This window comes from Canis lupus, chromosome 4, assembly GCF_011100685.1.
Source record: "Canis lupus familiaris isolate Mischka breed German Shepherd chromosome 4, alternate assembly UU_Cfam_GSD_1.0, whole genome shotgun sequence".
Classification (NCBI taxonomy): domain Eukaryota; kingdom Metazoa; phylum Chordata; class Mammalia; order Carnivora; family Canidae; genus Canis; species Canis lupus.
In genome coordinates this window covers 48,565,456-48,853,813 of record NC_049225.1, presented here as the reverse complement: position 1 = coordinate 48,853,813, position 288,358 = coordinate 48,565,456, and the positions used below count along the sequence as shown (strand labels likewise).

The window sequence follows — 288,358 nt, the reverse complement described above, 5'->3', positions numbered from 1 at the left end:
TGAGTTAAGTGTCTGCCTTCACCTCCAGTCATGATCTCAGGGTGCTGGAATCGAATCCTGAATCAGGCTCCCCACTCAGTGGGGAATCTGCTTCTCCTTCTCCCTCTGCCTCTCCACCCCCTCTCCCCTAAGTAAATAAATATTAGAAAGAAAGAAAGAAAGAAAGAAAGAAAGAAAGAAAGAAAAGAATTCAGTGGTTCAGTGGTTCATCACTTACATACCACACTCATGCTCATCACGAGTGCTGTCTGTAATACTCAACACCCATCTAGCCCTTAAATTATTTTTAAAAATCTCCATCATGCATGTATATATTACTTTGAAACTAAAGTATTTTGAATCATTACCAATATATTTGATATCTATCTTCCTGTTTGGTCCAGATACAGTCCTGGAAGTTGATCTAAGAATTAAGACTTCTTCCATCAATATAAATTAGTCATGTAGAAAAATCACTGCAAACTTTCAAAAATAAAGGAAAGAACAAAAATTTTGTTAGAATAAATATAAAGACCAAGCAGTGAATAGCCTCAATTTTAACTCAACAGACATTCATTTAGTACTAACAATGAGGCAATCACTGTGAATCGCTTGGCATTGAGAGATTCCTAAAACAGATATAACCCCTGGCTTCAAGGGGTTTTCAGTTTAGTAGAAGTACTTGACATATTAATTGCTTCAATATCCTGAGATAAATACAGTAATTAAAACATGAAGACAGTGTAAGAGCAGTGAACAGGAGTTCTAGAAAGGAAATCTGATGATATTTGCTCCTAGACTCCAAGGTACTGATCTCTAGGAACAAAGATTCATCATTTGACTATAAATAAACCCAATTTAAAGAAAAACAAACAAACAAACAAGGCAGCCCAGGTGGCTCAGCGGTTTAGCGCTGCCTTCAGTCCAGGGCCTGATCCTGGAGACAGGATCGAGTCCCATGTTGGACTCCCTGCATAGAGCCTGCTGTATGCCTGTGTTTCTGCCTCTCTCTCTGTGTGTCTCTCATGAATAAATGAATAAATAGATAAAATTAAAAAAGAAACAAAAAAGGCCTTATTTTACTAAGAAGTAGAAAAGTCAATATCTGTGTCAACACCATGTTATATTTTAGCTTACTATGAACAAATTAAAAGATTAAAGGTTACATCATTTATTTATTGTTGAATAGTTCCCATCAATAAAAACCATGGGCAATAATTCAGTCATTTATAGTTTAGAAGCACCTACATGTACATCGTTTTATTTCATCCTTACAATTTTTTTTCTTAGGTGGGAAGAATGTTTCCCATTGCACATATTAGTGGATGGAGGTTTAGAGAGGTTATGATAGATTGTCCCTAGCCAGATGACGTTCTGCAAAATCGGGGCGTTATTCTTCATCTGGAGGAAGATGTTGGATTTGCAATATAAAATCTAACAATTAGAGAAAATATAACAAAGCATTCCTGTTTTCTCCATAATTAACAGCAGGACCTTTTTATACCATGCTGATGTGATTAAAGTAATTATCATGGTAACAAAATAGAATATCCTGTAAGAAAAGGGGGAAACATCAGCCTAAATTTTCCTTAGAACTCCTAGTAACTTAGAACTTTGAGCATTTGAAACGCTCAAAATGGCACCATATTCTTTTCAGATCGAAGTTTCCTCCATGCAAACTGTTCCCTCCATAGAAAGAGCTTTTAGTAATGTAATTTTCCGTTTCCACAACTTAGTTCAGGAAGATACTACATCAACCATGAGACTTTTGGAAAATTCAACACAAAAGAGTTTATTCTAAAAAGGATAAATAAATAAATAAATAAATAAATAAATAAATAAATAAATAAATAAATAGAAAAGCATTTGAATCACATAACATAAATTCCAAGAATACGTGTGTGTCAGGTATGTCTTTTTTTGTCAGGTATGTCTTGATCCAGGGCTCAAATAATGAAAGAAGGACCCAGACCCTTTTCTTCTACTGGTTCTGTTCTCCTCAGTATTGGCTTCAATCTTCAATCTCAGGGAGGAAAATAATTACCAGTAGTTCCAGAGCACAAGCTTCTAAGCTCAAGTACATTAGGTAAAGTGCATATACCTTTTCCTTAGCAGCTCTTATTTGTTTTGTTTTGCCTCATTCGCTCTTATTGAGTGATATACCTATTCCTGAACTTTGGCCAGAGAAAAGTGATACTTAGAGAAAAAGCGAATCATTAGATATAAATCTTAAGTCAATCCCTTAACCTAGACATGAGTCAATGCCATGCAAAACATACAAAATGAAAAGGAAAACAAAGTATATCCCCACAGGAAAACCAAAATACAGTTGCCAGAAGAAAGCTTAATAGAATCTGAATGGCACAAACAATAGTCATTCATGACAGTTCCATATAGACCTTATATTAAACTGTGCACTCAATTATATTCACTGAAGACTGAGAGTTGGTTTTATAGCATATGGGTATCTAAAAACAAAGAAAAAGTGCTATTCAGATCAGATTCTTTGGGAAGCAGATTCTGAAATGAAGATTGCATACATGAAGTCCATAGGATATGTATTCATTAGTGGATAAAGGAAACAGTATTGAATGGGGGAAAAAGTTAAATTTAGCAAAAATTGGTCTCAGCCAATCCCAGAGGGAACTCTGAAGCTAATATGGTCTTCAGAGTTATTCTGAATTAAGACAAGGGAACCAGGACTTTTTTCTCACACATTGTCCAATGATTGGATATAGGTTGCTCCTGAGGACATAATCTTGGGCAAAATGCCCTTCTACTGAAGGCAGTTGCTGGGAAAGTCTCAGCTATATACTCTCCACAGATAACCCTACCAAAAGCTGGGGAATGAGGGCCACAATACTGATGTACATCATCTAAACAGAACACCAGAACATTCATGGGTTTACCCCTTGTACTACAAGATCTATTGGTAGTAAATTAGTTCACTTCATTTGGAAACACTTTCTCCAGGATTCTGGTTGGTCTCTTTTCATGGGTGAACTTGAATGTAGAAAGTTAGAGGGATAAACTACAACCTCTCTACCAATGCAATTGTTCTCAGGGCCTCAAAAGATATTTATCAGCTCCTTCCTCTGCTACCAAATCTAGATTCTTCTCCCCATCAGCTAACACCTCTGCCAGTCTAAGCCCCAAGATTAAAGCCCCTGTTCACCAAACCTTTCTCAGACTAGTTACTGCATTTGCCTGTGGTCAAAATCAGGCATAGGTATACCAAAAGACACCCAGTGGATCATCTGTGTGTGTTCATTGTATAACAGCAATCCTATCTTCTCCTGATGATGATGGTCAATTATCCATGCCAGAATGGTGCCTCCTTTCCCTGCCTTCTAGCTTCTTGGCACCAGATTACCAAAGTAACTGGACATTTAGCCATAGATTAGAATTTTTTTTCTCTTGAAATACAGAATTTTATTTAGAAACTGTTTAAAGTAGAAAAAAAAACTGTCAAAAAAGACCAGGTGGAAAATGGGTTCCCAATAAAATGGAATTTTAGGGCAACCAAAGTCTAAAAGGCCACTAAAGAGAGATAGCCTCTCTGTTATTTGAACAATGGCTAGCTACTTGCATTTTGGGGCATTGTTAATCACTGAATCTGGGTTTTCCTCTGAATTGCACACAGAGCATGCACTACACAACAATTTTATCATAAAATATCTGCTTTCTACACACATTTTAGGAACAAATCAATACAAATACATCAGGGGCTGAACAATCTCAGTAGTGGGTGACACACATTTTGCAGAACTCTGCCAAACAAAGGAACTGAATAGGCTAGGGGCAAAGAAAATGAGGAAAAATTAATGAATGAAATATTTTAAATATTAATAATTAATTCAGACACGGTACTTTATCTTCTGCAAAAGAAAATTAACATTTAGTAACACACTAACGAATTTTATCTCCAAAGAGATTAGTTTACTGGCAAAGTATTCCGATAACAGTGGAGGGCGGTGGACATCAGGTACCAAGAATCCCCAGCCTTGCAGATCCCAAGGTAGCGATGGCTTTCACTGGTCACTCCCTTTGCCAGAGGTCCAGAAAGAACTTGCAGCATGACCACCTGCCTGCTGAATTTACACTCTAAGCAGCAAACTTTAAGGAGACAAAGAGGAGTCCCCAGTGCGCAAGGGGAGCAGAGAAAAGAAGCATGTTCAATGTAAACTTAAAAGACAGTAAAATGGGACATGACCCCATTCAAATCCCAGAGATGTGGGCAAGTCCCCAAAAGTAGTTGTTAGATTTAAAAACTGGACACACCTTATTTCCCAAAAAACACAATACATAGAAATTTCTGGGATAACTGGAAAAATCATCAGAGGAATATTCAATGAAATTCAAGCTCTTCAACTCAAATATCTCAGGGCTGAAACGCGCCTTCTATTCATTCAGGCAACAATGCCTCTTGCTTCTTAGAGCAGGGATACAACTGGTCAAGGGCACCAAATGGCACCAGAGCAACTTTTTAAACTTCCCTTTTGAGCCAAGGTCTAGGTCTTTGAGGATTCAAGCAGCCCTGCAAGGCCTGTGAACAACAGATTCCAAAGGTCCAGAGGTCTGGTCCTTCCTTCCCAGACACCATGTCAAACACATAAAATCTCCTCTCATGCTACATTTTATATTTTGAAATATGGAAGTATATTTTAAATATTGTTAAGGCATTTATTTATTAAAACGTTCTCTGCCAAAATTTCACACTACCTTAAAATTCAAATCAGTCTTTACATTTCTCTACTGAGGACTCTACCTCAGTGTATGACATAAAAGGACCTTTTCCAGCAGTGCATGGTACCAGCATCCATATAGTGAGGCCCACAGTCAGCCTTTCTGTTCCCCAGGTGACCCAACTAGATGTTAATACTAACAGGGTAAAGCTCCTAACTCAAACTCATTGGAAAAGGGGTGAAATTTCTGCAAAGTATACTTTAAGAAGAGGTACTGTTTGCTCATGAAAGGAAACCAGTGAGTCCTCTAAGAATAATAAAAGGGAGGATTTTACAGTTAAGCATATGATTTGGAGCGAAGAATTCAGATGTTGCTCTGCTGGTCAGGCTGTTAATACTCTTCTCATTCCTTCTGTGGGCCCCCTTCATCAGGTATCACAAAGCCTTCATCTGTGGCATAGAGAATGTCTACGATCCTCTGCAATACAGGGTTGTTTTCCCCTTTGTTCTCCTGGCAAATCAATTCAATGTTTCTTAGCTTGCCAAAGTAGAAATCTCTCTCTTTCTCCAAGTCTTTGACAGTAAGTTTCAATACATTAACCTGCTGCATCAATTCAGCTGCTTCATCATCCCCGTTGCCCACATCAGGATTCTTCTGCACCACACCCAGGCCAGCCTTAGGGGTTGTAATAGTTCTGTGTGTTACAATGGGCCTCTGCGAGCAATTTTAGCCACCATCTTTTGTGCTGGAAAGGAGTCCCCCCCATGAGGTCTTTTTTCTGCTAAGGTAAAGAAGACTAACAACTGCACTGCTAGAGCTGGGAGGTTTCTTTAGTTTGTTCAGAGCTGGAGCAACAAGGGAGGGGAGCCACTGCAGTTTCTTGACCTGGCAGCTATAGGGTCTGGCAAATACAGGGTCATAGTCTTTTCCATCATAGTGTGCATCAAAAAACTTCTTGAAGCCACTGAACAAATTCAAAATTGTCCTGAAAGTTTCCTTTTACTAATTTGTCCACAGGAATTATTTTGTCAACACCAGTTCTCTTAAAACCTGCTTGTAGTATTTTGAAATTCTGGATGTATTCATGCTCTAGTTTAGCCTAGAATTTCACTTTCTTCAAGGCAATGGAGCCAGGGAACAGCATGTCCATAAACTGACAATAGGCAGCCCCTGAGCACAACTGTTCGATCTTTGTCAGATTCAGCTGCAGAGACTCATTGATCCAGGCCAGCATGTCATGTTGACTTAGGTTATCACTGGTGACAGACATTGAGTATATGTTCACTGCTATCTTCATCCACTGCCTGTGCCTGGCTTCAGTTCCATCCTCATCTCATTCAAACTGCCTGACCAGCCATAGATTAGAATTTTAATGGGACTCTTGCTGTATCCCCTGATGGAAGGATTCTCTCTCTGAGAACCATAACCTCTAAACCTGCAGAGCCCAGAGTTGTAGGAGTAAGAAAGACAAATTCCACAAGTGGGTCACTGGGAGTGATGAGAAGCAGGTCATTTCCTACAACCATTCCTTGCTTCCTGGACCTATATGGTTCACTTACTGGGGATACAACATCATATAATAATTATGATTAAGAATGAATATGGTGTTCTATGCCCTTAAAAGAGCTGCTCATTCATCACCTCATTATTCTGGCAGGCCACATTTTCTCAGTGGTGTAAGAGAGGATAGAACAATGAGTAACAGGGTCATGTGCTTATGTGCATCTCCTTTGTTACCAAGTAGGCCCCTTGATCTGATACAATGTTATATGAAATCCTATGTCTATGAATCAAACACCTTTGAATAGTAGAGCTAGCTAAAGTCTTATAGGCAGGGAAGTCAATAACATACCCAAAATATGTTCCAGTTCTAGTCAACATTAATCTCTTTTCATTCTCATTGAAGGGGTTCAATATAATCAACTTATGGTAATGATTACCAAATGGCTAATTTGTCTCCTGAAGGAACAGTGCCATATCAAGGCTCAGCATTATTATCTCTGTTGCTGGCAGCTTAAACATAAAGAGCAATAGAGTGAGACTAAGCTAGGTGAGTTAAAGCCCAGGCTGGCGCTTATGATAGCCTTCATCCTTGCTACTATGGCTTCGCCCAGAACTAAAGTAGTAATGACAGAAGCTGGTTGACATCTCCTGGCCAAATCATTGTTGTCTACTTAGTTGTTTAGTGTCCCTTCTGTATGAATGCTCTCTGGTAAATATTAATATATAGTACAAAAGCTTTCAGACAAGATGAAGTTAGAGACTGAATTTATACTCCCACCTGAAGCAATAATTTTAAAAAAGATAAAATACATGAAACCAAAGTTTCAACAAGCTAGACATTAGGCAAAAAATAACAATGTTGCAATAAGTTAAAGAGATCCAGCTGAGAGTCCATATTTAAAGTATGGAAAGAAAGAAACTGTCAACCCAAATTATACATCTAGTGACATTATCTTTTAAAACTGAAGATGAAATAAAGGCTCTTTCAAATATATAACAACTGAGAGAATTCATCAACAGAAGACCTACCCTACAAAAAGTGGTAAAGGAAGCCCTTGAGGCAATAGTTAAAACCATATGGAAACATGGAACTATACAAAGAAATTAAGAACAGAAGAAATGGTAACTACATGGGTAAGTATTTGTGATTTTTTTTCTTATTTAAATATCACTAAAACAAGTGACTGAGCAAAACGAGTATTAATATACTGCAGGATTGTAACATATGTAAAAGTGTGAAACAATAGCCTAAAGTTGGAAGGAGAAAAATGGAAGGTTTTTATTTGATTCACACTATAGATAAGTGGTATACTAATACTTGAATGTAGATTGTGATAAATTAAATGTGTACTTTAAACCCTAAATCAACCACTTAAATAACAAAAAATTATAGCCAATAAGCCAGTAGAAATGATAAAATGGAGCCCAAAAAAGCTACAATTAATCCAAATGAAAGCATAAAAAGAGGAAAAGAAAGCAAATAACAGATGGGCATATAGAAGATGAACATCAAGAGGACAAACTTAAACTTAACCGTATCAATAATCACATTAAATGTAAATGGTCTAAACTTGCTAAAAGACAGAGATTGGAGGGGGGAAGTAAGATCCAACTGCATGCTGCTTATAAGAAATAAACTTTAAATATATAAACACAAATAGATTAAAATTAAATGTATGGAAAAAAGATATACTCTGATAACACTAGTCAAAAGAAAGCTGTATTGAGTATATGAATTTAGGCATCATCTTCAAGCAAATGGACTGTACTAGCTTTTAATAGGATGGAATGGGCCATTTCTGCAGGCCCAGAGGATTCAAGAAAATAAAAAGTTCTAAGTTCCTCAGGTATTTTAACTTAAACATCCCCAGCCCAAGATTCAGTATTCCATTCCCTCCAACCAAGATCTTTACCTTGTATAGCAGAATTGATGGCTATGGGAATTCAAATTCTTTTTTTTAAGATTTTATTTATTTACTTGAGAGATAGAGCATGAGCAGGGGGGAGAGGCAGGGGGAGAAGCAGACTCTTCACTTAGCAAGGATCCCAAAGTGGGGCTCGATCCCAGGATGTTGGGATCTGTTGGGATCATGACCTGAGCTGAAGGCAGACACTTAGCCATCTGACCACCCAGGTGTCCTGAGAATTCAAATTCTCTATAACTCTGCACTGATGGAGCCTGATTCTGATCCTGATACCCAGTGTTCCCATTTCCTGCCTTTGAGAGATAAGAGTTTCTTTATATCTTACTATTGAGGTTCTTTGACTTTCACATTTAAATCAGTGATCAGTCATCCACAGCCTTTCATTATGTTTTGGCAGTGCATCCATGGCACTCAGAGATAACCAGTTTCATAGATTTTATGATTACTACTTCCCCTACACGTTTAAAAATACCTAACCTATTGAATCTTCTAGTGTATTACCTTCTACCAGCATCTGATCTTGGTTCACAACTATTTAGATGTTTGAGTTATTTCACTGACACATGATACCACAAGCTATCTACATTCCACCTACCATCAGGATTGAGGTCCTCATTGCCAGGTGACCAGGAAGTAATCAACTCCAAAATCCCATTATAGAGTCTACTTCTCCTTTAGTCTGCTGGATCTAACTGTCTTAAGTCAGGATGCCCAGGAAACAGACTCTAAGATAGATATTTGTATTCAAGTAGTTGCTTAGAGAATGTATTTAAGGTAAAACTGCTATGCAGTTCCAAAAGAGGCCTCAGCTTATCCCATAGAGAACTCTGAAGTTGTATCTCCCAATCAGAAGCAAAAGATAAGCTCTTATGACCTTTATTGGCCAATCTTTGCATATGAGCTATTCCTGAAGATAGGTCATAATCTTGAGCAAAAAGACCCTCCTTTGCTGAAGGTAAGGTAGGTATTCAGCTGTCAGTAAGGTAGACTGTGACAAATTAAACATGTGTAGTATAAACCTTAACTCAACTTATCAAATAACAGCTGAGTGAATTGGGTGCCTTGATGCTAATGGTAGAAGATGCTGGAGAAAAAGAAGTGGATAGATAGGGAATATAAGTAGCACACTATAGAGCTACCACAAAGAAATATGGAGTAAAGAGAAAAAATAATAATTTTGTTTCTATTCTGAGGGATTCATGAGCTATATAACAAAACAAAACAAAATAAAACAAAAGTACCTCTGCTGCCTCACTTCTTGGGGGGGACAGGAAGCTGATAATGAGCAAATATTTTTGCCATCTTTTTCCAAAAGAATCTGAAGGAATAGATCCCCTATATTCAACAGCTGTCAAATAGTTATGTAGTTATTATAGATGCACAGTTCTTTCACCTCAGGTTGATAGATGGACATTATCAATCCATCAGGGATAAAAGGGAAATAAAGAATCTTGCTAATACTCATTTTCAAATTAAACAAAACTATTTCCCAAGTGCTAATTTCTTATAGTTGTCAATATGAGCTCAATGCTTCTACTTCATTCTGAAAGGACTCATATGGGAGGATTGGTCTACTCAATACAATAATAATTCTGTTTAAATCATTTTTTTAACATGTAGACAAAAATCTGTCTGTTGGAATTTTTTTAAAAATAATCATCATGTTAAATAAGTATTCCTGGATCACAACTTCTTTCTGCTTCCATTTAACTCTAGTCCTTTCATACGGAAGCTCTTCTCTTTTAGAGTTAATATGAAACACACCTAACCAAAAGTAAAGAACTACTCAAAAACCAAATGTATCAGTTTCATTTTCCTAACTAAAAGCAATTTTATTCTAAATTCTATTTCAAATACAACTCACCAAGAGCTCAGCCCCTATCTAACAAAAGTCACAAGAAACCATCATATATTCCAACTACCCCTCCAAAGTAAACTTTCACAAAGTACATGCCATGAAACTCATATCATAGGACTACCAAATTTTCAAAGAGCTTCAGAAATGAAATGACACCTGCTTTTATATTCCAAAAAAATCACCACAGAACCCTGATACTTCAGTTACTATAACCAGGGTAAATAACTGCATAAGTCTGCTCAAGATGCCATAACAAAATACCATGGACTGAGTGGCTTTAACAACAAAACTTTATCACTCACAGTTCTGGAGGCTGAGAAGTCTAAGATCAAGGCTGCCAGGCAATTCAATTCCTAGTGAGGACCTTCTTCCTGGTTTGCAGATAACTACCTTCTTGCTGTGTCCTCACATGGCATAGAGAGCTTTGGTCTCTCTTCCTCTTTTTTATATGGACACCAATTCCACAATGGGGGCCCTACCTTCATGACCTCATCTACACCTAATTACTTCACAAAAGCCCCACCTCCAAATATCAACACATGGGGGCTTAGAACTTCAACATATAAATTTGGGGGGAACATAATCAGTCTATAGCACTAACACACTGAGAGATTCAAAATTCAATATTTCAAGGCTGTCTTCAGTACATTAAAGAAATGTCTGCCTATACTGGTTGCCTTATTATACAAGAACTAAAATTGGTCACAAAAGTATATTTTAACAATTATTTTTAAACATAATTTTAATGATTAACTGGTTAGATAAACACTTATTGTGCTGTGGTCTTAAATTTCATTTTGTACTTTAGCTATTTTATCAGCTAATCTAAACATTTCACATTATACAGAAAGTTCAAACATTGAGAAACTGGTTAATTTAATTGCCTGGTTATCTAAATATTAAGGCAAGAGATCCTTTAATTCAATAAGTTCTAAATATATATACACACTATATCTACCTATAACTATATAGTTAAATAAAAATATATGTTAATCTGTCTTGATGCCTCAGCATCTTACAAGGCTTTAAGAAGACTTTAATCAGAAACAGTAATATTATACTATAGGGACACCTGGGTGGCACAGTCGGTGAAGTATATGACTCTTGGTTTTGGCTCAGGTCATGATCTCAGGGTCATGAGATTGAGCCCCATGTTGGGCTATGTGCTTAGCACAGAATCTGCTTACGATTCTCTCTCCTTCTCCCTCTATGCCTCCTTTCCTGCACGTTCTCTCTGTCTCACTCTCAAACAAATAAATAAATCTTTAAAAAAAAGAAATAGGATATATATATATAGGATATATATATAGGATATATTATATATATATAGGATATATATATATATAAATAGGATAATATATAGGATATATATTATCCTATAAATGCAGATGGTCAACATTAGTCTGTCCTGTGCATATTGGAGTAGATTTATGTATTTTTCATCTTTATATTATCCTATAAATGCAGATGGTCAACATTAGTCTGTCCTGTGCATATCAGAGTAGATTTGTGTATTTTTCATCTTCTAAAAAGGAGATGGGAAATAATTTAGAGTCCTCCATTAAATGGATATAATACATATCAATAAAGAACATGTATAAGTCCAACCAATCAAGTGTTTCATCGAAACATGAATGGATAAAGAGGATGTGGTCTATGTATACAATGGAATATTACTCAGCCATTAGAAACAACAAATACCCACCATTTGCTTCCACATGGGTGGAACTGGAGGGTATTATGCTAAGTGAAGTAAGTCAATTGGAGAAGGACAAACATTATATGGTCTCATTCATTTAGGGAATATAAAAAATAGTGAAAGGGAATAAAGGGGAAAGGAGAAAAAAATGAGTGGGAAATATCAGAGATGGAGACAGAACATGAGAGACTCCTATCTCTGGGAAACGAGTAAGGGGAGGTAGAAAGGGAGGTGGGCAGGGGGTGGGGGTGACTGGGTGACGGGCACTGAGGGGGGCACTTGATGGGATGAGCATTGGGTAATATGCTATATGTTGGCAAATTGAACACCAATAAAAAATAAATTAAAAAAATAAAAAAATAAAAATTAAAAAAAATTAGATGGGCAGATGAAGGTTATACCTTTACTATATCCCCAAAGTATCTCCTCTCCAAAAAACATTGGTTAAGAGTTATGTTTGGTCAATATTTTTATTAGTTTGGTTTAACTTAAAATCTTCAAAATAAAGAATATTTTTGCCCAAAGCAACGAAAGTAAAATAGGCAATTAAAGCATGGTCATGGCTTAAGATGTGTTCGACTTCAAATTCTTTACACTTTTTGTAAATTTGCTAGGCTGAGACCTTTTCTTTTTCCCGTTCAACATTCAGGACAAAGCATGTACATGTCTACAGACCTATTTGTCAAGAAATAAGAGGAATGAACGCGAGTCACATTTGAATAACCAGAGTGGACTAGACATGAGAGAATAGATCAGGCATAGACAGTTTCAATTCTCCATTTTAAAATGACTTACTATTGTTGGGAATATTAGAACATCAAAAGGATAAATTCAAAACTCAAATTAGTTCCTGTCCTCCCAGGAGAGACAGCCCGCATGATTCTGATCTGTCTTTCATGTGTCGTTCTCACTCAAACTTACAATTTCAAGGGCTAGAGTGTTATTCTAATATGCAAAGGAGTGTTGGCATTAATGAGAGTTATATTTAGAAATCCTTCTATTGGGAAATAGAATATAATATTAAACTTGTGAATTTCAAGGTCATAACAAGGACATATTGACAAGCTAAAGTTTCAAACTATGTAAATTAGCTACTTAGATAATCACAGACTCTACAAATCAGCTCAAATTAAAAGAGACAAGTTTGTTCCTTCTTTTCACAATTAAGGATTTGTCAGAATAGGGCTATGTTATATTCTGCTAGCAAACTATCCCAAATCACTGATTTATAAAAACAAAGTATATTTCTTCCTCATACTACATAGCTGTCCTTTCAGATCTTTTCATTCCTGGTGCCAAGTGATAGAGCAGCAACCATCTCAAAGGTTGCTGGTCACTTTGACAACAGGAAAAAAAAAAAAAAAAGTTGAGACTGTGTTGCACCAGTGATTAACCATTTCTGCTTAGAAGTGTCTCTCACATGTCTTACAACTTATTGGCTGAAACAAATCATATGACTGCACCCAACCATAATGGGGAAGGGAAGTAAAATTTTTAACAACAACAAAAGTCCCTGTCCTTAGAAACTTAGACTAGTGAAGGGAGCCACACAGATACAAAATACATAAATAAATAGAGATGATAACTTCCCATTGTAGTAAGTTATATGGAGGAGATAACCAAAGATGTAGTAGACATGATGAGATACCACTTCACACCTGTCAGAATAGCTAAAATGAACACATGAAACAACAGATGTTGGCAAAGATGTATAGAAAGGGGAACCATTTCACACTGTTGGTGGGAATGGAAACTGGTGCGGCCACTCTGGAAAAAAGTGTGGAGGTTTTTTTTAAAGTTAAAAATAGAACTACTCTATGATCCAGCAATTGCACTACTAGGTTATTTACCCAAAGGCAAAAATACAGATTCAAAGGATACATGCACCCTAGTGTTTATAACAGCATTGTCAACAATAGCCAAACTATGGAAAGAGCCCAAGTATCCATCAACTGATGAATGGATAAAGAAAAAGTGATATATATTACTCAGTCACCAAAGAGAATGAAATCTTGCCATTTGCAACAATGTGGGTGGTGCTAAAGTATATTATGCTAAGTAAAATAAGTCAGAAAAGGAAATACCATATGATTTCACTCATATGTGGAAGAGGTGTAAGAGACTCCCAACAATGGAGAACAAACTGAGGGTTGATGGAGGAAGGTGGATTGGACATGGGCTAAAATGGGTGATGGGTATTAAGGGGAACACTTGTTATGATAAGCACTAGGTGAAATATGTAAGTGATGAATCACTCACTTCTACTCCTTAAGCCAGTATTACATTCTATGTTAACTCACTAGAATTTAAATTAAAAATTTGGAAAAAAAATAAAGAGAAATACAGAGGAAAGAGTCATCAACCCCCCCCCCCCCGCGCACACACACACACACACACACACACACACAGATGTGGTAGAGGGGGAGGGGAGAGAGATGAATAAGAAGGTCCATTTTCTTTTTTCCCATTTTTTTAAGATTATCTTATTTATTTTAGAAAGAGAGAAAATATAAGCAGGGAGAGGAACAAAAAGTGGGGGAGAGAATCCTCAAGCAAACTGCCTATTGAGCACAGAGCCCAACATGATCATGTTGGGCTCATGATCATCATGACCTGAGCTTAAATCAAGAGTCAGCCACTCAACTGACTAAGCTACCCATGTGCCCCAAGAAGGTCCATTTTAGACAATGTGGTTAATTATAAGATAAGTAACAGTAAGTACATCTGATATCTTCCCTTTGCTCTTCCAGGTCCACTCTTCCTTTTCCACTCTGCTCTGTGCTTTGAGAGGTTGACATGCAAAAAATAGCAAAGTATGCCACATTGGTATATTAGTTTGAGCTGCAGTCACTTGAAAAATAGCAAATTGAGGGACATTCTCTGACCTCCCCTTATCTGTCTAAAGACAGATCCTTCAAAAAGAACTCCATTGTCATAAATCTCCTCTTCAGGAGTTTTATCAAGCAGGAAAGATTGACCTCTTTTTTGGTGTTGAAATAACAATTTTGGGAAGGAGGACCTGAGACAAGTCCATTGCTGTGGGGACACAGAGAGAGCTGTGATCTGAATAGAAAAGTGTTGGGATAAAAGTGTCTTTGTGATAAGATAAGGAAAGCCAAACTTTAAATACAAATGTTTAGGATGAGCATATAATTGAGTTATCAGATCCTTGGTAGAGAATTGGTCCCTAATTCAAGGCACACAGGATCAGAAGATAGGGATCAAGAAGTGATAGATCAGGGGCTGTAAGCGGGAAGGAAAGAGAGATGTGAGTCTGGATAAGTGAGAATAGAAGGATGCAAAGAAGGGCTGCTCCTTAAGGGTTAGCTACTCAGCAAATCTGTGCTAGGATAAGGCATAAATTACAGATAATTTACCCTCATAAATTACAGAGTGGTAACCGTAGGTAAACACCCTGCTAGTTTCAGTTCCCTAGAGAAGAAACAGATTCTCAGACAGGAAACCTCATATGACTAGCCTTAGGCAGATAGTAGACTGGGAAGGTGGTTAATTTTATGTGTCAAACTAACTGGGCCACAGAGCTTAGACATTTGGTCAAATACTATTCTGGGTATGTCTGTGACAGTGTTTCTGAATAAGATTAGAATCTGATGGAGTAAAGGCGGTCTAAGTGGGTCCCATCCAATCAGGTGAAGGCCTAAATAAAAAAAAAAAAGGCTGCCCATTTTACAAATAAGAGGGAACTGCTCCTACCGGACTACTTTGAGCTAGGACATAGTTCTTGCCGGCCTTCAAATTCAAAATGAGAGAAGACTGACTTTTTAACACAGGAGGGGAAACTAGAACAACTTTGTCATAAACTATCATACCTCCTCTCTCTAAGGGCCCATTCATCTTTCCTAAAAATCACTGACTCACCCCTAAGAGGCCCACATCCCCAACCTCCCCTTTGCCAATGAAGATAGTATGTAAGTCTGAATCCTAAGCCACCTCAGGGAGTTACTCATTTCCCCTTGGGTATTTCCTGTGTATAAATGAGATATATGTGTTAATAAACTTGTTTGTTTTCCTCCTATTAATCTGTCTTTCATTACAGAAATGTCAGCTAAGAACCCAAAAAAGTTGAGAAAAAAAATATTTTTCTTCCCCTATACATATACAGACTCCATCAATGGGCTTCCTTTCAGTCTGGCCTACAGTTAGTTTCCACTGCTGAGAAGCATAAGGGTGAAATCAGGGAAAAGAAGAATGAAGTCTTCACTCCTTTTGGGTGGGGATGCTGCTGGCTGGGTGCCATCCCCAGCTATGGTTATGACTCCTGTCATGTGTGTTTTCTCTCTGCCTAAAGTAGTGGCCAAACTGTCCCCAGTTCCTCAAACCTGAAAATGGTAACTCCCTGAAGTTTCCAGTCCCAGGGTACTGTGCTACCCAGTGCTTCCCTAACTGCTATGGACTGAATTGTGTTCACCCAAATTGATATGTCAGGACCCAGTGAGAAGGCAGCCCTGCACAAGTCAGGAAGAGAGCCCTTACCACAACTCACCCATGCTGGCAATCCAACTTAAGACTTCCAGCCACCAACACTGTAAGAAAATAAATTTCCGTTGTCTAAACCACCCAATCTATGGTACTTTGTTATGGCAGCCTGGGCCATACACACTAGGCTATACACTTATAAGAGTCCCTTTATTTTTTTTTAAAGATTTTATTTATTTTTTCATGAGGCGGGGGGCGGGGGGGCAGAGGGAGAAGCAGGCTCGATGCAGGGAGCCTGACGTGGGACTCGATCCTGGGTCTCCAGGACCAGGCCCTGGGCTGAAGGCGGCGCTAAACCACTGAGCTACCTGGGCTGCCCTAAGAACCCCTTTATTAAACACTTCTCAAATTACCTACTATGAGTTGCCATCTCTGTCCTGCTGAGATCCTCACTAATGCAAAATATGTATCTTTAATTCTCATTTGTTTGTACCTATAATTTCTCATGAACTTGTAATTCATGACAAATTATGGCTTAGAAAACTAAAATTATTGTTAAAAGAAGAACTATTCAAGTCAATATACCATTTATATTTTATTTAAGGCACAATGTGGCATAATTATTCAGAGAAAGGGACTGGAGGGTTAGGTAGCTCTGAGGTTTAATCCCAGTCTCTGCATATAGTGGTAGAGTTGCTTGCCAAGTTCCTCACCTGTCAAAGAAGCATCTCCATTTGCTTTATAACTAATGCAGTTATTACAGAGTTGCAGTAACCCCCCAAAGTGAAGCAGAGTAAACTTTACATGAATTATTATTATTGTTATTCTCTTACCAGAAATCCTTTTGTGATATTGCTACTTTTGGAAGCTTCTTCAATCCTAAACATATCCATGGGTGCTAGTCCTCACAACTATCATAGCCTAAGGGATTTTTATATTAAGAATGGATTAATAAAAAAGAATGGATTAAAACCTACTAATAGGCTCTAAAAACAACATGAACTAAGGCCAGGAAACATCCTGCATTTTGTCTATAGAACATTCTCTTTAGAGGGAAAGCTAATCAAAGAATAACTACCTTTAATGAAGTTCTCATATTACATGCAGGATACTTGATATAACTTACTTAATTAATTACTTTTTTATGCTTAGAGGAAGTTGTTTGACAAATTATCTGTCCTGTGCATACATTCTCTCTTCATCCCTTCTCTTGCCAGCTGCCAGAAAATAGATACGACCTATACAGAGAGTTAAAAACTACTAACGATTATTAGCCTCTACCTCAGCAACTAACATGAGACTTAATCACATAAGACCTCATTTAATTTGTCTTTAATAACACAGAATTTTCTATGTTCAGTCAATAGGCATCTTACAGGGCAGTCAAGCCAAGCTGCAAAATCTGCACATATTATGAACCTTTGCAATAGGAAAAATGATTTCTCAGCAGGCAGATTAAATCATGAAAAGTCTGAAAATCAACAATTTATGCAACAAGGTTATGCAACAAGAAATTTATAGCTTTTTAAATCCAATGTCCAAAAATAATTTCTAATAAATTGCTACTTATGCATGACCTTGAGAGATACCTAATCAACCCAAGATAAGAGTTTTAAATAAATGAGGTATATGACCTTGATCAAGTTCCTTAACCTATCTAGCTTTTTGGTACCTCATTAAAATGGGGGGAAATAATAGTCAATGGGGCAGGGCTACTGAGAGAATGAAATTAAATTAAAAAGGCAAAATCATTCCTGATGCACGGGAAAGTACTCAATCTTGTTAGCTATTTTATTATTATAATATCTGATACCCATTCTAGCTCTAGAATATTATAATCTATTACCATTTTAAAAATTTGATTCATCCTACAATAGAAAGGGGTTCTTCCTACTATAATATAACCATTCTTTTAGTTTAAGACTTTGATGTAAATACCTGTATCCCAAAAAGAATGACAGTTTTCAGTTTTTAAGGTTATCCATGTTAGTTATCAATGAAGATCACTGGCTTATTTAAAAAATTCCATACAGGGGCGGCCCTGGTGGCTCAGCAGTTTAGCACCTGCCTTTGGCCCAGAGTGTTATCCTGGAAAGCAGGGACTGAGTCCCACATCGGGCTCCCTGCATGGAGCCTGCTTCTCCCTCTGCCTGTGTCTCTGCCTCTCCCTCTCTCTCTCTCTCTCTCTCTCTTCTCCTCTCTTTCTCTGTCTCTCATGAATAAATGAAATCTTTTAAAAAAAATTCCATACTAATAAGCAAAAAAGCTTTTCCTGATTTCTTGCTCTTCATAGCCTAGAATAAAACTAGGGTAAATTTTACATTAAGTAGCTTAAAGAGACTGGGAAGTAGGTTATAAATATCCAATCTTAAATATATATTAATTTGCTTCAAGGATTCATTTTAACTACAGAGTTTATTTTGTTAAAAAAAAAAAGTAAAAAATAAACAAATTGAGAAGTTCTTATTCATGTTCATGGTTTCTGAGTTTTCTGATAGGTGTTTCTTTTATAATTCCAAAGTACATTTGTAAAATGGAGAGAATATAATCCCAAATAGTTTACAACATGAGACAATATTTGTAAAGTGCACTCATGCCAGACAGTTGGTTGTCCTTGGTGGATGAACTAGTCAAAAGGAAGGCATGAAATCAAACATTTCACAGTCCACTTTCTCCTCCTAGTCAGGACCCAAAATGTAAGGAATTAAGCAAATAAAATTCAAGTCCTTTTAAATATCTTTCTGTTTTGTTAATTTTCTTTGGAAAGAAAAGAAAAGTCTTAAGACAAAAATAACTATCTCTGCTTCATCAATTAATTGCCAGTATATTAGCTTAAGGGTTATCATATAAAAATACAGTTCAAGCAAAGTTGGCATGATGGTCAAGAGATTCTCCTTCTATATTAAAGTCCAAAGCTGGACAAAGTTTGAACTTTCCTATAGGATCAGAACAAAAGAGGATTCAATACTGATTTTTCCCAAAATAAATATTCTGGAAACAAATCCCCAATACCATGCCATGGGCAAATGCCTCATGCCTTACATTCACTCTCACCTGGAGTTAATTACCACAGATTAACAAGTGATTGCTCACTAAAGGCTGGGAAATAAAAGGGCCCAATGTAGTGTCCTTAAAAATGCTTTCAAAACTCCTGAACACAGATTGTTAAAATAACTTTCTTGGACCCTTCAAAAGGCAATGTCATAAAAACAAAAATATGTATGTCAAAAAAAATTATAAATAGATAAATAAAATAGGGACACACCTATTAAAATGGTTTGCCCACACCTGCCAGTTTGCAATCTATGACAAAACATTAAAGCCCCTTGGCACTGGTGCATTGAGAAATACATTAAGAATTTCCAAGAAACTCTCTTTTGGGGATCTATGATCCAAGTTGTTGGTTCACAAACTGGTCCCTGTACATTAAGGGCAAGGAGAAACCAGAGAAAGAAGCAAAGCCCTCCAGATTAGAGAGTGGCTTTTGAATAAGCAAGGGAATTTACATACGAGGCTCATCTTGGGTGCTGCCAGAAGAGTAGAGCTGGGCACTCGCCTACCAGAATCTTAAAAGTTTATATAGAGGTCTTCACTAGGTTCAGTCACATACACCACTGATGGCATCAACAACACGTTGCTCTCTCAAGGTCAGGTCCTCAAAAAACAGCTCCAGTGTAGGAAACAGTGTGAGCAGGATGTACATTCCAAAGACGGGAGGGGTTGAGGATGCTCTGATTGCCCAGATGTAGCTTTCAGGTCAACTAGAGGTTACCGCCTCTTAATGATCTCCTACAACACGAGCAAAGAGTTAAAACATCTACTCCTATCCATGGATTCTTGTCCAGTGATAACTGTGAAACTAGAAAGCCCTATCATGCCAAAACAAGAGATGGGTAACAGGTTTTGTGGAATGCACAGCAGGACACACAGAAATTAAAGCATGCCCTCACTCCAACATTCCATCAAGTCTCTGTGCCTATAGTATACAAAGGGGACACAGCAAGGACAATGCTAATAAAAAAAATCCTTTTCTTTCTTCTTTTTTTAAGAGTTTATTTAGTTATGACAGACACACAGAGAGAGGCAGAGACATAGGCAGAGGGAGAAGCAGGTTCCCTATGAAAAGCCTGAGGTGGGATTCAATCCCAGGATCCCAGGATCATACCCTGAGCCAAAGGCAGACACTCAACCACTGAACCACCCAGGCATCCCAAGAAAATCCTTTTCTAACCTCTGTCCTCACCCAACCCCACCTTGTCACCTTTCAAGAAGGAAAGGTAGTGATAAAACAGATAACTGGGTCTACTTTCTTTGCTCAATGCCTCCAACAGACAATACAAATGTAGACAGACACCATACCTTTATCCTGCCTTATGCTTTTCCTATTTAGCGCCCTGCATAAGGTGAGAGTTTCTAAGAATCTCACTGTGTGCATGGTGCTTTGCTCAGCTGTCTGTCTAGTAGCACTGCTGTTTCCTCACCCATGTCTGGGCTCAGCAACTCACTGGTGGGCCTTAATTCAGAGCCAAAAGGAAAGGGGTAGTAAAAGAACAGGAAAAACTGTCCTAGTGTGTGCACAATCCCATATGATCCTCCATAAGCTAACATAAGTGGGCAACCCTGCAGGCAGATACGATAAGTTAGTGCAAAGTAGAAATCAAGGTCATAATAACAGTAATGTGTAAGCACTTCTTAGGTACTACATAGTAAATAAGGCACACTCTGAACATCATCTCTAGAATCCTGAAAAAAAAAAAATCTCACAGATCAAAAAAATGAGACAGAATGAATTTACCTGCTTCTGTCAAGAGTTCACCTTTAGTAAATACCACAACCAGGATTCAAATTCAGATCTTATTCCAGTGCCTGAGTGTTTCTCATAACACTGTATCTCAAAAGCAAAAGGTTTGCAGTAAAGAGGAAAGTAATGATGGTTAGAAGAAAGAATTGAAACAAATCTCAGAGAAGAGACGCACACCTCCCTATCCTTGAGCTCCAGCCCCCAACCCATCAAGAAGACTTGAGCTGTTCTCACAGCCTGACCTAGTACCCCTGCATCAGAATCACCTGGGGAGATCATTTAAAATGCAGATTCCTGGGTCCTACTCCAGCTCTAAGGAACCCACATCTCTCAGGTAGGGACTGACAATGTGCAATTTTACTTGTACTCTCACAGTGACTTTTGACAGTTCTCCAGATGTACTATTGGAGTTGATGTTTCAGAAAGGGAGAAAGGCAGAGTCTAACAATCTCTACCAGAAACTCATTGATGAAAAAAAGCATTCTAAAATAACAACCCAGGAAGGAGCTTCTGCTTATCAGCCTCACGCAATTCTTAATTTTCTTTAGGGGAACAGTTATTATCAACAAACATCTGAAGGAAATCTAGTCCATTTATTTTACTTGTTTTGACATCTGCAGATAATGACAAGCTACAGGGAAAAACAGGTTTAAGGATGGTAGCAATTAGTTAATTTGTCACTGATTATTAAAAAATAACATATGCAGCTCTGTGGTTCTCCGGAGGGGAGAGTTACAAATTACTATGGTTGTTGTCGCCACTGCCACGGCTGGTGTTATTGTTTTTAAAGAATTGTAGCCTCCATGTGTTTGTGAAGAGTAATATGGTTTGAGGTCTGTCAAGTTGCCATAGTCACCTTAGTGCCCTTCCACCAGCAAGATGTGATGTGCCGGGAGCGAGAATTATGAAAGAGCCCACATATGTAACTACAACCTGGAAGCAGTTCAGTTGAAACAGACTCTTCCCTTCCCACAATTCCCTGCCTTGCTCGTTTTTGATACATTGAACAAAATGCACCTGCTTCCAGCCCACTAGCCCTCTCCTACTTGTGTTCTCTCCAGCACAATCATCTTCCCCAGCTCCCCGGACTCCCTTAGTTCCCCTTCACCGGGCTCTTTTGAACCCTTGGAAACACATTCTCATTCAACCCTTCTGGCAACACTTCCTCTATGTTCTCTTCTAAACCGAAACCTAGATTTTCCCTAATAATGATGATACTGAACTCAAGTGTGCAGAGATCCTGGTGACATCAGCTTTTTTCTTTCCCTTATCGCACCCCTACTCCCATCATCCCAATATGTTAGAACTAGACGTAGGTGACTATCAGTCTCAATATTTCTGCTTCCTCTACTGTTTCACTATTTTCTCTCAAGGTCTCCTCCCTCCTTTTAACTTCCCCTGTCTAGTTATGCCATCTCGTTCTGATCTCACTGTCTTCTAACCTCTGGAGAAGGTTAGAAACCCTTCACCTTGCCTGTTGGTCCTGTCCTCTCTCATCCCCCTGAGAGATTAAACATGAACTAGACCCCTCACCCCCAGGCACCCTGAAGTTACTTAATCTACTGCATTCCAAAACTCTTGCTTCACTTCCATCTTTTGTTGATTTTAGCTCCACTTCCAGGCCCAGATCCAATGTTTCCAGCATTGTGATAACTTTCCTACAACTTGACTGCCATTCTCTCTGCATCCCCAAAGCATGGGGGCAGCAGGATGTAGTGCTTGGTGATGTGGTCTCTGGATTAAACTACACAGGGAAGGTCCTGGCTTTACCATGTACTGCTTCTGTGATTCAGAGCAAGATATTTAACCATTCCAGACCTTAGTTTCCCCATCCACAAAATGATGAAAAATATCACTTATTTCAGAGGGTTGTTATGAAGATGGAAAAAGATAACTCCTGGGTATAATTTAGACCAGTTCAAGTAAGAGAAAAGCCAACTCAGACTGGCATAAAAAACAAAAGTGTTTTATTGGCTCACTTATCTCAAGTCCAGAAGAAAGGTAGGCTTCAAGCTCGGTTTGACTTAGTGCTTCAATCATAGGATCAAGGATCTAATTTCTTTATCTCTCCCTCTCCTCTTCATTCTAAAGTGTCAGATTTGGCCTAAGCTTTATTTGCCCTTATAGTTATGAGAGGCAATCATTAGATCACAGGCTTCATCATCCAAAACAAAGGAGTGAACAAAATGATGACATCAAAAAGCTCTTCCAGAATAGTGAAGGAGAACTTTTTCAGACATGCTCAAAAAGCCCCTCATGGCCCATTGTCCAGAAATGACTAACAAGCCCATCCTTAATACTAGCAGAGGATTTCCTGAATTGGTTCATGTGAACCAATCTGTTCAAACAGACCAAACACTGTACCATAGGAGAGGGGAATTACAAACCCCAGAAAATATCTTTCTACTCACAAATTACACAGTAAGTACGACCTGGGGGAGAAGAGGAGAATGGATGCTGGAGAGATAATCTAACACCCACGAGGGGGAGTCAAGTCCTTAGCTAACAATAGGCAATTAGTAACATTATATTAATATTAGCATTATTATGCCATTTTTACCTTTAGATCATTACTTCTCATTCTTTTTGTATTGTCATTTATTGTTTACATGATTGCTTCTTTATGCTGTCCTGTCCTTGAGCTTGTAAAATCCTTAAGGCAGTGTGCTTTATTGATTTGTTTGCCACTAGCATGGCCCACCCCAAATTCTGTACCTGGTAGGGTACATAAAAATATAGCTTCAATAGATGCTGGTTGAATACATGAATAGACTATAAAAATGGTTCTACCCGGTGACAAAGTCTCTCTCTCTGGCAGAAATTAGAGATTACACAATGCTCTTATGCCCTTCAGTACAGAACAACTTAATACACTTTAATAATGTTCTTTCTTATACAAAATAATATTACCAACCCACCATTGATTACACAGGCACAGAGAGTGTCTTTGGTATTTTCTAACTGATCAGTAAAAGTTCATTCTTTACCACAATTACATGCAATTTATCCTTTTTCAAATTTTCCTTCACGATAACTTTTGAAATAAATGATCCCATTTGACCAGACTAGATGCACTGCAAAACATACAAGGAGACACATGATGTTTTTGGTCTGTGTACCCTTACAATGAAAGCTTAAAAATCTTCAAATCAGTATATTTTTTACTAAGACCTATAGTTCTCAAAACCATAAATTATCAGGAAAAACTCCAAAATTACAGTGTGAAGTTATAATATATTTATATAGGAAAAGACTTCCCTGGTAAGATTAACCTTTAAAATGTCCCATTTTCCATAAAATACACTTGAATTTTAAACCAACATAAAGAGAAATAATACCTTACACTGCCTTATTTTTTTTTTTTTTAGTAAATAACACCATTTCCAAACAAGTTTATTTTAATGCTTCTGAAAAGCAGGTAATATTAGCAATTCCATAATAATACAACTAGCAAATGTGTAACTGTAATTTTTAGATAGCTATGGTAAATGACTTTGTATGTGAGACTTTTTTTGATTCTTTGCATTTATTTTAAAGTCTATAGGATTTCAAAATTGAATTACCTGAAAATTATCTTTTTAAAAATATATTATTAAACTTGAAAATGTCTTTGAGAGAAGAAAAGCATGTGAGAGACTATAAAACATACTGGCTGTCTAAAAGTAAAATGAAGGAAAATATGGATTCCTTGTCTTTTAACTGAAAGGCTGTAGCCGTGCAGAACCTTTGCTTCTTGTCTGTAGAGACCATGCAGTGAATTTTAAGAGTGGAATCTGATGAAAGAGTAAAACAAGAAATGTTTAGAGAATATAAATTAGTCAGACCATCTGAACTTCATGAAAAGACAGTAATAAATTTTAAAATCATAATTATAGCACATGAGCACAATCCAGTTAACACTACATATATAAAGCTATATCATACATTTTATATCTAATAATCCACATGCATGACCAGTCACATTTTTATTTCACATGCGTCTTAAAACTGCCACTTTGGTTTATCTCTAGCCACAAGCTTTTCACCACACAAAACAGAGTAAAGCCTCTGAAAATAATGAAACAACATGAAGGATAGATAGTTAACGCAGTGGACAGTAGTATATCCCCATAGAATTTGATGCCTGATCCAACTCCATGAAGTAGATATTGTTACCTGAGGCCAAGATGTTAAATAATTTTTCTCTATGCTTCTGAGTATTGGCAATGAGTCCCAAAGTCCCTGACTGCATTGTAATGTGAGGTTTAACCAATAAATCTCTTTCCCAAAGCAAAATCCAGCAGAGAATGTAGGCACCATTGATCTCACACAGCGGACTAAATAGCCAAAAGGCTGTGCACTGTAAGTTATTCTATTACCTCTGTTGGATCTGGGTGATGAGTCACTCGGGTGAAGCTTTTGATGTTTCCTCAGTAATCAGCCTGCTTGATGGAGCAGCCAAAGTTCATTCAAACCCACCCTTCCGACAGCCTCCACTGTAGCTTCCTTGGCGACCCTAAGTATAGAAACATTTTAGGATGAAACCAAGACAATATAAAGAGCCCTAACCTCAGTAATTGTTTATAAAACGACCTCTTGGAGATGCTCAATATCACAATGAAGAGAAAAATTAAATGCCTTTTTGTCCATAAAATTTAAACAATGTGAATTTTTTAAAAAAAAGGAAAATTTCTCACTTGTGGGAGGATAAATTGATGCACTCTTGTTGGATCTAAATTTTAAACATGCATACATTTTGAACCAGTAATTCCATTTCTATAAATATATCTCTAGAAAAGTGTTCAAAGATACATACAGAAGATATTACAGTGTTGAATAAGGAAGTATCTAAATTTATTACAGTAAATCCAGGCAATAGAATCTCTGATGACTATAGAAAGAATTGGGTAAATCTATATACATGAGTATAGAAAATATCCTAATTATATTGTGAAGTGAGGAAAAGCATTTTGGATAATAATATCCATAGTATGATTCCTATTTTGCACATTATGACTCCAGTTTGTGAAAAGAATATATATATATGGGGAGGGGGAAGGATCAAAGGACCTTAACTTTCCCCTTTATCTTCTTATTAAAATTTTTGTACCATGAGAGGAGCAAGAAATTCTCTTCTCCCTTATCTTGCTTGTATGAAAGTAAAAATAGATGATATAAATATCCACTGTAAAGATCGTGTCAGGCACCAGGAACCCATGAAAATTGGTTCTCCTATTCAAACATAAGCATGTATATGTGCATGAGCACACACACACACACACACACACACATACACATACACACACACACACACACTACCACTACCACTACCACCACTACCATCACCACTTCCGTCTAATGCCTTCTAAATACTAATACCATTTTACATGCCACCAACTTTCCAGGACATCTCCATTATCTCCTAGACATCCTTATTTTAAGGAAGGATTAAAGGAAGGGACAGAGAGAAGAGTTCATTTGGACATTGCTGTTCCCAGATATTTAGCTTAAATTTTTCAAAAGAGAAAGTCAGAATCTTGTATTTTATTTTTCCGTTTCCAAAACAGTGAATAAAAAAATCTTCCCAGGTACTATCAGTGACATACAGAAATGCTCCATCTTGCAACCTATTTCAATCAATCTTGAAAAAAAGATCGGGATGGGAACACTCAAATATACCAATACTACTATTGAAAATCACAAGAATGATGAAACTTTGTGTAAAATAATGTTGAAATAACATTCAGGGAATTGTGGGTTCTGACAAGCAGTGAGATTTATGACTCCTTTCCTCCATCCCAAATCAGAGAAACAGTAAAAATACTACCTTCCAAGTGAATGGCCTCTAAAAGAAATGATCTCATATCCTAGCAGTAAAGAAATTTCAAGCAAGCATCCTCCATAGATTTTTATCTATTTATAAATTATATATATATATTTCATAACACTGTATTAATATTATTAGTATATGTAATGTTAATATTTAATTAGCAAATATAAAAATTGAAATTAAAATGAAGGAAATTTTAAATATATAGAAAATCAAGTTTCTAGGATCTTTTTTCCACACTCACCCAATGAGATATTGTTCCAAAATATTAAATAGTAACTATGACAGTGTCTCATACACAATTATAAAATCTACATCCCTAAAATATTACAACTTAAGTTATTTTGCCAATGAAAGGTTTCAGGACAACCCTTGCTGCTGAAATGCCTCCTTTGATGGCTGAGGATATAGAATTAAATTGAGAAGATAGATTATTCTTCTTTCAGTTGGTAGGCGAGGGGAAAGATAGATAATATTTACTGAGTGCCTTCTAGGTATCAAGCACTGCTAACAGTCCTGAAACATAATGTTCCCAAAACTCTGTGTGGTAGATGATCTTACTCGTCCCATTTTACACATCAGAAACTAAAGATTAAAGGCCCTAGATCAGCCAGCTAGAAATTGATAAGATACATTATCAGAATCTAGTTTGGCTCATTCCAAAATCTAAACCTTTAATTAGTCCTATTTACTGCTTAGAAAAGGAAAATATTAGAAGTCAAAAATGTATAACTGTAGTTATAGAATGTGAAATCATAAAACATTACATAGTCAAAAAGATGAGAAGCAATCTGAGAGTTAGGTCTTTCCTTCCTATTGTCTCTGAGCTTCTCACTCTACTGCTACACAGAAAGATTTTCCTGTACCTGGAGATGAAACTGGACCCCACTGTATTTATCACCAGGCACGTTAAACTCTAAGAACTTCAGTAAGAAAGGTTTATGAGAAAATTTTCCCACACATTTTCGAGTTGTCTCCTTATAGCCTCATGTTACTTCTTTCAAATTAAAAGCAAAACACCACATATTTTTTTAAGAACTTTAAATAATGCATACAGAATATGTGACAAATTCTTCTTCAAAGAAAGGTGGTCTGTGGCAGTAGTCTCAAAGGGAGAGAAATTTGGCTCTCAGCAAACATTTGGCAATGTCTGGAGACAGTTTTAGTTACACAAATGAGAGTGGGCATACTATGGGCATCTAGTGGGTAAGGGCCAGGATTCTGTTAAACAACGTAGGGACGCCTGGGTGGCTCAGCGGTTGAGCATCTGCCTTTGGCTCAGGGTGTGATCCCGGAGACCCGGGATCGAGTCCCACATTGGGCTCCCTGCCTGACGCCTGCTTCTTCCTCTGCCTGTGTCTCTGCCTCTCTCTCTCTGTGTGTCTCTCATAAATAAGTAAAATCTTAAAAAATATATATATATATAAGCAACCAGGACAACCTGGACTACATGTGGGAGGAGGAGGACGAGGAGGAAGATTTGGACTACTACTTGGGGGACATGGAGGAGGACCTGAGAGGGGAGGATGAGGAGGACGAGGAAGAGGAGCTACCACTGCCCCCGCCTCCAGCCCCTCGGAGGTGCTTCACCTGCCCCCAGGGCCGAAAGAGCCCTCCCAGGAGGAGCTTCCGCGCCAACCTGCAGCTGGCCAACATGGTCCGGGGGCATTTGTCCAAAACACCAGGCAGCCCTGAAGCTCTTCTGCAAGGCGGATGAAGAGGCCATCTGTGTGGCGCGCTGAGAGTCCAGGAGCCACGAACAGCACGGCGCGGTGCCCGCGGAGGAGGTGGCGCAGGGGTCCAGGGCCAGACTGCAGGGGCATGTGGAACCACTGAGGCAGCACCGAGAGGCCGTGCAGAGGACGAAGGCCGAGGAGGAGAGGCGGCTGATGGAGCTGAAGAGCCAGATGCAGTCAGAGCTGGCCGCGGTGGCCCGGGACTTCCACGGCTGACACGGTTTCTGGCTCAAGAGCGGGCAGGGCCGGAGCGGCGCCTCCAGGAGACGCGGGAAGCCGGGCTAGGGCGTGCAGGAGCAGCTGGGCCGCCCTGGCGAGGCCCAGGAGCGGAGCCGGCAGGGGGTGGGTCTGGGGCTGCTCCGGCACATCCAGGAGACTTTCAAGAGGTGTGAAGAGGCACGGCTGCAGCCTCCAGAGGTCTGGCCCGCTGACCCGTGTCAACCCCATAGCCATGACTTCTTGACAGATGCCATCGTGAGGAAAATGAGCCTTGTGTTGTGTCAGGCTGCCCAAGGGGACCTGACGCCGGGCCCTGGCACGCCTCGCTCGGCCCTGATGCTGTCCGCGCCCGCCGGGGCTCGTCTGGCCGAGCGGGGCAGGAGGTTGCTGCCATTCCAAGCGCTTCTCGGCCGCCTGCTGCGTCCTGGGGGCCCACGGCTTCCGCTCCGGCTGCACTGCCGGGAGGTAGAGGGTTGGGCGGTGGGCGCTGCCCGTGAACCGACCCATCAGAAGGAGCAGGTGGGCTCTGGGGGGTCCTCTGCGGGCAGTGGGGACGCCGGCTCCTCGCGCGTCACCATCGCCGCCGCCGCCTCCCCTACCCCAAGAGCCCCTGCTCCAGAGGCGAGTGTGATGTGTGGGCACCAACGGCAAACGCTGCGAGGCACAGAGCTCGACGGAGCAGGCATTGCTGAGCCCCAGTGAGAAACCGCGGCGCTCGGGCGTGTACCTGGACCCTGAGGCTGGGCGCCTGGGCTTCTACAATGCCGAGACTTTAGCCCGTGTGCGTACTTCTCAGCTGCTTTCCTGGGCAAGCCTGTCTTCCCTTTCTTTCGGGTGCTCTCCAAGGGCACCCCCATCAAGCTCTGCCTTGATTAGCCTGCCACCGGCAGGGGCCCCTCTGATTAGCAATTGGGGGGTAGGTGGTGGTGGAGGGTGGCCCGTAAGTTTGGGGGCTCAAAGGCTCCTTCCAATTTTTGTTGCTTCCTGCTCCTTTGACCCAGGCCCGCTTCTCCCTCTAGGAGCCTAAAGAACCCTCCTAGCCTGCAGCTTGGCCTTCTCTCACCTGCAAAGTCTGTCCAACAGGTCTGTATGGGTCCCTGATGAGAACAGCTGCTTGGTTTCCCTTCCCTCTGTCCACCCAGGGGTCTGAATTTTGAGTAGGGGATGAAGGGAGATTTAACTCCATTACTTAACTTCCCTTTCCCTGCTCTTCAACCTTAGTTCCCAGGCTGGGGTACTTGGGCATGATTCAGGTCTGCCCCATTCCAATTCCGTTTTCTGATGCAAATTTTAGCTAAGGGATTTGGAAGCTTTTTTGGGGTAGGCAGGTTGGGCAAAAGGGTAGAGCTGGGTAATAAATGTCTACTCTAGGGGAAGTAGGAGGGATTCAAAACTCCTTCCATCCCCAATTTCTACCTCCATAGACTGGCCAGATTTTAGCTTGAGATCTAAATTGGCTGACATGATTGAAACTAGATACCATTGTACCACCCAATAAATTATTCCCCCCCCCTTCCTTTTTTCCAGCACTCAAACTAGGAATAAAGCTCACCCCACCCAACTCTTTTAGGTCTTTTTCACTGCCAGGCTCCTTTCCCCTTTGTTCAGTGGAGTTTCTTGTGTCAATTTTCAGCCTCATGTCTTTAGTTCTCTCCATTTGGTGAGCCTTGACCAGGAGCCTGGGCACAGGGGTTTGGATCCTCAGAAGAGCCTTGGGTATAATATATTTTTCTAGTAACCCCTTGCCTTCTGTCACTTGTCAGCTTTTGTCCTCTGCTTTGATGGCAGAGGTCAATTTATGTTCCTGGAGAAAAGGGAAGAGGGGTTGTGTTGTGGAAATAAAAGCTTATTTGCTTAAAACAAAAACAAAAACAAACAAAAAAAAAAAACCTAAAGTCCACAAGACAGTCCCCTATAACAAAAATAATTATCTTTCCCAAAACGTCTGTAGTGCCAAGTTTGAAGAACTTTGCTCTGGGGAATAATCATTGATATGTCAAAGATGACTATCTAGAGTGTTCATCTCTGCACTGTCCGCTTGTGACTGTGTAATAATATGAAACTCATAACTCATTCATGGGAACAATGTAACCATTAAAAATGATGTTGGAGAAGAATATTTAAAACCATAAATAAATATTCATGATATTTATATGTCCTATGATAATATGTTTAATAATAATATGTTTTACAGCATTGTAAAAATATACATATAACTGTATGTAGGCATGGAAAATATTTTGAAACAGTATCAACCAAAATAATAGAATTCTGCCACTCTTTAGAAATAAAAAGTATACTTCATAACCAATGTCATTAAAATATCTAAACCATTACCTCTCACCATCCTGAGGAAGAACACAGTTAAAATAAATCATCATCTCAAAATTTATATAAGTTCCCTAAGTACATAAGATTTTGTACCCTTTCTTTTCAGAATGTGTCACTGAAAGAGTTTTATTTCCTGACATCAAGTTCTTTAATGATAGAAAAGAGAAGCAGCAGGTGCTTCTCACCAGGTGACTTTATGATGGCAGCAGACAGAGTTCACTGTATATTTTTGTTAAGAACCAAAATAGCACTTACTATTCTCATTCCTTCTCTTTAAAAGCCTTCATTGTTATACTAGGATTCAAAAGTAGAATTACTCTCTTCCACCCACACCAAAAACAGTATGATCACGACACTCTGAAAACTCAATAAATGTTTGAAACATCATGAACACTGAATATCACCATTTCAGAATGTTTTATGAGTAAGAGGCATTATAATATTGTCCACTATGCATCCTCATAACGTTCATATTGGAATTTAGAAGTATTGATGTCCCTCCAGAGACACATCCATTATTTTAGCAACTAGTAGCCTTACATGAAGAAACAACATGGCACAAGTTCTCAGGAATACCACGTTTATATCAGCTGACAAAACTGATTAAAGAAAGTTTGCTCACCAGTGTAACTGAACCTCTAATCCGTATTGGGAGAGAAAGAGAAAAAAAGAAGTGGAGACCATTTGGCCACATTACTTGATAACAATATAATATAATTAGAAATTAAAATTTTTTAGAGTAAAGAAAAAAATTGCCCACAAGAGACTGATCTCCCCTACAGAATTCTGAATAATCTTTATAGATACTGCCCCTCCTGGAGGTGGATCTTAACTCTCCACCCCTGAGTGTGAGCTGTGCTTAGTGGTGACTTGCTTCCAAAAACTAGGAATATGAAAAGAGGAAAAAGTAACTTTACACTAGAGAACTTACACTGGTAAGTGCTGCCTCGGCCAGAAAACCAAGGTTAACATCATCAGTCAAAAATTATGTTGATAGTATATTCTCTTGGTGTGATATAATGAGAATGGCATTTCACCTCTGTGATTTTCCTTCCACAACTGTATGTTAATCACGAGAAAAAACTTCAAACAAATCCAAACTGAGAGGCATCTTATTAAAAACAAAACAAAAACGAAAAACCTTGATCTCAAAATTGTTAAAGTCACACACACAAAAAAAGTCTAAGAAAATGTCATAGACCAGAGGAAGCTAAGAAGACATGTAATGTGGTATCCTGACTGGGATCTTGGAATAGAAAAAGAATAGTATAAAAAAACTACTAAAATTTGAATAAAGTATGGAGATTAGTTAGCAGTAATGTACTGATGTTGGTTCCTTAGTGGTGACAAAAGTACCATAGCAATGTAAGATAAATAACAGGAAAAACTGAGTGAGAGGTATAGAAAGTCTGTAATAGCTTTGTAACTTTCCTGTAAATCTAAAACTACTCTAAAAGTTTATTTAAACAAAAAAAAAAATTAAAAACACAGCAAAAATATGTCCTGCTAGAATGTTTTTAATACTGGATAAAAATTAACATTAAAACCCAATTTAAAGGGCACCTGGCTGGCTGAGTCAGTAAACTATATGACTTTTGATCTCAGGGTCATGTGTTCAAGCTCCATGTTGGATATAGAGCTTAATTTTTAAAAACCTGAAATTAAAAAGATAATAAAAGAACAATATAAGCAATATTCAATTATTTGATAGGACTATTCGTATTTTCTTTTTCATCATGCCTATGAATAGTCCTATTAAATAATTGAATTCATTATTAAACATCATCCCAAACTATAGGTCCAGATAGTTTCACTGATACAGTCTGTCACACATTTAAGGAAAAAGTAACATAAATCTCAAACTAACTCTGCCATAAAATTAAAAAGAGGAAAGCACTTCTCAAGTTATTGAATGAAGCCAACATAATATCCATAGCAAAACTTGATAAAGATATGACAAAAAAGAAAAGCATCCCCTAAAAACACATATACAAATATAACTTTAAAAACATGTCAAACTGCTTCCAGCAATACATAAAAATAATACATCATTAGTAAGCAGGGTTATCAGGGTGTGCAAGGTTGATTTAACATTTGAAAACTTAAATACATAATTTACCATGTTTAGACTAAAAATCAAAATTCACATGTAATCTCAAGAGATGTAGAATAAGCATTTGAAGCAACATTACACTCAATCATAACTAAAACTTTCAGTCAGCTAGGACAGGAAAGAACTTCCTTCATCTAATATAGGGAGCCTATGAAAAACCAATAACTGACATCATTCTTAATTGGAAAATACTGAGCACTTTCTCATTAAATAAATAAAGAATAAGACCAAGATGTCAATTCTCACTACTTCTATCCAAGTGGTGATCCTAACTATTAAAATAAGGTAAGTAAAAGAAAAAAAAAAGCATACTGATCAGAAAGGAAGAAGTAAAACTGTGCTTGCAGATAAAATAATTGTTTATATAGAAAATTTCTAAGGAATCTAAAAAATAGCTTCTAAACTAAAAATTAAATTTGGAAAATCTGCAGGGTTCAAGGGTAATATACAAAACTAATTTTCATTTGTATATACTTGGCACTCAGTGATTTAAGAAATTGTTTTTTAAATTCTATTTATAATAGCATTAGAAATAAATTAAGAATTAGAAATTAGAAAATAATTTTTTTAAAGTTAATTTATTTTTTATTGGTGTTCAATTTACTAACATACAGAATAACCCCCAGTGCCCATCACCCATTCACTCCCACCCCCCGCCCTCCTCCCCTTCTACCACCCCTAGTTCGTTTCCCAGAGTTAGCAGTCTTTACGTTCTGTCTCCCTTTCTGATATTTCCCACACATTTCTTCCCCCTTCCCTTATATTCCCTTTCACTATTATTTATATTCCCCAAATGAATGAGAACATATAATGTTTGTCCTTCTCCGACTGGCTTACTTCACTCAGCATAATACCCTCCAGAGAAATTAGAAAATAGTTATGAATACTTTTAGCAAAAGAACATCAAAATCTGCAGGCTAAAACTTGCAAAGCATTGCTAAGGGAATTTTTTTAACACAAAAAAATAGATATATATTTTATTAATTGGAAGATTCAATATGGTTAAGATGTCACATTGCTATAGGTATAAAGCAAGTTCTGTTAAAATTTCGGTGTTTTGTAATTGATAAGCCAATACAATTTATATAGAAATGCAATTACTAGCAATTTTAAAATAAAGAAAACAAAGTTAGAGGACTTTGACTACTTTCAAAATTTACTACAAAGCTAAGTAATCAAGTTGGATGGTACTGGCATAACTTACATGGCTGATATTTAACAAAAGCACCAAAGTAATCTAATGGAGAATTGAAAATCCTTTCAACAAATAGTGGTGAACAACTGACTAGCTATCTGGGAAAAAATAAACTATGATCCCTACCTAGCACCATTCGAAAATTAATTTAAGATGGATTATAGATAGACCTACAGTTAAAAGCTAAAACCATGAAGGGGAAACATAGGAGAATATCTTCATGACTTTGGATAGGGAAATGTTTCTTGGACAAGTCACAAAAAATAATAAGCATTACAATTTGATAAATTTCATCAAAATTTTAAACTTTTGTTCATCCAAAGATACTACTTAGAAAATGAGTAGAAAAGGCAGAATTTCGCAAAATACATCTGACAAAAGTGTTATCCAGATGATATAAAGAATACTTCCAACACAATAATAAAAAGACAAATAACCCAATTAGAAACTGGGCAAAAGTTTTGAGCAGAAACTTCACAAGGAAGATATATAAATGGCCAATTAACACATGAGAAGATAATAGTACAAACTGGAAATAGCCCAGGTTCCCTCAATAGGAGACCAGATAAACAAATTGCAGCATAGTCATACAATAGAATAATATTCAACAATAAAAATGAATAAATTACCAAAACATGAAAAAACATGGCTGAAGGTCAGAAACATTATGCTGTGTGGGAAAAAAAAATCTTACACATAGGAACACCTATTTCATTTGATTTATATGAAATTCCAGAAAATGCAGAACAGAGGAAAAAAACAGAAGTTGCCTCTGGAATTGTGGGGCAGAGATGAAGTGGAACAGGACATAAAGGAATTTTCTAAGCTCATGGTAATGATCTGTATCTTGATAGTGGTTCGAATTACACAGGGATATGCATTTGTGAAAATTCTGCCAGTATGCACTTAAGATCTATGCATTTCATTGTATGCAATTTTTAAAGCCAACATAATAAGCTGTAAATGAAAACTGAACTCTAGTTAAAGATATGCATGATGACACATGTAGGGGGAAATATGCAGAAATCTGCAATTTACTCTGAAATGTAACCACAAATATACAGTGGCTTAATGCATAGACAGAGCAATAGGTAGATGAATAAGTATATGGCAAGCAGCAGAATAAAAGGGTGATCATAGAATCTAGGTAGTAGGTATATAGATCTTCACTCTACAATTATTTCAAAATTGCTGAATGTTCATAGTAAAATATTAGAAAAAAATTAGGGAAAATTTATTAAATTATGCTATTAAAAACTATAGGAAAAGTTACATTTATAGTAATAATAGTTTCCAGCAATTATGTAGTCAGATGACTGCTATACTGGAAAAAGTACTGGAGAACAGCTGTACTGGTGGAAGTAGACTGAGACAGCAGATTATGTTCAAGGTCATACATTTGTTGACATTTGAGGTTACAGATGAGGTGCCACTTTTTAAATGGTTCTAGGTGCGTTCATGAAACTGAAAAGCTGGTGAAGTAAAGGGAAAGATCATAAATAATAATTTCAAAGAATGAAGAAGCTAGATATTGACAGATGACAACTGGATTTGCCAAGAATGATAAGAGTCATTGATTTCTCAAGAACAACGTGATTTGGTAAAGGATTATGAAGCAAGGGTTTTTCCAAAAAGGAAAGAGTCTTGGTCTAGAAGAAGCAAGACAGCAAGGAGGATACTGACTCTAGCACCTGCTCTTGAGGTGCAAGGAGCATGAGGGAAGAAAACAGTACAGCTTTTCAAGAGAGGTAAATCCAAAGAAGACACCAATGTTTCAGTAACAGAACAGAACATGATTCAAAGAGAGGAGGACAGGATGGTTTACAGATCAATAATTCAAGTCCCATAGGACACAGCAGAGACTCTGGAGTCCAAGAATAAGGGGTTGGCAATATATAGGGCAGTATATAAATGACAAAATGGGGATGACGAATGTGCAGAAAGACTTTATCTTCTAGAGGTGACTGAGGTAAACAAGAATGTTTGGCATAATGAGACTAATCCTATCTTAGGGAAAAGAGAGTGATGAGATCTAGTGCTATGGACTGAAGTGCCTCAGGAAAAAAATTCAAACCTCACTCCTCTCTCAGGCAGCATCTTATAGTATGGCTAGGATAAAACTGAAGGAAGGATAGGATAGCTTTAATTAGAAAAAAATCTGAAATTATTTGAAAATAAAACAAATTTCAAAGATGTTGACATAAAACAAAAAAACACATTCTTGGAAAGACTAATTTAAAATAGACAAAGTTTTAGAAAGTTTTATCAAAAAAAATAAAGAAAAAAATTCAAATAACCAGTATTAGTCATGAAACAGGGAACATAACTAGAATACAAAGATATTTTTAATTTTTATTTTGGAAAATTTCAAATATGTACAAAAGTAGAAAAATAGAATAATGAATCTGAATGTACCCATCAACCAGCTTCAGTAATTACTAACTCATGGCTAATTTTGTTACATCTCTATCCTCCATCCACTCCCCCCAGCCTAGATAATTTTGAAGCAAATCTCAGACATCAAATTATTTCATCTGTAAATATTCAGTATGTATCACTAAAAGGGAGCATCTATTTTTAAAGACAGCCACTATATCATCATCATACTCTCAGTATTCATATTTCAGTTTTCATATTTCCCAGTCATCATATAATTTTTTTAGTTGGTTTATTTGAATCCAAATGAGATCCATACATTGCTATTGATTGAAATGTCTGTTTCTTTTAATAGTTTCCCTTCTCTCTTTATCTCTCCCTTTTCCCTTCCTCCCTATAATTCTTTGTTGAAATGGTATATTTTGTCCTGTGGTTTGCCCACACTCTAGATCTTGTTGATTATATCCTGCAGCATCATTTAATATGTTCCTCCATAGTCTTCAATGGCTGAAAATTAGCAGTCAGATCCACAGCTTTGTAAGATTCAGGTTCCATTATTTGATAAGACAACTTAGTTCATAGGTGGCATCATGTACTTCCACCAAGATCTGATTCTCTGTTTTTGTGACATAACAGCTATTGATAATCATTGCCTGAATTAATTAACTCATTAAGGATGAAAAATGGTGATATTCTAGCAACAAAAAAAATTTGTCAGAAAATATTCTGAGCACCCTCATGACAAATCAACAACTCTCAACAAAATAGACTGTATTCCTGGAACACATTATGGAACTTGTGTCTTGAGTCAGTAAGAAACTTTAATAGACTAATTAGAATACCAGAAATTGAAAAGGCAATTAATGAAATACCCATGTTTTTGGGACACGTTTTCCCAAACCTTCAAGGAACAGATAATTCCCTTATTATAAACAGTTTCAGGGCACAGAAAAAAATTTAAAACTTCACATTTTATGAAGCAATGATCATTTTGATATAAAACCCAATAAGAGAGTAATAAAAAGAAAATTATAAACCAGTTTCACTGGGAGGATAAAAAATCATTAGCAAAATTAATCCAGCAATATATTAAAATAACTTAAAATAATAACCAATTGGGATGGAGCCAGAAATGCAGAGGTGGGTGGACATCAGAAAAGTTTTTATATTAAAAGAAAAAGACAGATGGATGTTCATTCTCACTTCAATTATTTAACATTGTTCTGGGTATTTTAGTACAAATAAAATGTGAGGCTATTTAATATTTGGAGATGATATGGTATAATTGTGTATCAGAAAAAAAAAAAAAACTAGATTTCAACTGAAGAACTGCTACCCAATAAAAAATACAAATAAGTAGGCTAGAATAAACTTAATATACAAAAAATCGATGCCTTTCACATTTGCAAATAATAACTATGTATAATAATGGGATACATACTATAAAATCAATAGCAATAAAAATATAAAATAAGAATAAACATCATAAGAAAGTCACAAGATATAAATAAAGAAGTTCTAAATGCTCTTGAGGGACCTAAAAAGATGAATAAAAGCATATCATGTTCTGAGATAGGAAGATTAAAGATCATAGAAATGTCATTTCTCCTTACATTAATCTATAAATGTAGGGCAATCTTAACTCCAGAATTTATAGGGAACAACAGAAAAACAAGAATAGCCAAGAAAAAAAATCAGAGTATTAAAAGGGACTGGCCCAAAGAGGCATTAATAGAAAGCCACAATTACTAGCGTGGTAGCAGCACATGAAGAGGTAATCAATGCATTAGAAGAAAAAGTATCAAAATGGACCCAAAAGCATACAAAAATTCAGTATATGTTAAGAAGAACTCAAATCAGTATGGGAAGATGGCTTCTGCAATGACAACCACAGAGCGATTTGGAACACTGGATCCATCTTATCCCTAAACAAATTCCAAAAAAGATGAAAGATTTTATGAAACATCAAAGTGTTAGAAGAAACCATCTGCAAATCCTTTCAGGACCTCAAATCGGGGAAGATATGGCAAACAGTGACCTATCTAAAAGAAAAGCTTGATAGAAGACAAACTAAGCAAAAATACTTAAGCATTAATATTATAAGTAATGTTTCAAATATGTGAAATAGAGGGAAAGTCCAGCCATAATACGAGAGTTCCTCCTCTTTAACACCTTCGTCAAAACAATGTGCTAATTATCTTTGCCACATTAATAGATGAAAAATAATATTTCCACATAATGCATTTTTAATTTAAACTCTATATTCACTTCAAGAAAGAAAAAAAAAGACTATTTTCCATTTCACTTGGATATAAAGCTTTGATTACATTGGCAGTGTTCCCCCCCCACACACACCCCAAACTTGGAGTCAAACTGAGCTAGGATCAGGGACACCTGGGTGGCTCAGCAGTTTAGCTCCTGCCTTGGGCTCAGGGCGTGATCTGGGAGTTCCAGGATTGTGTCCCACATCGGGCTCCCTGCATAGACCCTGCTTCTCCCTCTGCCTGTGTCTCTGCCTCTCTCTCTCTCTGTGTCTCTCATGAAAAAAATAAATAAAATCTTAAAAAAAAAAATTAAAACAAACTGAGCTGGGTCCAAAATGCTGCTCTGCTACTTCTGCAATGTAGGTCTCCTTATAATTTACTTCATGTTATCAACCATTAGCATCTCCATCTGTGAACAAGTGCTAGTATACCTACTTCACGGGGGTTTTGTTAGAAAGAAAATGAGAAAACATTGTGAAGTTCTGAGAACGCAGTAGGGATTTGACAGGTGGTACCTTTTTTAACTCCCTCCTTTCCTTGCCCTCACACATGGGGCAACTACCTTTCTTCAAAGGGCAAACTGATCTCGTTGGGAAGCATTTTAAAAACAGCTTAGCCTCCTACAATGTTCTAAGGGGAAAAGAGTAGAGAAAATAGCTAAGAGAGCCCATTCATTTTACAAATGGTAAAACGGAGGCCCTTAGGGATGTTTCCAGAGGAATCCCACAAAGATGTAGGTGAGCGATGACAGTTTCCTCCTATTCTCCAGAAATTGTCAAAACCACAGTCACTGCAAAAACCTCAAACTCCGAATTTCAATAAGGCTGTTGGCTGGTTTTTCCATGTCCCACAAAATCCCAGCAATCCAGTCTCCTCCACAAACTATCCAAGCTAGGAGTCCAGGACCTAAAAAAAAAAAAAAAACCAAAAAACAAAAAAAAAAACATACGCTTCTTCTTTCTTCTTCTTCTTTTTTTTTTTTTTTTTTTCTAGACTGTGTCCTTTCTAGAACTGCCTAAATAAATTTGAAAGAGCTAACACTGAGAATGCCTCTTGGACACAGCACAAGGGCTCCACCTTCAGCTCTCAGACTGAGGAGGACTTTTTCAAAAATGCTTCCGAGTCCTCAGAAAGCACATCTGAAATCTAATCTCTTCTCACAAAATTTAAACCACACAACCTTTCACTTTTAAATATTTCAGTCCAGAATACTTACCACTGTACATAGGCAAAATAAAAGGTAAGAGTCTCAAGGTGAGTTATACTGATATTAAACAGACAAGATAAAAAAATGTATTACATTTTCTTTACATTCTTCCGGATGCATGTCTTAATGTCATATTCTTTATAGTTACAGCAGAGTCTGATAAGCTCGTCCATTCTAATTCTCCTATGGTTTCACTCCATTAGGTTTATAGTCTTATTAATAAAGGAAAAGTTTAATTCTTGCCCAGCAGGACTATTCTTAAATTACCAGAATTTTTTTTAATATCCCACTAAATACAATACAGTTTTTTGGAGGGAAATTCATCTGGACAAGGGAAGTAAAATTCAACTCTATGAAGGGGCACTGGTTGGGCCTTCAAGACTGAGGTTGACCAATGGGCAGTGGTAATATTTGTTTATAAAAGCAAAAATAAAAAGCAAACGACCAAAAGATAATTTTCCACAGGATGAAACTCCCAAATCTAAGTTGAGTTCAAAAGCAGTTTACATAATTATATACAGAGTGGACTAAACTTTTTTCTATCACATATTTTGTGGTGATCTATTAAAGAAAAGTAACAAAATATCCAATTCTTTGCAAATTGTGGCAGATAGGAGGGAATTAGTCATGTTTCTGCATTAAAAAATATCAGTAGATGACAATGATAAGCAAATACATACACAGACACTGAATCTTTCAAAATCTGATTATAAGAGTACATTTGTTGCTGATTTTCTCCCTGTTGTTTTCTTCTTAGATCAACCAAATTGTCAGATTTCTGAGTCTCAGCGACAGGAAGTCATAGACATTTGGAGTTACTGAATGGAGTCTAGGTAAGGAAAACCAGGAAATTAAATTTGTTATACCCTAGAAATTTTCTACTACCTGCCTTCTAATGACGCCTGGAATTCATATATTTTTGCCTTTAGACTGTTTATAAGCCTAGAAGCAGAAGTTGCTACGAGGAAATGTGAGTATTGTATGTCCCCCAAACTCTGAAATGTGATTATCCCACCACCACCCACCAGAGCAAGGACTGAAACCAAGTCCAAACTTGTGGTTTTTTTCAAAATCCAAAGTGTCCAAGTCCTTGCCCAACTAAAATTTCTTTTGTAATAATCAATAGTTGAAATCTCCAGAGCAATTGCTGTATGCTTACCTTCCTGATAAATATTCTTAAAATGTTTCTAATCATTGCAATGATCCAAAGAATCTGTTTTCTTATCATCCTCTCTTTTATCATTGAGAAAACCAAGTCTTAAAGTAATTAAATGATCACCCAGAGTGATACAGATGGATCAGAATCCCAAACTCTTAATCCCTCTACCGTATACACATATTACCCCCAACAATCCTCAAAATAATCTTGTATGTAGATGAGTATCCAATTCAACAAATACTTGTTGAGCAATTTCTATTCGATAAACATTATGCCTGATGGAAATGAAGCACAGAAATGATAAAGGACTTGCCTCAGCTCCCAGAGCCACTTCACAAGTGCTGAAAATAGAACTCATGCACTGAAACTAGAGCTCGTGTTCTGGAATCAGACATGTGCACATTCAAATCCTGACATGACTGCATACTAGCTGTGTAACCTAGCTCAAATTATCCATCATTTCTATCCCTCATTTTTCTCTATCAATGAATCGGGAATAATAATAACTTACCAAACTGTTATGATTACTAGAACTACTATATAAAAAGAATCTAGTACAATGTATACATACAAGTAGTATTAGTTTTCATTCTAGGGAAACTAGGATCTCTTAGGCTTTTTTTTCCCACAGTAAAAAGTTGTCCCAGATGATCTCGACATTTAGCAACTTTGGTTTCTCCCCTTGCCTCAAACATGAGAAATTTACCATTCGAGAAGAATAAGCCTGGAGCATGGTTTTTCCCAAGTATTTAATGGAAACATTGTTGTGGGTAGAAAGACAACAATAAATCCCTTGCTTTAGCCACTCTCCTCCCCATCCTTCTCCTCCTGTTTTCTCTGTCTCCCTCTCTCAGTCACACACATATACACACACATATAGAGTGTTCCAACTGCAAATAGAACCATTAATAAGATTAAAGTGTTTCACTCAATGAAAATAAAACAGTAAATACAAACTCTATAGAGAGATGCTTAAAGTGTTTCTATATTTCTGATGATAGAATCATATCTCACAATGACAATTATCCTTCAGTTAATTATTTCAATTGAAAAAAATGAAAGTTATAATGCGTTTTTAATTTTTTTTAGATTTTTATTTCTTTATTTGAGAGTGCACGTACATGCAAGAGAGAAAAAGAGAGAAAGAGAGAGAACTAGCAGCAGGGAGGGCAGAGGAAGAGGGAGAAGCAGACTCTCCGCTGAGCAGGAAGCCCCTCAATCCCAGGACCCTGGAGTCATGATCTGAGTCAAAGGCAGATGCTTAACTGATCGAGCTACCCAGGTGCCCTATAATGCCTTTTTTTAAGTCCTTTCATTTCTGGCTTTATGTCAGGTTTGGAAGACAGCCATATTTACATAGGCCTTTTTATAAAATAAGAAAAAAGTCCATAAGTTATCAGTAAGATTGTCATTACTGAGACAATATTAAAGGCTATTCACTTCCTGAAATCCCTAACCAAGACCATTCTTTAGCAGAAAAGTTCTGGATTACATTAAAAATGCAATGGCTCATCCATCTTTAGAGCCATAGAGACTGTCTAGCTACCATAGAACCTAGACACTACAGAACCTGCCCAGCTTTTGTTCCCTTTTCTCTGAGAATTAACTCCCACCAAACACTGGAGTGGATATTTCAGCCATGTTTGTATTTAATGACTCTTCTCTAATAAAGTATGTATTCCTGAACCAAAGTGGGAAGTCAGACTGGACTCAGGCCTCAAACATGCTAATTAGCCTCTGGTGTTAAAACTGGAAGCTGGAGAATCCATCTTTGGTCATGTGTATACCAACAAAGAAAAAGTAGTCTATGGTACTGGAGAAAAAGAAAATAGAAAATTTAAGAAGAGAACACATGTAGAATGAAAGAAGGATGAGAAAAGAGGGGGAAAAATACCTTCTTCAGATCCTATTTTCTGGTTCCAGGTTATTAGAAATTCATGAAACCATTAATTCCACATTCCGCCCTTAGTTTCCAGGCCTCCTCATGATTCTTTCTGATCATTTCTTTCACCTTTAAGTTACAGTTTGTTTCTAGCAACGAATAATGCTTCACTAAAATATTATATCCATGCTCTCTTCCAATGCCATTCTACAGAACAGAGAGGGACCAAAAAGGCAAAGTTCCAGGCTTTACAGAACAGAGAGGGACCAAAAAGGCAAAGTTCCAGGCAAAGTCACATGCATAATTAGCAGAACTAAATTCAGGTCTTTTATTTGTAAATCTTTCTAAAACACTAATTTCTGTTAATCTCTAATATACTAGTATGGAAGTATGAGAAACCTAAATACCATATTTCACAAAATCTAAGATCCATCATTTGTATGACATATCAAACATTACAAATTAACTGTAACACATTGCTAAGATGCCAATGATAGTGAGAGACATTCATATTTCAGATATATTAAAATACAAAATAAAATCCTCACTTGAGAAACAATGGAAAATAGTAATATAAGGGATGGACTGAATTTGTAACAGAGTAAGTTGAAATATATTAATTTTGATCCCTGTATGAGAAGAACTGGCTGTAAGGTTTCAAGTAGGAAGACGAATATCATGATATTCCTGTTTTAAAACCCACTATAGACCTGTTGCTAACAGTAAAGAATCTTGGCCAAGCCCAGATGTTTAAAGGTGGCTGGAAAGAGCACCTTTAAATACTCTCTTGATTTTCACATCCTCCATGTGATTGATGTCAAAGAGTCAGCACTGTGCTAAGAACTGATATAGAGGAAAGTGAGGTGAGAAGAAAGAGAAAAAGTAGAATCCTCATGTCTCATCTTCATGCATTATTCTTTAATCAATAATATTTAGTAAGTCCCCACCCTGGGTCAGGCACCATTTCAATACTAGGTCTATAGCACAGAACAAGAGAAACAAAGGCTGTCATACAGCAAATATTGTAAAGGAAGATACAGATGATAAACAGCAATATAAAATTAAAGGGTCATAGAAAAATATCAAGTTGTAGAAGTACTCAAGAAAAATAAAGCAGAGTAAGAAGTCACTCTTAAAAAAATATACAGTTTAGATATGAGTCTCACATGCATGAAATAATTTTGCAAATCCTTTAAGATAGTAGGTGACAAAGTGCCAATGTGAGTTTGAATACTTCGTATACTAGAATTCAGAGATACTCTACGCTCCCTTTAGCTTTGAACTTTGATCTATGAACCCCATCATTTCGTGACTCTGCAGAAGTCTTGATTCAAGGAAGTGGTACTTGATAAGAAACAGCTACATATCAACCCAGCAAGTGGGAATCAATTGCACACAAACCTTGCTCCTAATTTCCATAGGGTAGCCAGGACCAGTCACCCTAGACTTTCTTGCTCTGTAACTGAATCTTCAAATATGCCATAAGGCAAGCTTTTGCGTATGAATCTACATGTTCACTGTCTCCGAGTCAGTGTCCCTCTAATCTCCCTCATATCACATGGTGTTTTCCTTACTGAGAAATGCTATCTCTTTCTAACCGGTTGTCCAGAGGTATTCTTCATGATTGCTCAGAGCAGCACTATGTAATTCCCAGGACAGCAACCTGAAGCTAAGTTATATCCATGACATCATACTATGTGCCTAGGGTTACCAAATTATTTAATTCTCAGTTGTGGACAAAACAAAAATCTAAACTTTTCAAAAGGCCTGAAATCCCTTTTCAGGAATACTTATAATTTTTTTTATTTTAAAAAGATTATACTAATATTTTTTAATTACCAAAAACCTAAGCAGTAGAGACAATGAATAGCATACTTGTTCCTCTACTAGCCCAATCTCCAGAGAAAATTACTCTTACAAGTTTCAATGTGTATTATTATATAGTGATTTTGTTTTTTGTTTCTTAAAACATATATAAACATAAATTGAATTTTCCATATGTGTAATCTTTTGCAATCCACTGTTCACTCAAACATTAAGTATAGATATATTTTTCTATAAATAAATATAAATCTCATGTTCTTTTTAGGAGCTACATAGGAATTTCCTGTATAGAGGTACTATAATATATCAATCTCCATATTGATAAGAGTTTAAGTTATTTACAGTCTTGAGTTATACACTGATGCCACAAAGAATATACATGTACTTGCCTGATGTATTTGTGTGCTTCCACAGAATAAACTCCTAAAATTTGAACTTCTAGGTCAAAGGAAATGTACATTTTACATTTATCAAGACAGTCATGTTGACTAGGAAAAAGAACATATTAATGTGCACACTACTGTTATATTAGGAGACTGCCTAATGTCCCATACCTGCACCCAAACTGGTTATTATCATTTTCACATTTAATTATTTGATCATTGAAAAACAATTATATTATTACAACATCTACCAAACACTCAAAGTGTTTTCCACAATAATTATTCCTTTAATTTTTTTAAGATAACATATTCGAATATATTTTGAAAATTGCAAATAGTATATATTTTGGTAGAAGACTTAAAAATAAATAAACAAGGGAAAATAAAATATCAGGAAACTTCTGGTGCCAGCTAACGTGGAGAAGCAAATATAGGTTCTGTAACCCAGTGATTACAACTAAAAATTTTAAAAAGAATGCAAAATGCATGACTTGAAGAATCTGAAAAGTAAAAAATAAAAAACATATTTTTAAAAACTATATCTGTATCTATGTATCTATAGATAGATACAGATATAGACAGAGACATAGACAGCAGGTGGATTGAGGACTAAAATCAGGATTTAAATAATGGCCTACAAAGTGGGAAGCTCCAGTCATGAAAAACTTCATAACAGCGAGAAAGCTAAAAGTCTGAGGGGAAATAAATCTTTGTGACCAGAGGTACTGGGAAAAAAAAACTCCAGGGAGTCAGAGAATATGGGGAAAAAAATCCCAGAGAGGAAAAAGCTGGAGAAGGAGATTCCTCCAATTCTGTGTATGGAGTGGTAAGTCCTGAGCCTGCCTCCCTCCAAGTTTTGCATACACAGAAGAGACCCAAAGAAAATAATAAAGCCTTCAAGAAATGAACTACCATATAAATCACAGCCCAGGTTCAATATGAACCCCCAAGAGGCACATGTGCCAGACTGAACCAAAAAGCATAGAAAAGTTTTGAAAACTGAACTGACACTGCAAAACACCTCCCTTAGAGAATCAGAACTTATGGTCTAATCATAACAAGATTGATTGCCTGCTTAAACAGACAAACAAAAAATAACATTCTGCAGAGGATTTGATAGGACCCAGAGTCTAACAACATGATATTCAAAACATCTAGGATACAATCCAAAATTATTCAACATACAAAGAACCAAAATTATCCAACCAACACCCAAGAGAATAAACATCAGATAATAAGCCTGAGATATCCAGATGTTGGAATTATCAAAGACTTTAAAGTAGCTATTATAACAATCCTTCATAAGGTAAAGGTGAACATTATTGAAATTAATGGAAAAATAAAAATTCTCAGAAGCAAAATTAAAACTAAAAAAAGAACTCAATGGAAATTTTAGAACTGAGAAATACAATAACTTAAATTAGAAAAAGTCACTGGGGGGCGCCTGAGTAGATCAGCTGGTTAAGTGTCCAACTCCTGATTATAGCTCAGGGCATGACCTCAGGGTCTTGAGATTGAGCCATGAGTCAGGGTCCATGTTTAGTGTGGAGTCAGCTTGGGATTCTGCCCCTCTCTCTCTGTCCCTCCCTCTGCTCACACTCCGTACTCTCTCTCTAAAATAAATTTTAAAATAAATTTTAAAACATTTTTTAAAAAAGTAATTGGATGAGCTCAATAACAGAATGGAGATGAGAGAGGAAAGAGCCAGAGAAATTAAAGATAGAGCAATAAAAAGTATGCAACCTACACAGAAAGAAAAAAGATTAAAAAAAAATAAATAGAGCCTCCAACCTGTAGGACAATATCAAAAGATCCAACATGTTATTAGAGTCCCAGAAAGACAGGAAAAAGAAATTGGTGCAGAAAAATATCACCAAGAATCCTGTTATCCAGAGATAATCAATTTTAATATTTGATGCAGACTCTTCTAGGCTTTTTTCCATACATATAAGTACACACACACGTACACATACACACAAATATACACACAAGGGGTACTAGAGTACTTGGTGCTAGTCAACTGTTTTTTCCTTAAATAATGGTTTATGAATGTTTGTATATTTCAATAAATGCACATCTGCATAATAACTTTAATGGCTTATTAATAGTTAATTGAGTAATGTAGCCACAATTTTGTTATTCAGTAATCTACCACTTCTTAGTTTTCTTCCCTCTTTTTTTTTTTAATTTTTATTTATTTATGATAGTCACACACACAGAGAGAGAGAGAGAGAGAGGCAGAGACATAGGCAGAGGGAGAAGCAGGCTCCATGCACCGGGAGCCCGACATGGGATTTGATCCCGGGTCTCCAGGATCGCGCCCTGGGCCAAAGGCAGGCGCCAAACCACTGCGCCACCCAGGGATCCCTCTTCCCTCTTTTTTTTAACTATTATAAGGATTCTCTACTTATGTTTATTGCCAAATTATTGTCAGATCATTGTTATTTTCTTCACTTATATTCCTAAAAATAAAATTGCTATGGAAGGGGCTATTCATTCAAGCAATAACCAGTCAACAAATATTTATTAAGCATTTAATATAAACTAGGTACTAACAATATGTGGAGGTACTTTCTCTGAGACTTTGCCAATTCTAATATAATCAACAGTAGTAAGTCAATCTGGAATGACAAAGTTTGAAAATATACATAGTTTGGCTTCTATGGAACAAGAAAAGTTGCTCTCAAGGGGGCAGTAATGAATGGTGCAATGTAAAGTCTCCAAAAAATTCTTTAAGACTCAAGAGTCAAATAATAAAATATCAAGAATGCAGAAAACATGTTGATTCCCTTTCTTGCACATTATTTTTCTTAAATAATATGAAACATCTTTTAGCAGCTTCAAGACTGGTTTGTGTCAGAGCTACCCATTTTGTCTCAATGGCAATCCATACACATTAAGCAGCCTCAGTGTTGGATCAGTGCTATAATTATCTCATTGGCCATAATTACTTAGTCATTTAAGCCAACCAAATAAATTTTATAAATTTTAAGATTGTTCTATAAAAGATCATTGAAAATAGATTGTTACTGTTATTATTACCTAAAAGTTTATTCTCAATAAGTTAATCCATTCTCCTATTCTTTTTTTAATTAAAGATGTTTATTTATTTATTAATGAGAGACACAGAGAGAGAGGCAGAGACATAGGCAGAGGGAGAAGCAGGGTCCCTGCAAGGAGCCCGATGCAGGACTCCATCCCAGAACCCCGGGATCACGCCCTGCACCAAGGGCAGATGCCCAACTACCTCGAGCCACCCAGCATCCCCCTCCTATACTCTTTTAAGAACTAATCTTTGGGAAGATAAACTAGTGGTGGGATAATAAAAAACTACCATTAATATGAGATGTTCTTATTCCTTAGCTGGGGCAGTAATACTCAACTGTTTTGGTCACTCCTTTCTTTGTTACCTCACTTTATCTTAAATATACTACCAGCATAGCACATAAACAATTATAGTATTATATTCTTTGAAATTTGTCTCTTGTAGTATATACTGAACCTTTTAAGGGCAGGAGATGAATATAATTTATTTTTATATTCCCAACCATTTAACCCAAAAGATGCTAGGTACAGGTATGCTGGTTTTTTCTTAACATATTTTGGTCTCCTTCCTCGCTGTGAAAGCAGAAGATATTCCACTTAAAAATAAAGTGAATTAAAACAATGTATGGTTGCCAGGTAAAATACAGAACACCCAGCTAAATTTGAATTTCAGAAAAAAACATTTCTTAGGAATAAGTTTGTCCCAAATACTGCATGTTTATCTAAAATTCAAATTCAATTGAACATCTCCTCCTTTTATTTGCTAAATCTGGCAATCCCAAAATGAATGCAATTGAAATAACTCAAGATTTCCTAGAATATCACTCAAACCAGAGCAAGTTTCTCTCTGGTCAAGGAAGTAAGAGTCTCCAAAATCTCCACAGATGAAATGTGGAACATCTCAGCTAAGAGCTCACTAGAGAAGTTTAAACTGAGGCTAGATAAGACACCCTATCAAGAATGGAATAGAACAGATTCCTTGATTGCTTAACATATTGGACAAGGTCACTTCTAAATCTTCACCTTTTTGCACATCATAGCTGTGTCCCTGTGCTTTGATTTCTGGAGTCCTATAATTCCTACTGGAATTATACAATCTTGAAGTTAAGTATTTTACTGATTCGGCTTTGAATCATACATCTGTCTCTCCATGGGCAGTTTCCCCACCGTTCTGGAATGCCACCCTAGTGTGTCCTCCCAGGAGGTCCTTTGGGAGAAAGGCCCATGTAGAGATCACAGCAGCTGCATCATTGCACAGCCAGATTCCATTTCAGAAGCTATTTTATAAGCACAGATTTATTCCCCCTCAAATAATTCTTGCTCAGTTACCTTCCCCAAATCCCCAACTGCTGCCAAGGTTAATGCAAGCCCTGACTCTGCCTGTTGATTCTTATTAATTAAGCCAATCAATGATCTTGTATCATACAGTGTCTGTTTTTAATATAACCTATTTGACAAGGCTGTATTAATTTAGGAGAAATATGCACTGGCATTCTGGCACATACTTTTCATAATTATTTTACAACCCTCGTTCAGCAGTGAAATTAGTCTGTGGTTATCACAGTTAATGGAAGCCCATAGCTCTTAGCTAAGTGATCTCCACCAGTCACCTGATCTTTTCTTGCTCTCAGCTGCATAAACATGATTGCACTATCTATGCAGTCCCCAGTGAATGCATAATTTGAGTGTGGGTGTGAATGTTTTAGCAAAGTCTCCTGCTTCTGTATGTTTCTTTAAGTGGATGGATAAAAAGATTGGGAAGACAAGGCTGTGAAGGGGAAAGCTACACTAATAACAGGAACTAGGTAAGAAGATGCAGCTTCTGAGGATACAGAGGAAACTTAAAACTGACCTTTGCAATTATGTGTTAAAGTTCAGAAGATGGAGTCTCCATAAAAAGCAGATAGGGATGTAAAAATTCTCCATGTCTTTGCTTATGATGCTCTTGAGCCCTGCAGTGTCTCTCCTACATTTTTCATCTTTCTCTTAAAATCTTGGTGGAGGGGTTGCCTGGGTGGCTCAGTGGTTGAGTGTCTGCCTTTGGCTCAGGTCATGATCCTGGGGTCCTAGGATCAAGTCCTGCATCGGGGTCCCTGCAGGGAGCCTGCTTCTCCCTCTGCCTATGTCTCTGCCTCTCTCTGTGTGTCTCTCATGAACAAATAAATAAAATCTCAAAAAAAAAAAAAAACCTTTGTGGAGTTCCTAACCAAAACTATTAATCTCTCCTCTATATTCCCATTCACTATATTCATTCAATAAGTGCCTACTAGACACCAGACACTATGAAAGGCACTGGGGATAAACCTCAGCAAAACAGAAATAGTCCCTTACTTCATGAAACTTCAAACTAGTTAATGAGACAGTAAATTAAACACATTAATTAAAATCAATAACCAGGGATCCCTGGGTGGCTCGGCAGTTTAGCACCTGCCTTCGGCCCAGGGTGTGATACTGGAGTCCCGAGATCAAGTCCCACATCGGGCTCCCTGCATGCAGCCTGCTTCTCTCTCTGCCTGTGTCTCTGCCTCTCTCTCTCTGTCTGTCTGTCATGAATGAATAAATAAAATCTTTAAAAAATAAAATAAAATAAAATAAAATAAAATAAATAACCATAATTGTTAAAATACTAGGAATGAGGAGAAAGCAGGGTGCTGTCATAGAAAATGACTAAGAGGAATCAACTTTTTAAAAGATTTTCAGGAAAGACCTCTCTGTGGAGGCAACATGAGCTGAGATCTGAATGACCAGAAGGAATCAGCCCTTTTAAGAACTAAGAATGATCCAGCAAAAGAATGCTGTTCCTGGGGCAGGAATAAGCTTGGTATATTCCAAAAACCAAAAGTAGGCTAGATTATCTGGAAATGAGGAGAGAGATTGAGAATATAACCCTCTATTAAGTCCTCTGCCATTGGAATCTAGGTTATAAATTGTTGAATGTGTGTCTCCTTCTTCTTTGCTCAGTGGATAATAAACAACTTACAGGCAGAGATGCTATAGTATTCGTTTTTCATTACTCACAGTGTCAAGTATGATGCTTTGTGTAAAGTAGGTGGCCAAAAAATGTTAATTGAATTTACTTGTATTTATCTATACGTACTATGAATTCCAATTGTATCTATGAAAAGAGAAAACAGCGTGGTCTCTGGAAAACTAGCTAATTATAATAGTTAATATTTATTGAACTATTATTTATCAGGCACTGTTCTAAGCTGCTTATACATATTCATTTATTTAAGGCTTACAAAAACCCTGTAGGTAGATATTATGTTTATTTCCATTTTAAAGTTAAGAAACAGTGGAACAAGTCAATAAACTAGAATTGAGAGCATAATAAGTGTCCAAGTCAGGATATGAATCTAGGCAGAAAGACTTCCACATACATGTCCTTAATCATGATGTTAATGATCCTAGCAGTCTAAATATGTCTTGGGAAAATAATTAAGCCATTGAGATACATTAGTGCTTAATATTCTACAATTTAAGTTGGATGTATAATGTGACACGAAAGGAATATACTTACCCTGAATATGTATTATTCAGAGTATATGAAATATACCTTTAATAAATTTTCATCTCTGCTTCCTTGGCTATAAGAAAGGATTATCTAGTCATCCTTCAATTGGTTTGAGTGTTGCCATAGAAACTGCTTTTCCTTAAGTTTGTGAAGTGGCTCTCCCAGCTTATAAAATACTCAGCTATAGAAATAGTAGAATACGGATCCCTGGGTGGCTTAGAGGTTTAGCACCTGCCTTCGGCCCAGGGCGTGATCCTGGAGTTCCGGGATCAAGTCCCACATCGAGGGTCCCTGCATGGAGCCTGCTTCTCCCTCTGCCTGTGTCTCTGCCCCTCTCTCTCTCTCTCTCTCATAAAGAAGTACAATCTTAAAAAAAAAAAAAAAAAGAATGAAAGAAATAGTAGAATACCATGGTCCTAACAACAATGCCAACACCAAGGAGTGGGGAGTGGCCTGGAGGTATCTTCAGTTTTTCCCAGTATTCTCTATCTTCTCTCTCTTCCCCCAAACCAGTTCAAGTACAGAATTTATGTAAAATTAGTATGCTGGCCAGGCAAATCTAGTTTCAGGACACATCCTTAACTCCACCCTCTCCTGCAACCTGCTTGCTTTCTCGAAGATGCTTTTAAATAAAGCTCTGGTACATTCACTGCCTAGCAATGATATGAAAGAGCTATTTCTTAGAAAACTCCTGTTCCTTGGCTATTGCCTTCTCTTAGGACTTTTTCCTAGGGCATAGGCTAAAGCTAATATGAAATACATTAATGATGTTCAGAAAGGCAGGAATGTAAAATTTTCTGTAAAGAAATAAAAAGAAAGTGCTAAAGTTTTGGTAAAGCAATTTATTTGTCCTAGAAATCCATATCTTACTCATCCTTTTATTCATGCCATCTATTATAGCTCTTGGTACCCATTAAGTGCTCAATAAACATTTAATAAACATATGGTATTTCTGGTCCTCTGGGATATAAATGCATGAAAGAAAGATGACAGGAAAAATATGGAAAAGTTGTAAGTCTTCCCTAATTACTTCAGCCACTGCAATCCCTAACTCCTTTTGCATATATTACCAGACCAACCAATCAACATCCAAGATGGTCTTTTACAATTGCTTTAAAATTGTTTTATTTTCTGCAGGAGCATGTTAACCATCCATTATGTATTCATTTACTTTTATTTACAGATATACTGTCTCTCCAAGTAAAGGTTAAGACCCTTGTGGAGCTGCTTCCCTTCTCATTACTCTTTTAACATATTCTTCTTGCTAACACAGTTCTGGGAATATTACAGAGGCTCAATAATATTTGTTTAGTAGCTGATGAATGCACAGAGGTGGAGAGCTTCTTCAATGGTCTTGTTATCAAAGTAAATACCATTTTGTCACTCAAGCTGTCACTCTCACTCAAGAAAACTAGGGAGGGAGGGAGGAGTGAGACAAGGTAGGAGGGAAGGAGGAGAAGGATTTTTTTACAAGGTAACCAAAAAATAGTGTGAGAGCTTAGATCATATTCCTTGTCTCTGAATTATTAGTCTTCTGTATGTTTTGCTACATTACATGGCCAATTTTTCAGAGCCAATCTCTGTGAAGGTATAAATTTATCTTGGGAGCTTCCTGCATATTCATTAAGTTAAAGACTGGAACTTTACTTTTTATGCAAATAAAAATTAAATATAAAATTTAGGGATGATAATCTTTGACAAACTAAGGCTGCCTTTGGTTAAAAGTACAAAATGAGTAATAATGATGATAATGATAATGAAGATCATGACAATATTAAGGTCATAATGCCTAACTATAAGCATCCTCTACAGAGAAAAAAGCTGTTGAAGAAGAGCTGACCTGAAAGATTCACACAGACCTTCCAAACTATTTCTCAAATTTATGAAAAAATAATATTCTGATTTTTTTCATCCCCCTCAGAAGTGCTGGGTGGCGCAACAGTTTAGCGCCTGCCTTTGGCCCAGGGCGCAATCCTGAAGATTCGGGATCGAATCCCACGTCGGGCTCCCGGTGCATGGAGCCTGCTTCTCCCTCTGCCTGTGTCTCTGCCTCTCTCTCTCACTGTGTGCCTATCATAAGTAAATAAAAATTTAAAAAAAAAAAAAGGAAGTGCTGATGGTCTATAGGAAATTAAAACATTGTTTAATTTCCATTTTTAATTGAAAAAAAATTTAACCAAGACATAAAACTGTCCTTGAACAGAAAGAACATTGCAAACACAAAATTTTCTAAATTGTTTTATGATTCCTAATTTGGTATGGTGTTTGTTGTAATTGCTGTTTTGTCTTACTTTGTGGTTGTTTCTCACTATAAAGCATCATCCTCAAGTCTCTGCCTTGGGAGCAAATAAAATAAGACTCCATTTTAGACTATCAGTTTGACATCTCAGAAAAAAAGAAGTATAACTAGTGATTTAGGCAGTCTTCACCACACCCAGATCAGTGTGAGCCTTGGGAACAGGGTAGGAAAGCCTTCGAAAGCCAGCAGCAATGTTCTGAATACTTCATGGCAGAAAACAAACCTAAAGGCTATACCCCAAGAGCAAATAGGCCTATGAGAAAAAAACAAACAAGTCAGATAGCAATGATTTTTATTTTCAGATAAATGTATATCTCATTGGAAAGTTATTTTTAAAAACACATAAAACTACAGAAAAGTATATTGAAATAAATCAAACTTATGTATCTGGAAGAACTCCATCATGATCAATTTAACATCTGGGAAGCCTAGGTGGCTCAGTTGGTTAAGAGTCCAACTCTTGGTTTTGGCTCAGGTCCTAATCTTATGGGTCATGGGATCAAGTCCCATGTCAGGCTTTGTGCTCAGTGGGTAATCTGCTTGAAGATTCTCCCTTTGCCTCTCCCCCAACTCCTATTCACTCTCTAAATAAATAAATAAATAAATAAATAAATAAATAAATAAATAAATATTTTTTTAAAAAGATAACTAGGGGTGCCTGGATGGCTCAGTCAGGTAAGCATCTGCCTTTGGCTCAGGTAGTGATCCCAGGACTGGGCCTGAGTTGGGCTCTCTGCTTATCAGGGTACCTGCTTCTCCCTCTCCCATCCTTCTTGCTTGTAAGTTCATTCTCTCTCTCTCAAATAAATAAAATCTTTAAAAAAAGGTAACATCTAATGTAAAAAATAATGTATATGTACATAATATGTATTTATATTTAATATATAAATTGTTTATATAATATAAATTTATACAATAAAATTGTTTATTTAATAATATATAACTTATAATATAATATATGTAATATACATGAATTGTTTTTATATAAGATGTTGGCCTGTTATGTGTGTGTGTGTGTGTGTGTATGTAAGTATTCTAAGAAGATCTTCTGTAAAATAAAAGTGAGATTAAGTACAGTACTCATGTTAAAACAATGTGAGACATTTAAAACTGGGCTTGCCATTTCTCTGGCAGGAAAAGAAATTTAGCCAATTTAAGATTGAAAAGAAAAATGGGCACTACACAAATATATCAAATGGAAAGTAAAAAATAAAGTAACTGAGTCCAGGAATTCCAAAAGCAGCTCAGTGAAAAAAGAGAGACATGAGAGGCCAGATGAAAAACAGATCCTAGCTTTCCTCAGAGGTTAGGTCTCTGAGTTGGGCAAGAGGAGAGTGGTTTGCAGGGCACAATATATGTCAGACAGTCCTGAGGTACACATTCGTTTTTTTTAAGATTTTATTTTTTTGAGAGAGAGAGAGAGCGCACGAGCACACAAATAGGGGGAAGGGGCAAAGGGAAAGGAATAAGCAAACTCCAGCTGAGCAGGGAGCCCGACACACAGGGATTGATCCCAGGACCCTGAAATCATGACCTGAGCCAAAGGCAGATAGATGCTTAACCAACTGAGCCAACCAGGCTCCTCTTGAGGCCCACATTCTATGGATGACTCTGCTTTGGGCCCCTTGACTAGATCATGACCCAGAGATTCCCATACCTTCTGGATCTCTTTGAACAGAACTTCTATTCAGATCTTTAATCCATTGGTTCTCATTCACCCCATCCTACACTCCCCATTTCATGTCTGTAGATTTGGAACAAAATATGTTTCTGTTTGCCTCTGCAGACTTTTCCCGTCTTTGGACATTATCCTTAGTTATTCAGTCACTGTGCCAGCCTGATCTCCCCAGCTAGAAGTTATCTCTCTACAACTCACTTCCAGTCTCCCTGGCTCACAATACCTATTGATGAAATGTGACATGATACAGTGAAAGGAAGTTATAGAGTCACACAGATCTGGGTCCACTTCTACTTCTTTCATCCTTGTAAACTCACTGTCTAGATTTACAATAATTTTTAAAACCTGACTTACTGTCACATCACACTTGCTCAAAGTTGTAGTTATTATTATTATCTGAATCACATCCAGGCTTGACATTTCATTCCAAACTATTATTTTGTCATTTTTGATCTTCTGTGAAACTAAGTTAAAAAATCTGTCTTATTTTTTATTAATTGATTCAAAAAGTATTTTACTGTATGACTACTAGGATGTCAGCCTCTGTGAGAGGCACTGGAGATGCAGCAAGGAGCAACACAAATATTCAGACATGGGTGCCTACCCTCATCAAATCATAGCTGTTAATGCTATGGTAGTTAGCACATGAAGTAAGGGGGCCTAACTTATTCTAGGCGAGGAGTAGGTCAGAGAAAATTCTAAGAAAAGTTTCTTCAAGCTGAGACCTAAAGTAGGAGTAGAATGAGTTATTCAAGCGTAAGAGAGCAGAAAGCAACTCAAGAGGAAAGAACTATGTGTGAGAAGGCCAGAGAGAGAAAGATTTGGCACATCTGAGGAGCAGAAGACAGTGTGGCAGGCCAAAGTATGATATTCATAGGGGAAAACAGTCACTGTTAAACAGATAAAGGGCAAAGCAGTCAAATTTGAACCATAGAAGGAGTGTAACAAGAAACCATTCCCAAGTGTCTGGATTTCTCAATGAGCCAATGAAAAAGGTAGCATAATATCTTCAAGACAGAGTAAGAATAACAGGTTTCTTGCACAAAATTGAGCTGTACATGGTGAATGTCACAGCAATATTGGGAAAACAATTATGTTCTAGAGAGTTCCTATTTTGTAAATATATCTCAACCCATTTTAGGGACACTCTAAGGCAGCACCGGGCAACCAAGTAATTCTCAGCCACCATGTGTCAGTCGACCTCATAATTTTCTAGCCACAAAATCCTTCCCTCTCTTGTGCTCCCATAAAAACACGCTCCTAAACCTCTTTTAACTTTTTACAAGCTTGACTGTAAATACCCACTTATTTGTGCATGTTCTGAAGTAAACTGGGACTGTGTTATTTTCAGTGTCTAGAACAGTGGGACACAAATTAAACATTCAGTAAAAAACTATATTCATAAATTTTCTCCCATGCCTGCGATTTCATTCACCTCCTACTTCCTTTTCTGTGAATAACTTACCTCTCAGATAAATAGATGGCCTTTCTGTGTATTTCCTCAAAACCTTACTCATCACCATCTCTTTTTTTTTTCTCATCACCATCTCTATCCACCTATATCGTAGTTGTCTCTTTTCTTCTCTCTACCCATCAGATAGACACAAAGAATCACATCTATTGTATTTACTCTGCCCCTAGGACCAATAGAGGATGCTTAATAAATATGGGTTAATTAACCAATGTGTAGAATTTATTTTTTTATTTTTTTAAAGATTTTATTTATTTATTCATAGAGACACAGAGAGAGAGAGAGAGAGAGAGGCAGAGGCGCAGAGGGAGAAGCGGGCTCCATGCAGGGAGCCCGACATGGGACTTGATCCTGGGTCTCCAGGATCCCTCCCTGGGCTGACGGCAGTGCTAAACCGCTGCGCCACTGGAGCTGCCCCAATGTGTAGAATTTATGAAAAATGAATTTGCTCATAGGCCTATTAGCCTCATGATCATTTTATAGACAATGAGATCTGTCCAGTCAGCAAATTCAGACCAGTACTACATTTAGAACTCACAAAGCCTGAGTTATAACTATGGAACTTATCCCAAATTTGTCCTATTCTCTATGGCAGACATTAAGGAAAGACTATTGGCATTTAGATTTTTGTTTCTTTGTTTTATTTTGGTTGATTCTGTAATGGAAAATGCTTTGGCATTAGTATCAGCCATTAAAAAAAAAAAAAGAAGAAGACACAAAGGTAGAGTAAGTACCTAGAAAAGGTAATAAAGCAAGAAGCTGAACAAAACCTCTTCATCACAAAAGAGCAGGAAACAGCAAATTAATCCTAAGGCTCTCTGGGGGATGAAAACAAGTGAATAAATGCTAACAATGCTACAAAATATTCAACAACCATGAGCCTGAATTTGTTCTTTTAACAGAAAGAATCAGTCCATTGTATCCTAGCAGGGTTTGCCTGTATGTACAACATGGAACATTCTCTGGGAGGATCACATGATCACATAGATTTGGTCTGAATGCTTCATCTTCTGCTGTTAACATGTGTGGTAATGAAGACGCTGATTCCACCTCCTTAATCCCATACTTTTCAAATTTGTTCAGCCTCAGAAACTTTTTTTTCTCTTCCCCTTAATACCAGTTAATACTTAGAGAAAGTAATATTCCTCCAAACGCCCTTTGGAAAACACTCATGTATGCAGTGGGAGACAGGGAGTGGATAAAAGAGAAAATTTATCCCAAAAGGATATGTACCAGTAGGTCTCTAACCACATGCAAATGTAAAGCCTGTCTGATAGAGCACTCTACTGTCTTCAATTCTGCTATTTGAGATATTTCTGTGTCTCCTAAAATCAAGACAAGTTAGTCATAAGGAGGACTGTATGGGCTACCATCCTCCCTAAAAATGAAATGAAGCTAGTTTGATATGAAGTTAGAAATTCCAACAGCTTTAATAATACAGTTTCCATTGTCAATCACATCTTTAATAGATGCTTAGCCCCCAGCAACCTCCTAGTCCGTTTTTTGGATGCTTTGTACAAAATGTGCTGAGAATTTCTTCTTCTCCCTTGCTGCTTTAACTTGGTGTGACATTGTCTATTTCAAACATGTGACTAATGACATTTCTGGCAGGAGATACAGAAAGGCCTATAGAAAAAAATGACAGTAATCAGGTCCTCTAGATAGGAGCTGTGCAGGTTGCAGACATGGTTTTCCATGACTGAGCTGCAACTTTTAAATCTTAGTGTGGCAGACTGACTGTTAGCAAACCTTCAAAACTCCCATGTTGAATCCTTACTATGATATTAGAAAGTAGGACCTTTGTAAGGTGATTAGGATCAGATGAGATCATGAAAGCAGTCCCAATAAATGGCAGTAGTGTCCTTATTAAGATTCACAAAAGACCCGGCCTCCTCTCTCTGCTCTCTGTTATGTGAGGATACAATGGGAAGATAACAGTCTTCCATAAGTGGGTCCTCACCACAATTCAACATGCCAGTACCCTCTTCTTGGACTTCCAGCCTCCAGAACTGGGAGGGATAAGTTTCTGTTGTTTACAAGCCATCTAGTCTATGGTATTTCTGTTATAGCATCCCAAAGAGACTAAGACTTTTAGTAACATAATCCAAAAATGTATTAGTAATGAAGAAAAAATATTTATAAGACGTACCATTTGTAGGTTGATTTTAGCATTTTCCAAGAAGTTTCAGGATGTACAGAGCATCAGTAGCAGAGTTTCTTTAAGTGACAAATTGGGAAATTTTCCAAGGTATGCTCAATATTTAAGCATTTTCAATGTCACAAAGGATAACTGATACGCCAAAATACAAGGGGTTGCCCTATGGAAGGTCACAGACAACGATGGACACACATATGTAGCCAAATAGTGTTTAATACATGTTCTAATAAGATAAGATCTCATAGATTAGCATCACAAGACAAAGTAATTAACCAAGCTTGGAAAGTCAGAGAAGGCTGTATCGCAGAAAAGACACTAGAGTCAGGTCTTAGAGAATCAATAGATGTTTGTTGGGTGGGTGTATTTGAGAAGAGAATCTCAAGCAAGGGAAATCCCATGGGACACTTGAAACAGTCTGGTTAGTACAAGAAACTGTGAGACAATGAGTAGTGTTGGTTGTTAAGAGGCAAGCAAGGGAGAGAAGGGAGGAAGGGGGTGATACAAGCTTACCTGCTCAATAACATAATAATTTTTACCATTTTAAAACTAAGTCATGTCTATTTTGTCATCATTTAAAATATAAACTAAATGTGCTAAGAATTTAATATAACAGAGGGTTTTTTTAAGTGTGAGTCAATACCAGAACTAAATTGTCTTTTGCCTAAAATCCTTTCTACTAGACAAGAACTTCTGAGTGAAACTAGAATTCATTTCTACCAAAAATTTATTTCTACCAAAACAATTTTAATTTCTTTGACACAAAATGGCAAGTGTTGGGCAGCCTGGGTAGCTCAGTGGTTTAGCACCACCTTCAGCCCAGGGCCTGATCCTGGAGACCCAGGATCAAGTCCCACATCAGGCTCCCTGCATGAAGCCTGCTTCTCCCTCTGTCTGTGTCTCTGTGTCTCTGTCTCTCTCTGTGTCTCTCTCTCTGTGTCTCTGTCTCTCTGTCTCTCTCTCTCTCTCTCTGTGTCTCTCTCATGAAAAAATAAATAAAAATCTAAAAAAAAAAAAATGGCAAGTGGCCATTTGCAAGGAAGAACAAAGTTCCCATTCATTCAGGCAGAAAGAAAGCAAAAAATCTAAAGCTCCCTTATATCTTATCTTTAAGCCACACACCCTAGTCATGGTGTTCCAATGTGAACTGATGGGGGCTCCCAAAAGGCCACTATGTCAGCGTGATGAGAAAGGAATAGTTGTCAGTGAATCCATCAGGGTTCTTTCATTGCAAATAAAATAAATAGAATCTGGTTGTCTTTAAGGCAGGAAGAAATGTATGGGAAAGAGATGGGAAAGCTCAAAGAATTGAAGGAAAAACTAATGCTCCAGATTTCTGAGAACAGCTTCAGGAATCATGATTCTCTGCAAGAACTCAGATCAGTCTCCTCCCGAAGCCCTCATAGGGAAGGAAGAACTGTAACTATTTTAGGCCTTTCTCTTTCCTTTTAAGATTCAAAATCCAGAGCCAGAAGATCTGATCCAGCCAGCTTTTACTCCTTATCTGCCCCTTAGTCAATGGAAGGCAGGGCACCAAAACAAATATGAGGGAAAAATAGTTTCTGTAAGCAAAATAAGGACGCTGATGCCTACACGAGGGAGAGGAGACACTAAGCAGAAAAAAATCAATAAAAGCCACCCCCTACCCACAGTCCATTACTATTTGTCAGCAAATGGTATCACACACCTAGAAGTTTATAAATAATCGTTCCACTTATTCACTGAAATTCACATCCTGTACACATCTAAATGGGTTGAGATGGAGGAGGTATTTATTACAAGGTAGGGAGGCAGGAGAGTAGAAAAGTTAGGAGCAGAATCTAGGGAGGCAAACTGCAGGACCAAACTTGCTAGGGGAGAGAATTCAGCCAAGTTTCTTAATTCTCTGTACCTCAGTTTTCATATGTAAAATTAGGATGATGATATTACATGAGGGTCATACTAGGATGGCAATATTAGAGCAGTCAGGAGGAAATAGGAGCCTGAAGCATGTGATGCATTTAGGGCTGTGCTGGCATGCTGTAAGCCTCAATAAACAGGAGTTAGTGTCATCTAGTTGTCTGGCCCTGTGACTCTTACATATAATGCTCTCCCCCTTTAAAAATTTCCTATTCTGATTATTTTCTCTAGATCCTCTTATATGCCATCACAATATCATAACAGAAATTCAGAGTGAGAAGCGTCTTTGTTCTTCTTCACTGTCTTGTTTCTCTCCTACCTAAAAACATAGCCCAGACTCCACTTAGATTTCAAACTAATGTTCTGTAACAATTGTTCAGCATGGGTAGCATTCAAAATACAGCTCCGGTGATTTTTTTTTTTTTTTCTGAGAGGTATACAGCTAAGGCTAATAGAGGTGCCATTTTCAAAATACATCTGCCCTGGGCAACATAAAAGAATTATTTAAGAGGACACAGGGGATAGGACACACCCTAATATTAAAAGGCCTAGCAACTAAAATTAATTTTTTTAATTAATTATTATTTATTTTTTATTTATCTGTGATAGTCACACAGAGAGAAAGAGAGAGGCAGAGACACAGGCAGAGGGAGAAGCAGGCTCCATGCACCGGGAGCCCGATGTGGGATTCGATCCCAGGTCCCCAGGATCGTGCCCTGGGCCAAAGGCAGGCGCCAAACTGCTGCGCCACCCAGGGATCCCAACTAAAATTAATTTTACAAGCTCCCACACACACCTATTTTCACTGACTCTGAATTTTCTATCCAAATTACTTTTTTCCCCTTGTACAGGAAGGTCTTAAAAAAATGAGTAGGAATAAGAAAAATCCTTTCATTTGCAAACCAGTGCACAGATGCCACCTGTACCTTTTAAGCATTTAAAGTTACATGACTTTGTCCTTTTGCTGTTTCTTTCTTCTCTGTTTTCTCTGCAGAGCTGGTTGACAATAGTTACGGTGTAAAAATAAAATACCTATTTCCCTTCATCAAATCTCACTGCCTTTTAAATTGTCTTGGATAGTATTCATTTGTAAATGCCATATCTATGAGAACAGATGCCTTGAAATTTGCTAAAGATAACATAGGCTTTCTCTCTTTTTAATAAAAAAAAAACATATCTTCAACATAAGTAAAATAGAGAATGATTTCTAATCTTTGAAAATTTTGTTTAAGTCTCTAAAACACTTATTTTTGTTAACTTATTCAAAGCTTAAAATAGAGGATAAAGTTCTACATTAGACTATACAGTTTTTCTTCAATTACATTCTTGGAATAGACATTTAAAATAAACTTCAAGCTAAAAAATTGTTGGTCAAAATGCTCTAAAAAGTCCAAAATAGTCCATGATTATGTCTTTATTCTCTTACACTTGGTTTAAGAGTTAATCTCCATGAAATCCTCTGAATTATTATAAAAGCAACTGCACTCTTGGCTCATAACTGGTTCTGTTGGCTTATTATTTTAATGCATAATTTTAATTTTAAAGTTCTTTAAATTAGCTTAGCATTATTTACATATTGCATAATTCAAAGACTAAGAAACCAAGATATTCTAGAAGGGGAAATTTTCAGTTCTGTAATTTGTTAATTAGGACCACAGTATCCATATAAGATATCTCTAGGTAATCCAGAAGTCTCTAGAAATAGGCAAATTGTCCCATGTTATCAGAGAAAAAAAAGCTGACAAAATTTTAGATATAACATGACATGATGTCTTGCTTCATACCAGTTTTGCCCTATTCCCTAAATTTTTTGACTTAAGCTTATAATTTAAAAGATTTTTAAAAAGTAATAAAAGGATTTTAAAAGGTGTCTTATCGCAGATCCTTCTCGCTTGTCACAAAAAAAAAATATTCTCATGTATAGTCACACATAATCACAACACAAAAGGAACTTAGAATAAAGATGAATAGATCCATTATTGCCAAAATCTAGGAGGAACTTCTCATAAAGCTATGGCTTATAAAACTGGATAAAGAAAAAAAATCCTTTACCCAGGCTTTGGTTCATCAGACAGAGCAACCCAGAGGGAATGTAGGAAGATATTTCATTTCTCTTCCACTCTAGTGGAATCTGTCCCAGGATCTGTCCCAATAAGAAAACTGGGTGGGCATTCATCTACTAAGAGAATGCTTCTTGGAAATGAACAGAATACTGTTTCCTCACACACTCTCCTTACTGAATTTGGATTTCTATAGGTGTCCAGCACCCCTTTTATAATTTCAGAATTCCCCTATTGTGTGTTATATTAGTTTCCTAGGACTGCAATAGCAAATTAAAACAAACCAAATGGATTAGAACGACAGAAATTTATTCTCTCATGGTGCTGGAATCTAGAAGTCTGAAATCAAAGTGTTGGCAAATCCTTGTTCTCTCTGAAGGCTCCAGGAGAGGATCCTTCTTTACCTCCTCCTAACTTCTGGTGGTCTCCAGCGATTCTTTTTTTTTTAAGATTTTATTTATTTATTCATGATAGACATAAAGAGAGAGGCAGAGACACAGGCAGAAGAAGAAGTAGGCTCCACACCAGGAGCCCAACACAGGACTCGATCCCAGGACTCCAGGATCACGCCCTGGGCCAAAGGCAGGTGCTGAACCGCTGAGCCCCAGGGATCCCCTCCAGCAATTATTTTTATACTTGACTTGCTGCTACATCACTCCAGTCTCTGCATCCATCATCACATGGCATTTCCCTGTGTATCTGTGTCCAAATTTCCCTCTTATAAAGATACTAGTCATTGGAATATAATCCACCCTAATCCAGTATGACCTCTTTTTAACTAGATTACATCAGACTCTATTTCCAAATAAGGTTACCTTCATACATACTAGGGGTTTGGACTTTAACATAGCTTTTAAGGGGACAAAGTTCAACCCACACCATATATGTTCTGGTAAGATACAATGTCTTATCACCCCGAACTGCAGAGGAAGGAGTCGAATTGTCCCCCCACTCCCCATGCATATGATCTGATCACAGCCAAATGGATACTCGCATTCTATAAAGTCTGATCGGGTGACACAAAGGTGAAAGACATTTAAATTTCATTCCCAAATACAGCAGTCTTGCTCTTCTAGCATCCCAATACTTGCACAATTTTTTCAAAATATTAAATCTCTTTTGGCTTAAAATAGTCAGAATCATGTTTATTATTTGGGAAGGACAACTCTCAAAAATACAAATAAGAGAAAAAATAAGGAAGGATGGCAGAGATAAATAACTCCCCTAGAAGGTTAGTCTCTGCAAGAAAAGAATGTGTGGTCTCAGAAAAGCTAAGAAAGCAATAGTCTGAAAGTACGTACTGATGTATATGGAATCAGTTCAAAATGTTAAGGTTCCAGGCAATATGGTTTAAGAATCCTTGTATTTAAATCTGCAAAGCCCTGGGGAATGAGCTACTTTCTTACAGTTGATTTGATACAAGAATAACAAGTAGAGAAGAACCATATGAAATGCATACAACCCTCTCTACTGGTAAACACTGAATCTGGATAAATCTCTCCTACTTTGGGGAAGAATGGATAAATAGATAAGATGCCCTCAAAGAATTAGTGACAAATGCAGAACATTAAAAAGGGACTATCACACTTAAGAATCAGAATATCCTAACTCTGGAGGTGATTTAAACAGTAAAGACAAAAGAAAGAACAAATTTTATAGCACTCCTCAAGAGGATGCCAGGATACCTAACCTTTATGAAAGAAGAGTAGAAAATCAAATGGGAAATAGACTGAGAAGGAAAAAAAGAGCATAATGATGTGAAAATATAACTGATGTAAACAAATCAATGAAATTAAAATTAGATTTAAAATTAAAGATTGGGGACGCCTGGGTGGCTCAGCAGTTGCGCGTCTGCCTTTGACACCAGGCGTGATCCCAGGTCCGGGATCAAGTCCCACATCCGGCTCCTACGGAAAGCCTACTTTTCTGCCTCTTTCTCTCTGTCTCTCATGAATAAATAAATAAAATCTTGTAAAAAAATTAAAGATTGTATTATAGAATTGACAATGTTATGAAAAAAAAATGTTTAGTTTTTTTGTTTATTTATTAGAGAGAAAAAAAGAGATTAAGTACAAGTGGGGAGGGGAAGGGCAGAGAGAGATGGAGAAACAGACTCACCACTGAGCAGGAAGCCTGATTCCAATTTTAAGCTCAATGTGGGGCTCAATCCCAGGACTCTGGGATCATGACCTGCTGAAGGCAGACACTTAACTGACTGAGCCACCCAGGCACCCCAATAGTATTGTGAAAAATCTGACATGAAGCTATGTTAGGTTTAGTTTGGCTTGGTTTAGTTTGGTTTGGTTGTCCAACAAAGCAAAGGTAAATACCTACACCAAGCTAAAATACAAATCAAGCTAAATAAGGATGAAATACTGAGTAGAGCTGGTTACTACTCCTAAATTTCACATTTACCATACACTTCTTAATAGATAGAGGTGCCTTCTATAATTAAAATAAGAATTAAGTGAGAAAAAAATTTGTTTCCTCAAACACTACAAATTGTCATATAAACTGACAGTTTGCTATATTTATCTAATACTTTAAATGAATAGCATACAGTTTTATATCTAAATCTTTAGCAAGTCAGTTTGGAAAGATGAGCCTAACTGAACATATATTTGGATGGAAATGAATGAACTAGGGGCACCTGGGTAGCCAGTGGTTGAGTGTCTGCCTTTGGCTCAGGCTGTGATCCTGGGGTCCTGGGATTGAGTCCTACATCTGGTTCCCTGCAGGGAGCCTGCTTCTCCCTCTGCCTGTGTCTCTGCCTCTCTCTGTGTGTCTCTCATGAATGAATAAATAAAATCCTTTAAAAAAATTACCAGCTCAAAATGTCAATGGTGCCAGGATTGCTACACAGGATGAAGACCTCTGCTTTTTCATGGTTCTGTCTCATGTTCTTCCTTCCTCTTGCCTGTTCTACTCCCTATTTCAATGAAATAAGAAAATCAAGCAGAATCTCCTTAAATTTTCCACCTTCACTTGAGACAGTAAGTTTTATTCTCCTGAGATCCAGGAGGCCCTGTTTGTACATGTGTTACCAAAATGGCCTTGTAAGGAATAGTTTGAGTGTCACAGAGGCGCAGGCAGATTGGCCACTATATTTACTGTGATAGGATCACTCTAACAGACTATTTGATCTGTCAGAACCTTTTCCTCTAACCATCAGAAAGACTCAGGGAGAAACAGGCTTAGTGGGTAGGATCAGGATTTCTTTTAAGAATAAAATACTTGTTAGATATCTAAGTGGAAATGTCAAGAAGCCTGTTGGACATGAGTCTGGGACTCCAGGAGAGATAAAGTTGGAGCTGTAAATTTTGAAATTATCAGTGAATTATCATTTGAAACCATGTGACTGCACAAATTTTCTTCAGGAAATAAGGATAGTTTAAAAACAGGAGGGCTGAGAACTGAGCATTTGAGTATCTCAATATTTAGAGGTCAGGAAAAGGCAGAGGAATCAGCAAGCATTGAGAACCAGAGGCTGCACTGTCTTCCAAGAGAAGAATGAAATAGACATTCAGAGAAAGGTAAAAATTGAAGGAACCCTTGAGAGAGAAAGAAAAGGATCTCAGTTCTTGTCTAGAATGGACATTAATTATTTCGCTTGTCTAGCATCCACTCCTAATGTCTTAGTTTAGATACCTTAGAAGCAGAGCTTCAGAAGGAGTTATTTATTATGCTAATTACTCTCAGAAAAAAGAGTGAGAAAAAAAAAAAGAAAAGTAAAAAGAGTGAGAGATGCAGGGTGGAACAGGAGGGAAAGAAAATCAAGGTTATGCTCTCTTCTGGAGCTTTGGAGCATTATGTGCATTACTAACTCATTTCCTCCTGAAGAAAAGGGACAGCTCTTTGTCCTCTTGAATCAAATAGCCACTAGATGCATGTTGCTGGAGGAGGGGGTGGTTTACTTCCTGGTTGAGCTGATTCCTTTGGTGGAAAGTATATCTGGAGAAGAGGGAAGCTCTAAGCTGTTAGCCTCCAACTCTCACAGCAGCTCAGGGATGGATGCCCTGGCTTGGTAGAGGGATCCAGAAGGGTCACCAACAGCATCCACTGCACCTTCTTCTGCTGTTAATAGACCTCAGTGTTCCTTCAGGGAACCACTCAACTCCTATTCCAACTTGTTCTGGTGGGGTCACCTCTACTCTTCTACCCTTACTCCAGTGTTCAATCCACATGAAACAAACTTCCTCAAATAGGGTTGTAATTACAGGCTTAGGCATAAGTTCACGACCCAATTTGGAAGAGTGAACACCAGACCCAGAATATTTGCAATTATTCCTATTAGGAATAGGAAGGGTTGCTAAGATCTGAGGATCTACAATGAAGTTGCAACTTTTCCACCAGGAGGAAAAAGCCTACCCAAGAATAAGGCCAACACAGGAGAAAACTCAGCTTAAGGACAAACTCCTGACATTGACTATGCACCTGGATATAAGCATACTGATTCACACAAGGTTTTTAAGTGTGTTACTATAATCCCTCCAGCTTTAACCAGCCTGAATTGAGTTTCTGCTTCTTCTGCTCCCCTTAAAGTCTAGATGTCTGCCTAAAACTGACTTCTCAAAAAAAAAAAAAAATAAAAAAAATAAAAAAAAAAAAATAAAACTGACTTCTCTGTAATTTGCAGAATTCTCTAAAACAAATTTTAATAGCTCTTTTTTTCCTTGCACCAAAAATGCTCTGAGACATATATAATACATACAGATTAACAATCCAAAAATTATAATTATATGAACAACCTCAAAATATCACCAAACATATTTTGGTCTTTCCTGGATGAGCAGGAGGCCCTTCAGATAATCCAATGCCTTTGGGTTATGTTTTCTAACACCAAATATCATTGTAAGATATTTTTCCATTTGGAATAAATATTAAAGAGAGAAAAACAGATTTTTTTACTGGTATTTTTCAAAAAACAAAACAAAACAAGAAAACTATCCCTTAATTCCTTGCTGCATGAGAAGCCAATTATTAGGACTATAGATTGTGTTCCACTTTGATTATCTAGCCTTTTGTCTGATTTAACGTCTATAAAATGCTATAGGAAATCACTATTTCTAATGTAACTATTATAAAATGCTACTTAGAAATCACTTATTTTGTCTACTTAACCTCTTGTTCACAAAACACATCAGAATTATGCTAACATACACTGATCCAGCACAAATCTAGGGAGTAAATACATCACAACTGATTTTGTTGAAAATCTGACAGTTTCATTTAAACCCTTATTCATATCTGAGTCTTCCTGTATTACAGTTCCACATAGTGCAGTTGTTCTTTGACCCCTAATAGGTCAGATTCATTCACCGTGATTTCAACCCAGTTCAGTTATAGGAGAGACTGAATACCCAGTCCTATGCTCAAGCCTCCTCCCTCAAACACACTCATAGGTGTATAGGGCATTAAACTATTGCTAGAACTACAAAAGTTTAACTATTTGAAGAGAGATCAATCAGAGCAAACAGATGATAAAGAGTCTTAACAGATATTTAGTGAAAACAAGTAATAATATCGGGCACCCAGACAAATGCTGATGCATGTCAACTAGAAAGATAATGTATGATGAAATAAAAAGGCTACTGGAAAAACTGTGATGATGGATAGATTTTTGTACCTGTTTTTTTTTTTTTTTATGAATATGACATCACCTAATAACAAGAGTCCTTTCCTTTCTACATTTTGTTGCCAGAGGAGAGCCTTCAGAGTGGATGAATTTTCTTTGATTCCACCTCCCCACAATCCTCTGAGCTCCTCGGGGAGCAATGTCACTTATACCATCGTCAATGCAAATGGCATTTTAAAGAGTTAGTACAGCAGACAGAGAATGTTAATGCTGCTCACAAGTGCCAATGTGCACTGCAGACTTTCCCCTAAAGTCTGCAGCCCATCACATGTCTTTATTCATTTAGATCTAATCCTATCAACCGAGAGGACAAGGGCACTGGCTTGCTCTCTGCCTTTGTCACTCAAACTTACCTATTAAAAACAATCCATTTTCTAAAGTCGGACAGTGTGGAATTCAGGTTTGGCAGCCAAAAGATAAACTCCTATATACAGAGCATGATAATGAGGAGCCTGCCGGCTTTCTTGCTTGATGGGTTATTCTTATTAAGATAAAATATGTTCCAAAAGCAACTCAGGAATATAGAAAGAAATCAGCTAGTTCATAAAAAGTTACAGGAGCTTAGTCTTTCAAATTAAGGAAATAAATTCAATGAACATGAACTCAAACTCAGTAGAAAAGCATCACCACTAGAAAGTCCTCCTTCTGTTGCATTTTTTCCTGTTGTATTTTTTAATGTTGCAGTATTATACAGAATAATCTCATAATTGTGTTATGATGAGAATTTAGATGGCTTGATAATTGAATCATCTCTATTAAGCTTTTATGTAATGAATGCTTAATTTGTTGTAACAAAGTCTCTAAGTCAATAATTACCTTAAATCAGTGGAGCACCTACCATGTATAGGCACTATACTAGGTATGGTAGAGGGCATAGGAAAACATAAAATGAAAGACACAGGTCTTGCTGTAAAGAAGTAATGATATATTAGAGAAGACACAAAAACCAGAATGCAAGCATAGCTGGAGTGTCACAACAAAGCAAATGTGTAGATAGTAATCCTAAAGACACTCAAGGTAATAAAAACATGGGAACAGCCCAGATTGAGGCTGGTTGACATGAGGTGATGGGCCTTAAGTTTCAGGATATTTACTTTATTCTCTAGGCAATAAAGATTTAAATATTTGAGCAGAGCAGTGACATAGCGAAGCACTGAAGGAAGGTAATACTGTGAGTGGTATACCTATTGGACTAGAAAGAAAGATTATCCACTGATGGTGTATGAAATTATTTTAGGTGATGCATGAATATGGAATTAAATAATATTGAATTACACAGTGAAAATATGTTCCATTTTAATTTTTTAGAAGATATGAGAGAGAAAGTTTTGGGTTTGGTGTGAATATGACTTCAATACTCACTAACACTTTGTTAATTCCCTTTTAACAAAAGCAATCACATTCACTTAAATCCAATAAAACTATTTTTGGTAAATTTGCATTTATTTTTCTGTTACCATTTATTTATGGCAAGTGACATTCATTTCCTATTTATGTAAATAAGTAGAATTAAATAATAAAAAGCTTCTATTTAAAATAAAAATAAAAATGATTTAAAGGGGAAATATAAGTATATAATGGTACATGTGTTATATGCATATACGGCAAAATTTAAGAAATGGAATGCAGTTAAGTTTGGAAAACAGAGACCGAGGCTCTAGGAGCCACTAAATGTTCTTTTAAAGAAATACATGTACATGTGCAAAAAAAGTTTGATCAAACATGTTCACACAGCATTATTATAATACAGAAAAACTGACAAAAATTAAATGTTCCTAAAAAGAGAAGAAGTTAAATAAACTATGGCATACCATTCTGGAATACTATGCAGCTGCTCAAAGAATGGGAAAGAAGTGCATATACTTATATGGAAAGATCACAAGTGAAAAAAAAAGCAAACAAAACAACTATAAAACTACATATTTGATATGATCCAAATTCTTTTCTCAACTGTATACATGTATAAGTAAGTGTATATAAATGCACAGAAAGATTGGAAAAATCATCATCATAGTTAATATGATTCATCTTGGAAGATGTGAATATGGAATCCAAGGGAGTAGAGGAGAGAGTCACATTTTCTTTGACATAGTGATGGATTGTTTAAATCTTAAATTCATGTGTTTTTTAATTGTTGTCATAATTCTCTTAAATACTTAAGAGAATAAAAGAGAAATTCAGGTAAATTTCCATCTCTTTTACTCCCTCCCAAAACTATATTAAGACATCAGAAAATAATTTTCAAAGGGAACAAAACCACAAGGACAAAAAGAAGAGACAACTGCAACACAATTTTGAAAGCTAGGTGAGTGGTTCAGAGTCTAAAGAAAAAGAATCTCAAAGGAAAGCTCAGTCCTAAACCAGTAGTGGAAGAAGCAAAGAAGAAACCCAGTATGTTTTGCAGAATCTTCTAATTGGCAACACTGGGTCCTCTGGGAATGGATATAGAAGTGAAATTTAAAACAAGAGGATTAAATGAAAGACTATTCAAAAAGTAGAGAGTTTTGAGAATTACATCCTTATCCCTTCCCTATTCCATACAGACAATCTGTACATCATCTCTGCCCCAACACTATAAAGGGGAAATTTCCCCTTATTCTCTAGAGAAAGTAAGAGAGCTTTACTGTCTAGATAGCAGAGAAAAAGTTATGGCTAAGAGTGGAGATAATATATGGAAAGAAAAGAATTCTCTATCAGGAATTCCTTAGATGCAGGGGCCCACTAAGATTGAGCTATAATATGGAGCTCATAGTCTAGAAGCCCCAACTATGTTCCCAGAAGCTTCCTGTCAGCTGTTTATTGCTCCACTCTTAAAGGATCAGCAACATAAGGAAAAAGTTGAAAGAAAGAAAGATAGATAAATGGATGAAAGGTGGGGTTTGAAAGAAATAAAAGCAACTTGAGGAAAAAAGTATTTTCAAGGAGAATAAAACTTCAAATAAACTGGGGCACCTGGGTGGCTCAGTCAGTTAAGCATCCAATTCTTGATTTTACTCATGCCATGATCTCAGGGTCCTAGGATCCAGCATCACCTAGAGCTCCCCGCTCAGTGGGGAATCTGCTTGTCTGCCTCTCCCTCTGCCCCTCCCTCTGTTCACTCTCTCTCTCTCTCAAATAAATAAATCTTTTTAAAAAAATCTCAAATAAGCCATCCCTGCTTTGCTCAAAAGCATAAACAAGCTATAATATATGTGAAATAAGAACAGGGTATTATTAAAAGAAAGAAGAAGAAAAGAAGGGAAAAGAGAGAGGGAGAAATAAAAGAAAGAATTGGGGGAAAAAGGCCTTTGGGAAAATAAATACATAAACAGACATTCAGATGTGTATAGATATATATGTGTGTATAGGGGATGTGTATATGTGTGTGCGTGTGTGTGTGTGTAACTCAATGAAATAGATAAAGAATGAAGATAAGGAAATCTTCCAGAAACTGAACAAAAAGACTTTGGAGATGAGTTGTGCCCCTATTTATTATAGTTATGTGCTTTTTTCCAGAATGGTTCATTCATGGCTTAGCACAGTATTCCACATTGGCCCGTTTGCTTACCTTGATCTTCTAGTTTCCCAGTTTCCTGTGATACTTAACTTACCACTATCACTAATTCTTCTGTAGAAAAGTTCCAGTTCCTATTTCCCAATTTGGTTTTCAGTGCAATTTCTCAATCTAAAAAATGTTAAAATGTAAATCTCTCACTTCTATGCTTTGGGCCCTGGAAGAAGGGGGTGGTGGGGAATGTCAACTTTTAACAGAAGAAAAGGAAGAAAGAGTCTAGCATTTTCTTGTTTATATCAATCTCTCCCTACTGAATATAATATAAGCTACATGTGATGAGGGACTTTGCTTTATGTTCTATTTAGAATAGTACCCAATGCAATATAAGAGCACAGAAAATGCTTCTTGAATCAATAAATGAGTGAATGAATGAATGAATGAACAAATAAATGCATGCCAGGCATATATGGCTTTTAGAAGTGCCATTGCACCTTGGGGAAATAATGAACAAAGTAACAAAGAACCAATGAGAAAGATTTTAACAAGCCCAGATTTTATCTCTTACAACACTTGTTTGGAAAAAATCTCAAGTTAAGATATCTCTGCGGTTAACTCCATTTCCCTCCGTCTAACTTGCATCAGACCACACCCAGAGGAACCACAGTCAATCTCTGTAATGGCTTTCCTTACATGCGTATTTGTGACCCAAGGATTACCATCTGTTATGGAATACTCTTAGGGGAATTCCCTATATGGGTCTTGAGCCCTTAACCCTGTCTCATGACAAGCAATACTTTTTTCTTCTTGTGAGAGGCAGATGGTTTAACAGGCTGTGAGTTATTCTTTTCTACTTAATGTTTTCTTAATTTTAGCAAAGTAATACAGTTGGCTTCATAGTCATAATCAGATGGTGGGGTAAGGACTGAGCCATTTGGTTGGGGAGCACCCAACTTTCAACATTTGTGTGCCCCTTCTGTCTGAGGGTATATGCCTGGCTCTCAGTATTCTGAAAGCATGAAATGCTAAGGAGACTAAGGAGACTAATGACAGGGCATCTCACCATTCAAGCTGCACAGTCAACAACATCTCACTGTAATCCCCAGCTGTGCAAACCTCTCGATTGTGAATCTATTTTCTACAAGACTGGACAAGGGCTAGCAAGGGTAAGAGAGGTGATTTCGAGGTCTTAAGCGTTCAGTGCCCAAAAGTTTAACAAATCTCCATTTGTAAGTCTTTGCCATTCTCCCTTTTTTTTTAAGATTTTTTTTTAAGATTTTATTTATCTACTCATGAGACACAGAGAGAGAGAGAGGCACAGACACAGGCAGAGCGAGAAGAAGACTCCATGCAAGGAGCCTAATACAGGACTCGATCCCAGAACCCCAGAATCACACCCTGGGCCGAAGGCAGGCGCTAAACCGCTGAGCCACCCAGGTGCCCCCATTCTCCCTTTCAAAGCTGCCTGGTATCTCCAATTCTTCAGCCTTTCTAGATTTTTTTTAAAGATTTATTTACTTATTTATGATAGAGAAAGAGAGAGAGAGAGAGAGAGAGAAAGAGAGAAAAAGGCAGAGACACACACAGGAGGAGGGAGAAGCAGGCTCCATGCCGGGAGCCCGACGCGGGACTCGATCCCGAGACTCCAGGATCACGCCCTAGGCCAAAGGCAGGCACCAAACCGCTGAGCCACCCAAGGATCCCCCCCTTTCTAGATTTTAAGACATAATTTTCCCTTTCTCTCACTGGCTTCATCACTTCAGGCTTTCATACTGCAGGTTAGCTAGTTCAGTTTCTACTATTCCATTCTCATTCAATTTCCAAAATGTTGTTGACTTCTTTCCTGTGTTGCCACCTTCTCTTCTGTTTCATTTTTTTTATTCTTATTTTTTTAAGATTTTTTATGTATTTATTCAGGAGAGACACAGAGAAAAAGGCAGAGACATAGGCAGAGGGAGAAGCAGACTCCCTGCGGGGAGCCTGATGCAGGACTCAATCCCAGGACCCCAGGATCACGACCTGAGCCAAAGGCAGATGCTCAACCACTAAGCCACCCAGGTGCCCCTGTTTCATTTTTTAAATAAGTATATACATATATTTTTTAATTCATTTTGGGGGTTTAGGAGAGTGCAAAAATAAATGCAAATGTTTGATCCTTCATGCTTAACTGGAGGTCCTTATTCAATGTCCTTAAGCCAATGCCTCTGTACCTTCTAAAAGGTATATCTGCATTGAAAAAAGAGAACTTATAATGTCCTTCGATCTATTAAAAAAATCTTTCTTTAGAAATCATATATCTTTGATTTTCAGGATTTTGTGAAACAACAGTGATCAAATAAGGAAAAGAATATTTTAAGTGGTTATCACCAAAAGTCCATAACCATAAGGGAAATAATAAAAGAATTCTCCCACTTCTCTCTCTCTCTCTCTCTCTCTCTTTCCTTCCCTCCCTCCCTCTCTCTGAGATGGTGCCTTTGCCAAGATTGCAGAACATTGGTAGCATTGCTAGAAATGCATTTCCATGTACTTGTCCATGTCTATTCTCTTCAAATTGTGTCACTTCGGGGCAAAGACTTTTCAGAAAGTTGAAGAATCCCATGTTCAGACAGGAAGTAAATGGAAAACAAAACCCCCTGACAGGTCTCTGTCTCTTCATGTCCTATCATTTGTATTTCACTTGGGATCAAAAGTCATCCAAGTAAGACTTCCTCCATGAGGCCGCAGCCTTGGCCCAAACTAAGGGACAGATCAGAAAGTGTTCTTAAAGATTAGTTCTGGTACATTGATCTTGATCCTACCAGATGCCTTCGAGTCAGCCCATTAATATTGTATACTACTGATGAGGTGTACTATTGATAACACAGACCATCCAGTTTGCGTCCTTTCTTTCAACTTAGTCTAGCATTTGGATTTCTGGGACTTAATCATGATCACTAATATTCCAGGGTTCCCCATTTCTCTCTCAATTTCCTGATTCACAGCCCTCAGGCTGCCTCTGAACACCAGTAAATCTGAGGGCTCATGCTGCTGCTACTACCAATACCATTAGGTCTATGGTACTGGTCTTATTCCCTCTCTCCTTTTTCAGATTCACAGTTAAGAAGTGTTAACCTGTTGCCAGCCATTTCTGTAACACCATCATCCCTAATCAAAAAATCCTTGAAGTCTCCTTAGCAGTCAAAAATAAAACCCACTTAGACTCAGCCTACAAAACAGTGCCATGCACAAAATATCTACCTAAAAATTATCCAAACGGGTGATACCACTTCTTAGCCAGATACCACTTCTTAGCCTTTTCTCTGTCAGATATTTGCCTAAATATCACTCTGAGCCTCTTCAAGTCTGCTCAATCCTACATGTTCTTAAAGGGCTAGATCATGTTATCCTTTCTAACCTAATGTTTTGAGTTTACTTTCACCCCTCCTTTTCTGTTCTTCTCAGTTTTACACTTATAAGCTATGCAGAGTAGCTTAATCCTGAATTTCTTTTACCCTTTTTACAACATCTCCACTATTCACCCACACATAGTCTTCTTGCCCCTAAAGACCTAGATTTCCTTCTAGCATTAAAGTTACACCATTTGGGTGTTCTGAAACAAATGATCTACCATAGATTCCAAAATTAAGATTAAAACACACTTAGGTATTATTTGCCATGTATGTCAAAAAAAATAACTGAAAAGTATGGACCAAAAAATACAGCCTCCTCCTCTCTATTTGAGAAAGTTGTTTCTGTAATCCATATACATTTTAAAAGTACTCTTTTTAAGCATCTCATTGTCTCATGAGATGGATAATAAAATTTCTTTGGGTCGCTGAGAACAAGTTTACAATATTTTTTAGATAAACTCAGTAACTGTAAAAGACCACAGGGAAAGATTTCTGATGTTAAAACACTGATAGTTAAAGACAGAATCAAAGAAAATTTTCCTTTGTTGAAAAGAAAACTTAGGCCTGAGAATGCAGTATGAACATATCCACCATGTTCCAGGAGGAATGAATAGTGACAGACGCAGATCCAAGCACACCAGGACAAATATTTTGGTTTACAGTGATAAAGAAAACATCCAAAAAGCTTTCAGGCAAGAGGAAAAAAACATTACCTACAATGAGCAAAAACTAGGATGCCTTAAGATTTAACACTAAATCGTATTTTGAAGGAAAAAGTTACTCAGTTATTTTGGTATCCAGATCACTGGTCTTATTTTTATTTTAAGATTTTATTTTTTAAGTAATCTCTCCATCCAACATGGGGGTCTCACAACCCCAAGAGTTGTATGCCCTACTGATTGAGCCAGTGCCCCTCAGATCACTTGTCTTAAATGTATAAAGATGTGGTCAGGTGCACAAAATCTCCAAAAACAAAAAGTCCTCCTTGAGGATACAATTAAACCAACTAAAAGATAAATCAAAATTAGGAACTAAATTGAGAAATATATTAAATAAATAGTCCCACTACATAATTTGCACCAAACATTGGGAATCTGGTTGATCACTGAAAGACGAAACTTGACTCTATAGTGCCTTGCTCATATGTTTCTCTTCTGTATATCTCCCTTTTTTCATTCTAGAAAATATATTTCTTTAGCCCTCTGAGAAGTACACCAAAAAAGGCTAAAGATTATGAATCATCTTTCCCCAAATTTTATAGCAGTTAATGGCAATCCACAGCAAAGAGAACATTAAGCACTTAAATAATTTTGCCCAACCTATTGAACTTGTTATTCTCCAAAGGGAAACAGAAACCACAATTCTAGTACCCAGGCTTCTTTTAATATAAATAATAGGAAAGTTAGAAATATAATAGAAAATCACTGATCATTGTCCAAAGCAGAAATTATAGGGTCTAGGAGAAAATGTGTAATTTCTATCCTCCAAAACCACTAATATGATGTTTACATACCCATTTAAGCAGGGAAAAGATTTATTACCAAAATTATTGAACTTCAGCTTCTGGCCCCAACACTCAATTTGGGAGCCTCTGTTGTTATTGAACATGAAGCTACTCAACATAATTGGGAAAAGCACTGTAGTATACGAAATACTTCTCATTGTGGGGGAGAGGGGAAGTGAATTTACTTGCAGTAGCATTATTCCTTTCATGAATTTAAGAAATAAAAAAGTGCCACTTGGATTCTCTAGACAGATGTGTTCATATCATTTCCCAAGCGATTTATCAAAGTTTCATAGCAGGGGGAAAAAGGGGTATTTAAAAAGCAAACTATATGTATATGGATGTTTGGTTTGGTTCTTTCTGCAGATGCCACAGGCACATATATGACTACCCATAGTGTTCCCTTGAACTAAGAAAGGTGCTGAATGTCCAGTGGTGCTCATGACAAGAAGGGCAAGGTATGGACAGGAGATGGAACGTCACTTGAAACCTTTGAATAGAAGAATATAAGAACCTTCTTCCACTGCTCATAGGGACCCAGAATTACATCAGAAAGGCTACCAAGGAGACCTAGAACTGTTCCTAGGAATGGCCTTTTTTAGTAAATGAACAGTGCCTCACAAAGAAAATGTATTCAGTTCACATGACTGAAAACCCTAAACAAATTCTCATTAGAAACTTAACGGAGGGGCGCCAGGGGTATTTAGTCGGTTGAGTGCCCAATTCTTTATTGACTCAAGTCATGATCTCAGGGTCATGAGACTGAGCACCACATTGGGCTCTGTGCTTAGCACTCAATCTGCTTGGGATTCTCTCCCTCTCCCTGTTCTTCTGCCTCTCCCTTATCCTGCTCACATGTGTGCACGCTCTATTAAAAAAAAAGAAAAAAAAGAAAGAAAGAAGAAAGAAAGAAGAAAGAAAGAAAGAAAGAAAGAAAGAAGGAAGAAAGAAAGAAAGAAAGAAAGAAAGAAAGAAAGAAAGAAAGAAAGAAAGAAAGAGAAAGAAAGAAAAGAAGAAAGAAAGAAAGAAAGAAAGAAAGAAAGAAGAAAGAAAGAAAGAAAGAAAGAAAGAAAAAGAAAGAAAGAAAGAAAAAGAAAGAAAGAAAGAAAGAAACTTAATGGAAATATCACATAACACAGCAAAAAGAGTTTAAATTCTAGAATCAGAATGACCTGAATTTAAATCCTAATTTAAATCTTATCCATCCCAGCACATAATTCGGATATAATTCTGTATGTTCATTAGCAAAATGAGGATAATAATACCTGCCTCATAGAGTGCTTTCTGAAGTTCTGACCCAATATATGTAAACCATATAGTTACCCTATGAATATTATTAATGATGCCCCCAGATCAACTTGAAGAAAAGAAATTCAAAGGATTACTATCTGAAATAAATAATAAGATCAATGGGTAAAAATTTATTATAAACTTACTATGTGTCCTTCAAAGTTTTGGGTGCTATGGAATATTAAAATTAATGTTTTACCATATAAATCAAATAATAAGCTCCTAAGGGTTGTGGACTAAACTATGAGTACTAAAAAAAAGCAGAAATCTTTGTAAAAAGAGCGGCCAGAATAAGGAGATGGCAGCTGAGCCCTAATGAATGAGCAAATGAGGGTGTCTGGGTGGCTCAGTTGGTTAAGCGTCTGCCTTTGCCTCAGCTCATGATCACAGGGTTCTGGGATTGAGCCCCTGTCCGACTCACTGCTCAGCAGGGAGTCTGCTTCTCCCTCTCCCTCTGTTGCTCCCCCCCCCCACTCATTCTCTCACTCTCTCTCTCTTTATCTCTCTCTCAAATAAATAAAACAAAATAAAAATATTAAAAAAAAAGAATGAGCAAATGAGAGACAGAGAAAGCAAGGGAGGATAGGAAAGGAAATTAGGGGTGGGTGTGGGTGGGTGTGAAAGAGAGAGCGCACACCATATAATGAATACCCAAATGAGTGTCATTATTGCATTAATTGCCTCACATAGTAAACACATATAATCATCAGATAAAGTCTGAAAGATATCTCCATTTTACAGATAAGGAAATTGAGGTTCACAGAGGTTCACAGAGATAAGAGTCACAGAGCTATCACTAGCAGAGTCAGAATATAAACTCAGTTCTGTCCAATCCAATACTTAGGCTTTTCCCAACATAATGACTGTCAAAAGAGTGATAAACCTGATCAGACTGGAGTGTGCAGTTCCTGTTGAAGAAAATGTCCTTCCATGTTCAGAGGCCTCTGGATGTCCATTTTGTAACAATATCCTAAATTTTCTTGAATTCCAAGATTGAGGTAAATGTCCCATTAGATACTCTCTTTAAAATGTAGGAAACTGGTTCTTTTCCCCATGGGCAAAATTTGCTCAGCAGATCCAAAAACCCCTGAAAACACTTCATATTCCCTTTTCACCTACCTCCTAAGCCCAATAAATTCTGTTTCTAACTGAGAGAGGAATTGATTTTCATTGGTATTCACTTGAAGTAGGGAAGGTCATGGCTAGAACATTGGAAATGTATTGTCTAAAGAGCACAGTTTGTATCTTGTTTCCGAGAGAAGATCTTTAAAGATGCCTTGGCTTAGCTGACTTTTTTTCCCCTCCTGCATCCAAGAAACATCCTCAAGGGAGAAAGTCAATTTCAAATCTTCACACTGCAGAGGCTCTGGAGCAGTCAGTTGCAGAATGCAGATCAGCCTGTTTCTTCTTTTCTGAGATAAACGAAATCTGGGAAGAGTTTTGAAAGAAAAGTTTTTGAGCAATCCTTGGGGCCTGGACTATGCTCTGATCAGACAAAGAAACATGGTTCCAATCTAAAAGCCAGCATGTGCCAATCTGAAAGCCAACTTGATTCTAGCCTTGATCCCCACTAAGAGGATTTTTTTTTTTATTTCCAGGATCCTTCTCAAGCTTTACATTTGATATGTAAACATTCTTAATTAGTCTAGTCATTAAGTAGTTCTTCTTTGCAAAAGCTTGTCCATGACAGGTTTGTTCTTAAAATGGTGTATATAAGAAATGAATGATTCTGCAATTTCCTGACAAAGAATTCTTCAGAATCTGGAAGCACTGAGGTATTCATAATCACTCAGACGCAGAATTATCAAAGCACACAGTGGCTTAGTATATCCCTTCCTAGCATCTCAAATCAACTTTAATTTCCTTTTTTATAAAGTAGATGTTTAACATAAAATCATCTGGAGGAAAAAAAAAACTATATAGAGCAAATGTTAGGCCAGCCTCTCTGCTGTGACTGGTACTGGCGAGGGTCTTGAATATTCATGCAGAATACTTTGTAAAAATCATACGGAGTGAATATCACTTCTTTTTACTTTCCTCAACATTTTTCCACTCTGACTAGAATAATCCAAAACTTTGGGCTGGGCACCAACCAGATTACATAATTTGTAAATTTTGATTGCAATGACTGGCCGAATTTAAAGCTTACAGGAAATCTTTCTTGAATGAAGATACTCGGGAAGAAGGAAGCTCTCCTGACCTGCAGCTCCACTCAGGTAATAAGCAAACAAAGATGATTCAAGAGGTCAACTGCCAAGAGTCCTATGCCACAGACTCTAAGAGATGACTAAGCCTTTAGTCTTGAGATAAATAATACTGTGTATTAGCACAAGCGTAGATATTCTGCATGCTTTCATTTAATCCTTATCATGTACTTTTCATGAATGAGGAGACGGAGGCATAGAGTGATCACACAATAAGTAAGTAGTGGAGCCATGGTTCCAGGCAGTCTGATCCCAGAGACTGCAATGTTTAGCCACTATGAAAGATCATCTCTTTCAATTACTTTCTAGATTGTGAATCCCATAAAGTCAAGGACTTGGTCCATCTTGTTTGTTTGCGTACATCCAAAATCCTAGAACAGTGTCTGGCACATAGTACATACCTAATGAATGTTTAATTATTCAATTATATAATTAAATGATGAAAACATAAATAAATGAAATTCCCAATCTAGCTTCTTCCTTTGGTCTTCAAATTTATTGGTGACAGAAAACAGGACATTGCCAGGTGCATGAAAGATATCACCAAGGTATTTCTCTGATGTGGAGCCAGCTAATGGACAGCTAGGATGGCAATCCCTCCCCTTCTCCCCATCTTTGTGAATATTTTCTTCTTCTTTTTCTGTAATCCTGATTAGCCTTTAATGTGCAAAACCCTAACACCGTTCTTTTCCAACATTTAACTACGTGGGATGTGAAGGCAACAGAAAGGAAACAATTTTCCTCTCCACACTTACCCACAGTCTCTCAACATGAGGTCCAAAGCCCTGATGTTGGGCTTCAGCATTTCAGAAAATCCATCTCTTAGAATAGGCTCTTTGCTGCCATGCCAAGTTTATTTGCTCTTACCCAAAGTCTCCAGTTTCCACCCTGCTGCCTTCCACTTGTTTTCTGTCCAGATCCCCTAGGTAAATCCTCTGGCTGAACTGTGTGCCTGACTTGCCTTCCTGCCTGGACACTTCCTTTATTATCTTTCTTGGTTTGTCTGAGTCAGTCCTTGAGCAGTACTGTCCCATCCAGACTCAGCTCAAGCTGCTAGAACTCCAGACCCATCCAACTCCTGGCCCCCCCTTATGAGGGCAAGAATATGGACATCTGTAAACTGGTCCACATCACCTGCCTTCCTCTTCTCCCCAACATTGCTATTCAGAGAAAGTATAGCATTAGGCTTAAGAAATCAGATTCTGGAGCCAGACCAAATCCACATCTCAGCTTAGCCACTTACTTGCTGTGACCTTGGGCAAGTAATTTTTCTTCTCTGTCCTGAGTTTCTCCTTTCATAATAGTAGTAGTTCTAGCATGGTTGTAAGGATTAAACAAATATGTGTAAAGCACTGGAACAGTGCCTGACCAACATTAGGTTGTTCTGAAGTGTGAGTTATTGCTGCTATTGCTATTGTTCAGGTGAAATAAGGTATCAAGAGCATCTAAGAAGAGCCTCTGGGTCAGAAAAAGGTGTCATGAATATGAACACTAGGGGCAACTCAGTTAAAAGGAGTTCTAGCTCTCCTATTTTGCTGGGTGTGCTATGTATATAAGGACATAAGAGCCTCCCTTTCTCCCTGTGATGTCAGCAGTACATTCATTCTCCTCTTCAACTCCTTAAATACTAAGGCCACTTGTTTAGATTTTTTTTTCAGTCTTTTTGTGACTCTCCCCTCGGAGTAAGAAAAAAATATTCAGGGTCCTAGGGAACTAGGCTATTAATTTTCCAAGTCATCAGTTTACCATGAAATGAGAGAGTTGAGTTTAAATTACTCAGCTCTACTGTCCTATAATGGGCTGGACTCCCTGACTTCAGCTAACTTCAGCTGAGCCACAGAAAGTTAAGCTGTCTAATCTTCACTGTTCTCACTGCCCTAAGAGCAAGGTGTGGCCCTTAATTTTTAATTGCACCGAGAACATGTTGAGGAGGCTGTGGGTGGGAAAAGACAGGAAGTTAGGACATAGAGACTGAAATGAAAAATAGGTAGAAAAAAAATAGGTAGAGAGAGAAAATCAAAATGTACCTAAAACATTGATTCCAAGACACTTCAATTTAAAATATGTGCTAGAGGGACCTCTGGGTGGCACAGTTGGTTAAGCGACTGACTCGGTTTTGGCTCAGGTCGTGATCTCAGGGTTGTGAGATTGAGCCCCACGTTGGGGTCTGTACTCAGTACTGAGTCTGCTTGAGTTTCTGTCTACCTGTGCCCCTTCCCACCATGCACTCTCTCAAATAAATAAATTTTTAAAGTAAACAAATAAAATAAATAAAAATTTTTAAATGTGGAGATTTGGCATTTACAAAATAGATCCTATTACAGCAAAAGATTGAAAACAACTTACATGTGCATCCACCAAAGTAGGTTAAACAAATTATAGTAGTATTGCAAAATGAAATGCTATGTAGTCTTTAAAAATAATTAGGTAAGCTCTATGCTTAATAAGTCTTCTTAAGGAAAGATGTCCAAGGCATATTGTTATGTGAAAAAAGCAAGATCAGACCACAAATATGATTCTCTCTGTCTTATACACACACATACACACATACTCATACATGCATAAAATATTTATGAACAAATACATGAGAACCAGCTACAGTGGCTGCCTCCTAAGAGAAAATAAGACAGAAAGAAAAGAAGACTTACTTTTTATGATATCCTTCCAAGTATTTTGCATTTTGAACCATGTTACTATCTGTTAAAGTAAATAAGCCAACCCAATACTGTACATCAATTTTTCCTCAATAAAAAAATTAAGTAAATAAATATGAAAGAAAAATTTGAATGTATCATAATTCCCACAGTGGAGACAATGGAAAATTATAATATTTGAGAACACAAAGCATATTATATAGTATATGCATTTAACTTATATAGAATAAGCAAATGCTATTCCGCTGATTTAAATTAAAGCAAAAAAGCTCCATTACTATAATACCTGGGAAATTCTTCAAAATGATACAGGTGGAGGGGAAATAAATGAATGAGCAATTGTTGAAGCTGACGGCAGGTACACAAGGTCCCTTATACTTTCACAGAGTACTCAGGGCTTCTGTCTCCTCCCTTAAGTGACTGAAATTTTCCATAATAAAAAGCATTTTTAAATTACTTCATTAAGACTCTATAAATAAGTAGGCAGGCTTTTTATAGGACCCTCAGGTAGACCAAATTGATTTCAGGATGTGAAGTCTGTAAGCACAGACCTCGTAAAGGGGGAAGAAAGCATTTCGTCAGTATTTAGTGCAAGGAACACTGGCTTGGGGGGCAGCATGAGGCTCAAATCAGGCTGAGAGGAAAGGCCTTGCTGAGGCAGAAGCTGAAGGCATGTGTTACCCCAGAAATAATGTGTACATTGACATTTATTTTATTAAGACCTTATTTTTTAGAGCAGCTCTAGAATAACAGCAAAATTGAGAGGAAGGTACAGACTTTTCCCACATGCCCCCTGCCCCTATAGATGCACAGCCTCCTTCATTATCAACATCCCCCAACCAGAGTGGTACATGCATTATAATCAATGAATCTACATTCACACGTCATAATCTCCTTCAGTCCATAGTTCACATTAGTAAGGTTCATTCCTGGTATCACATATTCTATGGGTTTGGACAAATGCATAATGACATATATCCATCATTGCAGTATCACATAGAGTAATTTCACTGCCCTAAAAATCCTCTGTGCTCTGCTTCTTCATCTCCCCTCCAACCCCTAGGAACCACTGATCTCTTTGCTGTCTCCGTAACTTTGCCTTTTCCAGAATGTCATACAGTTGGAACTATATGGTATGTAACTGACATCATTTTAAGTGTGGCATAAGTGACTTCTTTTCGATCTTTCTAAACCAGGATCACCATTCCGGTAAGGTTTTCAGGTCAAAAATATCAAATAATCCTTCCTTTTAATAGGTTACTTCTCAGAGTATCCATGTTTATATCTGTAGTCTGCCTGCATTCAAGAATAAGCTAAAATAGTAGAATGATTTTGAGGCACCTGTATAGCTCAGTCAATGAAGCATTCAACTTCTAATTTTGGCTCAAGTCATGATCTCAGGGTTGTAAGATGAAGCCCCTCATCAGGCTCCAGGCTGGGTGTGAAGCCTGCTTAAGATTCTCTCTCTCTCCTTTTCCCTCTTCCCCACCTCCCTAAAAAAAATAAAAAATTAATTTTTTAAAGATTTTTATTTATCCATTCATGACAGACACACAGAGAGGCAGAGACGCACACAGAGGAAGAAGCAGGCTTCCTGTGGGGAGCCCGACGTGGGACTCGATCTGGGGAATCTGGGATCATGCCTTGAGCCAAAGGCAGACACTCAACTGCTGAGCTACTCGGGCATCCCAAGAAAATTTTTTTTAAAAAATTCAAAACAGTAGAATGACTTTCTATTTATCTCAATATTTTTATACTTCAAATAAATTCAAATATTCTAATTTTAAAGGAATTTGACAATTCAAGGACTATGACATAAAACTGCTCTTCCTCTTTTAAACTCAAGTTGCTCAAGACTTCCACAGATGCATTTCTCACATCAACCTCCCTCAATTTCTCATTATGTTGCTAAGGAATTCCTGAGAGACCAAGATGTACCACGTGAGCCCCTAGAGGGTTTATGCGCCACTAGATATTTCCAGGAGCCAGCACCCCTTGTCAGCAAATTTGAAGCAGCAAAGGTGAGTGTCTCAGAGGCTGCTGTTAAGCTTTTAAAATTCTCCTCCGTTTATTGCTATCTAAATGGTGGTTCTTTGAATTTTCCTTTAGAAAAGCACCATTTTTGAGAAAGAACCTAAGGACTGTTTTCCTCAGGGAAAAACTAGGTGTGCTACACCATTCCATTCACTTAAAAAAGTCAGAATTGGGCACAGGTCCAAGTAGAATGAAGAAGTTTGTTAAAATGTGTTTGAGATGCTTTGTTCCCAGGATGCTTCCTTCTTTCCCTGAAATTGCCTCCCCTTTTATATGTGTTTCAAGAAAGGGCTTCTGTTACTACATACTTAATTACTTTGAAACTTTGAGTAACTGAATATCAATCACTTCATCAATAAAAATGTGGATAAAAGACCTACCTCACTGACTTAATGTAAGTCTTGAAAATGAAATTGAAAAATCTTATGCAATTATCATGTTACATGCTGATACAAGCTGGTTTCATGCTGCTTAGACGAGAGGCTGTCTTTGCCTTTCCCACCTCCCAAACAGCCCAGCCCAGACTGGTTTCCAGCTCCACCATTCTTCTGAAACGAGTCAGGCCAAGATCGCTAATGACCTTCCTGCTACAAAGATCTATTGGACATTTTCAGTCCTCTTCTCTTTAGATACCTGGAAATTGAAGCAATAATTGATTGCTTTCTTGAAACACTCTTTCCTAAACATAGGCTTTGCTCTTCCACTCTCTTAGTATGTTACAACTTTCTGGTAACTCCTCAGCCTTCTTTGTAATTCCTCAGCCTTCTTCGTTAGCTCATTCTTTTTTCTTTAAGATTTTAAGATTTTATTTATTTATTTATTCATGAGAGACACAGAGAAAGAGGCAGAGACATAGGCAGAGACTCAATCCCAGGACCCCAGGATCACGACCTGAGCCACAGGCATTTGCTCAGCCATTGAGACACCCAGGTGCCCCTCATTCTGTCTGTTAATTTAAATGTTTTCTAAATTTCTCAAAGGTTTTAGTTAAGTAAGAAATTAGCAGAGATATAGGGTTCATTTTTGTTGTTATTATTACCTCATACATGTAGAGGAAGAACACACTCCCCTCTACCTTCATAGAGAAAATTCAGAAGTATTTACACTTGTTGAAAAACAAAGATATCAATTTAAATATTATTTCCAGGGCAATGCATTATTTTTTAAAAAACAATGAGATATACAGACATTTTAGAGGTTAAAGGTTATCTTCACAGAATCTGTCAATATATGATGTCCCAGTGCCTTATAGATGCCATTGTTAAAAATATTCACTGCAAAGACAATTTTATGATGCAAAGCAGAACCTGCTTTTCTGCCAGCTACAAAAGAAGGTAGAATTTTTTTTTTCCTTGTGGCCTAAGATTTCTTGCACCAGCAATTAGAGGAGGCTACAGTTTGAAGGCTAATACTAGAATTCGACTAGTTAACTCAGTAAAAGAACCCACGACTGAAGGTTCTTAGGCTGGGTAGGACGGGGTATAATAGGATTTTAACAAGTGTGAACACATAATGTTTTGCATTTCTAAATATTTAAGGGCCTCTGTATTCATTTCTAGGCCCCTACTACTGTTCTTTTTCTCTATATGCCTTACTGCATGATTATATCTATTCATGTGGCCTTAATTAACTTCTCTTTGCAAGGGACCCCCAGAATATATCTCTCACTTGGCTACTCTTCTGAGCTCCTGAGAGGTATTTTATGATCACTTGCTTGGAATCTCCAATTAGAAGTTTCACAAGCACCTCAAAATGAATATATCCAAAACAGAACTCTTGATTTTTGGTCCCTATAGACTTTCTGTCCCTCTAGTCATTGACATCTAACTAAATGGCACCATCCTACAACTACCAGTTTTCCAAACCAGAAATCTAAGAATCATTCTTGATTCTCCTCTTTTCTTCACACTTCACATTTATCCACTCATCATCAAGTTCTATCCTATATCTAACCTGTGTCTTGGTTCCACCAGCTTTTCTACAGCTCCATGGCCATCACCAAGTCCAGGTCATGATGGTCTCCTGCCTGTGCCACTGTAACCGATCTCATACTTTCATTCTTGCCTCAAGCCAATCCATTCTCCCTACAACCATCAGCATGATCCTTTTAAAACCATAAATAAGAGCATTTAAGCCCCTTGCTGAAATATTTTTATGGTTTTCCCTTCCATTTGCAAAATCATCTAACCTCTTTAATGTGTCCCCAAGAACCTACATGCTCTGGTGGCTGCCTCTTTATTCTTTCTAACCTCATTCCATCCTTTTCTCCTTCTCACTGACAACACTATAATCACACTAGCTTTCTTCAATTCCTCTAACACACCAAGTTCTTTCCCACATCAGAACCTGTAAACACACTAGCCCCTGGAGCATCCTTCTTCTCACCTTTAAACAACTGCCACCATTTCAACCCTCCGCTTGACTATCATCTCTTCAGAGAGGCTTCCTGAAGCATCACCTTTAAGAAGAATCTCCCTGTTAACCTCCCTTCATGTCTCTCTGTTGTCTTTCCTCGTGACATTTATCTTAAATTTTGCTATGCATTTCCTTATTTACTTATTTGTCATTGTCTGACTTATCCATAAGACTTAACTGTGTGATCATAACTAGTTCATTCTTCATAACACATCAGCCAAAAACCCCAGTACTAGGCCTAGATTCCATAATGTGGTCATAAAAATCCTGTTCACAAATGAATTTACAAATTTTAGGATTGTGCAAAACAGAAAATACTTGTAAATATTTTCTCTAGTTCCTCAATGGTAAAAAGAGAAAAATCTTCAACTATTTTTGTGATCATAGTAATTCTTTGATATGATGGGAAAAGCGAAGAGTGAGGGCTGTCCTGTGCATTGTAGCCTGTTAAGCATTATTTCTGACAGTAGCATTGCCCTCCCTCGCCTCCAACATCCAAAAATGTCTCCAGATATTGCCAAATGTTCACTAGAGGGCAAAGTCATACCTGAATGCAAAATTGCTGACCTACATAATAAATACTTAATATACCAATTTATCCGCCCTTCCAAAAAAAATAAATTAGGAAGTTAATTCACCAAGAGCATTATTTTAAGGTTCGAAGTGGCATATAATTAGGAGTAGAAAGGAGAGCAAATATAGCAAACAGACCTCCAATTAATACTAAAGTAGACTTTTGGGTTGTAAACACCTTGTTGATCTGCTTTCCTGGGTATGAATATATTCACTTTAAAAGATAACAGTAATTATATTCCCATCAAAGCTAACATTAATTAATGTCAATAAACTGGAAAGGACAGTTACACTAAGTTTACAAAAATTCTTTGAGGCATGGAATTATTTTTCCCAGTTTTCAGAAAGCTTTATATAAAATGCTTGGTTTCTAACTATATTGGTATATCAGTAAGGCTTTTAGACAAATTAATTTTAAGTAATGGATTTATATGTCATAGTTAGCTCTTCCAGTAAAATTTCAGAATTACATAAACATTCTAGATTTTAGTTGGTCTTTAATAATTCATACAATGTGCATCCCTCTCTGACTGCAATGGGTGTTTCATTCTGAATATGAATAATTTTCTCATATTTCATGCATCAGCTTGTCTTATTTCTTAATCAAATTCATTTGTCTTCTGGACCAGGTGTAGCTTTGGGCTGTCCTAGAGGTAAACCCAAAGTTATGTTTAGAAAATACCAAAGCATTATCATTAAACTCACATAAGCAGAAGATGGAAAACCTACCCAAGACAAAATAATACCTATCTATTATAAATTAGTCTTTGCTATGAGGCTGGTTCTGTACTAAATCCTTCAAAGACTTACATCACTTATGTTTTATAACAGTCCTTTGCGATGCAGGGGACTATTACATCCATACCACTACAATGGAGTAAACAAATAAAGTAACTCACCTAAGCCATTATATAAAGTCAAGAGTGGAAACCTAGATTTTGCTGACTCCAAAAACCAAATTATTAACAACCACATTATATCTACTGCTTGGTGGGGCTGAGATCAAGCCATATTACACATCTCCGATGGCCATTCCAGTCATGATACCTGGTCACTGATTTTTCTTAAAAAACATGTGAGATTTAAGAGAAGCCTCATCTTTCATACTAGAGGAGCCATAAACTAGAGGTGATCTGAGTCATGTATATTGGGTTCCATATCTGTCCATATATCTTGGACTGAGTAAGACAAGACATCTAGGAAGTTGAGAAAGAATGCCATCAACTCTTACTGGTCCTCCCAGAATTCAACCTTTAGTTTTTAGCCATGTGGGCTAGGGTAATCACTCATCTTGACATGCCCAGGACCATCTTCTTTTAGCAGTGAAAGTCCTGTATCTGGGAAATGCTATCTATGGATGTGTTCCTTCTCTCTACCTTCTACCAAATCTCTCTGATGCCAGCTGCCCTTCTGCATCTCCAGATGTGGCTTTTTGTTCATTTATTTTTAAGATTTTATTTATTTATTTGACAGAGAGAGAGTGATAGAGCCCAGCAGGTGGAGAGAGAGAAGCAGACTCCCCACTGAGCAGGGAGCTCAATGCAGGGCTTGATCCCAGGACCCTGGGATCATGGCCTGAGCTGAAGACATTTAACCCACTGAGCCACCCAGGTGCCCCTTTTTGTTCATTTGTTGAGGAAACATTCTGACTTTACTATGTGACCAGCATTATACTAGCTGCAAAGGATAGCAAGGCAAAAAAAAAAAAAAAAAAAAAAATCAAATATCCCTACAGGCATCATCTCTCTGCTGTATTATCCTTTCAAACTGATATCCACCATTTTAAACACAAGACAGGACTAAGACCCACCACCTGCCATCATACTCTATAAATACTAGGTCCCATCTGCCCACCTCTTCTTCCTCAGCTAGTTGCTCTAGCAACTGCCTTGTGTCCGACTGCCATGTATACAAAGGCTACTCTATTCACCCACTGATTAAACTCCTCATCCCATACTGACAAAGGTTTCAGTACTCTCTTCTGGATATAAATCTATCACTTCTTACTTCTTGTGACACGTTTCAGAGGACTTTAGGGAACATGATCATTTTCTTTACAGTGTTGATGATCTTCAACCTTCAATTATTCTGAGAAAAACTGGATTAAGTTATTTATCAAAAACTGGTATAGACATTTCTTATGAAAGAAAGCAGGAATGATTGAAAAGAAAAAACAAAAGGAAATAGATTACAAAAAGAAGACTACCTTGCTAAGAAGGGAGCAAGAAGTGACTAAAAGCAAATGAAATGCCTCAGGAGAACTGATGAGTTAATGGTGTGTTTTCTCAAAATCTAGACCATAGATCCTCAAGTGAAACACCAGGAGAAAAAAAATGGGTATCAGAGGATCTCCCTTTTAAAAGATAATTGCAATTTCTAGAAATCACAATACTGGTACCCAAAAGCAGAGCCAGCAACATTCACATTATTCTGCTTATAAGCAAAATAAAAAGCAGGAAGTTTAAGGATGTCAAATGACAGCATCTTCTTGTGTTAATGCAATTAGTGGTGGTGGTGATAGTATCTTCAAAACAGACATTTAAATCCAAGCAGGAAGAATTCTAGTAAGAAAAAAATCACAGCCCCAAAATAAGCCACCCAAAGAGAAGAGTAAGTCCATCACATTCCATGGTACATTATAAAATCATGCTCCTTCAATCTTTCCTTCTCTTTTAGAATAAAGAAAAAGTTGAGGAGAGTATGGGTTTGGTTACACATTTATCTGTACTGCTGAATTATTACTGCCCTGTCTCTAGACAGCATTTAGAGCTGGCCTTTATTTATGCATAACTTTCATGCGGATTCATCTCTTCCAATTCAAAGAGGAGAGTAAGGGTTTAGTATGAGCAATTAGACCCATCTTGTCTCTCAGCCTCTGGAAATGATCATATCTACAGAACTCTATATTAATGTATAAAGTCTCCTATTATTCCCATAACAAAGTACTATGAATTGAATAGCCTAAAATAACACAAATTTATCTCTTAAAATTTGAAGATCAGAAGTCAAAATGAGTTTTGAGGGATGAACATTAAGGTGTTGGAAAGGCTAGTTCCTCCCTAGAGTTTTCAGGGGAGAATGTGTTCTCAGCCTCTTCAGATTCTAGAGGCTGCAACATTCTTGGCTCCTGTCAGCATTACTCCAGTACCTGCTCCATCATCACACAGCCTTTCTCCACCTTTGACCTTGCCGCCCTCTTCCAAGGATGATTGTGATTACCTTTAGTGTCCACAGGGTAATATAGGGTAATCTTACCACCTCAAGACCCTTAACTCAATCACACCTCCAAAGTTTCCTGGCAACATTTTAATCTTCATGTGCTCTAGGGACGAGAATGTAGACATCTTTGAAAGATCCCAATTCAGCCTACCACAATAAGGAAAATGGAATTCCCACTGGACACTTAGAAAGAGGAGCAAAATTTTAAATAAGAATTTAAGAATAATCATATGAACAGTTACAGAACCCTAGATAGCTTTCCAGATGGAGTGGAGCATGTATGGATGAAAAACAGACATGCACTGTCATTTGTAGGAAGGCTAATTTACAACATGGTACAATTAGGCCAGATCCAGGAAAACTGGACCTGGAATTTAAAAAAATAAGGTGTAGCCCTAGTTTCACCACTTGCCAGCTCTGTGAGACCTCATATTAATTACTCCACATCTCTAAACCTGCTATATTCTCTGTACAGCAAGGACACTTAGCCTCTTCATAGTGCTATTGTAAGTATAAAATATAATCCATGCAAAACATAAGCTCAATACATGGAATTTAGTAAGTAATCTATAAATTTTAACTATTCATATGATATTAATGATAGTAATAATTTCAATCATTAAACTTGTGAAATAATTGACTATATTAGTCAGGAAGATTTGGGATTTCCTGGGGTTGTTCTGTTTTTTTTTAAGTCAGACTAGAAAATTGTTTTTCTCAGAGACTGCCATAATTTTTAGAATCAGAAGGGTTCATTTTTGCCTGAGGCCTACCTCTAGCAAACAAGAAGAAATTATTGATCTCCAACTGGTTATGCAACCCTATACCCTTCATAGCAGAGATTAAAAAGACTAAGATGTCTTCTCTGTCCACAAGAGCCTTACACTATAGTTAATGTTGACAAGACTAACTTATTTAAAACACAGCAAAATAAGAGACAATATCAAGTTGAGTCTAAATTATACAGAATGAATTATAAATACAACAGTCCAGGAGAAAAACAGATTAGTATGGAATATAGTAGTTATGCCAGACAACAGGCATAAACTAGAACTTGAAGGATAAGTAATATTTGGATAGCGATGAAGAGGGCATTGTGAGACATGGAAAATTGAATGAGCAGAGAGGCAAAGGCCAGAGGTCAAAGAGAGAGCAATCACTGTGGCCTGCTGCCAAACCTATGAAGGTTAAAGACTAATGTAAGGAAGCAGGTTCTGGAAGAAAAAAAATGTGGCAGGGGTTAAGAGTAGGGAGTTAGGAGTCACAAAGTTTGAGTTTGGATGAGGTCTTCATGCTAGCTTTGTGACATTAGACAAGTCCTTTGATTTCTTTGATCCTCAGTTTTCTTGCCTATAAAATATGGTTGATAATATCTATTTCATTGTACTGCCGCAAGATTAGAGAAGACAATAAATGTAAAACATTTAGCACAATGCCTGGTATATATTGATAATATAACAAATGCCATTTCTAGTAATAGTTGTACCAGTAATAATAGTAGTAGACTAATCATGCTTAATTGGAGAATCACAGACACTCAAACAGAATAGGCTGTAGAGATTATTTTTATCCAGGCCCCTCATTTAACAGGGAAGATAACTCAAGTCTGGAGACATAAAAGGATTTGCTTAATCTTCCATTGGATGACTCAGAATCCACTGTTCTGTCCACTTCACTTGTCAGATTCATAATTTCTACTTCCAAAATAACTAGTTGTTGGTGCTCTTAAATATGCTATATTACTGCTACCTTGATATGATATGAGAAAGCCAAATTCTACAAATAGAAGTTTTCAACCCTACAATAACCACTCCACCAAGACTAGAAGCTGAACAAGGCCACTATGGACTCAAACTCATTGGCCTGGTCTTCCTCCAGGTCAGCCTCTTACCCATCTTTCAGCTAGAAAAATTCTACTTTGGTCTCTTGAAGTTTAAACTAAATCCATTAAAAATCTCTTGTACATATTTGAGGGTTTTTTTAATGCTCTGGAATTTCTCATCCCTGGAAATAAATGTAAAAATAATTTCACAAAACACTTGGTGTGATTCCTAATAAAAACATTCTGAAACACAAATTCTTTAAGGAGTTGGTGCAGTAAAGGATCAACAAATCATGTTCTTATACTGTCCCCTTCTGGTAGATGGCTGGAAGAGACAGCCTTGCATGGTTTAAGAAACTAGTTCAATTTCATTTCAAATAAAATCTCTCTTTTGTAGTCTCCTTGCCCCAGCCCTGTTAACAGGCAGCTGTAGGTAATTTCCTTGCTAGAAATAGTTATCCTGGATGAGTAACTCATTAATGTTGAAATGAAGACAGATTTGGTGCAGTAAGTAGGAAAAAAATTTACTCAGCTGTCTGCATCAGGCAGGAGCACTAATGCTGGGAAGAAACAGAACCTGTTTCTTGATTTCTGAGAATGGATGGTGGGAAATTTCCTCAGATGCTGAGGTTAGCTAAATCATAGAAGGATTCCATTAAACATAAGGTAAGCAGCAGGAATAGGGACTTTGTCTATCCAGTTCCCTGCCATATCCCCATTACCTAGCCCAACATCTAGTACACAGTGCTTGAGGAGTAGTTGTTGAATAAATGAAAGAATGAATAGATGAATAAATGAAGTAAACTAAATACTTCTGGATACCATGCACTCTGACTTCTCTTTCTCCCTCTCTATACTTTAGGTGCAAACTACCTAGCAAAGGCCCATTTTAACATTGGGGTATTACCTTGGTTCCCTAGGTTTCTGCCATGGTACCATGACCATGTAATTGCACAATCTCTTTTAAAAATCTTATTGGTGAGCCCTTGACAAACTGAGGGTGTGAGTCAACAAGGGTGGGAAGTAAATATTCTTAGCAACCAGGCTTTGTAATGCTTGGATTAGTAACAAGGTAATGGATAAAGGATACAGCCCACTGGAATCCTTAGAGGTAAGCTGTGTGAGGAACCACTTAACAAGTTGCCAACACAAAGCAAGAAAAGTCAAAAAGGCAATGCAAGACACAATGAGTGTCTTTTTCACAGTGAAAAAGCGAAAAGGAAACATATTCTGGATAGGAGGAAAAGATAACAAAATGGCACCTGAAGATGTGATTACTCATCAAAACAAAACACATCCATGAGTCTTATCAATAGAGTGGAACTCTGGGAGATACTTTTCCCTTCTCTCTTCTCTTTTTTTTTCTGTATCTCACCATCTTTTACCTACCAAACACTGCCTGAACTTATATTGTAACCAACTATCTTGAATCCGCTTCCCTAAAGATCTTTTCATTTCTGTTTTTTTTAAGCAAAGGCCCTTTTAACCTTTCTACATTGGTGGATACCAAGCTGGTATCCATGGCTCTATATATTCCTAAACGAAGACAAGCAATTCTCCGTGTATTTGTTTTTTGATTATGATTTTGCACGTAAGACAATAGAGGGAGCATATGTGGAATCGCAAAAGGTGCTGGGACATAAAAATATCTGAACCAGAAGTTTGCAGTTTAATAAGAATTGTACCAAGAGGTACTGAGTATGTGGTTTTAGAAAAGGAGCAATTCTATGGATCATAGCCTCATTCTTAGTACTTAGAGATTGAGGACTGGCTTACAATTTATTCTGAAACACAGAGCTATTAGCCCCAATTCCTCCCTCCTTCCTAGCCCCAATATACCTGATCATGCATCTCCAAGAGAAAGTGACATTCCCCACCCCCACCCCCACCCCACGGTTAGAGGGAGAACTGCACTGTCATTGGGGCTTATATTTGCCTGACCTTTTGCATACTCACATTAGGCAATGATGACTATTTCTGGACTGCAAAATACTAACTGAAGAACAGATAGATTATATAGTGTGCCTTCTAAGTGGCATGTTGCTATGGTTTCTCACTGAAAAACAGAATTCTCACCATTAGGTCATCCAAAATCTGCAGGATTGAACCAAAATGTTTCTGCAAAGTAATGGACTGTCCTTTGAACACAATTCCATCTATACGATCAAATCCAGTCTCAAATTATCAGGAAACATGGTATGTTTGTGAAAGAACATATTTATTGAATGCAGTAAGATTTGCAGGACATTTAGACTAACACTAAGGCACTGACCTCTGTTAATAAGGGACCTTTCCAGTATTTATTATCTATGTCCTTTATGCCAAAAAGTTTTTGAAGCTGAACCACCTGGGCATGCCAATGGTAGCACAGCACTCCTGTGCTTATAACCTTCCAAAAGCTTCCCACTGCTCTTAAGATCAAATCCAAATCCTTTCTCATGGCCTGCTATTCCCTGTATGGTCAAACCCCCTCACCTCACTTCACCCCACCCTTCCCCCCCAATTCACAATCTGCTACATGACCTTCTTTTACTTCATTCAAAGCTTCCTGTAAAACATCAGTTTTTCCTTGCAGTAGGGTCTTTGTACATACTATTTTTTTTTTTTTTTTGCTTTGAATGCCCTTCAATTCCTGATCTACCTGAACTCTTACAAATCTTCCAGGTCTCATATTAAATACCACATTCTGGGGCACCTGGATGGCTCAGTCAGTTAAGCATCCAACCCTTGATTTCAGCTCAGATCATGATCTTAGGGTCATGAGATAAAGGCCCATGCTTAAGATTCTCTCTTTTGCCCCCTCCCACCTCAAAAAAACAAATAAACAAACAAACTATATTCTGGGATACCTATCACCCCAATCTACATTAAGTTGTCATTTATACCCTCATCTGACAGAACTCTGAACTTTCATTTCAGAGCGTGCATCAATATCTGAAATTAGCTGTATATTCCTGATATATATATATATATATATATATATATATATATATATATCCTCTATTAAAATAAAGCCTTGAAGTCATGGGTAATGACTTTTGGTCTGCTATATTCCCAGAACCTACTATAAAACTTAGTAGTAGGTATTCAATTGTGAATGAATGAATCAGCCCACTGACTTCAATCCCATTACTTAGTAACTAAGAGGGACTGGATATCTATTTACCCACTTATCCACTGAGCAAGTATTAAAACTGAGGAAAATTCAATTAGATCTTGTCCTCAGCTACCTTATAAATATAATATGGGGAAATATGCCAGTAAAAACAAAGAGCTGTGTACAAATGAAACAGTAACTTGCATGGAAAATTTTTTTCTTATCTCTGGGAACCTACCTATGATCATGGGTAATTAACGCCTACACATTGCAGAGTTGTGCTAGACACATCTCTGAAGAGCTTGCTAAAAGGTAACCAGTCTACTAGTAACTCTTATCATCACAAAATTCCAACTAGTATAAAAGAAACACAGAGATTCAGTAAGGAAGAGAGAGTACATGTGGGGTATTTGTGTGACTAGAGTGCTATGACATTTATCCCCTCTTTTTTCAAACCACATGAAGGGTCAGCAAGAGAATCCTTTAGGGAAATTGGAGAACACACATCCAGGTTTGTGGGAGGGGAGGCAAGAGCTTACACAGAAAGATAGCTGAGCCAGAAACATCCCAAAATGACTCCTGCCTCAAGACAAAGAGAACATCAGGAATGCATTGCCAATGGGCAGGAGCTAAGGGGATATCAACAGCCTAAGAGGGCTGCTCTTGTTCTTCACAGAGTATCAGAAAGGCCCTTATCTGTGCCCCACAATAGGAAGAGCCAGAAGGTTACCCTTGTCGTGAAAGAAAGCACCAGTAATTAAATTGACCAGCATCAGGGATGCCTGGGCAGCTCAGAGATTGAGCATCTGCCTTCAGCTCAGGGCGTAATCCTGGAGTTCTGGGATCAAGTCTTGCATCGGGCTCCCTGCAGGGAGCCTGCTTCTCCGTCTATGTCTCTGTCTTCTGTCTGTGTCTCTCATGAATAAATAAATAAAATCTTTTAAAAAATTGACCAGCATCAGACAAGTAATATTTTGCCCTTTCTCTGTAAATTTGGTGTGCATGTGCATACACACACACACTCTATGCTCAACCCTGGAAGAGCCAGAAAGAAGCAGCAGAGTGAATGGAAGGATCAGATGGAGAAGCAGAAGCAAACAATGAACCACATTGCCTTTCCCACTGGCAGACTGGGGAATCAAGGGTCGGGCCTGGCAGAGAGGAGGACGGATAGAGAGAAACCTTGAATTGGATGAGAGATTAAAGTTCTGATTTAGGTTGTACTAAAATTCACAATTCCTGATCATGAGACTGTTCAAATACCTAAAAGTATGTGACATCTGCTGAAGATATCTTCTGAGTTGGAGAAGGCGATCCAGAGTCTAGCTGAAGGCAGTGTTTGGAAAATAATAATGCTGATTGCTGATTCTACCTTCTCAAGTCCAATTAACCAACCATATAAAACAGAAAATTATAAGTTCAATTTGAAGAGTAAAAATAAAGTACAATAGGCTATCTAAGTTGATGTAATCAACTAAAACCCTTCTCTGCTTAGGAAATTACTTAACCTAACAACCAATGTTGTAGAAATATTAGAAATAATAGTATCATACTTGTACCTATTACATATGTAAAATGTATTCATATTTTTCTCTTCCTTTGGCAGAAATTATTCACGAAAAAGATAAATTTCTCATCAAGTCCCAGGAAAATTGTGCATCCTGCAATTGTGAATAATTCAATAATTTTTGTGAATGTAAAATGACAGTATATTACATCTGAATATGTTGTCCTATGCAAAGAACTTCAATGACAAATGTCTCAACTCAATCATAACCACCCTAGATAATTGGTAGAGAAAATGTTACAGGCCTCCTGTTTTACAAGCAAGGAATGTGAGACCAAAACAGGGGTCTGCAATTTATGATTCACTACCTATTTTTGTATGGTCCATGAACTAAAAATGGTTTTCACATTTTTAATTTATTGAAAAAAATCCAAAGACAAATAATATCTCATGACACATGAAAATTATATGTAATTCAAACTTCATGATTTACAAAGTTTTATTGAAACGTAACCTATGTTGTTCATTTACATATTGTTTATAGCTGCTTCCATACTGCAATAACAGAAATGAGTAATAGTGACAAAGATTATAGCTGGCAAAGCCTAAAATATTTACTATTTTTCCATTAGGAAAATATTTCCTGGGGCACCTGGGAGGCTCAGTAGTTGGGTGCCTGCCTTTGGCTCAGGTCACAATCCCGGGATCTGGGATCAAGTCCCACTCACATTTGGCTTTCTGCAAGAAGCCTGCTTTTGCTTCTCCCTCAGCCTATGTCTCTATTTACCTCTGTGGCTCTCTCAGTCTGTGTCTCTCATGAATAAATAAATAAATCTAAAAAAAAAAAAAAAAAGAAAAGAATATTTCCTGATCCCTGCTCTAAAAGGTCAAATGATAGCTAATTTTACATGCTTAGTTAGCTGCAAAATCATCATAAAACCACTGACTCAGGACATAAATCATTTCACCAAATTTCCTATCTATATATATTGGTAGTATTTATGTGTTTTTATTTCCCCCTTCTACTGGGCCACCAAATTTTCTTCTGGAAAACAAAAGTTCATAAAACTCAAAAAACCTTTGTTTAGAATGCCCTTCCCCCCATATTTGGCCTGATTTACCTCTTACAAATCCTCTAGGTCTCAAATTAAGTACCACATCCTGAGATACTGATCACCTTAATCCAAAGGGAGTTTCCTTTTATACCCTCTGACAGGACTTCGCCCTTTCTCTTCATCGTATTAATCAAGAGTGCTATGAACTGGGCAGAACTTTAACAATCATACAATCCAGAAGTCAGCAAACTTTCTGCAAAGGGCCAAATATTAAATACTTTAGGCTTTTCAAGGCCATACAATCTCTGCAGCAACTATTCAAGACTGCCACTGTAGCACAAAAGTAGCTATAGACAATGCCTAAGTGAAGGAGCATTACTGTGCTCCAATAAAACTTTATTAACAACAGGCAGCTAGCTAGATTGCAGGTGAGTCGCAGTTTGCCAACCCCTGATATAGCTCTTACCTTCATCTAGTTTCACTGGGTTCTCCATGCCCTGGAATTTATTGCAGAACCTGATTATTGCACTTGATAAATTTTTGAGGAATAAATGAACAAAGCAAGAAAGAAAGAAGAAAGAGAAGAATATGGGGACAAGGAATACAATACAAGGAAATGTACTCAATCATTTTTTGGAAATTGTTCAAAATACACTTAGGGAAACAAGCTACACACAAGTGAAAATATCTCATGGTACAAAGCCATGTACCCAGAATGGCCCAGATACTGTGGGCTTCTGAACTCATTAGGAGACATCATAGGTAAGATAGGATTTGACTGAATATTGAAATTTATTGCTTGTTTGGGTTTTTTTTGGGGGGGAGGGGCATTAATTACATTTGTACAAAGAGGATCACATATGCATAAAAACTCACTGTTTTTATTTAATTCCAGTTTAACATACAGTGTTCTTCTATTAGATTCAGGTGTACAATATAGTGATTCAACAATTCAAAAATTACTCAGTGCTTATCATGATTAAGTATAGTCTTTAATCCCCTTCACCTATTTCACCCATCTATCACCCACCTCCTTGTAACCCTCAGTTTGTTTCTATAGTTAAAAGAGTCTATTTTTTGGTTTGCCTCTTTTTTTCTTTGTTCAAAAACTATTTTTAAAATACAACATAAATCTTCTTGTAGAATAAGAAACCCTTGAGAGGCACCTAGGGTAGCTCAGTCAGTTAAGTATCCAATTCCTGATTTTGACTCAGGTCATGATCTCAGGGTTGTGAGATAGAGCCTGGTATGGGCTCCACACTCAGTGGGACATCTACTTGAGATTCTCTCTCTCCCTCTCCTTCAGCTCCTTCCCCCTGTGCTCACTCTCACTCTAAGATAAATTAATTAAGAAAGAAAGAAAAGAAAGAAAAAAAGAAAGAAAGAAAGAAAGAAAGAGAAAGAAAGAGAAAGAAGAAAGAAAGAAAGAAAGAAAGAAAGAAAGAAAGAAAGAAAGAAAGAAAGAAAAGAAAGAAAGAAAGAAAGAAAGAAAGAAAGAAAGAAAGAAAGAAAGAAAGAAAGAAAGAAAGAAAGAAAGAAAGAAAGAAACTCTTGCGTGGTTCATATCATCATTTTTATTCTAGGATTTGGGTATATTCGCTTTCTTAATACATGGCATATTTTTTGTTTGAAGCAATAGCATCCCAAACAAAGGATTTCCTTAGGCCAGTGGTTTTCAAAATTTAGGATGCTCAAGAATCACCTAGAGAGATTTTAAGCTTGCAGATTCCTGGGTTCCATCCTGGACCTTCTGAACCAGAATCTCTAGGCCAAACTAGGGAATATGCATCTTAAAAATTTCTCCCTCATGGAATTCTTCTACAGTCTGTGGAGAAACTGCATTAGGCTTTTGTTGTCATGGAAATTGAACTTTTATATTAATGGTAAAGATGTTATGACTTCATGGGAAAAACACTTTTTAGAAGAAAGTAAATGTCAGTCTGTCAAAGTCCATTGTTTTCTTGTTAATTTTTTCTGAGTGTGTATTTTTTCCAGTATCTTCCAGATACTGAAAACCTTCCAAGATTTCAAATTTTCTGTCTCCAATTGACAATACATTAATTTAAAGGAGAACTATGTGTTACTTAGCATCTTTGCCTTCCTTTTTAGATTTATCAATGCATTAACTACACCTCTAAAAATTAGAAAGCTTATACATTCGCCAGCTATCCTATGAAGTTATAGAAATATTGTGTGTTGTTTTATTTTGAAGCCATTTTTATAATCTTGAAAAATAAAGCTGTTCTTTAAATAGGTACAGTGTCTTGAATTCAGAGTATTTTTATTAATATTTGGCACCCCAAATTGGTGACAGGGTCCACTGATCATTACTGATGAATGTATGCCAGACATTAATGAAGTGCAATATTTAAGAACTTCAATTTTTCATTCTCCCTACTGTCAAGCAAAATATTTCCTACAGAAAGACATTTTCAACCATCAGGCTGGCAAGGCTTGGTCACTGAACTATATTATTAGCATGTACGAAGTCAAAATATGCTTGTGGAGATGCTCATGAACAAAATACTACCTCCTTTGATCAGCCCTCCTATAAAGAATCAATTCTTCATGCTTTAATGTGAAAAGATCTGGAACTATAAGGAGAAAAGCTAATTAACTGAGCACTTACTATGTACCAGACACTTTAAATATCAGTATCAATTTGTCATCATGACAGCCTATGATGAAGGTTCCATTATCATCCTCATTTTACAAATGAGAAAACTGGAGATTAACTGCCCAAGGCCACATAGCTATTAAATAACAGAGATGAGATTTGGACTTATGATCATCTGACTCCACACTGTGTATGACATTATTTCCCAAAAAACTATGAGGTCCTGGTGAAGTGGAATAAGCATCAGGCTATGATCCAAGAGATAAACGTTCTTGTCTCAGCTGTGACACTAACTGGCTAGTTTTGACCACGATATTTCCCCTCTTTGGGTTTCCATTTCCTCTTTTACAAAACATGGTGATTGGACTACTAGATGAATAATAAAATTGCTTCCAACACTAATATACCATGATTTAAGAGCAGCCACTTTGCACAAAAAAAGGAGGACTAGAAAGACAATGGGAGCCATCTGGCTGTGAAAATGATGAATGGCAAAAGCTGTTGGAGGAGATAGTCTCAAATTAGCATTCAGTACCACGAGGTCCACACACCACATTGCCAGTCTCCTGCAAATTGCCTGCAGCTGCACTGATCCAGAGGCCATTTAGAGTGCAGGACCCTTCACAAATTGTTCAAGGTAGTTGGTCTTGGGCTTCCCAGGAACCCATCTAGCCCCATAAAATTATATATCTTGTGATTTTGCCAACTTTGCTGTTAGAGGTGGAACAAAGTTTGTTTTGAACTGAATCACCACCTCATTTTAGATAGAAAGCATGCCTTTGCAGATACTTTCTTGAGTAGCAGATTGGGAAGGATTTTCACATCAGACAAAAAACGAAAACCACCTAAAGAAACAATGATGAGAGAAAAGCCACATTATTCTCATAATCCATAGATCTACCTCCACTTTTATAGGGGCATGCTTCCAGCACTCATGTCCCCAATCCATAATGCTTTCCTCAAGAGTTTTACAGGTATTTAGGACTTATTCTCATTATTACTATTCATTCATAGATGGAGATCCTACAGAAATCTCATTCTCATTCATTCTAATCTCCTAATGGTTCCTTTTCTCTCAGTCCTATGTTAACTTTAAGTTTCCCAACATATGATTCTTGCAAAGCAGTGTTGGAGATGACAAAGGAGAATTCCATCATGGCATACAGAGCAGAGCAAACAGTTCTAAATCTAATATGACACATTACCATACTTAAAACTTTCAAAGCCATCTTCACTACTGGGAATTTTTTAATCACTATATTTTGTCTCAAGATCCTAGCCTCAATTATCATGTTGTTTGATCCTTCCCCCAAGTCCCTGGCTCCTGAAATCCTTGAGATACTCTCAAAAATCAAATGCCTTTCATATTTTGTTAAGATTTTATTTATTTGAAAGAGAGGAAGAGTGGGAGCAGGGGAGGGGCAGGGGCAGAGGGAGAGGGAGAAACAGACTGCCCACTAAGCAGGGGACCCCCCAACTCCAGGCTCAATCCCAGGATACCAGGATCATGACCTGAGCCAATGGCAGATGATTAACTGACTAAGCCACACAGGTACCCCTGCCTATCATACTCTTATGCAGAAAAATTGGCTATTTATATTGCCCTCTCCTTCCAAACCATGTCCATAGCCCATTTCTTCATACTCCCAAAGAACTCTGACACTGACATGCTAATTTATAGGAAACCACCTGGGACATCATTTCCTATTAACCAATCTTAAATATATTATATTAACAAATATATTACTCGAACATAAATGAGGCTCCATATAGTCCAATCTTACACAGTGTATTACTCAAAGAAAAAAATAGTAATTCTTATTCTCACTCTTTAAGTATTCAAAAAGAAAGATTCCTTAAAAAAATCACCACATCATATCTTAAAATTCTTGTCCCAGTTCTCTGCAACCCAAATTTTATGTTAACTGCCCAAAATTGTTCTCCCAAACTGAGATTACCAGAGGGTTGGTCAGTGGGGAAGATCAGTGAAATGGGTGATGGGGATTAAGGAGTGCACTTGTCATAATGAGTACCAGGCAATGTATGGAATTGCTAAATCACTATATAGTACACCTGAAACTAATATAACACTGTATGTTAACTATACTGGAATTAAAATAAAACAAATAACAAAAAAATTGTTCTCCCCATTTATTCACTCTTCATTTTCTGAAAGAATTTTCTTTAATTACCTAATATTCCCATCTTCACAGACACTCCTATTTTCTCATTCCCCTCCCAGACCCCCTTTTGAACCAGCATTTTTTCTTTACATATTTTGATTTTACTGTACCTCTCATCTTTTTAAAACAATTCCCTCCCCACTCCTGTTTCATTGATTGATCTAATCCCCAGAACAGGTAAAAGGAGAACAGGTGGGGATCCCTGGGTGGCGCAGCAGGTTTGGCGCCTGCCTTTGGCCCAGGGAGCAATCCTGGAGACCCGGGATCGAATCCCACGTCGGGCTCCCGGTGCTTGGAGCCTGCTTCTCCCTCTGCCTGTGTCTCTGCCTCTCTCTCTCTCTCTGTGTGACTATCATAAATAAATAAAAATTTAAAAATATATATTCATTTAAAAAAAAAGGGAGAACAGGTAGTGTGGGCAGGAGCAAAATTATCAGGTTCAGGTACTGGGAAAGAAAACAAAATGATACTCATACATCATGAATTTTTGCCCATTACAAATAAGTTAAAATTTTTGAATGAATGGAAACAAGACAACAAATGATTTGCAGCTAAATCTTGCAGTGATAGCTATCATACCTGAATTCTTAAGACTTAAAAAAGACAACATGTCAAAAACAAATTAAAGTTCTTTTTGACATAGTAAAAGACATGACTGAAAAGAGGTTTCACTTGAGAATGGTACCTGAAAAATGACAGCTGTGAATTGATTTGATGGAACAACAAACTATTAAAGGAAATTGAAAACTACTATTCGCTACATATGCAAAAGAATGGTATGAACAGTGTATTTATAGCTCTAGGCAATATTCAGGCAACAGAAGAAAACAGACCCTGTATTTAAAAATCCAGTCCATCTGAGTGTTGACAGCAAAATGCAAATGTACCAGAGCTCTTAAATCATTTAAGGTTCATTGACCATAAACAATAGAAAGGTCTCAGACTAACTTAATCAAAATAGGATATTACAGTAGCACCCCTTATCTTCAGGGGCTACATTCAAAGACCATCAGTGGGGGCTCTTATGTGGCCCAGTCAGTTAAACATCCAGCTCTTGGTTTCAGGTCAGGTCCTGATGTCAGGATTGTGATCTCTGGGTCCTGAGCTCAAGCCCCATGTGGAGCCCTGCATTGAGACTGCCTGGGGCTCCACGCTCAGTGTAGAGTCTACTTAAGTCTCTCACTCTCTTTCTGCCCCCCACCCCCACGTGCTCTCTTGCTCTCTAAGATAAATAAATAAATCTTTAAAAAAAAAAAGACCCCTGTGGTTGCCTAAAACTACAGATAGTACTAAACCCTACATATACTCTGTTTTTCCCTATACACACAATCTGTGATAAAGTTTAATTTATGAATTAGGTACAGTAACAGATTAACAATAATTAACAGTAAAATAAAGCAATTATAACAATATAATGTAATAAAAGTTATGTGAATGTTGTCTCCCCCTACATCAAAATGTCTTATTGTGCCACACTCACACTTTTCCTTCTTGTGATGATATCAGATAAGAAAATGCCTACGTGAAGAGATGAGAGGAGGTGAGTGACAGCAGCATTGTGACATAGCATTAGGCTACCGCTCACCTCCCAACAATACATCACAAGGAGGAACATCTGGCTCTGGGCCACAGTTCACCATGGGTAACTGAAACTGCAGAAGGTGAAACTGAATATGGGGGGAGGGAGGACTACTATATTATAAAAATATGAAGGAATGCACAGAATAGAGAAGCAAGCTTAAATCTGGCCATCTATCCCCTCTATTGGAAATGCTTAAATTTCTTTTAAGTATAATTAAGATCAAGACCAAATCATTAATATTACCTATACACTGTGTATGGCCTGGCCCCTTCCTGACTCTCTAGCAGTTTATTTCATCTCTCTCTCCCTTCATCTCTAGGTTCCAGTCAGGCCTCTTGGTTTTCTTCTACCATTGTCCTCCAGCCACAGGGACTTTGCACATATTCTTCCTGCTTTCTAGATTCTTTCCCACACACACTCCTCCTTCTACTAGTTCTCATCTATTCATCCTGCAGACAAAAGCTCAAGCTACACTTCTCAATTAAGTGAGCTTTGTGTTGGACATACACATAAAAATTTATATATATATTTTTTAACTCCCTCGGGAAATAAAAATTTTTGTGAAAAGAAAAAATAAGTATTGTATACCAGATGACTGAGGCATGAACATATTCACAGACAGCAGTCCCATTGCTGAACAGTGAGTTAATATTTGGCACAAATTATGACAGAACTCTAATGAATGACTGAAGGGTCATGAGAATAATTATATATGTGAAGAGGAAGTTGTGAAAGAGAGTCAAATCTTTATCTTCCGTAGCAGAAAGGTTACCAAAAAGTGCCTACAAGTGAAAAATCAAGACATAACACTAAAAGCCTGTTATTTAGAACTTTGAAGATAAATACCAAAAGAAACAGCTGGAAAGGTTCAAAGAATTTGCTTCGGGAGGACTGAGAACAAGGGAAGCAGGAAATAGGGTTAGGAAGTGACTACTGACTGAAAAATAAATCTTGAGAAATTACTTGACTCTTAAAGCCAGGAACACATATAACTTTAATTTTTAAATTACAATATTTTTTAAAGCAGTAAATGTGCAAAAGGGAAACTAAAATATGAAAAATACAGTAAGAGTGAAGCTAATGCATGTTGTCAGAATTTGTGCATCTCCTAGAGCTGGGCCAACAATTTGGTCTTCTCTAGTAATGCAATTTTTGAAAGGACTTTTAGCTGAAAATCTTGTTCTCAGAAAAATAGAAATCTGAATGATTGCAATTAGCACCTTATGTCTAAAAAGGCATCCACATGTAAATCTGTTCATTGGAAAGCTACCAGTAGAGTTTCCAGAAGTGTTAGGTCTCCGGGAAAGACCTGTCAATGAATTCCTTCTCCAAAATGCATCAGTGACTTTTTTTTTTTAATGAAAAAAATGATGTTTGATTGCCCACGTATAAGGCAATTATTTCTGATATGGAAAATAAAAAGAAGGTTACATTCTGTACAGAAAATGCATAAGCTTGAGAATTAGGAGAAATGAGTTTTGGACCTGTCCTGTCTAATACAGTAGTCATTGGCTACATGTGGTACTTAGTACTGGCAATGTTGCTATGCAAATTGAGATGTTCTATAAATGTAAATATGTAAGTGGCTACTGAAACATTTAAAACCACGTGTAATTTGCATATTTCTGTTGGACAATTCTGCTGTAATCTCAGCTCTTTAGTGGTTGCATGTGGCAATATTATTGCAAGTCACTTACCTTCACTGGGCTTCAATTTCAAGTGTGAAATGGGAGTTAGAGAGATGTCTTCTAAAGTCCCTTCTAATTCTAAAGTGTCATAGAGACTAAGGCATTCTAGGCTTGAAAAGCCAGTGGATGGTTCTTTCAGATGGCTCCCCACCACTATACTAAGCTTCCCTCCCTGCCACCATCAACCCCATCCAGACATCTTTACCAAATGATGCCTTCACTAGTCACTGATATACATTCTGTGTGAAAAGCTTTACAATTATTTTTATCACAATCTAATCCCTGCATGAGGAAATCAGTGTTATTAGCCTGTTTGTCAGATGAGGAAATAGGCTTCAAAAGGTTCGTGACTTGGGAAGACCTCAGAGCCCGCAATGTCGAGGATTCATGATCCACATTCCTCTGAATCCAACCAACTCTACTTCCATGTGCTCTGTTTCCCTTTATAGAAAGCAAACTGGTCTTCCTTTACACCTAAAGAATAGCCTCAACTCTGAGTCAGTATACTTCTCCCATGTTATTTTCTATCCCTACATCCTCAGCTCCTGAAAAGGATGATTAATGAACAGTATGCACCATGATATTCTGAAGTTCTGTGTCACTTGGTTTAAAATGAATATTATACTTTAAGGCATACCTATAAAATGATGTGAAGTGGTTGAGTTCTTAAGAATAAACATCTCAAAAGACATACACATGACTATTGTCCACTTCAGATGAATAATTTGAATAGTTATTCCAATATTGTTCTTAATTTAAAAAAAGAAATTTAGCCTCTTTATAAATTGTCTTGGGAGCCTACAATATATTTATTTGAATGTCTGTGGCACAAATTTTCTCATTTTCTTTATGCATTATTTTTCTCATACAGAGAAAAGACTCAAGAGTCAAGCTGAAGAAATTCCTAATGGCCTAAGAAGGGACAATTTCAACATGAAATAATAATACAAATAATAATAATATATGACTCAAATATACAAAGTATTTGAAAAACCATACTGAAAAAAACTCATTTATCATCACTGGAATTTGCTATGTCACCAACTCATACTCAAAAAATTGACAAATTAAAGGAATAAATCAAGCATTTAGCCCAACTTTCCTGCATGAACTATATTTCAAAAAAACTAACAGCTGCTAAAGAAAAAGTATTTTACAGAACATTTCTAGCTAATAAATGCAAAAAGAATTATAAGATTAGAAAAATCATTCTTCCTCTGCCTGTGTCTCTTGCTTCTCTCTCTGTGTGTCTCTCATGAATAAATAAAATCTTTTTAAAAACTCAGCATTTTGCAACCTCTAATAAAATAATGGATCATGTTAGGGCAATTATCAGCACAGATGCTAATATCATTAGGTGAAACTTGGTGAAAAACTTTATAAGGAAGATATGAGGCTGATACCATCTGAAACCAGAACATTCAGAAATATATATATCTTCATGTGATAGAATAAAGAGTACAAAGCATTTACTTAAAAAAAAAAAAAGGAAGAACCTAAATCCTTTTTTTTTTTTTTTCATTTAAATTCAATTTTCCAACTATATAGTATAAGCTCCAGTGCTCAGGATGCCTGGGTGGCTCAGCGGTTGAGCATCTGCCTTTGGCTCAGGGCATGATCCCGGGTCCAGGGATCAGTTCCCACATCAGGTTCCCTGCAAGGAGTCTGCTTCTTCCTCTGCCTGTGTCTCTGCCTCTTTCTGTGTGTGTCTCTCATGAGTAAATAAAGTCTTAAAAAAAAAAAAAAGACCCAGTGCTCACCCCATCAAGGGCCCTCCTCAGTGCCCGTCACCCAGTCACCCTATTTCCCTGCCCACCTCTCCTTCCACAACCCCTTGTTTCCCAGAGTTAGGAGCCTCTCATGGTTTGTCTTCCTTTATAATTTTTCCCACTCAGTTCTTCGCCTTTCCCTTATAATCCCTTTCACTATTTCTTATATTCCACATACGAGTGAAATCATATCATGTTTGTCCTTCTCTGATTGACTTACTTCACTCAGCATAATACCCTCCAGTTCCATCCACACCAAAGCAAATGGTGGGTATTCGTCCTTTCTGATGGCTGAGTGATATTCCATTGTACATATACCGCATCTTCTTTATCCATTCGTCTGTCAAAGGATATTGTGGCTCCTTCCATAGTTTGGCTACTGTGGACATTGCTGCTATGAACATTGGGGTGCAGGTGTCCTGGCATTTCACTACATCTGTATCTTTGGGGTAAATACCCAGTAGTGCAATTTCTGGGTGTAGGGTAGCTCTATTTTTAACTTCTTGAGGAACATCCACACTGTTTTCCAGAGTGGCTGCACCAGTTCACATTCCCACCAACAGAGCAAGAGGGTTCCCCTTTCTCCACATCTCCTCCAACATTTGCTGTTTCCTGTCTTGTTAATTTTTGCCATTCTCACTGGTGTGAGGAGGTATTTTATTGTGGTTTTGATTTGTATTTCCCTAATGGCAAGTGATGCAGAACATTTTTTCATGTGCTTGTTGACCATGTGTAAGCCTTCTTTGGAGAAATGTCTGTTCATGTCTTCTACCCATTTCATCACTGGATTGTTTGTTTCTTGGGTGTTGAGTTTGATAAAAGAAGAAACTAAATCTAATCAAGCATCAGTTCTAACTTCCTATTTTTTTAAATATTTATTCATTTGAGAGAGAGAAAGAGAGAAACAGGAGCAGGAGGGGGGAGGGATGGGAGAGGGGCAAAGGGAGAGGGAAAGGGAGAAGCAGACTCTTTGCTGAACAGAGAGCCTGACATGGGACTCAATCCTAGGATCCAGAGATCACAACCTGAGCCAAAGTCAGACACCCAACTGACTGAGCCAGCCAGGCACCCCCTAACTTCCTATTCACAGGAAATATGGTGGCTAGAGAAAAAGTTGAACAGCAGAAAAAAACAATTAGCCACATCCAGAATCCAGCACATTCTGCAGGACAATTAACTTCAGTTACTCAATAAATAGACAGTACTCTTTAACAAAGGGGGGGAAAAGAGAGAGACCATTGTAAATTAAAAGGGTTAAGAAATAAAAAAGGGTGTTAAGAATATAAAACCAAATACAGGGCTGCCTGGGTAGCTCAGTCAGATAAGCCTCTGATTCTTGATTTTGGCTCGAGTGATTTCAGGGTCATAGGATAGAACCCCACATTGGGCTCCACACTCAGCATGGATTCTGCTTGAGATTCTCTCCATTGCTCTCTGCCCTTCCCTCCACTTGTACATGTACACACACACTCTCTCTCTCCCTAAAATAAATAAATAACAAACCTTTTTAAAAACAATATAAAAAACAAATATAGTGTGCACACCTTTGCTTGGACACTGATTAAAACTAACTCAAAAAAAAAAAAAAACTTTTGAAATAACCAAGGAAACTTGCATATGGACTGGATATTAGATATGTTAAGAAATTGTTAATATTGTTAGGTATGATAATGGCATTGTGATTGTGTTAAGAAAATATGCCCTTATATTTCAAGGATGCATAATAAACTAGTAACTCAAGTTAGAGGACATGATATTTAGGATTTGCTTTAAAGGTTGAAATGTACCTGCAAAAACAATTCCACTGCCACAAACAGTAGTAGCAGTAGTAATAGAGATGAGAAATAAAATATGACTAACAAAATGTTGTAATATGGAAACTGGATAATAGGTACATTAGGGTTCATTATGTTTTTCTTTCTCTATATGTTTGAAATTTTCCATAATAATAATAATTTAAGTCCCAAATAATTTGGAAACAAGTCTTATGAGTGAGGTGCTGATTAAAATGTATTATTCCATTTTGGTTGAAAATTATGTTTCTAACATAATGAGTGGTTTTCTTGTGCATTTCTGAAGACAATTTCAAAACAGGAGAACCGGGTTTTGATTACCATTCTGGGTAACCTTGGGCAACCAGGCCTCCACATATTTTGCTTTCCTTAACAGTCAAAAATGTTGACTGAACTACCAAGGTCTTTTCCAATGCCATTCTAGAGTTGTTTTGCTTGATAATAAAATAATTGGATAAGGGATGGCTTTTTAATGCAATAATAGTAACTTTATAATTCAAATATTCTTTTTTTAAATAATTTTTAAAAGTTTCATTACCTATAATGACTATATTTAATATTTGACCACAGTCAAATAGTACACAAGGTCAGAAATGTTTAAAGGCAATCAATTCTATGAAGAATATCTTATGAGGAAATTACAATATTAATTTGTACTTTTCCAGTAAGAGTGAAGGCCATACCCTGGAAAATTTTTACCTGCTTATAATAATCCAATTCTGAGGGTCTATGTGGCTCAGATCATCAGATAACAGCTTAATCTACTATAACTAGTAGACAAGTTGCCCATGGCAAAGATTCCCCCAAACAGTACTCTAATACTGTATAGATAAAAGAAAAGACTTGGATGTTTCCTACACTTCAAATAGCTGTGCTGATGACTTGTAGCTAACCTTGTGAATCAAATATTACCAACTTAACTAGCCTATACACCCCCACTTTCCATACACAGAGATGAAGCGCTTTGGGCTTTGGATTTTTGTTTTTGTTTCTGTTTTTTGTTTTTTGTTCTCAGTCCATTATTTTTTTCCACAACTCTGTTCTATATTCTTCCAGTTCCTTGAAAAATTTCCAATTAAGATCAAACAAATCACTCATTAAAAATATTTCTATACTTTTCTTTTGATAATTTTAATTCGATTGCTAAATTGCCACTGTATGATTTGATTCTTAAACTATTTTTTGTAAGACAGATTTTTCATACCCATTGTTCTCCCTCTTTATTTAAGCTGATTTTTATTTTTTTTAAGATTTTTATTTATTTGAGAGAGAGAGCATGAGAGGTGTGGAGGAGCAGAGGGAAACAGAGAAGCAGACTCTCCACTAAGCAGTGAGCCCAACGTGGGGCTCAATGTGGGGCTTGTTCCCAAGACCCTGGAATCATGATCCAAGCCAAAGGCAGATGCGCAACTGACTGAACCACCCAGGTGCCCCACGTAAGTGATTTTAAAACTCCAACTCACTCCACTGTTTCTCAACAAGGGAGGAAATATAACTTAAAATCAGCAAAATAATTAACTATTTGTATAGGAACATGATAGATATAATTAACTGCAACCCTAATTAGGTTTGAATCTGAAATATTTAAGTGATGACTAATTACCTTAAAAAATAAAAGTGCAGTTATTTGCCTTTATTACTCAATATGAGAACTTTTTTTCTTAATTGCAAATAATGAACCAACCTGTCAATAATTTACATGTTAAAAGATATCATATCTAGAAGAGACTAAAATTTGATGCTGCAGTTTTAAAGTTCCTGGAAATATGTCTGGTTTCTTGCCTACCTGAGGAAGAAAGTAATCACACCCTACTTAGATATAGAATTTTGAAAGAATGTATGCAATCATCTTTTGTTTCATTTTTCTAAGACCTTTAAAGGTAAAATTCTCTACTGCTTGAAAAATGAGAGGTCTGATGAATGTGAAACAGAGCATTTGCTTTTGAATTCCTTCTTGAATTTCATATCAGGTTATAAAATTCCAACTAGATAATTCTGGGTTGAAACGTTTGAATTTCCCTTGATAAACTTCCAAATACAAATTATGATTGTTTGCTAAAGCCCTGTGACACCACTTGAAATTTGGGCTGGACTGGATGACTGTGGGCAGTTGCCCTCATCTCTGGCAAGTGCGTGCTCAATGTCATAAAAATGCTCTACCAAGAGTAAATATTCAATAAATATTTGTTAATTAATTAGTAATTTCTATAGCAGCAGAATCAGTTGAATATTGATGGGATATTAGAAGACTCAGACTAAAAAATTTCTTACTGGTTAAGTAGTACCTATGAAACAGTTTATCATGTTAAACTTTCCTAACTTGGGCTATAACCAAGGGTGCAAAGTGAGTAAATATTTGGCTATCTTTGCATTTATTTGTTAAGGAGAGATATACAAACTAAGTCTGTATTTCAAACCAACAGTGTGATGACAGGCATTGACCAAACAAATACATAAAATATCAAAAACCCATTTTATTCTTGGAGAAAGACCTAATTTATCACTTTAATGTCCAACACAACATAAACTTTTCTATCTCTGAGTGCTTTGCTCTTTAAAAAAGGCTGCCACAGACACCTTATCTTTTCCTTCCTCTTTTCAGCAACAGTATGAAGTGATATTATCATCAGTATTATTATACAATGGAAGAAACTGAGACTTGGAGAGTTTAAATAGCTTAACCATGGCCATAGCAAAACTGAAATTCATGTCTCCTAAACTCCAAGACTTGAGCACATTTTACCACACAAGATCACTTCTATTTTAGTTATTCTTTAATTCTTCCAACCTGCTTTCTTGTTTTTTGAATGTAAGAACATAATGAAAAAAGAATTAGGTTATATGAAATAACTGTGATGAGGGAAAACTGCCAAAAATAAAGATAGGCAATCTTTTGATTTGTGAACTTTTGCTTTGAAAGTTTATCAAATGAATAGCATGGAACATGAAGTCTACAAGGTGACCTTTCTCATTGAGACTCTTTTTTCCCCAAACTGAGACCTTTTCCCCTAAGGTCAGGAACATGACAAGGATGTCCACTCTCACCACTCTTGTTCAACAGAATACTGGAAGTTCTAGCCTCAGCAATCAGAGAATAAGGAAGAATAAAAGGTATCTCTCTAAATCAGCAAAGAAGGAGTCAAACTTCACTCTTCACAGATGACATGATACTCTATGCCGAAAACTCAAGACTCCACCCCAAAATTGCTAGAACTCAGAAATTCAGCAAAGGGGCAGGATATAAAATCAATACACAGAAGTCAGTTGCATTTCTATACACTAACAATATGACAAAAGAAAGAGAAATCAAGGAATCGATCCCATTTACAATTGCACCAAAAACCATAAGATATCTAGGAATAAAACTAACCAAAGAGGTAAAGAAAGGATCTGTACTATAAAACACTTATGAAAGAAATTGAGGAAGACACAAAGAGATAGAAAAATGTTCCATGAAAAAAAAAAGGAAAAGAAAAATGTTCCATGATCATGGATTGCTAGAACAAACATTGTTAAAATGTCTATGCTACCCAAAGTAATCTACACATTCAATGCAATACCTATCAAAATACCATTGGTATTTTTCACAGAGCTGGAAAAAATAATCCTAAAATGTGTATGGAACCAGCTTAATAAGCAAATAATAAAAATATATATGTTACTCGGCCATCAAAAAATCAAATCTTATCATTTGCAATGCCATGAATGGAACTAAAGGGTATTATGCTAAGCAAAATAAGTCAGTCAAAGACAAATATCATATGATTTCACTCATATGTAGAATTTAAGAAACAAGGAGAGGATCATAGGGGAAGGGAGGGGAAAATAAAGTAAGATGAAATCAGAGAGGGAGATAAACCATAAGAGACTCTTAACTACAGAAAACAAACTGAGGGTTGCTGGAGGGGAGGTGGGTGGGCAGATGGGGTAACTGGGTGATGAGCATTCAGGAGGGCATGTAATGTAATGAGCACTGGGTGTTATATGCAACTGATAAACTACTGAACTCTACCTCTGAAACTAATAATACACTATTTGTTAATGTATTTTCAATTTTTTTAAAAAAAGAATCTTTCTCCCCTTAAGTGAGAGGCAAAAGTTGGAAGGAGGGACAGGTAGATAGTACAGTAGAGCTGGAAGCACTCCTTAAAGCCCAGACTTATTACAAAAATCTGGGTTCAAATCTAACTATGTGTTATTGAGGAATACTGAAAGTCTCTGAGCCTCAATGTTGTGGGATTAAACGAGAAAGTACACATGTCACGCTAACACATGACAACTGTTCAAAATGCCTGCATCTAGCCCAGTATGTCCCCAAACAGTTAGGGATGTTGTATTAGGTATTTCTTACTATCACTACACATACTAGCTGTGACATATTGAGGTAGATGTAGTTATATTGAACAATTATTATTTTTGGTAGTCTATATAAAATTTACCAGATACTGACCAATACAGTATCTCAAGAGGCAGCCTATTCAATCTGATATGGCTGACCTTCACACCCTCCTCCTTGCCTAATCCAAAACCTCCAGTTTCTCTGACCCTTCCTCAACCTCATCCATCTTTGGCTCTTACCTTTGAGTTTCCCTTAACCTTCCCATCTTGGGCCTCAACTCCCAGGCTGTACTTTCCCTTAGCCACTGTCTTCCCTAAGCAGGGGCTGCAGAAGATAGGTTACAGATCAAGGAGTCTGAAGGAGGCAAGGCTGTGGCCTGGTGTTCCAGTAGGATGGCATGTAGGAAAATAGCTGGGGGAAAGTATAGCATGCTTTAACATGGAGCAGGCCTAAGTCCCTACTGGCAACCCTTTCATTTATTTTTTTCAAACAAAAAGCATTTATTAAAAGCCTACTATATACCAGACCCCATGCTAGGTTTTTATGTTTTCAACCAATATACTCTCATTTGATTTTCTTTTTTTTTTTTTTTTGTATATTTTTTTATTGGAGTTCAATTTGCCAACATATAGGATAACACCCAGTGCTCATCCCGTCAAGTGCCCCCCTCAGTGCCCATCACCCTGTCACCCCATTCCCCTGTCCACCCCCCTATCCACCAACCCTTGTTTGTTTCCCAGAGTTAGGTCTCTCATGTTCTGTCACCCTCACTGATATTTCCCACTCATATTGTCTCCTTTCCCCTTTATTCCCTTTCACTATTTTTTATATTCCCCAAATGAATGAGACCATATAATGTTTAGCATCCTCTTTAGTCTTAGATCCCCCGATTCTCTAGATTCCATCCCTTCCATCTCTAGGCCCAAACTTCTTTTCCTAAGAACTTCCAAAAAGCCCAGCTCTGTCTTCCCCTTACCTGTTCTGGCAAACTTTCCTTCTACTTTTTCCTACCCACTTCTTTCTTTATAATTTTTTAATATTTAAAGATTATTTTTATCCCTCATATTTTAACCTCAGTTAAAAGAAAAAAGAGCCTTTTTGAAAATGTTAGTTCAATAATAGTAAAGGTGTGACAGGATATGGAAAAAAAAATGAAGAAGGATATGCAGAAACTGAAGTTTGAGGAACAATGAACTAACCCAAATCTTTCCCTTTGGAAATGAGAAACTGAAATCCAATGATGTTACATGAATTGCTCAAAGTCACACAGCTGACTAATGCCATAGCCTGAACAATCCTCAGCTTTTCTAGCAGCATGTCTCCCAAGGCAGAGACATATACAGATTAGCTATAATTATTGAACACAAAGAAACATAGCATGCCTATTATAAAGAGGCCCAATGCCCCACTCATTGGATGTAGTTGAATGTCCTTTTGTTTAAAGACTTCTCAGCCTCTTTTATTCCTCCATTTTCAATTACAAATTGTAGAATAAATGTTTGTTAAGAGTTAAGGAAGAATACCTCTTGGCTCAGTCAGTAGGGCAAGAACTCATGAGTTCAAGCGCCACACTGGGTGTAGAGATTACTTAAAAATAAATACATACACACATAATATACCCAATTTTTTTTAAAAAAGAGTTGGGGAAAGAGATGTGACTAGCGAAATACAATCACACAGTAGGCCCTATTAGCATCTTCTGAGGGAAGACATACATACTTACCCACACACACATCCTAGAATCAGAGAAGGCCTTTGGTGATTGATGTAAGTAAAAAATGAAAGCTGCATTTCTTTTCTTTTAGTGATGGAGCACTAAATGAGAAAAACGTTATACTAGTGATCTTTAAAAATGAGTGGCAACATCTGAAGTTTTTATAGGGACCTCCAAATGCTGCAATCATTCCACTTCTAGAACTTGGTCAATTCTTTTCCTAAGAAAGAAAGTAAAGTTAATAAAGATCTATTACCTAATTCTGGGCTGAGGCTGAGTCATTGTGTAAACAAACTTCAGTTACTAGCCTGCTTTCTCAGGGGTAAATCAATTGCATTGAACAATGAGTATCATGAATCTTCTAGGCTTCATCCCACAAAATAGAACCACCCTGCATTGTTCTGTGTAAGAATGAAGTACAAGTCAAAGTCTTCTGGGTTTGCTTCTCCCTTCTATTTTGAAGTTTGAATTTGTTCAAGAAGCCTGCAAAGATGAGCAACTAAGAGAGGAGAGTTAGTATAGTCCCATTAAGGCACAAGACACAGCAAACTTAGAAACCTGGATTCCTTTCATGGCCAAAACAAAATAAAATTCCAACATATTTGGAAAATGAAAACTTACCAATACATTTACAATAAGATACAAAGGACTAATTCACAGCCTTTCCTTTCTGCTTTTTTTTTTTTTTTTTTTTTCCCAAGATTCTACTCTCAGGAAAAAGCAGGGAGATTACTCACTATTCATTCCCACTGCCTCTTTTATTACTTACTAACTACTGAGGCAAAACATTTAAGCTCTATGACCTTCAGCCCACACCCTGACACCTCTAGACGATACTAATATTATCTACTATTAGTATGAGAATTAAGTGAGATAATACATCTAAAGCATTTAACAATATGCCCAACACACAGTAACTGCCCAGTGAATAATAGCTATCATTTTTATTATGATGTATGGCAACAACAGTGAATGAACTGTGAACACTTGGGCTCCAGAAATCAGATGAATCTAGATGGTTAGAGCACACCTTCAAAACCACACACGTAGGCCTTAAGGCTGATGAGGATATTTAAAGGAAATTGAAATGTGATATTTACCTTTACTGGCATGAGTGAGTTCTTTTTCTTGCAGCCAAAAAAGTTTCAATACCAAAACACTTATTTTGTCTGTTTTAGGGTTCCTACATTAAAAGATGGAGGAATATACTCAAAAGGTTCTTATATAGAGAAAATAGAAACTGAATCTGAAAGTACTTTGTAAGCTTAGGTTTGGGAGACTTCCAGGTAAAAAATATACTCCCCCCAGAAACTCTTTTAAAGTAAGAGGAAGGGGATTTTTAAAGGCATACACCCAAAAGGAAGGGAAGAACAGAATCCAAAAAGTCAGAGAAGAGACAATAGAAACCCTTCCAAGGTGCCAGATGGGTGAGTGACATTGTTTTAGACCTTCTTTTTTTTTTAAGATTTTATTTATTTATTCATGATAGACAGAGAGAGAGAGAGAGAGAGAGAGAGAGAGAGGCAGAGACACAGACAGAGGGAGAAGCAGGCTCCATGCAGGGAGCTCAACGTGGGACTCAATCCCCAGTCTCCAGGATCAGGCCCTGGGATGAAGGAGGCGCTAAACCACTGAGCCACCTGGGCTGCCCAGTCTTAGATCTTCTAAAACAGACCAGCTAATGCTGTCAACTGACCTCAGTCAACAACAGAGAACAATCCCCCAGCTAAGTCCCATTCAAATTCTTGACCAACAAAATGATGAGATATAACAAGATAGTAAGTGTTTGAAGCCATTAATTTGGAGTGATTTATTACACAACACTGGAAAGCATAAAAGAAGGCAGAATGGGGCTGCTATCACTAAGACAAGGTAATATGGGACACAAAGGTGGAGATCCATTTCTAAATATGCAAATTGGAGGGGTTCACAAGGATGGTAGCATTTCAGCTGGTCTTAAAGGATAAGTGGAAAACAAGAAGCATTTCAGATAGTGCATAGTATAAGCTTGAAGATGTTCTCTCTTTCAAAGAGCTTTTGAGAGCCCTGGATACTAATCTGAATATTCCCTCAAATTATGAGGAAACACAAAAATAAACTAAGAAATAAAATCCCAGGTGGTAATGGGAAAGAAAAGTAACTATTAAAAATATTAACTTCAAAAAAATAAATCAATAAATAAAAATTTTAACTTCAATTCTAAAAAAATAAGATCATGAAAAATACATTGTTTCCCAATACCTTTCAAATACTGCTGCCTATAGATAGTCTTCCTTACCAATGAAGGGACCGTAAACTTTTAATATAAATATTACTGCTCTTTCTTTTTATTGAACTGTCTTTATCATACAAAGGTTATTTCTGTTGCAACTGACAGAACACCAATTGAAACCAGCTTAAGAAATAAGACTTCATTTTTTTTTAATGAGACAACTTTATTGACTCAAGACACTTAAAAGTTCAGATATGAAACTGACTGCTGAGAATTCAAATGATAATTTCATTATCTCTCTCTTTCCTTCTGTGTGTTGTATGTGTGTTTACCTTTCCTATCATAGAGGGGCTTCTGTCATAAAATATTGAACAGTCTATGACCTCAGATAAAATTAAGTCATCCCATCTTAGTAAACCCAGAGAAAAGAGAGAACTTCTTATTCCCAATCCCTCTTTACTAGTATTTAAAATCTCAAGGAAGATCTCTGATTGGCTGGCTTGTTCACATGGCCACCCTTTGTCCAATCATTGCTAGCAATTGATAGAGTAATATGATTGGCAAGTCCCCAAAGAAGTAAGCTAATACCATTCCCAAAAGAACCTATAATGAAGGAATGACAGTTCCTACAAAAGAAAGGGTAAGAGTGGGATCCCTGGGTGGCGCAGCGGTTTGGCGCCTGCCTTTGGCCCGGGGCGCGATCTTGGAGATCCGGGATCGAATCCCACGTCGGGCTCTCGGTGCATGGAGCCTGTTTCTCCCTCTGCCTATGTCTCTGTCTCTCTCTCTCTCTCTCTCTCTCTGTGACTATCATAAATAAATTAAAAAAAAAAAAAAGAAAGAAAGGGTAAGAGTGCTCTACATCAGAAGCAGGGTAAAAGCATCCTGGGCTGAATAAAAAAACAGATGTCTAGTACAAGGATGTAATGACTGACTTCTTGTGTTTTTTTGTTTTCTGTAGAATTATAATTTGATCAATAAACCCTTACACCTTTAAGGGCAGCATTTCTATCCATTCCTAATATACTCTCTCTCATCCCACCTCAATCTAGCCTGTCTCAAGACTTAAGAAATCATAATCCTTGAGGCGTTAAGCAAGTTGCACATCACTAAGAAGGTCAATGAATAGACCTAGTGCCATACCTCACCTTTTCTGAATTCCTGATGTGTGCAGCAAAGGCAAAACACTCAAGCAAGGATACATACCTCTTGAAAATGCAAAATAAGAATACAGAGAACAAAAATAATGTGAAGAATGGGTAAATTTTCCACTCCTGCACAGCAGATTTTATTTTCAAACATCTCATTCCCTCTCAAAAACTGCAGTGCAGATTTTGCAAACACGATGGGTTACATAAGTAGGATTATGTACTCTCCATGCAAACTCTGAAGCCAGCTGTCCATCCAGTTCTATTTCCCAGATAGGAAAAAAGGATTACTACACAGTTGCAACACAATGCTGGATAGACATTGATAAATTATGACTATCTCATTTTAAATTACGAAAAGGAAAGTATATTTGGAAAACTTCTCTTAATGAAAGCAACAGCATTTTGATTGTATGGTTTTACAGTTACATATGCAAGTGTATATCAGCAATCCACACAACATATTTAAGCATTATGAGTTTCACTGTAATCTCCAAAAATCCATATATTTAAGTCTAACCTCCCTTACCTCGGAATGTGACTTTATTTGTTGATAGTCTTTACAAAAATAATTTATAATGAAGTCATTCACATGGGCTCTAATCTAACATGACTGGTATCCTTTTATCTTTTTTTTTTTTAATTTTTATTTATTTATGGTAAGTCACACAGAGAGAGAGAGAGACAGAGAGAGGCAGAGACATAGGCAGAGGGAGAAGCAGGCTCCATGCACCGGGAGCCCAACGTGGGATTTGATCCTGGGTCTCCAGGATCGTGCCCTGGGCCAAAGGCAGGCGCCAAACCGTTGCGCCACCCAGGGATCCCAACTGGTATCCTTTTAAAAGGAGAAATTTAGAGTCAAACACACATATACAGAATGCTACATGAAGATAAAGGCAGTGAGCAGGGTGGTTTCTACAAGCCAAGGAACACCAAAGATTCCCAGAAAACCACTAGAAGCTGGACATGAGGCATGGAACAGATTCTTTCTCATGACTTCAGAAGGAACCAACCAAGCTGATACCTGATCTTGGCCTCCTAACCTCCAGAACTGTAAGACATTAAATTTCTGTTGTTTAAACCACCCAGTTGGAAGTACTTTGTTACAGAAGTTGTAAAACTAATACTTTAAGCAAGAACCTTCTTATCATTGGAGTGGAAATAAAAGAGGGAATGTATTACCTCTGAGACCTTTAATATTTATTTATTGCATCCACCTTAATAAGGGAAGAGTTTAGTCTATTTTCCCCAGACCAAATAAAAGTCAGAAATTGAAGTTTAACTAACTTGGTAACATAGGCCAAAGATTCTGCTGCTTTATTCAGTAAAATCAGATCAACTGAAGCAAAATTAGGTTCCTTCCTAGTACCTAAATTATCCAGATAACAGTCTCAGCCCTGACTTCTGTTGGTCATTGTGAAGTAAACCTGATTTCAAATAAAGGACTTTAGATCCACTTTGACCAAAAAGACTTAACACTTCCATCAGTCTCTATTCATTGGCCCATAGACAAGAGAGCACACAAAAGCAGGATTTTCCTCCCCTAGCCCAGGACTACCTGCTAAACAATTTGAACCCAGTTTCAGTGTATGATCTACTTTTCTCTTTTAGTTCCATGTGGATTATTGTTTCTTCTTATGCAAATGGTAGTGAGGAGTGAGGGGGGGAGGGATAGAGATGACACTGGAAATGCAAACGTAGCAATCCCAACCATCTGTATCTATGTGCCTGTGTGTCAGGTGAATGTCAAGACCAGTAGCTGCCTGGGAGAATAGCTAGATTTCTCAACTTTTCTATTCCAGATGCATTGGAATCCCACTCAGACAAGAAAAGAAATAGAACCTTTACTAAAGAGATTATAAATCTGATATCCCTAACCCCATAACTCCAACAAGTTTCTTTTATAGGCCAATGAATAGTTTTGGCAGAACTATCTGGTCCCTAGCTACCTATTCCCTAGTCATTCTGAACATGAAATTCAATGGTTTCCCCCAATAGGGAAGGAGAAATAGGATGCAGTGAAAGCAGTTCTGAGTTGGCCTTAAGGTAGCCTAGAGAGTTCGAGACTTATTATCATTTCAACCTCATTTAGGGTTACTAGCAGGCCTAATTACTAAAATGAGGCTAAGATTACTGCATCACTCAGGAATAAGGGTTCTAGGATATGCATGTGGTCCTTTTCTTGTCTCCGTTGTCTTTTTATTAGAAAACGTGGCTATTTACTCAACCACAGAAGCCCACTTAAGGAATGCAAAGAGCATGGCAGATGATGCTAACCTATGCATTCAAAATGGCAAATGCCAGGTATCTTATGTAAGTAGATGGTAAGCATTTGGAAAAGACTGTGAAATATGTGTCTTATGAACAGAAATAGAACTGCAAAGCCTAAACAAATCCCTCAAATTTCAGACCCATTCACCTTCCCAAACCTAGTCAATCCCCCCAGATGACACTCCTGTAACTCCAGGCTTAGTACTGCTTCTCTGCACGGCCCCTACCCTAAGACTCCATCCTTCACGCTGCCTCTTGGTTTTGAAACTTGCTTCACTTGAATTGTTCTATTCATAACACACTGCCACCCAACTTCAACTTCAGCCCTATAGCTAAAAGATCATCTCTGTCTTGTTACTACAACCCAACAGCAGCTTACCAGCCTGATGGTCCAAAGCCTCGGTTTATTAGTTATTTTGAGCTTGCTCTATATTAAGAAAGATATGTGAATTTATCCCAAATGCCAGTCCCTATTAATTGATATGGACTGCTTCACATGCTATGTTAGGAAGGATTCTGAGATCTCATCCTAACTTAGTTAGAAAGGATGCCTTGACAGTTAGTGATATTTGCCATAGGCAATGGAGAAGAAAATGGAAAAACACCTGCTATTATATTTGCCAACTATCCTCTGCATCACCAAATCCCATGCTTCATTTTAGTTATTTCCTCAAATACACACATCATTTTAAAAGAGTGATTTCAGTTACATATTTTTGCATCTAGTAGTTCAACCCATGTAATCAAAGCAGTTTTAATCTCATGGTAGCTTGGTGCTACAAGTCCATAAATTTGAAAATGGGGTTTGCCAATTTAACTTGTAAGAAAACAATGGTAACCTAACAAAGTATAAAAAATCTACATGTAAATTTATGTGTATTAACCATATTGCCTAAAAAGATCTGGAATAAAACATTACGAAACCAGACATTTTAATGGACTAGCAGGGGAAAAGCTATGGTCTAAGGACTCAGATAGGGTCTGGGAGGTCAACCCTAGAGAACAGAGGGTCTTTGACACACCAAGTTTAGGAACGTCCAAGGAGATCCTGAAAAAAAGGAAGGGACCTCTGAAAGAAAAAGACACCAAAATCAAGTTGCATTACTTTGGGGCTTTCGAGGGTAGATACTAACTATAGGAAACATCTTGTGAATGAGATGGTATTAGACTCTGTCCCAAAATGAATAACCTTGAAATTGAAATCCACAAAAAGAAAAAAATCACATGAGTTAAAGCTTCCGTAGTCTATCTTTAAACAGAATTTGGGGGGGAAATCTATTTAAAACAAGCATTTAGAAAAGCATCATTTCCCTGGCATGATTATAATGTGCTTCATGTTGGCAGGAAGACTTCATTTCCAGTGATATTTTCCAATTGTTAAAAAAAATCCCTGCCGCTTTCTTTGCAATCCATAATTTTGTATTTTTAATTTCGATAACTCAAGTGTCTCTAAGCAGAAATAAGCTGCATATTCATGAGCCCTGATTTGCTGTAATCATTATTTCTGAGGCTCTCTATCTGTGAAGACTCCAAGTACTTGAGTCCTTGTTCTCAGGCAATTATATCAGATTGGCTTGGAGCTGAGGGAGTTGGGAGACCCCACTTCTCCATTTTCTCTTTGAAGGGCTCTGTGGGTCTATCTGAGGTCAACTTTCCTTGCTCCCAAACAGGGCTGATAATTAGTTGCCTCAACATTGGCAGGAGGGATAAAAGTCTATTTAATATGTTAACTAGAGAATTGTTAACTTTTCATCAATCAGCCTTTGGTCATGGATGGCAAAGGGAAAACCAAAGGGATAAAAGAATATATTAAAACGAGCTGAGCAAAAAGTAAAGGAAGGAAAATATGTATCAACCACATTTTGTGTATGTGAAAAATGTAGGTACAGAAATAAAAAATAAAACATAGATGACCAGAGGGTTAAAAAAATCATAAAATAAAATAATAAATTACTAAAAACTAAAGAAACATCTAGAAATCAATTTTCCCATCTAAAACATGGCTTGTCTTAGTGGTAACAGCCCAGAATGAAATGGGGGTTCAAAGAAATGGGGGTCTGAATGTCAGTTCTGCTACTTACCAACTAGCTGTCTAAGCACAAGTTCCTTAACCTCTAGGTTCTGTTTCTTTGTCAGGACTGAGATCCTCATCTATGACAGAATGATCACACTTCCTTCCAAAGGTTTGTCAGTGACTTGAATGAGATGTATCGAAGTATATAGTACAGAGTATAGCACAAAGTGTACACTCAATAAATGGTGCCTTACTCTGCCTGATTTCTCGTTTCTCCCCTCCTGGCTAAAGAGCCATCATGTCTTGAAAGGCCTCACAGCTCCCCTTAGCAACCATTCCAGATTATCACAAACATCTCATTTAGGTAGTTATGCCTTAAAATAGCAGAAGAGATCTCTAGAGGTCATCCATCCCTTTGCCTGCAATAGAGCTTTCCTGGGATATAATTGGAAGAACACAAACTTAGCTTCAAGATTTGGCTCTGCTATTTGCTTGAATATAACCTTGGGTTCTCTAACTTCCAGTTTCCTCATCTATAAAATAGGGGTAAAATACCTACATCATAAGGTACATTTTAGAACTGTTTTAACAATTTTTTAAAAGGACTTAGCACAGTAGCTGGTCAAAACAGTAACTCAATAATTAACATTTTGTGTGTGATGTCTCTTGCAATCTCCCTGCTTTTCCCATCTAGCATAAAGAAACAGCACATGTAGGCACCGTGTCTTTCCTTTCTGCAATTATCTGGCAGTAGTTATGTGGCCATGTCATTCTGATCGGGAATCAGTTTGAATCTGCAGCTAGATTCCACCCAAAACCTCCATTTTTCAGATATTGTGGTTGAAGCTTAAAAAGTTTAAGTCCTCTTCTGGGGTCACATAGCAGAGGAAATGTGAGATTTTAAAGTCATGAGATCAAAATAACTATGTGTCTTACGGGCAACTGTTCTGCTTCCTAGAACAGCACAAATAAATCTATGCTTTTAACAATCAAAACCCAGACCACGTTTTTTAGCCTCTCCAATCTGTTTCTTTATTTTTTTAGGAAAATTTTAATTTGAACTGTATATTAGCAGCATACGAATTTGTTCACTGATTTATAGAATGAATCTCTAGCAGAGAAATAACATTTTCCACATAAAATTCTTGAAGGCAAGGACTATGTTTTAATATTTGGATCCCTGAAAGTACCTAACAAAATGCCTCCTAATTAGTATTCATTAAATGAGTCATGGAGAATTATTCAATTTGAGGGGCTCCCTTCTTTTTCCCTGGCTCCTTCCTTACTGTGTCATTCATGAAAGACAGAGTAGCTGTTTCCACCTCTGAACCTTTGCACTTGTTGTTCCTCTCCTTGCAATATTCTTCCTCATCTATTCAATTAGCTGACTCCTTCTCACCCTTCAGTTCTTGGTTTAAGTACCACTTCTCCCCAGAGGACATGTCAGATTTTCCTTTATAAACTCCAGCTAGTTAACACGCCTGGTAGCTTCTTTAATTGTGCCCGTCACAATCAGGATGACCAGATGGTGTGGTTTACATAAGCTATATGAGAACACATTATCTGACTTGTTTTCTGTTACCTGCTTAGGGCCTAGCATTGTTCCTAGCAACTAGGAAAGGCTCAACAAATATTCATTATACAAGTGAGCAGAAGAATGCAAAGCAAGGGCACAGAGTGAATTTCTGATCTAGTATCAGGAATTCCTGAGCCAACTCCTATTTGTCTTCTGTTATAGAGTTAGAAAATGCAAACTCAGTGCACTTGGATTTCTGTCTTCCTTTGTATAAAAAATTAACCAACTAATTACATCATTCCAGGGTGCAAATTTAGTACGTTGGTGGATTTTGAAGGCTTCACATCCCAACCGGAGGCTTCAGTTGATCCCAGGTGACCATGAAGCCTCCTAAAATCAAGACTGGTAATTGCACTGGAGCATTTTGTGTTTCTTTTGAAAATTGAGCCTCACTTGCTATTCGAGAGATCAGCATTTAGGCTTTAGTTTGCTCTTGTTTGGTTACAGAGAAAGAGCAGGTCGATTCCCCAGCACAATGATTAAAAAGGCATTTCCCCTTCTTCTAATCTTTCTATATGAGTGAATCAGAGCTGACAGGCCATTACAGCAGTACAGTACCCAGTTGACAATATTGACTGAAAAGCAACTACCTTGCTTATTTTCTGTTGACTTAATGATGGGACAGGCACAAATGGAGCTTGCTGTTTTCGCTTTTAGTCCTTAATCCTGTCATACTGCTTAACCACTACCATATTGGCCATGTAGAGAGAACAAGCTAAAAATAAAAGCATTCCCAGGATATTTTGAGACGACCACAAGGCCATATCACTCTCACATTTAGAGTTTTCTCCCTCACATCATATTAATGAATCAGATGAAAATATACCTCACATGCCTCACTAAAAGTAGTATTTCTACCTAAGCATTCTTAACCATTTTATACATTTTGTTAAACCATCTGACTGTATACAGCATGTTTAATTTACATCAGCAATCATAGCAAATTCCTACGAGGTGAGAAAATTAATCTAAAAAAAGGTTTTCAAAATAAAAGCTTGAAACAAAAAAATCAAAATTAAAAAATAAAAAAGGTTTTTAAATTGAATGAAATTTTATGGTATACATTTCAGAATTATTAAAATGGATGAAATATTATGTTTTGTGAATATCTGATTCAATATTTTTTCTATTATAATTTTTTAGCTTTTTATTGCATTTTTGAGCCAATTAAAAGAATATTCTCAAGCATGGCCCTTTAAAAAGCCCATAGACCCTAACCTCTTAGTTAAATCAGCACTGCACGTGCCTGATCCATGCAAAAGTTAGATTTCGAACTGGTCATTCATAGATAATCATTCCTCTATAGTAAAACCACTGATGGATTATCCTGCAATTGTGCACAAAAATAAATAACATTTGATCTATGGATTAGAGAAACGAATAGGCTATTGACCCTATTCAGTGAAAGACTTAATGGAAATGAGATAATTTTGACAGATCCAAATACTGAACCTACCAAATAGTAGGTACTCAATTATTTGTATCAGGTTAGTTTATATTATACAGAATGGCCAGAAATATCTCTATTTCCTCCACCTAAACCAAGTCCCGTGTATCTTCATTTGGTGGTGAAAGTGACTATATTAAAATATTTTACCTCAAATTTGTATTTCTTTTGTGTTCAACAATTTGGAAACTTCTGATATCACAGAAACTTTTCTGAAAGTGGATATAACCAGTTTCAAAGAAAGAGTTTGCATACTATGCACTCCCGTATATATACATTTCACTGAACGGTCATCAGCATTTTCTGAGAAGGTGCATGTGAAGTATAAATGAGAAGACAAAATAATCCAAGGCATGGGATATCCATATTCTCATTTCCAAACAGTTTGATATTAGCATTCATGTAATTTGAAGCAACCTTTTTAAATCACACTGGTGATTAGGTAATTCTCCTCTTCAGCTATCCAATTTTTCCGAAGCTCATCCCTTGAATTGAGTGCATTAATATTAAAGCTTGTAAAATAGTGACCTTGGAAAAAAAATGTAAGGTCTGACTTTTCTCCTTTCAGAAGTGACTTCACCAGTGGCTACAACCCTCTGATACCCAATCAGCTGAATCACGATGACGATAATTAATATTTATTGAGCACTTGTAATATGCCAAGGCTGTGCTTTACATACATTACTTCATTTGATTTCTAGAGCAGCACTGTGAGACAGTTACTATCTCCATTCTATAGATAAAATAATTGAGACTCAAAGTTGAAGCAAGCTGTAAAAGTCTCACAGCTGGAAAACAGTGCGATCCACATTGAAAGCCAAGCAGTCTGACCCAAGAGCTATCTCTCTTACCCTCCAGACTACAGTTGTTCTTCTCTTAAGGGAATAATTTATCTTAAGGGGATAATTTAGCTCAACTGATTATTTAGCAGGCCCAGGCAGGGATCCCTGGGTGGCGCAGCAGTTTGGCGCCTGCCTTTGGCCTAGGGCACGATCCTGGAGACCTGGGATCAAATCCCACATCGGGTTCCCGGTGCATGGAGCCTGCTTCTCCCTCTGCCTATGTCTCTGCCCCTCTCTCTCTCTGTGACTATCATTAAAAAAAAAAAAAAAAAAAATCAACAGGCCCAGGCAAAATTCTAGAAGAGAATGGAATTTTTATTTTTTTTTTTTTTTTTACTACACCAACAATCCTGACATTGTGATGTAAAAACACTACGGCCTGAACTCCCAAAAACTAAACTGATCCTTTCTTGTTGTCAATTATTCAATAAAATTTAATTGATAGTGAATGCAGACATAACCTTTTTGGATATGGCGGAGGAGGGCAGGGAGGGTCCAGGCATCCTCATATCCTCATATCGACAGCATCAGCTTAAAAGATGTACTCTAAGAAAGCTACAGCTTTTAATCTTCAAAGTAAATATTGATTGACCTCTTTTTTTTCCTCTCCAACTTTTGAAAAGGATGTGAAAAGAAAATAAGAGAGTGAACTAAGCTAAGAACGTGATCAAGGAGGAAAGGGGAAAAATACCCCCATTATTCGGGGCTCACTGGCTTCGCTTTCTTCCAAAGACCTAATCTACCCTGGTAGCTATTTGAATAACTCCACTTGATTTGGGTGATTTGTTAGGGAAACTGATAGCCATAGAACTGGGAATATCCTTTTCAACTTGCAGAAGTCTGCACTATCTTCTTGAAGTCTTCTTTTATGGTCTTTATTAAATACAAACAAGGGAAACACAAAAAGGTTCACTGGAATTGGCAGAACTCCTCTTTTACCTCAGTGTTAGTCCATTCAAGCTACTATCGCAAATACCACAGACTGGTGCCTTATCAGGAACCGATATTAATTTCTCATTCCAGTTCTTGAGGCTGGAAGTCCAAGGTAGGATGCCCACATGGTCAGATTCTGGTGAAGTCCTCTTCCAGTTGCAGACTGCCAAGTGCTCACTGTGCCCACTCAAGGTAGAAGGGGGGAGCCAGCTCTCTAGAGTCTCTTTTATAAGGACACGGACTTCACTCCTGAGGTCAGAGACCTTGTCACCTAATATTCTAAAGGCCCCACCTCCTGATACCATCACATGGGGCATTGGGATTTCAACATGTGAATTTTGGGGGGACACGAGCATTAGACTGTAGTACTTTCCGAGATAGGCATAATCTCTCTCATTCTCTCCCTCTCTATACTGCACACACAAACACACACAAAATAACCTTTACTTCACAATTGAAGGCACACCTCAGCTACTGAAGGGCTTTTATGATTGTAATACATATATATTTCTACATGCTTTCATCAAACATTTACTAAGTACCTATTATGTCCTAGACGCTGTGAACAACACCAAGTATACAAGATGAACAATCTATAGCTCCTATTAGATTTTGAAGAGTCTTTAATTAAGGAGACAGACATTGGCGGGGGGGGGGGTGTAATTTTTTTGAGCACACATCCAACAGAGCAATTTCCATTTACACTCTCACTTAGTCATCACAAGAGCCTCATGATGTAGATACCAATATTTTTTCCATTTGCTAGTCGAGGTAACTTACTTGCGTAAGGCAAGTAATTATAGGATCACAGTGATAGGAATTACTGCCACTATTAGTGGAAGCTCACATATATATTATATATTATATTACTGTTTACTAAGAATTATTCCAAGAACTTCACATAGATGAGCTTATTTACTCCTATCATCTCCCTTCTGCCAATAAGGAATCAGTAGCACAGAGACATTAAGTAAGCTCTCCAGAGCTATCCAACTAGCAGATGGTAAAGCTGGAAGGCAAACTCTCGCTTTATGATACACATTGTTCTTAATAACTCACAGACTCAAATCTGACTATCCCCAAATCTATGCTCATCACATTATGAAACTGACAAGCAACATAGGGTGTCCCCAATTAAAATACTGTGTCCATCTTCCTGGTTGGAATACTAATACTAATGGAAGAAAAAGACTGAAAGACAACTGTTTATTTCAACAGATCAAATGTTTTTTTAATAGTTTCTGATCTCAATCTACAAATGGTACTCAGAAGTCATAAAATTCAGCAAAAACAACAACAACAACAAAAACCCAGGGGTCCATTAAAGTTCCATTGCATGGCTCAGTCTGCCACCTATTTCTCCTGTTTAAAACAAGAGTGAGTCACTGGTAATTATTTACTATATAATAATGCTTTCCAACTATGAGTGGTATATTCCATAAGCTCCCCGAGAGCAAAACTTAGGTCTATTTTTACTCACCATTTTGTTAGCAAACTGGGCATCATGATTAGCACATAGCAGTCACTCAATAAATTTTTATTGGATATGTTTTGAGAAAACCTGTCTGAACAAGCACCTAAGAGTATTCCCAGGGCTGGGAAATACTGGCTCCCACCTTGACTGCAAAATTTAAGGAGGCACCAAAAAAAAAAAACCCTTTGGCCTCTGTCTCCAAGATGGCTTAGCACAGTATTTAACAAATCCGATCTTTACAGAACAGTTTGGTATTTTGTTCACCTGGATTATTTTGCATTTATGTTTTCTCTGCCCTTATTACACACACTCAATAAAAGCAAGATAAGGCAAGAATATACAGAAGTGACTAAGACATGCATCCTATCTTCCTGGACTCACGGGGAAGATTATTTTATTCGTGAACACGAATACTAGAGAGTGGTACACAGCATAAGAAAATCACACCTTAATCTCTATTACTTTTGAAGTAAAGGGGTTAGGATTCTAACATCTAGTTGGAATCAGAAATTTTTATTTCTAAATGCTATTTAAACTGATTTCTTTTCTATAATAAGTCTAGAAAAGACACAAACGCCATCCTGCAAATAAAACCAGTGAAACTTTTCTTTCTTCTTTTCAATGAAACTTCTAATGTTGGAATATGGAGAACAGTTATTTTAAACCTTACGTGTGATTCCTATCTTAGAAAATTTGGGGCTGAATCTAGCTGTAATTTACTGAGATTGTAAAAACCGTACTAATTCTCAGGGGTTTAGTGAGCATGATTTACCATCCAGTTAAGCTAAGTGGGCTCCCAAATCAGTTCTCCCTTTCCGCTGGGGGGGTCTTGGGCTAACTGCTACCCCTCTCTGACCCTCAGTTTAATCCAAGGTAAAATGAGAAGTAATAATATTTAGTTCATGGGGACGTTATGAGAATGAAATGAAATAATTTATGTAGAGTGCCTGGCGCGTGGTAGTTACCGAGGCGGTGCCCCCATGGGTTTAATTAAAGCTCTGGCTCTCTGCCTCTCAGTGAACAAAAAACTTTGAGTGTCATAATTAATGGAAGAAATCCAAAAGAATAGAATGTCAAAACCACGCGCCAGATAGAAACGAATGAGCTGGCATCCTTTCCAAACTCTTGGCTTTTTTTCCTCCCTAAATTTAGACTTTTCGGATTGCTTGAAAAGTGGCACGAGGCTGCCATCTAGTGATTGAATGAATGAAAACCAAACCCTTGTATTTAAGAACCAGGGCTATGAATCCTTCCAAAGGGGCCTTTAATTTTAAAAAATAGTAATAATAAAAGTTTCTTTAAAAAACACCTCCTGGGCCCCCCTGGTGGCTCAGCGGTTGAACGTATGCCTTTGGCTCAGGGTGTGATCCTGGGGTCCTGAGATCGAGTCCTGCATCGGGCTCCCTGCGGGGAGCCTGCTTCTCCCTCTGCCTGTGTCTCTGCCTCTCTTTCTCTCTCATGAATAAATAAACAAAACCTTAAAAAAAAAAAAAAAAAAACTCCTCAACACAAGACTTGATTGGCAGCTAAGTACCAATTTCCTTAAGCACAGCAGCAAAGCTACTGACACAAACACTTAAGTTCTCTTCACTCTGTGTCCCATATTTCCAGCCGTCTCAGCCTCACCATCCTGTTAAAACCTGGGTCAGCCACCTAACACCATGAAAAGACTAATTCACACTGTTATTTTATTTCTAAAAATTCCTAATGCAAGGTCATTCCATGAGAGATTTCCATAATAATAAATAATTGTGCATAATAATTAATTTCAATTTAATTTGGATTTTCTTTTTTTTTAATTTTTTTAATTTATTTATGATAGTCACAGAGAGAGAGAGAGGCAGAGACACAGGCAGAGGGAGAAGCAGGCTCCATGCACCGGGAGCCCGACGTGGGATTTGATCCCGGGTCTCCAGGATCGCACCCTGGGCCAAAGGCAGGCGCCAAACAGGGATCCCTAATTTGGATTTTCTATTTTGTGTTTCATTTTATTTTACATTCCGTTAAGGACACAATTGCTTTGAGGCTGTGGCTCTCAAACTATGACGGGCATCACAATCGTCCTGATGGCTTTTTAAAACACAGAATATTGGACCCCATTACTACACTTTTGGAAACGTGGGGGGGGGTTCAAGATTTTATTTATTTATTTGAGAGAGAGAGAGAGAGAGATAGAACACGAGTGGAGGGGAGAGGCAGAGGAAGAGAAAGAAGCAGACTGATCCAGGACTCGAAACCAGGACCCTGTGATCACTACCTGAGCCTAAGGCAGATGCCCAACCAACTGAGCCACCCAAGTGCCCCAGAAATGCGGATTTCTAACAAGTTCCTAGATGATATAATGTCATTGGTCTGGGGAAACCACAGTTTGGTCCCCAATTTCTAATGACAGAATTTCATAATGGGATACCTGGTAAAGGAGACAATTTTTAAAGGAGCACCTTTGCAGACTTTTCCAACACTATGCCCTGTATTTCTGAAATCCATCCATTCTCTCCAACCCCACAGCCTCCTCTGAACTTGTAACCACTGCCTCTTTCCTCCATTCCTGCAATAGCCTCCCTCAGTTTCTCCCTCCCTAGTAGATTCTTCATATATAGACTGAAATGATCAAAAGCATATCACCATTCGGGACCATCCAAGGCTTCTAATGGACTTCAGGACCCAATTCAAACATATCTTCTTAAGACCTTTTATAATCTAGCCCCTGCTAGGTTAATTAATATTTAATTATAATATTATTATTATTATTACTTTAATATAGCCCACTAGGCCAATCCTGCAACTTACTCACTGTACTTGTCTGGCCCAGTGGTTCTCCAAGCGTGGTCCCCAGACCAGCAGCATCAGCATCAGCATCAGCATCAACTGAGAACTTGTTAGAGATGCAAATTCTTCAGCCCTCCCAGACCTGCTGATTCAGAAACTCTTGGGGTAAATCCCAGATATCTATGTTTAACAAGCCTCCAGGGGATTCTGATGCAGCTAAAAGGTTAAGCACCACTGCCTCTACCGTCCTCAACCACTTGTCAAGCATATCTTACCTTCTCTCTCACTGCCACAGTTTGGCACCTGCAGCTCCCGAAAGACTCCAGCCCTACCTGCTTCACCACAAGAACTCTTCACTGTTCCTCAGGTTTCAGCATTTATGTCAATCACTTCTTCCCAGATAGCTTCCCCATCTACCAATCTAGATTCCAAGCTTATGTTAGGAATTTCACAGCACCCTGTACTTCCCTCAGCACCCAAGTCATTACCATAATATCATTTAAGTTGAATGTTCATATGTCCCAATCCTTGTCCAGGTGCTGACTGCTTTTTATCATACGCATATTGTATCTCAAATGCCTAAGGCAGGGCCTGGCTCAGAGCAGGTGTTCAGTATTTGTCAAGTGAGTAAGTATTACATGAATAGTTGCCCTCTCCACTTGGCGCCATACATAAGACATAAAAAAGATGAGTAGCAATGAGTAAGATGTTTTCTCACTCAGAAGATATCTGGCCTTCGTAGGAGCTCATTGATTTCACAGTGAGCCATGAGCAGCTCTGGTCTGAATAACATATTGCTGTTGTAAGTCAGCCTTAGAATAACAATGTGGCATGAGCAATGCTTTGTTTAAGTTCAACAAACACACGGAGGCTTTGAGGTCTTACGATATGTCAGGCACTGAGCTAGGAACACCAAGTCTAGGGAGTACCTAATCTCTCATGTGAGATGCACACAGAAACAGAACAGTGCCACAGGATCACAGAGGAGGCAGAAACAGCATGGGCCAATCAGGACAGCCTTCATCAAGAAAAGTGAGTTAAGCCATTGTAGTGAGGGAATAATAGCTTCCGAAAAGATATATGTAAGTCCTAACTTCCAGTGTCTATGAATGTGATACTATTTGGAAAAGGGGTCTTTGCAGATGTAATTAAGAATCTTGAGATGAGATCATCCTGGATTTGGGGGCGGGGGGCTAAATTCAATGACTAGTGGTGTCCTTATAAGAGAGAGGAGAAGAGATCTGAGAAGAGGAAAAATAAGGAGAAGGCTATGTGACGATGGAGGCAGAGATTGAAGCGACAGAGCAAGGGATGTCAAGGATTGTCAGCCACCACCAGAAGCTGGAAGAGGGACTTGGAATCCCCCCTCAGAATCTGCAAAAGAAACCAATTCTGCCAACATCTTGAGTTTGGACTTCTGGCCTCCAGAAAGGTGAGAGCATAAATTTCTCTTGTCTTAAGTCACCAAGTTTGTGGTAATTTGTAAGAGCAGCCCAAGGAAATTAATAAAGCCTTGAAGGATGAATTGAAAGTAAGCTGCTAACCAATGAAAATGGAAAGCATAAAAGTACACTCTTATGAAATCATGTGCTCCAGAGACAGTAAGAGATCTAATGATAAAACAACCCAAAAGGTCAAAAGGTAGGCTATCACCAGGTTGTACAGGGCTGTGAATCCTTTCCTGGGTTAGAACCTGGAATCATCTTAAGAGATATTTGGATGCTATTATAGCCAACAAACTCAGGAATTAGAGAATTATCTTAGTTATTATCATTGCTCTTATCCAGACATAGAAGAAGAGAGAAGCACTTTAATACCAGCCAGGCCTTGGACCCAATCTCAGGAGCAGAAATCTAATAATCAAGTTGAACAAGGTAGAAGCTTTCTTTCTCCTAAGCTTCAAACCAATACAGACTCTGAGGCCTGTTCTCCCAAAGCACTCCCTCAGCTTTCAATGCTCTTTACCACCATGTTGCAGTAAAAGCAAAGTGTTTGAATCTAAACTGAGGCATATTAACATTTTCAAAAGTTTAGCTGAGCACACATCAGTTGGAATCAGGAAATACCAAACAGTCTGTGGTCAGGAGGGCTCCACCAACCAGCACTAGGGGAGAGGTTTTCAGAGAGAAGACTTGGAAGCAAAGCAAGAGAATTATTTGAATGGTTGTAGCTTGGTTTTGCCTTATTTGAGAAAGCCTGATTGGTATTCATGATTATTCTTCTGTTTGATTTTCTCAGATTCCAGTACACTGGCTCTGGCTGACGATTCAGTTTGCTCAGTAGGCTACCAAGCACAGGAGCCATCCCAGCCTAATGGCCTCCTTGTTTAATTACTTTAACAAAAGCAAGCCCACACCCTGTGGCATCATCATCAAAAATGGATCCAGTGAGTTCCAGAAGAATTGTGTTTACTCCCTCACACTCCATGCCTGGCACTGGGGCACCTGGCCCATTGTTCTAGGACCAGCTTTGATTGGGAAAAGAGACTGGTAAAAACAACCACACCCACTCAGGTATGGGTCACTGTCCTCTCAGACTAGCCACAGGCTGCCTATTGTAAATTTTATATATGTAAACACACATGTATACTTATGCACACACTACGTACATACTCACAGATATATACATATACACATAAACGCATATATAGAAAGCAAATACAATTTGCATTAAAGAATTTCTTTTTTTTTTTTAAGAATTTCTTTATTACTTCCTTTTCACCAAAGGATTCTTTTCTTTTTTTCTTTTTACCTAAAATCACAGTTACTTCCCAGCAAGCACATAGTATGTATCTAAATGGTTGAATTCTAGGCTTTTGAACACATTCAGTTATTAGTAAGATACTCTCTGTCTTTGACAGATCCTGTAAAGTACTTAATTATAAAATGTTTACCCAAAGCATCTCTTCATAAATAACTCTGCAAAATAAGCCATTTCAAATGAAAAGATAAACAGCTATATTTTTAACCCAGAAAAGAACTCTCAGTCTACTTACTTGGAAATGTACAATCTACCTTAACCAAGATTTAATTTTATTTTGAAGGTGGTCCTTCTCAGCCTCCAGGCCAAATGCCTCCATCATCCTACCCTCAGAAACTTCACTCACACTACATTCAAGGCCCCAGAACTCACCAGTCTGAATTTGATCCATTTCCCAGACCCAGTCATGTGGGACTCACACACCCCTGATCCTCCTTCCTCTGTGACACCTGCCAGCATAGCATGGAATCACTTGATCAACATAAGACCTCACAGGTAAGGGAAGTGGGCCCTCTCTGAGCCAGTTCCTATAATTACAATGCAGAGCCAAACAAAAATGGAGTCACTTTTTTCAAGGGAAAAAGCGGATATCATCAACACAGGTGCATAAAGAACAAAACCTAACTTCACCTAACAGGAGTTTATAACTCTCGTCAGAGATGGGCAGAAGATGCCAGCCAATACCTAAACACGAAGTCTGTTCACACCATCTCTGGACTTTCTTGTTGGCCTGACTCAGGTACCCTGATCCAAATAAAGAAGGAGGGCACTAGGCAACCAATCAGATTTTAAAAAAGCCAAATAGCTTCTGTATTTGCCCTATAAAAATCCCTTTGGAGCAACTTGGAACTCATTGCCCGGTAACTGTGTTTCCCTCCTTGCAGGTCAAAACCATTGCAATAAACTCATCTTTCTGCTTTGTTTTACTCAGTATGCAATATGTTTGGTTTTGCACAATAACCTGGTCCCTGGAGAGAGGAGAGGCCATCGGGAGAAAGCATGTACTCCACTAGTCTTTGCCTGCTCCTTGCTAGTCTATATCATCTGGATTCAACTTCCTCTTACACCTTTTCCAATTGTGCTGTTTAAACTTCTTTCTACTTCTTTATCACTATAATGTCCCCCTGCAGTTCTAAATATCAAGGGGCCAACATACTAAAGCTTTCATAGCAATAGTCTGCAAAATCTTTGCAGTGAAGAAAGATCAAGTCTATTTTAGTTCAACAAGCCTTGAAAACATCCTAGTTTCATGTTAATTTATGTCAGGATATGGTGAGAGATGGGGACAACATTTCAAACACACATAGTATATATGACACTTAATTCGCCAATTCAAGTGTGTAAGAAATTTCACATTTATTTCCCTTTCACCCAATTCTGCCATTATTTCCTTCTCCAGAGTTACATGGGAATCTGGACAGCTTACCAGCACCTGAAAACTGAACAAAAGTCCACCTAATCTTCATTGTGATTGCTGCCACTATTCTTACCATCTGTTTTTCAGGGCCCCTGGAGGTGGGCAGTTTCACTGCTGCCTCATCAAAGGGGCACAAGAGACTTTGCCTAGCTAAGTAGCCCCAAAATTCAGCTTCCTGGGCACACAGATGGCAGTTCCTTCTGAGATTTTGTTACTCTCTAGGTGGGCACTAGGGTTGCAGCCAAGATTCAAGACTATATCACATCATATCCCTCTTGTACCTTGGCCTCTCACCATTCTAGGAAAGAGTGCTTTCCTAATCATGCAGCTGAAAGTCTCTTTCATGCAATCTGATGTCTGACTCTGCTAGATCTCTTCTGCACTAGAATGAATGGACAAAAGGTACCCATGTGCCTGCTACTTCTGTCTCTATGAATTTTCTCCAGTGAACACTGCTATCTCAGATCTGACATGTGTGCTCTCTGGTTATCTGCCTTTACTTGCACATCACATGTCCTATGCCAGAAAAAGAAAAAATAAATGAATCTCTAGATTACGAATCACTTCATTTTTTTTACGAGAGAAAGTAGGGGTGGGGGGATAAAGAGAGAGGGAGAGAATCTTAAGCAGGCTCCATGTCCAGCATGGGGCCTGATGCAGGGCTCAACCTTACGACCCTGAGATCATGACCTGAGATGAAATGAAGAGTCAGATGCTTAACTGACTGAGCCACCTAAATGCCTCTAAACTATTTTTTTTTAATTCTACAGACAGAATATTAAAGGATCCCTTGGTGGAGAAAATAAATGCCCATTAAGAAGCTCTATAAATAATATTTTTTGAAAAAGATTTGTGGATAGCTCCCCACTTATTACTAACATAGCAGAGGTCATCATACTCAATTACCTTGGTATAATTGACATTTTGGACCACATGATTCTTTGTTGTGAGGCCTGTCCTGTGCATTATAGGATTTTTGGCAGGATCACTGGATTCTACCACTAGACGACAAACCTTTTACCCAGTGATGACAATTAAAAATGTCTCCAGACATTGCCAAATGTCCCCTAAAGGGCAAAATCACCCTCTGATGCATGACTATGGTTCATTTAGAAATATGAAGGTAAATGCAAGAGGAAGCAGCTACAATGTAAGTGCTTTGTCTCTACTGAACATAAGGTATGAGAAGTGGGATAGGAGATTGAGTCATAGAGATACAAATGGAATTAGCTGTTACTATTAGTGCTAAGAAGACAAAAGGTGATAACTGCCAAATGTATAAGACAAACAATGTAAAAACTTAGAAAAAAATGTTTTCCTCTGGGAACTGGGGAGTTCTTCATTGAAGAAGCTGTGTTTGAAAACTATCTGAAAGGGCCATAATGACTGAGAAGGATGGAGGAAAGAGTGGGAAAGACATTTCAGACAGAGGAATTTATGTTTAGGTGACATCAAACATGCAAGTCAGGGAAAACACTGGAGGACAGAGGGCTACAGAGGGCAGTGTCACCTAACTATGACATGTTAGTCATGTTAGACCCTAGCATTTTAGAAGTCTGCTGCAATTCTAAAAATTTTAATAGGGGGATGTCAACCCAATATGGGACTAGGAAGTATCTGCAGAGTTCTAGTCTTAGAGAAAGAATGAATGTGGTCATGTCCAGGTTTTAGAAAACTACAAGATGAAGAGTATTGATCTAGGATGTCCTCATTATCTGAGGATAATTAATAACAGGAAAATTAAATCTAGTGAAAAAGGGACTCTAAATTCATATTAAACAATGAGAAAAAAAATTTATAGGGACATTTATAATGGGAAGAGAAACCAAAGGTTATAAAATAATTTTATATATTTAAAAGTTAGTTTATAATTACAAATATGTCCTTATTCAACAAACAAAAAATGGATTAAGTTTTTAGTTTTGGCATGATTCTTTTGATAAAGTTGATTAGAATCATAAGTCAGTATTTCCTTCACATTCAATTTTCTGATGTTTTTCAAAATATTTTAGAGCTTCTTCAATTTTTCCAAGGGCCTCTCCTTATCCTTTGATATTCAAATCATTCCCTTCTGAAATATCTATCCCGTCATCATCCTTTTTACAAAGTTTGCAACTTCATTTTGTAATCCATGTGTGTCCTATATACATTATATATTCTATTTGACAAAGACATTGATCTAATGGGTGGATTAGACACAAGTGCTAATGAGGGAAAGAACCTCTGAAATGAGGCTAATTTTGTAAGTGTTTGGTTCATTAGTGAGCATGTTCATATTATGTCTACTATTGCAACTGTGGGGTAACTTGCGTCAGTAATTACATAACAGAGACTCCCAGTACTTACTGGGAGTAAGTCTGGAGCTTATATATAAACTAAAGCTTCTGTTGTCTGAGAGAACGACAAGGGAAAGTTAGTCAAGCATTCTAATTAACCAATAGTATTAGGTTTACTTAACCTTTAATCTAAAACTCATGGGAGTAAACAGGGAGACAACATCTCACTGTAATAGCCTGTGACTAAGAACGAAGCAACAGATTCTTTCTCCAATCAGAACAATGAACTGTCACAACTCAATATTCATTTAATGCCCTGTTGCAGTGAGTGTCAGCATTTGGTACCAATAATTAGACTAGAGTTAGCAAAAAAAAAAAAAAAAAAACAACAACAACAAAAAAAAAACACATCAAATGTGTCCATTTGTAGAACTTTCTGAATGACAGAGTGACAAATAATACAATTTGGGGGTAGTTCTTTTTCTCTCAGTTATGAGTAACTTTCTCAACTGGCATTGTCCGTAGAAACATAAGACCTGGTTACCAAATGTAAATTACTTAGACTTTTAGTTCAAAAACAGCATGAATAAGACACTGCATCAGAATCACTCTTTCTCTGTAGAATTCTAGCTGACCTTCAAATCCATGTCCCTTTCTGACTTTCCTTGACATGATACTGTTTTTAGCATTCATCTTTCAGTCTAATCTTTACTAACCTTATAATGAGGTGGTTTCAGAGTTTAAAAAAAGAACCCAAACTGATAACATCCTGATCATTCTGGTTGACAATATTTTAATACAAGTTTAAGCAGCAACGATAAGGAAACTTATTAGAACATTCCCTTCAAATCCTGAGATTAGTGAGTTTTCAAAAATAAATTCTACTTTGCATGACTTTGCATAGACAGTTTGACTCACTTAATCCTTGGAAAAGCTCATTGTCCCTTTTAGAACTGGCCCCTGTATTGTAGAATATGTGGTTGCCTACTTAATGCTATTGAAAGGGCTGTCTGCTAGCATTGTGTCTTATTGCCCAAAACACCCACTTTGGCAATCATTTCTTTAGATTTTGATATCGTCTTTTCAAAATTTGTATTTTGCCATTGGTAGGTATGAAGATTATATTTCCAAAAATAGCCACAGTAATATTTTTGGTCTTAAAATGCTCTTCCAGAACCTTGCAGCTGTTTATCAGCAAGTGGAGCCTATTTTCCCTGCCCCTGAAATGGACTAGGCTACTTGGCCAATAGAACAACAGAAGGAATGTGGCATGACTTCTGAAACTAGTTCCTACAGACCATATGGCTTCTGGCTGCTCTCCCTATCTTTCTTTGTCTGTCTGTCTGTCTATGAGTTCACCCTTGGAACTCAGCCACCATGCTAGAAGAAAGCCCAGCAAACCACATGGAAAGGTCACATGCAAGTATTCTGGCCACAGCCAAAGCTGAAGTCCCAGGCAGCATTAAGGCCACACAGATAAGTGAGTTAGTGAATGACCATTCACAGAATTCCAGCTACCAGTCTCCAAGCCACTCTGGTCTACTCTAGCTGAGTGTGTATTTGTTAGTAAGTAAATGGCATCACTATTTTAAGTTACTTGGCTTTGAGGTATTTTGTTGTTGTTGTCGTTGTCATTGTTGTTGTTTAATGTAGCCATAGATAACCAACAGGAATAATACATTAATATTTATATAGGTTAATTTTTCAGATTAGCTGCCACTTTGTGGTAGATACAAGGACCATGAACGATTACAACATGAAAAGAAAAGGGAAGAAGAGAGATAATGTATCAAAAGCAAAACTTTTTCTGCTTATATTAAGCAGCTAAACTATAAAACTCTTAGAACACAGGGGAAAAGCTTTGTAACATTGGATTTGGTAATGATTTATTGGATATGACATCAAAAGCATAGATAACAAAAGAGAAAAAAATAGAAAATGGGACTGCATCAAAATGAAACACTTTTGTGCATCAAAGAACACAATCAACAGAGTGAAAATGCAACCTATGGAATGGAAGAAAATGTTTGCCAACCATATATATGATAAAGGGTTAATATCCAAAATGAATAAAGAATATCTACAACTCAACAACAGCAAACCTGATTTTAAAATGGGCAAAGGATTTGAATAGATATTTTTCCAAAGAACATATACAAATGGCCAATAAGAACGTGAAAAGACACAATTCCTGTGGAATGGGTGTTATTACCTTTAGGAAGAAGAGAGAATGGGCACTCAGACAAGTTAGTAATGTTCCCAACATCACACATCTAGAGCTAGCCTAAATTCAAAGAGGGTTTTGGGTTTTTTTTTTTTTAAGATTTTATTTATTTATTCATGAGAGACACAGAGAGAGAGGCAGAGACACAGACAGAGGGAGAAGCAGGTTCTCTACGATGAGCCCAATGTGGGACTCGATCCCAGGACCCCAGGATCATGACGTGAGCCAAAGGCAGATGCTTAACCACTAAGCCACCCAGTTGTTCCCCAAAGATGATTTTAAGCACCAGACTACACTCTGCTAAGAGCTTCTTGAGATCCCAGATCATGTATTTTGTTTCTGTGTGCCCAGACCTAGGTCTTAGAAGACATCTAATCAACAACAGTTGAACAGAGAAAAGGACTAAAAAGATGCCTGTCATTAAAAATCAGTAGAGATACGCAAATTAAAACCACAGAAATATTATTTCACACCCATTAGGTTGGCTATTATCAAAAAAAGAAAAAGAAATTAGCAAGTGTTGGCAAGGATGTGGAGAAATTAGAGCGATTGTGCACTGTTGGTGGGGAACGTAAAATGGTGCAACCACTACAGAAAATAATATGGCAGTGCCTCAAAAAATTAAAAATAGAATTATAACATGATTAGCAATCCCACTTCAATATGCCCAAAATATTTGAAAGTGAGGTCTCAAAGAGACATTTGTATACCAATGTTCATGGCAGCATTATTCACAATAGCTAAAATATGGAAACAACCCAAGTGTCCTTTGATTGATAAATGGGTAAACAAAATAGGGTACATGATACAATTTATTCACCCTTAAAAAGGAAAGAAATTCTGACACATGCTACAACATGGATGAACCTTGAGGACATCATGCTAAGTCACAAACAAGACAAATACTGTATGATTACATTTACATGAAATTCCTAGAATAGTCAAATTCATAGACAAAAAGTATAATAATAGTTGCCAAGAGCTGGGGATCAAATTAAGAGGACTTATTGTTTAATGGGTACAGAGTTTCAGTTTGGGAAGATGAAAAAATTCTGGAGATGGATAGTGGTGATAGCTGTACAACAATGTGAATATACTTGGTACCAATGAACTATACATTTAAAAATGGCTACAATGGTAAATTTTACCTGATAAATAGTTTACTACAATAAAAAATGGGCAAAGGATTTTCTAAAGAAGATATTAAAATGACCAATAAGCACATGAAAATATGCTTGACATTACTAGTCATCATGCTTGCAAAACAAAACTATGAGATAACACATCATAGCCACTAGAATGGCTATCATCAAAACAACAGAAAATAGCAAGTGTTGACAAGGATGTGGAGCAATTGGAACTCTCATACATTGTTGGTGGGAAGGTAAAATAGTGCAGCAACTTTGGAAAACAGCTTGACAATCACTCAAAATATTAAATACAGAGCTGCTATATGACCTATCAATTCTACTGCTAGGTAAATTCCCAACAAAAATTAAAAATATATATCCACACAAAAACATGTGCATGAATGTAGCATTATTCATAACAACCAAAACATAGAAACCACTCTGTTACCGAGTGAACATGCCACCCCCCAAACTCATATGTTGAAGCCCTAAACCCCAGTGTGATGGGATTTGGCGGGGGGAGGGACCTGTGGAAGATAATTAGGTTTGGATGAGGTCAAGAGGGTGGGACCTACTTGATGGGATTAAAGAGCTCTCCTTTCCATCCTCCCAACCCATGGGACCCCTATTCCCCCTGCTATGTGAAGATAGAGCCAAAAGGTGGCTTATAAGCACACCAGAAAGAGGGCTCACCAGGAACCAAATCTGCTAGGAACTTAATCTTGAATTCCTCAGCCTCCAGAACTGTAGAGGAAAGACAGACTTTTTTCTACAGTGGATTTGTTTTGATACTCATAAGATGTCTCTATTAATTCCACTGTTTTCAAAAATGAAAATCTGGAACAAGCAATAATTAATTCATTGCCCAAGAGCAGTTCTTAACATCACATCCCTTGCTAGCAATTTCTTAATAGATTCTTTCCCTTTTTTAAGGGCTTATTGTTAAAGGGGTTGTGAATTAGAGAGCATTTAAATAAGCTAGCCACTAATTTCTAAAGCTAGTCCAAAAGCTATTCTGAAATGACCATCTAAAAATTAAAAATAGTGTAGTCTAAGACAGTGAGTTCAGTTGAACAGTTGAACAAAGTACCATCAAACAATGAAATTCTGAACTTGGATTTCAGGTGTGGATAAAACATCATTCTTTTGTCCATGAACTTCAAATCATTTCATAAATACATACCACCAAGAAAGCATTTCTGGAGGGGCATCTGGGTGGCTCAGTCAGTTGTGTCCACCTCTTGATCTCATCTCAGGTGTCTTGATCTCAGGGTTATGAGTTTAAGCTGTATGTTGGACTCTATGCTAGGCATGGAGAAAAGAAAAGAGAGAAAAAAGAAAAGAAAAGAAAAGAAAAGAAAAGAAAAGAAAAGAAAAGAAAAGAAAAGAAAAGAGAAAAGAAAAGAGAAAGAAAAGAAAAGAGAAAAGAAAAGAAAGAAAAGAAAGAAAGGAAGAAGGAGAAAAGAAAAAGAAAGAAAGAAAAAGAAAAGAAAAGAAAAGAAAGAAGAAAGAAAGAAAGAAAGAAAGAAAGAAAGAAAGAAAGAAAGAAAGAAAGAAAGAAAGAAAAGAAAGAAAAGGAAAGAAAGCATTTCTGGAGAAGTAATTTCAGCAGGGAATGTGAGATGCACAATGGGGGAAAATAGAATGAAAAGTTAACCACAAGGCAAGTGACCCTGAGAAATCTCTGGCCTTACTGCCCTCTCCAAGAAAATATGGATCACAACCTATTCTGAACTAAACTGTGTCCCCTTCAAAATTCATATATTGAAGCCCTAACCCCACTGTCTCTATATTTAGAAATAGGGCCTTTAAAGAGAAAAAGTTAAATGAAGTCCTAACGGTATGGCCCTAAATCAATATGATAGTTGTCATTATAAAGAAAAGGAAGAAGGGTGCCTGGCTGGCTCAGTTGGTAGAGCATGTGACTCTTGATCTCAGTGTCCTGAGTTCAAGTCCCACATTGGGTGGGAGGGCTATTTAATTAAAAAAAAAAAAAAAAGAGGAGGAGGAAGAAGAGAAATGAGAAAGATACAAGCACAGAGAAAAGTCCATGTGAGGACACAGCAAGAAGGTGGACTTCTGTAAGCCAAGGAGAGGGCTTAGGAGAGTCCAAACATGCTGACACCTTGAACTTGGCCTCTAGAACTATGAAAAAATAAGTTTCTATCATTTAAGCCATTCAGTCTATGATATTTTATTATAGAAGCCTAGCAAACCAAAACAATCCTTGCCCTGAAAATCTGGCAAGGATTCTAGGAAGTTTGGATGAGAAAATACATGTGAAATTCCTCAGTCAACAATGAAGGGCACTAAAAACAGAAGACGCCATTACCTCTTGATGGGAATCATTATACACTTCCATATTAGAGGAAAGTTCACTTAAGGAAAATGTTTAACAGAAGGAAATCTAAAGAAAAACCTAAAATACAGGGGATCCCTGGGTGGTTTGCCGGTTTGGCGCCTGCCTTTCACCCTGGGCGCGATCCTGGAGTCCCAGGATCAAGTCCCCCATCAGGCGCCCACCCGGCATGGAGCCTGCTTCTCCCTCTAACTGTGTCTCTGCTTCTCTCTCTCTCTCTGTCTGTCATGAATAAATAAATAAAATCTTAAAAAAAAAAAACCCTAAAATACTGGTTTATGTTTATCAGATTTATATTAAGCCAACTCCTCCCAGTTTTTGAGCTTTTGAACTCTTGTAGCTGACACATTAGGAGATGAATTCTTAGTTCAAGGTTAAAACAATTGGAAGACTAACTTATTATTGTAAGTAATGAAGGGCAAAGTCTTGATAACATTGCTTAGTTTAAATATACTTAGTCACTGATGTCAGCAGTGCTATGGGTTATAATTCATCTCTCAGAAGGTTACTTATATCTATAGATAATAATATCTAACATTTACTGAGCTCTTACGTGTGTTCTTTCCATGTATTAGTCCAATTAAACCTCACAATTTTTGATGTACTGTTAAAAAACTGTGAACTCCTAGGGAGGGAAACTGAGACCCAGACTGTAGTCTGGACCCTTGGTGTCTCAACCAAACCACAGCTTTTAATTATTCAAAGTTCTTCTACAAGGCAAGGATTGATAGGAAATGTCTTTTTTAAGATTTATTTATTTATTTTAGAGGGTAGGGAAGGGCAGAGGGAAAGAAAGAATCTCAAGCAGACACAGAGCTCTATCTCATGATCCTGAAATCATGACCTGAGCCAAAATCAAGATGCTCAACCAACTGAGTCTCCAGGTGCCCCTGGCAGGAAATGTCTTACAGAAAGCTCTGTATGTGCTATTTGGCAGTATTATTTACCACATCCAGGTATTTTCATGCTCACATACACTGTATTTAGGGTTACATGATGTAAATATATGTATTTTTCCATTTAAAATAGAAACTTCCATGATGTTCCTGAGGTTTTAATTCTATTTGAGCTAAATCTATGCATTGGCTTCCAACAAAAAGCTAGATATTTTCAAAGGCTTAAGCAAATTGAATCCTTGTTCTTACCATATTTTAACTACACACAGGCACATAAAATGCATGTTTTTACTTATTACTCTTACTTCAACACTGATTTAAAGCTCCTAACGTGACAAACCAAATATTTCTTTTTGAATTTTTCTTGACAAGCCAAAATATTTTATTTATTTTATTTTTTTCAAGCCAAAATATTTTAAATCAATAAGAGCCCTTTAAATAATTTCAAACTGGAAATTATGAACATAATATAGCTACAGACAACATAAACATGCATAAAGCATTTAGTGATGTTTCTTCACATCTAGTTAGAGAATTTCAAGCCAAGTACATAGAATTTCTGCTTCTTTGTGTTGTTCGCTTCTATTGTAATCTGTGAGTATTTAACTAGAAGCTTCTATAACAATACAGCTGACCAAATGTAAATTGACTAGTGTCATAGGAGGCTTTAGATTGTTCCAGTAGTCAGATGCTTCTTTTCCTCTGCTGGCTCTTTCCTGTCATTATTTAAACATATGCAAATCTAGCTCACCTTTGAAAAGCAAAATATCTTTCTCAAAATTATATGTACCCTCCACCCATTACCTCCACCCCTCACAGTCAACCTCCTGCAAGAGTAGTTTATATATTCACTGATTTCATTTTCTCTCTTTCTATTCATACGTTTCTATTCATACATCTCAATCTATTATCCTCTTTACAATATCCTCCCTCTGTCCTTGAAACACTTTCTCTTGATTCCTATAACACATCCTCTCCTATATTTCTTGTCCTTGATTTACTTCCACAACTCAAATCACCCCCCCACCTACCCATATTTTGATAAATCCCAAAGCTATCTGCAGCACCAAAGATTTCTCTGGGTGCCTTTCAGACAGCACTACCTGAAAGTCCTTCAAGCATCACTAGCTCAAGGACGTCCCCCCAAAACTTGGTCTTTTTCCCTATATTCCCTGATCTGAGCACATAAAGAGAATCTCCATTCTGCTTAAACGAGAAATCTGAACATCATTACTGACTCTTCCTTCTTCCTGATCCCCTAATCAGTATCCACAATCCATCAGCTTGTACCCCAAAAGGTCCCTTGAATCCATCTCCTTCTTTCCATTCCCACTCTTATTACCTTGCTTCAATCTTGTCACTTCTTTTCCTAGGTTAAGGCAATGGTCTCTCAACTACTCTTCTGAACTCCACTCTTGGCCCTCTCTTCAGCCCTCATGCTGATGCCCAGGGGTCATTCTAAATCACAATCCAATTGTGACAATCTCTTTAAGTTCCATGGCTGGTTCTCTAAAACCTGTAGAATAAAGTCCAAAAAATCCAAGAATGGTATACATGGTCTACATGGCTCTTTAGGATAAACAGTGCTTTTCTCCTCCATCTCATTGGTAGACACACCCTCAACACCCTCCAACCTTTAGCCAGAGTAAACTCTATTCCATTTGTGGAGTGAGTTGTCACTCTCTCTTTCCTCTGTACCTTTCCACGTATTGCTACTTTTGTCTGGAATGCCCTTTGTACCAGCCTCTTCAGTTGGCTAAACCTTTCAAAACTCAGTTCAGGAGTTAGAGTGAAGAAGCTAAAGAAATGAGGAACATGGTGACATGAAGCAAGGAAGGCCCTGACCAGTTTAAGGCTAACATAGAGAACAGAAGTTCTGACCTATGACATAACGTTATTCTAGTACAATGCAACTGGACAAAAGAGCAAGATCAGAAAATGTAATGCTTCATTTTCCAAATCTCAACTCTGTCAAAACCTTTTGTGTAGATGTGAAGGTATATGTGCATGCGCTTTTGGGAAGAATGGGTAGCAGCCTAGGCAGAAACCTTTATAAGGAAGGGAATTGCTATCCCCTCCCCATCCCCACCTTGTCCTACTAAAGCAGCAGACCACAGAGAATCCTCCAGCATGGACTTCAGACTAAAGAAATGCACCTGGATGACAATGATCCAGTTTATCCTTCCAACTTCTTATCTTCACAGAGAACAATAACCAACCCACCCTGTGGCCCAAAAGTTATATTTTTAGTCTAGGACTACAAAATACAATGGTCTGGCACCTTCAAAGTCCTCAGTAAATACTTGTTGAATGTTCAGACAAACAAAAAGTAAATAGGCAACATGATCAAAATGTTGATAGCTACTGAAGCTGACTAATGAGTCTGAAATATTCCAAAATAAAAGCTATTTTTAATGCAATAATATCCAAATTCAAGTTATGTATAATCTATATTCATTAAACAGTAAATGGTAGCTACCAAATAAGAAGTATACAGGATATCCCTCACTTCTGAATAATAATAATATAATAATAATAATAATAATAATATCAGAATTGTTAGAGAACTAAGTAAGATCATATGGGTTTAAATTCAATACACACCCTGCCACATGGGAAGCATATAACAAATACAAACCCTTTTTATTACTAGCTGATCTTGGCTTTGAGCCCTGCACTCAACAGTCTATGTCAACTGGACCAAATGCTAGGGTGCAGGAGATCTCCTAACCTGCCATGCTATTCCCAAAAGAGTCCCTTTTCAAGGACTACTCCTTTGAAAACACTTCACTGGTCCATTTGATTTTTTTTTAATGCAATTGTTAAGAAAATATCCTCTGGTAAGTCAAGCTGATGTGCAAGCACTCAGGCATCTAGTAGCAGACGGTCTTCATCAGATCTCGGGAGCGCTCTTTCCCTTGCCAGGTGCAGCTGGGTCACCAGGAGCTCCGTGCGCAGGAGGAAGGCAGTCAGCATGTGCTCCTCTTCTGCCATGGGCTCTTCCTCCCAGCGCAGCCTGATTCCGGCCCCCAGGGTAGCTCTGATGGGACAGCTGATGCCACCGTGCTGCTCCCTGTGGTCGGGGCCCACCCGGGCGCTTGGCTCCCCACCCCCTTCCCCACACTCTCCCACCAGCACCGGGCAGTGCCGCGCCCCTCACTTCCTGCGGCACCTGGCCCCTCACTCCCACCCCGGGAGGCCAGGCCGCCCTCCCCGTGTCTGCCGCTGCTGGGACCACGCGACTGAGAGGCTGAGCGGTGGCTCTGAGTTCCATGGCTCCTGTCCTGGGATTGCCACTCGCCTGATTTCATTGCACAGGTGCATGGAGAGAAATGTTTGTCCTCCTGTTGTCTGTAAAACAAGGAAGCCATCATTAAACTGTCTTATTTCTCCCCCCCCCCAAAAAAAAAAAAAAGTGCCTTTAGGTAGCAGTGGTTACCTACGAAGTTTAGTTTTGCATTGAATGTAGTGTAACCTCAATTAGTTGGAAGGGGTTACCTTATCTAAGGTAGTTAGAATCACTGAATGGCAAGATAGACATGACATCACTAAACTATTTTCTATGTATCCTTCTCCCTGCCCGCCCCCCCCACCACCACCCCAACCACCCAGACTATACACAATTTCTCTGGTACACCAAGGGCTAATAAAGACTCAAAAAGGCCACTGCCAAACAAGCTCTCTTTAAATGAATAATACTGAGCAGGTGTTCTAGCAAACAGTTGGAGAGGTGGTAGGGATTGTAATAACTAGTGCCAGAAAGGATCAGAAAGCAGAGGGGAAAGTACCCAGGGATCCTCACTTCTTGATCCCTCACCACAATTGGAAAAATCAACATACAAAAGTTCCAGACATTTGTCAAGAAGCCTAAAGAGATGGTGAGGTGCAGAACCTCCTCCAACCTCTAGGTTGGAGACAGAACCAATTAGGAACTTCCCTGTGAGTCTGGGCAGCATTTGACACAGGACCACTGTTATACCTACTTGTTATAACTTTTGTTGCTCAAAGGCACTTCTGCAGTCTACAATGTAGAGAATATGATTAAATCTTCCTGTGACTGCCTGGGATTCTTGCCCAACCTCAAGGCCATTATTCTGAGCTTTGGTTCTTGCTGCACTTAACTGATGACAGAGAAGAAAGTATAAAGATGGCAGCTGCATATATCTTCAAGCCTCGAAAATACCTGAGAAGCCAGTCATTTGAAACATTCCTGAAACTCATTACTAAATCTACACATCTTTATAAATAATTTCATAGCGAATAAGTGGCTCATTTTCTTTCTTTTACAAGAGTACATAATTGAGTCTTACATTTGCTTATTTTTCTAATTTCTAATTTGCTCATTTTTCTAATTTTTCTATAAAAAATAATCTCTTTTCAATTATTTAAGTGATAGACTAACATTCTAATATCATCAAATATAAATGACAGTGGGAGTAAAGGGAAGGAGAAAAGGTAAGGAATGTCCATTTGACTTGCTTTATATTTAATCAAGTTTTCTTCAGAGCAGTCAAAACAATTACTTTCAGATAGGGAATTTCAGATCTCAAAAAATAAGATCCTGATGTGAAACAGTTTTATTACATAAACACTGATATATTACCTAAAGCCTCACATGAAAATTTCAAGTATAAAAGATTTAGAAATTAATGCAATTTAGATACTTTTATTCGTTTTAAGTAAACAGTTCTTAAACTCTGATTCTAGGCTGAGAAGATTAAATCTGACAATAGAAAAAGCCCAATCAAATGTATGTTTGAGCAAGACATTTTCAAAAGAAATGTTAATAATTTAATAATAAAGGCTACCATTTAGCAAGTATTTACTGTGTTCTGGGCAGAGTGCCTACCTTTTTATGTACTTTGCTTTATTTAATCCTCTCAATAACCCTATGAATAAGGTACTTTTACTTGCCAGAAAAGAATGGAAACTAATGTGATTTAATAACTTAAGAGTCACATAGCTAGTTAGTAACCTACGATTTGAAAATAAGTTTTATTCCAAAGTCCATGTGTTTATAGTGTCCACAAGACTACATATTCCACAAGGACAGGTACCAATATATTTTGTTCTCCACTGGCACATGTTTCAATAGATATTAGTAAGTGAGTATATATACACATATTCCTAATTCTGTAACTAAAAGCCAAAAGAGAAACATGTACATTTGTAAACTCACACATTACTGTAGTGAATACTTTTTAAATGTTTTAAATTGTCCGTTTATACTCATTATGTAAGTTTGTTTTCAAGAAGGATGGAGGCCTCTTCCCCATTTGAAAAGCTGCATTTTGTCAACCAACCTATTGTTGTGGCTGGGGTGTTATTTTGAGGTATTACGTTTCCTCCCTGGTTTTCCCTCTCTTTTCCTCTGCACAACTCTGCCCCCGTTTTGAGGCTTGGTTCTGTGACATTGCCTCAAGAAAAGACACCTCAGGGAAAAGAGAAGGGATACCAGTAAATCTTTCAGATTTTCACTTTTTATAGCTCAGAATGCCACTAACCAGAAAGAGTTCATGATAGCAGAGACATCCAAGTACAGCTCTGAGAACTGATTAACTCTTTCCTCATCAGTCCTCAGACCCTTCTAATGTAGACCCTTCTCATTTGTAAGGGATCGAAAGAGGAGGGGGGTCCAGGAAGGCTTCAGGCTAATTATTTTCCCACCTACCTGGCATGGGCCCCCTTCACACCTGGGTCTGTGGACTTAGATTCATAGTCACTACAAATATTTTCCCATGTACTCTCCTCCTTCCATTTTAAGCCATTTAAAAAAAAACAAACAACAACAACAACAACAACAACAAAACCTACCAACTTTTAATTAGCTCAAAAATAAAATTCAGGAAACTGGTGAAGACCAAGAATTCACCTGCCCCAGCTCCATTCTTTGATAAATCGTACAAAAAGCAAAATAAGGCAAGAATTCATGGATTTTCCAAAGCCCACAAGGAGAAACCTATAGAATACACCACCGCATAGAAAATTCACCACCTCTCCAACCTGTGACGAAAAATCAAGGGTTTACTTTGTGTTTTGTAATTAGTCGCTGTATTTTTACAAAGACGACGCCGAACAACTCTACTGAGCCGCAGGGAACAGACACTCTCAGTACATTCTGGAATGATGTTCTGGCCAATCCGGCTGGCAGCAGAGACCTTACCCGGGACAGAGCGCGTACACCACTTAGTTGGACCACCTCTTGGTTGAAAACACTTTAGGAAACTCTCCACGGAGAGAAGCTGAGAGGCAAGGGGCGTGGCCTCAGGGGGCGGAGAATTTGGCTCCGGGATAATGGGAAGTGTGTGCCGATTGGCTGGACTTCTTCCCTCCCAGGCCAGCCCTCTTTGGACGGCTGGGGCCATCCATCAAAGGAAGTGCACCAATCAGAAGCTAAGCCGCCCCTCTCTCCCGCCCACCAGGGGCAAGCCCCGCCCTCCAATATATTACTCAAGCGGTCAGGCGCTGCCCCTTCGGCTCCGAGCTGACCCTGTGGTGGGCAGTGTCGTCCGGGCGGCGCTGCGGAGACCTCCGCCCAGGACGGCTCCCCCTCCCCGGGCCTCTCCCCTCTTACCCGCGAGTCCCCTCGCCTCGTGGGCCTATCGGATCTGTTATCGCGGGGTGAGGTGAGAGCAGGCCCGGGGAGGGTAGTCACGGCTGAGGAGCCGCAGTCGCGGTCAAGGTGAGCGGGGCCTCGGGGGTTGGCTTCGCGGTGCGGCTGAGGAGCCGGGTTGGGGGTGAGGGGTGAGGGGTGAGGGGTGAGGGGTGAGGGGTGGGGGGTGAAGGATGCGGGGCGAGGGGCGGGTCCAGCCCGCGCTCTTTCCCTCGCTTCACTCTCCGGTTGCAACAAGTCCAGGCTAGTCGGAGCTTGGAGGGGCGGGGCCAGTCTTACTGTCCGGTCGGCGGGGTCCCGGGGACCAGCCCACGGCGGAAAAGCGTCGGGCCTGTAAAGTTAGTGCTTCCTCGTCGGCGCTTCCCTTCAGTCGCGCAACTTGAAAGATCCCCTGCCGCCCGGTCTTCCCCGTGGTGTGGGAGGTACGCTCGTGCCGGGCTTCCCTTGTGGCCGGGACGTACTAGCTGTGGAATAACCGACTCTGAGATTAATGAAACTCCCAGGTGCATGCTGCAGCCTACGGTACCTCACGCCCTCGCGACGTGTTAAGCTTCACCAATAAAAGTTAACGATGATGGAGCGCGGTGTGTCAGGCACTGTGCAAAACTCTACATGAATCATCTTGTTTGAATTTTAACAGCCACTCGGAGAGACAAATGTTGTTACCTCATTTTACAACGAAGTAAATACTATTGTCCAGTGTTTATTAGGTGCCTTTGTGCTAAGCCCTATACCTAGGTGATCTCGTTTTTCCACACAAGCCTGTGAGGTAGGTAAGAACCTCATACCCACTTTACAGATGAGGAAATAGGGATTAAGTAAAATTAACCAACGTTAACAGTTCACAGCATGGCAGTTCAATATAGGGCGATTACATACGACCGTCCAATCTCAGAGTATCAATACTCAGTTATCTCTTGGCAGTGAATGACTTGAACAAGTATTTCTTGAAGATTTTTAATGTGTTTGAGGCATGGCTCCTGTCCTCTAGGAAGTCACAATCTAGGATGTGACCAACTGGTCGGGTGGGGGTGAGGGGTGGCTGTAACAGACGGCACTTTGCAAGGACTTAGATTCACTGGCAGCATTGGGGGAGGGGAAACTTGTGTATAAAGCACTTGGCATGCTACAAGGCAGGAAGGGCTTTTCTTACACTCCTTTCTGGGCCTTGTGCTATATATAGATGATAGAAGTACTGACAACAACTGAATCTCAGAAACTGCTACACCAGCTGAATGCCCTATTGGAACAGGAGTCCAGATGTCAGCCAAAGGTCTGCGGCTTGAGACTAATTGAATCTGCACACGATAATGGCCTCAGAATGACTGCAAGACTAAGGGACTTTGAAGTAAAAGATCTTCTTAGTCTAACTCAGTTCTTTGGCTTTGACACGGAGACATTTTCTCTAGCTGTGAATTTACTGGACAGATTCCTGTCCAAAATGAAGGTATGTTTAAAGCTACATTACACTAAGTATTTCTTGGTTTTAGTCATTTCGTTTTGGAGGTGAATTTCTCTAGCTTTGGGCTGGTATTCAAAAACTTGACCTTTTTAATTTTCAGCAAGTAGCCAAAACATTTCGATGATTCTGTGTACTCTAGCATTAGTGAATACTCTTCCTTCATAATCAAGAATAATGTATAATTAGAATCAACTTGACATTGAAAAAATAGTCTATTAGCAAAAAAGAAAAGAAAAAGAAAAGTGTTAGCAAATAATTGCAGACTCCCAGTATGAGAGTTGGCTGTTGTTTTTTAAAATCTTTCTTGATAGGTTGGGTATTTTCATTTATCTACTGTTGTTTTTAAATTTAAAGAAATGTGTTATAGGCAGAGTGCTAGATTGTGGTTAAGAATTACAGGTTTGTTCTGTTTTGTTTTATATTGTGAACCACTTGGTCAATAGAGTATACTTCTTAATTTCTAGTCATATATAAAGTTTTAATTGTTTTAGCCCTAGTCCTATTCATATATTGTTTAGCTTGCTATTTTCAACATCAGTTGGCATACGGTAGAGAAAAGAGTATCTTCTGAAGGAAGAGCATTTATGTAATTATTTCCCTGTACTGGATAAGCAGGACATCTGTGTAGATTTCAGAACTTGCTTACTGTTAAAAATATATCTGCCTTTTGTGCCCATGGTCATGAGTGGATGAGATGATGTGACAAATGGAAAGAAACTCATCTTTTAGTCTTCAGTACCTGACACAACACCTCATACACAGAAGAAATTCCACATTTGTTGAATTGGATGGTTCAAGAAACTTGCTCAACAGACTAATTTTTTAACTATTGTTTAGACACCATGTGCCAGCACTACCTTTGAATCTACAAATGTTGCACAGATTAATAATAATACATCTGTCCCTTAAGTATATTACAATCTTATATGAAAATAATGTTTGTACCAATAACTATAAAACAATGCAAGGAATAAGAGAGATACTTAAACCCCCAAAGAGAAATAAATATGTTGCTGAAGAGATTCCAAGAAAAGGAGGACACACACACTGTAAAAACTTCTTAAAGTTTCATTTAACGTGTAACTTCAAGTGGATAGAAATTTGATTCTGTCACATTGTAGACATTCAGGAAATGATAACTATAAAAGATTGGCAGTGGATAGAGCTTTACAGGCAGAGTAAATAGTGTGTGCTAAACCATTTAAAAGCCATTTTACATGTGTTATTGAAAAGAGCCTAGAAAAACACGACATCTTAGAAAGATATTTTGTGCATAAGCCATAAGGAGCTTTGATCCTCCTATAAGCCTTTGATCAGTTAATTTATTTGGTCCAACTAGAACATAATGCTTACAGTTCTACAATGATTTAGGAAGGAAAAGAAAAAAAGAATTTCTTATGGGCTGAAGTTAAATATTATCCTGACAGTCCAGTTTCTCCAAAATTGATTCCAAGTGGATACATAGTGTTGACAGGCTAGAGTTGAGGAATGATTGGATCTCTATTAAGTCCTTCACAGTTGAGAAATAGATCTCAAAGATACATTTTAATAATAATGTATCTGAGTTCTAGATTATTTTATTTGTTTATTTTTTAATTAAAATAAGCTAAAGAGGGATACCTGTGTGGCTCAGTGGTTGAGCATCTGCCTTTGGCTTGGGTCATGATCCCAGAATCCTGGAATCGAATCTGGCATTGGGCTCCCTACAGGTAGCCTGCTTCTCCCTCTGCCTCTCTCTCGCTGTGTCTCTCATGAAATAAATGAAATCTTTTAATCTTTTAAAAATAAATAAAATAAGCTAAAGGCATAGTCTCATTGTCATTTTAGGTACAGCCCAAGCACCTTGGCTGTGTTGGGCTGAGCTGCTTCTATTTGGCTGTTAAATCAATAGAAGAGGAAAGGAATGTACCATTGGCAACTGACTTGATCCGAATAAGCCAGTATAGGTTCACGGTTTCAGACTTGATGAGAATGGAAAAGATTGTATTGGAGAAAGTGTGTTGGAAAGTCAAAGCTACTACTGCCTTTCAATTTCTGCAACTCTACTACTCACTTATTCAAGAGAACTTACCAATTGAAAGGTATGTAATCTTTGTTTTGACCAAAGGAGATTTGGAAATCAAAATGGTATTCTGGATATTGCATAATTCAGTATTTGAATTTGGTATAATTCCAATCAAAAGTAAAATGAAGGGGGTAAAAAAGTACAATGACAGCTGCAGCTCCTTGGATTTCATTTCACTGTCCAGCGAAAGTGAGACTTTCAGTTGTCAACAGCTTTTTCAAGTCTCTGAAGGCTAATTCTTGGGATTAAGGGACATTTCAACTTTTTTTTTTTATTACATTTTCCACTTATAGACTACTTAACTCCTAGAACCTAGTAAATATCTACCAGATTTATGGAAAAAGAACTCAGTAACTGCAGAAATAGATTAAAATGAAAACTTGATAGTTGTAACATGATACTTTTTTGGTGGGGGTAAAATTATTTTAAATTCATGTATGGTATCTTCAAGAAGTTAATGCTCCTGAAGGAAAGGGAATTCTTCAAATGATTTATTTTCTGTGATGTGTACGTAAATTTCATTTTAAAATGACTTAGATGTTGTTCTAAACATCCTTCGTTGACTACATTCTACATAAAATTAATCTAATTTTCATTTTCTTTTTAAAAGGAAGAATAGCCTTAATTTTGAAAGACTAGAAGCTCAACTTAAGGCATGCCACTGCAGGATCATATTTTCTAAAGCAAAGGTAAATATTTTATAAAGATTAAACTGATTTATATACCTATTTTCAACTCAATACTTACTTAAAATTTATCTCTTTTAGCCTTCTGTGTTGGCATTGTCTATCATTGCACTGGAGATCCAAGCACAGAAGTTTGTAGAGTTAACTGAAGGAATAGAATGTCTTCAGACACATTCCAAGGTATGTCAAGGTCATAGCCTAAATGGTGTTAACAGCTATAAAAGAAACTAAACCACTTGTGTACTAGCTCCTCCAGTAAAATGAGATGTGTCTGTTTGAAACTTGAGTAGCTTATCCTCAGATTTATTTAACAAGGAAAGACACATTAGTAAGATCACAATTATTGCTGTAGTTATATACTGTAGGACCATTTTTTTAATTTTAGAGTACAGTGGGGGAGGAGAGAGAGAATCTCAAGCAGACTCCCTGCTGAGCACCAAGCCCATGGGCTCAATTCCATGACCATGAGATCATGTGTGACCTGAGCTGAAATCAAGAGTCAGATCTTGGGCAGCCCGGGTGGCTCAGCATTTTAGTGCCGCCTTCAGCCCAGGGTGTAATCTTGGAGACCCAGGATCGAGTCCCATGTCAGGCTCCCTGCATAGAGCCATGTCTCCCTTGGCCTGTGTCTCTGCCTCTCTCTCTCTCTCTCTCTGTCTCTCATGAATGAATAAATAAAATCTTTAAAAAGAAAGAAAGAGAGAGATCTTTAACCACCTGAGCCATGCAGGCACCCCATGTAGGATTTTCTTTTTTTTTTTAAAGATTTTATTTGTTTATTTGAGATATAGAGAGTATATGTGAGAGAGAAAGCCTGAGCAGAGGGGAGGGAAAAAGGGAGAGAGAGAAGCAAACTTCCCACTGAACAAGCAGCCTGATGAAGGGTTCCATCCCAGGGCCCCAAGATCATGACCTGAGCTGAAGGCAGACGCTTAACTGAGTCACCCCAGGTGCCCAATTGTAACTAATAATTTGTTTTTAATTTATCCACAGATAAATGGCAGAGATTTGACCTTCTGGCAAGAACTTGTATCCAAGTGTTTAACTGAATATTCATCAAACAAGTGTTCCAAACCAAATGTTCAGAAGTTGAAATGGATTGTTTCTGGACGTACTGCACGGCAATTGAAGCATAGTTACTACAGAATAACCCACCTTCCAACAATTCCTGAAATGGTCCCTTAATTGGTAAGTTTGGTTCATAGTTACTCTCCATATAGAGAAAATTTTCTAGCACTATAGTTTTATTGTTTAATTCAAGAACTAAATGAATTATTATCAAAAATAAACAAGATGGAGTAGAATAGCAATGGAGAAAATGACTTCACTGATCTAGTCAGTTAATATTTGAGGGCATTTTTTCATTTAAGATACAATACCCTGAGAGTAAGGAATTATCCAACCTTTGATATGTACATTAGCCATTTCATTAAATTCTCAGCTTAGAAAATCACATCCTCTTTAATAACCTGAATTTCAAAAGAAGCACTAAGACACTATTTTTCACATCATTTTGCTATATGTAGACCCAAGTTCCGGCACAATTGAAGTTAACACAAGCCTAAGCAGGAAAACGGGACCAAAAGTTTGAACCATAAATGAACTAATTCAAGACTGTCAGCTTATAAGCAAAATCAGTATGAACTTGGATGTTGTACTTAAAGTAAATTATGGCAGATGGTCTCCATGCTAGGTATCTGCAAACTGCCAGGGTATCTCAACACTATATTTGTATATCATTGCAATTGCAGTTGGAACAGTGGAAAGTGCATAAAAATTAAAATCTCATCACTAATATAGGATATATATTCTTACCATCTGAATTTAAGTTGTAATTTAACCTTTTCCTACTCAAAGCTAAATGTTAATACATTTACATATGACATGATTATTAAATCTTCTGTTAAGCAGTTGATTTTTTAACAGTTAATAATACTTTATGTTTGGCAGAATTCTAATAACTTGATGTTTTGTTTGTTTAAATAGGATTGTTACAGCAACAAAAAAGCTCTTCTCTGAAGCCTTTCTCCACAATCCTGAGCTATGGATTCCATGATGTTATAATGAATTTAAGCTGTGAAGCCTCAGAACATCACAACTAGATTAGCATTGATGTTCTCAGATTTGGGAAAACTACCTAATTAACATGCTGTAGTGGAATTAAATTAAATTTAAATTCATCTGTGAGGCATACAAATGAAAGCTAAGAGCATAAATGTGAAATGTTAATAACAAGCCTGGGAAGGTAAACTGTGAATCTTCATTTCTAACATTGACCCAACTTTCTATGTTGGGTCAATATATTATATTTAGGTGGTATCAAAAGTGGTAACCTAATTAAATTCTAAATTATGAGGTATAGATTAAAACCAACATTTCACAAATGCACTTTTAAGGCATAACAAGGGTCACTATTCTAGGCAATGAAAATGGTTTCTTGGTACCTATAGTGCAAATAATAGATAATTCCGAGATCTAGACTTTACTGCTACTTGGGAATTATACTTAAATTTGAGGGCATTTTATAAAAGTAAAACTACAGGCCTAGTTATTTTGGCATATTAAGTTATTGTTAATATTTTTCCTAAAAAACTGGTGGTTTGCATCCATGGTAAAATTTACACAGTATTTGCTGCCTCCATCTAATCCCATCAAGAAACTTTGTTTTTATTGTGTTAGTAATTCAAAATAACTATGCTCCAAAAACTTGATTTAACACTCCAGAAGTTTTTACTAAGGGCTGTTTTTATAAAAACTGCTATTGCTTCTAACTTAGAATTTTTAAAGGAAGAGAATATACTTTCACTACTTGCCCCTCCTGTGCCCAAAGAAAGTCTTTAAAAAAGTCAGTAGGCATCCTCATAATTATGAAGTTGCTAAGGTAGTATTTGAGATTTTCTTTTAAGTCAGTGACCGTAAGGAGATCTACGGCATTAAAAGTGATGTAAACAGTTACTCAGTGCAGCAAGTAGCTTGTGTCCATCCAGAATGGCTGTACCCATTTATGACATGTTATGGGTAAATGTGCACTGGAAAATAAACCAAAGAACCACAATATATCTTATACTTTTGTGAACTGTGTTTTATGGATAACTTCAGTTTTCCCAAAAAGCTGACATATTTCAATAATTTGACATCAGTGTTAATTCTGAGTTGGCAGAGGTAGCCTAACCAACTACCATTATGTTTTGGTACTAAGGGCTATACCTTTCAATAAAGTTACTGAAATGCATTCCTTTGCAGGTAGTTTCTATTTGTTTCTGTTCTGATTTAACTGTTTTGTCAATGTGATACTAGAACCACAATAAAAAGCTATCTCCATTCGGTATATTTAAATTTAGCAGGAAGATGTATGATAGCAGAAACAATCACTATTAATAGTATGGCCATTACCTAATTTACTTTCAAATGGCTTTTCAGAAAACAGAAGATTAGGATAAATATATTTAATGTGCATTTAAAAGTTGGTGTTGACACAGTATTGGTAACTTGTGTCATTTAGATTCATCAGTATTATGGATATTCTTAATACAAATTCACCCTTATATTCAGCCCACCTGAAGTTCTTACCTTAAATGGCATTCCAGCAAAGTGGTTGGTAATGACAGGTAACTAACCAGTATTGTGTTAGTCTGCTTAGGTAAATTGGTAATTGGAACTGAAACAGGATTTTGAAGGTTCGTGTTTGTTTAATTAAACTAAGAAGACAAAGTGACCACTGCAAAGAGTTAATTGAAAATTAAAATAAAAACTTATATAGGAAAGTTCCTTTTGCACTTGACTAAGACTAGATATACTTAATCCTCTTTACAGTGTAGTTTTTAAACACCTGAACCTTACATATTTCTAATTATGCGGCATACTATCAAAAACAGACAGCTGTGCCTTGGTGATGCAGTCAGTTGAGTGTCCTCTTAGTTTTGGTCATGATCTCAGTGTTAGAGGATCAAGCCCCATGTCGGGCTCTACACTCAGCGTGAGGTCTGATTGAGATTCTCCCTACTTATTGTTTACTAAATATAAAATCTGTAATTTTTCATAAACCAAAACCAGTAAACATAAGGCAAATGAGATGGATTAAAATAAGCCAGTTTGGGGGCTGGGGGGCTCTGGCTGGCTCAGCCAGTAGAGTATGCAACTCATGATCTTGGGGTCATGAATTTGAGCTCCACACTGAGGGTAGAGAATCCATAAAAGAATAAAAAGCTAATGTTTTACATTAATTTGACAAAGATTTTGGAGCAATTGGTCAGGCATAAAAAGGGATCATTAAATAAAGATAAAAATTCAAGAAGACTTGACAATCTTAAGTTTGTATGCACTTAACATCAGAGCTTCAAATATGAAAAATGGACAAGGATTCAACTACGGTTGGAGACTCAAACCTCTTAGTAATCTATAGAAATTTAGGATATCAGCAAGAACACTGAAAAACAGTAATACTAACAACCAACTGGATCTACCTGACATAAAAAGCTTCATCCTAAAACAAAAGAATAAGCATTCTTTTAAAATACATGGAACATTCCCCAAGACAGACCGTATCTTAGGTCACAAAACAACCCTTAAGAAATATAAAGGAACTAAAATTATGAAGTATGTTCTCTGATCATAAACTAGAAATGTCAGATAACAGGAAAATCTATGACTACTTAAGAGATTTAAGAGATTAAACAACAAACTTCTAAATAAGGTTCTAAGGGTAAGTCTAAAGAGTAAAATATTTTGAACTGAGTGAAAACATCAAAATGTATGAAATGTAGCTAAACCAGTGCTTAGACTAATTCACATCAATTGTTTTTATTATGAAAAAAAAAAAGTCTCAAAGCTTCCACATAAACTAGAAAAAGCAGAATAAACCCACAAAGCAAACAGAGGGGGAAAAGGTCATTAAAAAAGGAGGGGTTTAAAAATCAATGAAACTGAAAATAAGGATAACCAACAAAACCAAAAACTACTTGAAAAAAGCAGTAAAATTGATGAATGTCTAGCAAGACTGACAAAGACAAATGACCAATCTCAAGACTGAAATAGATAATGCTATATTAAAAGGACACTAAGGAAACAACACAACTATGTACATCAAGTTAAATGAATTCAGTGAAAGATAAGAACCACCAGAACTTAACATAAACCAAATTAAAACAAAATTAGGTAATCTGAGTAAGTTCTATTTTTTAAAACTGAATTTGTTGTTTGAAATCTTACTGGCAAGGGGTTCCCTGGGTGGCTCAGCGGTTTGGCGCCTGCCTTTGGCCCAGGGCATGATCCTGGAGTCCGGGATCAGGGGGTCCTGCATCGGGCTCCTTGCATGGGGCCTGCTTCTCCCTCTGCCTATATCTCTGTTTCTCTCTGTGTGTCTCTCATGAATAAATAAAATCTTAAAAAAAAAAAAAAAATCTTACTGGCAAATCCCATAAAACACTGAAAGAGGACAATACAAATTCTACCAATCTCTGCTAGGAAGTAGAAAAATCACTTCCCAATTCATTTTATAAGGTTAGCATCACCCTGACACCAAACCAAGATAAAGATAACACAAACAAAAAACTATTTACCAATATCGCAAATTAACAGATATGGACATCTTCAACAAATCCAGATACGTAAATGGCAGTAACACACCATGACCAAGTTTGGGATGTGTGAAAATAAAAGCAGGTTCAAAATTTGAAAATCAATCAAATTTAAAAACCAAGCAAGGCAGGGATGGACATTTCCACCCCTTCTATTCTAGCCAATGCAATGAAACAAGAAAAAATAAAGACATACGGAGTAGTACAAACTAAATGAAACCTATTTATGGTTTATGAGGAAAATCACAGGAATTTGTAACAAAAAACTCCTAGAATAAGTGATTTTTTTAAAAGATTTTATTTATTCATGAGAGACACAGAGAGACAGAGACATAGGCAGAGGAAGAAGCAGGCTCCATGCAGGAAGCCCGATGTGGGACTCAATCCTGGCACTCCGAGATCATGCCCTGAGCCAAAGGCAGACGCTAAACCACTGAGCCACCCAGGTGTCCCCTAATATGTGATTTTAACAAGGTCACAGGATATAAGGTCAACAAACAAAAATTAAACAGTTCTTTGCACTATGTACATCTGGAAACAATTTTCAAAAAATATATCATTTACAACAGCTCCAGAAAATGAACACTTAGGAATAAATCTAAGAAAAGATGTAAATATTCCATAGGCTCAAAATCACAAAATGCTCATGATTGAAATCAAAGAGATCCTAAATGGAGAGCTGCTCCATGTTCAAGGATTGGAAGACTTATGCTATTCCAATGAAAATCCTAAGGGCAGGACCTTTGGTAGACAGACTGAATACAGCTGATTCTAAACTTTATACAGAAAGGCAAAGAGAGTTAAAACCGCCAAAACAATTTTTGAACAAGAATTAAGTTGAAGGAATCCGGCTGCCCAATTTTAAGACTCATCATAAAGCTACAATTATCAAGGCAGTTTGGCATTTGTGAAGGGATAGAAAAATGGATCAATGGAGTAGACTAGAAAGACCAAAAACAGACCCATATGATTTTTGACAAAAGTGCAAGAACAACTTAATGAAGAATGGATAGTCTCAAAAAATTATTTTGAAACAACTTGGACATCCATTTGCAAAAAAATGAAGGTCCACCTACATTACACAGCTTACAAAAAAAAAATAACTTTGGATGGGTCACACATCGAAATGTAAAACATACAATAATAGAACTTTTAGAAGAAAATATTGGAAAAAGCCCTCATAACCAGGATTACAGAGTTCTTAGACATGATACCAAAAGCTTGATCCACCAAAAGCATGATGAACTAGTATGTCAAAATTAAAAACATTCATGCTTTAAAAGACACCATTAAGAAAGTGAAAAACCCACACAATAGAAGAAAATATATGCAAATAATGAGACTTGTGTACAGAATAAAGAACTCTTTCAACTCATTAATAAATAACCCAATTAAAAAAATGGGCAAAGGATTTGAATAAACATTTCTCCAAGGAAGATACATAAATGGTCAAGAAGCACAAGAAAAAATGTTCAGCATAGTCATCAGAGAAACACAAAACAAAACACAGTGTGATACCACTTCATATCCACTAGAATGGCTAAAAATTTAAAAATCTTGTAACAAGTGTGGGCAAAGATGTGGAGATACTAGAAATTTCATACACTAGTGGTAGGCATGCAAAATGGCGTAGCCACTTTGGAAAACAATCTAGAAATTCCTCAAATGATCAGTTTCCATAGAACTCAAAATTCTATTCCTAGATAAGAAATAAAAATATACATACACATAAAAGCTTGTACTCAAATGTTTATTTTTTAAAGATTTTATTTACTCATTTGAAAGACTGAGAGAGCAGAAGCGGGGCAGGCGCAGGGGAGGTAGAAATAGACTCCCGCTGAGCAAGTAGCCTGACACAGGGCTCCATCCAGGGACTCTAGAATCACATGAAACAAAGGCAGATGCTTAACCGACGAGCCACCAAGGGGCCCCCACTTGAATGTTTATAGCAGCATTATTCATAATAGCCAAAAGGCAGAAACTTCTCAAATGTCCATCAACAGACAAGTGTATAAATATGCAGCAATTATACAATGGAATAGTCCAGTCATACAAAAACAACGAAATACTGGCATACTGTAACACGGATGAACCACTAAAACATTATGCTTAGTGACAGAAGCCAGTAACAAAAGACCACATACTATAATATTCAATATGTATGAAATGTCAGAACAGGGAAATTTATGAAATGGAAAGCAAATTAGTGGTCGCCTGGCTGAGGGTGGAGAGGGAGGGAATTGATAGCTAAAAAAGCACGAGGTTTCTTGAAGTGATGAAAATGAAAACTGACTTATGGTGATGGTTGAATAGGACTATACTAAAAACCACTGAATTATATACTTTAAATGGACAAAATACATGGTATGTGAATTAGATCTCAATAAAACTGCTTTCTGTTTTTGTTTTGTTGTTTTTTGAAAAAAAAAAAACATTACAAAGTGCCCGGGTGGCTCAGTCAGTTGGGTGTCCAACTCAAGTTTCTGCTCAGGTCATGGTCACATGGGTCAAGAGATCCAGCCCCATATCAGACCCCATGCTCAGCAGGGAGTCCACCTGGGGATTCTCTCCCTCTGCCCCTTCCCTCCTGCTGCACTCTCTGTCTCTTGAATGGATAAATAACCCTTAAAAAAAAAAAATTACATGTGATTCCATTGATGAACATTCTTGAAAAGACAAAACTATAGAGACAGTCTTAACCAGTGGTTTCCAGGGTTTGAGGCTAGGAGTAGGGCATGACTACAAAGGGAGAGAATTAAGTTTTTATGGTGATTAAACTATTTAATCTCTTGGGGTGCCTGGCTGGTCAGACAGTAGAGCATGCAACGCTTGATCTCAGGGTCATGAGTTTGAGCACAAATGGGGTGGAAAGTTCATTTAAAAAAAAGAAAAAAAACATAATTAAACTGTTCAATCTCCTGATTTTGGAGGTGCTTACACATATCTCTGCATGTTAAAATTCACAGAACTATGAACAGAATCTACTTGCTAAAAATTCACAAAACTATTAACAGAATCTACATGTCAAAAATTCACAAAACTATGAACAGAAGAGTTAATTTTACTGTGCTTATTCAAAATACTAATTTCTTTGAAAGTCAAAAAGAGAAGCAAATTAAAAGAGAAAAGCCTCTTCCCCATCAATTCATTCCTAGTTATTGGGTAAAGTGAACAAGAGAGCCATTTTGCCAAAGGGTATGGCAGGGCTTCAGTGGCCCACAATGAGGTGTGTTCAGGACCAAGGAGGTGAGGATCTCTGCTTGCCACAGGGTGTTGGAGCCTGAGTAGAGTAAGGAAGGCATTCATGTGAGATGACCTAGAATAGGGAACCAAATATATTAAGGATAACAGAAATCGGACTTCTCACTGCTGTCATTATAAATATAGAAAGGGAGAAAAGAAAAATGCACCACATGGGATTAGCCATTAAGATTTAAGTGTGACTCATGGTTTTCAATATATAGAAATAAATACAGCTATATATTATAAACACACAACAATTGCTCACTACCACACAAATCTTAGCTTCTAAATACCATTCTCCATTTAAGAGAACCAGAGCACCTTAAAAACATGGGTTCTTCTTGAGCCAGGACAGAGAAAGCCTAAGCCTGGTATAATTTGTGCCAGAAAATAAGAAATTCCTAAAATAATGATGAGACGTCAAAAGAACATACAAGCCACCTAGAATGGTTTCCCCTGACCAAATCAAGAAAAATTGTGAGCATCACAGTAATGGAAATAATAGATTTACCCCCACTGAATAAAATGAGAAATCATGAGTCCCCATAAATAGTCCATATAGATATAAATAAGTTGGAAGTTTGATCAGAAACAGGATAGTACTCTGAAGCTACTTTCCCACAAAGTAATCATAAACCTAAAAAGAATAGCTTTACTGTGAAGAAGACTGACAGACACCACTTATTCACTAAGTAAACACCACTTATTCACTAAGTAAACACCAGAAAAAGGACAAATCAAAATTACTAACTCATTATAAGATGCAATAAGAATACAGCATCACGTCTGTAATATCCCTGCCAAAGATACATAATCTGAATTTAATCATGAAGAAGTATCAGACAAAACTCAAAATAAGGGATGTTGTACAAAACTAGCCTGTAATCTTGAAAAGTGCTGTGGTTGTAAAAGTCAAGAAAGAAAAAGAAGACTTGTTCCACAATGAAGTAGACCAGACACCTGACATCTAATCTAGAGGCAAAGCATGACTCGGACTGGATCCTTTTCCCGTACAGAACATTACTGGGACAATCAGTTAAACATGAATGCAAATAAAGATCTGAGGATTAGATGGTTGTAACATATCAATGCTAATTTCCTGACTTTAATAGTTGTATTGCAGTGATGTAAGAGCATGTCCTTTGAAGGAAATACACACTATGGTACTCAGAGATGATGCAGTGTCCTATCATAAATTTATAAAGAATTCAGGAAGAAAACAATTATTTACACTTTACATGTAACTTTGTTATACATTTCGGGTTGTTAAAAATAGTTTTTAGGGGCATCTGGCTGGCTCAAGTTGGTGGAGTGTGCAACTCTTGGTCTCAGGGTTGTGGGCTCAAATCCCACATTGGATGAAGAAATTACTTAAAAATAAAATCTTTACAAAATACATAGAGAGGTACTTTAAAATTCCAAAGGACATAAAAAGAATGAAATAAAATTTTAAGACAATCCTTCCTTAGATGTCTGGATCACTGAAGAGCAAAGTTACATCACTAACTTATAAACATTAACCATAATTTGCTTTTTTTTGTCACTGACAAAGGATTCACCCAACAATCATATTCATTCACTACTTCTGTTTTGTATTAATCCATTCCTATTGTTAGGTTTCTAACTATTTTTCAATTTCTTGACAAAGTCATCTCCCAAGGCATAATATATACTTCAGAAATTTTCATTAACTCTTAAAATGAACTTACTTGGAATAACTATGTAGACCTCTTCCTTTCTTAAAACTTTTTTCAGTAATACAATTCCTGTGTGAACTGGCATACTTAGACAAAGGGGTACACAATTCCTATTTAGAAAAATTTATTGAACATTATTCCTGCGTTACACTTATTGAAAGAAAATTTAATTGTCCCTGAAGGCACCAGTCATTTCACATGATCTATACCCTAATGTTTTTTTGTATTAAAAATACAGGTTAAATATGAAATTAGTAAAATGCAGCATATAAAACCTCATGCTGAGCAAAAAAACAAGTCCAAAGAAAAGTTGCTATACATCAGTAGAATAGTTTCCACAGTATTTAAGATGTTTCCTATGTAAAATGGTATTTGAATGCAATTTTTAAGAACCATAGTTAATGTATTTTGCAATTTGTTAACTGCAGGTATCCACATTCTCCTTCTACCCCATAACTGTTCCTTTAAGTTCACAACATCTGCTAGGATCCACAGAATGAAGCAAAACCGTAGTGGTTATTTCTCAAGATTTGAGAAATCTGGTCCACCTTTAGTATAGTTTCCTGAGATTTCTGCTCCACTGAAGTCAAAGCCAGGATTCTAAAAGATATGAAAAAAATTATGATAAAATAAATCTTATAAGGAAAAATCTAAGTAACTCAAAAGGGAAATGGTAAAGATATGAACTAGCCATTAACAAAATGGGAAACCCAAATGGCCAATAAACATGTCAAAGGATGTAATCACCAAAATAGAACTTAAAACTAGGAGGTATATTTCAACTTTCAGATCTACAAGCATTTAGAAAATCAATATGTATATTACAAGTTGACAAGTATATGGGCAAACATATACTTTAGTATACATGTGAAAACAAATTTTTAATAAACTAGCACCATTTGAGAGTTTACTACATGCCTGCCAGGATTCTGAGATCTACGCATTTATCAACATATTCAATCTTCGTAACAATCCTATGAAGTGCTATAACATGTTTTCGTCTTTTGGAAGGCATTTCTTTTATACAACAAACATTTATAGAATTCCTACTGTTTAGAATACACCATTAGAGACCTTGTGGAATTCAAGAGCGAACAAAACAAAGATCCCTACCACTGGTAGAGCTGACATTCTTACAGGAGGACACAAATAATAAACTAAGTTATCTAATGCAGGGGTTGGCAAAGTTTTCTGTAAAGAGCCAAGTAGTTAGAATTTTAGTCTTTGAAGGCCAGAGTCTCTGCCATAACTACTTTAGTCTGGTGTTGCTATAAGAAAGACAATACACTGGCTCAGCGGTTTAGCGCCTGCCTTTGGCCCAGGGCGCGATCCTGGAGAGCCGGGATCGAATCCCACGTCGGGCTCCCAGTGCATGGAGCCTGCTTCTCCCTCTGCCTGTGTCTCTGCCTCTCTCTCTCTCTCTCTCTGTGACTATCATAAATAAATAAAAGTTAAAAAAAAAAAAAAAAGACAATACACAAATGAACACGCATAGTTGTGTTCCGATACAACTTTACTCCAAAAACAGGCAGTGAGCCAGATTTCACCCAGGGGCCATAGTTTGCCAGCCCCCGATCTAGAGTGTTAAAAGTTGATGCAAGTGGAAAGGGAAAGAAAGGAAAGAAAGGAAAGAAAGGAAAGAAAGGAAAGAAAGGAAAGAAAGGAAAGAAAGGAAGAAAGGAAAAGGAAAGGAAAGGAAAGGAAAGGAAAGGAAAGTTATAACTCAAGGATCCAGGAAGTAATTCCCTAAAGGCAAGGAAGCTCCCTCCAGGAAGGAAGTCTTTTTTTTTCTTTCTTTCTTTCGCTTCCTCCCGCCCTCTTCGTTCTTCCTGGCCTCCTGTGCTCCCCTTCCTCCGCCCTCGGTGCGCGTTCCGGCCTGCGATTATAGTATTTAAATAGGATGATCAAAGACCAAAGTACGCTTTATTGAGCAATGACTTGAAAACAGTGAAGAAGCTAGCCAAGCTTTGGGAGAACATTGTAGTCAAAAGGACAGAAAAGGAATGTTCAAAAATAACAAAAAGGTCAATATGGCTAGAGCAGAATGCCTGGAGGGAGATTCACAGAAGACAGAGAGATTAAGAAGGACCAGATCAGATAGAATGAAAGAGCTCTGATAAGAGAAGCGATGCATTCTGACCTGCATTTTCAAAGGACTACTATGCTATTTTGAGAATACTGTAGCTTAGCAAGGGTAGAGGAGAACAATCAGAAGGTTATTAGAGTAATCTAGGCAAGACACTACAGATGGTACAGATCAAAGTGGTAGTAGAGTTCGTGGTGAGAAGTGGACAAATTCTGAATTTATTTGGAAGGTAGTGTCAGTAAGATTTCCTAACAAATTGGACAGGGTGTGTGATAGAGATACAGGAATGAAGGATGATTCCCTATTTTTGTTTTTCGGTCTGATCAAGTAGTTTCCATCAGCCAAGATGAAAGACTACAGGTAGAACACGTGTGGGAGGAATTTACAGAGTTCATGTTGAATACATTGAGTCTAATATGTCTGTCAGACTGTCATGTGCAGATGCTGAATTGGAAATAGGACTCCAATATTTGGGAGAAAAGTCTAGACTAGAGATACACATTTGGAAATCATCATATAGAAAGAAATTATCCATCGAAACTTTAATAGTGCTTTGATCTAGTAATTCTTCTCCTACATAAACTAACAGATCATTGGAATAGTTTTATAGAGATGAAAGCACAAATTTTGTTTGAAATAGACACAAAGTGAAAAATCCAAATCTTATCAAAAGGGAATAGCTAAATAAATAACGATGACACTTTCAAACTAGAAAACACCCTGAAGTAGTTATGAGTGTTTTTGGAATGAGTTTTATTTGTATGTACTGGTAGGGAAAGAGACCCAAGACATATTATTAAATGAAATAAACAACATGAACAATACACACAGTGTGATCCTGCCTTTATGTCAAAAACAAGGCAGCAAACGAACACATCAATGATACAAGAATGAGACAGTAGCATGAATTAGAGAGATGTTGATGAAAGGAATTTTTCACTTTTTTATATTATGTAAATCTATTTTGAGTGAATTTTTTAGTTCATTTATGCATTACTGGTGTACATTAAATAAATTTAAACTTAGAAATCATGACAGTACAAATAAGTTCCTCTATAGAATATTTGAAAAAGAATAAAATAAAATCCAAAGAAAGACTATCTTCCTAATGAGTTAACTTAAAAAATTCCTCTAAAGAACTTTTTAAGTATTTGTAACCACTTTGAGTTTCAATTTCAAGTAATAATTATTCTATGGTTTTAAGATGATTATCAATACATATTCATACATTCATCTCACTTACTTCTTTCTGGAATCTCTCTAATGTAAGTTTCCTCTGCATTTGGTCTTGCACCCAAGGATCAGCTGCATATTCAGATTCTAGAAGAGAAGTCCAGCAATTTGCTGCATCTCTCTTTGTCTTTGTAAGAACAATACGGACCATTTTTCTGTCCTCTAAACAAATAAAAATCACAAATAAATTAGAGATCATCATTAAATTTTTTATTTTCAAAAATCATTAGGTAATCTTGACATACAATTATGTTCAATACGTTTCTATCACCATTCTCTTGCAAAGACAAAAGACCTAATACAACAGAGGGAAATATATTAAGTTCCAAGACAAAAATTTATTCTTAAAAAAAGGGGTTCCAAGAAGTATAAGTTACCCTTACCCAAAGTCCATGTTCCCTCATCAGCTATTGTAGAATCAAAGAGCTTGCCCTGAAAAATAAACATATGCAGTACTAAAAACATAAATATTTCATTAATTCTTATAAGGCTTTTCATGACTTAAAGACTTTGCTGATTTCCTATCTAATCCACATGTAATTGTCTAGTTTGGTTATATTAGGGAGATAAAATTTTATACCATTTCAATATATAGGTGCTGAACCCTATCTTTCCTCCTAGCAAGTGAAATGGAATCTAGTTTACACTGCTTGACATATTTACTATGACGAAGAACACAGGGCTCTCTAAAAGATCAGGGCTCCTTAATTTCTAGAAGATAAATAAATATTACTGATCACCGAACCAAATGTGAAATTAGTATCTGAACTTTAACTTTACCAATTGAAATGAACTACAAAAAGAACTTTCCTGCTGAAATTAAGCAACGATTAACTTTACCAATTGAAATGAACTACAAAAAGAACTTTCCTGCTGAAATTAAGCAACGATTAACTTTACCAATTGAAATGAACTACAAAAAGAACTTTCCTGCTGAAATTAAGCAACGATTTCTCTTAAAATAAACTTTAAAAAACTGGTTCTCTTTTGTTGGGCAATGTAGAATCAAAAAAATTTTTTAAGCACATACTGCTGTTCTGATACCAGATTAGCTGTGACTGATTTTTCAGAAACTGCCCTTTTAAGAAAGAAATTGGCAAACATAAGTTTAAAAGAGAATTCATCTGCTCAAATCCGTTTTGATTTGTTGCTACTTGCCTAATTTAAGTATTAGAAAATGAAATTAAAAGATCACATAAAAAAAAGAAAACATATATTTTTTCAATATGTCAGTACTAGTGAGAAAAAAAATCCTACTGGTCTAATAAACATATACCTAAAATCCTAAAGTTAAAGTTACTGCTAAAAATTCCCAAAGTTCCTGGAATTACTAAAGGAAATTTGAATTGTGATCTTAAACCACTGTTCAGGAAACTATGAATTACACAACTATCCAGAAAGGTCCGTAAGATCCAAGCTGACATAAATCAAGGTCTTTCATCACGTGAATCTCTCTTTTCTCTGAGGCACTTTAAAGCCTTTCCCCATAAAGTAACAGCAGCTAACACGCAGTGCACACTCGTTACATACCAGACACAGGTCCCAGCTCTTACTTCCCACGGATGCCCTGTGACGTCCGAAACAGTCCTATCAGGAAGGCACTAGAATTCCCGCACCCCGTGTGGACCAAGGCGTAGAGACCCCGAATAACCTCTTGCCCAAGGTTACGAAATTAGAAAAAGGGCGTAGCCAGGTATCCTACGCAAGCAATCTCCCGTCACCACTTCATTACACTGTCCTCTAACACCTTGAGCATCGGATCCGGAAAAGAAATCTAACTTGCACGTCACTGAATTTACCTATAAAGTTTACCAAGGATCCGACGGGCATGATGGGCACAAAACGCCTCTCGACTACCTGCTTAACCGCTCCACAAACAGGCAGAATGTTTCTAGTTTTGTGGAAAAAAAAAAAAATAAATCACCTGACGCCACCTCTGAATCCTCCTCCCGATATCCTTACCCTGTACTGTGTCCTCTACTGTCCCCTAACTGCTTAAGCATTTACTAACTTCGCTTTAGTATGCCTCCCTGCAAGAGCATCACCTGAGCGCAGGGAACTTCGGTCTTGGTCATCCCTGACCTCTCAGCACTTAAAATCAGCGCCTCGAAGAAAATATATGTACAACGAGTATTGGTCCCTTTAAACATCTAGGTGAAGACCCGCAGGGGAACAAAAGCAGCAACTTCTTCGGTTTAGAGAGAAAGCCAGGACACCGGGCTCCTCACATCTCTCCGTCAACTCGGGACTAGCCTTGGGTGGGGACACGGACCAGACCCAAACCAGGCCAGTGCTATCTATCGCTCTTTCGGCTCAAAGAGCCATTCACTCGGCCTTCCAGCAGTCCTTCCGTGGAAACCATGAGCCTGCGGACTCGGGGGCTTAGAGGCCGGGAGGGAAGTGAGCGCAAGCCCCGACCTGCCGCTACCTTGAGGATCTCGCGACCACCCACGGCCAGCGCCACATGCCGGCTCTGCAGGCCGCACTGGATGTCCTGGGCGCGAGTGCCAGGCGGCACCTGAACTTCAATAAACACCTCCTCCAAGGTCTGGTACCACTGGCCCCACGGCGTCCCGCACGGAACCACCCCACTGCGCTCCTCAAACGGGGCCGACATACTCCGGGAGCCTTCCAGCTGCAGCCGCACGGAGCGAGACGAGCGCACGCGCGAGCTCCCCGCGCTCAGGCCACGCCCCGACTCTCCGCTCAGGTCACTGCACATGCGCAGGGACGTCAGCCGAGGTCTCCGCGAGCTCCTTTCTCCTTTCCAGTGGCCGTTTACGACGCTGGCAGTGCCCAGGTTGAAAGAACCGAAATCCGGGGAAGCTGACACCCAAGGGACGGTGGGAGAAAGTTGGAACTAGCGAAACTAGAACTCACTGCCCTGCCGCCTTTATGACGCCAGAAGCGGGCCTGCCAACTTCTCAGACGTGAAATGCGCTTGCGCAAAGGAGGCGAGCGTGTAAGTTACAATTGAGTAACGCCAGGAACGATTGGACACGGGTTGGGCAATAATAGTCTCCTATTGGCTGGTGACCTAAACTCACAGGAGCCCTGATTGGATGCGACCAGGCCAGGTGCGCATGCTCTTTAGTCGTTCGCGTCCTGGATTGGTGCGCCCAAAACTTTGGTTTTCAAATCTGCTGACGTTAGAGGTGGGCCGTGGGTAAGCCGGGAGGTTTGAATTTGGAGCGATTAGGCCGAAATAAGCAGCCAGGAGTTGCGGAGGAGAGCTAGTGACCTTCGGTTTGTGGAGCTGGTCATCAACATGTCTTTTCCTAAGGCGCCCCTGAAACGATTCAATGACCCTTCCGGTGCGTACGGGGAAAGGAGTTGGGGGTCGGGATATGTTGTCACGCACCTTGCCGCTCTCGAGTCCCTTCCTCGGAGGCTAATCGGAGATTTTAGGGCTGCGATGGGTCTCATTCAATTGATTATTTTCCTAGAATCTATACTAAGCATTTACTTCCCTAGCACCATTCAGATAAGGGTAGAGCAGTGAATGAAGCGAAGTCTCTGCCCCATCGAGTTCACTACATTCAGCTGGAGAACACAGCCAATGAACGAGTGCTGTGGGGAAACTAAGGCAGAGAGAAGGAAGTGGGGATAAGGAAACTATTGGTAGCTATTTGATGGTCAAGTCCGGAAGGCCCCACTGATTAAAAAAAAAAAAAAATTGACCAAGTTTTTCGTATGAACTTGTGAATTTCTTTTGGATATTCCATTCAGGAATAAAAGAAGGATAATTGGTAAAGGCAATTTATGGGTAAAATTATGGTAGTAGCATACTTACTGAAAACATAATGAAGTAATGACACGTAGAACCCCAATCACCGTATTAAGTATTTACATTGATTATTCTTTTTTAATTACCCAACATCCCTGAGAGGTAATCCTATTATTATTTTATTGATAAAAAGATTGAGACATAGATTTGCTCAGTGTTACACAACCAAGTTAGCAGAACTGGGACATAAAATCAGGCCTTCGTGAACCCATCCTGTGAACTTAGTCGCTGTGATGCATAAGCACACTAACCAGGAAGACGCAGATATGGTTAGTGAGGCACACTCATCATTCAGTGGATGCAAACTGTATGCAGGGACTGTGCTAAGGTCTTTTCTGTTCTACCTGGTTAACTCTTTCCAAGTGAGAAAGGATTGATATTGTCCTCGTTTTACATATGAGGAAACAGAGGGGTTTTGTAACTTCTGAGCAGCCAGTAATTGGTAGGGCTGAACATCAAAGCCCATGATTTATTCATTTTAATATACTCTTTATAAAAGGCACTTGTTGGCATCTTTAACTTGTCAGCCAACATGCAAATAGAAATAAGAATCACTCTGCTCACAAAGGAAGGCCAAGTGAGCAAATGGGTCAGCACAAGCTTCTTCCTTTTTTTTTTTTTTTTTTTTTTTTACAAGCTTATTTTCTTAATTGAAAGATCGGGAATATACTGTTTCCTGGATATTCAAAGAATCTTCTCTAAATTCTCTCAGCAGTATGTCTTTTAAGGAGAATTCTGTTTTCTTTATAGTAGATTAAACTGACTTTACCAACTCACAATTTCAGAAGTAATAATTATTACTTTATTTGATGCTCGAGTGACACTGTAGTGATTTCTCCTATTACTCCAGTAATCCCAACAGCTATGAGGTGGATACTTTTTTTAATTTCTGTTTCATAAGGAAAATTAGCCTCAAATAAAAATAAATTGCCAGGGGTCTTAAAGCTAGATTAGAAAAGGAGAGAGTATAATGTTCTTACCATCTTCTGACTAAAAAGTACTTGGCACATAGTAATGTCTATTGGTTAGCATTTAAAGCTGGATTTGAACCCTGATTGAGGAATTATAAAACTCTATCCCCATTCCCACATTCCCAGTGACTTTCTATGTTTTCTTCACCGCACTGTCAAACTCAACCCTGAGCTAAATACTGGGGTTATGAACATGATCTAGAGAGACCTAACCACAAGCAGTTTTGTCTAACATGGAATATGGATAATTACAAAACTGACAGGTTCTCTGATAAGAACACTACTCACAAGCTACTACAAAGAGAGGTTTTCAACCTAATTTGAGGACTCAGAGAAAACTGGAAAAGGCTGAGTAAGAATTAGTCAGGCAAAATGGAAGATGGACTGTCCATTCTGGGTAGAAGAAATAGGAAATAAAGAAATCTGATAGGTAGCTCAGTCAACTAAGCATCTGCCTTCAGCTCAGGTCATGACCTCGGTGTCCCGGGATCAAACCCCGCATTAGGCTACCTGCTAAGTAAGCAGTCTGCTTCTCCCTCTGCACCTCCATTCTGCTTGTGCTCTCGCTCAGTCTATCTCTCAAATAAATAAAATCCTTAAAAAACTATTTTAAAAAGATCCAAAAGTTTGAAGCGTTTAATGAAATGCATAGACTGTTTTGTTTGTTTAAAATTATTAACTACCTGTTAGCTACCAGTCATTGTTGATCAAGAAAGAAGTTGCAGAAAACTTGCGATAACTCCCAGGACATCTCATTCCATTCTTCTGATGTTCCGTCTCCCCAGATTTCTAACAAGTCATATGTATGTGTGATATAGTACATTTAAGTGTTCGTAAGGAAAAGATCTGGAGCATGAAAATAACATGTACTAACTACACTCTCACAAAGAGTTAATAGATTAATACAGGCTGGATTTCTACCTAGTTCTTGAATCTAAATCCTAAATCTAACAATCAAGTTTGATTGTTTAGGGAAGTTTTTGTTAAGTATGGTTTTAATTGTTCTCAACTCATGATGCTGCTCAGTCACTGTCCACCATCCCATCTTTTGCTTGCCCATATTTCCTTTTCAGAGTGTACACATAGTCATGAACCAGAACATAAGAATTCAACATCATTTTATTTTCTGGCCACTCTGACAAGTCTAAACTGGTGCTTCTCATGCTTTTCCATAGAAGCATTCCTAAAAGCAGAGAACTAAGTGCCTGTCTGGCTTGGTTGGTAGAACATGTGACTCTTGATCTCAGGATTGTGAGGTCAACCCCCATGTTAGGCCTAGAGTTTACCTTTAAATAATAATAATTAAAAGCAGAGAGCAAAGAATAACCATAGGCTCTGCATGCCCTCATCCCCTCTTCCCCAAAAAGGCATAGCTAACAGTATGGTGGAAGTCTCTTGTTTGCTTTAAAACATGTCCCCCTCTACCTCTCCCAGCTCCTATCCCAATGAGTAAAAGTATGTGCTCTAAACTGGGTGTTATCATCCTATATGTTGGCAATTTGAATTTGAATTTTTAAAAAAAACCTATGCTCTAAGATGTGCCACCCTTATACTGATTTTAGGGAAACCCCTGTCAGCTTCCTGTTTCACCCCAATGTGAGAAATCCGAGATAGCCAAGATTAATGTTTTCTGTTAAGTCTGCCTTTATGTTAGATGCCCCACTGAATTCTATACTTCGTGTTGAAACTCTCTTCTGATTGGAAATCCACTACCCCAACCCCTTATTGACCCACATTTAGATCAAAAAGCTCCCAGGGGGCAGCCCAGGTGGCTCAAGCAGTTTAGCACTGCCTTTGGCCCAGGGCCTGATCCTGGAGACCCAGGATCGAGTCCCATGTCAGGCTCCTTGCATGGTGCCTTCTTCTTCCTCTGCCTGTGTCTCTGCTTCTCTCTCTCCTCTCTGTGTATTCTCAGAAATAAATAAATAAAATCTTAAAAAAAAAAAAAAAAAGCTCCCAGGATTGGAATTTTTGTGTAATTATTTTTGTTACCATTATCCAGGGAGAGGAATGGAAAATTCAATCCATCTTTGATGTTTTTATAGCCTTTTAGAATTGATGAAAGGAGTGACTTTAATACTTTTTAATTGTATCCCAGGATGAGAAATAAATTGTGTATCTACATTTGAATCACTGATATTTTCTGTTGTGCTTCACTTTTCCTTGATGTTAGTCAAGATGTACCAACAAGCTCTTACCTATCATTCCATTTGAGAAACACTTAAGAGACAGCTGGAGTTGCCTTGAAATGGTCACTCCTTGCAGTTCCTGTTTATTTGCATGAAACACTATGCTGAAGTAAGTAACTTTTCAGAGAATAGTATGAATCTATTGATTCTCAATCCTTAAAGCTTTATGCTAATGATATTTTTACCTGTTTTGTTTAAGTAGGCTCTATGCCCAATATGGGGCTTGAACTCATACCCTGAGATCAAGAGTCTCCTGCTCTACCGACTTAGCCAGCTAGGCAATACAAGTCCTGAGAGCCAGATCTCAAGTCAACTATGCATAAACAGGGATGCCTGGGTTGCTCAGCAGTTGAGCATCTACCTTCAGCTCAGAGCCTGATCCTGGAATACCGGGTTGGAGTCCTGCATCCGGCTCCCCAGGGAGCCTGCTTCCCTTCTTCCTCAGCATCTCTCTCTGTCTCTCATGAATAAATAAATAAAATCTTTTTTAAACAATTAAAAATAAAGCTATGCATAAACACTCTGAAATGCTTTCACTTTGAGACTCCAGTTAAGTGAGGTTATACTATATAAATTTCTGGATCATAAAACTATTGTCTAGTATAATTTGTACTTTGTGTAACATTGCTTTTATAAATTTTCTGATGCATCAATATTAGCCAGAGATGGATTATCACTATAAATTTTTATTCCAGACTAAACCTTGAGAGCTAGACTTTTTAATTGCTTCATTTCTAGAAACTGATGGTAGTTACCTCAGTGACTCTCTTTGAGCAGAGTTGATTTGAAATATTTCTTTTTTAAAAAAGATTTTAATTATTCATGAGAGACAGAAAGAGAGAGGCAGAGACATAGGCAGAGAGAGAAGCAGGCTGCGTGCAGGAAGCCCAATGTGGGACTCGATCCCAGGACTCCAGGATCACGCCCTGAGCCAAAGGTAGACGCTCAACCCCTGAGCCACCTAGGTGTCCCCAAAATATTTTTTTTTCTTATATTCAGTCCTTAATAACAAAGCCATGTTGCTTGATCTTACATGATGTTTATCTCAAGACTGTCTTTGCTGTTTTGTTCAGTTGCCTGTGTTCCTTTGATTCATTGAAATAAAGAACATTTGGGAAGATAATGATGTTTTTTTGCTGAGAGGCCTGTTTTGTAATATCAAACAGATGCTATTTTTATATTTGAAAAAAATAAATGATTTGCTAAGGCATTTTACGTGGGTATTAATTTACTATGACATGTTTTTAATTTAAGATCATAATAACATTAGATGAGACATTAATGTGCTATATTTCCTTTAGGTTGTGCACCGTCTCCAGGTGCTTATGATGTTAAAACTTCAGAAGTATTAAAAGGACCAGTATCATTTCAGAAATCACAAAGATTTAAAAAACAAAAAGGTAATGGAATACAAAATAAAATAATGGTTATTTGATCTCATAAATTTTAAAGTTATGAATAACAGTACTTAAATTAGAAGTTACTATAGTATTTCCAAAAATGTGAAGCTATAGTTATATTTAAATTTTCTTACTTGATGAATTTACAAAAGAGTCAACTACATAATAATGCTTTGATCATCCCACTATTGCATAACCAATAAAATTAAGTAAGATACTGACACAGATACATCATTTCTCTTTTGGTAATCACCTTAACCTGTCAGGGAATAGTAGGAAAATCAGAAAAGGGTTGGTTGTGTTAATACTATTGTGCAACTAATTGTTTGGACATGTACAGTCAAGAATGGAACTTTGTACTTCTTCACTAATAATCACAATAAGAAATTTGGAAATTGGGTTTTGTCTATGTTTCAAGCGTGTAAGCACCAACCAAGATCTGTACAATCTATTTTATTGTAGAGTCTCAACAAAATCTTAATGTTGACAGAGATACTACCTTGCCTGCTTCAGCAAGAAAAGTTAAGACTTTGGGATTAAAGGTGAGGAATTCTGATATTCTGTCTGGTTTATCACCTAAATCATGAAAACATTTCTGAAAGGTATTTTATTTGACTATAATGGATTAAGTGTATAAATTAAGGTTGTAAATCTATAAATTAATAAAAAATATTATCATTAGGACTCTACCAAGATTTATATTTCTGCCTGCGTCATTACTAAATAAACCATGCCTTAATTCAGAATTACAAAATAGTCTCCACTTCTCAGTCATTTCTATCTAGATAAATTGTCTCACACCTAATAAGCCTTTAAAAAGTATGCAATGCTTTGATTTGGTAGTTACTGTCATTTGCATTGTGTGGTGGTGTTTGTGCAGAGGGGTAAGTATTGGTGAAGAAAAAGGGGGAAAAAATGCATTCTAATGCCTAAAAGAGATGTGCTGCTCAGAAACTACCAAGGAGTGGTGAGAGATTAAATTATTCAGGTTATAGTTTATGCTACATGTTATTATTGTTTCCATTAGTTTTTAAAGGAAGTTGTAGTTTCTTTCTTTCTTTTTTTTTTTTTTTAAGTTGTAGTTTCTTAAGTTGCAAGAAGTGATTTGTTAATGTGGAAAAGATGCAGAGTTGGGAAACCAAGGCTGTAGATTAAGCTTAGACTCATTCATTTGTTTACCAATTATCTAAGTCTCTTGTTTTATAATATAGGGTTTCATTATACATTATGGAAGTGACCAGCCACATGTGGCTATTGACCACTTGAAAGTGAGAGCTAAGTTTTTAGTATTATTTGATTTTAATTAATATATTTTTAAAAACTGATACTTGACTCTTTGGTTGGAAAATGTAAATGTTTTTTGAAACATCTTGGGTATGTGAATCTACTTTTTCATCCATATTTCATGAAATCTAAATATAGATAGCTATTTCTCTTTTAGCTTTTTTTTTTTTTAAGTGGTCTCCACACCTAGAGTAGCAGCATGGAGCCCAATGTGGGGCATGAACTCACAAACCTGAGATCATGAGTCAGTTGTTTAACAGCTGAGCCACCCAGGCGCCCCATAGATAGCTATTTATGATGAAACTTTAGCATCTGAATTAAGATGTGCTGCAAGAGTAAATAAAATACAGAGCAAAGTTTGAAGACAGTACAAAACATATAAAATATCTCATAATAATTTTACACTAATGACATATTAAAATAATACTTTTTACTTTTATAGTAAAGTAAAAATATTAAATATATTTATTATATCATTAAATATACATTTGTATATTATTTATATATTTGTGATATATTAGTATATATTAATATAATTTTACATAATTATATGTTATTTATTATAATAAATGTGTTTATTATTATATAATTAAATATATTACTAAAATTTTTAGTTTTTAAAATGACTACTAGAGGAGTGCCTGGCTGGCTCAGAAGAATATGTGACTCTTAGTCTTGGGGTCATGCATTTGAGCCCTACATCAGGTATAGAGATTACTTAAAGAAACTTAAAGAAATATATATGACTACTAGAAAATTTGAAAATACATATATGGTTTGTGATGTATTTTTATTGGGCAGCACTGATATAGACAGGCTTTTCTTACACATTGTTTTAAATATATATACAATGGAATATTATTCAGCCATAAAAAGAAATGAAATCTTGCTGTTTGCCATAACATGAACAGAGCTAGAGAGTGATTTCACTCATAAGTGGAATTTAAAAAATAAAAATGAATAAAGGGAAAAAAGAGAGACAAACCAAGAAATAGTCTCTTAACTCTAGAGAACAAACTGATGGTTACCAGAGAGGAGGTCGGTGGGGGGATGAGTGAAATAGGTGATAGAGATTAAGGAGAGCACTTGTCTTGATGAGCACCACGTCTGTATGGAAGTGTCAAGTTACTATATTGTATACCTGAAACTAATATTACACTGTATATTAACTATACTCAAAATTAAAATAAAATAATTTTGTAGTTGATTTAAATTTCTTAACTTGAATTTCTTGAAGAAACAGTTCTGAAATTTTGAATTAATTACAGAACTCTTAGAAAGCTAAATTACATACATGTTTGTATAAAACCCCTAAATAATAGGCTTTCCTTGATAGAAAATGCCAGCATGTGGGAAATTAATAAATATGAGACTGATGTAGCTTCCCCTAACTTAGAAGCACATAAAACAGGTTGTATTCAATATGTTTATACATTTTCTTCCATTTTAGGTGGAAAGATAGATATTCTGGTTAAGGCCATTATGTCAGAAAGGCTGTTGGATATTGGATATAAAAATACATAGAGCAAAAATTATAGGTCTTTTTAAGAATAAAAGCAATAAGTAGATTAGAATCAGCTTACACCATTTTAATGTTTATGTCTTTTCATCTGTAGTTTTTGGGTTTTTTTTTTTTTTTCCTTTTTGGGGGTTTCAAAGTTTATTTCTCTTCATAAGATTCTTTTCTTTCTGGGATAGCATAATTAAATATTCAAAATGTATTTCTGTATAAAATTAGAAGAAGGCACTCAGTAGCTTTATTTCTAAAGCTCCACTTGTTATTTTCCCTGAACTTACTAGGAAAAGCCTAATAATTTATTGCAGTCAAAACTTAAACCTGAAATATTTTAAGATTTAAAGAACCTTTTAAAAAAAAAAGAAGAAGAAGAACCTTTTCCTTCTTTTACCAGACAAGTCTCCTACAAAATGTTTAATAGGCTCAATAAAATGTTTAAAATAGAAATTGTTTGGTGAGGAACTTCCCTCTACTTGCTAGATGGAATGCTGCCTGATTCATGAATCACTTAATAAAGCCAATTAGATCTTCAAGGAAAGAAAAGAAAGGGGTGCCTGGCTGACCCAGTCAGTAGAACATAAGACTCTTGATCTTGGGATTCTGAGTTCAAGCTCCACATTGGGGGATAGAGTTTACTGAAAGAAAGAATGAAAAGAAAGAAATTAAATTGTTTAATATTTTTATAACTAAAAATCGAATTTGACTGTGATATTTGTGACACATATTTATCTGTTTTTTGACTTCTTAAATAGAAGGAATCGCAAAAGAATGATAAAGATTTGAAGATACTAGAAAAAGAGGTAAGCAATGCTTTCAACTTAGTTGAAAAATAAATGTGCTATAAAATGGAAAGAGTTACTTAAAGTTAAGAGACAGAGATTCTGTTGCAGTTTGGCAAGTTCTGTTGCAATTGTGTTGCAGATGGTAAAGCAGACCATGGGGAGGGACCAGTGCAGGCCAGGTAACTGTGACTTAACTTTGTTAGATACCATGTTGCAGAACATGGTTGTCAGTGTGGTATGCTGGCAAAGTCAAGTTTTAGCAAACTGAGGGGCAGATTCAGGATAACCCTCTTCATGAAAAATTGGTAACTGAAAATTAATGCGTTGGTTTATCACAGTTATGCATAAGTCAAATATTTACATTTACTCATTGCAGGCTAACCTGCAGATAGTGATTAGCTAGAGAATTTCTTAATGGACATGAAATCCCAACAGGTTAGTTCAATTATGACAGTTGTGCTGACCTGACACACCTTCTGTACTATATATATGTATGCCCTATTCAAGGATAAAATGGAGCTGGAGGGTGAACCTAGAACTGTCCTGTCCAATATTAGCCACTCACCACTTGAGACTATTTAAATCCAGTAAAACTAAGAACTCAATTTTTCAACTGCACTAGTCACATTTTAAATGTGCACTAGGGCTGCTTCTCTGAGAGAACACGAAATGGTGAGTGGTGCTAGTGTTGCGTCAGGGCTTGGGAGCCTGGGAATGGGAGGCAGGGGCGGCTTTCTCTGAGGCTTTGGCAGCAGCATCTGGGTCCAGGGCCGAGGTCACAGAGCTTTTAGAGGCATTCACAGGACAAGGAGTGGACCTCCATCATGAAGCTGGGCTGCCTGGTCAAGGACAAGAAGATCAAGTCCCTGAAGGATGTCTGTCTCTTTTCCCTGCCCATCACGGAATCTGAGATCATTGACTACTTTCTGGGGGCATTCCTCAAGGATGAGGTTTTGAAAATCATGCCTGTGCAAAAGCACACCTGTACCAGCCAGCAGACCAGATTCAAGGCATTTGTTGCCATGGGAGATTACAATGGACATGTTGGTCTGGGTGTCAAGTCCCTAAGAAGTAGCCATTGTCATCCATAGGGCCACCATCCTGAAGCTTTCCATCATCCCCCCACAGCAAGGCTACTGGAAGAACAAGATTGGCAAGCCCCACAATATGCCATGCAAGGTTATTGGCTTCTGTGGCTCTGTGCTGATGCATCTCATCCCTGCTCTCAGAGGCACTGGCATTGTCTCAGCCCCTGTGCCCAAGAAGCAACGTACTGATGATGGCTAGTATTGATGACTGCTACACCTTCGCCAGGGGGCTACATTGCCACTCTGGGGAACTTTGCCAGTGCTATTTTTGATGCTATCTCCAAGACCTAGATCTATCTCACCCCCACCTCTGGAAAGAGATGGTGTTCATCAAGTCTCCCTATCAGGAATTCACTGACCATCTTGTAAAGACCCATCTTGTAAAGATCGTTAAATAAATAAGTAAACTTAACTCACTTGTAGGCACTGCAGTGAGTGATACCATACAATTCCACCACGGCAGAAGTCTCTACTGAGCAAAGGTGACTAAAGAACCCACTTACTGGGGTGCCTGGGCGAACTCAGTTAGTTGAGCATCCAACTCTTGGTTTTGGCTTGGGTCATATCAGAGTCATGGGATCAAACTCGGTGTTGGGCTTCACACTCAATGTGGAATCTGTTTGAGATTCTCTCCCTCTCCTTCTGCCCCTGCCCCATTCTCAAAATAAATAAAATTAATTTAATTTAAAAAAAGAAGAATCCACTTACTTCCTAAGCATGAGTAAGATAGTCACTGCCGACTTTGCTTTCCTGGCAGTCTTTTTTCTGTTTCCAATGTTGACCAACTCTGTTTAGTGTACATATGCTTTTGACATATTAAAACCTTCCATTGATTATAGTAAAATGTTGGTTTAGGACCAAGAATGTATCAAGCTAACCTTTCAAATCTCTGCCCTGGTTGCTCTGATTCTTTTAGTATTTAATTATATTGGCCATCATTTTGTTAAGGACACATGCCTACAATATAGGGGTTAATACTTAGAGATGTGATAGCTGAGTCTCAGAGAGATAGCTGGTAAGTGAGTGGCAGTGCCACGATTAGAACTGGTAATTTGTGTTAGTTTCTTAATCTTTTAGAATAGAGATTTTAGATAAATACAGCTCTATTTTATTTAAACCCCACAGGATTTATAGTTTGTTTGTTTAAATTGAATTAATTATGAACATTTAGTGAATTGTGGGTGGCTTAGCGATTGAGCACCTCCCTTCAGCCCAGGGCACCATCCTGGTGTCCTGGGATCGAGTCGCACATCGGACTCCCTGCATGGATCTGGCTTCTCTCTCTGCCTGTGTCTCTGCCTCTCTGTGTCTCTCATGAATAAATAAAGTCTTTAAATAATAATAATTATCAACATTTAAAAGTAGAATTTCATGCAAAACAAAGTCAGATTTCTGGCTTTGTTGAGAAGTCAGAAGTTCTGACAACACTCTCTCCATATTCCCTTCCAGGGCAACAATCTGCTAGGGCCATGCAGAACTGCCTCCTTTAAACTCCATATCTGCTCTTCAGTCCTCACCTGGCTCTCTGTCCTTTATATTATCTGCTTGGCCATGTAGGCATTCGAGGGTACAAACCCTTCTTTTTGTAGCCTTACCTTCTTTAATTGCAAAAGCATGATATAAATAATCTCAGTATTCTTTTTTCTACTTTTGTTTTAAGATTTTATTTATTTATTCATGAGAAACACAGAGAAGAGAGACAGACGGAAACACAGGCAGAGGGAGAAGCAGGCTCCATGCAGGGAGCCTGACATGGGACTCAATCCTGAGTCTCCAGGATCATGCCCTGGGCTGAAGGCGGCGCTAAACCACTGAGCCACCCACGCTGCCACTACTTTTTTTTTTTTTTTTTTTTTTAAGATTTTTATTTATCCATTCATGAGAGACACAGAGACAGAGAAGCAGAGAGGCAGAGGGAAGCAGGCTCCCCACAGGGAACCCAATGAGGGACTCGATCCCAGAACCCCAGGATCATGACCTGAACAGTAGGCAGACACTCAGCCACTGAGCCACCCAGGTGCCCCTCTTTTTTCTATTTTATAACACTATGCTATAAACATTGGTTGTAAATCAATAATATAAGTATAAATCTTCTGGTAAGGAAACTTAAAGCTCATTCAATCCCTAGCATCTATTTCATAGCCATCTATATATAAATGACGTTTGATACATTTTTAGTTAAACAATTTTGGCTAAAAAAAATACCAAGATTAGTATCAATACTATGCCAATAAGGAAGAGTAGAACATACCTCATGCGACTTAATACAGGTATGCTTTCCTGATACTTTTATACCTAACAAATAATCTATTTTGGTAAATGCTTTATGTGTACTAGAAAGTATTTGCACTTCTTGATATAGTTTAAATATGTCAGTTCAATATGGTTAAAAGTTTTGTTCAAATCCTTATCTGAACTGATATTTTTTTGTCTAGTTTTTCTATTAGCTAGTAAGGAAAGTATTTTCACATTTCCAGCTTTATGGATTACTCCATTTATCTTCTTAATTCTGTCATTTTTTGCTTTATATATTTTGAAGTTATATTAAGAGCACAACAAATTTAAGATTGTCTTCCTCTTGAAATGACCTTTTCATTATAAAATTCCCTCTATTACTAGTAATACTTTCTGCCTTAAAAGTTTACCTTATATGAAAAAAAAAAAAGTTTACCTTATATGATATTAATATAGCCATCTCAGCTTTCTTTTAATATTTACATGGTAAATCTTTCCTGATCCTTTATTATCAGTCTGTCCATGTCCTTATATTAAAGTACATAGTTTGGGGCACCTGGATGGCTCAGTTGGTTAAGCATCTGCCATCGGCTCAGATCATGATCCCAGGTTCCTGCTCCTCAGGGAGCCTGCTTTTCCCTCTCCCTCTGCCTGCTGCTCCCCCACTTGTGCTTGCTCACTCTTGCTCTCTCACTCTCTATCAAATAAAAAAAAAAAAATTAAGTGCATGCTTTGTAAATATCTGCGATCATTTTTGTTCAGCCTAAAGCACTGTAGTACTTTTTATTCTGCACGCCTACTGCTGGCAAATGCTCTTAGCTGTTCCTTTCTCTTAAAACATCTGTATGTCACCTTCAAATTTAAAACATATTTTCATTGGGAATAGAGTTTAGATTGGCACTTTTCCCCCTGCATTTTAAACAAATTATTTCATTGTCTCCTGGCTTCCACATTTTCTGTTGTCAGATATGTGGCCACATTTTGTGACATGTGGCACATTTTGTTTTTATTTATTTAAGTAGACTCCATGCCCAATGGAGCCCAACTCGAGGCTTGAACCCATGACCATGAGATTGAAACCAAGAATCGGATGCTTAACTGACTAATCCATGCAGGCGCTCCAGATATGTGATTTGATACTGGTTCTAGTTTTGATCTGTTAATTTCAACAGGAGTGATGGCTTACTGATCATTCGTACTGGAGTACTTATAACATCCTACCTAGAAACTCCATTATGCCTTCTTGAAATGAAGAGAACACTTAGCATTTCAAACAATAATTTTTTATAAGATTTTATTTATTTGAGAGAGCGAGAGAGATCACAAATGGGGAGGGGCAAAAGGGGAAGGGAGAAGCAGACTCCCCACTGAGCAAGGAGCACATGATCATGACCGGAGCCAAAGCAGATGCTTAACTGACTGCCCCTCAAACTATAATTTGAGTTCATATAACTAGAGAAAAAAAGAATTCGTATAGGTAGAAATACCTTAAAAGTGAATAGTTTAATTACACTTGGAAGATTACAAGCAAATAAAATCCTCTCTTTGGATGCCTGGATGGCTCAGTCAGAGGAATGGGTCTCTTGATCTCAGGGTTGTGATTTCGAGCCACACATTGGTGTAGAGAGTACTTAGAAATAAAATCTTGAAAAAAAAAATCCTCTCTGGGCAGCTGGGTGGCTCAGATGGTTAAGCATCTGCCTTTACCTTGGGTCATAATCCCAGAGTCCTGGGATTAGGCCCCAGATCGGGCTCTCTGCTCAGTGGGGAGCCTGCTTCTCCCTCTCTCTCTATTCCTTCCTCTCTTGTGCTCTCTCTCTCTCTCAAATAAACAAAAATAAAATATTTTTTAAAATAACATTTTAAAAACTAAACCCTCTCTTCTTAAACTGCTTACAGATTTTTTTAATGCTTATAGATTTTTAAGACATAAATACAACTGTACAAGCAGTAAAATCAGAATATCTAAAAGCATCATGTCACAGAGGTTTTTCTAGAATTTTAATGTTTTCATATCAATAGCATATAGTTAAGTCAGTACTGTATTGGTGAATCATTCATCACTTTGTTTCTTTCCAGATTCGTGTTCTTGTGCAAGAACGTGGTGCTCAGGACAAGCAGATCCAAGATCTGGAAGCTGAGTTGGAGAAGGTGGAGGCCAAGCTAAATGCTGCAGTCAGGGAGAAAACATCTCTCTCCGCAAGTAATGCTTCACTAGAAAAACAGCTTATTGAGTTAACTAGATCTAATGAGCTACTTAAATCAAAGGTATTTGAACCTGATAATAATATTTATAAATGAATAAAGTAGAAACATGTTGGTTTTTTTCTTATATAGTTGTTAGGGAATTTTAGGCTCTAGGTTGGTCTTTTTCTTCCACCCAATATAGCTTAAATGTTAAGCTGCTTCCAGGAAGAATTATTATTGTCTTTTTTATTATGGTACCTGACACATAAGAGGTGATAAACAAGTTACTTTTGTTTTAATGTCTGATGTTTTCTCACCCTTCTTCAAAGTCACCCCCAGTAAATAAGTAAAACTTGTAGAATATACATCTAGGGCAGCCTGGGTAGCTCAGCGGTTTAGCGCCACCTTCAGCCCAGGGTGTGATCCTGGAGACCTGGGATCGAGTCCCACGTCGGGCTCCCTGCATGGAGCCTGCTTCTCCTTCTGCCTGTGTCTCTGCCTCTCTCTCTCTCTCTCTGTGTGTCTCTCATGAATAAATAAATAAAATCTTAAAAAAAAAAATAAAGAATATACATCTAGAAGTCACTTTAAAGATCTTTTTCGGGCAGCCCGGGTGGTTCAGCGGTTTAGCACCGCATTCAGCCTAGGACGTGATCCTGGAGACCCAGGATCAAGTCCCATGTTGGGCTCCCTGCATGGAGCCTGCTTCTCCCTCTGCTTGTGTCTCTGCCTCTCTCTGTGTCTCTTGTGAATAAATAAATAAAATATTTTAAAAGAGAAGGAAAGGAAGGAAGGAAGGAAGGAAGGAAGGAAGGAAGGAAGGAAGGAAGGAAGGAAGGAAGGAAGAAGGAGGAAGGAACGGAAGAATGCATGAAGGAGATAGAAAAGAAGGACGGAAAGGAAGGAAGGAAGAAGGCCTGAACGAAGTTGGAACCTCCTCCCTCCGCAAGAAAAGAAAGAAAGAAAAAAAAGAAAGAAAAGATAAAAAAGAAAGAAAGAAAAAAAGAAAAAAAATGAAAAGATCTTTCTCGGGGGTGCCTGGGTGCCTCAGTTGTTAGCATCTGCCTTTGGCTCAGGTCATGATCTCAGGGTCCTGGGATCAAGCCTCAAGATTCTTTCTCTGGGGGTGCCTGGGTGCCTCAGTTGGTTAAGCATCTGCCTTTGGCTCAGGTCATGATCTCAGGGTCCTGGGATCAAGCCTCACATTGGGCTCCCTGCTCAGCAGGAAGTCTGCTTATCCCTCTCCTGCCCCCTCTCCTGCTCTCTCTGCCTTTCCCCCTGCTCATGCTCTCTCTCATTCTCTCTCAATAAAATTTTTTTACAAAAATCTTTCTCTGAAATAAATAATAGCATAACATCAGACTTCCATCTCAAATCCTTTTGGAAATGAAGTGGGAAATCAATAAATTTGTGGATTAAACATGTTTAATAGATAAATTTCATTTATTAATATTATTAGTATTATGTTACTACTAATAGATCTTAAAGGATATAATATGGTCATCTGCTTAGAAGTAGAAGGAGGCTATAAATCACTGTTCAGTTTAATAACAGTCATTTATTGAAGGCCTGTAATGTGCTGAGCTCTTTGATTACAAGGGGAACAAGGGTGCATAAGAATCAAGCATGGGGAAGGGAGCAGATTCCTAGGCCCCACCAAGGGAAATTCTGATTTAGTAGGCCTGGGATGAATCTTGTACTCTACATATTTTAAAATAGACCAGGCAATTCAGATGTATTTTGTTAAACAAGCACAGTTTACAGAATCTTCTCCAAGGAGCTTGGTTTAGAGGTTTGCAGTAGACTCTTCAGCATGTAGAGGTAGACAACCCAAGCAGCTTTCAAAAATAAATCAGAAAGAGGTGCTTGTATATCTCAGTCAGTAGAGCGTGTAACTCTTGATCTCGGGGTCATGAGTTCGAGACCCACATTGGGTGGAGATTACTTAAAAATAAAACCCTCAAAAAAATTTAAATAAATAAACCAGAAAGTCACATTAATCAAAATGAGGGACAAGAACATTAGCCGTGTAAAATCCTGGTGTGGTCAAAGTCTAAATTCTCTACCAGAGTATAATGTTGGTAAATAATAGTCCCAGTAATAGAACAATCAATATTTCTGTGATTTTTATATAGGACCTAGTAGAAAATATTTTTGAATTTTTTTGTTTCTTTTACTTAGTTTTCTGAAGATAATAACCAGAAGACTATGAGAATTCTAAGCCTCGAGTTAATGAAACTTAGAAACAAAAGAGAAACAAAGATGAGGGTGAGTGATGTCTTTGGTGAGTATGCTATTTCTGGATCTGGGGATCTGAACAATTTCTCATTTCCTAAAATATACTTCTGTTGGTAGAATATGATGGCTAAACAGGAAGGCATGGAAGTGAAGCTGCAGGTCACTCAGAAGAATCTGGAGGAGTCTCAGGGGAAAATAGCACAACTTGAGGGGAAACTGTGAGTGACTAAAATAAAAAGGAAATTATTAAGTGTGACTAATTCTTGACTTACCTCTCTCACCCCACTCTTGTTTATGTAGAGTTAACCGTCCTTCATGCTTGTCTTACTACTTCCTGCTTGCCCTATTTTTCTTCCTGTTTCTCTTCAACTGAGCTCTGATGATTCCCAACATTTTATGCTGAAAAGATGGAAGAATGTTTTAATTTTGTCCATCTTCTATATAAATGATGAGGAAAGGCCTCATAATCTTTGTTGTAACACCGTCCTATGGAGATGGTAGACCAAAATGGAGGAATATTGATTAGTATAGGAAGCTGTGATTAATGCACAATCCTAGCCTTCTTTTTATTACTGAGCTATAATTACATAGCATAAGTATTCAGTTTGATGACTTTTGACAATTGTATTTGTATTCATTACCCGAACAAGATCAAGAACATTGACATCCTCCCAGAAAATTTTTTTCCGCTCCTTCCTGCTCCCCTGCTCTTCCCTTACTGTGATGTCCCTCAATCTCTGAAACCACTTTCTACTTCCATCATCATAATTAGTTAGGCCTTTTGGGGATGTTTATCACAGTATGTGTGTGTATGTCTCTGTTTAACATAATATTTTTGGCATTTATCTATACTGCTGTATTATAATTTGTTCCTCTATTTCTGAGTATTTCTGAATATCTGCCTGAATATACCTCCATTTGTTTACTATTTCTCTTTTGAAAATTATTTGGGTTTCCAGTTTCTGACTGTTGTGAATAAGACTGCTATGTATCTCTTTTTGTAGACACCAACTTTTACTTTTCAAGAAATAAACATTTAGGATTGGAATTCCTAGGTCAGAGGGTAGTATAGTATATGTATAATGTATTTAAAAAAAATAAAGAAAAAAAAAACTCTTAAGTGAGGGTGCACCTGGGTTAAGCCACTGCCTTCATCTCAGATCATGATCCCAGGGTCCTGGGATCAAACCCCACATTGGACTCCCTCCTCAGTGGGGAGCCTGCTTCTCCCTTTTCCTCTGCTCCTCCTGCTTGTGCTCTCCCTCCCTCTCTCCCTCTCCCTGTCTTACTTTCTCCTCTCTCTCTGTCAAATAAAATCTTGAAAAAAACAAAACCTCAGAAGTGGTTGTACCATTTTATAGTCCCACTTAGCAATGTGTGATAGTTCTAGTTGTTCCCTATCCTCTCCAAAGTTTGATATTGTCAATCTATTTTATTTTGGCCTTTCTACTAGGGAGAAAGTAGTGCCTCATTTGTAATTTTGTTAGTATAAGGGTCGAGCTTCTCTTTCTGTGCTCATTGACCATTCATGTGTATCCTTTTGTGAGGTGTCTATTTAAGTTTCTTGCTCATTTTTCAAATTGAGTTGTTTGGAGGAAGTACAACTCCTGAGTAACTGAAGAAAAGGCAACCTGAATCAAAGGCTTTATAGCACACAGAATAGCATTTTGTATGTGTGCTGTATAGGAAAGCTACAAGAAAGATCATTTCTAACACTCAGGATGTTATAGGTAATAATTCTTATCATCATAGCCCTTTTATCAGAATTTATTTGGAAAGCTTAAAAAAAAACTTCAAAGACTATTTGTATATTTTAAATTGTCAACTTGAGAGGTCACGTAAAGTAATGGTTAAGAATTTGGATTCAGTGGTTGAGCATGCAACTCTTGATCTCAAAGTTTTAAGTTCAAGCCAAGCCCCACATTGGATGTAGAGATTATTTTAAAATAAAATCTATAGGGGTGCCTAGGTAGTTCAGTGAGTTGAGCATCTGCCCTCGGCTCAGGTCATAATCCTGGGGTCCTGGGATCAAGCCCTGCTTCTCCCTCTTCTTCTGCTCCTCCTGCTTGTGCTCTCCCTCTCTCACTCTATCCCAAATCAATAAATAAATTCTTTAAAAATAAAAAAATAATAAAATAAAAATCTTTTTTAAAAAACCACACACATTTTTAAAAAAGGAAATTTGGACTCTAGAGACAGCCTATCTGATATGGCAGTATTTGGTACAGATTAAGCATTATGTGTGATTATTGTATGTATTGATATATGCAATTTTTTTTCAGTGTTTCAATAGAGAAGGAAAAGACTGATGAAAAATCTGAAACAGAAAAACTCTTAGAATACATCGAAGAAATTAGGTAATATGAATAGTAGTTTTTCATTGGACCTTGTTGATTAGTGATGAATACATCATTTTCAGTTAATTTTCCCTGTGCCTAAATTATGTGCTCTTCAAAATAATTTATTTTAATGCAGTTGTGCATCAGATCAAGTGGAGAAATACAAGCTAGATATTGCGCAATTAGAAGAAAATTTGAAAGAGAAGAATCATGAAGTTGTAAGCCTTAAGCAGTCTCTTGAGGAAAATGTTGTTTTGCTTTCTAAACAAGTAGAAGACCTGAATGCTAAGTGTCAGCTACTCGAAAAAGAAAAAGGTATTTAGATAAGTAATATGTACAATATTGAAGGAAAGTAATGGTATATTAAAACAACTTTTTTTTAGTAATTATGTAAACATATGAATCCTGTTCTCCGAGAATTTTTATCTTTTATAATATTTGTTATCTGTTTGTTTCAATATATTGCTTGTCTTCATTGAAATATATACAATGGGGCACCCCCCCGTGGCGCAGCGGTTTAGTGCCACCTGCAGCCCGGGGTATGATCCTGGAGACCTGGGATGAGTCCTTCATCGGGCTCCCTGCGTGGAGCCTCCTTCTCCCTCTGCCTGTATCTCTGCCTCTCCTTCTCTCTCTCTCTCTCTCTTTCTCTCTCTGTATCTCTATGAGTAAATAAATAAAATCTTTAAAAATATATATATATATATACAATGGTGCAGTTCTTGACTTCTCCATTGGGTGGCCATTTAAAATGAGAAGATACAGAACCAGGTTTGGAGGTTTTATTACATACTTTAGAATATATATTACATATAGTAAATGATACAAACTTCAGAGTTATGTTTTGGCTTTACTTCTTTGGAAATACTTAATCTGTGTAACATGCTAGTAGCAAAAATGGATATATGGAAATCCGATTTGTCAAAGTTAGTATCTAATTACAGTATTTTTCACTTTTATAGAAGACCTTGTCAACAGGGATAGAGTACGGGATGAAACTCTAAATTCTGAAATGCAAAACTTAAAGGAGAACCTTATTCTTGAAAAACAGGAACATGAAAAACTACGACAAAAAGAATTACAGACTGATTCACTTCTGCAACAAGAAAAGGTAGTTTGCTACAATATAAAAAAAAAATCAACTTGTGCTTATTATATGTCATATATTTCCCAGTGTATCCAAAAACTTCAATTGTATATGTTCTTCTCTCCAACAATTTTATTTTTAGAATCTTATGCCGAATAAATAGTTCTATTTGTTTATCTGCATGTTTATCTGCAGAGATGCGTGACAGGATTATTGATAATGTGAAAAAATTATAAGCAATTGATTAACCAAAATAAGAAAATTGTTTAAAAATATTTTCTGATGGGGGATCCCTGGTGGCTCAACAATTTAGTGCCTGCCTTCGGCCCAGGGCGCGATCCTGGAGACCTGAGATCGTGTCCCACATTGGGCTCCCTGCATGGAGCCTGCTTCTCCCTCTGCCTGTATCCTGCCTCTCTCTCTCTCTCCTTCTCTGTGTTTCTCATGAATAAATAAATAAATAATCTTTAAAATATATATATATATATATATTTTCTGATGGAGTGCCTGGCTGGCTCAGTTGCTAGAGCATGTGACTCTTGATCTTGGGGTTGTGAGTTCAAGCCACCACACTAGGTGTAGAGATTACTTAAAAATAAAATTTAGGGGCGCCTGGATGGCACAGTGGTTGAGAGTCTATCTTTGTCCTGATCCCGGGGTCCTGGGATCAAGTTCCGCATCAGGCTCCTCACAGGGAGCCTGCTCCTCCCTCTGCCTATGTCTCTGCCTGTCTGTGTGCCTCTTGTGAATAAATAAATAAAATCTTTAATAAATAAATAAAGGAAATGTTAAAAATATTTATTTTCTGGCACATTCTTTTTTTTTTTAAGATTTTTATTTATTCATGAGAGACATGAAACTGCTGAGCCACCAGGGCTGCCCTTTTCTGGTACATTCTTGTGTTAGATTACTACTTGGACATTTCCAGTGATGTTATAAAATAGTGTCTAAATGCATGTGAAATAAAACTGACAATTTTTAAGAATCTAGATTACATAAAGAATAATTTACATATCAATGAGAAAAACAGTTCACTGAAATAATGGGCATAGGATGAAAATTCATCATTCTCAGATGTAGAAATTCAGATAATCTATACACATGAAAAGATGCTCTATCTTAGTGATAATCAAAGAAATAGAAATAATTGTTTTTCCCTTACAAGATTGGCACAGATTAAAACATTTGATATTATATAGCATGTTAGTTAGAGCATAGCAAATAGGTACTAGAATGCACTGAAGTGAAATATAACAACTGAAGGAATTAAGTAGATATATATATACTGACTTGAAGATCTCAACAACTATTTTTAGGATTTATTTTTTTTAAATGACCTTTACATATTTAGTTTCTATCATGTTTAAGTATATAAATGTATAGAAAAACACCAGAAGGCATATATACCAAACTAGTGGTTATCTCTACAATGAGAAACTAAGATTGGGGTGGGGTATAGTCAGAGGCAATTTTCACTTTATTTGGATTCTTTTTTATTTTGTTATTTTTTTTCTGCCATCCGGTCCAGCAACTATAGTTATTGTTGGCAAACCTTTCAAATGTTTTTTTGTATCTTAGTATCTAAGAAATGTGTCTCTGTACACTTAGAGGAGTGTAAAGATGGAAAGAATGCTTATTTACAGTGACCATTCTTTTTTAAAGGCATAGAGCCCTGTTTTTATTTTCAATTGATCTACAACAGTATATATGTTTCAGCTATACAACGTAATGATTCAATATTCATGTATATTACAAAATTATCACAATAAGTCTAATTAGCATCTGTTACCATATATAGCTATAGAATTTTTTTAGTCTGAGAACATTTAAGATCTATTCTCTTAGCAACTTTCAGACATGCAATACAGTATTGTTAACTATAGTCACCACACTGTATGTTACACCCCATGACTAAAGTATCTTTTAACTGGAAGTTTGTATCTTTTGATTCTTTCACCCATTTTGCCCACTCCTGCCTCTGGCAATCACCAATCTTCACTGTAGCTGGGGTTTTTATTTGCTTATTTTTAGATTCCACATACAAATAAGATCATACAGTATTTGTCTTTCTTTGTCTGATTTACTTCATTTATTACAATACCCTCAAAGTCCATCCATAGCATTACATATAACAAGATTTCCTTCTTTTTTTAATGACTAAATAATATTCAACTGTGTATATACCACATTTTCTTTATCCATTCATCTATCAGTAGATCTTTAAGTTTTTTCCATATCTTGGCTATTATAAATGATGCTGAACCTTAAGTGCATATATCTTTTCAAGTTTGTATTTTCATTTTCTTCAGATAAATACTTAGAAGTGGAGTTGTTTGCTTGTATGGCAGTTCTATATTTAATTTTTTGAAGAACATTCATACTGTTCTACATAGTGACTGCACCGATTGATATTCCCACCAAAAGTACACAAGGGTTCCCTCCATATTCTCCCCAACGCTTATTATTTCTTGTCTGTTTTGGTTTTTGCTTTTTTGTTTGTTTGTTTTAAGTAATCTCTACGGCCAAAGTGGGGTTTGAACTCACAACCCCAAGATCGAGTCACATGCTCTACCAACTGAGCCCACCAAGCACCCCTGTTTCTTGTCCTTTTGGTAATAACCATTCTGACAGGTGCAACATACCTGATGGTTTTGATTTGCATTTCCCTGATGATGAGTTATGTTGAGCATCTTTTCATGTACCTATTGGCTAATTGTATGTCTTCAAGAAATGTCTATTTATATCTGCTGCCCAGTTTTTAATTAGGTTGTTTGAAGTTTTTTCTTTTTTCCTTTTGTTTTTGTTTTAAAGATTTTATTTATTTGAGAGCAAAAGACAGAGATAGCATGAGTGGGGAGGAGAGGAAGAAGCAGGCTCCCGCCAAGCAGGGAGCCCAACGCAGGGTTTGATCCCAAGACCGTGGGATCATGACCTGAGCCAAAGACAGACACTTGGCCGACTGAGCCACCCAGGTGCCCCAAGTTTTTTCATTTTTAATAATAAGAATTCTTTATACATTTTGGATATTAACCCCTTATCAGATATATGATTTTCAAATATTTTCTTCCATTTTACTAAGGTTAAGTTTTTCTCCCCTTATTCTCCCAAATATTTTCTCCCATTTTACTAGGTTATGTTTTCATTTTCTGAATGGTTTTCTTTCCTGTGCAGAAGGATTTTAGTTTGATACAGTCCCACTTGTTTATTTTTGCTTTTGTTGCCTTTGCTTTTGGTGTCATATCCAAAAGATTATCACCAAGATCATTAACTGCCTGTGTTTTCTTCTGGATTTATGGTTTCAGGTCTTAAATTTAAGTCTTTAATCTATTTTGAGTTATTTTTTGTGTATGATATAAGATAGTATAAGTCCACAAGCAAGTTTTTTTTGCTTGTGATTTTCCAGTTTTCCAAATACCATTTATTGAAGAAACTGTTCTTTCCCCATTATATATTTTCAGCTCTTTTATCATAAATTAACTATATGTATGGGCTTGTTTCTGGACTCTGTCCCCTTCTATTGATCAGTGTGTCTGTTTTTATGCCAATACCATACTGTTTTGAGTACTATAGATTGGTAAGATAGTTTGAAATCAGAGAAAATGATGCCTCCAACTTTGTTCTTCTTTCTAAGATCACTTTGGCTATTTGGGGTCTTTTGTGTTTCCATACAAATTTTAGCATTGTTCTATTTCTGTGAAAATTCCCATTTTTATAGAAACTGCATAGAATCTATAGATTGCTGTGGTTGTATGGATATTTTAACAATGCTAATTTTTCCAATCCATGAAAACAGAATATCTCTTCATTTATTTGTGCCATCTTCACTTTATTTTAATGTTAGAATTTTTTCACAATGGTGATTTATTTGTATATTGTATAACTTTAAAATACACTTACATACTATTGAAATCATAGTACATTGTTTATAAAGTATCATCTGAGAGAAATATATATTGAAAGTCAGCTGTAAATTATAATTTTAGTTTTATAAGCAGTATGTGTGGGTGTGTGTTGCATAGAAAAAATACCGAAATGACATTTACTACAGTGTTAACACAGTGCAAGATATAATCCATGACAATATGCAGGTGATATCTATATTTTTCAAGTTTCTTGAAGCTCTTGAATTTAGTATTCATATTTTATTATCTGTACTTCTTTTATGTGCTTAGTAAAAGCCTCATGATGTCATTTCATGCTATTTCGGTGATTTTCTGTTTGGTTGTAGGAACTGTCCTCCAGTCTTCAACAGAAGCTATGTTCCTTTCAAGAGGAAATGATGAAAGAGAGGAATCTCTTTGAGGAAGAATTAAAGCAAGCACTGGACGAGCTAGATAAATTACAGCAAAAAGAGGAACAAGCTGAAAGGCTAGTCAGACAGTTGGAAGAAGAAACAAAATCTCGAGCTGAAGAACTGAAACTCCTAGAAGAGAAGCTGAAAGGGTTTGTATTAATAAGACCTCATGTTTAGTATGACTTCAGATGTTAAAAAGGTGTTTTCCAGTACATGCTTTCAGGATTCTAATGTCAACCGTGTGAGTAAGTGAAGTTGGAATTATTTTACAAGTAAGAAATAGAGAGAAGTAAAGTATACCCATAGAAGGCATATATAAACAGGTATGACAGCCAAGTCAGAAGCATAGTTTTTTTCTTTTTTTAAGGCCAGCAATTTAAAAGGATGTTAATAAACAAATGACCAAAATTTGCGGTTCCTTTACTGCGCTCGTATGTTGTCTGAAATTATTGAATGTCAGCATTATAGCAATAATAGATTTAGAGGGAAAAAAAAAGCTGAAATCCCATCCTTTAAAAAGAAACATTTCCATTTTTCACCTATGTGTACATTAGTTTACATAGCATAAGTTATACCTTTAATTACGTTTTCTGAGGTAGCATAAGTACTCAGAAGTAGTGATCAGAGAAGCAATGTGAGGAAGAAAAAAAAAAAAACCTGGGAAACACTCAAAAATAAGAAATTTAAGAGATCTCAGACTTTTCTTTGAAAGTAGACTCCACGCCAAATGTGAGACTTTGAACTCACAACCCCAAGATCAAGAGCCCATTGCTCCACTAATTGACCTAACTAGGTGCCTTTTGAACTTCTTTTAATTCTAATTCCCTATTATTTTTATCACATTATGCATTCCTTCTCCACTGCATTTATTTAAATTAAAACATCCAGGTTGATTCTTGAGTTCAAGTTGTAACTAAAATAATTGTTACTTGAATCCTAGGGATTTCCTTACTAAAAATATTTCTAGCAAGGAATCAAGAATTACATACGAATTTACAGAATTGTAATGTATCTCACAAGTGTGTATCTATCTCCTATTAGATATTTTTATTAAAATCCTTTTTCTGTTTTATTGTGATGATAAGTGATAAAAGGACACAAAGATTTTATATATGCCTGCTTTTACGGGGAGCAGTACCAAAGTGTTAATAAGGGAATAGTTCTATACTGGAGCCAGTCTCAGGGCACAGGCACTTTAAGAAACTGGGTAGATGATGTCAGTTTCAGAGAAGAAAGAAAGTTGAGACAATTATTTATTATAACTCAAGGAATTGGGTACAGAGGTTGGGAGATACAGATTTTATTACAGGATCTGCCAACTAGCTCTGTGATGTTAAACCAATTCAAATTTCTTTAATTTTCTATTTCATTAGATATAAAATAAAGGGGTTTTAATGGCATGATCTCTAAGGTCCCTTCTAGCCTAGAAATTTTAGGTGTAAGAGAAAAACTAAGAAATTGAAAGTGATTTCTCTATGGAACAGGGAAGAGAATATTTTTGTTATAAATGCTTTACTACTATGTGATTGCTTTTAGCTGTTGGTATTTATATTTTTAAATCCCACGCCCATTATGGAAGGAATTTGATTAGCTGTTTATTTTGTCTATGTCTGACTTAGCTGATAAGTAAATAAACCTTCTTATTTATAGTTCTGAGTTTTAGATGTTATTTAAAAGATCTCTTACAAGCTCATATGCTCATCTAAAAATTTTTATCACCAGTTTGGTAATACATAATGTTAATATTTCAAAAAATTTCTGAGGCTTGTAATGTATATTTAAAAAAGATCTTAAAAACTATTTTGTGGGATACCTGGGTGGCTCAGTGGTTGAGCATCTGCCTTTGGCTCAGGTCGTGATCCCAGGGTCCTGGGATTGAATTCCACATCAGGCTCCCCACAGGAAGCCTGCTTCTCCCTCTGCCTATGTCTCTGCCTCTATCTCTCACATAAATAAGTAAATAAAATCTTTAAAAAAACAAAACAAAACAAAACAAGACACTATTTTGCCTATATAAAATAATTCACCAAATAAGTTATTAAATTTTTGAATAATAACAATTTATTATGTGGATTACTGAAATAAAATAAATATACATGGTCCTAAAACTTTTTTTTTCCAAAGAAGTACCAAGTGTAGTTAAAGACACTTAGTATTTCTTAAATGTTTAAATGCAGAGACACTTTATTCAATCCAACTGCTTTTTAACTGGTAATTTTTCACATTCTTTAGTTTTGGTTGCTGCTGCTAAGATTGTTTTAGAGTCTTTTAACCCTATCTTCTTCCAAAAACAAATGTTTTAACTACTTACATAAATACATGCAAATTGAAAGATAAATTTAGAAATGATTACATTAGAATAAAAACAAAAGTAAAATAAGGGCAAAAAAAGATAAGATGAGAAGAGAAGTTAGTACATAAAGTAACCAGAAGAGAAGTTAGTACAGAAACAAACATGCTATCAGAAGCAGATCATAGGGGCAGCCCGGGTGGCTCAGCGGTTTGGTGCCACCTGCAGCCCAGGGCCTGATCCTGGAGACCTGGGATCGAGTCCCATGTCTGGCTCCCTGCATGGAACCTGCTTCTCCCTCTGCTTGTGTCTCTGCCTCTCTCTCTCTGTGTGTCTCTCATGAATATATAAATAAAATCTTTAAAAAAAAAAAAAAAAAAGCAGATCATAAAGTTAGATGTAAGCTACCAGATAGTGTATGCAAAGATGCAGACATTGGACACATGATTCACAGTGACAAAGGTAAATACTAATCCTTTTCTTAAAATAATGATTTGTAATTAGTGTTTTATCTTTTATTTATTCCCTAGGAAAGAAGCTGAACTGGAAGAAAGTAATGCTGCTCACAGTCAAGCCACTCTGCTTTTGCAGGAGAGCTATCATAGTATAGTGCAAAGCCTTGGAGATGCTACTGCTCAATTTGAAAGGTATTCTTATTAAGAGTCTGCACTCCAAATATAATATGAGTGGGGAGGCGTGGCTAGTGAAATCTGGAAAAATAATCACACAAATAAAGTGGTTGGTATTACTCTAAATTCTGTAATGACCAACCATAAATGGGCAACTAGGGTTACCTGGTAATCTTAGAGTATAGTATACAAATTTCCTTTCCTGCCAGCCCCTTCCAATTTCATGCACTCTCAAACCTTTCAAGCTTCTGTCTTACTCTCCTTGACACCATCTTTTTCCTCATGAAGAATTCTAAATTTTGTTTCTCCTTATTACCAAACCTGTAAACACACCTGCATTTATGCTCACCCTCTCTTACCACTACAGAAGCATTCCAGTCTTTTAGCCTTCAATGACATTATTCCATTTGTCCTTTTCAACCTTTCTACTGGATTTTTTCCATTCAATATTAAAACATGTTAATGGGGATCCCTGGGTGGCGCAGCGGTTTGGCGCCTGCCTTTGGCCCAGGGCGTGATCCTGGAGACCTGGGATCGAATACCACATCGGGCTCCCGGTGCATGGAGCCTGCTTCTCCCTCTGCCTATGTCTCTGCCTCTCTCTCTCTCTCTCTCTCTGTGACTATCATAAATAAATAAAAATTAAAAAAAAAAAATTAAAAAAAAATAAAAATAAAACATGTTAATGTGCACTTATCTTTAAAATACATAAATTTTAGGGGCACCTAGGTAACTCAGTTAAGTGTCTGATTCTTGATTTCAGATAAGGTACGATCTCAGGGTCATGAGATCTCTCTCTCTCTCTCTTTCTTTCTCTCAAAATCTTTAAAATACATTAATTTTATTAATTCCTTTGGACCCCTCTTCCTTCTGCAGCTATCCAACAACACCTCTCACTCCCAGCACCCTTCTTAATCCAAAATTCTACTCATCTTTGTAGTTTGTCTTGATAAAAAATTCTCTACACTTACTATCTCCACTTCCTCACTTCCTATTCCATCTACTTACTATTTCCCTTTTAAAAAGGGGCGGGGGGAGGGCTATTTTGGGAGGAACTACAAATTGCAGATAATAATTTTTTTTAAGATTTTTTTTAAGATTATTTATTTATTCATGAGAGAGAGAGAGAGAGAGTCAGAGACACAGGCAGAGGGAGAAGCAGGCTCCATGCAGGGAGCCTGATGTGGGACTCGATCCCGGGACTCCAGGATCACGCTCTGGCCCAAAGACAGGCGCTAAACCACCAAGCCACCCAAGGATCCCCCAGATGATAATTTAAGAAATTGGTGTGCATCTCACACCAAAAGCATATTAATATAAACATTTTTATTATATTTAGATCATTTTGGGATGAGGTCTCTTTGTCTTATATCTATTTTAATTATTTAATAAATATAGAAGGTATACTAAACATAAAGTATAAAACATAAAGATGAAATCAACATACATGAACCTGTAAAAGACAACCAAACCAGTAAGCCAAAAGATTTCAATAATTTGGTATTACGTAAGAGTTTCTTTACTAGCCCATCTGCCTGCTATCCACCAACAGATAACACTATTTAAATTCTGCATTAATAATTTCCTCCCGGGACACCTGGGTGGCTCAGCAGTTGAGCGTCTGTCTTCAGCTCAGAGCATGATCCCAGAGTCCGAGGATCGAGTCCCCCCCGCATCAGGCTCCCTTGCGAGGAACCTGCTTCTCCCTTTGCCTATGTCTCTGCCTCTCTCTATGTGTCTCTCATGAATAAATAAATAAATAAAATATTTTTTAAAATAATAATAAACTTTTTCCCTGTGTATAATTTTATAGCATGTATATCCATACAAATAATACATAACTTTGCCTTTTTCCTGAACCTTGCCAAAAAGTGTGATTATGGTGTATGCCATTTCCTGAGACTTGTCATTATATTCTGCATTATGTATGTTTCAAGAATCGAATCACATTGTTGACTGAGGTTATAGTTTATTCATAGTAACTGCTGTAGAATATTTGATTTTATTAATATAGCACAATTTACCCATTCTCACTTTGAGCTTTGGGGTGGTTTTTCCTTTCTTTTGTGCATTTTTTTATTATTTTTATTTTTTTCATCATGATAAGTATACTCTTTAATCCCTATCCCCTATTTCCCACATCCCCCCACCCATCTCCCCTCTGGTAACCATCAGTTTATTCTCTATAGTTAAGAGTCTGTTTCTTGATTTATCTCTCTCTGTGTTTCTCTTTTATTTATTTATTTACTTAATTGCTTTTTTGTTTCTTAAATTCCACATAAATGAAATCATATGGTATTTGTCTTTTTCTGACTTACTGTGCTTAACATTGTACTCTCTAGCTCTATCCATGTTGTTGGAAATAGTAAGATTTCATTTCTTTTTTATGACTGAATAACCCATTGTATATATATCTACCACATCTTCTGTATCTAATCATCTATCAATGGACACTTGGGCCGCTTCCATAGTTGGGCTGTTACTGATAATACTGCTGTAAACATAAGAGTGCATGTGTCCCTTTGAATTAGTGCTTTTGTATAGGGGGTAATACCCAGTAGTGTGATTACTGGGTCATAGGGTATTCCTATTTTTAATTTTTTGAGGAACCTGCATACTGTTTTCTATAGTGTCTTGCACCAATAGTGCAAGAGAGTGCCTTTTTCTCTACATCCTCATCAACACTTGTTTCTCGTGTTTTTGATTTTAGCCATTCTGATAAGTGAGAGGTGATATCTCATTGTAGTTTTGATTTACATTTCCCTGGTGACAAGTAATATTGAGCATTTTTCATGTATCTCTTAGCCATCTAGATCTCTTTAGAGAAATGTCGGTTCATGGCTTCTCATTTTTTAATTGGACTATTTGTTTTTTTTAGATGTTGAGTTATATATTCTTTATATATTTTGGGTACTAAGCCATCACTGGATGTGTCATTTGCAAATATCTTCTCTCACTCAATAGGTTGCCTTTTAGTTTTATTGATGGTTTCCTTCACTAGTCCAAAGCTTTTATTCTGATATAGTCCCAATAGTTTACTTTTGCTTTCATTTCCCTTGCCTCAGCAGACATAGCTAGAAAAATATTGTTAAAACCAATGCAGAAACATTAATGCCTATGCTCTTTCAAGGATTGTTATAGCTTCCAGTCTCACATTAAGGTCTTTAATGCATTGTGAGTTTATTTTTATGTATGGTGACACTGGTACAGTTTCATTTGTTTGAATGTCCAGTTTTCCCAATACCATTTGTTGAAGAAGTTGTCTTTCTCCCATTGTATATTCTGTCCTCGTTTGTCCAAGATTAATTGACTACATAATTGTGGGTTTATTTCCAAATTTCCTGTTTTGTCTTATTGATCTATGCCTGTATCATACTGTTTTAATTACTACCACTTTGTACCATAACTTGAAATCTGGAATTGTGGTAACTCAAGTTTTGTTTTTCTTTTTCAAGATTGCTTTTCTATTTCAAGAGGTCTTTGTGGTTCCATACAAATTTGGGGATTTGTTCTAGTTCTGTGAAAAACACTCTTGATATTTTGATAGGGATTGCATTACATCTGTAGATTGCTTTGAGCAGTATAGAAGTTTTAACAATATTTGTTCTTTCAATCTATGAGCATGAAATGTCTTTTCATTTTTTTGTGTCATCTTGAATTTCTTTCATCAATATTTTACAGTATTCAGAGTACAGGTCTTTCACTTCTTTGGTTAAGTTTATTCCTAAATATTGTTTTTTGTACAATTCTAAATAATGTTTTTTGTACAATTCTTAATTTCTCTTTCTGCTTCATTATTAGTGTATAAGAATACTACACATTTCTATACATTGATTTTGTATCCTGTGACTTTACTGAATTCATATATCGGTTCTAGTAGTTTTTTGGTGGAGTCTTTAGGATTTTCTATACATATGTCATCTACAAATAGTGAGAGTTTCACTTCTTTCTTACCAATTTGGATGCCTTTTATTTCTTTTTGTTGTCTAATTGCTGTGGCTAGGATTTCCAGTACTATGTTGAATAAAAGTGGTGGAGTGGACATCCTTGTCTTGTTCCTGACCTTGAAGGAAAAGCTCTCAGTTTTTCACTATTGAGTATAATGTTGGCTGTGGGTTTTTCATATAAGGCCTTTATTATGTTGAAGTTTGTTCCCTCTAGACCTACTTTACTACTTTACAGAGGGTTTTTATCATGAGTGGTTGTTGTACTTTGTCAAATATTTTTTCTGCTTCTATTGAAATGATCATATGATTTTCATCCTTTCTTTATTGATGTGATGTTGATTATATCCCAGGAATAAATCCTACTCAGTTGTGCTGTGTGTGTGTGTGTTTGTTTTTGTTTTTTTTTTTAATGTATTGTTGGATTCAGTTTGCTAATATTTTATTGAGGACTTTTGCATCTATATTTATAAGAGGTAGTGTATAGTTCTTTTTTTTTTTTTTTTTTGTGGTGTCTTTATCTGATTTTTGTACTTGAATGATACTGGCCTCAAAGAATGAATTTGCAAGTTTTCCTTCCTCTTATTTTTTTTTTTTTTTGAATAGTTTGAGAAGAATAGGTATTAACTCTAAATGTTTCATAGAATCTTTGTTATTTTTAATAGTATTCTTAGGAATATTCTTGTAGTCTCCTAGTATACATGTATAACAATTACACTAAAGTCCTACATATGTGAATGTTCAACTTTAAAATGTAATGCCAAATTGCCTTACAAAGTAGCAGTGAGAATCTACAGTTTCACTAGGGTTATACAGGTAACCGTTGATCTACTTCCTCTCCAAAGTTTGTTGTATTTCTTAAATTTTACCAGTGTACTTAGTGTAAAATGACTTTCTCCTGGGAATAATCCACCTTTCCTTTTCTATAAAGGAATAATCGTATGGGAATAATCCACCTTTCCTTTTCTATAAAGGACTACTCGTATATGACTTTTATTCATTTCTCTATAGTATCACTATCTTTTCCTGATAGTAAAGTTTTTATCAGCAGTATGGTTCCAAATATCTTCTACCAAAGTATGACTTTTCATTTTCTTTATGGTTTCTTCTCATGACTAGAAATTCTTGATTTTAATTTTTTTAAAAAATTTATTGAGAGAATGAGAGCGCACAGTGTAGTGGGGAGGAGCAGAGGGAGCAAATCAGACACACCACTGAATGGAGCCGCATGACCCTGAGATCATAACCCAAGCCAAAATCAAAAGTCAGATAACCCAACCAACACAGCCACCCTGGTATCCCAATTTTAATGTTTGAATTTATAGATTTTGATATAAACATGTTTGCATGTAGTTTAAGAACTTCTTTCTGTCTAAAGAACATATTTATGTTCTTTTAAAGTTTCATTTTCCCGGGATCCCTAGGTGGCGCAGCGGTTTGGCGCCTGCCTTTGGCCCAGGGCGCAATCCTGGAGACCCGGGATCGAATCCCACGTCGGGCTCCCGGTGCATGGAGCCTGCTTCTCCCTCTGCCTGTGTCTCTGCCTCTCTCTCTCTCTCTCTCTCTCTGTGTAACTATCATAAATAAATAAATTTTTTTTAAAAAATAAAGTTTCATTTTCCCATCTAGAACAGGTTTCTGTGTGTGCAGTGATATAGGGATCAATTTTTTTTTGTTGTTTTTCCATATGGATAATCTAGTACATATAATGTATATGTGTACATATATTTTTAATTTAGATATGTCCAAGCATAAATATAAATTATATTTTAGTATTCTTTTCAACTCTGTGGAGGGATTTCCTTTCCTGCTACTTTGAAAAATTGTGCCTTGGAAGGCTTTTAGCCATTCTATGACTTCACTCACCATCTATATGCTAATAGCATTAAAATTTATTTCTTCAGGGGTACCTGGATGGCTCAGTGGTTGAGCATCTGCTTGTGACTCAGGTCGTGAACCCGGGGTCCTGGGATCGAGTTCTGCATCAGGTTCCCTGCAGGGAGCCTGCTTCTCCCTCTGCCTGCGTCTCTGCCTCTGTGTGTGTGTGTGTGTGTGTGTGTCTCTCATGAATAGATAAGTAAAATCTTTGAAAAAAAAATTATTTCTTCAAACCAGATCTTTCAGCTTTATACCCATCTATCTAGCTGCCTATTTGACATCTCCAGGTAGAATCTCCCTACTGTGTAATATTAACCTGTCCAGAACAACTCTTGATTTTCTGTCTCTTTCTTCCTCTTATTTCAGTCAATGACATCTCCCTCTTCCCAGCTTCTCATTCCATAAACCTGAGTCATCTTTAATCATTTTCTCTCCCTTTCTCCTAACATCCACCCTATTTTGTGAAATTTGCGATTTTGTCTTCAGAAAAGATTTCACATCTTTCCATTGCCAACTCCTTAGTCTAACCGTCCTTTATCGCTCATCTGGGCTGATGTACACCACAGTGATGACTTGCCTTATGTCTCTAGCATCTGTTCCTGCATCTCTTCTTCATTACATTCCAGTCTCATCTCTTAGTGTATGTACTGTGTTCTACCTGCCTCCCAGCATAGATGCTTCTTTTCCCTTGGCAACACTTTCACCTGAACCCTAGCTAACTTTTCTTTAACCATCACATCTCAGCTTAACTATAAATTCCTCAGAAGAGCCTTTTATGAATCACTAAAAGTGGTACATTGCCATTGTCAGCTTAAGTGCTCCTTAGTTTTCTTTTTATTTTTCTTTTTTTAAGCTTTATTTATTTGTGGGAGAGTGCACACATGAGTGTGGGGGCAGGGCAGAATGAGAGGGCAAAATGGACTCCCCACTGAGCAGAGAGCCTGATGGAGCTGAGCTTGAGCCAAAGGCAGTTGCTTAACCAACTGAGCCACCCAGGCACCCTTCCCTTCTCTAGTTTTCTTCATAATACAAATTTTATTATACATATATTTTCACATTTTTTTGTGAAAACCTGAAGAGGCATTTCCTTATCTTCCCCACAAAACCATAAACTCTGTGACAATAGGTGCAGAGATCGTATATTTATTTATTTTGGAGTAATTTTCATGTTAGGTATACTTCATACACATAGTAAGCACTTGATTTTTTTTTTTTTTCTTCTTTGGATGAACAGCCTATGCCATATAAGCCCATTAGTACTGACCTCAGAATACCGAATTCTTACCTGTGTAAATGCACGGTTCATAAGGTTTTATTTGTGTTACCTTAAATTGTATAAAATATAAACTAATCAGCTATTTATTTATCATGCACACAATAGTTAGAAAAATCCTTCAACTTTTTATTTTCCTTTTAATAAGTTATAAAGCATTTATGGCTCGTGAGATAGAAGATCTTAAATTGGAGAACTTGTCACTTCAGGAAAAAGTGACCAGGGCTGAGAAAAGTGCAGAAGATACTCAACATCAGATATTGGCAACTGAGAATGCAAATCAAGAATACGCAAGGTACATGGGAGAACTAAAACCTGCCCATACTTACAGCCTTAGAACCATTAAGACAATTAAATGTCGAAAGCCAACTACTAAGTGATGCAGGGAATTTTAATTTCATTGCTCTGGGTGATCTTCAATTGCAAATTAAGAATTTACACAGTTAAAAAATTTTTGAAGAGTTCTTTGAGTTGGTTTTTTTTTTCTTTTCTTTTTTTTTTTTAAGTAAAAGAAAGGGAAAAAGTTATTAAAATGGCTATAAAATGTTTAGTGGACTCTTCTCTCTTAAACTCAAGGATGCTCCTGGATCTGCAGACCAAATCAGCACTTAAAGAAGCAGAAATTAAAGAAATCACAGTCTCTTCTCTTAAAACAATAACTGATTTGCAGAACCAACTCAAGCAAAAAGGTGAAGAGTTAAAGAAACAACTGGAAGAGGAAGAAGCAAGGTAATCTAGGTTTAGAACCTGACTGCCATATAACCGCAGTTATTTTTTTCTAATACACTATGTTTTTAAATTTCATTTTGCCTTACAGAAAAGCTGGAAAAGAAAACACAGTGGCAGAGTTAACTGAGGAAATGAATAAGTGGCGTCTCCTTTATGAAGAACTATATAATAAAACAAAACCTTTTCAGGTTTGTCAGTTGGGACTACACTAACTTGTGTTTGTTTTAGGCTTTCACCTCGTTCCCTGTGACAGTCACCACAGTGACTTGATTTTTCTGAAAGATCATTCTGCTGTACATTTACAGTACCAATTTAACTCCCTATTAAATGAGACAAATTTTTTTAAAATTATATGTACAATTTTTTATGTAGTCTTTATAGGCTAAAAACTACCTTCTAATAAGAAACTTAAAGCTAATAGTTTAGAAGGCTCTCCTGCTATACATTTTTGATAATTAACATATGTAAAATTGTGAGACTCACTTTGTTATGATCTTTCTGTGTTTTTCAAAGTAATATATCTATCTTAAAATTTAAAAAGATAAATGCTAATCTCCGCACCTTAAAAAGTAGAAAAACAGTATTGATTTTTTTAAAGTCTCAAAGAATTTATGGAGAGCCATGAGAATATGTCAGCATGATCTGTTTTCATCCTTCGTTTGTTTTGGGGGGTTTTTTTGTACTTGATTTTCCTTTTTTTTTTTTTTTTTTTAATTTTTTATTTATTTATGATAGTCACACACAGAGAGAGAGGCAGAGACACAGGCAGAGGGAGAAGCAGGCTCCATGCACCAGGGAGCCCGATGTGGGATTCGATCCCGGGTCTCCGGGATCGCGCCCTGGGCCAAAGGCAGGCGCCAAACCGCTGCGCCACCCAGGGATCCCCTGTACTTGATTTTCCTATGTAGTTTATATGAGAAAAGTAAATTTAACATTTCTAAGTCTATTTTTAAAAATTCTTTTTCAGCTACAACTGGATGCATTTGAAGCAGAGAAACAGGCTTTGTTGAATGAACATGGTGCCGCTCAGGAACAGCTAAATAAACTAAGAGATTCATATGCTAAATTACTGGGTCATCAAAATCTAAAGCAAAAAATCAAGCATGTTGTGAAACTGAAAGATGAAAATAGCCAACTCAAATCGGTCTGTAAAATAACACTTAGTTCTATTGAAGGTATTAGGGTGGGGTGTTTGTTATTCTAACATTTCAGTTTAAGGAGTGGCTATGGTATCAGAAAAAATAAGTTTATAGAGAAATATCCATCTGAGAATTGTGAATCTATTTTAGAATGTTGACCAGGTAATTATTGATGTTTTCAGGTTTTCCAACTACCTCATTAGTATATTGGAAATCACTAGTGTAATTGAAAGAGTTCATAAGCTTTACACATCCATTTCTATTTCCAAAATAGCAAAGTTCTTGATATAAATAAATATCATAAAGATAAGCAGTATTCAAAAATAGTTTAAGCATTTAGGGTGCCTGGCTGGCTCGGTTGGTAGAATATGTGACTTTTGATCTCAGAGTCATGAGTTTGAACCCACATTAGGCGTAGAGATTACTTAAGAAAAAAATAGTTAAGCATTTAAGTTTTTTTTAACAGCTGTATTAAGATATAATTCACATACCATACGATTCACCCATTTAAAGCATTCAACTCGGTTGTTTTTCGTACATTCATAGATATGCAACCATTTCTGTGGTCAGTTTTAGAACATTTGTGTCACCTTAGATTGAATCCCTCTACCCTTTAACTATCATCTCTCTGTGTCCTCATTCACCCCTCCCACTATTAAACTACTTCCCATCCCTGTAAATTTCCCTGTTCTGGATATTTCCTGTTTGTGCACTCAAATAATATGTGGTCTTTTTGACTAGCTTCTTTTGATTAACAGTGTTTTCAGTGTTCATCCATGTTGTAACATGTATCAGTACTTAATCCCTCTTTATGACCTAATTATATTTCATTGTGTGGATATGTCATATTTATCTGTCAGTTGATAGACATTTGACTTGTTTCCATCTTTGAGCTATTATGAATGATGCTACTGTAAACATTCATGTAAGAGTTTTTGTTTGGACATGTTTTTATTTCTCTTGGGCCTTACTTAAAAGTGAAATTGCTTGGTAATTAAGTGTCTTTATGTTTGGTAACTTAATGTTTAATTTAGTAACATGTTTAATTGCTTGGTAATTTAGTAACTTTATGTTTTTTTTTGTTTGTTTTTGTTTTGTTTTTTTTTATTTATTTATTTGTGATAGTCACAGAGAGAGAGAGTGAGGCAGAGACACAGGCAGAGGGAGAAGCAGGCTCCATGCACCGGGAGCCCGATGTGGGACTCGATCCCGGGTCTCCGGGATCGCGCCCTGGGCCAAAGGCAGGCGCCAAACCGCTGCGCCACCCAGGGATCCCAGTAACTTTATGTTTAAACAGTTTGAGGAACTGTTTTCCAGAGTAGCTTTATCTTTCTACATTCTACCTGCAATGCATGAGGGTTCCAGTTTTTTCACATCTTCACCAATATTTGTTGTTACCTGATTTTTTTCATTCGGACCATTCTAGTGGACATGAAGAGATACCTAATTGTGGTTTTGATTTCAATTTCCCTGGTGACTAATGATGTTGACCATCTTTTCATGTGCTTATTGGCCATTTGTATATCTTGCCTGGAGGAACTATTCATATCCTTTGCCCATTTTTAATTGGATTATTGTTTGGTTTTTTAAAAATTATGACCGTTCTTTACATGTGTGTATGTTCCTTATCAGATACATTTTCTTGAAACATTTTCTCGCATTCTATACATTGTCGTTTCACTTTTGTATTGATGTTCACTGAAGCACAAAATTTTGACAAAGTCTAATGTATCTTTTCCTTTGTTTCTTGTTCTTTGGCATTTAACAATCCTTTGTCAAATCCTAGGTCATGAAGATTTATCCCTATGTTTCCTTCTAATAGTTTTATGTTTAAGCTTTTACATTTAGGTCATTGATCTATTTGAGGGTTTTATATACAGTGTGAGGTAAGGGTCCAACTTTATTCCTTAGCATGTGGATATCTATTTGGTCTCTTGCCATTTGTTAAGGAGACTCTTCTTTCCCCAGTGAATGGTCTTGGCATCTTTGTTGAAAATCAGTTGACCATATATTTAAGGTTTATTTCTAGACTCTCAAATGCATTCCACTGATCTATCCTTGTACTTCCACACTGTCTTGATTACTGTTGGTTCATAGTAAGTTTTAAAACCAGGAAGCATGGATCATCCTACTTTCTTTTTCTTTTCTTTTCTTTTTTTTTTTTTTTTTTTTCAAGACTGTTTTTGCTGCTCTGGGTCCCTTGCAATTCCATATGAATTCCAGAATAAGCTATCCAGCTTTTACAAAGAAGTCATTTAAGATTCACATGGGAATTACGTTGAGTCTGTAGATAGCCTTGAAGCATATTGCCATCTTAACTATGTTACATCTTCTGATCCATGAACATGAGATATTTTTCCAATTATTTAGATCTTTAATTTCTTCCAACAACATTTTGGAGTTTTCAAAGTATAAATTTTGTACTTCTTTTGTTAAATTTATTCTTAAATATTTTATCTCCTTTTTATTGTTATTGTAAATGAAGTTGTTTCCTTAATTTCATATTTGGGTAGTTCATTGCAAGTGTATAGAAATAAATTTGATTTTTGTGTGCTCGTCATGTTTTCTCCAATCTTGTTAAACTCATGTATTTGTTTTAATAGTTTTTTTAGTGTCTTCTTTAGGATTTTCTGTATAGAAGATCATTTGTAAATAGAGATAGTTTTACTTCTCTTCTAACCTGAATGCAGTTGATTAGTTTTTCTTGCCTAAGTTCCCTGGGTAGAACCTCCAGACAATGTTGAATAGAAGTGATAAGAGTGAAATCCTTGTTTCGGTCCTGATTTGGGGGAAAGCTTCACACTTTCACCATTAAGTAAACTATTAGCTGTGGGTTTGCCATAGCTACTCTTTATCAAATTGAGAAAGTTTTCTTCTATTACTATTTTTTTTAGTGTTTTTATCATAAAAGGGTGTTAAATTTTGTCAAATGTCTTTTCTGAGTCTATAAGGTGATCAGGTGACTTTCACTCTATTGATATGCTCTCTTAAATTAATTGATTTTCGGATGTTAAATTAACCTTGCATTTCTGATAAATTTCACTTGGTCATGGTGTATAACTCCCTTTATAGGTTGCTGGATTCACTTTGCTAATATTTGCTTAAGATGTTTTCATCCATATTCCCAACAGACACTGGTCTATAGGTTTTATGTAATATCTTTGGCTTGGGTATCAAGGTGACACTGACCTCATAAAATTAGTTGGGAAATATCTTGTCTTTTTACTTTTTTGAAATAGTTTGTGAATAATTGGTATTCATTCTTCATTGAATGTGCAATAGAATTCAGTAATGAAGCCATCTGGACCTTGGCTTTTCTTTGTGGGTAGTGTTTGATTACTATTCAGTCTCTTTACCTCGTATGAGTCTGTTCATATTGACTTCTTTTTGGCTAGTTTCAGTAGTTTGTGTCTTCTAGGAATTTGTCCATTTCATTTAATGGACAAGATTCATTTCCAGATTTATGGATATACAACTGTTCACAGTATTCTTTTTAATAATCCTTATAATTATGATAAGGTCAGTCATCATGTCCCTTCTTTCATCTATGATTCTAGTAATTTGAGTATTCTCACTTTTTTATGGTTCCTTTAGTTCTATGAATATGTTTATAATGGCTACACTAAAATCTCTTTTTTGAATAAGTCCAATATCTGGTTACTACTTGCAGGCAGTTTTTGTTCCCTGCTTTTTTCCAATGTATAGGTCATGCTTTCCTGTGTATTTGTAAATTTTTGTTAGATAGTGGATACTTTAGATTATATATTGTAGCACTCTGGTTACGGCCCTCTCCTTCCAGGCCTGCTGTCATTTTCTTTGTTTAGTAATCGGTTGGATTGTGCTAGTAAAGCTTATTCCTTCTATCATGCCCAGGAATGTTGTGCCTCTGATGTTGCTACTCAGGGAGTTTCAGTTTAGAACATGCCCACATCACCCTGACATGACACTGATTTTGATAGGGCTGTCTTCCTCTATTTCCCTGATCACCTGTTCCTAGATAACTAGTTGCTTATTGCTCTGTTATTTCCAGCAGTGCCCTGGAGTATAATTGCTCTATGAGCTAACCCAATTAAATTCTGGCTCTTTCATTGGAAGTGTGTCTGAGGTCAGTGACTGATTATGTTCTGACTCCAGAAGGGCTCCTCCCTGATGTTGTATTTACCAGGTCTAAACCTACAGTTTAGCCTGTATTTTGAAGCACCTCCCAGTTCCCTTATTCCCTCACTCTCCTATTATTCACAACACCCTTCAGCTTGAACTTCTCTAAAGTCTGTTGCAAGTGAAATCAGCCCCTTTGGCAAGAAATTAGGAGCTACATGTTTTTATAGCCTACTCCCTACCCCCAAATAAAATCTCTGAGACAGGGCTCTGGAGCTGAAGTTGGAGAAAATGACAAGCTTTTCTGTGAGTGATACATCTGGCCTAGGGACTGAGTGCTTGGTGGACATAGGGGAAAGGGGAACAGCCTGAGGTTCTCTCAGATTGCCTTTCCTGGCATGGAATCATTGCCTCATGAGCCAGGGCAAAGACGATCAGGGTCCCAGCATTTTCAGCACACAGCATTTAAGGTAGAGCCTTTGTTCTACAGAAGAAAGGTTTCTACACCTCTCAGCCACATGTACTTGGGACATGGCCTCAGCAGCAGGTAGCTGGGGGTTGCTGGGTGGGGAGAGGGCCCTGTATTCCCAACTACACCTGTCCGGTATAGGGTGTTCACCTTGCTAAACTAGGAGTAGGGAAAAAGGAGCAGGATTGGTTCAGATACCACAAACCCTTGCCTTTCTGTACCATATTTTTCTAGATATCCTTGAAAAGATGTTTCTTCATTAGCTATTTTGCTTTGGGACTATTTTTACATGCTTTAAATGGTTACCTTTTTTATGATTTTTAGTTTCACTAGGAAGCATGTTAGTGGAGCTTCTCATGCTGTCATTCCAGAGATTGATCTCTGCACTTAATTTAGAGATGAACTTTCATCAGAAACATAGTTTTGGGGGCACCTGGGTGGCTCAGTCAGTTAAGTGTCTGCCTTCAAGAGTCTGCCTTCAGGGGATCCCTGGGTGGCGCAGCGGTTTGGCGCCTGCCTTTGGCCCAGGGCGCGATCCTGGAGACCCGGGATCGAATCCCACGTCGGGCTCCCAGTGCATGGAGCCTGCTTCTCCCTCTGCCTGTGTCTCTGCCTCTCTCTCTCTCTCTGTGTGACTATCATAAAAAAATAAAAAATTTAAAAAAAAAAAAAAAGAAGTCTGCCTTCAGCTCAGGTCATGATCCCAGGGTTCTAGAATCAAGTCCCATGATCAAGTTCCCTGCTCAGCAGGGAAGTCGGCTTCTCCCTCTCCTTCTGCCCCTCCCCCTGCTTGTGCTCCCTTGCTCTCTCTGTCAGATAAATAAGTAAAATCTTAAAAAAAAAAAAAAAAAAAAACTGTAACTGTAGAGTGGCAAGAGGATTTAAATGTCCCATTATCTCCTTTGTCATAGCCCTTCAGAGTCATTTTGTAATTTTTAGTCTTAAAGCCCGTATCTAGTAACGATTTTTGCCTTTTGGTTTGGTAGATGAGCAACTTTGGAACTTGTCAATAACATCGATAACATGTTTCACGCACATGAACTTTAATAATTGTTGTCTATATTTTTCTTTCATAGGAGGTGTCAAAACTCCGCTCTCAGCTCGCTAAAAGAAAACAAAGTGAGACAAAACTTCAGGAGGAATTAAATAAAGTTCTTGGTATCAAACACTTTGATCCTTCAAAGGCTTTTCTTCACGAAAGCAAAGAAAATTTTGGTCTCAAAACACCATTGAAAGAAGGTAAGAAATGAATAAATGTGTGTCATCTTTCTTTGGATTTGCTTTCACAGCATTTCTCAAGTTACCCATTTTTATGAACTGTGAAAATTTGTTTGACAATTTCTGATATAGAAAATCCATACTAAGATTTTTATGTAAAATGCCTTTCTTTCCTCTTCCATATTCCCTATTTTCCACATATCTAGATCCCACCTTCAAGCTCAGTTCACGTCCCATCTTCCTTGAAACCTTGTCTGGCTTTTTTTGCTCCTACCTACCCATCCACCCCCAGAAATGCTCCCTCTATCATACCCTTAAAATTTTAACCTATGTGTCAAATTTGTAGATGTGGAAAAGTAAAGTTTTCTTTTTTGGCTATGAATCTTTTTATCTTTGACAATAAATCAATATTGGTTGAAATAGTGAATGAAGAAATAGAATTATGTGGGGTACCTGGCTAGGTTTAGTTGGAGGAACATGCAACTCTTGATCTCAAGGTCATAAGTTCAAGCCCCACATTGTGTATAGAGATTATTTAAATAAAAAAACTTTAGAAAAAACTTTTTTAATATAATTATACTACAGAATGTAAACATTGCTCACCTGCCTTATAGAAGATAGGAAATGCCTGTTTTTAGTTTATAATGACTGATGGATTCAATTTAACCTAAAATACTAATACCTCCTTTTTAATAATTCTTCTAGGCAATACAAACTGCTATTGAGCTCCTGTGGAGTTTCAAGAATACTGCACGTGAATGTCGGGAAGACCTGTTAAAAATTATTTCATTCTTTTTATTATTGTTTTTGCTATTGTTACTGTTATTATTATGTTTCTAATGAATATTTTTAATGTATTTAATATTAACTTCCTGTTCTTAAGTATGTGAAGGGAAGTTCACATACATACATACCAGTATGACTTCTGACATTTTATTTTCTGTTGTCTGTACCTCCTCCTTGATGCTTACCTTTATCACCTCATTCTAAACTTTCTCTCTGGCTTTCCAACTTTACAGCTCATCCCATCAAATCAACATTCCTTTAAAAATTGCTGATTATTATTCTCCTACTCTGAAACCTCAGATGGTTTCAAGATTCTAATCCAGAGTTTTTTTAATTCAATACTGGAAGCCTTTTCTAATCTGAACATCTTAAACTGGGCAAAAACACCTCGGTCTGTTCTTGACTCTACTTTGTCTAATAATGTTCATTCTGTTATATCCATCATCCATTTGTCCAGTGCAAATAAGAAATAAGGGTATGTCTAACTCCACAAGAATCTTTTTGTCTCTTATCAGGGTCACTGAGTTGGTCAAGAATTTGCAGATTCCTAGACTCCATCTCAGTCCTACTAAATTAAAATCTGGAGTTTAGCCTGAACATCTGCATTTTTTTTAACATCTGCATTTTTAACCAACTGCAGTCAATTCTTAGATACACTAAAAATCTGAGAAACTCCTCAAGAGAATTTGTCTTAGAGTGCTTGGCATCTGATTATTAACTGCTTAGTTAATAAGTGTGTAATATGAAATAAAACCACACATTAAGTCATTTACCCAGTTATTCAACTTGTATTATATGAAGTTACATAAATGGTTCTATTTAAGGTGTATTTCTTGTCTTTGCTCTCCCCTCCCTACCTTGCCTCGAGAATCACACATAGTGGTATATTATTTAGAAACTGGTGATTCTTCATTTAAAATAACTGATTTGGGCAGCCCCCGTGGCTCAGCAGTTTAGTGCCTCCTTCAGTCCGGGGCCTGATCCTGGAGACCCAGGATCGAGTCCCACATCGGGCTCCCTGCATGGAGCCTGCTTCTTTGTCTGCCTGTGTCTCTGCTTCTCTCTCTCTCTCTCTCTCTCTGTGTGTCTCTCATGAATAAATAAATAAAATCTTTTTAAAAATTAAATAAAATAACTGATTTATGGGACACCTGGGTGGCTCGCCGGTTTAGCGCCTGCCTTCACCCAGGGCATGATCCTGGAGTCTTAGGATCAAGTCCCACATTGGGTTCCCTGCATGGAGCCTGCTTCTCTCTCTGCCTGTGTCTCTGCCTCTCTCTCTCTCTGTGTCTGTCGTGAATAAATAAATAAAATCTTAAAAAAAAATAAAATAACGATTTACAAAGTTGGTATGATATTGTAAGCCACAAGTTCAGAAGAATTGTAGAAATTAGAAAAAAAAAAAACACTTCAAATATAAAGACAAAAATAGGTGAAAAGTGAAACAGTGTTAAAAGATATACCATGCTGAGACATAACATCAGCAAGGTGACAGAAGAGAATCCTTGGACCCTCCTCTCCCCAAAAAACATACCAAGTCATTGGTAATACAGAGACAAATTCACTTTGTGAGCAATCCAGAAACTAGTTGAGAGTGCCAAAAATATAAGTAGGGAAAGCATAGTGCCTTCAATAAATAGTGTTGGCAAAACTGGATATCTAAATGCAAAACAGTGAACCATACATAAAAATCATCTCCAAGATCTTAAACCATTAAACAACTAGAAGAAAATATAATAGGAAAGCTTTATGACATCAGTCTTGGCAACGATTTCTTGATCATGAGAGATATCAATAGCCTCCCTCAGGGGCACCTGGATGGCTCAGTTGGTTAAGCATCTGACTCTTGATCTCACCTCAGGTCTTAATCGTAAGATTCTGAATTCAAGCTCTGTGTTGAAAAAAATCAGAAAGGATATTGAAGATTTAGACAATACTCTGAACCAAGTTGATTAGATTGACATTTATGGAAAAACTACCCAACAACAATAATATATACATTCTTTTTATGTGAACATACAAAATTTACCAATATCGACTATATCCTGGGCCACAAAACCAGTTCACAATATTAATGGATTCCAATCATATCTGGTATGTTCTCTGTCCACAATAGATTTAATTTAAAAATCAATAACAGATCTCTGGAAAACCCATAGATAGTTGGGAGATTAAGTAATACATTTTTTTTAAGATTTTTATCTATGGGATCCCTGGGTGGCGCAGTGGTTTGGCGCCTGCCTTTGGCCCAGGGCGTGATCCTGGAGACCCAGGATCGAATCCCACGTCGGGCTGCCGGTGCATGGAGCCTGCTTCTCCCTCTGCCTGTGTCTCTGCCCCTCTCTCTCTCTCTCTCTCTCTCTCTCTCTCTCTCTGTGACTATCATAAATAAAAATTTAAAAAAAACAAAAGATTTTTATCTATTCATTATAGAGAGCACAAGCAGGGGGAGTGGTAGGCAGAGTGAAAGGGAGAAGCAGGCTCCCCGCTAAGCATGGAGCCCAGTTGAGGGCTTGATCCCAGGACCCTGGGATCCTGACCTGAGCCGAAGGCAGATACTTTACCAACAGAGTCACCCAGGTACCTCTAAATAATACATTTCTAAATAAGCCATGGGTCAGTGAGAAAAATCAAAGGGAAAATTAGGAACTTTTTCAAACAGAATCAAAATGAAGATACAACATATCAAAATGCTATGGACTGCTGCTAAAGCAGATTTCGAGCAGTTATCTCACTGAATGCCTATATTTCAAAAGAAGAAAGCTCTTAAATCAATAACTTTAGCTTTTAACTTAGGAATGAGAAATAGAAAAGCAACTTAAACCCAAACTAAGTAAAGGAAAAGGAAAACTAAAGGTCAGAGTAGAACTCAATAAACTAGAAAACAAAAATCATAAAGTCAATGCAAGATTTTATTTACTGAGATCAATAAAATTGCTAAACCTCTAGCTAGACTGATTAGGAAAAAAAATAATAAACTACCAATATTAGGAATAAGAAAAGTATTTTTGTGAAGAACATATTTACTGCCTTAATTATAGTGATGGTTTTTTGGGTTGTGTATATCTATCTATATATGTATATATGTCAAAACATCAAATTATATATCTTTAATATATACAGTTTATTGTATGTCATACCTCAATAAAGGTTTTAAAACAAATGGTTCATTCCCAAATTAAAGTCTTAATGTTGAGATTATTCTTTGGACTACTGGTTTAAAATGGGTTTATTTATGAAGACTAGTTTATGTCTGTGTGTATTATTTTTTGTTAATATTTGTTTTAAATGAAATTAGGTTTCATTCTTGTACTTTTTTTAAAAAATTGAGTTTTGTAAGGAGGGTTTCAGAATTTTTTAATCATTAATGGAAGAAAATCCTTTAAGAGAAGAAAATATGCCCTTGTTAAAAGTACATTTTCGAAAAAGAATATAAACAATGTGAAGCTAATGATTTCTCCCCTTTTAAGATTATGAAGAAAATGAAACAATCTTCTAAGGAAGAATCTTTGGTACCACGTGTGTGATGGCTTCAGACTGAGAAGACTGAGTCCCAAGCTTTATTTTGTGTCCTCTCCTAACCCCAAACATCCCCAGCATTGTAATCCTTCAAGTATGACATAAATATCTTTATCTCAATAAATAAAATACCACATTCCATTTATTAGTTTGTTTATTAGGTATTTGGAATGTAAAATATATTCTCAGAGTTTTACTAACACTCAGCAGCTTCTGAGAAGCTTCTAGTCTTGAAAGGCCACATACTGGAAAGTGTGGTTAAGGCCTAATGAAGATTTACAGGTACTCCTAAAGATTAGACTTCTGACCTAGGCCTTAAGTAATCGAGTTGATCTCAATTTTCCTCCTATTGCAGGTAATATATATATATATATATATGTTTTTTTTTTTTTTTTTTTTTAAGATTTTATAGCATGAGCAGAGGGAGAAGGAGAAGCAGACTCCCTACTGAGTGTGGAGCGACACACAGGGCTGGATTCCAGAACCCCGAGATCATGACCTGAACCAAGGTCAGATGCTTAACTAACTGAACCACCCAGGCATTCCACAGATAATATTTTCTAAAGGTGGTCACACTAACATCTCCCACCCAACATTTCCTGTTAAAATTCAACTGTCTGCATCTTATACTTTTGTACCAAGGCTATTGAACATACCAAATAATATCCTCTGATATCAAAGTTGGTGGCCATGTCAAGGTCCTTCTTTCTAACCTTAACTAGGCTCCTGAGGTCACCTAACAATTCTGTGTTTCTTTTTCTTCCCCAACCCCCCCACCTTTTTTTTTTTTTTTTTTTTTTTTAGTAGGTGCCACACCAAACATGGGGCTTAAACTCACAACCCTGAGATTAAGAGTTGCATGCTTAGGGGCACCTGGGTGGCTCAGTTGGTTAAGTGTCTCCTTTCAGCGTAGGTCATGATCCTAGCCTGATTGAGCCTTCATTAGGCCCCCTGCTCCATAGGGAGTCTGCTTCTCCCTCTGCCCCTCACTTCACTTGTGCTTTCTCTCTCTACCTCTCAAATAAATAAAATCTTAAAATTATATATTAAGAGTCACATGCTCTACTGAGTTGGCCAGCTAGGCACCCCTCTTTCCCATTTTTAATTTTTCTCAAACTTCTGATTTCAGCACCACCTTCTTAAGCCAATGATAGATACTTCTACTTCACAAAGAAAATAGAAATAATTAATGGTGGAATGTCTTAAAAATATGTTGCTCAATAGTTAGGAGATAACTGGCTTTCCATCTAGTGAGAAGTTATATCTTTCACCTCACTTTCAAACCAAAAATAAATTTCAGATTTAAATTTTAAAAATAATGGGGGTGCCTGGCTGGCTCAGTCAGTTAAGCATCTGCCTTTAGCTCAGGTCATAATCCCAACGTCCTGGGATGGAGCACCAAGTTGGGCTCCCCACTGAGCAGAGAGTCTGCTTCCCCCTTTCCATCTGCTCTTCCCACCCACTTGTACGCTCTCTCTCTCTCAAATAAATAAAATATTTTTAAAAACCCCAATATCATAGTCCACAATGATGTCTGAATAATTTCAAAATGGAGATTTTCTATAGAAGACTGAAGCTACAAAATATAGCCACTTTTTTATTTCATAAAAAGTAAAAAAATCCAGATGGAGAAAGACTCCATAGTCACTTGATAAGCACATATGACAGGCAAAGCAAATTTCTTCTTAAAAAAAAAAAAGATTTTATTTATTTTTTCATGATAGAGAAAGACAGAGACAGAGGCAGAGAGAAGCAGGCTCCATGCAGGCAGCCCGATGTGGGACTCAATCCTAGGACTCCAGGATCATGCCCTGGGCCAAAGGCAGATACTCAACTGCTGAGCCACCCAGGCATCCCCAAATTTCTTCTGATTAGACAGTTTTATAAATTAAGGATAATACCAAAAGTCCAAAAGTAGTCAAGATCTATGCAGACCGAACCTAGAAGAAATGCAAGTGTTCTTTACTTTGGAAAAGATAATCCATCATCATCTAAGAAATGCAAAGTAAAATGAAACACCAATATTTCTGTATCAGATTAACAATGATCAAAAACTATGATGAGGGGATCCCTGGGTGGCTCAGCCGTTTAGCACCTGCCTTTGGCCCAGGGCATGATCCTGGGGTCCCCGGATAGAGTCCCAAGTCGGGCTCCCTGCATGGAGCCTGCTTCTCCCTCTGCCTGTGTCTCTGCCTCTATGTGTGTGTGTGTCTCTCATGAATAAATAAATCTTTTTTTTTAAAAAAAATCGACTGGACAGTATCTGTTAAAGTAAAAAATATATATATATACGTGCCCTTTGGCCAGAAATTTCTCTCCCAAGATTTTGGTTTGTTTGTTTGTTTGTTTCTGCCAGGACTTCATCTTTCAGACTGGTATCTATACAAAGACTTTAGCCTAAGAATGTTCCCTACAAAATTGTCTGAAAGCAAAAGGTGATAGAGGTCTTTGACTAGCTAAGTGGTTAACTAAGGTCTTGGTTTGCAAAGTACTTAGTGATCTAGCAGGAATTTCCAACCCCTTCTAGGTCAGGTCAGGTGGTGAGTACTAAGCTAGGACCTGAACAAATGCATAGGAGTGAGTCAGATAAGGGAAGGATTCAGTGGAAATGTATTATCCAATGGAAAGTTAAGAGAGTTTGCTCCATTTGAGAAACAACATTCAGTATCACCAGAGAAAAGTTGAACTGCAAGAATAAATAGATCTGACCGTGAATGGTAAAAAGGAAAACGTATACTATGAAATTTGATCTTTAACCCGTGGACAATGGGGAGCCCTTAAAGGGCAATGGATCAGCATCAGATGTTTCTGAATGTCACATTGCTGAGTGGAAAATTAGTTCTATGGGAATAAATCAGAAGTTAGATCATTTATCCAATGATATTTACTAGTACCTATTGTGTGTTAGACACTGTCTAGTTGCTGTAGAAGAAGAAAAAGATAATTATCCAGGTAAAAGCAGATGGCCCATAGCCTGAGGAATAGTTGAGACTCTCCGGTTTGTACAATAGATGAGTGACCTTGCTATCACCTGAAATAAAGAACTTAGATGAAAGAGCTCATTTGCCAAGTGAAGTGGACACAGTCAGTTTGGGACATACTGAGTTTGAGGTGGAGTGGAGATGTCAGATAGAATCTTGCATGTGTAGGTCCTCAGGAGAAGGCTCTGAACAACATACACATCTGGGAACAGTAAGAGTGTGGACAGTAACTGATTCTTAGGGATTGGTGAGATCTGCCAGTGAGAGTCATTTAACAACTATCAAAAATTTTTTAAATAACTACTATGCTAGAGGCCAAAGAATTGTATAAAGACGGTTCCTATCTCCACAGAGCTTTCAATCTAGCAAGAAAGACAGGCTCATGCATACATAAAGTTACAAACTGATTTAATGATGCTGAAGAAAAAGCACAACTTTAATAATATGATGGAGATACAGAGCATAATAAATGACAGCAATGGATTACACCAAATGCTGCCAAAAATCATCATCATCATCACAGTCCCAGTTCTCCCCAAGGGAGGAGGATATCTACAGGAGAAAGTTCAGGCCTTTCAGAAAGCTGTGAAATGGATGGACTATATTTCTGAGGGAGTGACAGGCTGGTGTGTACTGAAGGTGTGGATGAGGTCTCTTTAGAAAGAAAGAGCTAAACTTTGGACTTTTTATTAACACTTCAAGCTTTTGCTTCAAGGTTTTTGGCATGCTGCCTCCCAACATGCAGGACCTGGCCTATGTGTGCTGAGGCTCACAGGTAAAAGTCTAAGTTATAGGAGGCCAGGGCTTGGGAACTGAGGGTCATGTCTAGTTTAACTTAGTCCCAGTATAGCCATGTTAGCCTTTAACTTTAACTCCCTGTCCATGTTCACACTGACAAGAGAGCATCGTCCACAATTTGGGATACCCTGCCTCCTTTCTCATCATCCCTGGAAACCCTTCCTCCAGATCCTCTCTTCTTGCTGCTATTCATGACTACTATAGGAACATCTCCTGAAACAGGGTGGGGGGCCCAAAAGTAGTGGCAAAGTTTTGTTTGTTTGTTTGTTTTAATATTTATTTATTCATGAGAGACACAGAGAGAGTGGGAGAGATACAGGCAGAGAAAGAAGCAGGCTCCATGCAGGGAGCCCGACGTGGGACCCGATCCTGGGACTTCAGGATCACATCCTGAACCCAGGGCAGATGCTAAACCACTAAGCCACCCAGGGATCCCAGTAGTGGCAAAGTTAGAGAGAAGGCCCCAGGACCTAAAGACATGGAGTCATTCACTCTCCTTAGAAAAGTTTTTGTTGAGACCCCAACTCTAACATTCCTTCAAATTAAGAGTCATCAGCGCCTTAATCACAAGTCAAATTTTGTTTACTGATTTTCTGAAGACTATCACAACAGAGAGGGCGACTCCAATGCCTTCTTCCCATCTTAGTCACAATAATATTTATCTCTTCTGCCTGAATCAGGAAGAAAGGACTCATCCTCTGTCACCCACAGCCACTTCATAATCCTCATTAGCTGTAGATTCAAGAGAAAAACAATAGCAGGACAAACATTTGCTGTTTTTCTGTATTTTCACTTGAACCATCCTAATTCTCCTCCTGGCTCTATGGATGCTGCAAAGTGGGTAGGAGAAAACTAAGAGAGTGCCGTAGGAAATTAAAAAGTACAAAGATTAATCGTTCAAAATCTTATCTCACTACACTGTATTTTAAAACTCATGTTGAGAGAAATGACCAAAGGAGGGGAAATAAGTGTAAAATTTGTGAAAAACAATAAATATTTATTGAGAAGCCCAAATTAGAGACATTTAATGTCTTAATTAGAGCCAGGAGGATGCCTGGCTCAGTGAGTTAAGTGTCTGACTTTGGCTCAAGTCAGGATCTCAGGACCCTGAGATCAAGCCCCAAATGGGGCATCCCGTTCAGCGGAGAGTCTTGTCCTTCTGCCCCTCCCCCCACTTGGGTGCATGCTCTCTCTTTCTCAAATAAATAAATAAAATCTTAAAAAAAAATAAAGCCATCTCTGAAAAAGATACATTGTATAGGTCTGTTTCCCTTGTCTTTCTCATTCTAAGCCACCATAGTCTGATTTCTGTTCCCAATCCTCTGCAAAACTCCTGCCAATTTCTGCAGTGAACTCTACCTTACCAAATCCAATGGGCACCTCCCTAGCTTCATCCTCCACTAACAGAACTTCCTTTCTTTTTTTTTTTTTTAATTTTTTTTAAATTTATTTATTTATGATAGTCACAGAGAGAGAGAGAGGCAGAGACACAGGCAGAGGGAGAAGCAGGCTCCTTGCACCGGGAGCCCGATGTGGGATTCGATCCCAGGTCTCCAGGATCGTGCCCTGGGCCAAAGGCAGGCGCCAAACCGCTGCGCCACCCAGGGATCCCCAAAACTTCCTTTCTTGAAATGCTCTCTTTTCCAGAGAGCTGGTGCCACATCCTTGGTTTTCTCTCAACCTAACTGCTGCTTTTCTCACTCCTTTGTTGCACCATCCTGTACCTGGCTTGTCATTATTGCAGTAAGGAGTTGAACCTGCACTCTCTTTTCTTTTACTACACTCTCCCCCTAGATGACCTCATTAAGTGTTCTGGACTTTGCCACCTCCAACAGAATCACTGATTTAGATGAGGAACATCAGTGCTATCAAGTGAAAGTTGTTAGGTTACAAGATATTCACAGGTCCCAAAGTAGGATCCCGAAGATTACTTATTAATTGCAAAGGGTAAAAGAATGTGCCACCAGGGGCACCTGGCCAGCTCAGTTGGTGGAGTGTGAGACTCTTGATCTTGGTGAGTTCAAGCCCCACCTTTGGTGTAGGGATTACTAAAAAGGAAGGAAGGAGGGGGAGGAAAGATGGAAGGAAGAAAGGAAGGGAGGGAGGGAGAGAGGGAAGGAGAAGGGAGGAAGGGAGGAAGGAAGGAACCATCATAGCAAATGGTAAAACACCACTAATATTAGGATGACCTTTTGTCAGGTGCCTTCTAATATGATACAATATGCATACACAGCACTATCAGTCTAATCAAGTCTCAAAAATAACACTTTACAGAAAATACAAGACTTAGTCCCTGAAGAAAATCATCAGGTAATTGATAATGTCTCGGCAAAAAGCCAATGTGATGAGACAAAAAAAGTATGCATGTTCACATAAAAACTTGCACACAAATGTTTATAGCAGCTTTATTCATAATTGCCAAAACTTGGAAACAGCCAAAATGTCTTTCAGTAGGTGAATGTATAAATAAATTGTGATACACCCAGACAATGGAATATTAACCAATGTTAAAAAGAATGAGCTATCAAGCCATGAAAATGCACAGAGGAAACAAATGCATATTATGAAGTGAAAAGAGTCATTCTGAAAGAGTCATTCTGTATACCGTGTGATTCTAACTATATGACGTTCCAGAACAGGCAAAATTGTGGAGACAAAAAGATCAATGGTTGCCAGGAGCTGGCAGAGGAAGGAGAGGGATGAATAGGTGGAACACGGAGGATTTCTAGGGCGGTGAAAATGCTCTGTATGACACCACAAAGATATGCCATTGTATATACATTTGCCCAAACCCATAGATACAATACCAAGAGTTTACTAATGTAAAGTGTGGACTTCTGGTGATTACAGTGTGTCAGTGTAGGTTCATCAATTGTAACAAATGTACCACTCTTGCGGGTTTGTTGCTAAGGAGGGAGGCTGTGCAAGTGTGAGGGGCCGGGATGAAGTGTGGTAGGGAGGGATATGGAGAATCTCTTTACCTTCCACTCACTTTTCCTGTGAATTTAAAACCACTCTTTAAAAAAGGAGATTAAAAGAGTAAACAAAATGTGGGAACCTTCATGACATACTGATTTTTTAAAAAAGTTATAAAATAAATTTTTGGAACAATTAGAGAAATTTAAATGTAGCTGATATGGAATTGTGAATCTTCTTAAGTGTGACAATGGTCTTGCAGTCATATGAGAGAATGACCTTATTCTTAGAAAATGGATACTGATGTTTTTAAAAATAAAATGTCATGACATTTAAAAAAAAGTCTTTTTGAAACGTTTCAGAAAAAGCATGTTTTTTATTTAAGATTTTATTTATTTATTCATGAGACACACAGGGAAACAGGCAGAGACACAGAGGGAGAAGCAGGCTCCCCACAGGGATCCTGATGCAGGACCAGATCCCAGAACTCCAGGATCACAACTTGAGCCAAAGGCAAATGCTCAACCACTGAGCCACCCAGGTGTCCCACAAAAACCAATTTAATTTAAGAAATATATAGAGGGGAATCTGAGTGGCTCAGTCAGTTAAGCCATCAACTCTTGATTTTGGCTTAGGTCATGGTCTTGGGGTAGTGAGATTGCACCCTCAGCAGGCTCTATGTGCTCAGCGGGGAGTCAGCTTGAGATGCTCTCTCTGCCCTTCCTCCTGCTTGTGTGCTCTCTTTCTAAAAAATACATCTTTTTTTTTTTTTAAGATTTTATCCATTTATTTATGAGAGACAGAGGGAGTGAGGCAGAGATGGAGGCAGAGATGGAGGCAGAGGGAGAAGCGGGCTCTCTGTGGGGACCCCAATGTAGAACTCGATCCCAGGACCCTGGAATCATGACCTGAGTGAAAGGCAGACACTCAACCACTGAGCCATCTAGATGCCCAATAAATAAATCTTTAAAATAATAAAATATATATAGAGAAAGCAATTATAGTAGAATAGTAACAATTGTTGAATTTGGGTAGAAATGGGGTAAGAATGTTCATTAAGCTCTTCTTTTAATTTTTTTGTAAGTTTGAAAATTTTTATAATAAAAAGTCTAAAAAATTCTACATTAGCTAAAAAGTTGCATATGTACAATTTTAGTTCAGTCCTCTCGAGGTTCTGACTCATGTATCCCTCCTTCCTCACACCCTCAGCTGATGGCATTACCACATACTTAGCTGAGAACTGAAGCAGTCAGGCAGGACTTCCACATCTTTCCTTTGTTAAATTTGCCAACCCGAATACATGTGTCCTCATGTTCTCTTGCCTCTACTCCTTGTAGGACATTGTATTATTCTTCGAAATATAGTAATTCCAGGGGGAGGGTTATCCTTCTCCTCTCCATTGAAGTCAGGCTGGGCCATGAGACTTGCAGTGTCCCTCCCTTCAGAAGAATTCGACATTCTTGTCTCTGCAAATGTGAATTGGAATACAGCCCTATTTCTAAACAAGGTCACATTCTGAGGTGCTGGGGATTAGGATTTCAACATGTCACTTTGGGGGGCAAAATTCAACCTGTAACACATCCTATTAGTTTAGTGGATCCTCCCTACTTCATACAAATGTGCTCTAGTAATAGACCTTTCAAAACCAAACAAAAAAAAGAGGCAAAACAAAACTCATAATCCTCCTTGGATCTTATATCACCCTCCACCCTTCCACACATTCACCTCTTTATAGAAACAGTGTTTGGAAGAGTTTTCTACAATACCTAGTTCCCCTCCTTATTTTCCAGTCCTTTCTCTCACCCTTCAGTTGAACTTCTGTACCCTTCCTCCACTAACCTACCAATTCCAGTGGCCAAATCAAAGAATTTGGCAGTGTCCCTGGGATAGTGGTGATGGTTGAACAACTCTAAAGATATCATCGAAAACCACTGAATTTAACACTTTAAAAGGCTGACTTTTAAGGTGTTTTTTTCTGTATTGATTTCTAAATTTCCTTATATAGCATGACAATTAGCTCTCGGATTTCTCATGCATCATATATATTTTCTCCCAGCTTGTCTTTTTTTTTTTTTTTTTTAAGATTTTATTTATTTATTCATGAGAGACACACACAGAGAGAAGCAGAAACACAGGCAGAGGGAGAGGGAGAAGCAGGCTCCCTGCAAGGAGCCAGATGCCGGACTTGATCCCTGGACTCCCATCACACCCCGAGCTGAAGGCAGACACTCAATCACTGAGCCACCCTGGTGTCCCTCCCAGTTTGTCTTTTGACTTGGTTAATTATCACTATTATTGTTGCTGTTGTTATTACACAGATATTCACAAAAATGTACCTGGTTTATATTGTCGGTATTTTCACTTTCGGTTTCTGAATTTCATGATATGCTCATAAAAGGATACCTCACTCCAAGATTATTGTACGCATTTTCCCCACATCTTAAACCTTTCAAACCTGTTAAGAACTTATTTTAGTATAAGTAAAGTAGGAATTTATTATTTTTAATTATTAATTTTTTTTTATTTATTTATTTATGATAGTCACACACAGAGAGAGAGAGAGAGAGAGAGAGAGAGGCAGAGACACAGGCAGAGGGAGAAGCAGGCTCCCTGCAACGGGAGCCTGATGTGGGATTCGATCCTGGGTCTCCAGGATCACGCCCTAGGCCAAAGGCAGGCGCCAAACCGCTGTGCCACCCAGGGATCCCTTAATGATTAATTTTTAATTCATTTTTATTCCCTAATAAATTCCTACATGTATATTTGAGTCTATGAGTTAATTAGCATAAAAGTATCTTTCTTACAAACCTGGGGGGTTAGGAGAAAGATCAGGTTTGGAGGGACAAGATGATGAATTAATATTAAATTTACTTTAAAAACCTTTCTTGGGCCTGTGAGTTTGATATACCAGTGGAACATACTGGTAAAGATGCCTTTTAGGCATGTGGAAATGGGAAGCCATAGATTGAGAGAGAGTTTGGGACAGAGCCATTCATGTGGGAATAGGAATCACAGAGATAGGAAAAACCTTGGATGTTGGAATACAAGGTAATTTTTAAAAGAGTGTTACAAGCGAGAGGAGGTTGTAAAAAAGAAGAAATAAAAACCTTTGTTCTTGCCCTTGGGGTATCATTATAACTAAGAGATATATCTCTTAAACTTGAAAAAATGTGTGCATATCCCATCAAGGAAAACGCTTTTGATTTCTTAGGTCCTAATGAATTTAAAAATGTAAATACTGTCCAAGTAGTTCATCATTTGTATTGTAACTGAACTTGGGGGGTTCACCTCTTGGGGTGTATTAAATTGAATACAACCCAAAGAAGTGTTGAAAGCAAATAACTTTTTATTACTTCTTACAAGTTAAGAGACAAGGATAGCTTTCAAAGCACTATCTCCCCATGGGGTTAGTAAATGAAGCTTTTATTCGGTGTATTAGGGGGCAGGGAGCTTCCATGTACATTAAAGAATGTACACATATTCTATTACTTAGGCACTTTAGTTTACGCATGCCTAGCTCATCAACATGCTAGAGCATACATGTTGAATGTTCAAAAAAATGGCAGAAAACCTCACCCACTGAAGGAGATCTTAGTATTGTAATGAGCTAAGGGTAACTTCAGGACAGCAGAGGTAAGTTCTGTGCAAGTCCTCAGCTCCAAATTAGTTCAGAATGGCTCATTCACATGGCTATCAGGAAAATACCTAGCCAGGTGTCTCCTTGGCAGGAAATACTGGTCTGGCAAAACAAAACATTCATACCCTGTTTTTGTCCCTATTCCCCCTCCTCCCTTCTGCTAATAACTTTCAGCCCTCTGATCTGAGTAACTTCCAAATGCAGCCTAGGTAACAGTACCAATGCAATGGCTAACACTACTTCAAACTTATATCCTGGAAATTGCTGACTGAATCTAAGCTTGACTTACCCAAATGATCCAAAATATGACTGTTATTATTTTAAAATTGAGGCATAAATTACATATAGTAATACAGATAGTGAAATGAACAGATCTAAAAATCTTTTTTTAAAAAAATTCAATTGCTGGACTCATGGGTGGGTGGCTCAGCAGTTGAGCGTCTGCCTTCAGCTCATGGGATCCAGGATAGAGCCCTGGATGAGGCTCCCTGCGGAAAGCCTGCTTCTCCCTCAGCCTATGGCTCTGCCTCTCTGTCTCTCATGAATAAATAAATCTTTAAAAAATAATAAAAATTCAATTGCAACTTATTTTTTTAAACTTAAAATTTTTTTTAAAGTAACCTATACACCCAGTGAGCTTGAACTCATGACCCGGAGATCAAGAGTCACATACTATACTGCCTGCCAGCCAGCCACCTCCAGATAACTTATAGTTTGATAAGCATATGTATCCTTGTTACCTATCAAGATATAAAACTAAAAAAAAAAAGATATAAAATATTCTCATAACCTCAGAAAGTTCATTTACGGCCCTCACAATCAACCCCTCCTTCTCCCCCAAGCTAGTTTTTTCACCATAGATTAGTTTCAACTGTTTCAGAATTTCACATAAGTGGAATCATACTCTTTTGTGTCTAGTTTCCTTAACTCAGCATAATGATTTTGTGTTGCATTCATATAGTTCATTTCTTTGTATAGCTAAGCAATATCCCAATAGTTTGCATATACCACAATCTATCCATTCATCTATTAATGGATATTTAGGTTATTTCCAGTTTTAGGTTATTTTGAATTAATCTGCCATATTCTTGGACAAGTCTTTATGTATATACACTTGCATTTCTCCTTGGTAGTCATCCAGAAATGGAATTGCTGAGTTAGGAGTTCAACTTTATAATAAATTGCCCAACAGTTTTCTAAAGTGGTTGTGTCATTTTATACTCCCACTGGCAATGAATGAGCAATCTAGTTGCCAAAAATGCTTGTTAGCATATGATGTTATCTTTTTAATTTTAACCATTGTTAAGTATGTAATGGTATTGTAACTGAACTAATATAGTGAGTTCCCTCTTTGCTAAGTTACAGATAGGATCTATGCCAAGTGGAGTTGTCGCACAAAGCAAAATTTTATTTGCAACATATAAGGAAATCACAGGGAATAACTTTCAAAGCGGTGAGTCCCCAAGCAAGGATGAATGGCTTCCTTTTATTTAGGGTTAGGATGAATATTTAGAAGGGAGCCTGGTCATTGAATGTAGAGGCAGGTATAAAGTCACACATGTACCTTAAGGAAACATGCCTGTATGTACATGATATAGTGAGTGAATGAGGCTTGTCTTCCCCCCTTCTTGGGTGGAGATTTTATGCTGTTATATTATATAATAATAAAGTATTATAATGAGGGAAAGGTAACTGTTGGTGACTTCACAGGCCATTACATTGTCCATCTGTGCAGGTGTGAGCCAGAGTTTGAGTTCAAATTGCTCATGTGATACTCAGGAGAACCCTGTCGAGTCAGACATTATTGCTTGAGTTTAAGTTTCCATCACAGGGTGGATGTTTCGCTCCTCTGGTCTTTTGCCTGAGTTGAGGTAAGCTGGAAAGAAGAGCTTAAGGAAAAATGTGGGACAAAGGTCGGTGGGCATGAGTACAAGTCTTAGGATCTGGCTGGTAACAGTATTTTAAGTTTGTGAGAGACAGAGAGAAGCAGAGACATAGGCAGAGGGAGAAGTGGATTCCCTGTGGGGAAACCTGATGCGGGACTTGATCCCAGAACCCCCGGTTCATGACCTGAGTAAAAGGCAGACGCTCAACCACTGAGCCACCCAGGTGCTCCTCAATATGATTTTAGTTTGCATTTCCCAGATATTGAACTTTTTCTTATATGATTATTAACCATTATTACATCTTTGTGAAGTATCTGTTGAAAATGTGTGCATTTTTAAAATGTTTAAAAATTATTAAGTTGTAGTGTTGTTGATATCTGACCTCTGTTCTTCTAGAGCCAAAATATAACACGAGGACAGTGTGGAATAGAGTAACAACAGTTTTATTGTCTTGTCAGGCAAAGGAAGCTGCAGCAGGCTTTCAAAAACTGCAAGCCCCCCTGGAGAAAGGAGCTGGGGGCTTTACAGGGGAACAGATGAGCTAGCCAGTTTCCACAGGAATTAGGTTTGCATGGCCAGCCTCTGTAGTTGGTACTGCAATGAGGGTGGTACTGCGATCTCTTGCAGAAGGGAGGAGGGAGGTTTGTGGGAGAGAGGGAAAAGGTTACTCTGTTTAAAATCAAGTTTTGCTGAAGCATTAGTCCAGCCTTTTGATTTTTGTTCAACTTTATGCTTTAAAATTTTAATTTTAATTTTTTAAAAGACTTTATTTCAGAGAGAGAGAGAGAGAGGAGGGAGGGGCAGAGGAAGAGGGAGAGAAACTCAAGCATACAACAGCTGAGGGCTGAGACCCTGAGATCCTGACCTGAGCTGAAACCAACTGGACCAACCAGGTGCCCATTATGCATTTTTAAAATAAGTTATTTATTTATTTAAACAATCTCTACCCCCAACTTGGGGCTTGAATTCACAACCTGGAAATCAAGAGTCACATGCTCCACCAACTGAGCCAGTCAGGTGTCCTTCAACTTTATGCTTTTGTGCAATTTCAGTAGGGTTCTTTAAATATTCTGACTATAACTCCTTTTTGGATATATGTATAAAGGTTTTTTCCCCCCCTCAGTCTGTGATTTGCTTATTTATTTTCTTAATATTGTTTATTGATGGATACAAGTTTTTAATTTTGATAAAATTTATCAATTTTTAAAAATTGCATAGTTTCCATTACTTATAGACCTTCCACACGTTTTATAGAGTTTACTAGGTGCTATGTGCTTGAAGCGTCTGGAATAAAGGGTTAAGTGTTTTTTTTTCTTAGCTCTATCTAAATGGCATTTCATTGTTGTTGTTCTTAAGTTGTTACAGAGCCATAGTCCAGAACAATGGTTCAAAATTTAACTGAGCATGTTCACTGTCCTTAAAATCGTTAAAAATAAGATTGCTGGGCTCCATTCCCATAGAATGATTTTGTTTCGGGTTTGGTGATACAGGCAGGTTTGCAAATTATTCATCTAGAAGTCCTTGATGCTTGGCCTAACTTAAAGCTACTCCACCTACAATTTTCTGTCGGACGGCAGCATAATGTTAATAGAAATGACCTGTTGCATTTTAATTTTTGGGTGCTGTTACCACCAGTGTCTTTTACTGTTCGTCAAAATAGTTAATTAGAAGATACTAGGCGGGGAACCCCTGGGTGGTTAAGTGCCTGCCTTTGGCCCAGGGTGTCATCCTGGAGTCCCGGGATCGAGTCCCACATCAGGCTCCCTGCATGGAGCCTGCTTCTATCTCTGCCCACCCCTCCACCCCCATTTCTCTCTCTGTGTCTCTCATGAATAAATAAATAAAATCTTAAAAAAAAAAAAAAAAGAAGATACTAGGCAGAAAAGCACTGAAAAACTTTACCAAGACTCTGTTGCAGTAAGGCATAACTGAATAAAATATTTCAGGACTCAATTGCAAGATCTGTGTGGTTTCCAACTGTGAGTCTTACTTTTCTTCTGCAAGAAAATTGCAACAAGTCTTCACAGGAAGTTTTTTTGTTTGTTTCTTTGTTTCTTCTTTTTTTTTTTAAATTGGTTCTCCCAATGGTTTTGCTAATAGACCCTAACTTGGCATGCAATTAAACATAAAACTTCTCATTGGGTATTTTCAAGACTGCCAGGGGGAATCAGCTGCCAGTTTACTGCAATGTGGAAAACTGCATGAGATTCTGGGATTGGAATCAAAATGCTAATTTAAAAGGTCGAGTGAAGCTGGGGCTCACGTTTTTGCGTGCCTGCGCTCTCTTCAGGCAGAACAAAGACCCAGGCAAAAGAGGCAGAGGCTGAGGCTCATCCCAAATCTGTTTTCCCGAGGTAATTCTGGAATCATGCCTGAAATGCCGGAGGACATGGAACAGGTAAGACCTAGCTATTCAAGAAATGAAGCATTCTGGAGTTAGTTTCTTTAAAAAGCATCCCAGTGAATGATAAAAACCAAAAGGGTGAGTTAAAAAAAAGAAAAAGGAAAAAGAAGCGGGCGTCATTCATTTCTTTAAAACATGTAACTTTGGGACATGGAAGAATCAGCCAACTTTAATTATTGACCTGAGAACCAGGCTTTGAAGAGCTCAGCTAAGTCTCATTAATTGACAAAAAAATAAAATAAGATGCAAAACAGAACAGCAGTTTCTTTTACCGGATTAAATGCAATGGTGTCGGTGAAGGTTCTATATAAGTAAGGATTTTATCTATAATTGTGTGTTCCAGCCTTTCTTTGTCTTAGCAAGAATTGAATTGCTAACCTAACTTTAGCTCCAGGCTACTCTCTTTAAATTTATAGATTTAGCCACCACAGGCACTTGGATTTTGTCTGTACGACAGTGGCATTTTTGTTCACGGAGAAACTTTCATTTTTAAAGAGAATGATTAAAAACTGTGCATGAACACAGTATGTCTCTCGAACTAGACTCAAGTTTTACCTGGGACGTGTCAACCCAGATTCTCAAAGGACAAAAAAACTCTTGTTCCTAACTCCGGACAAGGCTGCTCTGAAAAATTAAAAAAAAAAAAAAAAAAAAAAAAGCAATTGCATATGCATGTGCTTAACTGTTCGCACTGGATACTTAAAAAAAATTTTTTTTTAAACCAGAAGGATCCGGTTGCATCAACGGGGCGCATCTAGAAATTAACCACCACAAAATCCAACTTTTAAAGAAAAGGATTAGCTGGATCTTGAATTTGCCTCCCCTTCCCACCCTCTTTGTCTGCAGATTAGGAGTGTTTTGCGCTGGGCCAGTCCTCTCAAGGACTCTCTGAATAATGCGAAACTCGATGAACAGGAACAGCTCGGGTAAAAATTAAATTTAAGAAAAAGAAAAAAAAAATCGGAAAGTGCGAGGCCTCAGGCTCCCCTCCCCCATCCCCCGGTCCTAAGAAAGCTGGTTTACTCGAGGAAGGAGAGGAGTTCTTGTCGGGGGGTTGGGTAGAAAGGAGACTCCGGGGCTCAGACAAAGGACAACTTTTCCGAAAGGCTGCTTAGTCTTTAGGTCTAAAATAAGCAAAAAGGGATTATAAAAATGAGGCCTTTGAGTCGAAGCCCCTCCCCCCCCCCCCCCCCGGCGGCCAGGCGCGGGGGCGGCCTTGCGGTCTGGCTGGTGCCGCCCGGCCCGGCTCTGCCCGAGGGGATCGCGCGCCCCGACCGAGCGGACGCCGCGGTTTGGAGCTGCCCCGGGGGCCGTTTCCACCCCGGGCGGGGGAGGGGGAGGGGGAGGTTGGTGCGGCTGATTCGTCGCTTTCCAGAAGCCGGACGAGCGGGGAAGGCCTGGCGTGCCTCTGGGTCTCGTCCCCTCGGCTTCCTCGGTGTTTGACGGCGGCTGCGGAGGCCGGGCCCGACCCGAGGCTCGAGTGGCGCCTGGACGCCCCCGTTCGACCCGCGACAGCGCCCGGTCCCTGGCGCGGCTCCCGCAGAGCCTGGTTCTGCGTTCACGGGTAAAGTCCGGGACTCTGTGAAATATGAAGCGGCCCCCGGATCATTCCTCCCCCGAACCCCTCGCTTTTTATCTTGGACTAGGTTAAAAATAGTTTTGACTTATTTGGACTTTCACACGTACCACTTTAGAACATCCCAGGGAGACAAACGGGTTGTTGAGGTGTCCGCGACTCACCGACACTTGTATTTTTATTCTTTTGCCTTCCTGACTGTCTGGACCAGAACAAAACAAAACAAACCACAACACCCCACTCCTGTAGCTGCAGGGATAGACGCCTGCCGCCCCCCCCCGCCCCCCCTCGTCTTGCCCAAACCCACCCCCGGCTTTAAAACAGCTGCTCTCACTTCACGGATTACAAGCCCAGTTCATTGTTACGCGCTGCGCAGTCTGGAAACTTGAAAAGCCAGGCGATTCAGTCCGATCTTTCCCTAGTCCAGAACAAAGGCAAAGGGGAAAAAAAAGTGCACAAAACGACCCCTCCCAAATCCAGAACTTGTGTTCACGGCGTCGGGCCAAGGCCTTTGTTCGGCGTATCCCTTTAAGAGTTGGCGAGCGGGCCGGGAGCGTACTGAACGCGCCCGCCCCCTTTTGGGGGGCATCGGCCGAGCGTGGCCAATCAACGGGCGCGGCCTTGGCGGCGGAAGCCGGAAGCGGAGAGCGGGGGCCGGGCCCGGAGCTAGGGAGGCGGGCCCAGGGCGACGGAGCTGAGGCCCTCGGCCATCCCGGGCTGGAGGAAGTGGCGGTCGCTGCGGCGGCGGCGGCGCGAAGACGGCGGGCATGGTGGGGCGGGAGAACGAGCTCTCCATCCACTTTGTCCCCGGGAGCTGCCGGCTGGTGGAGGTGAGGCAGTCGGCCCTGGGGTCTCGTGGAAGCTGGGAGTGCAGAGGGGGACGGTCCAGATCGTGGGGGCTCCAGTGCTTTACGCTGCGCATCCTGCAGGAATGCGAGCCCGGCCCGGAGTCGCCCCAGCACCTCCTTCCGAGCTCCGGGGGGGAGAGGGCGGCGCCACCGAGTTTGTTTACCTCCGCGCACACCCGCCGGTATTTGCGCTTCCAGTTCTGCGGCAGGAAACGAGTAGGTCTGGTTTCACTCCGGTGCCTTCTCTTTCCCCTGCCGTTAACGGAGAGGGGCTCTTCGGAGCTCTTTCGGTTTTGCTTTATCTCTCTGAATTTCCCTTTTTCATTCTTTGTTTGTATCTTTTGATCTTCCCCGTTCTTGCCCCTGAGAAAGAATGGGAAAGTGGTTTTTTTTTTTTTTTCTTCAGAAATAGCAGTTTTGGAGATGACAACTTCCTGAACTCTTAGTTCGGTGCAGGGCGCTGTGTATGCCCTTTGCATGCATTATTTAATCGTCATAGCTATAAGATACTGTTCTGCTCCGTTTTACAGGTGAGAAAATTGAGGCTTACAGAATGAGTCCTTCGCCCAAGTTCAGGAATCTTTCTCACTTTGTCAGGTTTCAGAGCCGCTGTGGAGGTTACATAAAGGAAGGTGGTTACTGTGGGAGAGCTATCGCAGACCTCCCCCCTCCTCCATTCTTGTATTTCGTTCCAGGCCTCCCAGCATTCAATCCACAGAATATATCTAGCAGTGGGGAAAAGAATGCCTAGACCGATATGTGTTAACGGGAATAAGATATGGGAGATGGCTGGTTTTGATCATGCAGAATTTTTGTGCTTCCAAGATATAGTGTATTTAGTGTTTCTAATCAGTTTGGGGTTTGGGGGATAAAGTTAGGCTAGATGGGCTATTGAAACTTCTGTATTGTTCCTATGTGCCCTCAAAAATACTGAGTGCATAATGTTGCATTATTGCTTATATACACACACACACACACACACACACACGGGTGTGTGTAAAGCTTAATCTTTTTTTACAGTAGTTCAGTGAACTAATGAAAATAGGTTTTCATGATTCCCTTCACTAAAAACTATACATCCTTAATCTTTTTTTAAAAAAAAGATTTATTATAATTTATTTATTTACTTATTTTAAAGATTTTATGTATTTATTCATGAGAGACAGAGAAAGGCAGAGACATAGACAGAGGGAGAAGCAGGCTTTCCCCGGGGAGCCTGATGCAGGACTTGATGCCAGGACCCGGGGATCATGACCTGAGCCAAACAAAGGCAGACACTCAACCACTGAGCAACTGGGGTGCCCCTGATTTTTTTTTTTTTTATTTTAAAATAATCTCTCCACCGGACATGGGGCTCAAACTCACAGCTCTGGGATCAAGAGTCACATGCTGTACAGACTGACCTAAGATTTAGGTCCCCAACCTAAATCTTGACACGTTTTTTGATGCTCTGTCAAAACGTGTAGAATTAAAATCCACTTGTGAGAATGAATTTCACAGTGCCTTACAACTTATATCGGAGAAGGCAACTGTAGCGATGAACCTGTTAAGACTTGTAGAGGGGCAGCCTGGGTGGCTCAGCGATTTAGCACCACCTTCAGCCCAGGGCCTGATCCTGGGGTCCTAGGATCAAGTCCCACTTCTCCCTCTGCCTGTGTCTCTGCTACTCTTTCTCTGTCTCTTTCTATCTCTCTGTCTCTCATTAATAAATAAATAAAATCTTAAAAAAAAAAAAAAGACTGTCTTATAGGATACAAATAGGGTGACAGTAGCAGTTAGACCAGTGTCACCTAGGTTATCATAGCATCTTGAGTCCAGTGATTACTACTCAGAGATGCCTCCAGGGGAATGTTGAATGAGGATCAATTAAAGAAATGAATAGGAAACTGCCAAATTTAGGTTCTAAAAATAGCAAAGTATTGTATTTAACCACTAAAATTTAAGAAGATCTCTATTTAGATGTTAGTGATGTCTCATTCTTTTTCTAGGACATTTTTAGTAGAAGTTAATGCATGTGTGCTAAAGTACAAATCACTGTCCCAAAGTAGTGTTTGACCATTTTGAAAGAGCCATTTGTTACATTACCTATAGTTTGGAATCATTTGATTAGGTAGCCTTAATAAAAGTAGTAAGTCTACATTTATTTTTATGTGTTTAATTTTTCAGTAATTCTTTTGGTGTCTATAAATCTGGTCACTTGGGGTTCTGTACTTCTAAGAGTTTATGTAATTAGAGGCAAATACGTTCAGAGTAGTTTAATGTTTGATAGAAATTAAGGAAGTAGATTTTTCAAGCAATAGAAATTAAGGAAGTAGATTTTTCAAGCAGAAAATATTTTCAGCTCTTTATTGTGATTTGGGTTAACTACAGCTTCTTATTCATTCTGAGTTCCTTGAAGTGCATGAACACTCCTATGTTTTGTAGGACTAAAATATTTTATGCAGTAACAGTCCAAAGTAATTTTTTAGGATAATGTTTCTTTTCTTTTAAAAATTAAAACAAAACAAAACAAAACAAAAACTGTGCACTTTTGAAAAGCTTCAGGTGGATTTCTGTTTATATATAGAAAGTAAAAAATAGATATTTTTGTTTGGCATTTTTTAATTTCAGAATGAGGCATATTTTATTTGCCAAGCACCAACAAATTTGCAATCCAAGTGAAAAAAAATCTTGTCTTGGCTCCTATAGTGGTGACAGAAGGTGCTCTTTGAGTCTCTAGAGAGAACTCTGTGAAAAGAGGAAAAATTAAGTAAATAAAGTTCCTTTCACTCTTTTCAGACTCAGTCCCCTCTGTGTTAAGGATAATATGGAAAATGTTAGAATTGTAGAGCTGTAAAGTTGGAAGAGCCGTAGTCATCTTGTCCAAATGCCTCATTTTACTAATGAGGAATTAGATCAATTGAGATTTCAATAACTTCTCAATACCACATTTTGTGGCAGAACAGTTAAATTTTAATCATTATGAAATCAAATAGAAGGTCCAAGGATAAAGACACAACTCAGTATGTATTTGGCTAGACCACAGAAGCTAGAAACAAACGAAACAAGTTCTGAGCCCAGCCTTTTCCCTGTACTGTGGGTAAAGCCTTTAACATCTCTTGGGCTTCAGATTGCTCAGTTTGGAAATATTTGCCTTGCATGTCCAACAAGGCTATTATGATTGGAAGGTAGGCTTACATAACACTCGATAGTTTTGAAATATAAGATTGTGCAGTATCATTTCCGTTTTAGAAAATGCTTGCACTTCAGATCTCTGCTCTCTTATTAAAAGAAAATTTTTGAGCATTGACATCTAACCACTGAGTACCATGGACTATTACATATTTTCTTCTAGAGACCTTACAAATTACCCCAGAGTATGAGGATATAAGGTTGTATTTTTTCTATGCAATCTCATCCTTTTTTATTTATTCATTTTATTTTTTAAAGGTTTTATTTATTTATTCATGAGGGATCACAGAGAGAGTCAGAGACACAGGCAGAAGGAGAAGCAGGTTCCTCACAGGGAGTCCGATGGTGGGACTCAATCCCAGGACCCTGGGATCACGCCCTGAGCCAAAGGCGTATACTCAACCGCTGAGCCACCCAGGTGTCCCAACCTCATCCTTTTTAGAAGTTAAACATCTTAAATTCCCTAAGAGCCTTGCTATCCTTGTAATTTGATACTATATTTCATCAAGTCTAAGACGTACTTGATTATAAGATAATCTGGGCTCTGATTTTAAGATGCACTAAAAAAGCAAGACATTGCCAGACTATGACAGTAATAAGATGCATCTCTATTTCATACATTTAACAGGGATGTTAAAATGAGGAAAAAGTGTGCTTCACAGAATCAGTGAAATATGCAGGGATCTGAATTCACTGTTCAGTAACCTTTGTGGAATACAGAATACTTTTTCCTTGACTTTTCTTTTCCTTTTTTAATGGGAGAAGAGGGAAGGAAAAGATCATGTCACTTTTAGAAAGGTAGATGATAATTTTTTGGCGTCTTTGAATAAGATAAATATATCTTTAAGAAAAACCTTGGACTTTCCTCAGAGTTCAAGATTACACTTCTTCTCAAAGGACAGTTCCCAAATCACTGTCTTCAGCACATTCCTGGGAACTTGTTAGAAATGCAAATTACCAGGATTTATCCCAGATGTACAGAATCTGAAAACCTTGTGCATGATTCTTAAACAGAGTGAAGCCTGAGAACTACCAACTAAGAACTGTTATATATTCTTTTGCTTCTTTAATGTGAAGTAATAAAAAGTGAGAAACTGAGAAGAAATGAAATCATAGCTCTTGTATAATATTTTCTCAGGGATCTTTATGGGACTTATCCTGTATAAATTGTTTTCTGATTGTATCTACTAGACTTGGCTGTTTTCTCTTCTTTCCAAATCAGTCTTTGTAGAGCTGTTTTCTTGCCAAAACCCAAAGAAAATATTTTGCTGGCTGAAATTCTTGTTTTCATAGATCAGTTGGCTTAGAGCCAAGTTGTACAACAGAGAGCCTTGATGAATTTCCTTCAACTTTTAAAATATTTGGAATTGGTGAACTAAGGAAAAAATACCTTCCATAGTTTACCATTATGCTTTATTTTTAAAAATATTTTATTTATTTATTTTAGAGCATGTGCAAGAGAGGAGAGAGAGAGGGACAACCCAACTCCTGAACGGAAACCAAGAGTTGAATGCCTAACCAACTGAGCCATGCAGGCATCCCTACCCCTTTATGCTGTTTCAGCCCTTTCATTTCTGGTTTTTCCTGTGGTAGGGATACCTAATTTCAGTGGCTTTTTTTTTTTTTTTTTTTTTTTTAGACGTATTTATTTATTTCAGAGAGAGAGAAAGAATGCACATGCTTGCTCATACTAGGTGGAGGGGCAAGGAAAGTGGGAGAGAGACTCTCAAGCACACTCCCTACTGACAGGGCTCAGTGTCACAACTCTGAGATCAGGACTTGAGCTAAAACCAAGAGTTGGAGGCCAGACTGCACCACATAGGCACTCCACCCTCATGGTGGCTTTCTTGTAAAAAAAAAATTCGTAGCGCTAAATTTTTCTGCTGAACTAAGGGCTAACAAAGAAAGATCTTTAGTTATTGTATGCTTGTTTAAAGTTTTTTACAGCTCAGAATAGGTGACTATAAACGCTTGAAATAAAATCTCGAATTGATAAAATGTAATATATATCTATTTTTAAAGTAGGTTCCACACCAACTTGGGCTTGAACTCATGACCCTGAGATCAAGAGTCGCTTGCTGTATGGACTTAGCCAGCCAATTACTCCAAATAAAACTTCTTGTTGGTGGCTTTTAAATAATAAATGTTGATTTTATTCAAGAGTCTGGGAAATTTAGTGTTACCCATCTTGGGAATAAGGAAAGTTTTTAAACCGCTTTGGAAACAGAACTTGTTTTCTAAATTTTTTTTTTTTTTTAAATTTTTTATTTATTTATGATAGTTACAGAGAGAGAGAGAGGCAGAGACACAGGCAGAGGGAGAAGCAGGCTCCATGCACCGGGAGCCCGACGTGGGATTCGATCCCGGGTCTCCAGGATCGCGCCCCTGGGCCAAAGGCAGGCGCCAAACCGCTGTGCCACCCAGGGATCCCAGAACTTGTTTTCTAAATAGTAGTTCCTTTTAATTTCATTGTGTAAGGAACTTTTTCTTTTTCACACAAGAACACAAATCAGTTTAAAGTATTCTAGTTTCTTTTTTTTCGCTTACCCTCTGTGTTAGTTTTTTCTTCTTTTTCCCTCCCTACTCTGTGTTTTAATTGGCCTATTAGGTTAAATTTAGGGTTAACTCAGGAACATTTACCGGTTTGGAATATTATTACTATAAGGATCACATTTATTTATCCTCCACGTAAATTCCTGTGAAATCTGAATCCTATAACTAAGACCTATCAAAATATGATAAATCACTGAGATTTGAAAGAAAACTTGGCAATCACAAACTGAAGATCAAAATTGTCAACTTGTGAGTATGTTGGTAGAACACAGCCAAATAGGCCATAAGAAATTCATAAGCTTCAAACTGGTTGTATGTTTTTATAAACTAGAGAGCATAATTAAAATTGCTATTTAGGGGCACGTGGGTGGCTCAGTGGTTGAGCTTCTGTCTTTGGCTTTGGTCCTGATCCTGGGGTCCTGGGATTGAGTTCTGCATCACACTCCCTGCAAGGAGCCTGCTTCTTCCTCTGCCTATGTCTCTGTTTCTTGTGAATAAATAAATAAAACCTTAAAAATAAAAATAAAATTGCTGTTTATTCATTTGGACATCATTGATCATTAAAGTAAGATTCTTCCATTATTAACAGGAAATCAGAGCACCTGGCTAGCTCAGTGATTGGAGCATATGACTCTTGATCTTGGGATTGTAAGTTCCAGCCCCATGTTGGGTATAGAGTTTACTTAAAAAATAAAATCTTTTTTTAAAAAAAATCTAAATCTGTTTGACAAGATGTATCCTTATAGTATCATCTTAGGTTCTTTTTCAGGAGTAGGATTAATAAAACTTTTTCTTAAATGATACAATTATTGATGCAGTTTGATCTTTGTTCTAACTTAAGAATTGTCTAATAGATCTAGGATATGAAGCAAACTACTTAAACTTGAAGTATTTGGTGAACAATGATAGTGCTAACTTTGTGGAGAGAATATTTTCAAAATAAGTAACCCTTTCCCTCTCCCCCCCCCCCCCCCCCCCCACTTCACCTTTTAGGAGGACGTTAACCTCCCTAATAGGCGGGTTCTGATTACTGGTGCCACTGGGCTTCTTGGCAGAGCTGTGTATAAAGAATTTAAGCAGAATAATTGGCATGCCTTTGGCTGTGGTTTTAGAAGAGCAAGACCAAAATTTGAACAGGTTAATCTTTTGGATTCTGAAGCGGTTCATCACATTATTCATGATTTTCAGGTATGTTTATTTTAACACATGAAAACTATATTAAGAATTGTCTGGATGATTTAGAACATGTTCTTGCTTTCAAGGGAGTTACTATACTTAAGCTTTCACCATTAAGCAACAACAGTACACAGTTGACCCTTGAACAGTGCGTGGTTTAGGAGTGCTGACTCCTGCACAGTTGAACATCTATGTATAACTTTTTACTTCCCCACAATAACTGCTAATAGCCTACTGTTGACTGGAAGCCTTAGCAATAAATTATATAGTTGATAAACACATATTATGTATATGTGTTATGTACTATATTCTTAACAATAAAGTAAGCTAGGAGAAAGAAAATGTTACTGAGAAAACATTTATGATATTATGCTTATTAAAAAATAATTGGAGCTTTAGAGAAAGTACATACATGGACTTATGCAGTTCAAACCCATGTTCTATGGTCAACTGTATAGTGCACTTGTTTTCTGGTAAGCATGGCCAAGTATATGCAGTCCTTAAAAAGATTAGGTTGAAACAAAGATTGACAAACCTTGGAATTTGTATATATATTCCAAACCTTGGAACCTTTTTATAAAAGGTTTATAAAAAGTTTTTATAAAAAGCTTATGTTTGTGAGGTACTTTTGTTAAGTATTACTTTCTGTGCAAATGCCTTTTTAATATTATCTGTAATCCTTACAACACTGCAAAATAGGTATTATCATTTCCATTTTAGAGATGACAAAGGCTCAGAGAGGTTAAATAATTTGTTGATCATTGCCACAGAAGAGTTACTGAAAAATTTAGATTCTGTTCTACCTGTGTCTGATCAAATTGAGAGTTAAAGTTCTTTTCAAAACTATGGTCCAAGAGATACCTGCATCAGAATCAGTTGGGGAACTTATTCTTTAGGTCTCACTCCCAGAGATTTTAATTCAATAAGTCTGTGGTAGGGCCCAGGACATTTTAAGGTGTGTCCCAGATTATGTACATTCAAGTTTTATTTATTTATTTATTTTTAAAAGATTTTATTTATTCATGAGAGACACACAGAGAGAGGCAGAGACATAGGCAAAGAAAAGCAGGCTCCTTGAGGGGAGCCCAGGACGAGACTTGATCCTGGGACTCTGGGACCCTGCCTTGAGCTGGAAGCAGACGTTCAACCACTGAGCCACCCAGGCGTCTCACATTCAAGTTTTAAAACAACTCTTAAGATGATGCCTCCTCAAAACAGTTATTAAGGAAGGAGATAGTTTGGTATGTTTGTACATTAGTCCTGCCTATCCGTTGTTTTACCAAATCTTCGCCTTTATTCATCTTCTCTGGGAAGTAGATGCCTCTTCTCTACCAAGGACTCTGCATTTCTTTCTTTTTTTTTTTTTTTTTTTTGGACTCTGCATTTCTTTATCTTTAATTAAAAAAAAATTTTTTTTTCAAAGTAAGCTCTAGGCCCAACATGATGCTTAAAATCATGACCTCAAGATCAAGAATCTCATGGTCTGCTGACTGAGCCAGCCAGGTGCCCCCATTCTTCTATCTTGATGTCTGACAAACTGTACTGAAACAGTCTCTTTACCTGTCCTTCTTTTCCAGTAGATTATGAAATCCTTGCTCCTTGCACAGTGCTTAGCATATGGCATTCAGGCATACTAAATGCTCAACTGGGAATATAGTTTTTATGGATAGTTGACATTCTTTAAGTGACTGGCCTAAGAGATTTGAATTTATTAATTTAATTTGAAATTGGTATTCTCCTTTTAACATAGATTTATTAGGTATTTAGGTCATATTACATAAATATTAGCTCTTTCTCCCATCGAAATTAGAGGACATTAGCTTACTTTGATAGAGAAGTAGTAGTTGACGCTGAGTTTGTCTGGTTTTGCCTAGGGATTACTAAATTGCTCTTTCCTTTCAGCGCCTACATTTATTTTAAGGAAGTCTGAAACTTGGAAAAGGGAAGCATGACAAAACTATTAACAGCAATTCTTGAAAAAAAAATTATAGTAATTCTGTAGTTGAAGGAATGTTGATTTAACAAGCATATTTTTATGAATTGAGTTACTGTTGGAAGGCTGTAGCTCCCCTGTTTTATTCCTTTTGGGTTAAAAATACATCAATGTTTAACTTCCAGCCCCATGTTATAGTACATTGTGCAGCAGAGAGAAGGCCAGATGTTGTAGAAAATCAGCCAGATGCTGCTTCTCAACTTAATGTGGATGCTTCTGGGAATTTAGCAAAGGAAGCAGGTAATGATGACTTTATAAAATTTTCATAAAATATTAAATAATTGCTGAGTTTATAATGATTAAAGTTTTCTAGATGGCTTATAAGAGATTTGTTTGTATATGACGAAGAAGCTATTATAAATGCCAGTACAGAGTAATGTTCTGCAATAATTTAATAGATTCTTTTCTTTTATGTCTATCTTTTTTTAGCTTTAATTGGAGCATTTCTAATCTACATTAGCTCCGATTACGTATTTGATGGAACAAATCCACCTTATAGAGAGGAAGATGTACCAAGTCCCTTAAATCTGTATGGCAAAACAAAATTAGAAGGCGAAAAGGCTGTCCTAGAGAACAATTTAGGTAAGACACAATTTCTTTAGCCCCTGACTATTTTGATTGTTTTGAGGGTTTATGTGTGTGTATATATAACATTGCTATACATAAAATACATAGAGAATATAGAAGTATGTAAAAATATATTTAAAAAAATATATAAAATATACTTTTTAAATTTTGGAAAAACTAGTCAAGGAGCATAAATCATTGGAGAAAATTAGAGAATATAGTTAATAAAAAAGAAAAATAAGGATTTTAGATACCATGAAGAATTTATGAATCCTTCCAGACTTTTTCCAGTATCAGTGTATACATGAATGTCATTGTATAGGGGCACCTGGCTGGTTCAGTCATTAGAGCATGTGACTTTTAATCTTGGGGTTGTGAGCTCAAACCCCACATTGGGTATAGAGCTTACATTAAGAAAAATGTTATTGTATAAAGAAAAAAACTTACAGTATAAATATTTGTAATCTACTTTCAAAAAACAGATTAGTATCATTTCTCCTAGATTGAGGAATTATTATTATTATTATTATTATTTTAAAGATTTTATTATTTGAAAGAGAGCACACACAAGCAGGGGGGAAGGGCAGAGGGAAAGGAAGAAGCAGACTCCTTGCTGAGCAGGGAATCCAACCTGGGCTTGATCCCAGGACCCTGGTCATAATCCCATGACCCAAGCCAAAGGCAGACGCTTAACTGACAGAACCACCCAGATGCCCCTTTAGTATGGTTTTCAAATTTCTTTTTTTTCTTCTTTTCTTTTCAAGATAGCTCCCGAGAGGGAGAGGCTGGGGGCCAGGGGCAGAGAGAGATAGAGAATCTCAAGCAGGCTTCACACCCAGCACAGAGCCCAACATAGGGCTTGATCTCACAACCCTGAGGTCATGACCTGAGTTGAAACCAAATGTCATACAGTTAACCAGCTGAGCCACCCAGGTGCCCCAGCTTTTAAATTTCTATTGGTATGGCTCTTCTTTTCTCCTATGTGTATTTGTGTATACATACACGTACATGTGTGCTGAATATAAAAATTATACCCTCATTGAAAAAATCAAAAAGAAAATTGTAAAGAGCTGTTGTTTATAATGCTGCCTCCAAGAAGCACTGGATGTGGTTAGGTATGAAAGCATTTTTTTTGTGAATTTCTAAAAACAGTGGGTTTGGTTTTATAACCTGGTCCCTCCATATCTGTATTTCAATACATATTGAGTCATTTCTGGGTTATCTTTTTACTATCAGTGGCTGCATAGTACTTGATTTAATGATTCCTTGTACTGCCTTAGACTTACAGACTCTTTGAGAAGCATCTCCTAGTATAGGTACCATACTGACAGGCATTTAGCTTTCCACATGTTTTTTGTTTTTTTGTATTAGAAATTATCCTGCAGGAATCATCCTTGAGTACATATCTATACATGGTTATCCAATATGTTAATTTAATTAAAAAGTGGTTTGTTAATTTTCAGTTTAAGTGTTAATTATTCAAAGTCTGTTGTAACTGCTCAGTAGGGACCAACAGAAAATTTAAATACCTCATAATTCCTTAATCAGTGGTTTCAAGAATTAATGTGGTAAAACACTCATATAACTTTTATTATAGATTCACCACTTGTTAATGTTTTGCCATGTGTCTTGTGTGTATGTGTGTATATTTTTTTTTCCAGACTCGTTGGGAATTGTCTGAAATTCACCGCAAAATACTTCACTATGCTACTTACCTTTTTTTTTTTTTAAGATTTTATTAATTTATTCATGAGAGACAGAGAGAAGGCCCATACATAGGCAGAGGGAGAAGCAGGCTTCTCGCAGGGAGCCCGATGTGGGACTCAATCCTGGAACTCTGGGATCACGCCCTGAGCTGAAGGCAGATGCTCAACCACGAGCCACCCTTCTTCTTCTTTTTTTTTTTTTTTAAAGATTTATTTATTTATTTGAGGGAGTGGAGGAGCAAAGGAAGTGCATCTTAAACAGATTCCCCACTGAGCACAGAGCCCAACACGTGGCTGAGATCATGACCTGAGCTAAAACCAAGAGTCGGACATTCAGCTGACTGAACCACTCAGGCACCCCTATGCTATTTATCCTCTAACAAGAATGTTCTTTACATAATTACAGTGTAGTTACCATACTCAGGAAATTTAACGTTAATATCATGTTATACTATATCATCTATGTAGGAATTTTCCCACCTGTCCCAATAATGCCTTCATTGTGTTTTATTTTTTAATCTAGGATCTAGTCAAGGATCATTCATTGCATTTAGTTGTCATGATCAGTTTAATTTCATTAATATGATTGTTAAGAATAGTATATAAAAATACCCCAAATGAACAGAGAACTTTAAAAATATTGAGTACAATATTTGTTAAATGGGTATTATTATAGATGAACTGTGTCATTTTGAAATATTGCCAGTTTCTAAAACAGGATTGTTTAAATCCACATACTTTCATTTTATATCAAGATTTAACCAGGCAGCTTTAAAAAATTACTTGTTTTTATTAATTCCTAGGAGCTGCTGTTTTGAGAATTCCTGTTCTGTATGGAGAAGTTGAAAAGCTTGAAGAAAGTGCTGTGACTGTTATGTTTGATAAAGTGCAGTTCAGTAACAAGTCAGCTAACATGGACCACTGGCAGCAGAGGTTCCCCACACATGTGAAAGATGTAGCCACTGTGTGTCGTCAGTTAGCAGAGAAGAGAATGCTGGTGAGAATCTTTGGAAGGAAGAGTTCCTAACTTTCCTAACTTCTATCAACAAGTGAAAGTCTAAGTGTTTTTGTTTTCATTATTATATATAATATATATTACATATAATAATATGAATTAGTTTTTATTTAAAACCTTTTTAAAATTACAAGCAAAAAAAAAAATAAAATAAAATTACAAGCAGAGCAAACAAAAGTAGTTTGCAGATAGTAGGCTATATTTATAAATAGTAAAAATATTTTGCCCCTGTGTTTGAATTTTTTTTTCTCATGTACTGTGGTCTTGTCATTCTTTTATTGCAAGGTGACTAAAATCTTGTATTTTTTTCTTTGGATGACAAAATAATGTCTTTAAGAAGTTGTTCTGTTTAAGATTAATGTATGCCAATGAAGAATCTCCAAAGGAATTTATAACTTCAGCCATTTTAAGAATGATTTGTAATTTTCTTTTTAGATATTTGAATAGGAGTTAATTTCAGACATTTGAAAAATTGGCAACTAAATAGAATATTCATACAAAGATGAAAGACTGATTTATTTTTGAATGTTAGTTTGTCTATATTTTTTTAACACATAAAAATTTGTATTTTAAATATGTGCTCTGTAACTATTTAAGGATGTTATGCCTAACTAGTTCATCCTGCAAAATGGTTCCATTAAGTTTTGGTTTTAGCTTAGGATAATTAGAAATACTCATTAAATTGGCCTATGTTTCCATAAAAATCTGTGATCATTCTCAGGTTTCCTACTAAATAAAATTGGAACCATTAATATTTTTATTTAAAAAAATTCTTAAGGCTAAATCCTAGAAATTGCTTCTCATGTTTAGCTGTGTATATTTATAATAATTTGATTTTAGACATCTCATGGGGAACATTCCAAAAAGGAGGGATGCATTTTAATTCCTGGACCTTTTAAATTAGCTTTTTTATCCAGCCTGTCAAACCACTCAACTCAAAACATTGAAACTATTTTGAATTTTTATATCCTTATTAGGATCCATCAATTAAAGGAACCTTTCACTGGTCTGGCAATGAACAGATGACTAAGTATGAAATGGCATGTGCAATTGCAGATGCCTTCAACCTCCCCAGCAGTCACTTACGACCTGTAAGTACACGGCATTTAAAACCTTCTCACTTGGTGAAAGCCCAGATCTGTCACTATAGTATGTATTATTGATAACATTTTTCTTGTTGCTTTGCAAATTTTGGCTAACTTCATTTTTTGGTACTAATGAAAGTGAACTTTGTATGTTGGAAGTTTATATTGTTTATCTCTAAATTATCGTGTACAAGGAGGCCCATGAGTATTGATGAAGTTTATAGGAAAAGTGTCTTATTTGTTTGTGTATTTTTCTGGGATCCAAATCATTTTTAGTAAGGGCAAGGGAAATAGAGAATATGAAACTGCAAAATAGGATTTTCTTTTTTTTAATTGTTTTTATTTTTCTTTAAAGATAACTGACAGTCCTGTCTTAGGAGCGCAGCGTCCAAGAAATGCTCAGCTTGACTGCACCAAATTAGAGACCTTGGGCATTGGCCAGAGAACACCATTTCGAATTGGAATCAAAGAATCTCTCTGGCCATTCCTCATTGACAAGAGATGGAGACAAACGGTTTTTCATTAGTGTATGTGCAGGGTTTTTTGTTTTTGTTTTTTTTAATTGAGAAGTATATAGTAAGTGGCACTTTTTAAAGAAAAAAGGAAATAGTTTTGTATGAGTGCTCTTTAATTGTGACTCATGATCTTTCAGGTAAATGATGCTCTTGCACTAGTGAAATTGTTTAAAGAAACTGAGGGTGATAATGCCTCATTTGACGTAATGATTTTTCTTTTTATCATTTTGTTCTGGCTTCACTTTGTTTGAGTATAGTAAATTATGATTCTTAAATACTTACGAGCCAGGATGAGACAGATCTACTGTAGACTTTTTCTTGGATGAAATGCATTGTTCATTCCTATAACCTCTCCATTTTCAGGACTTTTGCAACTGTTGACCTTTTTATGTTTTAAAGTGAGTTAAGTAGTATGAAAATCATTGGTGTTCATTATTTGCATTGCTTGAGCTCTGATCAAAATGTTTGAAGAAAGAAACTTTATTTTTGCAACTTACGTGAAGTTTTTAAGCTTGAGATATTTCAACATGTTATGTATATTGGAACTCCTGTAGCTTGATGCCTCCTGCTTTTGTAGCAGTGTACGGTGAGCACTTGACAGAGAGAGTATGTGTGTATGTGTATGTATTTTTTTAATATGTGTAAAACTGTCCTTTTCACTCCATGTCACTAAGTGATATTTCATATCTGTGGTTATACTAATAATGATGGGCCTTGTAAGTCTTTTGGCCATTCAAGAATAATAATAAATATATACTGCTGGCATGGTAATGCTTAGTTTTCTTTTATTTACGTTTTAAATGTAAGGACCAAACATCTAAACTCACTGTTATTTTGTTGCTTTAATTTTTAAAAATTACATTCTTATGTAACATCTGATGGTATAAGAAAATATAGTTGGTATCTATTGAGATTTAAATAATAAAATGAATCCTGGTAAACTCATCACTTGAGACCTAGAATGTTACAGATATTGTATCTACGTGTGCCAACTGATTGTTTTTTAACTAAAAATAACTATGTAATGTTGCTATATATTTACTTAGAATGTTCTTTCTGAAGAATACAGAATATTTGAATGTATTATCTATACTAAGTAACATTGAGGTGACCTTAGCCTCAAGGATATTTTCGGTCCTTAATAAGGAATCAGAATGGTGGAATGAAGAGTATGATTTGTCTGCTATTCAGGGGTCAGTGCGAACCCTGGTTTTAGATTTTCTGATTTTTACTCTGGGATATCCTTTCCCTAGGTTATGATTTTATTCTTCATTGAACAAAAAATACTTGTTTCTAAGTTCCTAATTAAGAATTTAAGTGTAGAGAATCAGGTTTGGATAATTTGGTTAAAGAACCAACAATTAAGTAACAAACAATGTTAAATTTTATAATTAGGGAAATTTTAGTGGTACCTGACCCCTAAACTGGACTCAACTGAAATAGAATTTTTGGAATTGAGACCTGCTGATCTCGTTTTAAGTTTTCCCTGGATGCTTTAAAGTACCCAGCCTGGCACTTGCATTAGCAACCACTGAATTAAAGCCTTTTTTATTTTAGTTACTTCATTTCACATAGTACAAAACTGAAAAGTTTCAGAGTGAAAAACCTTTTTCATTCTTCTCTACTGATTTTCCATCTGTGGAAGAAACCAGTGTAGTGATTCAGATCCTGGTACGTTTCTGCAGGCATTCTGTATAGTAAGAATACACTCGTGTGTGTGTATATATATATATATACACATCACCATCCCTTCTTTTTGCAAATAGTATCATAATATGTATTTTTCTGTACTTTTAAAAAATTTAATATGCTTAGAGTTTTTTCTATATTAGTTAAGAATGTCTATAGTTTTCTTTTTTGTTGTTTTTTTTTTTGTTTACTATTCACTTTGAAATTTCAATCTTTTTTTTTTTTAAGATTTTACTTTTAAGTAATCTTTACACCTAACTTGGGGATCAAACTCAAAACTCCGAGATCAAGCGTTGTGCGTACACTGACTGAGCCAGCTGAGTGCCTTTGAAATTTTAATCTTAACAGAAAAGTTGTCATAATATCACAAAGAATGTTTGTATTCCCCCTTCCAGATTTCCCAATTACCAACGTTTAGGTACATTTATCCTGTCATTTTCTCTTTCTCTTTCTCTTTACATACACACACAAGGTATAGTTTTATTTCCTGAGCCATTTTAAGAGTAAGTTACAGATATGATTCCTAATCACCCATCTTTTATATAAGCATCAGAGTATAATTTCTAAACCTCAGGATGCTGTTCCACATAACCCCATAATATAATCATCAGAATCAAGAAATTAACATTGATCCAGTATTATCCAATCCACAGACTCCATTCATGTAAATTTGCCAGTAAATAAGTGTGCCCAATCCAGGATTACTCATGGCATTTTTTACCATTTTCTTTCAACTTCAACCTGGAACAGTTCTTCAGTGTTATTTTCTCTTTCCTGATCTTGACTTTTCTGATATCTCTCTCTGAAAGAAAGGGAAATTCACGTTGATACTTCAATGCTAGTATTGTTCCATTCTTTTCTATGTTTGTAGCGTCATTCTCTGATGAGAAATCTAGCCCCCATTCTTTTTTTTTTTAGATCCCCATTATTCTTAATATGCTTACTAATTAGCTCAGGTCATCTATTAAGAACCATTCTGATTGCAGACCTCCATGAGTCAGTTGAGCATCCCTGACCCCTGGGCCATGGTCCTGATGACAGTGACTGTGTCAGTCACTGTACCTGGTTAAGGCCACCCTTTCCCTTCCCAGCCTATGAGGTGCACTGTGTCAACAGCCACAGAATCTACCACATGCCTGTAGAGCGCCAAAGAGAAGGAACTAAGTATTCTTTCATGGCAGTATGTATTCCATTGTATCAGTGAATGAACCACCGTTTATTTAATTACTAGTTTTTTAATGATGTACTTAGGTTGTGTGGAATTTTAGAGCATGCTTTTAATGAGCCCAATGTATAAAACATTCACATTTGTTAGACTTTCTGTTCTACTGTATATCTGCAGTTTATACCTGTAAGCTCACAGGTGTGTGTGTGTGTGTGTGTATGTGTGTGTGTGTGTGTGTGTATGTATATATATAAAATCCCACAGGTTCTGGATGTATCAATCTGTGGAGTAAGAATGAATTCAGAAAAAAATCATTACCAAAATAGGAAAAGAGCTTGGCGTAAAGACCTGAATGTATGAAGAATAGAATGTATCTTAAATATTTCTTAGACTATTTTTGTTAGATGTTTAAACCACTGTCATATGTAGTTAAAGGTATTTGCTTATTTGGGGTTTTAATACAAAATAGTAATCATTTCAGCCACTTTTCAGAAGGAAATAGGAAACATCCAACTGTCTAATAAAAACTTTGGGAGAAATTACTGTTGGAGTCTAAATTCTATCTCTTTGCAAGCCAAATCATATCATTAGCAGTAAATAAGGCAGTAGATTTTAATTCGACAGTGCAGGTTAAGAGAATTTTCTGACTTGAGGGCAGTATTACATATAGCAAAAAGAAACAGGCAAATCTGGATTTGAATGTGGTTCTACCACTTGCTCCTGGTAAGTTGTTTTTCCCTTGAGTTTCAGTTTCTTTTTACGGTTAAGTGGGAGTAATACCACCTATTTCACACGTCTGCTGTGGAAATGCCTAGAGCACAGATGCTTAGCAAAAGGAGCAGTGGACTTACAAGTGCCTAGAGGAAGGGCTTGGTGTGTGAAGGAGCCTGTGCTTATACTCTCAGTGTTAGCCGTACTTTCTGACATAAGACAATAGGAGTTTTCCTGCATATGTAGGAGTACGAGTGGGTTTTTTTCTTTGTGATTTTAAAAATATTTTTCAAGTTCTCTACAATGAGGATAGATTTTCTATTTTGGGAGTAAATTTTAAAAGATTTTATTTTTAAGATTTCATTTATTTGATAGTGCAAGTGGGGCAGGAGCAGAGGGAGAGGGATAAGCTGACTCCTCACTGAGTGCAGAGCCCAATGTGAGGCTTGATGGATCCCACAATCCTGAGATCTTGACCCCAGCCAAAGTTAAGTCAGACACTTAACCTTTTAAGCCACCCAGAAGCCTTTAAAAGGTTTTAAAGAGGATAAATTATTCTTAAAACTTTTTCAGCCTGCTTCTGAAGTTCTGTATTTTGCCATATTTGGCAAAATACTTGAATTTTTATGTAGCTAATTGTATCTCTGAAAATTGGATTTGTTAAAATTCCTATATTTGCAATTGATTTAATTTATCTATTTTTAGTTTTTGTTTTTTTAAGTAGGCTCTACACTCAATGTGAGGCTTCAGCCTCACAACCCTCAGAACAAGACTTGTATGCTCTACCAACTGAGTCAGCCAGGTGTCCCTCCTCCCTGCCCTTTAAAAATATTTTGTAGTTTTTTTCAATTGACTTAATATCAAGCGATGGACATGAAATTGCTTATCTTATTCCCATAATTGTTTTGCTTTCCATGGACTCCACCTTCATTCTGATTTTTGACAAACAGAACATATTGAACAATTTCAATTTTGCCCCTTATAGAACTTAAAAAAAATGTTTTCTTTTGAAATGTAAACTTGTTATAGAGGTTTCAAAAAAAAGGTTTTTTTAAAGTTTATTTATGTGGGGAATCCCTGGGTGGCTCAGCGGTTTGGCGCCTGCCTTTGGCCCAGGACGTGACCCTGGAGTCCCGGGATCGAGTCCCACGTCGGGCTCCCTGTATGGAGCCTACTTCTCCCTCTGCCTGTGTCTGCCTGTGTCTCTGCCTCTCTCTGTCTCTATCTCATGAATAAATAAATAAAATCTTTAAAAATAAATAAATAAAATTTATTTATGTAAGTAATCTCTACACCCAGTGTGGGACTAAAACTCATTACTCAAGATCAAGAGTTGCATCCTCTTGACTGAGCCAGCGAGGCACCCCAGTTTCAAAATGTTTTAATGTGAGATGCCAAAACTTTTCCAGGAAAAGTCTAACACTTGGGCATACTGGGGAGCTGGGAATAATTTTTTGTTCTCACTCCCCAGGCTGTAGTATGTGCTTAGTACATATTAGGTTCTTGGATAGTTGAATTGAAAGTGTGATGAGGGTTCTTCGGAAATGTTCTGTAGTTGGAATTCACCCTGAAACTATAGGACAGGGATGGGTGGTGGAAAAAATACATGCTGTGTGAGATAACACCACATAAAACAGCACCACTGTCTGCCTACTTTGAATATATGTCTCTCAGCAGCATGAGGGATCATCATCTTTAATAATGTCAACCTCAAAACATTTCTAAGTTCTCTTAGTGACTCATTACAGATCCGTCACCCATGATCCACTTAAGTCAGCTAAACCAACTTAACACCTATCTCCAGCTACAGATGGCTTAGCAGGCCTAGGTTGTTTATTTAAAATCTGGAAGAGATAAGAAATCTAGATGTGAGTTTTAGTGAATAAATTTGTTTCATCCCGATCTTAGAATCAAAAAAACCCTTTTTTTAAAAGATTTTATTCATTCGAGACAGATGCAGAGAGAAAAAGAACACAAGTAGGGGGAGAGAGAAGGGGAGAAGCAGACTCCCTGCTGAGCCAGGAGCCCAATGTGGGGCTTGATCCAAGGACTCTGAGATCATGACCTGAACCAAAGGCAGATGCTTAACCATCTGAGCTACCCGGGCACCCTGAAAAACATGTTTTTAATTGTGATAAGTCATAAGTACAAAAGTGCATAAGATGTATATACAGTTTAAAGAGTAATGATAAACACCATGTGTAATAACTCAGGTTAAGAAATAGAACATTATGCATACCTTAGAAGGTCTATACAATAGTCCCCCCTTATCTGCAGTTTCACTTTCTGTGGTTTCAGTTACCTGCAGTCAACCGTGGTCCAGAAGTAGATGATCCTCCTGACGTATCGTCAGAAGGACAGTAGTAGCCTAATGCTACAACACAATGCCTACATCATTCACCTCACTTCATCTCCTCACATAGGCATTTTCTCATATCACCATAAGAAGGGTGAGTACAGTACAATAAGAAAATTTGAGAAAGAAGCCACGTTCATACAATGTATATTTTACACTATATTATTATATTATAGTATGCTATTGTTAATCTCTTACATTGCCTACTTATAAATTAAACTTTACCATAGGTATGTACATATAGGAGAGATAGTGTACAAAGGGTTCAGTACTATCCACTGTTTCAGGCATCCACTGGGAGGTCTTGGAATATAACCCACACGGATAAGAGACTATTGTATGCCTTTCCCCTATTCTACCTGTATTGGGGTTCTCCAGAGAAACAGAACCAATAGGGTGTGTATATATGTTGAAAGAAATTTATTATAAGAAATTGGCTCATGTGATTATGAAGGCTGGCAAATTGAAGATTTGCAGGTTGCTCCCATAGGCTGGACACCCAGGAGAGCCAGTTTTCCAGTTTTAGTCCAAAGGCAATCTGCTGTAGAACCAGGAGGAGCTGATATTGCAAATAAAGTGTGAAGGCGGTCTGGTGGTCAATTGATTGAATTGAGGCCCACACACATTATGGAGGGCAATCTGCTTTACTGTCTACTGATTTAAACGTTATCTCATTTAAAATGCCCTCATAAAAACACATAGAATAATGTGTGACCAAATATCTCGGGTCCCTGTGGCCTAGCCAAGTTGTCACAAAATTAACCACTATAGTATCACTTCTCCCTATATTGTCAACCATTATCCTTACTTAAGACAAATTTTTAAAAAGATTTATTTTAGAGAGAGAGCGTGCATGAGCAGGGGCCCGGTGGGGGTGGGGTGGTGGGCTGGGCAGAGGGAGAAGGGGAAAGTCTCAAGCAGATTCTGTGCTAACTGCAGAGTTGGACATGACACTTGATCTCATGACCTGAGATCATGACCTGAGCTCAAACCAAGAGTCGGATACTTAACTGTGCCACTCCAAGCATTTCCCCCCCCCCCTCATTTTTAAAATTGTGGTAAAATACACATAAAATTTGCTATCTTAACCATTCTAAAGTGTATATATAGTTCAGTAGTATTAATTATATTCACCAACAAATTTCCAGAACCCTTTCCATCTTATAAAACTGAAACTGTCCATTAAACACCTTCCTATTTCCTTTCCACCTCTGGCCCTTAGCAACCACCATTCTACTTTTTTATGAACTAGGCTATTCTAGATACTTAATATAAGTAAACCATGCAGTATTTAATTTTTTGTGACCAACTTATTTCATTTGGCATAATGTCCTCAGTGCTCATTCATATTGTAATGTGTCAGGATTTCCTTCATTTTTCAAGTTTTTAAAACATTTTTAATATTCCATGGTAATGTATATGCCAAGTTTTGCTCATTCATTCATTGATGCTTCCATCTTTTGGCTGTTGTGAATAATGCTGCAGTGAACATGGTTGTCAAGTGTCTCTTGAGACCGTGCATTCAGTTCTCACTTCATACTGAGAAGTAGAATTGCTGGATCATGGTAATTCTATTTTTCAATTTTTTGAGGAGCTGCCGTACTGTTTTCCATAGTGGCTGCATCATTTTACATTCCTACCAATGGTGAACAAGATTTCCAATTTCTCCTCATTTTTGCCAGTACTCACTTTCTGTTTTTTAATACTAGTCATCCTGCCATCCTTCTGAGGTATATCCTGACCTTTGTATTCCTCACATATCTTTGTATATGTATGTCTAGCTATGTATTATTATTTTTTAATATTTTATTTATTCATGAGATACACAGAGGCAGAGACATAGGCAGAGGGAGAAGTAGGCTCCCTGCGGGGAGCCCATGCAGGACTCCATCCTAGGACCCCGGGACCATGCCCTGAGCAAAAGGCACACGCTCAACCACTGAGGCATCCAGGCATCCCATTATGTATTAGTTCTTTCTGAAAAATCGATAATAAACATTCTCTAGCCAGAGAAGAGAAAGGTAATATTGCCACAGCCAGTGACAACTCCCAGGAGATGATTAAAGGAATGCCTCTGGGTTCACCTTTCCTGAGTTTGTACAGAGCTCCTGGGAATTCAGTGGATAAAAGCATAAATAGTAAGTCCTAGGAAAATTGGTCCTACTATAGAATAACGCTATGAACCAGGGACTGGATGGCCAGTAGGAATGTGGTAAGGGGGATTGCTTCAGAGCTCGTCATGGCCTACCTCTGGCTCTCAGACATTTTGTGGGGGAGTAAGATGAGGATACTCACCTATTGCAGGCATCACAGCATGAAGGACAGAGTAGGAATAGATGATATTTTACTCAGGCTCATCTGCCATTCTTAGGTTTTAAAACAAGGTGGAAAAAAAAAATAAAACAAGATGGTATGACTGCAGAAGCATCTTGATGGAATCAGCCCTCAACTTACTTCCTTTAGTCATATTGCTCCAATCTGGACTCATTGCCTTGTATTTTCTGATCTCCCTTCACTGTTGTCCTGTAATTTCCCCTGTTCCTTCTGTGTTGGGTCTCCTGTTTTCCTGTATTTCATTTCTCTTAGCTTCGGTTGGCTTCCTGAGAAAAGGTATGTAAGAGAGAAGAATGTTGAGATTTGACTGAGTGCTACAGCACAAAATTTTAACAGGGGAATAATTTTTCCCCAATTTTTTTTCCCCAAATTTTTGAAGACCATGTTCCATTGTGTTTGTGTTTCCAGTGCTGGTATTGGTAAGTTCAGAGCCATTGTGATCTTTTGTTTTTTTGTTACATTTTTTTGGCCTCTCTGGAAGCTTGTTAAATCTTTTTGTTTTGGGTATCCTGAAATTTTATGGCGGCATGCCTTATTGTGGGTCTATTTCCATCCATATTGCTTAGTACTCAACCCCCTCCATCTTTAAACTTAAATCCTTCACTATTGGGTTGCTATCTTTTCCCCATTTTCTTATTCATTGTGCTTTATGGTTACTGTCCCTTGAGTTTTGATTGTGGTAGGTTTAGTAGTGCCTCCGACCCCAAGACATCCATGTGCTGCTAGTCTCCACAACCTGTGAATGTTACTTTATATGGCAAAGAGACTTTGCATATGTAATTAAGAATCACAAGATGAAGTTATCCTGAATTGTTGTAGTGAGTCCAGTATAACCACAGAGGTCCTTTTAAGAGAGAGGGAGGAAAGCAGAGAAGTAAGACATGTGAAGCAAGAGTTTGGAATGATGCAAGGAAGAGATCACAAGCCAAGGGATACAGCAGGCTTCAGAAGCTAGAAGAAGCAAGGAAACATTTTCCCCTAGAGCTTCTGGAGGGAAGACCCTGCCACCACCTTGGTTTTGGCCCAGGGAAACCCATTTCAGACAAACGATCTTCCGAACTGTAAGATAATAAATTGTTTGAGACACCAAGTTGATGGGGGCACCTGGGTAGCTCCACTGGTTAAGAATATGCCTTCGACTCAGGTCATGATCCTAAGGTCTTGGATCGAGCCCCATATTGGGCCCCCTGCTTAAGGGAGAGTCTGCTGTTCCCTCTGCTCTGCCCTACCCCCTGCCTGTGCATGCTCTCTCTCACTCTCTCAAATAAATAAATAAAATCTTAAAAAAAAAAAAGACATCAAGATGATGTTTAATATGTTACAGCATCAACAGGAAATAATACCATTGACCCTTGAACAATGTGGGCATTAGAGGTGCCAAACCCCATGCAGTTGAAAATCTGCATCAAAGTTCTGGAACCCTACTACCACCACCAAATTAAATTACTAAAAACATATTTTTGACTGGAAGCCTTACTGACAACACAGTCGGTTAACACGTTTTCTATGTTGTATGTATTATATACTGAATTCTTAAAATACAGTAATTAGACTGAACAAATGTTTAGAAAATAATAAGGAGAATACATTTACAGGGGTGCCTGGGTGGCTCAGTCTATGAGTGTCCAACTCTTGGTTTCCACTCAGATCATGATCTCGCAGTTGTGAGATCAAGCCCTGAGCTGGGCGCTGTGCTCAGTATGGAGTCACTTCAGATTCTCTCTCCTTCCTCCTGCTCATGCCCTCTCTCTCAAATAAGTAAAATCTTAAAAAACAAAAAACAAAAAAACAAAAACCCAAAAACATTTACAGCTCTGTACTTTAAAAAATCCACATAAGTGGATCTATGCAGTTGCTAAGGGTCATTGTTAGAGCCATATTCACCTTGTATATAGTAGGCTTTCTTAAGACTGTGCAGTTCATTTAGTAGAGACCTAGTCCCAGGACACAGCGTAAGCAGTTTTGGATTCTTTGCTAGATTATGTGAGAGTTCCTACACAGTTCAAAGTTCCTGCAATTAGCATTTTGCTTTCATATGTTCACTTAATCCTTGCCTTTTCAGTGCAGTGCCTCCATCCTCACACTCCTTCCAGTCCAGGTCGCTAGAGAATAAAAAGTCCAGTTCTCAGGGTGTGTTGGGGAGGGGATTGGGATTTCAGAATAAATTATTTTGGTTCTCAGCTCCCTAGCCATAATTCAGCTTTTTGGGTTGATCAAATCGTTTATATTAGTTCTCTTTGCCTTCTAGTTTCCAAAATTGTCAGCTTTCTTGTTCTCCCTGTTCTTGTTATTTCGTCTTTTGTTCAAAAATATTTTTCACCGGGGTTTTGGGAGGAAACAAAATTTGATACATATCTCCCATACACCATCTTAAGATGGAACACCAAACTTTTATTGATTTTCATAGGCTTGGATCATAATTTTCTTCCTGACCCACTTTATAAGCTAAACACTCAGTTTTCTTTAGTTTAATGCCTTCCATGGCAGATTTTGTAATGTCGTGCGTGACTCACTTGAATGGCAATTCTTCCCATGATGTATTTGGGAAAGTTGATTACACCTGGAACATAAGTATCTTAGATGAGGTCATCCATCACTTAATACAAATGAAGCACCAAACAACCATTTTATTTTTGTTATTAATATTGCCTGCATTCACCTGGAAAAAGTGAAACTTTTATTAGTTATTAGTCATGATTCTTATTGTTTTGGAGTGGTTTTTAGTTGAAAAGTCCTAATATTCCTAGAATTCCTGTGGACCTCTTCTTCAGACTATCAAAGATAAGCTTTAAAATTGAGAAGAATCATCTCTTGGGAGATGATTGAGGGGTCATTAAGGCATATTAACAATGTTGATCTAAAATAAAGCTAATAATTTTCATCTTAACCAATGTGCCAGTGTCCTTAAGTTAATAATGTCAGCTTTTTAAAGGACACGAGATTATTTATGTTTTCCGTTTGTCAGATATAATTTAATTTGATTTTAGCAAATGGTATTTGACTTTCCATTGCACAGGCTGGTAGTGACTAAATACTATATGATGATATAATTAATATTAAATGTCTTGTATTTGGGCATTTCAAGGATGATCTAGGTATATAAATAGGATGTTACAGGGGTGCCTGGCTGGCTCACTTGAAAGAGCATGTGACTCTTGGTCTTGGGGTCATGAGTTCAAGCCCCCGCATTGGGCATAGGACTTACTTAAAAAAAAAGGGGGGGGGGATATTATACTATAGATGGTGTATTGATTTTCTATGTGGCTTTAACAAATTACCCCCTGTGTGGTAGCTTAAACAGTTCTGTAGGTCAGAAGTCTGACACAGCTCTCCCTGGGCTAAAATCAAGGTGTTTTCAGTCCATATTCAAGCTGTATTCCTGTATGTGGGGGCTATAGGGAAGAATAAGTTTCCTGCTCATTTGGGTTGTGGATAGCACTTAGTCTCCTTTTGCTAATTGTAAACCGAGGCTTCTTACAGACTTGTAGAGGCCACCACATTCCTTGGTTCATGGCCCCTTCCTCCATCTTCAAAGCCTGCAGCAGTGGATTGAGTCTTGAATTTCTCCAATCCTTCTCTCATCTCTCTCTGACCACAGGTGGGAAAGATGCTCCATATGATTAGATTGTATATCCCCTGATAATCCAGGGTGATCACCCCATCTCAAGGTCAGTGGCCTTAATCACATCCACAAAGTCTATTTTGCCATATAAGGTTCTGGGGACTAGCGTATGGATATCTGTGGGTGACCATTATCGTGCCTGCCATGAAATGCAGTATGTTCTGTAACTAAAAATGAAATTATTTAGAATTGGTAGGGTGAAAACACAAGTAAAAATGTTCCCTAAAATAAGCGTTCCAGCATTTACTTAAATCTGTTAAAGGATGGTAGCAGAAACAACCACCTTTTGACAGTATTCCTTCTCCTCCCCAAATTTGGTTATCTTATTTTTGCTGCTATCTTTATTTTTTAAGAAAGATTTTATTCATATATTAGAGAGAGAGAGAGAGAGAGAGAGAGAGAACCGGTAGGGGGAGTGGCAGAAGGAGAAACAGGCTCTCCACTGATCAGGGAGCCTAACTCAGGGCTCAGGCCCAAGACCCTGAGATCATAACCTGAGCCAAAGGAAGACACTTAACCAACTGAGCCACCCAGGTATCCCACTGCAATCTTTATTTAATCTTTGGCTAAGATTCTTCAGAATATGGGGATACCTGAATGTCTTAGTGGTTTAGCGCCTGCCTTTGGCCCAGGGCATGATCCTGGAGACCCGGGATCGAGTCCCACATCAGGCTCCCTGCATGGAGCCTGCTTCTCCCTTTGCCTGTGTCTCTGCCTCTCTCTCTGTCTCTGTGTATCTCATGAATAAGTAAATAAAATCATTTAAAAAAAAAAAGATTCTTCAGAATACAGACTATCCTTTTGTCCTTTCATAAATATTGACTGTATCTATCACCAACGTGACAGCCATTGAAGTGGGGCAGACAGAAATGATGGGAAAATTTCCTTTTTTTTCGTTTTTTTGACAATGTCATTAAAAGGGAAACTAAATTAAAACGGAGATATTGAGTAGTTTCGGAGGCAAATATTGCCTTTATTTGCTTGTACCCAAAAACTTCAGCGTGTGATCCTAAGACAGACTGGCAATATTGTCTACTGTCTTTTATCATGCTCCAAAAAGCAGTTGATTATCTTGGAAAGGCTTCAAAAGCAATTAAGAAAATCCCTTATGTCAAGTTACATTTCAGACAGGACAAATTAGATGTATGGGGAAATGTCCTGATAAAGTACTTGAGAAATAATGAATCTGTGTACAATTTGTAATTGCTCCTGCAAAAAATTTACAACATAAAAGAGGCTGTTAACCTGAGACTGGAAGCTCAGAGATCTATTTTTTTTCATTACAAATGCAAATGCCTTATGAAATTGAGCCCAGAGCATTTTAAAATGTCCAAAATGTAATTCAAAACATTGTTTATTACATCTCTGTCTGGGCTCTTCCCTGCATCACAAGCTGCTTTGTAAATGCTGATTTTTTAGGCAGCAGGTCTGCAGTCGAAAAATGGCCAATTCAACTCACTAATATGGCACAGGCCCTATAGGGCCACTCTGTGCCAGAATAAAGGGTCAGGGTTAGCACCAGTGCCACAAAAGGGTAGTGATGGATGGTGATTGGAAAGACATTTAGTTATGTGTCTGAAAGATTATTGCATTTCGTTCCGATTTTATGCATTAAAGATAGATAGATGATCTTCAATCTGCATAACCCTATCCCCATGGCTAAGGACCAGCACCATGGATGGTTGATAATGAGTTAGTGGGTCAGAGGTTGTGGGTTGGGTGCTGGAGGCTAGAGATACTCAGTGAGAAATAGGTATCATCTAGATAGAATATTTTTTATCACAATACAGAGAAATTCAAACACAATTTCCTTCCCTTATGAACTGCTATTCCCTTCTGAATAAAATGCTTTCAACTCTTCCAAACTACTTGGATTTTTATCCTCAATTTCCTAACTTTTGAAGTATGTGCCCATTGCTAATTTTTCCCCAGTGATAAACATTAGCAAGTGGGAAGTTATTCTAGGGTTATTATACAATATTTATAGACCACTTTTTATTTGTGAAGTGTTTGAAGGTCTCTTAAATATGAACTGTTTCCAAATAACCTTGGGCTCATTTTTCATCTTGATCCAAATCCCATGGAAGCAAACCAATCATGAAGCGCTCTAAAAAGTCATTGGGAGCCCCAGGCTCAGGACCCAGCTGTGGAGCATGAACTATTAGGTTCTGTGCTGCTGGAAGCTTTGAGTAACTGAGCCACAGGGACTGATGTTCATTTAGGAATCAAAGTTGGTGCTTTGTTTCTGGAAGCCTTTGCCTGAGCTGAGGAAGGTGGACTAAATCCCTCACAGGAGTTCAAATTGTATAGACTTTACTTTTTACACAATTGCTTTTGAGATCATTCCAACAAAGGGATGTCTTTTCTGTTTAGAGAACAGAGAACAGGAACAACAAACCAATGAAAAACAAACTTCAGGGTATTCCAGTCTGCAGGATGACTCTGATTCCTAAGTTTGTCTTCATTAATGTTCTATTCCACTTTCATCGGTTCATGTTTTCTCTTGGTGGTGAGCTTTTCCCCACTCCCATCCATTCTCAAATACCATACCTCATTATTTCTTACTTTGATCTGCCTTCTCCTGATTTACAGCTTGCTCGTGTTAATTTCCATCTCTCATCAAAGTATGTTTGTCCTGACTCTCTCCAGAGTTAGCAATTTGACATAATAATAGTCATAATGCTCGTTAAGTACATTTCTAAGTGCTTTACTTTTGTAAAATCGACTTATGCTCAAAATAACCCTTTGGGGTATTTACTTCTTGTGTTCATTTTTACACATGGAGGAGGAATGGGAGACATGATGATGCTAAGCATGTTGTTTAGGCCTTGCAGCGGGCAGTTGGTAGTCAGGATTCATGCCCGTGTGATCTGACCAAGAGCCCATACTGTTCACCTTTGGTTTTCATCGGCTTTTATAGTGGGAAGACTGTCGACTTTAGGTAAGATAGACCTGGATTCAAGACAGATCCTGATTATCTATACTGGCTGTTTTGCCTTGGGAAAATGAGGTAACTTCTCTGGGCTTTTGTTTCCTCAGCAGCTAAGTATCTGTTTGTGTGCAAAAACCAGATAACCCTCCTAAGCTTTCATGGTCATGGTAGGTGCTTGAGAATGTTAAAGTGTAGCTAACTCCTCTCCCTCAGTGTTGTCCCCTCAGCTATGTAATTTGAGATGATGCTGGTTGATTTCTGTATGTTGCTGGGGAAAGTGGTTCAATATGTTTCCTCTCTCTGAGATAACCTCAGACATCCAGACTTTTCAGACTGGCAGATTTTTCACCCCTTCAGTCCACTTAGGCAGACATCTCTGAAGTTGTACCAAGTTACATGTTCTTAGGTGTATTTTTTTTTTAAGATTTTATTTATTTAAACCTGAGACACACACACACAGAGAGAGAGAGAGAGAGAGAGAGAGAGAGAGAAGAGGCAGAGACAGACAGAGACATAGGCAGAGGGAGAAGCCCCCGTGTGAGGGGCCCAATGCAGTACTTGATCCCAGGACCCTGAGACCAGGACCCTGAAACCACGACCTGAGCCAAAGCAGATGCTCAACCACTGAGCCACGCAGGCACCCCAGATGTATTGGTTTTTGACCTGAAATTTTAATATTTCACTTTATATGTGCCCTTTGATATGATCTTCAGAAAATGTTTTGAATGAAGAAATGAAGTGGAGCAGCAACCACCTGCTTGTGGGTTTCTCTGATATCAGGAAGAGCGGGTGGGCTGGTCTGATGCTCAAGAATGGCAATGACCCATGGCAAATGCTTTGGCAGCAGTCAGCATATTCCCTGGCCATGGGGCCAGCTGTTTCTAACTGTACATTGTGTGGTGGAAGTTTGCTGTCCAGGCTGGACCCTTCTCTGGGAACCACACGGGCTATTAATTTTACAATGGCAAATATAACTGCAGATGTCTGTGTGCGAGACTGGGTTGCAGAATAAACCTGGTGAGTTATCCACTTTCTGGGGACAAAATAGAAAGTTTTCTCTTTTCTGTGACTTCTTTCAACAGCGAGTAGAATGCATAGGCTCTTGCCTATATATACATATATGCTTCATTATTTGTAATTGCTTCATAGTATCCCATTATATGGAAATCAGCTATTTTCTATTATTATTGCCATATTGTTTTTAACTCCAAACATGTACATCAAACTTGCTCACTCACCTGAGCCTTGGATTTAAGTGAATTTTAATTGATTACAAAAAGTCTGCTTTTAAGGGAAAAAAAATTTAGATACAGAAATTTGGAACTTCATTGAAGCAAATCTGTATCTTTTCTTTATTTTGAAGGTGATGATGACATTTTTTGGATTTATATTCTGGCTTATTTACTTAAGAAAAACAGCTTTATCATAGTCATATCAACATACCAGGTGAAAGTTAAAATATTAAAGGTGTTCTGCGTATGGAGAAATTGTAATTTTTTTAAAGATTTTATTTTTATTCATTTATTTAAAAGAGAGCTGTAGAGAGAGAGAGAGAGAGAGAGAGCACGAGCAGGGGGGAGAGTAAAGAGAGAGAGAAGCAGACTCCCCATTGAGCAGGGATTCTGATGTGGGGTTCAATCCGAGGATCATGACCTGAGCCAAAGGCAGATGCTTGACTGACTGAACCACCCAGGCGCCCCTTGTTGGAGTGATTTTTAATAAAGTGGTGCCCTCATGAATTATGGCCACCAGTAACAGTAGATGTAATGCCTACCCTGCTTTCTCCCCACATTTGGAAGTGGGCCTTTGACTTCCTCAATCACTGTAGGTTTAAAATTTTATTTTATTGTGGTAAGAGCACTTAGCATGAGATCTACCTTCTTAATAAAGTTTTAAGTGTACAATACATTATTTTAATGTTGCACAATGGTTGTACAGCAGATCTCTAGAATTTTTCGGTTTTGCATAATTGACACTTTATTCCGATTGCTTAGCAGTTTCCATTCCCGCTGCACCCTCTCGTTCCCAGTCCCTGGCACCCACCATTTTACTCTGCTTCTAGGAGCTTAACTATTTTAGATATCTCCTATAAGTGGAGTCATGCAGTATTTGTCCTGTGGCTGGCTTCTTTTACTTAGCATAATGTTTTCAAGGTTCATCTGTTTCATATTGCAGTATTTCCTTCCTATTTATTTATTTTTTACTCTTGTTCTTATTTTATTTTATTTTTTTTTTCAAGGAGATAGGCTGCTGAAGGGCTGAAAGGAGAAAGGAGAGGGAGGGAAGGATCCTTCTGAAGGGCAGAAAAAGATATCCTTCACCCTTTCAGGCAAGAGAGGCCTGGCAAGTTCCTCCTGGGACCTCAGATCTTCACTAGGAGTAACCGTGGCTGTAGATCACAGTTTCCCAAGGAGTACTAGAGTCAGTCCATAATTCCCGGAGAATATGGAAAAAGCCCCGGTCTGGCAAAGGCTTCTTGTTTAGGGTCCACCAAATTGATGTGAGTGGGTCCACATTGGTGTACAGGCCACTAAGTATAGTGTCTCTCCTGATCAGAAAAGTGGCCACTTGGTTGGAAGCGTGGGCAGTGGAAGAATTCACCCAAGACAGAACAAAAGAAATATGTTTATTGAATACACAACAAGGAAGCCACTGGCAGGACAGCAAAGGAGAGACCATCTGCCCCTTCTTTTTTAAAGCTAAATACTATTCCCTTGCAGGTATAAACCACATCTTCTTTGTCCATTGACGGAGCTTAGGATGTTCCCGTATCTTGCCTATTGTGAGTAGTGCTTCATTGAATATGGGAATGCAAATATCTCTTCCTCATTTCATTTTTTTAAAGATTTTGTTTATTTATTCATGAGACACACACACACACGTGGAGAGAGAGAGAGAGAGAGATAGGCAGGCTCCACACAGGGAGCCCGATGTGGGACTCAATCCCGGGACTCCAGGATCATGCCCTGGGCCAAAGGCAGGTGCTAAACCACTGAGCCACCCAGGGATGCCCCCCCCCCCCCCATTTCATTCTTATGGATAAATCCATTAATTTTTTTGAGGACTCTCCAGACTGTTTTCCATAGTTACCGCACCATTTTACCCTCCAGCAACAACGTTCTAATTTCTCCACATCCTTGTCAACACTTATTTGTGTTAGTCTGATGCTCACCCTAACAGATGGGAGGCAATTTCATTATGGTTTTGCATTTCTTTGTTTATTAGTGAAATCGAGCATCTTTTCATAATACCTGTTGGCTATTTGTATGTCTTTGGAGAAATGACTATAAAAGTCTCTAGCCCATTTTTAAGTTGGGTTATTAGTTTTTTTTTGCTATTGAGTTGTATGAGCTCCATATATATGTTGGAAATGAAATCCCTTCTGGTATGTGGTTTATAAATATGTTCTCCCATTCTACAGTTTACCATTTCACTCTGTTGTTTCTTTTTCCCCACTCTAGTTTTTGGTGGTGTTATTTTTTGTTTCTTTGCTTGTTTGTTTTAGTGCAACCTAAAGGAGATACAACATGCTCAGCAAATTTTAACTGGTAATTTTCACATTTTTATTCAATAATAGCTGATGTTTATAATGATGTTTAGAAATTCTAAAGATGCTGGTATTATTGTTGAAGAAAGATGAAATTCATGCTAGTTTTTTCCTATATATATTTTCTATATATTTCCTTTATTGTTACCTATATTTTATTCTCATTTTTTCTTACGCATTTACTGCTGTGCTAGGTGCTTTATATGCATCATGTCACTGAATTCTCACATCATATGAGGTAAGTATTCTATTTGACAGATGAGAAAAGCTGAGGGAGACTAACTCACCAAAGATCATATAGCAGGTGGCAGAGATGGAGTTGAGGTCTACTTGTATCCAAAGGCCTATTATTTCTGTTCTGCCACCCTATTTCTAAATCTTTGAAAACTGTGGGTCTGAATGTCATACACATAAATGCAATCATATATGTGCACACTTACCCACAGTGTTAACTAGAATAGTACTTAGCCATTCCAGGTAGCTTTTTATTGTAGACAGGTGGAGGGAGGGTTTAGGTCCCCACAGTATAACATTATACTCATCTTTTCACTTTGAAAATCTTTGGCAAGCACTGCCAACAGGTAGCCAACTTGATTTAAAAGAATTTTATCTTATCTCAGATTTGCCTTTTTGGGGATGCAAGTGACAAAATGAGGCAGAAGAGTGAGTTGATGGAATGGTCGTTATATAATATTCACAATGTGCTGCACTAAGCAAAGAGCTTTATAGATTAATATGTGGTAGAAGCCCATCTGTATCATATCAAAGCCCACTTTTCTTGAGGAAAACCCATTGCATGTGGTTCTCATGAGACTGAAATCCTCCCTGCCTGTCAAGAAGTGGTCATTTGATCAGTACTTAGGCAGAGTACCCTATTTCCCTGGCCAAAAGGATTGGATCAGAAATGGGCATATGACCAAGTCTGTGTTAATCTAACCTCTTCATGGGACTTTTGCTGTGACTATCACAAGTTTTCCCTTTTTTCCCAGGAAAAATAGTTGTGAGGGTAAGATTAGTGGCCATCTTTGCCACCATGTGTAGGCTATAACGTAGTCAAAGAATGAAGCTGAGAAAAAGCAGAGCCAAAAGTTTGAGAGAAATATTTGAATTACTAGGACATCAGTTGAACCCTTTGATTGAGCTGTGCTTAAAGCCAGCCTGATTGCCTTGAACTTTACAATGACATGTGGCTCCTTGGAGCAATGGCATATTCACGGCTGGAATTATGAGGTCTATATAGGTGCTGGCAAATAAGGAAGTGATAAAAAGAGGCATGTCAAAAGGACAAAGGAAGGAACCAATGTGAGGACTCTCCCAATAGCCACATCTGGGACAATTTTAGCATGATAATAATAATATAATAGAATATTTGGTATATAATAAGTAAATATGTGAGTTCATACTGATTTAAATAAATCATGGGATAAACAAATAAATCCTTGAGATGGAACAGCTCTTCCCGAATAGTAGAATTCCAGTTAATAAATATAAGATGCATGGTAGAAACAGAAGCTTATCATTTGCCAAACACTATAATAAAAATTGTTGTGAGCAATAATCATTGACGGATGCTAAAATGAGGGAATGAAAGCATGATGAGAAACAGTGTATTTTCACAGTCCCAAGGTATTACCTTACAAAATACTTACTTACAAAGGAAAAACTACTAACTCTACAGTGGAGAGACCTTGTAGACACTATCTTGACCAAGTGATCAAAGTTAATATCACAGCAATGAGACAATGACCTGTGGCTCCTGATAGGATGCCCTAAGAAGGACACAATGTCACTTCTGTGATATTCTTATAAAAAAATGTATAACCTAAATATAAATCATGAGAAAATATAAGACAAACTGAACTTGAGGGACTTGTTTAAAATAACCGGCTAGGGGGATCCCTGGGTGGCTCAGTGGTTTTGCGCCTGCCTTTGGCCCAGGGCGCGATCCTGGAGTCCCGGGATCGGGTCCCGCGTCGGGCTCCGGGCATGGAGCCTGCTTCTCTCTCTGCCTGTGTCTCTGCCTCTCTCTCTCTATGTCTATCATAAATAAATAAAAATAAATCTTAAAAATAAATAAATAAAATAACCGGCTAGTGTTCAAACTTGTCAAAGTCAAGAAGGATAAAGAAAGACTGAGGAACTTACCCAGATTGGTGGAGACCAAAGAGATATGAATCCTCAAATCAACATGGGATCCTGGATCAGAAAAAGACAATTGTCAAAATTTGAATCAGGTTTGTAGACTAAGGTATTTTATCAATACTCATTTCCTGGTTTTACGAGTTTATGGCGGGGCGCTTGGGGGACTCAGTCTGTTAAGCTTCTGCCTTCAGCTCAGGTCATGATCGCTTGCTCAGAGGGGTATCTGCTTCTCTCTCTCCCTCTGCTCCTCCCACTACTTGTGTGCTCTCTTTCTCTCTCTCTCTCTCTCTCAAATAAATAACTAAAATCTTTAAAAAATAGTTATGGCAGTTAACTTGTTTATATTTGGGGAAGCTGGGTGAAGGGTATATGGAAGCTGCATAATACTTTTGTAATTCTTTTGGAAATCTAAAATTACTCTAAATAAAAGTTATTTCCCCTCATCTGAAACCAAAAATGCCAGAATTTCATAGAATATACTTATTTGGGGGCAGCCCGGGTGGCTCAGTGGTTTAGTGCCGCCTTCAGCCTAGGGTGTGATCCTGGAGACCCGGGATTGAGTCCCGCATCGGACTCCCTACATGGAGCCTGTTTCTCCCTCTGCCTGTGTCTCTGCCTCTCTCTCTCTCTCTCTCTCTGATAAATAAATAAATAAAATCTTTAAAAATATATATATATACTTATTTGGTTGCATTTTTCACAGTAGCCTCATAAAGCTTTAGGTAGTTTAAATAATTTTCCCAAGATGACATAATAAATGACAGACCAAGGATTTGAATCTACATCTGCTTTGTTTTAAAATTTTATGCATATTATAAAAATAACCAACTGGATAAGCAGTCTAACTTATTTTAAAATTTACTGTATTTTCAAAAACTCTGTCTTGTTCCCGAGAAGACTTGAGACAGAATTCTTGAAATTTGAGTACAGGTTAGCAGAAATATTGGCAAAATATTAGAAAATGTTTTGGTTTGTGTTTTATAAGCTTACAGTAAAACTCTAATTATGTGGTACAGGAGGGCATACCAATTAGCCTCAATATGGACTTCCTCTGAAAATAATTAACATTTGACAGACAGTATGATCTAATAAACCAGATGACTGAGGCATTTTTCCAATGGGATACATACTTGGTTTAAACCTTTGATGAACTGTTTTTTTATATGAGAGTAGTTTAAATTTAAGAAAAAGCAAACAGTAGGGCATGTTAAAATAGCTATTAACTAAACACCCTGAAAGGGTATAAAATGCCTCCAGCTGCCAAAAAACAATTAGGCTGCAAATATGCCTTTGGTTACCTAACTACACATTCCCTAAACATTTAGTTCTAATTAATTTTCTTCATTACACAACAATGCCTCTCCTAATTACACTAGAGAAATTCTATAAACCTACTAGCTATTCGAAGTCTTTATTGCACAAATTATTCTGGTAGGCCCCTATCAGAAGCAAATCCTCACTCTGTAATTTATACATACCTCATCTCAGCGGACATGGGCTACTTAGTAAACCCTTGACAGCAAGGCAAACTAATCCTGTATGTGACCATTTTCCAAATTAGTAATTTTAGCGTGATGGAACATCAAGCTGAATAATTTAAAACATACCAAGGTAAAGGTGAAAAGTACAAACACAAGAACGTGTAGCATCTGAATTCATACACATGTTGCCAAAGCTTGTGATCCCTGGATCAGCAAGAGAGTCTGACTCAGAGGAACAAAACGCCTGCACTTTCAGTGAACTTGGAAGTACCAAGGGTAGGCAGTGGCAGTCTTCAGGCCCCAGAAACAATGCAGAGAGTACAATGCGTCTAAAGGACTGAATGAGTCATAGAATCATAGGCTTTTAGGGGTAGACAAAAACCCCAAACCCATCACTCACTAAATGAGGGAATCAAGGCCTGTTGAAGTGATGTGGGCTGGTACCAGGCTCTCCAAGGTCCTGACAGAGCTGACTACACAACACAGTGTCACTCTAGACAGGGTTAGTACATGGAGCCTATTAGCTGTTTGAAAGCTGGGGCAAAACAGAGTTTCGTTCCTAGAAAGCTATTTTTGGCTTCCTTTCCCAGCCCCATAAAAATTGGTGAGCTTGGGCAGCCCTGGTGGCTCAGCGGTTTAGCGCTGTCTTCAGCCCAGGGCGGGATCCTGGAGACGTGGGATCAAGTCCCACGTCGGGCTCCCTGCATGGAGCCTGCTTCTCCCTCTGCCTGTGTCTCTGCCTCTCTCTCTCTCTCTTCTCTCTCATGAATAAATAAATAAAAACTTTAAAAAAATTGGTGAGCTTAATTATCAGGGTTTTGGAGGATGGTATGTAAGCCAATCAGTACAAATGAATCCTCAGTATTCAAAACTCAAAGCCAACGGATGGTGTTTTAGCAGCTTCACTTTCTATGCCTGGAGTGTGCTGATTAGCCAACCATTTCAGCCCAGGCCTAGGGACCTGTTTCTGACTTTTTTTTTTGTGTACATATGAATTTTCTCTCATGACATTAGATCAAAAGTAACCTAGAGGTTTGCTGCTCAAAAGCATGGTCTGTGAACCAGGAGCATCAACATCACTTGGGAGATTATTAGTTCCCAAACCTCCTGAAACAGAATTTGCATTTTAACAAGATCCCCAGATAATTCATATGCTCACTGAAGTTTGAGCAGCACAGGTCTAGAGCAGTAATCCTCAAATTTTAGCATGCTTCCACTCATTGGGAGGGCATCCCATCCTCAGAGTTTCTGATTCAGTAGGTCCAGGCTGAGGCCTAAAATTGGCATTTCTAACAAGAGCATTAGGAGACTTTTGAGACAAAAGTTTGGATTCTGGCATAGATTCTCTGCTTTGTCAGATCTTTGGGGGTTTTGGAAATTCAGTTTCTGGAGTTTTTGGTAGCCAAGAACAGCCTTTCTACTGTTCACGAAGTGTGGATTTGTGCAGTCTTTTTGGTGATTCTGGGAATCCTATACATTTGAAGATAGCAATAAGTTGGTGGTTTTAAAAGTAGGTTGTTAACAATGCAGATTCCCGATCCCCACCCCACCCCCAAATTGGTGGGTCCTGGATGAGGTCCAGAAATAGCATTTTTAATAAACATCCACATGATTCTGAGACAGGCGGTCCAACAACACACTTTGAGAAACATTGATTTAAATGCTGAACATCTTAGGGAAAAAGCAGGATTTGTGCCCTCTCAGCAGCAAGATTTCAACATTCTCCCAGTGCGGGCAACAAGCGCTTCTCATAATTTAGCAATTGAAGCAGTTCCAAGAAATCAGTCCACTGAGCCTTTCCCTCACAGAAGCCCCAGTAGAACTTGCTCACTCCTCCTTTCTTAATTATATCTGGCCAGCAGTGAGCACTGCAGCCGCCGTGTTCTTTAATCTACTTATCCATCTTACAACTGCAATTAATCAAGTGCAGCCATCCATCTGGTTAATATAAGGACAAGCTGTTAATTTGTGAATGAAGATAAAGGTCTAAAGACAACAAACAAACTAGCAAGGAGCTCTGGAAGGTAACATTTACCCCAATCCTTGCAACGCAGAGGGAAGAAACAGGGCAATTCATTTGTTATAATAAAAGGAAATGCTTTTTGGTGGAAGGAAGTGAATATAGAATTTAGGTACCTCTGGGTACCCATGTGGCTTGCCCCCAGGTCATCTCTGAACTTAGGCTCTTTAGCTGTAATATAGGAAAATAATAGGGCTGAATCTTCATCTCAGGGAAGTGCAGAGACTCCACTGAGATCAAGTGAGACAAAACACTTTGTAAAATGTGGCAGAAATATTTTCAGTCGTTTCTGTGTATTTCTTTTACTTATTTAATAGATATACGTAGGGGACTCTCTTTACATGCACATCTGACACTGGGTTTTTTAGCAAGGAGAATGCACTCATTGACCACATGATAGCTTTACTATTTTATAGTCCAAGTTTTTTTGCTTTGTTTTGTTTTGTTTTTTGATCTCTAAATTCTCCCCATCCTTTCCAATCCTAGTCTTAAACATAAGTCCCCATTTCAGGGTGTTATGGACTGAATGAGTCCCCTTCAAATTCACTTGTTGAAACCCTTATGCCCCCTGTGATGGATTTGGAGGTAGGGCCTTTGAGAGGCAATTAGATTAAGATCATGTCCTGAGGTTGGGACCCTAGTAATGGGATTACTGCCTTTATGAAAAAAGGAAGAGAGCACCTAGGAAAGGTCAGGTGAGTACACAGGGAGAAGGCATCTTTCTTCAAACCTGAAAGAGCATTCTCACCAAGAACTGACTCTGCCAGTACCTTGGTATTTGACATCACACCCTCCAGAATTGGGAGGAATAAATATTTGTTGTTTAAGCACCCCCAACCCCACATCCTCTTCAGTTTATGGTTATTTGGTTATAGCAGCCTGTGCTGACTCAGATGGGGCAGGCTCCCTACCACAGTGTCTGATTCAGTAGGTCTGGGAGAGGCCTGAAAATTTGTGTTTTTGACAAGATCACATGCTTTGTAATTTTTACATTTTATTTCTTTATTTTTAAAGTTTTATGTATTTCTGGGATGCCTGGGTGGCTCAGTGGTTGAGCATCTGCCTTTGGCTCAGGGAGTGATCCTGGGGTCCTGGATAGAGTCCCACATCGGGCTTCCTGCATGGAGCCTGCTTCTCCCTCTGCCTGTCTCTGCCTCTCTCTTTCTCTATGTGTCTCTCATGAATAAATAAGTAAAATCTTTAAAAAAATTTAAAAAGATTTTATGTATTTTTTTGAGAGAATGAGCAAGAGAGAGAGACCGCGCGAGCATCCACACTAGCAGGGGGGAGGGGGGAAAGGGGGGGGAGCAGACTCCTCCCCTTAGCAGGGAGCCCAATGCTGGCTAGATGTGGAGCTCCATCCCAGGGCCCTGGGATCATGACTGGAGCAGAAGGAAGACACTTAGCCTTATAACCTTAACCAACTGAACCACCCAGGTGCTGCAGATCACTTTCTTTTTTAATTCCGCTGGTTGTGGACAGCATTTTGAGGACCACTGCATTAAAACAAAATTTCCCCTGATTACAAAATGTAAGCTTTCTTTACTTTAAAAAGTTTATGTTCTCTGCCTCATATTCCTACTCCTGGTCTCCAATTTAAAAGGAAACATACCCCAGACTTAGAGCTAAATGAGGTGTAGAGAAAATTTACACCTAATGACCTTGAATGCACTTTTGTCAACAACCCTATGCTAAGCACAGTCTCTTTCCATGTCATTAAGAAATATTTTGAGAGCCTTTCAACTACTCCAGGAGTTTATGATCAAGCTGGGGAGACCAAATCTACCCTGCAAAAACACTCTGCGAATAATTACTGAGCAAAATAAACTATAAATGCAAAACAGCATTGCCTAAAGTCCCCAGGTGAGAGCACTGTCACATTCCTAAAAGGAGAAATCGAGATTTAAATCCCAAATGCTCAGAGAGTCTACTTTATCACTTCAACTTGTTTACAGCTAGCTAGAGGCAAACCTCTTGACTTCAGTTCAATTACAGATGGGATAAAACTTTGAGGCGCTTCCATTGGCCTAACGGTCTGCCCCGTGTTGTTAGATAAAGTCTGAAAGCACTGTTTCTCAGAGTGTGATCTGTGGGCCACCTGCATGCAGCACAACTGCCTTAGAAACCTATTCAATGTACGCGTTAAAAATGCCCTACCGAAAAAATCCTTGGAGGCCAGTTCGTGGAAACTTGTCATTTACCTAAGTAAATCTTATGTTTAGTTTGAAGGGACATCCTCCAGGAACTTCTCCCCAACCCCACCCAGTGTATTTGACTTCAGGATTACCACTTTGTTCTCCAGATGATGCTATGTGGCAGGCATTAGTAAACCTGCAGCTGTAGGATGTTTAGTTGTCAGTTTGAGCCTTAATTTCTGGGTAGATTCAGGTAGGATAGGAGCCTTCTCATTGCACCTGCAAGAAGCACAGAGCTCTGTGATGGACAAATAGGAAGTGACACTCTGCTACATAGATAAGAAATCCAAAGAGAGAGAAAAAAAAAATGATCACGGGGTCTGAGAATAGTTGGAAGAGCCACATTGCTGTTGGGTGGGTCCCAGGAAGTATGACAGATTAGGGTGAGATGGTAGTGTAAACCCTGCCAGGTGTTGTTTGTTTGTTGTGATACAAGTGCCTGATTTAAGTCTTGATTGCCCAGGCATCCATTTCAAAGAGGCATCCACTTAGAGGTGGCTATTTCCATAAACACATGCCAGCAAGTGATTAGACAAAGAGCCAGGCCACCTCCTGGCACTGAGGTTCCTTGGTTTTACAGATCTTGGTCAATTTTGGTAACTCTCTTTTCCTTTCCCTGCACTTTAAACTCCTCCTGTTAGGTTTAAAATTTTCCAATAAAGAGAGGGCCTGTGAAAGCGTAGGCCCCCACCACCTTCAACCGCAATATAAACAGAACGTTTGACATTCTTGTGCTCCCTCTCGCTACCTTTCACTCCTCCCGGAGACCTCACTGTGTGGCCCCAGGTGTGCTGTGTAGCTTCCAGGACTTGTAAATAATAAACCCCTATTTTTTCAAAGCTTCCGGATGGTTGTTGCTGAAGGGCGTCTTGCTATCATAAGAACCACAAGGGTCAGTCCAGTGGCAACATTGGTTTGGAAAAGCGTCTGTGGGAAGCTCACTGGAGCCCAGGTGAGTGCCCCCAGGCATTTCTAGCATTACTATTGATAGACTGAGACCAGCACAAAAGAGAGGTAGACTTATTTTTGTTTGTTTTCTTAAAGAGTCCTATTTCTAAAAAGAAAATTGCTTTCATTTACCCATGCTGTCTCCAAAGGGTAGATGACAGGAATATGAGGGCAGTAAATTTAGTCCTGTGATCTACTTACGAGCTTCAGGCTGAAGCAGAGTCTTTCTGTTTGAAGGCCATTGAGCCATTTCTTGTGTGTGTGTGTGTGTGTGTGTGTGTGTGTGTGTAGCGATTTCTAATTACGAGTGACTACATCTCCATTGCAGACACCTGTAAAAGCAATAATAAATGCAAAGAAATCTAATCCTACCAAATTAATCTGACGATTACTGAGTATATTAGCGGTGTGGGATTTCGGCGTTTTAGATAAATGGAAGCACACTGCATTTGCTACCTGTCATCTTCACCTATACAAATACTGTCACTGTTTTTTTTCCCTTTAAAATATATTCTATGCTACGTAGTTCTCCGTTGTATTGAGATTATGGTTTATACACATAGTCATCGATTATGGAATGCAGTGTCCTTTGATAGGACAAGATCTCTCTATTTTATACCAGGTGGCTTTTCCTAGCTCTTGCCTAAGGATCTGGGTTAATGTTGTGATTTCCTAGTTGTACCATTTCCCCTCCCTCTAGATCGCTTAAGTTCTCATTTCATCCCTGAGGGCTTTCTGAAAACAACTGCAGGAGTCCCAACTCCTTGTATTTCATTTATTAATTTGTTCATCAAATATTGAGGAAGTGGAGATGGCAGATACAAAGTTATGTTTGTGTCCAGAGCAATATACAAGTAAAAATAAGTATGATACCAAGTAATGAGAAGAATAACTTGAATAGGTCTAGATTTATCTCTCTTAATTGGAAGGACATCTGTTAGACTGCAGACATTGCTGTCAGCAAAATCAGGGTAGCAGGCTGAGGTCACAGGAGGTCAAGGGGAGGAGATTAAGGACACCCTCTCCTCACTCTGTTATTCATGGTCTTCCTGGTTCCTTCTTTCATGTACCGTATAGAGACATGATCCAATTATTAGTTCAATGGTTAACAATTTTTAAATTAGGTGGAGGAGACCAGGCCTCCTTTCTGAGGCAGATCATTTTATTTATAATGGTCCTGCCTTTGGCTTGCTTCCTGCTATTTTTGTGCTTTTTATTCTTTTCTTTCTTTTTTTCAATGAAGGACTTAGACCGGATGGACAATATTGGGAGTCTAGTTTCTCTTTTACAGTTGAACAGAATGCTATTTATTGTGTAATTCTGGGGTCAAGCAAATCAATAAAGGGGGCCAACAAACGTGTGTCCTTCAGAAGTCACCAGCTCACTGAACGTGTGTTGTGGCAAACGCTGGACTTTTGTATCTTAAGATGGATCCCAATACTATCCGACTTCTCCACCAGACTGCAGATGAAGAGAAACCTGTCCAAAAAGTTGTCATGGTTCCTAATTGAACTTTCAGATGTCTGTTCATAGATGAGCTTCTAATTAACCAAAATCTAGCTCTCATGAGGTCACTAAAAACCTGACACTTTTTCAGAAGTAAATTTTAGAGTGACCTTCTGGTCATGTTAGAGAGCATTGAAGCATAAAAGCATTTTGCTTTCCAATGGAAGTTCTTTTCTGTTAGTGTCAAAGACAAAATCTCTGTGATCCCTTCTGTGTTTCTAAGCATCACAACTAAACAACTTAAAGAAATTTCCCATCATTTTTCTATAATTTAAACCTAAGCAGGCTTGAAGGGAGCAATAATGATATCTGGGATGGCTTCGTGTAGACCTCAATGGCTTTTGCATATTTTCATTATGCATTTATTTGGTAATCAGGGGAAGTTATTTTGCTTCTTATATATCCAATTCCTCAAACAGAATAAAGTCAAAATAAAGTGACCCATCAAGTGTTATAAAATATCCACATTAGAGGAAAATACCCTTTTAGATTTATTTTTATCAGAAGGGAATTAGGAAGTGCAAGTTCAAAATTTGGTAAGTCTGACTATTTAGAATCTATTTCCTTAGTGTGTGATGCTTAAATTTTTGTGGGTTAAAAAGAAAAAGGTGATATATTAGTTCACTTGGGCTGCCATAATAAGGTATCACAGACTGGGGTGGCTTAAACAATAGACATTAAATTTCTCATAGTTCTAGAGGCTGGAAATCTCAGATCAAGGTGTTGGCGGGGTGGGTTTCTGGTAAGAGCTCTCCTCCAAGCTGGCAGAAGCACCTCCTTGCTGAGCGCTTCCATGGCCTTTTCTTTGTGCATGTGCAGAGAGAGTGCTCTTGTTTCTTTTCCTCTTTTTATAGGGACCAGTCCATTTGGATTAGCATCCTGCTCTGTGACCTTATTAACTTTAACTATTTTGAGGGCCCTATCATAAAAAAGAGTCACATTATGAGTTAGGGTTTCACCGTATGAATTTTGAGGGACACAATTCAGTCCATAACACAGATGGATCAGTTCTGAGGGACTTTTGTGTGGGATATTTCTGAAAGAGATTTTCCCAAGTGTGAAAACCCTTGTAGCCTCTATCATTGGAGTGGGTAGGGAGGGGAATGATAATTTGAAATGGGACCTTTGAGTGCTGACAGAGCCTCAGACCTGAGCATTTATGGTGACCCAGGACCCATGGTCCCTATCCAGGAGCTTGTTGAAACTTTTCAATCTACCTATGTGAGGGTGCCCAGATTGAAGCCTGGAGAACTTCCACAGGGTAGTACGATACTGTAATCTACCAAAAGCTCTCTCAGCTTTCTTTCTTAAGTAAGAAATATGTTTGTTTATTTATTAAAGGGAAGAATCACTTAAAAATATTTTATTTATGTGAGAGAGGGAGAAAGAGAGCGGGAATGAGCAAGCAGAGAGAAGAAGAGAGAGAATCTCAAGCAGACTCTGTACTGAGCATGGAGCCAAATGCAGGGCTCCATCCCTTGACCCTGAGTTCATGACTTGAGCTGAAACTAAGAGTCAAGTGCATTTGACTATTTGCATCCTCTGATTGTTTATGCAACAGATGACACCAATTTTCAGGTTTTTAGTCTTGTCCTTACCCCACAGTCCCATGTCTCTAACATGACAAACTGCTGTGCCTTTTGGGTTCTGATGTCAAATGGGTCGTTTCTTGGCCCTCCCTCCGGTCAGCTCAGGTTTCTTCCAGGTCTGCTAGCTGAATTCAGTGACCATCTAGTCTGTTTTCCAAATCCCCAAACTTTATTTTCATTTTCTCTTCTATCCTTTGTCCTTATGAGCCTTTTTCTTTTAAAAATGTCATTAGTATTGATATAATGAGGTTTTGGGAGGCAGGGGAGATAATGTGTGTGTTCTATTTGCTGAATTTTACTGAAGCTCTCCTAACACTTTCTTACATGATAAAACACTTTTTTGTGTGGTGTGTTTTTACTCCTATATAGATGAAGCATACTACTGATTATGAAGCCCTCCGAGTTTGTCTTATGGCACCATTTTTATAGTTACAAGTGCTCAATCGACTGAGCCACCCGGGTACCCCAAGAAATATATTTATTAATAACCAAGTCACCTTTACCTTTAGAATCAGTCCCCAGCCAAGCTAAACATATGTTTCTGAACTGGATTTAATGCGTAACTAATGACCAATGTAAACAGTCTTCTTTGTGTTCTTTGAGAAACTTCAAGTTTGCGTAATTTTTTTGACCTGCCTCATTCTACTCTATACATGTCAAGCCTCTCAGCCTTCATAAAGGAATAGTTGTTGTACTCTCTTTGGACATAAATGCTCTTGCTGCCAGTGAAACCAGGTCTGTTTTTCAATTACAGGACTTTGTCTGGATGCCTACAATGGAACATTATGTCTGGTCAGCTAGTGGTCCTTTATCTTCCAGGTAGAAACAGCATGGCCTGGAGAAGAAAATTTACTTCTTTTCCTGATTAAAGAAAAGGATTATGGATGATCATTACGGAAAACAGGAAGGAGGAGGAGGAGAAAAGCAAACCACACATACAAGAAAGCAAGCTCATGATCCTGCCAAACAGTCATTGTTAACATTTTGACTGATTTTCACCTGGTCTTTGTTTTGATAGTATTGACAGAGTGTTTGTCACCTACTAAATACTTTGCATTTATGGAGAAGTAGATCTTGTTAAGTTCTTAGAAACCACTATGCTACATACAGACTAAAGGGCAACGCACGGAGGGTAATCCACATCTACACATCCCCGTGGATGGATTCCCCTGTATGGGTTTCTCTGTACCTAATTTTGCTCAATATTGCTATTATATCTATTTAATCATGAAAATAAATAATCTTTAAAAATATCTGTGTCGTACTGTTTCAGGCTGCAGGCGTAACAGGCTGCAGTGATGTATTTAATCACTTCCCCACTGTTGGCTTTTGAGGTTGTTGCTTGCCTTTTTCTGCTGTTGCTCTCAGCATGCTTGGCTTCTGCCGAATCAGAACCATAATGTCTATAATCTGAAACTTGGTGTGACAATAGGTATCAGGGCTTTTTACATTTTTTTTAAACTATCTGAAAATTCTCTCTTATACAGGGTTAATAGACAAACAGACTTTGAATATGAGCATTTCCAGAAAGGGGGAGGGGCATCAAAACCACTTTAAAGATTTGAAAGTAGGATCAGAAGTCCTCTTAGACCACTGTTCCTTCTATCACTTGACCCTCTCCATCAATTCCACACACACATCCACGTGGGATGCAAACAACACCTTCTCACTGAGTGCTTGCATGGCCTTTTCTCTGTGCATGTGCAGAGAGAATGCTCCGGTTTTATGACATGGGTAAGTTTTTATTTTGATAAAATTATAAGCTTTCAAAACACTTGTAAGAATAATAATACAAAGAGCTTCCGTTTTAAAAAGACTATTTAAAAAGACTAAACCTGGGATCCCTGGGTGGTGCAGCGGTTTAGCGCCTGCCTTTGGCCCAGGGCGCGATCCTGGTAGACCCGGGATCGAATCCCACGTCGGGCTCCCGGTGCATGGAGCCTGCTTCTCTCTCTGCCTCTCTCTCTCTCTCTCTCTCTGTGTGACTATCATAAATAAAATAAAAAAAAAATTAAAAAAATTATTAAAAAAAAGACTAAACCTAAGTTTTAGGTTCACAGCAAAATTGCAGGGAAGGTACAGAGATTTCCCATACACTTCCTGCCCTGACACATTCACAGCTTCCCCCATTATCAACATTCCTTACATCTTTATCCTGCCCTCTCTCTGACCAGTGGCAACCACTGATCTTTTTACATTCTCCATGGATTTTGCCTTTTCTGGAATTCCATATAGTTGGAATCATACAAGTCTGGTCTTTTTTTTTTTTTTCTTTAGATTTTATTTACTTATTCATGAGAGACACACAGAGAAGCAGAGGCATAGGCACAGGGAGAAGCAGGCTCGATGTGGGACTTCATCCCAGGACCCTGGGATCACAACCTGAGCCAAAGGCAGACGCTCAACCGCTGAGCCACCCAGGTGCCCCCAAGTCTGATCACTTTTAAGAAGAAGGCACAAAAAGCTGGCATGAGAGTGAGGATTGTCAACTATGAGCTTCACTGTAAGGTGACTTCACTAGCTATTTCTTTAGGATAACCCACTATCAGTATTGTTAGGTATTTCCCTTTCGGCAGGTCAGATTTCCTGGAGAAGTCTTTCTTTCTTTCTTTTTTTTTTTTTTTTTAAATATCATGCACTGAGGGTATAATTTTGGTGTCAACATTCTGGGCTCAAGTAGGGGAGGAAAGCTGGAGTCCCAGGTTCTGGTATGTAAACTTTCTATTAATCCTCCTGTTTTGGATAGATGATCCCTGCCGTGGCCTCTGTATTCTCATTGGTCTTCTGTGTAGAGTAGGGGAGGAAATCTGTGCCTCTGACTGTTTATGCAACAGATGACACCAATTTTCAGGTTTTTAGTCTTGTCCTTACCCCACAGTCCCAAGTCTCTAACATGACAAACTGCTGTGCCTTTTGGGTTCTGATGTCAAATGGGTCGTTTCTTGGCTCTCCCTCCGGTCAGCTCAGGTTTCTTCCAGGTCTGCTAGCTGAATTCAGTGACCATCTAGTCTGTTTTCCAAATCCCCAAACTTTATTTTCATTTTCTCTTCTATCCTTTGTCCTTATGAGCCTTTTTCTTTTAAAAATGTCATTAGTATTGATATAATGAGGTTTTGGGAGGCAGGGGAGATAATGTGTGTGTTCTATTTGCTGAATTTTACTGAAGCTCTCCTAACACTTTCTTACATGATAAAACACTTTTTTGTGTGGTGTGTTTTTACTCCTATATAGATGAAGCATTACTACTGATTATGAAGCCCTCCGAGTTTGTTTTATGGCACCATTTTTATAGTTACAAGTGCTAGAGGGAGACAGAATTCTGTTCAAACAGTGGCTCTGCCAGCTATGAGCTTGTGACCCTGGGAAAGTCACTTCTCTTGTCAAGCCTCAATTTCCTTGCTTATAAAACAAAGATGCAAATAGTACTTGCTTTATATGAGTGTTTTAGGGATTAACCAAGGCAGCAGATTTAATATGTCATCACCATGCCTGCCACATAGTGGGTGCTCAGGAAATGGCTGCCCTTGGCCTTTTGCTCACTGTTTAATCAGTCTAAGCAGTGAAAATGGTCCACAGAGCTACGTTATTTCCAGGAGTTGAGCCTATTTCTGAAATGCCAGTTTCTGTAAAAGTTAATCTTTAGATCTCACCTGGATGGGCAACTTTTGACATTTGAAGCAGGGAGACCTAATCCACAGGTGAAGGCCATGGCAGCCCTCATTCATTCATTTATTCATTCATTCAACAAGGAGTGCTCACTGTGTGGAGCATTTTTAAAAAATATTTTATTTATTTATTTGAGAGAGAGAGAGAGGGAGAGCACAAGCAGGGGGAAGGACAGACGGAGAGGAAGAAGCAGACTCCCTGCTGAGTGGGGAGCCCAATGGAAGTCTCCATCCCAAGACCCCAGGATCATGACCTGAGCCAAAGACAGACACTTAACCAACTGAGCCCCCTAAGTGCCCCTGTGTGGAGCATTTTAAGGTACATATTATAGCCTATGAGTGAATCACTAAATACTTCAGAATGCCTCTCATAAGTGACATTGTTTCATATTAAGACTTAATGGAATTAACAAATTACCTTTAATAGTATCTAATATTCAGTACATCTTAAAACTGCTTTAATTATTGTAGTTTTCATTTTCTAAACATTTGCTCTGTGTATTGATTTGGTTTCCAAATGTGGTCTTTTTATTGTCTATTAATTCTTAAATCTGAGTTTTCTTTTAGCTCTATCTTTCCGGGCCCCAAACACTTCCCTTTTCTCCCCCTCCCCTCCATATCTTCACTTGTTGAATAAAGAGGATCATCATTCCAAAGAAAGTCCCATATTATACATCTGGCCAATGCATCCTTGTGGTACAGTTTAACTTATTTCTCTTTCCAGTACTCTGTGTGTTGGAGGAGGTAGGATTAAAGGTAGATTAGTTTCTCCATCAATTTATTTTTGACTTGTTTTGGAGGGATATGTTATAGTGGTGCCATGCAGTATATATCTTATCATTTCATGTGCTACATAATGTTTGGTTGTTTAGTGCTTAGTGATACTAATAGATCAGTAGTGTCAGGTAGTGTGATGTTCTCACTCTCTCAGTGTAAAGTTTCCCATCAACATTTTATTTAATTCTTTTATCTTCTATTATTTATTGACTATTATACATTGAATTGGGTCCTCCCAAAAGATATATTGAAATTCTAACCTCTGGTACCTGTGAATATAATCTTATTTGTGAATAGGATCTTTGCAAATATAATCAAGTTAAGATGAAATCATTAGGGTGAGTGTCCTCAGAAAAAGAGAAAAATTTGATGTAAAGTCAAAGACACACAGGGAAAATGCCACACCTCAAACTGGGGAGACCTCCTTTCAGTTGCCCTCACTCAGGGGAAACAAGGGCTGATATGGCCCCCAGTGATCCAGGTGGTGAGTGAGGACACCCCAGTCTGGATCCTGGGCTGCACGCACAAGGAACCAGCAAGGATGCTTTCTCCTACCATGTTCTCTCCAACATCCTAGGCACATCATTTTATAACCCACTTTCTTAGGTATAAGGAGCTGTGTTTTCAATTCATTTTCGAAGTCCTAGCACTTAATAGAAAAGCCTTTTAAATATTCTGTTATTTTATTTTTAGTTAATAGTTTTGAACTTTATAGTTTTAGATACAGCTAACCAGTCTTTTCCCTAGCTGATCTTCTCCAAAGCATTGCTGTTTCTTACTGACAATAAAAATGGGTTCAGTTAAAAAATAAAACAAAACCAAAAAAACTAGGCAAAGCCTGGGAATGCTTTGCAATCCCCAAGGATCGATGGGGTCACCACCAGAAATGAGAAAGAGGCAAAGTAAGGTTCTACCCAGAGTTGCAAAAGGGAGCATGGCCCTGCTAACACCTTCATTTCAGATCACCAGCCTTCAGACCTGTGAGAGAATACATTTCTATTGTTTTAAGCTACCCAGGCTGTAGCTTCATTACAGCATCCTGAGGAAACTAACACAGTGGGCATTTCCTAGATTTGGTGGTTTCATTGAAGATTGTGAAATGGTAATATTTGAATGCTATCATTTCTCCTGGATTTATTAGCTGGAATTATTTCAGTGGAAAAACTTTCTTTCACTAAGATTATTTCATTGCCTTGGAAAATATTTACTCTAGAAATATATATTATAGTATATGTTGATGTTTTTCCCCTTTTATTCATTCATTCATTCATTCATTCATTCACTCATTCATTTAAGTAAGCTCTATGCCCAGTGTAGAGCTTGAACGCATGACCCTGAGATCAAGAGTTGCATGCTGTAGGGATGCCTTGGGTGGCTATGTCAGTTAAGTGTCTAATTCTTGATTTCTGCTCAGGTCATGATCTCAGGGTTGTGTGTTTGAGCCCCAGGTCAGGCTCTGTATTCAGTGTAGAGTCAGCTTGAGATTCCCTCTCTCTCTCTCTCTCTCAATTCCTCTGGTCCAGCTCCCCTTCATTCCTTCTCTCTAAAATAAATAAATAAATAAATCTTAAAAAAAAAAAAGTCACATTCTCTAGTGACTGAGCCAGCCAGTCACCCTTGTTCTTTCAGTTTTGACTGTCAAATTTCAAAGCTTTTTTTTTTTTTAAAGATTTTATTTATTTATTCATGAGAGACACAAAGAGAGAGAGAGAGAGAGAGAGAGAGAGGCAGAGACACAGGCAGAGGGAGAAGCAGGCTCCATGCAGGGAGCCTGATGCGGGACTTGATCCCAGATCCCAGGATCACACTCTGAGCTGAAGGGAGGCACTCAACTGCTGAGCCACCCAGGTGTCCCTGTCAAATTTCGAAATAATGAGTTGACAACACTTTGTGCTGTCCAACGAGCTCACTTTGTTCCCATTTTTTCTTTTGAAAATATTATGGACTTATGAAGAGAGCTTATTTAAAAGAGAATGTCATTAATAAATTATTCT

The 288,358-nt window shown here is 37.7% G+C and overlaps 4 protein-coding genes, 2 long non-coding RNA genes and 2 pseudogenes across 14 annotated transcripts; 5 read left to right on the top strand and 3 right to left on the bottom strand.

Annotated features, from left to right (window-relative positions):
- Positions 1-5,055: 5,055 nt before the first annotated feature.
- On the bottom strand, positions 5,056-5,962 carry LOC100685028 (annotated as a pseudogene).
- A 19,302-nt stretch (positions 5,963-25,264) lies between these two features.
- Positions 25,265-29,528, top strand: LOC100688787 (annotated as a pseudogene).
- A 29,354-nt stretch (positions 29,529-58,882) lies between these two features.
- On the bottom strand, positions 58,883-153,247 carry LOC102155267. The gene is made up of 5 exons (XR_005358295.1): positions 152,992-153,247; positions 150,812-150,949; positions 148,171-150,179; positions 98,097-98,205; positions 58,883-59,019 (listed from the first exon to the last, which is right to left on the bottom strand). It is a non-coding gene; the product is annotated as an uncharacterized LOC102155267 (long non-coding RNA).
- On the top strand, positions 105,728-108,458 carry LOC111095566. Its single transcript, XR_005358296.1, has 2 exons — positions 105,728-105,856; positions 108,337-108,458. It is a non-coding gene; the product is annotated as an uncharacterized LOC111095566 (long non-coding RNA).
- A 36-nt stretch (positions 153,248-153,283) lies between the features above and the next one.
- Positions 153,284-160,886, top strand: CCNG1 (cyclin G1). Of its 2 annotated transcripts, XM_038534834.1 has the most exons (8): positions 153,284-153,510; positions 154,082-154,210; positions 154,625-154,888; positions 156,731-156,984; positions 157,579-157,657; positions 157,736-157,834; positions 158,648-158,842; positions 159,641-160,886. In XM_038534834.1, the coding sequence occupies exons 3-7, from the start codon at positions 154,625-154,627 to the stop codon at positions 158,837-158,839; spliced, it is 888 nt and encodes a 295-aa protein (XP_038390762.1). In that variant the 5' UTR covers positions 153,284-153,510; positions 154,082-154,210; the 3' UTR covers positions 158,840-158,842; positions 159,641-160,886. The 2 variants fall into 2 exon arrangements, with proteins under 2 accessions (XP_038390762.1, XP_038390761.1); XM_038534833.1 differs by lacking the exon at positions 154,082-154,210 and having other exon boundaries at positions 153,285-153,510.
- A 7,391-nt stretch (positions 160,887-168,277) lies between these two features.
- Positions 168,278-174,428, bottom strand: NUDCD2 (NudC domain containing 2). Its single transcript, XM_038534832.1, has 4 exons — positions 173,918-174,428; positions 171,873-171,921; positions 171,500-171,651; positions 168,278-168,770 (listed from the first exon to the last, which is right to left on the bottom strand). Exons 1-4 carry the CDS (start codon positions 174,209-174,211, stop codon positions 168,687-168,689), a joined length of 579 nt encoding a protein of 192 aa, XP_038390760.1. The 5' UTR covers positions 174,212-174,428; the 3' UTR covers positions 168,278-168,686.
- A 171-nt stretch (positions 174,429-174,599) lies between these two features.
- Positions 174,600-217,825, top strand: HMMR (hyaluronan mediated motility receptor). 4 transcript variants are annotated; one of them, XM_038534826.1, is made up of 18 exons: positions 174,600-174,803; positions 179,738-179,836; positions 180,299-180,378; positions 183,389-183,436; positions 188,821-188,944; positions 191,110-191,196; positions 191,284-191,384; positions 193,449-193,523; positions 193,642-193,820; positions 194,468-194,616; positions 198,821-199,035; positions 201,707-201,823; positions 209,049-209,195; positions 209,477-209,629; positions 209,718-209,817; positions 210,597-210,773; positions 216,412-216,574; positions 217,259-217,825. In XM_038534826.1, exons 5-18 carry the CDS (start codon positions 188,909-188,911, stop codon positions 217,276-217,278), a joined length of 1,719 nt encoding a protein of 572 aa, XP_038390754.1. In that variant the 5' UTR covers positions 174,600-174,803; positions 179,738-179,836; positions 180,299-180,378; positions 183,389-183,436; positions 188,821-188,908; the 3' UTR covers positions 217,279-217,825. The 4 variants fall into 4 exon arrangements, with proteins under 4 accessions (XP_038390754.1, XP_038390751.1, XP_038390753.1 ...); XM_038534823.1 differs by having other exon boundaries at positions 188,821-189,009; XM_038534824.1 differs by having other exon boundaries at positions 174,612-174,803; positions 183,392-183,436; positions 188,821-189,009.
- A 15,191-nt stretch (positions 217,826-233,016) lies between these two features.
- On the top strand, positions 233,017-257,664 carry MAT2B (methionine adenosyltransferase 2B). Of its 5 annotated transcripts, XM_038534829.1 has the most exons (8): positions 233,017-233,061; positions 235,367-235,474; positions 244,622-244,816; positions 246,923-247,037; positions 247,227-247,379; positions 249,874-250,067; positions 251,063-251,176; positions 251,526-252,638. In XM_038534829.1, exons 2-8 carry the CDS (start codon positions 235,445-235,447, stop codon positions 251,694-251,696), a joined length of 972 nt encoding a protein of 323 aa, XP_038390757.1. In that variant the 5' UTR covers positions 233,017-233,061; positions 235,367-235,444; the 3' UTR covers positions 251,697-252,638. The 5 variants fall into 5 exon arrangements, with proteins under 5 accessions (XP_038390757.1, XP_038390756.1, XP_038390758.1 ...); XM_038534828.1 differs by lacking the exon at positions 233,017-233,061 and having other exon boundaries at positions 235,324-235,474; XM_038534830.1 differs by lacking the exons at positions 233,017-233,061; positions 235,367-235,474; positions 251,526-252,638 and adding exons at positions 237,718-237,886; positions 257,549-257,664.
- The last annotated feature ends 30,694 nt before the right edge of the window (positions 257,665-288,358 follow it).

Bases quoted from the DNA above. Each gene is read 5' to 3' on its own strand.
- CCNG1 (XM_038534834.1), top strand. From the start codon at position 154,625: ATGATAGAAGTACTGACAACAACTGAATCTCAGAAACTGCTACACCAG. The intron at 157,658-157,735 runs GTAAATATTTTA...TATCTCTTTTAG, and splicing joins TCATATTTTCTAAAGCAAAG to CCTTCTGTGTTGGCATTGTC. The intron at 157,835-158,647 runs GTATGTCAAGGT...ATTTATCCACAG, and splicing joins GTCTTCAGACACATTCCAAG to ATAAATGGCAGAGATTTGAC.
- NUDCD2 (XM_038534832.1), bottom strand. From the start codon at position 174,211: ATGTGCAGTGACCTGAGCGGAGAGTCGGGGCGTGGCCTGAGCGCGGGG. The intron at 171,922-173,917 runs GTAGCGGCAGGT...TTTATTTTTCAG, and splicing joins GTGGTCGCGAGATCCTCAAG to GGCAAGCTCTTTGATTCTAC. The intron at 171,652-171,872 runs GTAAGGGTAACT...TTATTTGTTTAG, and splicing joins TGAGGGAACATGGACTTTGG to AGGACAGAAAAATGGTCCGT.
- HMMR (XM_038534823.1), top strand. From the start codon at position 174,758: ATGTCTTTTCCTAAGGCGCCCCTGAAACGATTCAATGACCCTTCCG. The intron at 189,010-191,109 runs GTATTTGAACCT...TCTTTTACTTAG, and splicing joins ATGAGCTACTTAAATCAAAG to TTTTCTGAAGATAATAACCA. The intron at 193,821-194,467 runs GTATTTAGATAA...TCACTTTTATAG, and splicing joins GCTACTCGAAAAAGAAAAAG to AAGACCTTGTCAACAGGGAT.
- MAT2B (XM_038534827.1), top strand. From the start codon at position 237,824: ATGGTGGGGCGGGAGAACGAGCTCTCCATCCACTTTGTCCCCGGGAGC. The intron at 247,038-247,226 runs GTAATGATGACT...ATCTTTTTTTAG, and splicing joins GAATTTAGCAAAGGAAGCAG to CTTTAATTGGAGCATTTCTA. The intron at 250,068-251,062 runs GTGAGAATCTTT...TATCCTTATTAG, and splicing joins TAGCAGAGAAGAGAATGCTG to GATCCATCAATTAAAGGAAC.